At 45.3% G+C, this 288,358-nt stretch overlaps 1 protein-coding gene across 1 annotated transcript; it reads right to left on the minus strand.

The window, feature by feature from the left end:
- Positions 1-19,364: 19,364 nt before the first annotated feature.
- LOC138302014 (tetraspanin-18-like) lies at positions 19,365-181,976 on the minus strand. Its single transcript, XM_069242436.1, has 7 exons — positions 181,791-181,976; positions 175,325-175,519; positions 168,788-168,862; positions 162,661-162,759; positions 107,720-107,899; positions 83,137-83,220; positions 19,365-19,576 (listed from the first exon to the last, which is right to left on the minus strand). Exons 1-7 carry the CDS (start codon positions 181,845-181,847, stop codon positions 19,529-19,531), a joined length of 738 nt encoding a protein of 245 aa, XP_069098537.1. The 5' UTR covers positions 181,848-181,976; the 3' UTR covers positions 19,365-19,528.
- Positions 181,977-288,358: the final 106,382 nt, after the last annotated feature.

Raw genomic sequence — 288,358 nt, forward strand, 5'->3', positions numbered from 1 at the left:
CCCAGGAGGGCACAAGTATCGTCACTGGTCCAGAGACCACCGCCGGAGTCACAGCCCAGGAGGGCACAAGTATCGTTACTGGTCCAGAAACCACAGCTGGAGTCACAGCCCAGGAGGGCCCAAGTATCGTCACTGGTCCAGAGACCACCGCCGGAGTCACAGCCCAGGAGGGCACAAGTATCGTTACTGGTCCAGAAACCACCGCCGGAGTCACAGCCCAGGAGGGCACAAGTATCGTCACTGGTCCAGAGACCACTGCCAGAGTCACAGCCCAGGAGGGCACAAGTATTGTTACTGGTCCAGAAACCACTGCTGGAGTCACAGCCCAGGAGGGCCCAAGTATCGTCACTGGTCCAGAGACCACCGCCGGAGTCACAGCCCAGGAGGGCACAAGTATCGTTACTGGTCCAGAAACCACCGCCAGAGTCACAGCCCAGGAGGGCACAAGTATCGTTACTGGTCCAGAAACCACCGCCGGAGTCACAGCCCAGGAGGGGCCAGGATGCCACAGCCCCGCTGGGCAATGATGGAACGTCATGCCACATACCAATGCCCATTGTAGGGATCGTCATGCCACACACCAATGTCCAGTGTGGAGATCGTCATGCCACACACCAATGTCCAGTGTGGAGATCGTCATGCCACACACCAATGTCCGTATCAGAACCGCCATGTCAAAGCACCGCTGAACAGGGCCAAGACCGCCATGTAAAAGCACCGCTGAACAGGGCCAAGACCGCCATGGCAAAGCACCGCTGAACAGGGCAAAGACCGCCATGTCAAACCACTGCTGAACAGGGCCAAGACCGCCATGGCAAAGCACCGCTGAACAGGGCAAAGACCGCCATGTCAAAGCACCGCTGAACAGGGCCAGACCGCCATGGTGAAGACCGCTGAACAGGGCAAGCACCGTGTAGGAATGAATAGGCCGCCACATCAGGCATCCTTATCCCATGTGCAGCTGGGACAGTGACAGGACAGGAACTTTCACGGGGAGACTCGTCCAGTCTGGGCACCAGTCCCACCCAGTACCAGTAGAGACCTGCATCTACTTGAGAGAATGTGGCTTTGCACTCCCCAGGATAGCACAGTGGGCAAGCCACCCACTGTAGAGACTTGAGAGACTGTGGCTTTGCACTCCCCAGGATGACACAGTGGGCAAACCACCCACTGTAGAGACTTGAGAGACTGTGGCTTTGCACTCCCCAGGATGGCACAGTGGGCAAACCACCCACTGTAGAGACTTGAGAGACTGTGGCTTTGCACTCCCCAGGATGGCACAGTGGGCAAACCACCCACTTGTGAGACTTGAGAGACTGTGGCTTTGCACTCCCCAGGATACATCAATGGGCATGGAGCCCCGTCGTGGATCTGGCTTCGCATTCATGTGGCTGAGGTGCCCCCCCTTCCCTTCCCCCTGAGGTGCCTGTAGTGTTTCTATCTGATGCCCCGGCAGTGTTCTCTCCGATTTTGGTCAGGTATCTATTGTGGGCCTCGCCCATGCATTTTTGGACTGTTGGTGCACGGACATTGTTGTGTACATATCTGCGCTACTTCTCGGATTGTTTGTGTAAATAAGAGTGATTTAGAGATATATATCTGTATATTTTTGTATGACATGTATATTGGCACATTACAATGTTTGCACGAAATTCGCATTGTCTATGCATTCTTCCGGGAGGATTGTGGGTTGTTAATGTGATTTTTGTGACTGCATTGGTGTGTATGTTGTATAATGCGAGGGTAGGGGTGGGGGTTTTTGGTGGGTGTCCCCTTGACTTTTGCTTCCCCCTCCCCGTGTCATAGGTGCAGTACTCACCGGTATCTTCTGCGCCTACGTAGCTGTTGGCCGTAAAGGAGCAGAAAGACAAGGGCAGGGAGTATTTGGAGTTCCGTCTCGATGTTGTCCTCGTTCCTCGTGGGATGTGTTAAGGTGAGCGTTTTCCCATTGCAGAAACTGTTTCCGCCGTGTTTTTATCCACGGTGAATCCGCCCCGGAAAAGGTGGCGGATCGGCGGGTTATAATAGTGTGGGCGGTACATTGTCTCCCGCCTGTCTGTTGGCGGTAACCGCCGCGCTGCTTGTCTGTACCGCCGTGGCGGGCGGTGTGTTAAAGTGGCTGTCTTTGTTGGTGGTTTCCGCCAGGGTCGTAATTCCATTTTTTTGTCCGCCGGCCTGTTTGCGGTATTACCGCGCCTTTAACACCGTCCGCCAGGGTTGTGATGACCCCCTAAGCTCCTTCCCAGACATCCTGTCTGGAGGACCCTCACCTCTCTACATCCAGGCCCTTCACCCACAGTCTAGAAGAAATACACATCATACCACAGGAGAGTCATTAACAGTCAGATGAACATTGACACTAGAAAGGGACATTTGGCTTAGGTAGAAAAATGCTAACTTTCTAAAAAGTGGTATTGTCTAAATTGTAATTTAAAATCTGACTTGAAATTTAGTTAGGATTTAAAATTCCTGTTCCCTTGAGTCCTTCGATAATTTTTTCTAGCTAGTCCTAAACTGAAGTTGTGCATTATAAGGAGTTTTAATGTAACACAGTGCGTTTCTATGAGGGAGCCAGCCTTGCTACAGTGAAAACAACTTTGGATGTTTTTCACTCCCAGGACAAGTAAAATTTAAGTAATACTTTTTAAATGTATGCACCTTGTCCTGTGGGCATTTACAGCCTACCCGAGGGGTGTCTTATAAGTATTAAAAAGGATGGTTTAGGCCTGTTAAAATGTTTATTTTGCCAGGTCAAAATGACAGTTTAAAACTGCACTACAGGCTGCATTGGCAGGCCTGGGATGTTTTTCAGTGCTACTTTAGTGAGTGCCACAAGGAGTACTGCAGCCCCTTGTATTTTTTAATTTATAAACCCTAGATATATATAGTACCATATACTAGAGAGCTTTAAGTAAATTAAACATGACAATTAGATGGATGCCAGTTTTTCCATGTTTAAAAGGGAGAGCACAAGCACTTTACCAGGATCAAAATGTACCAGGTTATAGCCAACAAAAACAGGTGCAGCAACCCGTAAGGTAGTGAAGGCACAACATTTTTGGGTCTACCACACAAAAGATGGCCATTTCCATCAGTATCTTTACAGAGGAACCAGAAGACCAATGGGAACTGAGGTCTGTGCTAAAACACTTACTTAAGAGGTTTGTTGAGCCTGTCTTCCACTACAGTCTATGACCTAGAATTCTTGAAGCTATCTGTGGCTGTTTGGGAACTTTAGGAGTGACCAGACGATGTTCAGCAACTTGAAAAACTGGGAATGTACTTAGTATCTTAAGCTGTCTGTGGCTTTCGGCTATCTGTGATCCAGTATCCTGGAAGTTGACTATTGTAGTTTGAAGACTAAAAAGTTGGTACTGGATGTTGACAGTGGCCCTGCAGCTGGGATAGAGAAGTCCTTCAAGCTGGGAGAATTTGAATTTACCAGCCTGCAAGGTAACTGACCTTGCTTTTCCAGCCTGTGTGCCCCAGCGGAGGTTTATGGTGAGTGTTTTCCATTTTTGATTCAAGATTGGCTTTAGGTGGGTACTTTCAGTAATGCACACAGACTAACATTGACTTCTACACAGCTATTGTTTTATCTTTTTTTTACTTTTTCTTAAAAAGTCCAGATCTCCTTATTTCCTCACTGATTTTGGTCTTGTTATGACCGTTACATTTTTCTTCTCTTGATTAAGCTAGTTCAGAAATTCCTCTGACTTGTTCCATGACTTGGCGTAAAGCCAATAAGGCTAGACTCCATTTTGAGAAGGTCAAAACTCAATTTTTTGCCTATGCTTCGGCAGATGGATCTTTGACGTAGATGCTGTCCGTCCTTATCTTTCTAAGAACCTGTGAGGGTGTCCAGTTATCCAGACAATGATATCAAAGGAACACCTGATGCAGCATCAGTCTAGGACAAGCATCTTGTTATCCATATTATAAGGTCAGTTCACAATAATTACATAAAGAGATAGTGTGAATCATCATGTGTTTACTATATTTGTTTATTTGAATGTGTTTAACACCAGCATACTGTTACGCCAAATATTCCTTGGAAATTCCCAGTATCAAATAAAACCAGTGGTTAAAGGTATAAGAGGCTTATTAGGTGACAATTAGCGAGGAAAGGTGCTTTCCCCAGATTATTAAACCAGATACTGCAAGAAGATCATGGCAGAGACTGCTAAACTGCCATACTGCCATAGCATCCCATCATATACAGAGAGCTGATACCAAGCTAAGTTCAAAAGGAGAGCAGCTGTGCCCAGCTGGTGATTGTTTTCCCTTCAAGGGAACACTCTGTGCCGGCTACTAATAACTACGGCTTCTTGCTGTACACAGATATGCAGTACACTGAATCCTTCTAAGAAACTCTAAATGCAAGTAAAGCTACTCCATGCTCTCATAGTATAGCACGTATGTTTTAGAGTGTTAGGTTTCCAGATGATATTTTCACAATGGTAGAAATGTTCATATTATTTTCACTGTTGGTAACATGTTAGTGCTATTTTCATAATATTCTGTGTGGTTACTTATCATGTACTAAGCAACAAGATGAACATTTTTAAATAAAACACTTTTAAGAATGAAACTGTCTTTCTCTCCATGTAGCGCTTGTGTGTGATATTGTAAGGAACAAAATTGGGTTTGAATTACCACTCTATCCCTGACCCTTTGTACGTGACTGCTAATAACCCAGAAAGTATGGACACCAAATCAACTATGCATTGAGTGGGGCTGTATGGGACTACAATAACCTGTTCTTTCACATTCAAGTGTTGGTGCCCTGAACTAAGTTCAGGCATCATTAGGTGTGAAAGCAAAACTTGTAGAAGCTAAGGCAGAGTCTTAGTTCACGCAACACACATAGGTGGTCATTCCAACCTTGGCGGTAAAAGTCGCTTACCGCTGTCAGAAGACCACAAACATACCGCCGCGGCCGGGGTAAACCGCCACGGTCATTCTGACCCACAACAGGCAAACCGCCAAAATACAGACATCCACAAAAGTCCGCCACACCAAAGGCCAGCGAGAAACTGGCGATGACCAAACCTCCACCATCACGCCAACAGAAATACGCCCACACTATCACGACCCACGAATCCACGCGGCGGTCTTTCAACCGCGGTAATCCATTGGCGGTACACACCGCCGCGCTCAAAATACACACACATTTACAAAACACATCCACATTGGACAATTCAAAATACACAAACCTGATACACATACACACACCACTCCCACACACCCAACACAATATAAAACACACACCCACATCACCCACAAACCCCCACTTCTACAGAATCGGGACCACGCACTGAGAAAAAGAGAACTGAGCACCCAGACGCGCATTTTACTTTCACCCAGCAATATTTCCACGCACTTCACACTTCACACAACACACCAATACACATCACCACACAATCCACCCCACACATCACCCACACCACTCCATGGCACCGCAAAGACACCCCAGGTTCTCCGAGGATGAACTCAGGGTCATGGTGGAGGAAATTGTACGGGTAGAGCCACAGCTCTTCGGGACACAGGTGCAGCACACCACCATTGCCAGGAAGATGGAGCTATGGAGCAGAATAGTCGATAGGGTCAACGCTGTGGGTCAGCACCCAAGAAATAAGGACGACATCAGGAAGCGGTGGAACGACCTACGGGGGAAGGTGCGTTCAATGGTATCCAGGCACAACATCGCGGTGCAGCGGACTGGCGGTGGACCACCACCTCCTCCCCCAGAATTTACAACATGGGAGGAGCAAGTCTTGGCGATCCTGCATCCTGACGGCCTCGCAGGAGTAGGCGGAGGAATGGACTCTGGTAAGTCTCATCTTCACTACTTCATCCCCCCACCCCACCAGCATGCCAACTCATACCCCCACCCTCACCCTCACCCCCATCCCATCCTGCTCCTTGCAAATGTCTCACCATCACAGCCCACCCATCCCAACACCAAGCCCTGCATGCGACCACAAAGCATGGACACCCATCACCAAAGCATGCCCACTGCACATACCCATCCCCCACCAAATCACCGTCACAAAAGCCCCCACACGGGAATGCCAGCACTGGGGTACAAGGGCACCCACCCATTACACACTATGGCACACACAAATGCAATAACCATACTTTTATACCCCTGCAGGACCCGAACGCCACGTCACCACGCAGGAGGGTCCACAAATGTCCACTCCACCCCCAGAAGAGGCCCACAGTGAGGACAGCACCTCTGTCGACCTGGATCTAGATGACCAGCCCGGCCCATCGGGGACCTCGGGACAGTCGGTTCCCCTCAGACAGCCACAGCCCATAGCAGACCTTCCCCCCTCTTGGAACACCAGCACAGCACCCACCCAGCGGGCCCATCCCTCAGTCCCCAGGACACGTCAATCAGTGGTGTGTCCACCACTACAGGGCACCCAGATTAACCCCCCACCCCAACAACAACAGGGACCTGGGGGCAGTGGTAGTGGGCACACGGTCCAGGGGACAGAGGCACAGGGAAACAGGGGAACTGGGAGGGCTGCTGTGCGACAGGGGGTTACAGGCCCAGGGAACCCACTCTCCACGAGGCCCTCTCCTCCATCATGGGAGCCTACCACCACTCCCAGGAGACGATGGCGACGGTCCTGGCCAGGTTTCAGGAGATCCAGCTTCTGCAGGAGGAACAGTATTTGGGGATCAGGGAGGAACTATGAAACATCAGTTCCGCCCTGGCCACCATTGTAGGGGCTCTGAATCAGGTAGTCACCACATTGCGGGACACTGTGGCAGGACAAAGGGCCCCTGACACTAGCATGGACCAAGAACTGCCTACCACCTCCGCCGGCGCTAGTGGACAGGAGGCCCCGCCACAGGACCAACAGGCCACCAGCACCCCACCCCTGCAGAAGGAGAACCACCCCGCAAGCGGGCCCTGAGATCCAGGAAGAAGACAGAGTAAGATGCCAAGACCCCCGCCAGGAAAGGATACCTCCCTGATTGTCATCCCACTGTCCCACATTGACACCCTGTCCATTCTTATACTGCCCATGCTCCACTTTCCACAGGCATTTGGACATTGCACCTGTGATACTAATAGTCTGGACTCTGCCATGGACAATCCTCCACCATCACCCCTCACCGACTTGCAACCACCCACCAATATAGATCACTGAAATAAACAGTTATTCCACAAAACAATCAGGAGTCTGGCTGTGATTTTGTACTAATGTATTAGACATTACCGTCCCAAAATGCATATTTACATTGTGATGCCAACATACCACTGTGACACAGCTGCAGTCCATGGGGAAACAAAGCAGATGTCACGCAGTATGGCCCACATCTATGAAATTGGAAGGGAAAGTCACAACTCAGTTACCATACACAGGGGGAAAAGGTCAGACAGTAGAGAGGTAGTAGTGTTTAAGTACATGTAGTATGACGGGTTGGACTCTTACCTGTGTGTCATTGAAAATACTGCGGTATTACTGTGTTCCTGTTGTCTGTGTCGTCCTCTTCGGCTTCCTCTTCTTCACTCTCCACAGGCTCCACAGCTGCTACAACACAACCATCTGGACCATCCTCCTGCAGAAAAGGCACCTGGCGTCGCAAAGCCAGGTTGTGAAGCATACAGCAGGCCACGATGATCTGGCACACCTTCTTTGGTGAGTACAATAGGGATCCACCTGTCATATGGAGGCAGCGGAACCTGGCCTTCAGAAGGCCGAAGGTCCGCTCGATCACCCTCCTAGTTCTCCCATGGGCCTCATTGTACCGTTCCTCTGCCCTTGTCCGGGGATTCCTCACTGGGGTCAGTAGCCATGACAGGTTGGGGTAACCAGAGTCACCAATTAGCCACACACGGTGCCTCTGGAGTTGACCCATCACGTAAGGGATGCTGCTATTCCGCATGATGTAGGCGTCATGCACAGAGCCAGGGAACTTGGCATTAACATGGGAGATGTACTGGTCTGCCAAACACACCATCTGTACATTCATCGAATGATAACTCTTTCTGTTTCTGTACACTTGTTCACTCCTGCTGGGGGGTACTAAAGCCACATGGATCCCATCAATGGCACCTATGATGTTGGGGATATGTCCAAGGGCATAGAAATCACCTTTCACTGTAGGCAAATCCTCCACCTCAGGGAAAACAATGTAGCTTCGCATGTATTTCAGAAGGGCAGACAACACTCTGGACAACACCTTGGAAAACATAGGCTGGGACACCCCTGATGCTATGGCCACTGTTGTTTGAAATGACCCACTTGCACAGAAATGGAGTACTGACAGCACCTGCACCAGAGGTGGGATCCCTGTGGGTTGGCGGATGGGTGACATAAGGTCTGGCTCCAGCTGGGCACACAGTTCCTGTATAGTGGCTCGGTCAAGCCTGTATGTCAGTATGACATGTCTTTCCTCCATTGTCGACAGGTCTACCAGCGGTCTGTACATGGGAAGATTCCTCCATCTCCTCGCATGTCCCAGCGGACGGTGCCTATGAAGGACAATAGCGAGCACAGAGTCAATCAGCCCACAGGTACGTAACCACAGTTTGCACAAAACACGATTCCAAATGCATTGAATGGTTTGTATGAGTGTTGATGCAAGGCCTAGGTATGTGTGATGCAGTTAAAAGTAAGCCATGTGGGCCCTTGAAATGGCGGCTGCCTGACCTGTGAAGTGTGACAATGGGATGTGAGGTCAATGAGCTGGTGTGGCACACCGTGGCGGTAGGCGGTCGAAGACCGCAGCGCAAATCAGCATTGGTTAACATTGAACCCTATGGGTCTCAGGAGCCAATGACGATGTGCGCCGGCGGTCGCGGTACGCACCGCCGCGGTACGCACCGCCGCGGGCGTGACCGCCATTTTCTCTCTGCTTAATCACTCGATACCTGATCTTCGACAGGAGAGGACCTACACTGCAAGTGCTGCTGTGACCTCGGTCTGGAAGAGACAATGGCTCATGCGACTGGGGAAAGGGCCCCTGCCTTCACTGCTCAGGAATTGGAGAAACTCGTGGATGGGGTCCTCCCCCAGTATGCGCTACTCTACGGTCCTCCAGACCAACAGGTAAGTACACTGGAACCATGCTTTGTGGGCAATGCCTGTGTTGAGTCGGGTGGATGAAAGATGGTGGGGAGGGGAGCGAATGAGGCATGCATCAAACGACGGATGACAGGATGTGCCACATGGCAAGGGTAGCGATGGGGGGCCACTCACATTGAGGGTGCAGAAGGTGATGACTCTTTTTCTTCCCCTGTACATTTCACATAGGTCAGCGCCCACCAGAAGATAGACATTTGGCGTGCCATCGCCAAGGACGTCCGGGCCCTGGGGGTCCACCACAGACGGGGCACCCACTGCCGGAAGAGATGGGAGGACATCCGACGCTGGAGCAGGAAGATGGCGGAGGCTCAGCTGGGGATGGCCTCCCAACGTGGGAGGGGTGCCAGTCGGACTTTGACCCCCCTGATGTCCCGGATCCTGGCGGTGGCCTACCCCGATTTGGATGGGCGCATGAGGACATTACAGCAGACACAAGGGGGTAAGTACAACCTCATTCTGCTGACTTTGCGCGCAGTGGAGGTGTCTGGGTGGGGGAGGAGGGCTGTGGGTATCCCTAGGCCAGGGCGATTTCTGTAGGCTAGGCCCCTCCGTAAGGCATGGCTCTGTGCCCCCGCCCCCCACCTCTGTAGGGTGCCAAGTACAGTTATCCATGGCCTTGTGTCATCTATGTGTGCAGTTGTCGTCCATAGGCTTGTAGGCCATGTCCCACAGATTGAGTAGTGGACCCCAACTGCGCGGCGTAGTGCAGGGGGCTTCTGTGTCTGTCCTGTCCGCCAACGGTGTCGCCAATGCATGCACTCAACATGTCTTTATTTCCCCCCCCCCTTTTTTGTGGTCTTCCTGTTCATGTGTGCATTAGCATCATCAGGTGGAGGAGAAGTGGCATCGGAGCACGAGGGAGCTGCATCCCACATGGCCCTGGAGGGCCATGCAATGGATTCCGAATACACCAGTGGGACAGAGGGCGAGGGGAGCTCCACAGCGGGGACTCGTGCAGACATTAGTGACACGGACTCGTCCTCTGAAGGGAGCTCCCTTGTGGTGGCGGCAACATCCGTGCCCCCCGCAACAACAGGTACAGCCGCCACCCAGCGCACCAGCACCGCCCTCCCAGCAGCCCCTCAGCGTTTGGCCCGTGCCCGCTCACCCAGGAAGGTGGGCATCTCCTTCGCCCCAGGCACCTCAGGCCCTGCCCCTGTCACCCCTGCTGCCCTCAGTGAGGAGGTCATTGACCTCCTGAGGACGCTCATTGTTGGGCAGTCTACCCTTTTGAATGCCATCCAGGGTGTAGAAAGGTGCACCAGAGTAATGCATACCTGGAGGGCATTCATTCTGGTCAGGCTGCCCATCAGCAATCATTCCAGACTCTGGCCTCAGCACTGATGGCAGCCATTGTCCCTGTCTCTAGCCTCCCCCCTCCAACTTCCTCCACCCATACCCTATCACCTGTACCTCTGCCTATCCCAGACACACCATCAGACCAGCCTGCACACACCTCAACACCCAAGGGAAGCTCATCCAGACATAAGCACCACACATCACACAAGCATTCATACAAGCAACATCCACATACAGACATACCAACACCCACTGCCTCCACTGTGTCCCCCTCCTCCTCGTCTCCCTCCTCCCTCCCTGTCACGTCTCCACTCACACTTGCATGCACAACATCTTCAGCCACTACGTCCATTACCAGCACACCCACCAGAACCCCCCGCACACGTGCAGTCACCACCCCCACTACCATTTACACGTCCCCTGTGTCCTCTCCCAGTGTGTCTGTCTCCCCCTCTTCCAAGATACACAAACGCAGGCAGCCACCCACCCAACAGCCATCCACCTCACGACAGCCTCCAGCCCAAGCACCTGCACCCAAAGACAGCAGACTTAAGACTCCTACAACCACAACCTCTTCCTCCACTCCCATACCCACTACACCTACCCGTCCCACTGGTCCTAAATTGCTATTCCTGTCCAAACTTAACCTCTTTCCTACAACTCCTGCACCCCGTCCATCTCATAGGACTCCAGTTAGCACCTCAGCCACCACAAAACCGGGCCCTGTGATGACAGTCTGCCATGGACTGTGGAGTCCCCCACCCTCAAGGGCAGCCAGTTCAGTACGGAGCCAAGGCACGGGCAGCCCATCCCGGAGAAACACCCGAAGATAGTCAGCGGCCGGCGCGAGAGGGTGAAAACCCCAGGCACTAAAATCCCTACCATGGCTCCGGCACGAAGTGTGGAGACAGGTGGCACACCGCCCAAGGTGGGGAAGGGCCACAGGCGAACAGGGAAGGCTGGAAAGGGCAGCACGCCCGAGGAGACCGCCATCAGCCCAGCTGGCCAGGAGCGCCCGCCAGCCCCATCCCAGGTGGGCAGGAGGACACCAACAGGCCCGGTACTGCAGACCAGGAAGGCCCCGCCAGCCACCCGACAGATGGGCAGGAAGGCCCCCCCAGCCACAGGACAGGTGGCAAATGACCTGTACGCCATGGCCGGATCCGTAGAACTGGGCCCTTTCAGTCAAGCACTGCTGAACTGGGCCCTTTCATTCAAGCACCGCTGAACTGGGCCCTTTCACTCAAGCACCGCTGAACTGGACACCGCCGTCTCAAGCACCGCTGAACTGGGCACCGCCGTCTCAAGCACTGCTGAACTGGGCACCGCCGTCTCAAGCACCGCTGGCCCATTCGCGGCTGGTTCAGACCCGCATCTGTGTCGGGCAGGGCTGCACGAAGCACTCTGGGCACCAGTCCCCCTCCAGAACCAGTGGAGACTGTCATCCACTTGAGAGACTGTGGCTTTGCACTCCCCAGGATGGAACAGTGGGCAAACCACCCACTGTAGAGACTTGAGAGACTGTGGCTTTGCACTCCCCAGGATGGAACAGTGGGCAAGCCACCCACTGTAGAGACTTGAGAGACTGTGGCTTTGCACTCCCCAGGATGGAACAGTGGGCAAGCCACCCACTGTAGAGACTTGAGAGACTGTGGCTTTGCACTCCCCAGGATGGAACAGTGGGCAAACCACCCACTGTAGAGACTTGAGAGACTGTGGCTTTGCACTCCCCAGGATGGAACAGTGGGCAAGCCACCCACTGTAGAGACTTGAGAGACTGTGGCTTTGCACTCCCCAGGATGTTACAGTGGGCAACCCACCCACTGTAGAGACTTGAGAGACTGTGGCTTTGCACACCCCAGGATTGAACAGTGGGCATGGAGGCCCCTCGTGGATCTGGCGTTGTGCACTCATCTGGCTGAGGTGCCCCCCCTTCCCTTCCCCCTGATGTGCCTGTAGTTTTCCTATCTGATGCCCCTGCAGTGTTCTCTCCGTTGGAGTCAGGTATCCTGTGTGGGCTTTGCCCATGTGATTTGGGCCCAGTGGTCCACGGACAATGCCTGCTACAATGCTCGGACTTGTACATATATGTATATAAGTGTTTTTGATGTGTAGAAATATATATATATAATTCAGCCAGTATTACAATATATTCCAATGTTTAGAATAATTTCCTTTTGTCTTTGCTTTCTTCCGGGGGGTTTGGGGGGGGGAACTGTGATGTATTTCTATGCATTGATGTGTGTGTTGTAGTGGTTGAGGGTGGGGGTGGGTGTGTCGCGTATGTGTGTGCCCGTTCTATTTTCTCCTCCCCCCTCCCCTGTTTCGTAGGTGCAGTACTCACCGTTGTCTTCTGCGCCGGCGTTCGTGCTCCTGGTAGAGGAGCAGGAAGACAATCGCTGGGAGGATGTGGAGTTCGGGTTCCATGCTGTCCTGATTCCTCGTGGGGTGTATGGAGGTGAGCGTTTTCCGTTTGTAATGGCTGTTTCCGCCGTGTTTTTATCGGCGTGGCTACCGCCCCGGAAAAGGTGGCGGATTGGTGTGTTGTGATAGGGTGGGCCGTACTTTGTCTCCCGCATGTCTGTTGGCGGTGACCGCCGCGCTGTTTGTTTGTCCCGCCGTGGCGGGCGGTGTGTTGATGTGGCGGTCTCTGTTGGCGGTTTCCGCCAGGGTCGGAATTCCATTTTTTTTACCACCAGCCTGTTGGCGGTTTAGCCGCATGTTTAGCACCGACCGCCAGGGTTGGAATGACCCCCATAATGTTGTTTTTGTGCTGCTTAAGTACTTTACTTGCATTTTTATGAGAAAAATACCTACCCAAGTAATCCAGGTTCTTTCGTCGAAATTGTATAATCTAACATGACACCGCATTACTATCTTTGTAGGAGTACATAAGTTGCTCTCCTTCGCCTAATAGATAATTATCTAACAATAACTATTATTTGATATTGATGTGTTGTTATTGTTGCAGTGCATAGTGACTATGTGGCTTGAGCACTGGTATTCACATGCTGCAGCAAGACATGGGGCCTGATTCTTACCTTGGCGGACGGCGGAGAGGCGGCGGTCGGACCGCGAACAGACCGGCGGTCCAAAAAATGGCATTCTGACCGCGGCGGTCACCGCCGCGATCGACCGCCACTTCCCCACTCCGACCGCCACGGCGGTCATGACCGACGGGCTGGAGTTCGCACACTCCGGCCCGGCGGTCGACCCAAGACCGCCAACCGTATCATGACCCTGCTTACCGCCGCGGTTTTTGGCGGTCGGGAACCGCCATGCGAACCATGGCGGTAGGCACTATCGGGGCCAGGGAATTCCTTCCCTGGCACTGATAGGGGTCTCCCCCACCCCCCACTGCCCCCCACGAGTCCTCCCCCCACACCCTCCACCCCCCTGCCACCCCCCAGAGGTGGTACGAACCCCCTGCCCCCCCCACCCCGACATGCACATACACGCACCCCAACATGCACGCACCCCCAACATGCACATATGCACACCCCCTACACACACACATACACAACGGGGGCACATACCCGCACACATACATGCCGACATGCGCACCCGCCGAACTACACACATTGCCCAAAGGCACAGCAGCACCCCCCGCCCGCATGCACGCACTCACACACCCCCTCTACACACCCCCATGCACGCACACATCACACAACACCCCCCCACCCCCTCCCCTCACGGACGATCAACTTACCTTGTGCGTTGGTCCTCCGGGAGGCGACGGGAGCCATAGGGACGTGACCGCCAACAGAAGACCGCCAACAGAAGACCGCCACACGGAAATGTGGGTCGTAATTCTGGGGGCGGTGTTCTGCTGGCGTGGCGGTTGACCAGTCTCCACTTTCCCGCCGACCGCCAGTGTGGCTGCTGGCGGTATTCCGGCGGAACGCTCCCAGCGGTCGGAATACGCGCAGCGGCATACCGCCGCGGTCGGCGGTCTTTACCGCGGCGGTAACTCGGCGGTCTTGCGAAAAGACCGCCAAGGTCAGAATCAGGCCCATGGTGTCTAACGTGAACTATTGGCTAATGGTGATCTGTCAGTATTGGAAATTCTTATAGCCTAATGTTTAAAATTGGCTGATATTGTTGTATTTGGTTAGGTATAGCTCTGCATCTTTGGATGTAAGTGATATATCTACTATAATTTTTAGGTGTTGAGCCATCTTTTGGATAAAGCATGTTGAACGCACTGTTGCGGTAGCAGCGCTTAGCCAGCTATATGAACTACATGCTGTGTTGTCCATATGGCGGCACCAGAAGGTATACCTAATGCATGATGTTATTGTAGTGCATGCATGAATAAATTGTGATATGGAATTGCTGTTGGTGTATTAATACTTAGCCAACTATAGAGCCTTGCTGTTGTGTGCCTTTTTGTGTCAAGGGTTGTCCAATTTGTAACTCTGGTGGAGGGTCATTATAAAATAATCTTGGTTTGATGTGTAGATCCTAGAAATTCTCATTGACTAAAATTAGTATACTAAGGTCAATGTATTTTTGGTCAGGCATGTATGTACAACTCTGGATATGGGTAATATATTCTATTCACTATAATCTGTTGGGTGTTGAGCTATCCTTGATGAGACAAGAATACAAATAGACAATCCAAGGCTTACTAAATAGAGACACAGGCCCAATAGAGGTCTATTAATTAGGGGAACAACATTAATAAATATTGAATAAGCAAAGGGTAGGTTATCTGATGTCTCACTTGAGTAAAGGGCAGATGATGGCTCCATTATATTTTTGTCCTTGACTTCTGACCTGTCCAATGTTGCTTCTCATTAGCTTAATTTTATTTCCCCAATGTATAATGTTTTGTTGATACTGGGTGACTGCATGAACAAGTATTGAGTGAACCAAAACCCCAAGCTCAAGAGTGCGTGCCCATTTTGGTTGATTTTGCTGCTGCTCGAGTGGAAAAACTACTTGAGATGGAGCCCTCTGGCCATGACTGGGACCACCTGGGTTAGAAAATCTCAGCAGAAGTCCTCTAGTGACTGGTAATTGTGCAAGAGGCTGCCAAATCTAGCTCCCGCATGCTTGCACATGTCAGCAGGCATTTCTGTTAGAGGTGTGTGGAATACATGGAATTTCACTACATGGAATTTTGCAGAGTTACAAAAAAACTCTGTAGGATTCCATTGATTTCTGGGCAGAAATATGCATGTTGCGCTGCGATTTAGAGCCGGTAGCACATTCCTCGCTGAAAAATCAGCCCAAACGGCACCATGCAAGTGCAAGAGTGCGCGGTCATTTGAGTTTACTTTGATACTGCTCAAGTGGAAAACCTACTCAAGAAGCAGCCCTCTGACCAGTATCCTGTTCGCGACCACCTGCATTAGAAAATCTCACCGGAAGTCCTCCTAGCAACAAGGTTGGCATATCTCACTCTCGCTCACACTCTCCAAATCATATTTTTGGAGCCTGTTGGAGAAAGAAATCTGCCATGTGGCAATTGGCAGAATTTGGCTGGAGCTCTGGGTCTGATTTAGAGTTTGGGGGATGTGTCACTCCATCGCAAATGTGACGGATATCCTGTCTGCCGTATTGCGATGTCCAGAGGATATAATGGATTCGTAATATGGTGGATGGGATATCTGTCACATTTGTGACAGAGTCACCCTATCCGCCAAACTCTAAATAAGGCCCTAAAGCATCCCCTTTGCAAGCGAGAGGAAATTTTCTTTCTCATGGATGTCATTTTTACATATGGGTCAGAAGAGTGTGGGGAATTCCTAATTTCGCCCCACTTGCATTGCTGAATGGCTGCAATATTTGGGCGTGGCTGCCATAGAGGGAAATCTACCAAGCCCAGACATTTGTGAAAACTAGACCCACAGAGAGTCCAGGGTGTTATGACTTGTGTGGAACTTCTTTAACCAGAAGGCATTGCAGAATTCAGGCTTTAACTTATATATGCATTTTCCTCACATTTCTGTGAGAGAAAGTTCGAGAAGCTGAAAGTATCCATAAACTACTAGCACACAATTTGCCCATACTTCACCCGCTGAAAATGATACCCCTCTTTCGTGTTTTTAGCAAAGGTTTGAGGTTTGCAAGGTCTGCTGCGTAAAATCACCTTTGGGATCCACACAAGTCACACCATCATGAAATCTCCTGGCTGTCTAGTTTTAAAAAATGTTTACGGTTGTTAGCTTTCCATGGGCTGCAGCTTAGCCACTGCTCTAAATCCCCAGTTATCCACGTCGTCAAAACAGGTAATTTTTTTCTCAGATTTCTTGATCACTCCATGTTGTGTTTTGGAGTGTTTTATGATGCAGGTACTAGGCCCAGACACAAAAGTGAGGTACCATTTTTATTGGGAAAAGTGTGGGAATTTCATTGGTAGGAACTTAGTGGATCCCCACAGCTTCCAGAACTTTCTCTAAAATAAATATGAGGAAAATGTGTATTTTTAGCAAAGGTTTAAGGCGTTTAGGGTAAAAAGGTCATGGTATCCACATGAATCACACTACACTGGCCTCTCTAGGTGCCTACTTTTCACTAATGTCTGGGTTTTAAAAGTTTCCCTTGATGGCGAGTTAGCTAGGGCCAAAAATACTGAAGCTACTCACATTGCACAAAAAAAAACTCACCTATGGAAAAATTATTTGTCAATCGGTCTAATGAAATATGTGTTTTCTAAATACAACAAAGAATGTTAATTTCTTATTATGCTTAATGTGTCAGCATGCCAGATCGTCTTAGATCCCATAAATATATACAACGACTTATGTATGCCTTCATGCTCCTCCCATGATGTCTCTACACACCTAAAGTAATTCTTGCCAAAGTCTGGAAAGGGGCCCACAGCGGGAGGAACTATATTTTAGGGCCCAACGTTAATAACACACCTATGAAGACCAACCATTAGCTTCCATGAACTATGTTTTTACTACTGTGCACTCCAAGTCATTGAATGGACTTCATTACATTTTCGAATTTAAAATGCTTGTGAAACATACTTTTAATTAGCTGGAAACGTTGTTTAAACTTTAGCAGAACCAGCAGTACGTATAGTGTACCAGTCTGAGCACAGATAGTCATCGTTTACATGAGTTAAAGAATGTCCCCGTAAAGTGGATTCACACACTTAAACACACACACACTTGCTCAATGGCTCTATCACCTTGTCCCTCACTCCACACATCATCTGTGTGTCTCAGCCACTTTCTTCCTACACAAAGAAAGATCTGGTGTCCCCCAATACACCTCCCTCTTCTACCTCCCATTCAAAATATTGCATGTATTCTGGACCAGAACATCCAACCACATTAGTAAGTGCTGTTTCTTAGTCCCCTATAATCCTGCTTCACGGAATCTCACATCTGTCATCCAACTGTACCAGGGGGCATATTTACTTACATTTTCGAATTTAAAATGCTTGTGAAACATACTTTTAATTAGCTGGAAACGTTGTTTAAACTTTAGCAGAACCAGCAGTACGTATAGTGTACCAGTCTGAGCACAGATAGTCATCGTTTACATGAGTTAAAGAATGTCCCCGTAAAGTGGATTCACACACTTAAACACACACACACTTGCTCAATGGCTCTATCACCTTGTCCCTCACTCCACACATCATCTGTGTGTCTCAGCCACTTTCTTCCTACACAAAGAAAGATCTGGTGTCCCCCAATACACCTCCCTCTTCTACCTCCCATTCAAAATATTGCATGTATTCTGGACCAGAACATCCAACCACATTAGTAAGTGCTGTTTCTTGGTCCCCTATAACCCTGCTTCACGGAATCTCACATCTGTCATCCAACTGTACCAGGGGGCATATTTACTTGCAGTTCACACAACACAGGGCGGCAAGCAAAATTGCTGAGCTGCATTGCATGAAAGGGAGACAGCAGAAATGGGCAATATAAACTAACATATGGTGCATTTCTGCTGTCTCCTACCACTGGTGTACTGTGTGCAGCCTAGCGCTAATGCAGACACACTTGCACCAGAGTGCAAGGATGCCTGCATTACAGGCAAGATTATTTTTGTGCAGAAAGAGACACCTTCCTGCACAAAAGCAACCCTTAAAGGCATTTTCTTCTTACGATGTGTGCTGCAGAATGCAGTTCGCATAGAAAGAGGAAGTAACGAGGAAAAATAAAAATGTTTCTCCTCATTACACTTGGTTCAGGGAGGCGTATCATTTTGATGCATTCTCAAGTTTGCTAGCGTTAGTAAAACTGAAATGTGCCAAAATCCATGAGTGGATGCATGGGGATGTCCATGCTGCACCCACTGCATGCCTCCCTAACACAAAGTAACACATGTGTTACTTTTTGCGGAAAACCCCACGCAAAGCCAAGCACAATATCATTTTGCTCCGTGGCTGCACCAAAAAAGTGGTGCGTACATGATGCACATTTTAATAAACCTGTCCCCTGGTGTCTCCGACATCCATTCATTCCACGCAAAAACCTGTGCAGTAGTTTTTCCAGAAGCCCATTTTCAATCAAGAAAGTACTTGATGTATTGTTGCCCTGGCTCCAAAGATGCATGGTGGTATTAGCTTCTCACCACAACACTAGAACATACTCAACGCCTGTGGTATATATTCCTTTGGCTCAAGCCATAACCTGGCTTCTTAAGATGCCTTGAGACCAACCTCTATAGTCATCACATGGTACCTTCTGCACATTTTGTCTCACTACAAACTATTTTGTTTCTTTTTGTATACAGTATATCGAAAAATAACATATGGCACTGCTCATCTCGTCATGTATGAAGAAGAGAGGGTAGTCGAGCCACATTGCTACATTCTTACAGCCACCTTCTTGCCAGCCTCTGCACATCCTACCGGGAAAGCGAATAGGGTCACGAATCTGCCTTTCGACGGACAAGTGATATCCTGAAAAATGCCATTTTATTGCACTCTAAAAATTCGAAAAAACATTTACATCTCATTATTAGGAATGACAAAGAGTTCCCATCCGCCATAAGTGCTCAACAGTGTCTTCTCCAAGCATGGTGCAGTACTGTGGAACATGGAGGTGCTTATCCACCAAGACAGCTCCAAGGTGAGAGGGCCCCAGGGCGGACTGCAAAGGAACACCTTCAGCGGAGACGAAGGCAGGCTTGGCATGGTGACTGTGCTAGTCAAAATTGTAGTATAGGCACAGTGCGAAAAACATGGCAAACATCTGCAAACATAAGAAAGGGAAGCTGGTTAAGAAAGCACGAACTTGTAGCCTTGAAGATTCAGTTTGGGAAAAGTAATTAATTAAAGATTATCCACAGAACCTGCTGAACCCCATCAAAATGTGAATCGCTCTTCATGTTATATATTTGTGAGGCACGCCTAAGACAAGTTCAAAGTTTTATTGTTACCAAGTTTGACTTATGGATTCTATAAAGTGTGGGTTAAGTGAGTGCACGCGGCCTTGCGCTGGCTACCACCCGCTAAGTCAGCATCCCTGCTGAATCACAAGTTAAAAAACACAAAATCGTTGAGTGAACATCGTTAAATGATCTTATTTCTCTAGGATGAATTAACCAGACTGATGAAATGGACGATCTGTGTGGATCAAAACGATGTTCTGTAAAAATATTGCTTTGTATTTATGGTTCTTTGTATATTATACTTAAGATTTTCAGAGAACGATATTAATAAAATAAATATATATATATATATATATATATATATATATGCACACAATATTCCATGGCATACAGACTATCTAATGGTTACCATGGATGTGGCCTCCTTGTATACCTCTATCAAACATCAATATGGGTTAAAAGCATGTAGATATTTTTTACAAACACGACCTATTGAATTTCTTGAGCATACTGATATGCTATTATCCATGCTACAATTCTGTTTAACCCATAACCTGTTTGTTTTTGATAATGACTGTTTTTTACAAAAACAAGGGACGGCTATGGGGGCTTCTTTTGCTCCCATGTACGCCAACTTATAAATGGGCTGGTGGGAGAAGGAGGTGGCATGGTCTGAAAATAATAATATCTATATGGACAGAGTCGTGTTGTGGGTGCGCTATATTGATGATCTGTTTATCATTTGGGATGGCACTGATCAATTATTGTTGGAATATATAAACATACTAAACAATAATGAATTTAACATTCATCTAGAAGCCACATTTAGCAGAGAGACCATCGAATTCTTAAATGTCCTATTAGAAGTAAAAAATTATCATCTAGAGACCACTATATATCGTAAACCCACTGCATGTAACTCTATATTACATGCCAATAGTGGGCATCCCGCGGCATTGAAATGGAGCATACCATATAGCCAGTTTCTGCGGGCTCGCAGAATATGTTCAGATGATAGTAGATATGATTTGGAAATCAGGACTATGATGGAAAGATTTCTAAATAGAGGTTATCCTCTCAAAATTCTAGTGGATGCACAGAACAGAGTTAAAAACAAAAGTAGAGATGAGTTACTCTTTAATAATACATCAATCAATAGTGATCCAAAACAATCATCTCCCAGAATATTTTTGCAATATAATCAACAACATGATTAATTGAAAACCATACTTCAGAAAAACTGGCACATTTTACAGAATGATACCATCATTAGGGACAGCATTGGCCCTCATCCGTCCATAACTTTTTGGAAGGCTCGCTCCTTAGGGGATCATCTAACTAGAAGCTTTTTCTCTACGAAAGCCAGTACATCTTGGTTGAGCCAAAAAAGTTTGGGATTTTGGAAATGTGGCCACTGCAAGGCTTGCAAGTATGCACAAAACATGCAAAAATATCAAACCTTTGATGGTCGCTATTGTGATATTAAAGATCGCATCACCTGTGATACAGAATTTGTGATTTATGATATCGAATGTGGCTGTCACAAAAAATATATTGGCAGTACCATCCACAAGTTAAAAGTTAGATTTTTGCAACACTTTAGAGCCATTAAAAATCAAGATAGAACATATCCCCTGGCCAAACACTTTTGGGATACACATAAAGGTGATTCTAGTACATTATCATTCTATGGCATTAAAGTCATCAAAAATAATCCCAGAGCCGGTGATAGAACATTGGAACTTAGACAAATGGAAGATGATTCTATTATTAGGTTCTGAATCTCCTTGGGGACATAATCTTGATGCCGAATTACATGTCCATCTAAGATGAAATAATGATTGTTTACTGCATTGATGGAGAGACCTTGAGTGTTGGGAGGTTTCATTCACATCTAACTATGGTCACAACATCATCACTTTCATTGTTACATCTGCCATACATAAGGGGTGTCTTTTTTGTTATAAATGATTTTGCAGATAATCAGGAGAACAAACTTGTCTTGAATTGATGTTTGATGAATTTTTTCACACAAAATTATTTCTACAAGTTTGTGAGATTTTTCTTCCCGTAGAATTTAATATTTACAGAAGAGTGAAAATAGATTTGTGATTTTTGTATTATATAAAAAAATGTTTTTAGCACTGTTTTACACCAGTTATATACACTTTATTCAATATAGAAATAATTTTATATTATTAGCTCCGTGCACTTTAGTCTATGATCGGCCTCTTTTCCAATTTAATTTTAAATACATGCATAAATCAGGAAACCTATAATTTAGCTCTAAATAGGTAAATATTTAATTAATAACAAAAAAATATGTATTGCCTTCTGGATATTTATCTATAACATTTAGACATAATGAAACACAATTTTGAACGAATGTATTTATGGGTCAAACTTAAATGGACATCATGTAGGTAGATAGTGAAGTGGCAATATATTTGATTATAATAATGAATATGATTTTAAATATTGTAAATTATAATTATATTAGACACTAATTTGCATTGAACCATAGGATAATAATTATTTTATTGACTGGCTTATATGTACTGACTAATTTTTTATAGAAAATAACTATTTATAATGTTTTTTTAACATTATATAATATTTACAATATTTATGATAATCTTATTTGAAATATTTATAGTCATCCACAGCTAGAAACCCACATTGAAAAATATGTCCTACAAATATTTGATAAATTAAAGTGATGGTGGTTGATCAAAAAATCGACAACATTGGTCCAAGTCACGTATCAACACATAACTTCATGTTTACAACATTTATTTAATGAATTTTATTATATTTAATTAATGTTATGTAATATGCATTCATGATAATCATGTGATATGTATGATATATTGGTGTTCAAATTGTTGGAAGCAATTCTTATAATGAGAGCAAAGCCAAAATCTTAGGTTTGTGCATGTGTTAAGATGGCCGCTATAGTAGATCACATTAGAAGGCTATGGAAATAAAGGATGGAGTTTAACCTGTATATATACGGTGCCGGCTTGTTGGCCGGATTTGTCCAGTTGAAGGCGTTCTGCCGAAACGCGTTGACATTTCTCTTCAGGACTCTGTAAACCTTTATAACCAATAAAATTTGCTGAATTTAACACAGCTTTGTTGAGTACGACTTTGTTCCGATGGTCTGGATCAAATTCACGGGTTTGGTGAAGCCGTTAGATGGTCAATGTTCCATCTAGTGAGGATTATTATTATGTATATATATATATATATAAATATATAATATTTTCTTCTAATGATTTCATACTGAAGTTGCTGATGCACGGCCTCCACGAATGCATTTAGACTTACAGGTTCATTTAGAGTCGGATGAAAATGGGACATCTAACAAAAGTAGACAGATACCGTTTCCACCTGCCTTACTCATTGTTCCCACACCTCATTTAGAGGCTAGGGATCCGCTTGGTTTCTGACAGAAGAACCTCAGCTGGTTAAGTCGTCGGAATCCCCTTATTGACCACTCAGCCACCTCAGGACTGCTAGCTGGGGTACTTCAGAAGCTTCCAGTGCTGTTTTCTTCTGCCTGGCACTACAGCCGTTGGCATTGTGGCCCTGCTGATGCTGGAAAATAACATAAATGCCCTCTGGGAGAAAACTCTTATCAAGTTCGGGACCTTTATTTTACTTTTTTCCAAAACAAATCCCCACTGTCAGTGTTTTTTGGGAAACAATAAAAAAGTAAAATTCCGACCAGGTTTCCATGATAGGGCGGGCTGGGCAGTATTGAGCTTTTTGCCAAAAGTAGTCTAATTGTGCTCGTGGGAGCACTTTCTATAGACAAGGGCATGAACCTAAAATAAGAGTTCATCAGCCCTGGTATAATTCATCATTAAAGCACAGATGCTGATTCATTGTGCCATCCCTGATCCCTTAACAGCTTCCTAGGCACCACTCAGGAGCTAACAGAAGAGTAAAGTTTGGAAACTCCAAAGCCTCCTGTTCACTCCCTGTGGTTACTTTAATGTCTGGGGTAACAGGGGCATTTCCAGGAGTGCCAAATTGCCAACTGACAAGCACCTTCCTTCCCCTGACTGATGCCCATGCACTGAACTCAGAGAGGCTTGTCAGCTGGAGCATGGCTAGGCCTGGAGGCACGTAGCACATGCCTACACGTGTTCAGGCCTAGCATTGGTTCATCTAGCTTATTAGCTACATGTCTACATGCCTAGAGTGCCTGACCACATCTGCATTCTGCTACCACAACAGTCGAAATCATGTTTCCTATCGCAGTACCACCGTTGATTGAGAAATGTGCTTTAAGCCTTTATTTAATCATTACTTTATTGGCAAAATATGAAAATGAGACTAAACATCAATGTAAATATGAAGCTAGTTTGATAGCTCAGGCATCGGAATGACAGGGAGGAAAGATAATTTAATTCTTCCGAGAACGGCAAAAAGAGCAGAGGTGGGTGATAATAAATAAGGTAAAGAGACAAGACAGATTATGGTTGCATGCAAAATGTGCATTAATAAAGCTTAGGTTGTTTAGAGCGCCATTGCAGATGTTTCAGCCCAGGCCTTGTTGGTCCTCTTCCGATTACAGCATGTTATATTTTTCATATATTGCCCTCGCAAACAATACTTCTTATTCTGGTGAAGTAAATTAAGGACATATTAGTAAATAACCCATTCCTTAATCTGGATTACATGTAGTTCGCAAATGTTTTAGTAATGCTCCCTTCTGTTTTGTACACCACCTTCCATGGCGCTTGGTATATAACTTAATTATGATTTCATCAGGAACACTTTTTTTTTTTATAAATTGCAATTACAAGCTTAGGTCGGACTCTCCAAGTGCTCCAATTATAAAACATCCACACCTTGTGCAAATAATGGCAGTTTTCCAGTCGTTCTGGGCTTACTGTGAATTCCAAGATTCTCACACTAAAATCATGAAAGACATACTGTATACTTTCAAACTTTTCAACATGTTAGTTCTTTCTCTGCAATGGGAAACCATTTTCCCGGCAGGAGAAACGCTTCTCCTAAGCGCCTAGGCAGAGCTTCACAGAGTAGACCCCGCAAAACATCCGACTGTGAAACAAAGGTGACTGAAATGTTTATTTTACAAAAATAGAGTTGATGAGGAAGTACAAAAGTTAGCAACCACAAAAGCCCTCCTAAGTTGGTGTCATTCCCTTAAACATCCCTCCCATCAACTGACTGTAGTGACAGACAGTCCCTTCTGGCTAGGACCAATTTTCATAAGTCCGCCACAAGAATTGTGTAAAGTTTCTCTCTAAACTGACTTTTGAACCCGGGTGTTCTTTCTTTTGACAGCCAATGCACATAAAATTGCCTATCGTTTGGATCCCTTCTCTTCTTGTGTCACGCGGGAATTGGACTGCATATTGCCTCATCTAGTGCAGCTAATAATTTACCCAAATACATGAATATACAATATAACTACCAAACTACTCAGTTATTTCAACATACAAAGCGCTCCAGCAAGAAGAGAAGGATACTCTTCAAAGGAAAAGCTTTGCATATTAATAGGTTGCTGAGAGATTGGCTAGACTAAAGAGAACAAATCTAAGCTATGCTGTGAGAAACCTGAAATTCTTCTTTAATGTTTACAACATGCTCAACGTCGCCTAATCAACCAATGCAAAGCCAATACGTCTTGCCTATGCAATTGTCTTTTAACCATGTTTTACACCAGTGCGGCTGCTGTTCAGCATGTCTAAAGGTTAGTGGATCAGAGTGGGCTTGGGTGGGTAGGTTGGAGGGGACTAGACTGGGGTAGAGTGGAAAAGGGTAGATTGGGGGTAGAGTGGAGTGAGGTAGATAAGCATAGAGTGGAGTAGTGGGTACAGTGTGGTAGATTGGAGTGAGGTGGATTGTGGAGGATTGGACTGGGGGAGTTTGGTAGATTAGCATGGTAGATTTCTAGAGGGGTAGTTTGGGGTAGATTGGGGTGGAGTGGGGTATATCATAGTGGAGTATATTGGGGTAGATTAGAGTGGGGTACATTGGGGTGGGATAGATTGGAATGGAGTGTGGTAGAATGGAGTGGGATATATTGGGGTAGATTGGAGTGCAGTGGGGTAGATTGGGGAAGAGTAGAGTGCAGTGGATCAAGGTAGATTGGATAGAGATAGATTGGAGGGGGATAGATTGGAAAGGAGTAGATTGGAGTGCGGTGGATTGGAGTGGAATGGGGTAGATTAGAGTGGAGTGGAGTAGATTGAAGTGAGATAGAAGGGCTGGAGTATATTGTGGTAGAATGGAGTGGAGTAGGGTAGACTGGGGTGGAGTAAATTGGAGTGGAGTTGTATAGAGTACTGGGGAGGTAGATTGGAATGGGTTGGGGTAGATTGGAGTGGGGTAGATTGGGTTAGGGTTCTGTAGATTGGAGTAGAGTAAAGTAGATTGGAGTGGAGTAGTTTGGGGTAGATTAGAGTGGGGCAGATTGGATGGGGTAGATTGGAGTAAGTTAGTTTGGAGTGAGGTTGGGCAATGTAGATTGGAGTGGAGTGGGGTGGATTTGGTTGAAGTGGGTTAGATTGGACTGGAGTGGGGTACATTTGAGTGGTATGTGGTAGTATGGAGTGAAGTGGAGTGGGGTAGATTGGGTAGAGTAGAATTGAGTGTGGTAGATTGAAGTAGAATAGAGATAAATGGATTTGAAGGGGTACACTGAAGTGGGGTAGAGTGGGATAAAGTGGAGTGGGGCAGATTTAGGTGGAGTGTGGTGGAGTGAAGCTGGATAGACTGGAGTGTAGTCGAGATTGGAGTGAAGTGAAACATATTGTAGAAAAGTGTAGTGTAGTGGGGTAGATTAGGGTGAGGTAGATTGGAGTGAGGTAGATTGAAGAGGGATTATTGGAGTGGGATAGACTGGAGGGGAGTGGGGTTGATAGGAATGGAGTATATTGGAGTGGAATGGGGACTGTTACATTGCATTGGGATGTGGTGTGGCTGTGTGGAGTGAGGTAGAATGGGTTAGCATAGATTGGAGTGGAGTAGATTGGGGTGGGGTAGATTGGAGTAGGGTAGACTGGGGTGGAGTGCAGTGGTGTATATTGGAGTAGGGTGGATTGAGGAAGAGTGGGTGAGATTGGAGTGGAGTCGGGTTGATGTGAGTGGAATATGGAAGACTGGAGTGGGCTAGATTGGAGTGAAGTGGTGTGGGGAGGATTTGTGTAGAGTGGAGTGTGGTAGAGTGGAGGGAGTGGGGAAGATTGGTGTGGTTTGGGAGAGACCAGAATGTGCTGGAGTGGGGTCGGTGGAGTGGGGTAGAGTGGGATAGAGTACAGTGGGTACATTAGAGTGGGGGTATAGGATAGAATGAATTGGGGTAGATTAGGGTGGAGGAGAGTAGAGTGGGATCAATGGAGTGGAGTGGGGTAGATTGGAGTGCAGTGGATTGGAGTGGGGTAGATCAGAGTGGGATAGATTGGGGTAGAGTGGAGTGAGATATATTTGAATAGATTGGAGCTTTGTGGGGTAGATGGAGAACAGTGAAGTGCTGTAGAGTGCAGTAGATTCGAGTGGAGTGTGGGAGATTGGAGTGCGTTAGATGAGTGCAGTAGATTGTAGTGTGGTACATTGGTGCGGTTAGATTGGAGTAAGAAGGGATGAATCCCCGGGGGGAATGAAGAACTATTCAACACACAACACACTATATCAACCACTCTTTCACTCCAATGATTAATCTCAAATAAAGGAATCAATTAAAAAATATTTTGTTTCATTAAATAATCCCATAAAAATACAAGATAACACCACCCTTACAAAGTCAACAAAAAACTATTACAAAAAAGTTAATAGAAACCATACATATGAAAGACAAAATAAACATGAGGGAGACAAAACAAAAGACATCTGTCCTAGTCTATTATATTTAAGCGGTCCCAATTTTGGTATGTACAGGCCAATCAATTTATGCACACAATCCCTATTCACGTTTTAGCCCGTTCCAATGGGTCCTGCAGTCCAGTTTGGAGTGGAGTGGGGTAGATTGGGTATAGTGGAATGGAGTATGGTAGATTGGGGTAGGGTGGGGCAGATTGAGTGAAGAGCAATGGGTAGTTTGGAGTGGAATGGGGGAATGGAGTTTGACAGATTGGAGTGTAGTGGAGAGAAATAGACTGGGGAAGAGTGTAGTGTAGTAGAGAAGACGAGTAACATTTAGTCCGGTGCATTAGTGTGGGGGTAGAGTGAGGTAGATGGGGTGGATTAGAGAGGGTAAATTTAATTGGAGTGGTGGATTGGAGTGCCGTAGATTGGAGTGGGGTACATTGGAAATGGATGATTGGAGTGGGGTAGTTTGGAGTGAGGTAAATTGAGTAGAGTTGGGTGGACTGGAGTGGGGTAGAAAGGGCTGGGGAATATTGCAGTGGGGTCGGGTGGAGTGGGATACATTGGGGTAGACTGGAGTGGAGTAGATAGGGGTAGATTGAGGTGGGGTAGATTGGACAGGGGCAGATTGGGGTGGAGTGGGATTGATTGGAGTGGGTGGACTGAAGTGGAATGGGTTAGAATGGGGTGGAGTGGGGTAGATTTGTGTGGAGTGTAGTAGCTTGGAGTGGGGTAGTTTGGAGTGAAGTGAAGTGGGGTGGATTTAGGTAGAGAGGAGTCGAGTGTGGTACAGTGGAATAGGGTAGATTGGAATGGAGTGTGGTAGATTGGAGTGGGGTAGATTGTGGGGTATTGCTGGGGTAGATTGTGGCAGAGTGGGGTCGAGTGGAGTGGGGTAGAATACAGTAGAGAGGAGTTGGGTAGTTTGCAGTGGAATCTGGAGTAGAGTGGGATAAATTGGAGAGGAGTGGGGTAAAATGAACTAGATTAAAGTGCAGTAGATTGAAATGGGATAGACTGGAGTGGATTTGGGTAGACCGAACTGGTGTGGCTTAGATTGAGGTACACTGGAATGGGGTTGATTGGGTTAGATTAAAGTGGACTGGGAATGGGTAGGTCGGAGCAAAGTGGGATAGATTTGAGTGGAGTGGGGTACACTGGAGTGGATTGGGATAGATTGGAGTGGAGTGGGGTAGATTGAAGTGGGGTGTAGTGGAATGTGGTAAGTAGTGCAGAGTGGAGGGACGTAGAGTGGAGTGGCCTGTTGTGATAATTTGCGCAAATGTCATCACCTAGTTTATTAATGTGTTTTGTTTGCATTCACATATTTGTCTCCACCACAATTCTGAATTACAAAAACATGAGCTTCATTTGTACTTATTCTGATATATTCTGAAACATCGGTACAGTTCTTTCCTCTTTGTGTGCTAGAAAAAAAGAACATCCCATCTTCTCTTCCATGGGATTTTAGAAGGAATGCCACATACATTCTCTTACTTTGAAGTCACAGAAAGAAAAATGAACATCAAGCTCCCTGGAATAGAATGTCTGACATTTGACCTCTGTCTCTGAACGCACAGCAAATGTGACAAGATTAGAACAAGACTTAAAGGCCTGTTTACAGAAGGTGGATTAATGGAAGAATACAGTAAATAAGGTTTGGGCAAGCAGGGGGACAAATTCAAGGTGGACAGCCTAAAGCAAATACAGCCAGCAAATAGAAATTCAGAAAAAGTAAGTTACAGACCACAAAGCCAGTGGTAAGCAATGGGCAGAATGCATTCCTAAGTCAGTTTTCTGAATATCCCCAAAATGTCTTTAGCAAACCAGACAACTGTGCTGTCTAATAGATTATGACCTAAACAGACAATGAGATATGCATGTTTGTGGTGCCCATTACCTCTTCTTTCAATTTAGTAGCACTGAACTACTGAATCCTCTCAACCACAGCAGTCCTTTCCTTTGCCTGATTATGAGACTCTGTGAACTCCTTGCATGACTCACAAAAGAAAAGCTGCGAAGGAGCATGGATGAGCTGTCTCTCCACAGTGGCACACTCAAGAAAAGGAGGAGGAAAGAAGGATTGACGAGATGTCTCCGAGCAGTGGCTCACTCATGAAGGGGAGGAAAGGAGCATGGATGAGATGTCTTCCAGCAGCGGCCCACTCAAGAAGAGGAGGAGGAAAGTAGAATAGACAAAATGTCTCCCCTCACTGGCCCACTCAGAAACAGGAGAGAAGGAGCATGGCTACAATGTCCCCCTGCAGCGCCCCACTCAAGAAGAGGAGGGAAGGAGCATGGACAAGATCTCGCTCCACAGTGGCTCACTCTTGAACAGGAAGGAAGGAGCATAGATGATATGTTTCCCTGCAGCAGCCCACTCTAGAAGAGATGGAGGGAGAGAGTATGGGCGAGATTCCTCCCCGCTTAAGAAGAGGACAGAATGAGCATAGAAGAGGTGCCCGCAGTGGTCCACACAAGAAGAGGAGGAGGGAAGGAGCATGGACACAATGTCTTATAGCAGAGAAGAAGAGGAAGGAAGGAACATCAGTGAGCTCTCTGCGCATAGCTAGAGGTGGACAAGCCAAACTGTTTGCAAGGAGAGCCAAACCAGAGCCGAGTCAAGGGTCTGGCTCAGCTCTTACAGCCCCTGACCAAGTGAAGCCCTGAAAATACTTGCTAGGTAAATCACAAAACAAACATCACCTAAAACATGCTGCTCAAGAAATTCAACGATGTGTAATTCTTTAACATGTGAAGCTCTGACCTCGATATGTCACATTAGAGTGCTGCACAGGAAAGTCCTTACTAAAAGAAAAAGTTTTTAAACATAGACAATTACTGCATTTATGAGGCAAAACAAATGTCATGTAAACTTGTGTGTGCCCAGATTATTTTAGAGTAACATTAGAGTACATTAAAGGCATTTGTACAGTATTCTGAACTCAAATATTTGAAACTGCTTTCATACACGATAAGCAAAATGAGTTTTGGTGATTTAAAATATTTACCCAAGATCAGATCATTAGGCGTTGTGATTTATCCTGGTTTTCTGGTTTCATCTTGAATAAATGGGCTATGAAATGACTATATTTTTCTGTTTCCTTATGTTAAGGATTTTTATTTTGTCTTTGTGCATTTGTTTTCAGTTTTTATAAAGCATGAACTGGACCCAAAGGCCACTTTATATAAGTACCAGGTACACTAAACAAGGTCACTTTCATTGCTTACAGCCATGGGGAGATTAAGGGCCTCATTACGAGTGTCATGGTCTGAGGACCACCACACTCACATTGATGGTCGGACCACCGCAACTATGGTGGTCTGACTGCCCAATTACAACCCTGGCTGGTGGACCCACCACAGGACCGCAGCCCCCGCTGGGAACATGGTACCTGAAGGCATGCCCGTGGTCAGGCTTGTAATCAGCCAGGGCGGTGCTGAACTCAGCAGTGCCTGGCTGATTACAACCCCTCTTTCCACAAGCCTTTTCATAGCGGTAACCCCGTAGCATTTCAGCCGTAGCGGTTCCGTGATCATGGACACGGCTGAAACGCGTAAGGGAGGAAGACTCTTGTAACAAGTTAAAACAGTTGGTGTCCGAGCTTTCCTTTTTTGTATAAGGATGAAATAGTGCATCATTCGGATTTTCGGATCCACGCTCGGACTATCACGCTAGAGCGTCCGTATTCCAGGGAACTTTGCAGGTTGTGACACATATATATATATATATTTATATATATATATATATATATATATATATATATATATATATATATATATGAAAAACAAAGCGGCTCAGATTCAAGGCACCGCGCTCTCTGTACCGGTGCTACCGCTGTGGGCGAGCCGATCCCATACGAAATTGTGTACGCCAAGAATTAGCAGTGCACTCCATCAAGGGGAGAATAAATATCGTTTTTATTTCTTTTTAAGACTGGAAACAAAAAAGAACAACGCGTTTCGACCGTTATTCTCCCCTTGATGGAGTGCACTGCTAATTCTTGGCGTACCCATATATATATATATATATATATATATATATATATATATATACACTGAAAAAAAGGTTACAGGAATGATTTATATATATATCTGTCTCTCTCTCTCTCTCTCTATATATATATATATATGAGAAATCCAAATATATATATATATATATATATATATTATTTTATTTTTTTGATTGTTTTTTTTTTTGGTGAAAAGACCAAAGGTTAACGGGATGTTATAGTTTGGTTCTGGATTTATTTGCACAAAGCCATAGAAATTCAGCAGTTATAGTAACCTTTAACTCAAGTAACTATAACTCGCCTCCTAAGGTAACTATAACACACCCCCTCACCATGCACAGCTTTTTCTTCAATAATTTTACTGCAAATGTTGTAGTGATAATATCAAGTGATGCCATAAAAGGTGTCATCAATGATATAATATGTGGGGTAATTAGCTGTATATGATGTCAGTTATAGTTACCTTGGGCACAAGTTATAGTAGCTTGAGTTAACCATAACTATGACTGCTCAATTTCTTTGTTTTTGTGCGAGTAAATTAAAAACCTAACTATAACGTCCCTGTAACCTTTGGTTTTTCAGTGAATTTCTATGTTTTTTTGGCACACATGTTAAATTAACCGGGCCCTGTAGGCAAGCCTACCGCATGCACCCAAACCCGAGCTTTCCACAGTTGTGTACAGTATGGAGTTGGATGGAGTGAGTGTTTTTTTCCCTTTTTCCTCTGATCCGGGGATCCACCGCAAATTTTTACAGGACATCACACTGAGCCCCGCAGTGAATTTGTGGATCCTTGGATGGGCAATTGGGACCCCTTTATGGGTCCTGCGGAGTCAGGATACCTGTATACTGACTCTTTATGTGTTTTTGCACTCTTCTTTTCCCACCCCCACCCGATGCGACAAACAAAATTGTGATTGCAACTTCTCTGTCAGATTGAGGCCAGCCAATCAGGGCCTTGCTTTTTCCCCAGATCTGCAGATCCACAGAGGATCCATTTCCCTATATATCTATATAAAATAACTCCAAATCTACTGAATTGATTTACACCAAATCACAAAAAGCACAGGTCTGCGGACCAATATCTGGCTTCCTGTCAAATTTGTGTGTAATTCTGTTCAGCGGTTCGGGCCATAGCCGTGTCTAAAGGATGCACAATCCCCACAGACACAGAATGGGGAAAGTGTTTTGGACCCCCTTTTTTTCTTGGCTCCCACTTGATGAATCGCCCCAAAACTTTCTATACAGAACTAGGCAAAGTAGGACACTTTTTCAATCACCCCAAAACTTTCTATACAGAACTAGGCAAAGTAGGACACTTTTTTGGGAAACTTTTGTGAAGATTTTTCAAACAGTGTCAAAGTTTTTAGCCAAAAAAAACTGCTTTGTCTATGGGAAAAGTTGGTCCTAGCTATATTACCTACTGTATATATATATATTTTAAACCACAAAATGCTGGGCTGCACTGGGGCGGAAACAGCAATGATTCAAGCAGGGTTCCGGCTGCCCCTAACGGGACCGAGAGGTCGTAATAAAGATTATCTTCACACCTACAGGAGATTCAAGCGTTTCTTTCCGTGTGGGAAAGTGTGTCCACAATATATGTACATAGGAAAAGCATTTTTTGACTTGCCTAAATGTTTCGTGTCATTTGATGTGCCCCATGCACCGTTTTCTCCTCAATAGTTTTAGTGCAAATGTTAATTAGTTTACGTTAATCCAGCCACCACTGCATTCAGCCATGCGTGGGGGAGGTTGACCGTAGGGCCTCATCTGTGGCCAGGCCAGGCAGCCAAACCCTATAACCACCCAACCACAGGCCATACACAGCTTTTGGCCATGCACAGCACAAGTTGACTGCAGGGCCTGCGACCACCCCCCTATAAGCACCCAACCCCGTGCCACACACAGCCTTGCTAAGGAAAAGAAAAGGGAGCAGGGCAGAAATACCCCACCCACTAGACTTGGTGCTTGGGAACCCCTGGGACCCCACTAGGGCAAAAAATATATATATTTTTTAATTGCTGTGAATTTGCAGCAGATTTGTGAATCCACAGTAAAATCTTTCAAAAAACCAAGCATGGTCTACAGCGCTTGTTTTCAACAGGGCCCCTAAGTGGGCAAGGTCCTGGGATCATGTGAGTATTTAAAAAAATAAAGGAAGGGTGCACGGGTCTTTCTCCTAGGGCTCTTTTGAGTCCCGGGGACCACCACTTTCCTGAGGCTTTATTCTTATTAAGGAGGGGGGGCAGCGCAGACCCACCTCCAGCCCTGGGAACCAGCACCTCCCCGGGACTTTACTTAAAAAAGAAGGGGGCCACCTTGATCCCCCTTCTATGTCTTTAATATGCACTGGGGACCACCATATTCCAAGGCCTAAATTGTCAAAGATGCAGGGGTCCGTGCAGACCCCGAGGATGCCATAGAACACCACCTCCCCGGGGCCAAATAGATTATATAAAAGGGCCCTCCTCCTTTGGCCAATTTCTGTCCCAGGGACCCCATCCCTCAGGGCCCGGCCACTACTGCCTTGCGTGACCTGGCCCCACCCAGGACACCCAATGTATTTTGAATTATAGTGGGTCCCAGAAGATGGGGCATCCAGGGCCAAGATCGGCCACGGGAGGGGGGCTATGTGGCCATGAGGTAGCACTTACTAACTAACCAGTAGAAAGTGCTCCATCTTGCACCCACTTTCACGCCCACATAGACTCTCTCACACCCAGACACTCTCACAGTCACTCACACCCAGAGACACCCTCTCATGCCGATTCTCACACCCAGAGATACAGGCCGTGGGACCAAATCCCGCAGCTCGCGGCCTATGGTAACTTTAACTCACACCTTCATCATCCCCTGCTAATTACCCCACATACTGGAACATGCATGAAATTTTTGATAACATCATTGATAATATCATTGTCATATCTGCAGTAAAGGTTTTCCCTCCTTCGCGACATAGATTTTTGCTTTTTGCTTGGTGGGAGCTAAGAGCTCCCAACAAGCGAAAGCAAACGCCCTGTGTGCAATAGCAATGCTGGCTCCCACAGGAGGGGTGGAGCCAGCTTGGACCGCGGGGTCTTGAGGCTCCCACGTGGTCTCATTGCACACTGGGTGCCCAGGGGGTACCCAGGAGACATGGCTGGGTCCTGGGAATGGGGTCCCTGTGGCCCCTGGGGCTAAAATCAGCATGGGTAGGGGGGTTCCCTCCTTCATTCAAAAATAATATATTTTAAGACCAGGCCCTGAGGATGGCGACCCTGACGCACAAACCGGCTCCCCTCCTCTATTAAGTGTGTTTTCATGGCGGTTCTGAAATCCTTTGTGGAGGTGAATGCACTGTTGAATTACTGTATTGTAATGAAAATTACTTTACATTAAAAAACCATTAGAAATTCACAGAAAAAAACTAAAGGTTACAGGGACATTATAGCTAGGCTCACATTTCAAATGTAGAAAACCATAGCAATTCAGCAGCTAAAGTTAGAGTTATTTCAAGCAACTATAACTATACATTTGAAATGTGAGCCTAACCATAATATACCTCTAACCTTTGCCTTTTTATTTGAATTTCTATGGCTTTTTAAATTCTATTTCCTAACTATAACGTCCTTGTAACCTTTGTGTTCTTTCAGTGAATTTCTATTTTTTTTTTGCGTTAAGTAATTGTAATTACTTTTTTTTTTTTTGTAAATTTTTTATTAGAGAAAAATATAGGGCCATACACAGTATGCATAGACATATCTTCAGTAGTCTATAGTACAGTCGGTAATTTTACAAATAATATCTGAATGTATGTTGTCTAATAGGTACACTGATTAGTCAATATAAACTGTGGTTTGAAAATTAGGGGAGAAGCGGGGAAGGGGGGCAAGGGCTGTTGGGGGGCCAGGTTGTAGGAGAGGGCAGCAGAATAGAGGGAAGAGTGGTAGAGAGGAAAGCGGGGAAGTGGAGAGGTTGGGTAGAGTGTAAGGGGAGAAGGGCGAATCCTTTGGCTCAATGTTTCTGGGTTATTAGATGGATATTCTGGTTGTTCCTCATCATTTACTGATGGTCTTACAGGATTGTGCCGTGTGGTACATATATCGAAATGTATTTTAGGGTGGACTAAGAGGGTCTATTTATGGGGGGGGAGAAAGTCGTTCTGGAAGAGGATGGACAAGGGAGAGTATCTGAGTAGATACAGGGTTAGATGTGTGAAGAGTCAGGCCTTGTCTACTAGTGTTGGACAATTAGCCACTGGTCGAGCAGATTAGAGGAGGATAATTTCTAGTGCATATTTAAACGGGTCGATATGACGTGGTGTGGGGGGTGTTCCCTGGGACGAACAGTCTCAGGAGTGAAGGGAAAGGATAGAAGGGCGGGAAGGGAAGCAAGGGAGGGAGAAAAAGAAAGAAGTGTTGGGGTGTCAGCTGCCATCCACTGACCATCCACTAGCTGCCTCATGGTCTTGTCAGGAAGGGGCTCCAGATTTCTGTGAATAGGGCCGCTTGGTCCTGCAGGTTGTAAATGACTCGCTCATGGGTAGCTGTTTGGAACATGGCTGTCATCCATTCCGTTGGTGTTGGGGCGATAGCAGACCTTCAGTGTCGGAGTATGCAGATTTTAGCTGTGGCAATTGCCGTGTGGAGTAGCCATTTATGGGGACGTGATAAGGAGGGGTATGGGCGCGTGTCATGTAAAATAATGAGTGTTGTCGGCGTCAGGTTTGGTATTGATATGAAATCCCTAAGTGTGTGGCACACAGCTTCCCATAGGGGTTGTATCGTCTGGCAGTGGCATAGGATATGAAGTAGGTCGCAATGGAGATCTGCACATCGCCAACACCTCGCGTGTGGTATCAGACCTGCCCTGAAGAGTTTTGTTGGGGTCCAGTACCAATCCTGGAGGATTTTGAAGAGACAGAATTTCAGGCGGGCCTCGCGGACCCCCCTATCTAGGGCCTCGATTATGTCCTGGCATTCTTCTTCTGTGTAGGCTATCACTAGTCGATCTTGCCATCTGAGACGCAGTCGCTCTAGGAGAGGTTGCGAGTAAAGGTGGTTCGTTATCTCTGCGTATAGGCCGGCCATAACTCCTCTATGTCGGCCCCATTTCTGCAGGTAATTGACAACGGGTGAGATTTTGATCGTCCATGGGGGGGGGGGGTCCTAGAGCCTTGCGCATACAGTGCATGAGTTGCATGTACCTCCATTCCTGATTTTTGTGAATTCCGAACTCTTCCCGTAAGGATTCAAAGTACCGGAGGCCATTGCCATCTATTATTTGGGTTATGTTGTGGATACCAGCGTCGCTCCACTGGGGCCATCTTAGGGTACTTCCCCCTATTTTTATACATTTGTTTCCCGCTATAGGGGCTTGAGCATGTAGGGAAGGGTGTACGCCCAGTAGCCAGTGGGCTCTGCGCCACGCTGCATTTGTGGCCGCGAGGATAGGGTTGGACGAGTGAGAGTAGTCGGAATATATCCCACCTAGTTCGGTATGCTGTCCCTGTAGGTGTTTCTCTGTGATTGTCCATTGTGGGGGGTCTGGGGTACCTGGTAATGTGTAGGCTAGTTGTGATAGTTGTAGGGCTAGAGCGTATTGTTCTACTGAAGGTAGACCTAGTCCTCCATAGGGTCTGCGTGCCAATATTGTCCCCGGTTTTAGTCTTGGCCGTATAGAGCCCCAGACGAAGGACCTTATTAAGGTATCAATCCTTTGAAGAAGAGAGAGCGGAATCTGTAGAGGGAGCATGCCTAAAACATATGTGAAGCGGGGGAGGGTGACCATCCTAACTGCCAGTGTTCTGCCCCACATGGATAGGCCGAGTAAGGACCACTTGGCAAAGTCCTGTTTCATCCGGGATATAAGAGGGTCTAGGTTGTCCCTGACCATGTGTTCTAAGCCTCGGTTAATATATGTCCCCAGATATTTAAGGTGGGTAGGGGTCCATTTAAATGGGCGGCCATGGATTGCAGCTCTCGTTGTTACGCGAGATAGGGGCAACGATTCACTCTTGTCCCAGTTTACTCGATACCCGGACAAGTGTGCAAAGCCTTCAATGATAGAAAGTAGGGATGGGATGGATCTTTCCAAGTCGGACAAGGTTAACAGAATATCGTCTGCATGTAAATAGATTTTGGAGGAACCCCCTGGTAAGGAGATGCCTGTTATCTGTTGAGAATTCCTTTTAGTTGCCGCCAGCGGTTCCATTGCTAGTAGGAATAAGAGCGGTGACAAAGGGCAGCCCTGTCGAGTGCCCCTTCCGATGGGGAATGGGTCCGACAGAAAGCCCCCACAATTAACTTGTGCCGTAGGGTGATAGTATAGTAATCGGACTTTAGAAATAAATTGATCTCCGAGGCTGTAATTACTTTATGTTAAACCAACCACTGCCACCCATGGGGGTTGGCCACAGGGCCTACCCCTAAAACTACCCAATGCCACGTACGGCTTTTGACCATGCATGATGTGTGTCGCTGTGTACTGCAGGTGTTGGCCGCAGGGCCTACCCCCTTTAAGCACACAACCCCAAGCTTTCACTGCCTTTGGTTGGACCTGGGCGATGGGGGCCCTGCAGCCTACCCCCTATAACTACCCAAACTTGTGCCACGCACAGCTTTTGGGCACTCACAGTGGGGTTTAGAGGCAGGGCCAAATGGGCAGGCTTTTAGGCACTTTTACATGCTCCTAGTATCACTTCACAAGATATTGCCCTCGCAAGAGCAAGGATATAAACACCTCCATCAAGGATTACAGATAACTTTTCAAGGTGGAACTGCAGAGAAAACACACTTGCTTTGTCTGGGCCATGCGCACGACGTGTGGATCATTTGTACTTTACAGAAGGAAGTGCTTCTCAGTTTGGTGGAGTTGCTATCATATTGCTGTGTATCAACAATGCGTCTCCGAAATCTGTGGGAAACATGCTTGGGGGACCTTTTAGTAAGCTGTCCATCACCCTGGGAAAAGAGCGGATAGAAGTTGTATAGCACTAATGTTTATGAGGTGGGGCTTCTAGGTTATTTTACATGCTATAGTATCACTACATAAGATATTGTGCAAGAATGAGCAATGATGCAAACACCGCCATCAAGGATTTCATTTAACTTTTCCAGATGGAACTGCAGAGAAAACACACTTGCTTTGCCCTGGCCAAGCGCAAGACGGTAGGATGATTTGTACTTTACAGAAATGAGTGCTACTTTGTTTGGTGTAGATGCGATCATATTCCTGTGCATCAAGACCGCATCTCCAAAATTCAGACCGCGGGGAGCCTCAAGGCCCCGTGGTCCCAGCCGGCTCCTCACCTCCAGCAGGAGCCGGCATTGTTCCCACATGCAGGGAGCTGCTAAATATGCAGATCGCTGTGTGAGTGAGAAATATTTAATCTGTTCCCTGCTTGCATGACAGCGGGCAGAGAAACAGATGAAAACTCCGCTGCCAGCAAGTGGGAGCAATTTTCACACTCCTACTTTCTGGGAGCAGATTTAGGCCCTCATTTCGACCTCAGCAGTCTTTTTCAAAGACCACCGAGGAACCGCCGTGCTGAAGACCACCAGTGCAGGCAGTTTTCCGCGCTGCGTATTATGACTGCTGGCAGCCCTCCACCCTTTTTCAGATGGGGAGCTGCCAGCAGCCATACTGGCGGTCGGCGGGGAAGTGGAGGCTGCTCCTCCTCCACCGCCCCATTATCAGAACACCGCCCACCGAATCAGTTCCATGATTTGGCGTGGCAGTGTTCTAGTGACGGGGAGCTGGCGGGGGAGTGAAGAACCAGAACCTTATGGGCCTGGCGGCGCAGGGTACGCCTGAAATCTCCTTGGATTCACCTGCCTCAACTAACAGAGACACGGGACACTCTGTCAGGCGTAAAAGATCAGATTTTATTAGCTGCAGCTAGTACAGTTGTCCAAGAAGTACACAAGGTATGTTCTCAGGAGACTGCCACTTTACTTTGTGGCGCACAATCTTATATACCGTATAAAAACCATTTATTAACTACATACACTCCCAGAACACATAGAAAGGAGCCAGTAAGAATAATGTAAAGATAGAACAGAGCCAATAGAAATGTCGGAAAACAAGACAGCACCAATAGAAGGAATTGGAAAACAAAGTATCAAGTGACTTAAGGTTGCCTCCCCTCCAGCTGTGTTTGTCACCCCTCCCTTGAACTAATTCATTAACCGATCCACAACGAAGTTGCATGTGGTGTGATAAGTTTGTGTGCGTTTGGAGGACAGTTGTGAAATGAGAGAATACTAGCAAAGGACAGCGAAGGCCAGACGATAAGATAAGATCGACGGAGAATAGTGTGAGCCTACAGATAGTTGAAACAAGGATTAGAAAACCAGACAGGGATTAGTGTACTCGGTCAGACCTTAATACCAGCCTTGTAAAGATAGAGGCAGAAGGCTGTTTTGAACACCATGTTGCAGAATAAGCAGAAAAGGCAGAATGGACTTCGTTCGCTGTGCTGCCTGAGTGAAGGCAACATAAAATGGCGGCGGGCCACAAAATGGCGGGTCGATACGATCGTATTAAAAATCGAATTTCCTCAGGAGCAGCCCCCATGGATCTCGTCCCCTTCCGGAGGATCAACGGACAAGGTAAGTTGATCGTCCGTTAGGGGAGGGGGTTCATGGGAGTGTGCATGGGGGTGTGCATGAGGGTGTGCGTGTGAGTATGTAGAGAGGGTGTGTGAGTGCGTGTATGCATGCGGGGGGGTGTTGTGTGTATGGGAAATGTGTGCGGGTCGGTCTTTGTGCATGTCTGTTTGTATGTGTGCGGGTACGTGTTGTTGCAGTCTATGTGTGCGTGTAGGGGTGTGTGTCTGTGCATGTTGGGGGTGGGGGTGGGGGTGGGGAAGGGGTGTGTGTCTGTGCATGTTGGGGGTAGGGGTGGGAAGGGGGTGTGTGTCTGTGCATGTTGGGGGCAGGGGTGGGGAGGGGGGTCATGCCACCTTTGGAGGGTGGCAGGGGGGGTGGGAGGGTGGGGGGGAAGACTCAGGGGTGGGGGGGGCGCGGAGACCCCTATCAGTGCCAGGGAAGGAATTCCCTGGCACTAATAGTGCCTACCGCCATGGATTACGTGGCGGTTTCAAATCACCAGAAATCCATGGCGGTATGTAGGGTCATGATACCGCCGGCAGTCTGGTGACGGCCGCCGGGCTGGAGACCGAAGTCTCCAGCCCAGCGATCATCACCGCCCTGGCGGTCGGAGTGGAGAAGTGGCGGATGACCGGCCTGTTGGCAGTATTACCGCCACTTCTCCCCCATCCGCCAGGGTTGTAATGAGGTCCTTAGTGTTTGTTTTTGCTTGGCAGAACTGTGACAGCTCCTGCCAAGCAAAAGCAAACAGCTATCTCCTAAGGGTGGGCACCTCAGGAGACAGCAGAACCCAGCCCTGGAGGTGGTGGTCTCCAGGGCCATTAATGGATCCAGGAAGGGGGCTGTTGGGGCCTCCTACCAGATTTTTTTATGTTTTTGGCCCTGGGAAGGCAGTGGTCCCTGGTGTCTGGTTGGTCCACATTTAAGCCTGTGTGCTTTTTTTCTCTTTTAGCCCCAGGGAGTCTCTGGCAAGCAAATGCCAAAGGAGGGGATTCAGCACAGCTCACCTCCACTATTTTAATAAGGCCCCAGGGGGATGGTGGGCCCGGGGCTCCTATGAGCCCAAGGGAGAGGGATCCACGCAGCCTCCCGCCACTATTACAATAAAGCCCTGGGGAGGTGGCAGTCCCCTGGGCTCAAATGCTACCCCTCCTTTATTTTGTATACAGCCTGGGACCTGGCTCACCCTGGGGCTACCTTTTAAACAAGCAGATGAGACCACACTTCTTTAAAAACATTTTTGCTGATTTGTGAATCCTTGGTGAAGTTTGATTAAATGTATTTTTTAAATGTTTTGTTGCCCTGGCGGGGTCCCATTGGCAGCATCAAGGCTGGGGGGGTTAGGATATTCCTACACTGCCCCCTTTTCTTTTTTTATATTTTTCTTGTGGAACTCCACTTCAGCCGAGTCCAAAAATGGCTGCCAACACTTCCTGGTTGATGTGTTGGCAGCCAATCAAATCTCAGCACAAGACTTCTGAGATCTGTGGTACTTTCGCCTCCCTATATATCTATATTTCTTTTTCTTTTATTATTTCTAAAAGTGCTGAATATATTTACACCAAATCACTAAAAGCATGCTTTCTGGACCAAACGCTAGCTTTCTGCCAAATTTGGTGTACTTCCGTCCAGCGGTTGGGGCTGTAGCCATCTTCAAAATCCATATGCGAATTAACGTGGAAAATGCACTTTTTGCCCTCCCTTTTTCTCAGCCCCACTTGATGACTCATGGTGAAACTTACCATGCACAATAAGACACTGCAAGACACTGTTTTTAAAACATTTGTGAGGATTCTTCAAACTGCTCCAAAGTTATAAAGAAGTCACAAAACACTTTTCCTATGGAAACTAGGTCCTAGCTATAACTATCTTCTGGTGGTCGCAGATTTAGAGTTTTGCTGGTGTTGTGGGGTGCTCTATACTGGAGCTGCTCTCCACCTAAACTTGGGAACAACCCAGAGTTCTCTCTTCTTTTTAGCATAATATGTGTGTCACTTTAAACATGAAAAGGTATTCTTTTGACTTATACCTGGTGCTCCCTTGTGTCTGGACAAAACTAAACCTCTCTGAAGAGCTATAATGATAGTGAAACACATATCAGGGGTTGCTTTTGCCCATTCCATGTTGGCTTGTATTGTATTTTACCAATCCAAAGCTGTAATACTGTGCCTAGTGAAAGGCTATTGTCATTTTACAGCACAGCATGGATGGCACTCTGCTAATCCTATGCTTAAAGACTTTGCTGTACAAATGGCAAAAGCCGTTGGCCTTTTCCAGCTATGCTTGGAGGGCACTGTGTTAATCCTATGCCTAAAAACTTTGCTACAGAAATAGACATTTGATGTGAGCAAATTTAAAGCGTCACTGGTCTTATAGCATGCTCCATATTGGACCTGCTCTCCACCTCCAATTTAGGAGCTACCCAGAGTACTCCCTTCTTTTTTTGCATAAATTATGCATCACTCTATGCCTGAAAAGGTATTGTTTTGCACACAAACACAAATATCTATATATCGGAATGTATGTGTATATATATATATATATATATATACATATATATATATATATATATTTTCAGTGAAAAAAACAAAGATTACAGGGACGTTATAGTTAGGCTCACATTTTAAACGTACATGTGGTTAGTATAATCAAAATGCCTTGGAGAAGGATGATTATCTTCAGTGGTTCTTGGGTGCTTGGAGGAATTTCCCTTCCTCAAAGATGTTTTTAGTGAACCAATGTGCAGAGTGTTTAAGTCTTTTCCTTTTGCTCTGGACTGGTGCTAGGTCATCCATAATATTAGATATGCATCTGTTGAGTTTGGAGGTGGAGATGTTCATGTCGTCATGAGGGCCAAAAGGAGGCAGGCTTTAGGAAGCAAGCATCGCCATACTGTTAACAATAAGGTATTTAGGCCCTCATTACGACTTCGGCGGTCTTGTAAAAAGACCGCCAAAGCTGCGGGAGCCAATATACCGCCAGTGCTGGCAGCATGCTTGGCCCCCTATTATGACATTTCCGCTGGCCCAGCGGATGGAAACAGCGTTTCCGTCCGCTGGCCCAGCGGAAAAGTCACATCAACATTGAAGCCGGCTCGTAATCGAGCCGGCAGCAATGTTGATGTGCAGTGGGTGCAGCAGCACCCGTCGCTAATTTCACTGCCTGTAATTCGGGCAGTGAAATGCACAATGGGGCTGTGCCTGGGGGGGCCTGCACTGCCCATGCCAAGTGCATGGGCAGTGCAGGGACCCCCAGGGGCATCCAGAGTCCCCCTTACCGCCAGCCTTTCCATGGCGGTGTTTACCGCCATGGACAGGCTGGCGGTTGGGGACTCATAATCTCCAGGACAGCACTGCTGGCAGCGCTGCCCTGGGGATTATGACCGCCTAGCTGAAGCCTGGCGGTATACTGGCAGGACCGGCGGTATGACCGTGGTGAATGCGCCGCGGTCATAATATGCTGGCGGAACACCACCAGCCTGTTGGCGGTATTACCGCCAGTGTTCTGCCGACCGCCGGGGTCATAATGACCCCCTAAGTGTCTCAGAACTCAGATCGGTCTTTCCTGACTTGCCCAAATGTTTTGTTGTAGGTGAAGACTATTTAGAAATGGATTAGGTGTCAACCGCACCAGTCAAAAGAAACTGGGTCTTCAAAAGTGATTGCGTAAGTCTTCGAAATTATGATGGCCAGCATCAAACCTTAAGTATTAGTAGACTTAATAGAGTGTTGGACTAAGTCATTGGAGGAGAGAAACAGAGAAAGTGCATTGATAGCTTTACACTGAAGTCACCCTTCTGAATGTTGAATTCATCTAGGAGAATATTTGAGTCAGAAGGAATAGATGGATTGATATTATATTCTGTACCCTGATCAATGAAGTTCAAATTGTCACCATGGGGTTTCAAGATAAGATTTTGGGTCTAATTAGGAGTTCGGTGGATAGAAAGACCCTTCCAGCAAATTTCAGACAGGGAGGTTTCCCCAGGCAGCCAAGCGGGAAAGAGGCGGGAGCTCTGTCTCCGACTCATAATCGAGCTGGCGCACTGTTGTCACCTGCAGGGTGCACCAGCACCCTTGCAGTGTTCACAGTGAACACTGCGAGGGTGCGGGCAGGGGCACCCCTGCACTCCCCATGCTAAGTGCATGGGCAGTGCAGGGACCCCCAGGTGGTCCCCTGCCACTGTCCTTCGCCAGCCTTTTCATGGCAGTGAAACCACCATGAAAAGGCTGGTGAAGAACCAGATTGTAATCAGCAGGGCATCACTGCATGCATGGCCGCTGTGGCTGATTCCTACTCTGCCACCGTCAGCCTGTCAGGATCACTGACCCCGGCAGAGACAACTGTACGCTTTGCAGTCTGACCGCCAGGGTCTTTATGTGGTGGTCAGACCACCACCACGAGCTGGCGGTCTTAAGACCACCAGTCTCGTAATGAGGCCCTACGTCTTATAGGGGTATTGTGCTTGTCTAAGTTCAACAACCATGCACTGAAAGGAGTTGTATCAGTGGCAACTGTCCTGTGTTGGATCTTGTTGTTAAACCTCCACTTGCTCTGTTTTCCCAGTGACAGCGCAAGGTTGTGAGTGGTCAGGAGGAAGCTGGAGGTCCATGATATTGTAAGAAGTGCCACTGCATCAAGTCTCGATAAACTATGTGCATTGAAATCTAGGATTGTAATTTTGTCAGCCCATTACCTACCCGAACCGAGCCCCAGCAACTGTTTCCTTGCCATCTTTATATTCTTAAATACCTGCCTTGACTCATGTTCCTGCAGTGTGATTCTAAAAGGGAATTAACCTGTGGAGTATTTTCTGTATTAAACGTACTTCCTTGGTTTGTATATAAACACTGGTTCTACTCCCGAAAAATAAATTCTCAAGAAAATTTGGTAAAAATAAAGGGCCCTTCCTGTCTATAGAAACAGTCTTGCTGGACAAGATTTCTCCACTGTTTCAATTTTGCTTCTTGTGACCTATTTATGATCGCAAAACTATAAGGCCCTCCTTTAAGTATTAAATCTGCACCCGAAGGTCTGTGTGCTCAGACAGGTGCAGAATTACAACGTTGAGGAATTCACAAATGTTTCCAGATGTACTCATGGAATTCTGCACCAGACATGATTTTGGGGAGTACTGCTTGAAAACGTTTGTGAATTTAATTTTATCACGAGCAAACATACACCTGTATATGTCCTCATGCAAAACTCTGCCAAACAAATGCACATGCACTTTCTATATTTTTCTTTCTTCTTAATGTAGAAAATGTATTTTCCTGTACAGACACTGCTTTATTACACTAAAGGAATTTACTAGTGCAATTATGTGGAATAATATTTGACGTTTTCCTTGGTGAAAAGGGGTCAGAGAAGAGGTTCTGACCGCACAGTAGGTTTGTAGGTGTGCACAGACCCACTTGGCATTCCAGCCCTTGAATGTCCACTCCCGCGTCTCTGAGCGGGTTTATTCCCAAGAAAATCTGTGTATGAGGGCGTCTGTTTAGAAGTGCAGAACCAATGTTTTATAATTCCACAGGTGGTTTTGGACTCACAAAAAAGCCTTTTTTGAGTGTCAAAGTTACACATTCATAGAATTTCACGAAATACGACCACAGATTTCAAATATAAAAAAGTGTTTCAATTAAAAATAAATGATTTAGAATAGAAAAATAAATATATCAAACTGAACAATGGTGCTCTGGAACAAATGCAGTAAGATATTTTAACGCAGTTCAACTGTTAACATTAGCAGGTTGAATACCTATTTCAATGTACCTCTTCACCAGAGCCAATTGAATTATGTGGCAGTGCAGAATCAAAATAAGCAGCAAGGTTGCCTAAATTAGGCTGAAAGAAACACCAAATTATGGTCCAAATGAAGGTACATTCAGTGGCAGGAGCAGTATTATGTCGTTATTTTGTTATTCTAACTTTTATTAAGTGTGTATGGGGAAACTTACACTTCACCAGTACCATCTTAACATCTCTGGACAGCTATCAGCAACTAAAAAGTGACCAATGAACCCTTGCAAAACATCTGCCTTTCCATAACACCATATGTGTGTTTTGTGAACTACACTAGATACAACATTTTTGTAAAAGTTAAGCAGCTCATGGTGGATTACGTGACAATTTCGGTGAATCCATAGTTATGCAGAAATTGTCAAAGCAACATAATTAAAGTGTTCATGTCTACTATATATATTACGGTGGCAGTAATAGAGTTTGCATCGGAAAGGCATTTTTTGTTTTCTTAACACCTTTGGCAAAGGTCAATAAATATGCACAAAACGTTCCAAAACAAGTTCACCAAATTTTGGTCATTCATGAAAAGTTTGTGCCACCCTGTAAAGTAGGGACAAACAAAAAGGGGGTTCCATAAGCTCGATGTCCATTTTTGTCATAGGACATTGTGCTCACCGATACAGAAGAAAAAAACGCTCAACTGATATACATTAAACTTTGCATGAAGTTACACATTTACACAAAGGTTGTGCTTGTGTTGGTTTGGTGTAAATCCACTTCAGGGTTATCAACAAATTAACATTTAAAGAGAGGCTCAGGTTTTACATGAAGCTGTTAAACGTAAGAAAACGTTGGTGATATCAGGGCCACAAGTAGTCTGGAATCCGAAAATGTAAAAAAAAATGAAACCTAAGAGCCAAAGGAGTCATTATTACCATAGGCCAGTTCAGATTCATGGATCTTGAGCGGGATCCACAGATCAGAAAGTACGTGGTGCCAGAAATCACAGGAATCAGGGAATCCATTTCCAAATTTTGGGAAAAAAAATGAAAGAGCACTAACTCCCCTAAATCGTTCATAAATATTGCAGTCCCTTTCAACATGTCCAAGCCTAAAGGCAATAGCTTCTAAAGATATACAGCAGGTAGGATTTATTAGTAATACAACAGGAAAAGAAATACAAAAGTACACTTTTTTCAAGAAATAATTGAATGATTCTTTTAAAAAGCAGAGAAAGACATTTTAAAAGAAGGTAAGAAGTTAGTGTATGGAATAGAAATTGTAGATGAGCGCACAATAAGAAAGACGTTCTTGAATAACCACGCTGGACTGGGGAAACATCAAATGAGTCAAAATCTACAAGAAACCTGGGGTGCAAGATGGGTGGAGACTAGTTATAAGGGAACACTGAGGGTGACCGTCCCATCTGATAGTCTGAATGAGAACATGTGTGCTTTTGAAAATGGAAACTGTTATGCGACTGCAGCATCACCCATTGTGAGAGAATCTGGGGGTTTGAGTGACCTAGAGTAGGACAGTGTGCTAACTTGTTCAGCCTAATAATCCAAACATAGAATATTTGTGACTTGAATAGACTGGTTTAGAAATTTTAGAAAATAATATAAATGTATGAAATGATATGCTTGGCTGAAACTTGGCTGTGCAATGAACCTGTTCTTGATGAATTCATGCAGGGTTTTAGAAAAAAGCAACAAAGAGGGGCTTGGGTCAGCCCTCGGGAGGGCTGCTAACACTTATCCCCACAACAGTAGCAAAATATGTGACAATGTTAAAAGTGAGTAGTAACTGAATTGTGGCTTGTCGGGTGCATTTATGTAAACATGATCATCAGTGGGAGATTTTAACCATGAATTGGATTCCGGGTGCTGTGATCTAGTCTACAACATCAAATCTGGGAGAGTCTCAATAAGGTTTGCAATGACTTGTGACAGACTGAACTGGGCACAGGTAATTGTGGATAATGAAGGAAGGCTACAATGGAAAATACCAATTAATAATGGTTTGCAACAGAGCTGATACTGGGCCCCTTTACTTTTATTCCTCATTTAAAGCAGACTGACCCTCTGTTTTAGGTACATCAATGGGCCTAAGCCCTAAAATGAGTAGGAAGCATATTGCATGACTCTTGTATGCGGATGATCTAGTTATTTTAGATATGACTGAGATAGGCCTTCAGAGGAAGCTAGAAACTTTTAAAGAATATTGCAGGAAAAAGAAATAGGTGTGAATATGGATAAGGCCAAATTGTTAGCATGTGGGAGAAGATCAGAAAAGTCAATAAGGTACCATTGGCATTTAGGAACCAATAAAATAGAGACAGCAAATAAGTATAAATATTCAGGGGTATGGTTCAAGGTGAAATTACAGTGGAAGGAACACATCGAATCATTTGAATCGAAAGCATGGTTCAAATGCAGAGCAGATTATGGTGGGATGGCTTTGATACCCGTCCTGGCCACTTATGCTGCTATGATTGGTCCACTGTTCCAATATGGAGTGGAAATACTAAGGGGCATTTTTATACTCTGTTTGCGCTGAATTAGTGTCATTTTTTTACGCTAATTCAGCACAAACTCAACACCATATTTATATTTTGATGCTAGACGAGTCTAGTGTCAAAATATTGGTGTTAATGTCATTTTTCAGATGTGTGAAACCTCCTTGTGTCAATGAAATGCAAGGAAGGCGTTCCCGTCCAAAAAATTACTCTAAGCCCCTAGAACCATATTTATCCACCCGGGGAAAAATGACGCACGGGTGGGATGCAGACCCAAAAAATGACTTTAACTCCGATTTGCGTCAAAGTTTAATGCCTGGGTCAGGGCAGGTGTTAAAATGAGGCAAACACATCACTACTTAAGGAGAACACACAGAAGCAACATTACCAACCCACAGGAGAAGATGGAGGTGATACTGATCCAGCTTGTGAGACAATGCAGAGGACAGCAACAACTACAGTAATCACCACCACCGCAACACAGCCCACAAAGGCAATGCAGAAGGCAGGTGAAGGTCTTCAGAAACAGGACAACCCTTCTTGGCCTCAGGGACCCGGACATCATAAGGACCTACAGACTGAACTGGTAAGCCATACTACACCTGCTGCACCATATTGAGCCACAAATCACAGCTAGCCTGCAGACCCCACACAACATTCCATCTGTGACTAAGCTACTAGCTTTCCTGCACATGTTGGCAAGTGGCCCATTCCAACAAACAGGTGCCCTGGTTGCTGGTGTGTCACAGCCATCATTCTCTGCATTCCTATCAAAGCTGTTAGACACTATAAGCTCCCTGACAGCCCACCACATCAGCTTCCCCAACACCCAGCAGAAGCAGCAGGAGACAAAACAGGGGTTCTACCAAATCTATGGCTTCCCGCATGTGCTCGGTGCACTTGACTGCACCCATGTCCAGCTCATACCACCTGCAGCAACCGAGCACTTAAACCAGATTCACAAGGACATGCATTCCATTAATGTGCAGGCCATAGTGGACCACTGGGGACTATTCATTAACATTTTGGCCAACTATCCCAGGAGTGTCCATGACGCCTTCATATTCCGGCACAGCAGGATCAATGAACAATTCCAGGATGGCCAATATGGAAATGGCCTACTTGTGGGTAAGTCAACAAACCTAGCAATATACACACAACACACCAACCCTGCAGGACACACAAGACATACGCCACTACATTAACACATGGCCAGGGTAACACCGATGTGCAGGTAACAACATATATGCACTGTTAGAAATGGGGTTTTTGGTTGGCAGTCAGGTTGCCCTCTGTCCAAGCAAGAACCCTCACTCTAGTCAGGGTAAGTCACACACAATCCAAAATCAGCCTGTGCTCACCCTCCGGTAGCTTGGCACGAGCAGTCAGGCTTAACTTAGAAGGCAATGTGTAAAGCATTTGTGCAATAAATCATACAACACCATAGCATAACACCACAAAAATACACCACACAGTATTTAGAAAAATATATAATATTTATCTGGGTATCTTCAGGTCAAAACGATCAAAGTTGCAATACGAATTTGTAAAGTTATCACTGAGAAGTGATAGAAAGTGTCTTAAGTCTTTAGAAAGTAAACAAAGTCTCTTTCAAACACAAAGTACCTGGTTTCTGGTGGAAAATCTCCTCAGAGGGCCACAGGAGAAGAGGTGCGTGGAAAACTGGGGTGTGCGTCGATTTCTCCTCAGCACACACGGACTTGCGTCGTTATTTTCCACGCGGGGAGTCGGGCGTCGTTTTCCAGCGCGCGGACAGTCTCTTACTGTGGTTTGCGGGGAGTACCAGATGTCTCGGGTCTGTGCGTGGATTTTCCTGCTTGTTGTCCGGCTGCGCGTCGGTCTGCGGGGCTGCGCGTCGAAATTACGATCTCACGGCAGGCGTCGCGTCGATTTCTCCTCTAGACTTCGATCTACGGGGCTGCGCGTTGAAATTACGATCTCACGGCAGGCGTTGCGTCGATTTCTCCTCTAGAGGTCGGGCGGCGTTGTCCTTGCGAGGCCGTGCGTTGGATCTTCGATCGTCCCAAGAGCGTCGCGTCGATCAGCGTCGGAGTGCGGCGTTTTTCTCGCCGCGAAACAAGCTGTGCGTCGAAATTTTCGGCGCACGGAGCGTCCAAGTAAAAGAGAAAAGTCTTTTTGGTCCTGAGACTTCAAGGAAGAGGAGGCAAGCTCTATCCAAGCCCTTGGAGAGCACTTTCACAGCCAGACAAGAGTTCAGCAAGGCAGCAGGGCAATAGCAAGGCAGCAGTCCTTTGTAGAAAGCAGACAGGTGAGTCCTTTGAGCAGCCAGGCAGTTCTTCTTGGCAGGATGTAGTTTCTGGTTCAGGTTTCTTCTCCAGCAAGTGTCTGATGAGGTAGGGCAGAGGCCCTGTTTTATACTAAGTTGTGCCTTTGAAGTGGGGGTGACTTCAAAGAGTCTCTAAGAAATGCACCAAGCCCCCTTTCAGCTCAATCCTGTCTGCCAGAGTCCCAGTAGGGGGTGTGGCAGTCCTTTGTGTGAGGGCAGGTCCTCCACCCTCCCAGCCCAGGAAGACCCATTCAAAATGCAGATGTATGCAAGTGAGGCTGAGTACCCTGTGTTTGGGGTGTGTCTGAGTGAATGCACAAGGAGCTGTCAGCTAAACCTAGCCAGACGTGGATTGAAGGGCACAACAAGATTTTAGTGCGGAGAAATGCTCACTTTCTAAAAGTGGCATTTCTCGAATAGTAATATTAAATTCGACTTCACCAGTCAGCAGGACTTTATATTACCATTCTGGCCATACTAAATATGACCTTCCTGCTCCTTTCAGATCAGCAGCTGCCACTTCAACAATGTATGAGAGCAGCCCCAATGTTAGCCTATGAAGGGAGCAGGCCTCACAGTAGTGTGAAAACGAATTTAGGAGTTTTACACTACCAGGACATATAACCACACTAGTACATGTCCTGCCTTTTACCCACACAGCACCCTGCTCTAGGGGTTACCTAGGGCACACATTAGGGGTGACTTATGTATAGAAAAAGGGGAGTTCTAGGCTTGGCAAATACCTTTAAATGCCAAGTCGAAGTGGCAGTGAAACTGCACACACAGGCCTTGCAATGGCAGGCCTGAGACAAGGTTAAGGGGCTACTGAGGTGGGTGGCACAACCAGTGCTGCAGGCCCACTAGTAGCATTTAATCTACCTGCCCTAGGCACATGTAGTGCACTCTACCAGGGACTTACAAGTAAATTAATTAGTCAATCATGGATAAACCAATCAGTAGTACAATTTACACAGAGAGCATATGCACTTTAGCACTGGTTAGCAGTGGTAAAGTGCCCAGAGGTCAAAAGCCAACAACAACAGGTCAGAAAAAATAGGAGGAAGGAGGCAAAAAGTTTGGGGATGTCCCTGTCAAAAAGCCAGGTCCAACATGACCCCCTACCAGCCTAAAGCCAGGGGAGAACAATCACTATCCTGATGTACTTCCCTGTTTGAGGCAACAGAACAAGGACCCAGGCCCACAACAGCAGGGGCATGCTCCAGTTCTTCGCCTTCCTGACTCCAATTGGATCACTCTGTCCATACTCTCAGGGCCCACTAAGCCAACCCATGGGGAACCTTTCTCCTTTCCTGCGGATCCCATCTGTGCAGCACCTAACCTTACTTTGCTCACAGATGTATCCCAGGAGCAGGATAGTACCACCATGACCAACACAGTGGTGTTGCCCACTCTACCCCCGGGGTATGACACTTGTCCCCTCCCCAGGGATAACTCTGTCCACCCGGACAGCAAGCCACAGTGATTACTGACAGCTGCCAGGGATGAGAGCCAGGCCCCAGGCCTCTCAAAGCTCTCCAACCACTGTGGCTGTGGAGAGTGGGGGGCGGTAGCCCCAGGTGCTGGGCACCCTTTAACCACTCTCCCTTCCACCAGGTCAGGGATGACAGCCTGAACCTGGTCCTCCCCTCTGGGGCTCTGTACCCTCCCTCCTGGAGCGGTACCCCCAGAGTCCAACATGGTCAGGGTGCTTACAGAAGTCGCCCTGTACCATTCCTCCACCAGTGCAGGGCAGTTAACCTGCAACTGGCCCTCCAACCTGGGGCCTGTACCTTCAGGTTGGACTAGGGCCCGGGGTGAGGCTTCCCTCCCCCTGCCCTCCCTTCTGGGGTCCAGCACCCTCCAACTAGGAGTGGCCTCCTCAGAAGACAACATGGTAGGGGCTCTGTTATCAGTAGCCCCTCCCTCCAGGTCCGGGGGGACACCCTGAACCTGGTCTTCCAGCCCAGGGTCTGTACCCTCAGACTGGATCACTGCCTGGCAAACCAGGACTTCCTGGGGGGCACACCTACCCCCCACCAGGTCAGAGTTTAACCTCTGCACCTGACCATTCAACTCAGAGTCACCACCGTGAAGTTGAACAATTGCCTGGCACGCCAGGACTTCCTGGAGGGCACACTGACCCTCCACCAGGTCAGAGTTTAACCTCTGAACTTGGCCATTCAACTCAGAGTCACCACCCTGAAGTTGAACAATTGCCTGGCACGCCAGGACTTCCTGGAGGGCACACTGACCCTCCACCAGGTCAGAGTTTAACCTCTGAACCCGGTTATCCAACCCAGAGTCAGCACCCTGAGGTTGGACAACTGCCTGGTACACCAGGACTTCCAGGGAGGCACACCTACCTCCCACCAGGTCAGAGTTTAACCTCTGAGCCTGGTGCCCCAACCCAGGGTCACCACCCTGAGGTTGGGCAATTGCCTGGCACGCCAGGACTTTCTGGGGGGCACACCTACCCCCCACCAGGTCAGAGTTTAACCTCTGAACCTGGTCATCCAACCCAGAGTCAACACCCTGAGGTTGGACAATTGCCTGGCACAGCAGGACTTCTTGGGAGGCACACCTACCTCCCACCAGGTCAGAGTTTAACCTCTGAACCTGGGTATCCAACCCAGAGTCACCACCCTGAGGTTGGCCAACTGCCTGGCACACCAGGACTTTCTGGGAGGCACGCCTACCTCCCACCAGGTCAGAGGTTAACCTCTGAACCTGGTTCTTCAACCCAGGGTCACCAACCTGAGGTTGAACAATTGCCTGGCACGCCAGGACTTTCTGGGGGGCACACCTACCCCCCACCAGGTCAGAGTTTAACCTCTGAACCCGGTTATCCAACCCAGAGCCAGCACTCTGAGGTTGGACCACTGCCTGGTACACCAGGACTTTCTGGGGGGCACACCTACCCCCCAACAGGTCAGAGTTTATCCCCTGAACCTGGTTAGCCAATCCAGAGTCACCACCCTGAAGTTGAACCATTGCCTGGCAGGCCAGGACTTCCAGGGAGGCACACCTACCTCCCACCAGGTCAGAGTTTAACCTCTGAGCCTGGTTCCCCAACCCTGGGTCACCACCCTGAGTTTGGGCAATTGCCTGGCACGCCAGGACTTTCTGGGGGGCACACCTACCCCCCATCAGGTCAGAGTTTAACCTCTGAAGCTGGTCATCCAACCCAGAGTCAACACCCTGAGGTTGGACAATTGCCTGGCACAGCAGGACTTCTTGGGAGGCACATCTACCTCCCACCAGGTCAGAGTTTAACCTCTGAACCTGGGTATCCAACCTAGAGTCACCACCCTGAGGTTGAATCTTTGCCTGGCATGCCAGGACTTCCTGGGGGGCACTCTCACCCCCCACAAGGGACATACCGTCCCCAAGGGTCACACAAGAGTCTGGTTGGCGCAGGTCTCCCGACCTCTGCCCATCCGTCAGAGTCTGGGTTTCCCCCAAACCAGAAAGGGTTTCACGTGGGTCATTCCTGGGGGGCTCTGCTCTCAGAGCTGTCCCCTGACTCTCAAGGTCCTCCACTGGGGTCTGCAACCCCCTCTCAACCCTATGTCTGGACTTCTGCACCCCCTCACTAGGAGGGGTACTGCCAGACACCAGAACTGTTGGGATGCTGGCTACAGTCACCCCCCCCCAAGTTCTTCTGACACTGCGGGCTTCCCTCAAAAGGTGGCCCTACGGTACAGGCTAGGCTTCCCTCCTGGTGTTCCCTCATGGAACCCTCTAGGACCTGGGACCTACCTGGGACACTACAATCCTTTCCCACCACACTCGGTTGGGAACCACCTAGACCACTCCCTTCAGGAGCACCCCCAAATGCCTCTTCAGACTCTCTGGTACTCACCCAGAAGTCTGCCTCCATTGTAAGTTCCCTGGGGTCAGAGAACTCACACTCCACCTGGTGTTGGCGTAGCTCTGGAAAATAAGGACCAGACATATGCTCTCCAGCAATTACATCATTCTGCCCTTCACATGTATTAACCACTGTACCCTTCACCCAACCACCCAGTAACTCAACCTTGGAAAAGCACTCTACTTCACCCTCCCGAGACTGGTAAGACAGTATCTGTCTGTCCCTGACACTCAACCCATACTCTTCTGGGATGTCTCTACACTCTATATCCAGGACGTCCACCAGGGGGGAACCCTTTTCTCTGTCACTCTCTGCTAGAGTCAGTAAAGTGTCCCTCCCCCCAGTAGGAATATGACTCCCTGTGCCAGTTCCCCAATCCTTCTCAGGGACCCTGTGCATAACGGGAACTACCTCATACCCTTGAACTGCCTGGGGTGTGTCAACTCCCTTCTTCAAGTTGGGCACCACATCTCTGGGCTTGTGCCCTTCTTCAGCAGTACTAGATGCAAGATTTTTGCTGCCACCATCTGAACTGGACTCCGCCCTTCCGGCCTCCAGTTTCAGCTCTTTACAGCTCAGCTCTTGAGCTGCAATCTTTTCTTCTTCCAGGGCTAAGAGACTTACTGCCTCAGCCCTTTCAAGCTGCTCATCTAGCTCTTCCAAACACCGCTCTAGAGCTAGGAGCCCTTCATCTCCCACTAGTTCTTTTTCCTCATCTGAGTAGTCTTCCTCCTCATGTGAGCAGTCTTCCTCCTCATGTGAGTAGTCCACCTCCTCATCTGAGGGGTACTTAGTCATTTGGTTTCTTGCTGCCTCTCTCTCTGCCCATCTTTCTTCCCCCCAGACTATGTAGGCATGTAGCATCTCCGCCTTAGTAGATCTCCTTGCTACAGGAAGGCCCCATTTTCTGCAAAGCTTCCTTAGGTCCGCCTTAGTGAGGTGGTCAGTAGGCACAAAGAATGAGTAGGTAAGCAATCTCATTGCTGACAAAGTCTTACTGGCAAGAACCAAAATCCAAAGTCCAAAATATCAATAGTATATCCAGGAGGACATCAGAGAACCAAAAGCAAAAAAGATGAAAAATCAAGTTGACCTTCAACTGTGGGTAGGTAGTGAAATACTTAGCTACTGTATGTCACTGCACAAACACAAGTCCTATCCTCACCGCTGATCACCAATGTTAGAAATGGGGTTTTTGGTTGGCAGTCAGGTTGCCCTCTGTCCAAGCAAGAACCCTCACTCTAGTCAGGGTAAGTCACACACAATCCAAAATCAGCCTGTGCTCACCCTCCGGTAGCTTGGCACGAGCAGTCAGGCTTAACTTAGAAGGCAATGTGTAAAGCATTTGTGCAATAAATCATACAACACCATAGCATAACACCACAAAAATACACCACACAGTATTTAGAAAAATATATAATATTTATCTGGGTATCTTCAGGTCAAAACGATCAAAGTTGCAATACGAATTTGTAAAGTTATCACTGAGAAGTGATAGAAAGTGTCTTAAGTCTTTAGAAAGTAAACAAAGTCCCTTTCAAACACAAAGTACCTGGTTTCTGGTGGAAAATCTCCTCAGAGGGCCACAGGAGAAGAGGTGCGTGGAAAACTGGTGTGTGTGTCCATTTCTCCTCAGCATACACGGACTTGCGTCGTTATTTTCCACGCGGGGAGTCGGGTGTCGTTTTCCGGCACGCGGACAGTCTCTTACTGTGGTTTGCGGGGAGTACCAGATGTCCCAGGTCTGTGCGTGGATTTTCCTGCTTGTTCTCCGGCTGCGCGTCGGTCTGCGGGGCTGCGCGTCGAAATTACGATCTCACGGCAGGCGTTGTGTCGATTTCTCCTCTAGACTTCGATCTACGGGGCTGCGCGTTGAAATTACGATCTCACGGCAGGCGTTGCGTCGATTTCTCCTCTAGAGGTCGGGCGGCGTTGTCCTTGCGAGGCCGTGCGTCGGATCTTCGATTGTCCCAAGAGCGTCGCGTCGATCAGCGTCGGAGTGCGGCGTTTTTCTCGCCGCGAAACAAGCTGTGCGTCAAAATTTTCGGCGCACGGAGCGTCCAAGTAAAAGAGAGAAGTCTTTTTGGTCCTGAGACTTCAAGGAACAGGAGGCAAGCTCTATCCAAGCCCTTGGAGAGCACTTTCACAGCCAGACAAGAGTTCAGCAAGGCAGCAGGGCAACAGCAAGGCAGCAGTCCTTTGTAGAAAGCAGACAGGTGAGTCCTTTGAGCAGCCAGGCAGTTCTTCTTGGCAGGATGTAGTTTCTGGTTCAGGTTTCTTCTCCAGCAAGTGTCTGATGAGGTAGGGCAGAGGCCCTGTTTTATACTAAGTTGTGCCTTTGAAGTGGGGGTGACTTCAAAGAGTCTCTAAGAAATGCACCAAGCCCCCTTTCAGCTCAATCCTGTCTGCCAGAGTCCCAGTAGGGGGTGTGGCAGTCCTTTGTGTGAGGGCATGGCCCTCCGGCCTCCCAGCCCAGGAAGACCCATTCAAAATGCAGATGTATGCAAGTGAGGCTGAGTACCCTGTGTTTGGGGTGTGTCTGAGTGAATGCACAAGGAGCTGTCAGCTAAACCTAGCCAGACGTGGATTGAAGGGCACAACAAGATTTTAGTGCAGAGAAATGCTCACTTTCTAAAAGTGGCATTTCTAGAATAGTAATATTAAATCCGACTTCACCAGTCAGCAGGACTTTATATTACCATTCTGGCCATACTAAATATGACCTTCCTGCTCCTTTCAGATCAGCAGCTGCCACTTCAACAATGTATGAGAGCAGCCCCAATGTTAGCCTATGAAGGGAGCAGGCCTCACAGTAGTGTGAAAACGAATTTAGGAGTTTTACACTACCAGGACATATAACCACACAAGTACATGTCCTGCCTTTTACCCACACAGCACCCTGCTCTAGGGGTTACCTAGGGCACACATTAGGGGTGACTTATGTATAGAAAAAGGGGAGTTCTAGGCTTGGCAAATACCTTTAAATGCCAAGTCGAAGTGGCAGTGAAACTGCACACACAGGCCTTGCAATGGCAGGCCTGAGACAAGGTTAAGGGGCTACTGAGGTGGGTGGCACAACCAGTGCTGCAGGCCCACTAGTAGCATTTAATCTACCTGCCCTAGGCACATGTAGTGCACTCTACCAGGGACTTACAAGTAAATTAATTAGTCAATCATGGATAAACCAATCAGTAGTACAATTTACACAGAGAGCATATGCACTTTAGCACTGGTTAGCAGTGGTAAAGTGCCCAGAGGCCAAAAGCCAACAACAACAGGTCAGAAAAAATAGGAGGAAGGAGGCAAAACGTTTGGGGATGTCCCTGTCAAAAAGCCAGGTCCAACATGCACCATGCTGGAGTACAGCACAATCAGTGCATACCACAAACACATACACCCACATGTACGTAACACACCCACTACTTGACAGACACACCATGTGAAGGACAGGTGCAGACATGTACCTTTTGCTAACAGAAGAGCTACACAGACCACTACAAGTGCCCACAGGTTGCCTACTATGTACACTTCACACACAGTACACCAAACAAAGAATAGCACAGCCATGTCAATGGCATACACCATGCTCATGTTATGCAAGTTCAATATAGGCACAAATCCCTCAAATCACGCTGTGTAAGTCACTGCCAGAACAAACATCAAATGCCAGACAACTCCTGCCTATACCAACTACATCTCATCAACACATACCTGACTTACCTGTAGTGTACAGAGACATCTGTCTGATGCATAGGCTCACACACATAAGGATACACAATCAATGCCCATCACATACCATGTGCCAGATGTGTGGTAAGTGGTACCACACCTACTGTAGTGCCACCTCACATGCAACACTTACTGACTCACAGCACCATCATGTCTGTCCCAGATACAATAAATGCCCCACCATGGGGCAGAGTCACTGTCAGACAGTGAAGATCATGGATGCCATAGTGGGACCCTGTAGGAGAATACAGGACATCACTGACCTCACATGCACTGTGCCAAGGGACACATTTGCTAAGTAGCCGAGCTCCATCGCATAGCCTGCACTGTGCATTTGTTGACAGTATAAATGCTGTATCATGTGTTGGAAGATAGGAGAGACACTGGTAGTTATGTTGATCATCCTGTAACAATGGGATACACACCCTCGGACACCTCATGGCTGCCACAAACATTAGCTGCCACTCTGGATCACCAAGGGACCTATGTAAAAGCCCACAGTGCCATTGTAATGGCCTGTAGTGTATGTACAAATTGGCAGATGACCATTTTTTAATGACTTGAAGCCACATTGTAAATCGGCCACCCTCCCATGCGGTATGTAGTGTGGAAGGGGTGTGCAATGTGTGTTGCTGCATTTCTTCACCACAAGATACACAGCATGATGATGGTGACTCAGATGTAGGTGTCACCTAAAACCTGAGGCAGTGCCTACATTGAACACCACACCATGGGTGCCGTTTGCAGGTTGCAATAAGGAAGTAGACCGTGCTCAGAACTCATATGACAGTGCCACCAATGCATGCTGCATACTGCTGCACACACAGAAAGAGCCAATTGTCTATCTAAACAGCATATGTATAGGGCGGTGTCCCTTCCTGCACAGATACATCCACCTCCACAGGGCAGCTACCCAAAAGTACCCTGGTGCACGGTAGGTAGTGTAGGAGCACAGCTGCACATGAGCAACTGGTGCAGTGGACAACAAAGGGTTGCCTAGTAACATGTCACACATGGGTTATTCTTGCATAGTCAAAATATTGCAGGACAGGCTGCGAATTGTGGATAATTCACTTACCCATTTTAATGGGCCTAAGTTTCATACATTGTTTGCAATGACACATGCCAGAATGGATGGGATGTCCAGGCTCTGTAGTGCTACCATGCGGCCAACACATCTGACCACATTGTGTTGTGAGGATGTGCCATGTCCCTTCTAGTGATAACACACTGATACAGAGGTGCACTACACAACGCATGGTACATACATACTGACCATCAGGTCCTTGAGCCAAGCACAAGAATGTCATGTCCAACAACCCACTGCTCCGAAGACCTTACAGAAGGCCAGGAACTCACACCATACCACAAACACATATGAGGCACAACCAACTCAAAATATCAACTGCCATGCTGCATGACAAACCTGTTGCAAGCCTTAACAACAACTTACTCCTTTCATCTTTTGCAGGGGATCAGGGTTATGGCATACAGCCATGGATAATGACCCCATCTCCCAACCCAAGCACAGCAGCAGAGCATCCATATAATGAGGGACATCGGAGAACACTGACTATTGTGGAGAAGACACTTGGCATCCTGAAGTCAAGATTCAGGGACCTGGACACCACAGGAGGAAGCCTCCTATGTGTCCCACAAATAATCTGCAAGATCATAATGACATGCGCTATCCTGCACAACATATGTGTGTGGATGAACGTCCCCTTTTATGAGCAGGTTGATGACTTGCCTGAGGAGGAGGAAGGTGATAAAGAAAATGAGAGGGGAACAGCATAACACAGCTGATGGGATACGCAGCAGACTGCACATAGTTGAGAACTTCTTCACTTAAAAATCACTTAACTCACCTTGTACATTTCGGGGATCATTATGACCCTGATGGTTGGTGAAAATGTGGCGGTAGTACCGCCAACTGGCTGGCGGTACATACCGCCACATCATGACATTGGTGGGTTGGCTGAAGCCAACCCGCCAATGTACCACACCGACTGCCATGGCGGTAGCAGCCACAGGGCTGGAGAAAACAATCTCCAACCCGACGGCTGCTACTGTCCCGTCGGAAGCATTATGACCCTGCCTACTGCCATGGTTTTCATGGCATTCGTAATGCCACAATGCCATGATGGTAGGCCCTACCAGTGACAGTGAATTTGTTAACTGTCACTGGTAGGAGGCCTACCCCTGCATCACTCCGCAGACAACCCCCAACACCCCTCTCCAGCCACACTGTAGGGAAGTACCATCTTGCCTGGCATGTTACCCCCATTTTTCACTGTATATATGTTGTTTTAGTTGTATGTGTCACTGGGACCCTGTTCACCAGGGCCCCAGTGCTCATAAGTGTGCCTGAATGTGTTACCTGTGTAGTGACTAACTGTCTCACTGAGGCTCTGCTAATCAGAACCTCAGTGGTTATGCTCTCTCATTTCTTTCAAATTGTCACTGACAGGCTAGTGACCAATTTTACCAATTTACATTGGCTTACTGGAACACCCTTATAATTCCCTAGTATATGGTATTGAGGTACCCAGGGTATTGGGGTTCCAGGAGATCCCTATGGGCTGCAGCATTTCTTTTGCCACCCATAGGGAGCTCTGACAATTCTTACACAGGCCTGCCACTGCAGCCTGAGTGAAATAATGTCCACGTTATTTCACAGCCATTTTACACTGCACTTAAGTAACTTATAAGTCACCTATATGTCTAACCTTTACCTGGTAAAGGTTAGGTGCAAAGTTACTTAGTGTGAGGGCACCCTGGCACTAGCCAAGGTGTCCCCACATTGTTCAGGGCCAATTCCCCGGACTTTGTGAGTGCGGGGACACCATTACACGCGTGCACTACACATAGGTCACTACCTATATGTATCTTCACAATGGTAACTCCGAATATGGCCATGTAACATGTCTATGATCATGGAATTGCCCCCTCTATACCATCCTGGCATAGTTGGCACAATCCCATGATCCCAGTGGTCTGTAGCACAGACCCTGGTACTGCCAAACTGCCTTTCCTGGGGTTTCACTGCAGCTGCTGCTGCTGCCAACCCCTCAGACAGGCATCTGCCCTCCTGGGGTCCAGCCAGGCCTGGCCCAGGATGGCAGAACAAAGAACTTCCTCTGAGAGAGGGTGTTATACCCTCTCCCTTTGGAAAATGGTGTGAAGGCAGGGGAGGAGTAGCCTCCCTCAGCCTCTGGAAATGCTTTCTTGGGCACAGATGTGCCCAATTCTGCATAAGCCAGTCTACACCGGTTCAGGGGACCCCTTAGCCCTGCTCTGGCACGAAACTGGACAAAGGAAAGGGGAGTGACCACTCCCCTGACCTGCACCTCCCCTGGGAGGTGTCCAGAGCTCCTCCAGTGTGCTCCAGACCTCTGCCATCTTGGAAACAGAGGTGCTGCTGGCACACTGGACTGCTCTGAGTGGCCAGTGCCACCAGGTGACGTCAGAGACTCCTTGTGATAGGCTCCTTCAGGTGTTGCTAGCCTATCCTCTCTCCTAGGTAGCCAAACCCTCTTTTCTGGCTATTTAGGGTCTCTGTCTCTGGGGAAACTTTAGATAACGAATGCAAGAGCTCAGCCGAGTTCCTCTGCATCTCTCTCTTCACCTTCTGCCAAGGAATCGACTGCTGACCGCGCTGGAAGCCTGCAAACCTGCAATATAGTAGCAAAGACGACTACTGCAACTCTGTAACGCTGATCCTGCTGCCTTCTCGACTGTTTTCCTGGTGGTGCATGCTGTGGGGGTAGTCTGCCTCCTCTCTGCACTAGAAGCTCCGAAGAAATCTCCCGTGGGTCGACGGAATCTTCCCCCTGCAACCGCAGGCACCAAAAAGCTGCATTACCGGTCCCTTGGGTCTCCTCTCAGCACGATGAGCAAGGTCCCTCGAATCCAGCAACTCTGTCCAAGTGACTCCCACAGTCCAGTGACTCTTCAGTCCAAGTTTGGTGGAGGTAAATCCTTGCCTCACCTCGCTAGACTGCATTGCTGGGAACCACGACTTTTGCAGCTACTCCGGCCCCTGTGCACTTCCGGTGGAAATTCTTTGTGCACAGCCAAGCCTGGGTCCACGGCACTCTAACCTGCATTGCACGACTTTCTGAGTTGGTCTCCGGCGACGCGGGACTCCTTTGTGTAACTTCGGGTGAGCACCGTTTCACGCATCCTCGTAGTGCCTGTTTCTGGCACTTCTACGGGTGCTACCTACTGCTAAGAGGGCTCCTTGTCTTGCTCGACGTCCCCTCTACCTCCTGGTCCAATTTGCGACCTCCTGGTCCCTCCTGGGCCACAGCAGCAGCCAAAAACGCTAACCGCACGATTTGCAGCTAGCAAGGCTTGTTGGCGTTCTTTCGGCAGGAAAACACTTCTGCACAACTCTCCAAGGCGAAAGGGATCCGTCCACCAAAGGGGAAGTCTCTAGCCCTTTTCGTTCCTGCAGAAACCTCAGCTTCTTCTGTCCAGTAGAAGCTTCTTTGCACCCACAGCTGGCATTTCCTGGGCATCTGCCCATCTCCAACTTACTTGTGACTTTTGGACTTGGTCCCCTTGTTCCACAGGTACCCAAGATTGGAAATCCATCGTTGTTGCATTGTTGGTTTGTGTCTTTCCTGCATTATTCCTCTAACACGACTTCTTTGTCCTTAGGGGAACTTTAGTGCACTTTGCACTCACTTTTCAGGGTCTTGGGGAGGGTTATTTTTCTAACTCTCACTATTTTCTAATAGTCCCAGCGACCCTCTACAAGGTCACATGGGTTTGGGGTCCATTCGTGGTTCGCATTCCACTTTTGGAGTATATGGTTTGTGTTGCCCCTATCCCTATGTGTCCCCATTGCATCCTATTGTAACTATACATTGTTTGCACTGTTTTCTAAGACTATACTGCATATTTTTGGTATTGTGTATATATATCTTGTGTATATTTCCTATCCTCTCACTGAGGGTACACTCTAAGATACTTTGGCATATTGTCATAAAAATAAAGTACCTTTATTTTTAGTATAACTGTGTATTGTGTTTTCTTATGATATTGTGCATATGACACTAAGTGGTACTGTAGGAGCTTCACTCGTCTCCTAGTTCAGCCTAAGCTGCTCTGCTAAGCTACCATTATCTATCAGCCTATGCTGCTAGACACCCTATACACTAATAAGGGATAACTGGGCCTGGTGCAAGGTGCAAGTACCCCTTGGTACTCACTACAAGCCAGTCCAGCCTCCTACACACACACCCCCTTCCAATCCTCCCCCCATACAGGCACACTCGCAGGCACACACCAAGCAGTCACGCACTCACTCACACAGACATACACGCATGCATCCATTCATTCACGCACACATCTGTACACACATACAAACTTACATGCAATCACATTTGCATTCATACACACATTCTCACACATGCACACACACACGCAAGCAACACTACACACTCATTCGCATGCACACACACACTCACACATTCATGCACACACACCCCCCACACACACAACACCAACCCTCCCCTGTCGGAAACCCGACTTACCTGAATCCAGGGGGTCTTCCGGCATGGGACAGGATGGGGTGCTGCTACTGCCAGCAGCGCCTGCCAGCAGAACACCACCAGGCTGTACTATTTTTCATAATATAGCTGGCGGCAGTCTACTGCCGTGGCGCTGCTGGTGGTAGCATGGCCACAGCTGGATTTCCTCCCTTCTTGTGGTGGAAATCCATCTGTGGTCATAATATGGCAGCCGTCGCCGCAGCAGTAGGCGGTACTTACCACCAAAGTTATAATTAGGGCCTTTGTCAATAAACACCTCACTTATTCACGCAATCCAGCTTTGGTCTCTTAAATCTCCACAACATATACCTCAGGATTGTGAGTTTTACCTCAAGGAGCATGTTACAAACACTAATCTGAAAAATACTTTTGCTATATCACATGTGATGCGTAAGATTGGACTGCTACCTTCACATACATCACAAATAGCCTCATCACTTAAATGTGACAACTGAAGGACACAATCTATGGACCACAACATATGTAGTACATCCATGTTGGCAACTTGTACAACAATAGCTCATCATACACAACTATAACATGTCCAAATAAGAGGTAAACAAGGGCCTCACACATAAGACAGTGGATGTCAACATTAGGAAAGACAGTAATGTTTGAACAGACCTCTGTCACAACTCAGTGTGAGAGTTGCAATGGCTGCATGGAGCATGTGTGGCAAGGGGGAACATCATTGATAACAATGGTCATCATGATTAGCCCAGGTATGATAAGCAATGGAATAATTTTGGCCTGTGCAGTACATCCATAGTAATCAGTCCTGCCACTGCCATGGCGCCCAGTCCTGACACAGGGTACACATGACCTGACACTTTGCACAGACACGTCTGTGAAATGCACATCAGAATAGATGAGAACATATGCACCTAGGGCTGCAGGTCCACCACAAATTAATTTTTATTACAATGCAAAATTTTATGATTTTCATCTGTCTATTGTGTTTAATACATTATGGGGTCATTACAACCCTGGCGGACGGTGTTAAAGCGGCGGTAAGACCGCCAACAGGCTGGCGGTCTTTTTTTTAGTATTATGACCATGGCGGTTACCGCCATGGTCATCCGCCGCTTCCCCGTTCCGCCCGCCAGGGCGGAGATGACCACAGGGCTGGAGACCAGGGTCTCCAGCCCGGTGGCCGTGACAATACCACCGCCGTGGATTTCCAGCGGTAGGAACCGCCATGAAATCCATGGCGGTAAGCACTATCAGGGCCAGGGAATTCCTTCCCTAGCACTGATAGGGGTCTCCTCCACCCCCCATCCCCACCCGACTCCCTCCCCTACACCCCCCACCACCCCTGCCACCCCCCAAAGGTGGCAGGGCCCCCCTCCCCACCCAGACCCCCGACATTACCTTACACATACACACCCGACACGCACGCAGGCACCACCAACACACATACACGCACACACACCGACATACATGCCAACATCCACACACACAGTCAGACACCCACATTCACGCACACATTTCCGAAACACGCAACACCCCCGCAAGCATACACGCACTCACACACCCCCCTACATACACGGACGCACACCCCCATGCACCCACACAACACACAACACCCCCCCACCCCCCTCCCCTAATGGATGATCGACTTACCTGTTCCGTCGATCCTCCAGGAGGGAACGGGAGCCATGGGGGCGGCTCCGCCAACACCACACCGCCAACAGAACACCGCCGTGCAGAATCACAGGACGTGATTAGCTTGGCGGTGTTCTGTTGGCGTGGCGGTGGAGGTGAAGCAACCACCACTTCCCCGCCGCCCGCAAGTATGGCTGTTGGCGACGGAGAGCAGCCAACGGTCATAATATGCCGAGCGGCAAACCGCCACTACTGGCGGTCTTCCGCGCGGCGGTCCCTCGGCGGTCTTCTTAAAAGACCGCCGAGGTTGTAATGACCACCTATATGTTTGAAATGTAGGAAGAGTGTGTCAATCACAGTATGTAACAAATATGTACACATGTCCAACATATCTGTAGTCCACACACAAGTCATCCATATACTCAAAATCTACATATGGAGACAGTTGTCAGGTAACATTTCCTAAGTAGCATTTATCAGCCATCATCAACAATGCCTGAGCTGTGTATTCCGTCTTAAATGTTATGCTCTGTAAGACAACTACACACAGCACATAAGTAAACACAATTCACAACCCAGAACTGTTGCATAGTACTGACTGCCATACATATGTGGATACACTGTTGTCACATATGCATGCACATGCATGACATCCAAATATTTGCATGCTGTTGACCCTGTAACACACACATCGGTGTAACAGACCAATCACACCCAAATCACATTGTTGCATGGACTACCACATGTGGCTATACACAATATGCCACACTGCAGCACAGCCCATTTCATGTGTATGTTGGTACAGGGTGTGTCCATAGACAATGGAACAAAACTCACGCAATCAGGAATAGAGTCAAAAGCATAAGACCCACGGGCTCTTAGAGTAAATTCCACCTTCGCCCTCATCTCAATGCTGGTTTTCTGTTAAATCGACGCATAAAGGCAATGTGTCAAAAAACATCACGCACGTAGGTAATGCGTCCAAAATACTCACTCAAATATCACACGTGTCAAATAAATACACGCATAACAGACGTGACGCATGGGGCAGAAAGTGATGTATTAGGAACTCCTGTTTACAGGCATGTTACAGTGGGTGTACTTTCACTTTCTCTTTACAGTCTGTGCCTCTTTTGACTGTGTGGTTGTGTCCTGGAGTTGGTGGTTTGTTTTCTTGTGGTGTCCCTCCTTTTGTGTTTTTTTGTATTTTTGACTGTACCTTGTCACAGTCTTAGTAAATTTGTGTGTTTTTTCTTCTATAATTGTACTTGTACTGTGGGGTGTCTGTCTAGGATAGTTAATAAGTTGGGTTAGTTGGGAATCATTTTTGGGCCTTAAGTTTCCTATATAGTCATTTTTTTTCCCCGTCAACCTGTACCTGGTAAATATGTCTGGTAGGGGGAGGCTGACAAGGATGGGAGAGGAGGAGCTGGGTGGCTTTGTGTGGCTGGTAGCCCACTACCTGCCATTGATTTTGGAGATGGGGGGGCCGTGTAATCCAAGGTTACCGGATCGAGGCGAGGCAGCTGCAGTGGGGCAAGGTGCTCCACCACCTGAAGAGGGTGTTTTGCAGCACCAGGAATGAGCACAGGCTCAAGCATCGCTGGGCAGATCTGGTGGCCAGGGAGCAGGATCTGCTTGACTATCTTGGTGTGGTGATCGGTGGCCCAGTTGGTGAGTCTCCCATTGGCATACTATTTACTGTTCACTGCTCTTGAATGGCAGTAGCAGATGTGTTGGAGTGCTGCATGCAATGCATGTGGACAGATTGCATGCAACCAGAATGAACTGTAACTGCGCCAGTGTAGACATGGAGTTCACATGTCCTACCATTTTACCAATGCTGTCAGATGTCTGGTGAGTCATGAACAACCATCACTAAGTCACACATTTCCGGGTCCATGGCAACATCTGTGCCCCAGCTTAGTGTCATGTCTGATACGCCAAGACACCACCAGCCTACCATATTTAACTGGATTGTGTCAACAAAGTAGGACAATGCATGTATAGTGCTACACTGTCATTTCACACACATGATCCCTGCCATCATGTTAGCAAAGGGGGCTTCCCCGCCTTAGAGGGCACTGTAAATGGAGCATTTGATACCATCAGACAACTTTGCCACGTCAGTCATGGATTACTCAATGCATGATCATTGCAGACTAATAATTAAGCCGCATGTCCAACACAAAGTGCCTCTGGGTGCCTTGCAGGACAAGCCTGAATACCTGAGTCAATTGTCTTGCAAAGCACCAGGGTAGTGTCATGTATTTTGTCACCCAACTCCCCCTCATGCCATGGAGTTCCATCTTCTATAGATTGGCCACATATGGTTTTTGCAGGGTATAGCAATACATGAGTCTCAGGCCCAGTGTAAGTGTGCAGATGTGTGGCTCTCACTCACCTGAGTGTCAGTGTCATTGTGAGTTTGCAGTGGTATGTCTGTTGCACTGTTTTACACCAGGATAACTTGCTCACTCCTCTAAAATAGTTCACACTATCATACGTAATCCACTAGTAGTGACAGTGATATGACACTAAGCATGGTTTTCCACCCATATCTTACAGGTAACCTGCCCCCTATACCACTGGTGAAGTGGCAAGATTTGAGGACCCAGATGTATCCAGTAAATGTGATAATGTCTGTCCTGTGTTGTAATTGAGGGTTTGGTGTGAGTCAGTCATGTGTGTTGCACACAATGCTAGAAGTGATAAGCTGTCAAATGATCAGCTATCAAAGTAGGCTGGATGGTGACATTGTGTTCCATTTAAAGGTTCCCCATGCACAAGCAGAGAGTCATATCTTGTGAGGCTTGTGGTGCTGAGTGTGCAGCATTGTGTAAACAAGGGGATGACAAGCCACACGTAGGCCCATATGTGACTAAGAAGTGCACCGCTGTAGGAATATTGGCACTGGGACACACCGTCATTCTCACAACACAGTGATGCACCATTTTGGACACAATTTGGTGCATCCCTGTACTGTAATGTATATGTAGGACTGGGTGGGCAATTGTCCCCCAGCATGGTGCTCTGTATTTTGTACTTTACATAATTTATGTAACACTTATGTGGAATGTAATAGGTGTGCATGCAGGTCAAGGCCAGATGTGTGCTGGCATGGATATGGGTGTGTAAGGAATAGTATTGGCAGATCAGGTATTTATGGGTGTCTACACCTGGACACATGAATGTAGATGTGATAGGCCTATGGATACCAGCTTCCTAGTTGACAGCCCTCCTAACATATGGTCCACTTCCTGTCTCCATGCATGGGTGGGCATTCCTTGGTGGATGGCCAGAACAGCTGAGATGATGGATTGCATGGCCATCCACCCTGAGGCACAGGGGGAGAGGAACAACAAATTTGTAGGTAGTTATGATGCTCACAGTGTAGGTGACAGTCATATTGATCAGGCTTGCATGTGTACCTATCAACACTGATCCCTTATGGTTACCTACTGCATCCCATACTCCCAATAACATATTCAAGTTACTGGTGATGTATAGTTGAAAATTGACACAGATGATGAGGAATATTGGCCCTGATCTATATGAAGTTGACGTTGCCTTTGCATTGTTACACATGACAGAAAATCAACGCACACCTAATTTGGTTTGGTTCCTAATCTTGATGTGCCTCGCTTTGGTGTCAATGAAATGATGCTAAGGCAGCGTTGTCGTTGTATTTATCAAGGCCATTGTTTTTTTCCAGAATGTGAGTTGGAGTGCATGTGCAATTAGTTGCAGAGTGTAAGCTAATAATCTGTACATACTCCACACAACACTGACACTGATGGTTGCCTATCTCAATTTAACAGCTTCCAACATGAACAATGAGGAACTGCAGGCATTTCAGAAGAGGGCAGTCCACTGTAGGCACATCCTGGCAGTGGAATCTGGGTTCCGGAGGATAGCACACCGCTGTCGCAGGGAGAGATCCACCGGGGAATGACAGGTATTCACCCAAGGGGGACCCACACTGGCCACACAGAGAGGACCAAGCTCCACAGCTGTGCAGAGGGCCACAGCTGCCACCACCATTACAGCCCCAGCTGCTACACCATCTACATCTGTACCACAGCCCACACCACTTGCTGCCATGGACATGAATATGATCAAGGAGCTACAGAGGGATGTTACACTGGTCCTTAAAAAGTTGGACAGTTTGGAGAAGGAGGTTGACAAAAACATGAAGAAACTTAAGTTCATAAAAAAAAACTCAAGAGGGCAAAGCTGTAATTGGCTTTGTGACTGTCACCCCCAGTTCTGTCCCCTCCCTCCTCATTTGTTTTGATGTTTTATAGTGGGTTTTAGGGGGTTAGTGTCAGGTTAGATTAGGTTAGTAGTTTAGATAGGATAAGTGGGTTTGGGGGGTGAGTGTTCTACTTTGTACGTGTTACTTTGTGGGTGTGGGGTAATCTTGGGGCATTTATGTGTAGTAGTAAAAAATGTATTAAAAAACTTTAAATAAAAACAAAAAAATATATATTTGTTTAGATATAGATAGTATATGTGTAGTTTAGAGTATGTTGTCCTGCATGTGTCTCATAATGTAAGGGGTTTGGGGGGCCAATGTTTAGAGTGTGTTGTTAAATGTGTTAGGTAAGTTTAGCATAGGGTAGTTAGGGTCAGTTGTTGGTTCAGTATAGTTAGGATAGTAAAGGTTAGGTTAGGATAGGTTTTCTTCATTCTCATTAGTTTAGTTTTATTCTTATTAAAAATCTTTGTGTAATCCCTTACTTGATGTGTCATATGCTTGTGTCTCCCCATGAGTGCACAGTGAAAATTGTGTGTAGGACTAGGGTTCCGTCCTGCCTCCAAATCCCTCCCTTGACATGTTCATCACCTGTTTACAACTGAGCTGTCACATTGGCAGCTACAACACATCTACTTGTCTATGCAGTTGCCATCCAGTGTACCCACCACTCAAGGAGACTATGTTAACTTTGTATTGGACAGGTAGGTGTGGTAATTCACCTGTCATTGTTTGGGTCCTGTGTAGGAATGTTGGGCACTGTGGGACATCTGACAACAGCCTACATTGCCTTTCTATCATGCCAAACTGACCACTGGCAATTACAGATGAGGTTAAGTTCCAATGTTTCACTCCAATGTGTTCTACTGATCCTCCCAGCTGACCATATTGCCCGAGAACTGTTTCACAGTCATTTCTGCCGTATAAAGTGGGTGAAGCACACATATGTTCAACATTTTTTACATACTCAGTGAATTGCTTGTAGGGGATGAGACCAGCATCGTTGTTCATCATGTAGGAACCATGTGCGTAGATATGTGCCACCATATTCCTGCACTCTTGTACTGGCACTCTATGACTAAAGACATGTTACACACATCACAATTCCTAAGCGTAGTAGATGTGTCACAATACACAAAGACATGATGGTTGTGTAGGTGGTGTTTATTTACAAGTGTTGTAGTGCAAGATTTAGAATGTCCAGGTCTGTTACCTCAGTGAAATCCATATAATTGTGACACAACACAAGTCCAGGGTTGAGGGACATGTCATGGGACATGCTTGGGTAAAGTGTCGTTCAGTGCAGGGGAACATGAATTGCCAATTGAAAAGTGACAGACAATTGCAGTCCATAGTAGAAAGGTCAACAGTGTGTCGGTCAAGAGTGCATATCTCCAACTATGCTAAAACTAGCATGATGTCAAGCACAGGACAAAGGAAAATTACTGCCCATGTGACATAGGCTGGTGCTACCGGAAACTCTTATGGGTGAAGATGATCCGTTCTACATCTTCATCCTCCGATATGTGTGGTGTCTCCTCCGCCCTTGATGGTGGTGGTGAGGGGGTAGAGGGAGCCACACACACACTTCGGTGGTTGGAGATGTGGACTCCCAATTCCCGGCAGCTGCCATCTGTGGAACTACTTGTGGCATACTGCAGCAAGGAGGAGCTGCTGATTTTTGAGGATAGAAGCAAAATTCCTGTGGTAGGCAGCCATGTCTGGCCTGTGGGAGTCCACTTCCCAGTGCACGGAGTCCAGCTTGTCCTCAATCCCACTGCTGACAGTTTGGGAGGGAAGCTGTTTTGGCCTCTCCCTCATGGCAGCAGCTATGTCCCTCAGACACAGCAGGACTCCATGCATTGGGGAGTGTGTGCATCGTTTGGCTGTTGTCTGTTCAGTGGTTGTTACGATGCACGTGTGCATACTCTCTAGGCTGGCTGCCATAGTCTGCATCCCCACCTGCACCTCCTTGGCCAGCTCTCGCTGAACTCCTACCACTGTCCTCTCAAAGCTGGTCTCTGGGTCCTCAGAGTCCTCAGCTGTGTCGGAGCTGGCAGGTCATACTATTGGGGTGTTAGGTGGGGCCTCTGGGATGGCTGCTACATTGATACCCCTCCTTGCGACTGGAGGTGGTGTCTGGAGGCATACGAGGACTTTTTAGAGGGTCTCCTGGCTGATGGTTGTCAGCTGGTCATCCAAGTCATCAGGGTACTCCAGGACAGGCAGATCTGCAGGAGAGCCATCATCCTCTGTAATGAGATGGTGTAAAATCAGTCTATCTGTGTTGTGGCAGTTGATATGTCACATCACTGACTTGCTATTGGAGGCTCATTGTCATCGTAGTTCCCAAACATTGTTCCTGTACATAATGGTTGCAGTCTATCAGCCCTATGCACCACCTGCGTGTCACATGAAGGGAAGACCAGTTTGCACAACTGGCTGCGTCACATCTTCTAGGTGTGATGTATATCCTTTTTGTGGCTTGACACCATCTTGTCACTGACAACCCTCCTTATGCTTCCATTTGCATGGTGAGGCCTTGCAATGGGTGTTGCTGTGCTCATGCCACAGCACCACACATGGCAATTTTCCCCTGTCCCAGTCTTACATGTTTCACATACACCTATGCGGTACTGAGACTTTGCACCATCCTAGGGATGGCATTGCCAGGACACTATGCACTTGTTATCAATGGTAGCTCCTCATGTAGATATTTGTGTATGTGTGCTACATTGCATAGCACTCATGGACCTAGCAGAGTTCCATTTCATCTTCTGTCTGTGTAGGTGGGTTTGCATTCCTCCACACGTATGTCCTCCCTTTCAATGCTGCCCTCCTTGCACTATGAGACATGAGATGCAGCATGGTGGCAGTGCAGCTAATTTGACACAGGCACAGGGGTAAACCCAGGGATGGCCAGCATGGGTATAAGATTTCTGCTGTGTACATCATTATGTATGTGACAGTGCCTGATGATAAATGAGTCTATGGACATAGCCAGTTAACAGGAGTTGAACCTAGGTCAGGGCTTGAAGCTATTTTAATGGTGATTGTGCAGGTATTCATACTGGTCCCTCATTTCAAGTGTGTCAGTCCTATGGGTATCTGACTGCCATTGTCTATTTAACCACCGTCAACAGCACAGGTGATAGTGGCAACTGCTGTCAATGGGGAATGTCCCATGGGCCACTGCCCTGGACATGGCAGGTTTGCAGCAGCTTACAGAACTGTCCTGTGACACCAGACCAGTATTACATTCAACTTTACCCTCCAGGTCTGTTTCCGCATTTCCACCAGCCTTTGCATGGTGGTGAAACCCCCATGCAAAGGTTGGTGGTGATGTGGTGTGGTATGTCCCTGGGTGCCCCTGCGCAGGGGGTCCCATGCCCTGGCCCTTTGCCCTTTTCACTGCCTGATTTCCAGGGCTAAGTGCAGCATATCTTGTCACACCCAACGCATTCCCAAAACTGGCACTGACTCTATTTGATCCATCAACAATGTTGAACTAAGGGCCCCACAGAGCTACTGTGAGCAGACAGATTTCCACCTGCCATCCCAACATGTGACTCATACTGCCAACCGCAAAGGGTACACTGCACTGGCAGTCTTATCAACACCAGACTTTCCCATGCACCATCCCCGCATGTCCATGTGGAGTTATACGCCATTATGTTCACAGACATACCCCATGTGTTGTATGTGTGTGTTTATTTCCCCATTCATATGTGTCCCACATGGTTGTGTCAGAGTAGTTGTGGCCTGTGACTGTTGTGACCTACTGTTTGATATCTGTGGTACATATTTTCTGTAGTGGCACATTTCTATACAGCATCAAGATGTGTGGTTCAACACTACATCAGTTTAGTTGGTCTGGGTAGAGGCATGTTACCAATAATACGAGACCAGCCTGCTATTCCCCCAGTGACTGTTCAGTTCATTGTTCCCTGCACCCAGGGGCCATCTTGACTGCATGATGGAGTGGTGGCTGCCTTATGTGGATGTGTTGTCAATGTGCGGGGTGGTGGTGCTACCGGCACGTCTGTGCACTGTTTGGACAGTTGCAATTAATTGTGTGCTGTGAGATGCAGCACATGTGTTTGGGCAATGAGGCAAGGCGGTTGCAAGATGTTACAGCAGGGGACACCACCATGACGTTACCCCAGGAATGGTACGGACTGACTACCTAGTCTCTGAAGTCTTGGTCGTGTTGGTAGGGTTGATATGACTATATACAAGGGGTGTTGTGATGACACAACCAGAGGCACAGTGATTATACAATCCATCCATTCCATGTGCTTCATATGTACATGTAAGTATTTAGGCCTGGTCATCAACATATGTCTAGGTTGTGTATGTGTTATGGTGCATGGCACTACCAAGGCATAGGTACATGTGTAGCGTACGTCAGCATGGTGCAACTTGCTTAATGGGCAATGTGTCCCTATGCGCTCCTTTGACATGCATTGTGTGTGTCCTATGTGCCTCCCCTGTCTTGCACTTCACATTTTAGCGTTAATTTCCCCCATGCAACTTACCCTGCATTTGTGGTGTTTCCTGGTAGTCTGCGCTGTCCTGTCCTGCAATGCCTGTGACAAGTTCCTCCGGGAGGACCGCTGCAACCATCTCCTCCTCCTCGTCCAAGTCCTCTTGTGGTGCTGGGCTCCTACCTCCAGTTTGCCATTTTTTCCTTTGTCCTTTGCTTGCAGTCATGCCAGTGTTTCTTGCACTCAGTTACGGTTCTCTTAACCTCTGCCACACTGTTAATCTTGTCTACTATCTGCTGCCAAATTGCCTCTCTCCTTCCAATTGGCAATTTTGAGGTAATGAAGAGTTGATTTTTGATGCTCTACCACCTCTCTCACGAGTATTTCATCTGCACTGAAACAACACTTTCTCTTTTTCTTCTCCCTCCCCTGGGTCTTGTCTGTGTCCTCCTGGCTGGTTCCTGGTTGATTGGGGTCTCCCTGGGGTCTCTCCTGCCTTTCTCCTGGGTCCATTTTGCCTCTCCATTCCACTGTTTTCTCCGTTAGCGTCTGTATTTGACGTTATTCTGGGCAAAAATGGTGCATTTCCATTTTGCGACATGTTTCCATGTCGTAAAATGGATTAGGGTAATTTTTCCGGCGTTAACATCATTTTGCCTAATGACACAATGGTTAACGTCGAGAAAAATGACTCTAAACTACTTTTAGCGCCTCCCAGCGTCTAAGTATAAATCTGATGCCCGGGTGGCGTTAAATAATGGCACTAGTCAGCACTAAACTTTGTGACGCAAAACTGCGTTAGCACAGTTTGCCGTCAAAAAGTATAAATCAGGGCCTACATTTTAGTGGTAAACTGGATTGGGAAAAGGAAGAGGGGACGTGCCTAAAGATGTTGCTGTCATTACCAAAGTCATTGATGGTCCAGACAATCAGAATGGATTTAAATGTAATTGCCTGGAGCTATTTGGCATGGATAGAGGTGATAGGATTTTAGTTATGTTCGGAAAGTGGGGAAAAGCCAAAGATCGCTTCCCTGTGCACAGTATTGAGTTAGTTAAAATGGGCAAGGCGAGATCGGAAATATTTGTGAAATATATGCAAGAGATTAGGAATAAATATAGAAAGCCAAAACTTACAAATATCTATCTATCTCAAAGTCTGAACTCCTTATAATCACTAAAAAGGAAGCAAGAGATCATTACTTGAAGTATTTAAGTAGTAAATTATAAACCGGATTTATGTTGTCTTCTTGGCAGAGCGAGGAATGGTTCCTCTATATAGATGCCTTACCGAACCTCTTCCTTTGACATGAGCAGTTAAAATTTAGAATCGGTCTACAGCTATACTATAGGAGTGAAACAGTGATAAATGTAATAATAGATGCCAATGGAAAATATTCTTGTGGATTGAATATGAAGTGTGATTGCCTGCATGTTCTTCTAGATTATCAAAAACTTTTGATGCTTCGTAAAGTATTTTTAAGACCAATTTTTATTAACTATAGTGTTTTAAAATGTAGGAAAGTAAAAGGGCTCTTAATTGATATGAAATACCTGGATGTATCATATTCAATAAGAAGATTTCTGGTAGACGTTTTTTAATACCAGACAGGTTCTAAATCATATGAAAGTTATGTGTAATAGGAAGAGTATTTGTTTTAGTGTAGGAAGGTTCTCCATTTTATGTAGATTTTAAAGTGTTATTAAGGAATGTTTGAAAGTATGTTTTTATGTGGTTTAGTGTAAAGACCAAGGTCAAAATAAACTTCTTTTTTGGCTCACTGACAAAAATGAAAAAGAATATGAGTGAGCGCACCCGGACCTCCCAGGCCTATGTAGGGAGTTTGCAAAGGAACACCCACCTCCGTGTTTAAAATGTAAAAATAATTGTTCTAGGTTCTTCATTTTCAGCACCTTGATTTGTGGATCCTACAAAGACATTCCAGTGTGGATGCCAGGATCTTAGCTTGGATCTGCAGACCCAAAATGCAAAATACAAAAAAGTTCACATCATGGACGCAAGGGGCTGGGCTGTGGAGGGGCCTGCACTACCAGTGAAGTGCACTACCACCGGGGCACAAGCTTCACCGGGGTACAAGTGTGACTCCCTGACCTGGTTCTGGCCAGGAGTCCACTTGGCTCCACCAGCCTGCCTCCGTGCCCCTGGCCCCGCCGTCTGCCTGCCAGGAAGAGTTCGAGGCCCTCCACCACCCGCAGGCACCTCATCCCTGGTGCCTAGTGGTAGGCATATCAAGTTGTGATCTGCTTTTGTATTGCGTGCATTGCGTTATTTGTAAATCGTTTTTCGTTTTCTGCACTGTTTTAATTGCTCCTGTGCCCTTTTTGCATTCCTTTTCATTTTCCCCTCGTTGGTTTCACCGCCCGTATCCCAGCCGGCTCTTGCCGGTCTCCCGATCCCTGCTGCTGCATCCCCTGTGGCCCGCCCCCTTGCACCACAATTGGCCCTTCCCTCCGCCTCCCAACTGCTCCACCCTCCCACCTCCCCTTCTTAGTGGTGGCCACTGCGCGGATGCGCCGCTGACGCGCGCAGTGGGCGCGCCAGAGGGAAGCCCGTCTGCGCCTGTCCACGCCTTGACCGCGCCTAGCACCGGTCCCCCTGGCTCTCGCTGCTCTGACCCCCCGAGGCAACATTACTCCTCCACCAAACTCCACGCCCTCAACCCAGGACAGCACCCCGCCTGCGCCCAGGCCAACCCCAAGCACACACATGGACCATTCACATGCCACTCATGCCGTTTTTCCTGCACTCACACAAACTCCACCAACACCAACACCAACACACACAACAACACCAACATGCACCACAACAACACCAACACACGCCACAACAACCCCCGCAACCACCTTAACTGCATACTCCTAAACAGCCGCTCCGTCCACAAGCACGCCATCGAGCTCTGGGACACGATCACAACATACTCCCCTGACATCGCCTTCCTCACGGAAACATGGATGAACTCCTCATCAGAACCCGACATAGCCATAGCCATCCCAGAAAGCTACAAAATCTCCCGTAGAGACCGCATAAACAAGCCAGGAGGAGGTATCGCCATCATACACAAAAACACCATCAAAATCTCCACCAACACCCACAACACTCTAGACAGCGCAGAACACCTACACTTTTTAATTCATATCAACGCCCACACCACCCTTAGAGGAACCCTCATTTACAGACCACCATGACCCCACCCCCCCATTTTACGACGTCATTTCTGATACTATCAGCTCCCACGCCCTCACCTCCACAGACTACATACTCCTTGGTGACCTCAACTTTCACCTGGAAAGCACCCACAAATACAACTCCACAACCCTGCTAGTCAACCTCATGACAACCTCACGAACCTCGGACTCAAGCAACTGGTCGCCTCACCCATTCACTCAGCAGGACACACGCTTGACGCAATTTTCACCTCCAGCAACCACGTCACCTTTACCCACACCACCAAACTCCACTGGACTGACCACCACTGCATCCACTTCTCCTTCATGAAACCCCCCACCCACCACCGACAACACACCGCACCCTACTGAATGTGGGACAAGGTCTCCAAAGAACACCTAAGTGCCAAACTCACACAAGCTCCACCCCCCCTCACCAACGACCCCAACATTGCCGCCCACAACCTCACACAATGGTTAACAACTTGCGCAGACTCCCTCGCCCCATTGAAAAGAAACAACAACACCCGCACCATCAAGACCGCCCCCTGGTTCACCACAGAACTCCACAACTCCAAACGTGAATGTCGCAAAATTGAGAAAACATGGCGCCAAGAACCCTCAATGAGCAATTTCTCCACCCTCAAAACAACCATACGCAAACACCACCAACTCATTCGGACCACCAAACGGTCATTCTACAAAGAACGCATAGATACCATCGCCAAAGAGTTCACCAAACCCAAATCCAGCACCATCGACCCCCTCACACCCAAAACCTTTGCAACTCCCTCTCCAACTACTGTCATCTCAAAATCATAGAACATACACAACAGTTTCACAGCCTCAGCACCCACTGTCACCACCACCGACACGACCGACAGCACAACGCCCCCCCACACCAACCAGATACACACCTGGACCTCAACCAACAATGAAGAAACCAAAAAAAACATGAACTCCATCCACTCAGGCTCCCCCACAGACCCCGGCCTCCACCACATATTCAACAAGGCCAGCCAAATCATTGCTCCCCAGCTCCGTGCCGTAATCAACAGCTCCTTCAACACTGCAACCTTCCCAGACATCTGGAAGCACGCTGAAGTCAGCGCGCTCCTCAAAAAACCCAAAGCAGACCCGGAAGACCTCACGAACTACTGTCCCATCTCTCTTCTCGCCTTCCCCGCCAAGGTCGCTGAGAAGATAGTGAACGCCCAACTGTCTTACTTCCTAGAAGAAAACAACGCACTCGACGCCTCCCAGTCTGGATTCCGCAAGAACTACAGCACTGAAACCGCCCTCATAGCCTGCACAGACGACATCAGAACCAGAGTGGACAAGGGCGAGACCATCGCTCTCATCCGTCTGGACCTCTCTGCAGCGTTCGATACTGTATGCCACCAAATCCTCCGTGCACGCCTTTTTGACGCAGGAATCCGACACAAGGCCCTAGACTGGCTCACCTCCTTCCTTGCCGAAAGAACCCAAAAAGTTTGCCTTCCTCCCTTCTGGTCCCCAGCCACCAAGATCATCTGCAGGGTCCCCCAAGGATCCTCCCTCAGCCCCACCCTCTTCAACATATACATGGCTCCCCTCTCCAACATCCTCCCCCACGGAATCACCATCATCTCTTACGCAGACGATACCCAGCTCATCATCTCCCTCACCAGGAACCCTTCCACCGCCAAGACAAACCTGCACTCCGGACTCCTCGACATCGCCAACTGGATGAAAGCAAGCCACCTCAAACTTAACTCCAACAAAACAGAAATCCTCATCTTCGGCCCCAACAAGACAGTATGGGGGGACGACTGGTGGCCCACCACCCTCGGACCACCCCCAACACCCACCACCCACGCACGCAACCCCGGCATCGTCTTAGACTCATCTCTCTCCATGGCCCAGCAAATCAACACCATATCGTCCTCCTGCTTCAACACCCTTTGCATGCTATGAAGACTTTCAAATGGATTCCCGTAGATACAAGCCCATATCCTCATCAGCAGCAGACTGGACTACGGCAACGCCCTCTACACTGGTCCCACAGCAAAGCTTCAGCAAAAACTCCAGCGAATCCAGAATGCAGCTGCACGTCTCATCCTTAACCTCCTCTGCTACGAACACATCTCCACTCGCCTCAGATCCCTACAATGGCTGCCCATCAGCAAAAGGATCATCTTCAAAGTCCTAATCCATGCTCACAAATCCCTCCACAACACTGGACCAGCCTACCTTAACGAACAAGTAAACTTCCACACACCTACTCGACTTCTCCGCTCCGCTGACCTCGCCCTCGCAACAGTCCCTCGCATCCAACGCACCACCTCCGGCGGCAGATCCTTCTCCGACCTCGCCGCCAAGACAAGGAACTCCCTCCCCACAACCTACGCAAAACCCAGGACCTCCTAAGTTTCAGAATGCACCTCAAGACATGGCTTTTTGAGCAGTACACAGCAACCCTTCCCCCCCTCAGCGCCTTGAGACCCTAACGGGTGAGTAGTGTGCTTAATAAATGTTTTGATTGATTGATTGATTGATTCACAGATTCAAGGGGTGTCGCAGTGGAGGTGCTACTACTGCTCGCCTGCTGCACCACAACTGGGTGCAAGCTTCACAAACCTAAGTGGCACAGATGAAGAGCTGATAGTACTGTCCACCTGAATCACCACCACTGGTTGCAAACTTCACAGTCTCAATGGGCACACCTGTGGAGAAGCTAGTACTGCCCTACAGGTGCACCAACAGAGGCGGCAAGTTTTATTGACTCAAATACCTGGTGCTGAGATGTAAGTACCATCTGGTCAGTCCACCACCACGAGGTATAAGCTTCACTGACTTAAGGGGCCTGGTTGTGGTAGAGCAAGTGCCACCTGCCCAGTACACCATCACCTGGGGCAAACTTCAAAAACTCAAAGGGGCATATTTATAATTCCCTAGCGCCACCTTGCGCCACATTAACGTCATTATTTTTTACGTTAATGTGGCCCAACAAGGCCGAAATCCCCAATCCTTATTTACAGGGTGCTACCTGCGCCAGGCATAATGTATGCACAGGGGGCGTTCCCCCATTAGGAGAGCCAGAAAAATGGCGTAAGGAATTCTATGAGATTTCCTTGCACTATTTTTTACGGCACTATTAATGCCCGCTCAAGAGTAGGCCTTAAAAGGGAGCTTCCATTCTTTAGAATGGGGCCCTATGTACTCTGCAGGAGTAGCACCAATATTTTGACACTACTCCTGCAGAGCACATCAATAGCATCATGAAAAATGACGCTATTGCTCCCTACCCTGCGCCATGGTGTGCCGTATTTTTAATACAGCACACATATGGTGGCAATAGGGGTTTTAAAGAGCGCAGGGAAAGCGGTGCTGCACTTGGTGCAACACCACTTTTCATAAATCTGCCGCAAAGAGCCCTTCTGAAAAATGTCTAGTACCCCCCACTCTGGTACACACCACCAGAGGCAAGCATCACAGACAAGGGGCCCGGGGCTGAAGTGGGTTGAAGCTTCACACACTTAAGGAGCCTGTCTGCAGAGGGGTTAATCCAGGCCACTTGGTGCATCACCATTGGGGGCAAGTTTGACATCTGTACATGACCTAGAGGTGCTGTAAAAGGGGGGTACTGCCATGCTGTTGCCTACCCAGTATATCAGCACTAGGACAAGTGTCACAGGCTGAAGGGGACTGGCTGCACATGGCCCTGCAGCCGACTCCTTCTATGTAGAATAAATGTATGTGAATAACAGAGGTGGACACCTGTGGAAGGTGGGGAACCCTGTAGTCCATGGCTGTACATGGACAAAGACCATCTGCAATGGTGTGCCAAGTGGCCACAAAGGGCTGGGACCAGGGCTCGGTCAGAGTCCAGGCCTTGCACCCCACCTATGGAATGTATAACTTTAAGACCATAGGTTTCACCCCTGAGAGAAATTGGGATGTTGGTTGAGGGGCATGTGAGCTCTTACCAAGTAACAGCCACAATCCTTGTCAGAGTGAACCACAAAAAGTCACTAAATTAATCTATGCTTAACCCTCTGGTGGCTCTGGCTTATTTTAGAGGTAATGTGTAATGTATTTATACAGCACTAAAACAGTATTAAACACAAAACAAGAAAAATACCACACCATTAGAGTGCCTGTGCGCCCATCTAAACATGCTTAAATTGCCTTATGCCTGATTTTCACATTTCCCTTGCCTGTGGGTCCCTAATATATAATGTAGAAGGTGCACCCAAGGCATGGAAATAGAATTCTACTTGTGGACAATGGCATCCAGTATTCCACCCAAAACATGGCTTCAGGCCTACCCTGTGTAGCCTGACTGTTGGAGTGTAAAACCTGCTGTGCCACAGGTAAGACCTCCCCTTTAAATATTAGTAAGCCTTCAATATGTAAGCCTTCAATATGTAGGCCTTGTAGCCCACAAAACAGGGTGTATGGTAATTAAAAGTAAGACAAGTTCCAAAAAGCTATTTTCGCTGTGACAGCCCTACGTGTTCTATGCAGAAAACCAGAGTGCAGATTAAAATTAAAATAATGATAACTCAGGTAATGAACCAGCTGGAAATGTAAGTTAAACGACAATTTTTAACAGTTGTTAAAAATCCAGTTCAATGGTAAAGTCAGATTATTTGATGAATAATAAGGAAAAGTAACTTTTAAAAAGTTGCCTTTTCCTGCCAGAAGTTCCTGGAGGCTAATTTGCATTAACTGTTCAGTAGCTCCTTGCCTATGTTCATTCCGAGAACAGGTGTTCAATTGCACCATGGAGTACTTTATAGGCTAATCTGGATGGGCAGAGATGACTACTATTAGCTCAATAGATTATGCTGGGTGACGGGGCTGTGGACATTCACCATAGTGCCAAATTCTACCTGACAGGTCTGTTGAACCACATGTAACACTTTGGCACAACTGAAAGGGAAGCAAGAGGTTGCAGGCCAAATTGTGTGTATACTCTGTCCAGTTGCAACAATCTGGTAGGACCCTGCTTTTGTCCTACCAGACTGTTGCTGTCTCTGGGTTTGTTGTGGGTACAGCGCGTGTGTCAAACTGGATTTTAGTATTATATGTGGAAGGATACTAATAATTACCACAATGAGCTCCCCTACACATCTACAACCTTCAAAGCTCATGTTTAGACTGGCCAAAGCTTTTCGCTTTTTCGTAAAATGCCCTGACACATGCCATTTTGGTCCTGTTTGCAGTAAGAAAAATATGAACTACTATAACAGTTGTAAAAGTTGACCTTAGTACTTTTTACTCCATTGGTTAGAGAGTGCCCAGGGGTCACACTAACCTACTACCTTTAGCGAGAGAGAAATAGAGGTAGGTAATTAAAAAGAATTGCTCTCAAAAACAGAATTGGTTTGAAAGGCAGGCATGATTGGAGGCAGTTAACAAGAGGAAGGAATAGAGGCAAAGCAGCAATACCGACAGGTTAATACTGGCAGACAAAAAGACAGACAATATGGCAGCAGTGGAGATCAGGTGAAAGACAACTTGATGCACAGAATTACATTCATACGGGCAGGCAGGAAGGCAAACTGGTAAGCAGTAAAGCAGTGAGACAGACATATAGATAGACAAGAATAAAAGGAGTCTGGCATGCAGGCAGGCCATAAGACAAATAGGCCGGCAGTAAGATAAACAGAAAGTATCATGCCAACTTTAAAGGATGGGCAAATATTTTAAACAGTTACCTCGATCCCAAGCACGCCCAGGCCCACAGCTCCTGTGAGGTTGACATACTTCTGTAAACTTTTGGCAATTGCTGGGAAGCAGCCCTGACAGGGTAGAAAAACAGAAAAATCAAGCCTTTGTAATATTGACAGCTCACTTTTAGAACAGAGACCCACAAAGGAGCAACGAGAGTGGGGCATTGTGATGGGATATTTTAATTGTTATCATCAAACTTCATCATAATTGTCTTAAACCACATAAACTAGATTAGAATGAATTAGTGTTATTTACAGCATCTAAAAATAATTAATTTCAATTAACTCCATGAACTTTGTCAAATTCACCAATGACAATACCAACACACACATTTTGCTGATTGTTGTTCTGCATCTCAGCATATAATAGGGACCAGGCTAATCTCCACACTGTGAAAATAAAACAAACATTGGCACAGCCAAAAGGGCTCGTTAACCAAGAACTCTTTGGCTTTGCCAATGTGTTTTAGCCATGTTGTAAACCAACATGTCTGCTGTTCAGCATGTTAAAAATTTGTGACATCGAGGAGAGTGGTGTGGAGTGTCATAAAATAGAATGGTGTAGAGTGGAGTATCGTGGTGTAGACTGGAGTAGAGTGGAGTTGAGTGGGGTGGTGTTGAGTGGAGTATAGTGGAGTAGACTGGAGGAGAGTGGAGTTGAGTGAAGTGGTGTTGACTGGAGGGGCATACAGTGGAGTAGAGTGTTGTACAGTGGAATTGTACAGAGAAAAATAAACTGAAGTAGAGCAACGTAGAGTGTTGTAGAGAGGAACAGAGTGGCGTAGAGTGGCACAGAGTCAAGTGGCATGGAGTGGCAGAGAGTGGAGTGGCCGAGAGTGTCATAGAGTGGAGGGGCGTAGAGTGGTTGGCAGAGAGTGGAGGGGCTTAGAGTAGAGGGGCGAGGATAGAGTGGAGTCAGTGTTCTAGAGTAGAGGGGTATAGAGTAGCCTAAAGCGGCATAAAGTAGAGTAGCGTGTTGTAGAGTGGAGGGTTGTAGATTGGGGTATCACAGAGTGTCATAGTTTGGAGTTGAGTGTCGTAGAGTGGAATGGTGTAGAATCAAGTGGCATTTAATGGTGAGGCGTAGAGTGGACTGGGATAGAGTGGAGAGGTATAGAGTTGAGTGTTGTGGGGTTTCATAGAGTGGAGTGTTGTAGAACGGTGTGGTATAGCATGGAGTGGTGTTGCATACAGTGGAGTAAAGTGTCACAGAATTAAGTAAAGTGTTAGAGAGGGCAGTAGAGTAGAGTGTTGTAGAGTCGAGTATAGTGGCATAGAGTGGAGTAGAGTGGTGTAGAGAGAAGTAGAGTTGAGTGGCGAGGAGGGGCATGGAATGGAGCTACATAGAGTGTTGTGTAGTGTCATAGAGTGACATGGAATGTCATAGAGTGGCGTAAAGTGGAGTAGAGTAGAGTGGAGTGGAATCAAGAGGAGTAGAGAGCCATAACGTGGAGTGGTGTAGAGTGTTGTGGAGTGTCATAGACTGGCCTGGATTGTTGTAGTGTGCAATAGAGTGGCATAGAGTGGAGGGTTGGAGCTTGTAGCGGCATAGAGTGGTGGGGCATAGAGTAAAAGTGTTGTAGAGTGGGGGTGTAGAGTGTCATAGAGTGGAATAGAGTGGCATAGTGTGGAATGTCATGGAGTGGATTGTCACAGACTCAGTGGTCCATTTGCACTCTGAACCTGTTAGCTTTTCATTGTCTTGTTGCATAACAAAAAATGTTTTGTTTGTGTGTTAAACCCTATAAAAATTGTATTACTTACCCTCTTTGCAGCCTCTGTCTTGCTCTCTTTATCCTCTGCTCCCCTTTTCCTCTCTGATCCTGCTCTGCCCCCTGAAGCTCCCTCCTTTTTAGGTGTTATGCTTCTCTTTGCTCTGCTTTCCTTCTTTGCAGCCTCTGTCTTACTCTGTTTCCTGCCCACACTCTCTATCCCCTTATTCTCCACTCATAGGGCCCTGCTGGCTCCCTGAGCCTGCCTAACAGCCAATGGCTGTGCACTCCTTGTACCTGATTAGAGTTGTAGTTTAGCATTTTGGCTTTAAACTGTGCTTCTGCTGATTTTTAAAAGTGACACTGTAAAGTTTTGTGGTTTTTGTGCAATTCTGCTCACCTTTAGCAAAACTTTACTGCTTAAAAAGCCTGTTTCTCACCTATCCCTCTGCAGTTCCCCTCTTTCTATCTGCTCTTCAGACACAATTTGTGGATTAGACAGTAGCACAAATCTCTTCTCTTCCTAGGGTGTTTCATCCCGAGCGCCAAGGCTAAGGGAGAACAGGACAAAAGCATTGCCTATTTGGGCCAGTTCGGGCCGGCCTAGGGCCAGAAATGGTGCCTTTTTTCCAACTAATAACCACCATCATGACCCATCTACATCATTAAACAGACACAACTAGTCTCAGCAAAGGCACAATACGCATTCACATCAAACTCAATCCACAATTCAGTCTCTCAGCAAACACTACAAAACTGTACAAAACCCATCTATATACCCTTCTACACCCACAACCACTCAATGGCATCTTTACTCTAACACAAAACACTACTCTGCCCTTTACCACTATCAAACACACACATCAACACAAGGCAAAAACACATTACACATAATTTAATTCCCTTCAAACACATCCCCATTTCATTAAAAAACAGCTCCACCCTCTACTTACTCACAATAGACCCCATTCTAGCACCATCAACCCTACACTCAACCTTCTCTCATATCATCTTTCATCAACACTCCCTCCTCATTTTTACCAAAAACACACTACCAAACACTCCTTCCACTTCACTCCACCACATATGCTACCTCTTCATGCTACCAAATCAACTACAAACACTTATAACCCCTGTTCATCTCCCCTCACACATCACATACACTCTGCTCCAATACACAGCACCATCTAATTTTCTTGTTAACATACTCTTCCCACCACTACTGAACAGCTAAATCCTACACACAGTCACTGCACCCATATCACATATGAGTGCGCCACAAGAAACAAACATAACACATACACAAATTCTTACTACATTCTATTGCAAAATACAAAACCAACTCCCTCCCTCATGCCCACACAAATAATGCACATCCTAAACCAACTTGGTGCACTCTTTTTGAAACATTTACAACACCAAACACAAACTCTTCTAATACACATACTCTTCCACTCGCCTTTCAACTGTTACACAGTTTAGTGCTTTAAAACAAGATCCATGTACTCCACCACCATCCCTCACACATACACTTTCCGCTCCCAATTTACAAAATTGACATAAGCAACACACCACTGTTGACAACTATGCTTGTCCTTGTCAATTACACAATAGGGCTATACCAAAAAAGCAACTCCACACCTCACCACCTCACTCTTAACCACAAACCCCACCATCTGCCACACACAGACCAAACAAAATGCCTTCTAAGCATGTTGATATAGAAAAACACTATAGATATTCCAATGCAGTTAACAACATCACCAATAGTCCAACTACTACAAGCCTAAAGGATAGCACTCACTCTTCCAAAAACAAATTCAGACCACCATCAAAATTCAATCTCTAGTCTGAACTGCCTATTAGTAAATGCAAGATCACTTTCTAAAAACAAGCACCACATCTACGAACTACTCACAGACACACAACCTGACTTGATCTTCATATGCGAATCATGGTAACAGTATTGCACAAAGCTGTTCCTCCAGGTTATCAACCTCCCACACATAATCACATAGGTAACAAAAAACGGACTATGGGGGTTATTCTAACTTTGGAGGAGTGTTAATCCATCCCAAAAGTGACGGAAAAGTGACGGATATACCATCAGCCGTATTACGAGTTCCATAGGATATAATGGACTCGTAATACGGCTGGTGGTAAATCCGTCACTTTTCCGTCACTTTTGGGACGGATTAACACCTCCTAGAATAACCCCCTATATGTTATATTCAACTAAATAAAACATCTTACTGATCTCACCAAAGCTGGGGACATTTCGATACAAGGTTGTGAGTCCCTCATCACCCAATGCAACACAAAAACCAACTTTCTTCGGTAATGTCTTCTTTCTTTATGGACCATCACCTACCAATGGAACATTCCCAGACATATTTCTAGACACAGTCTCAAACCTTCTGACACTATACTCCAACCTATGTATCCTTGGTAATCTAAACATAAGGTTTGATAAAGCTAATATCGCCCATCCCAGAACTATCATTACTAACCTGGATTCACTGAACCTAAATCAGCTCATCTCCAAACCCACACACATCGCGGGACACATCCTAGATGTTATCTTTGCCAATCCAGAACTGTTCACTTTCTAAAGAATTATTCTAATCATGTGGTCAGACCACCATGCCCACTTACCATGGCTATTGGGAGGAGATTATAACACTGTATTGGAAATCACCTTAGACAGGTCCCATCCGCCACAACCTCCCCTTCCCAGCTGCAGGTCGATCGTCTCCACGCTTGGACCCACCACTGCCCACTGACAGATGCCTGTCACTCTTGCAAACCTGGACTCCATCTGTATTCCTTTTAATCCTCCCCCATCACTTTTATATCTGATTGGATCACTTCTTTTGCTCTTCCCCCACTCTTGCCTTTAATTCACTCTGATTATTTGTGACGGATAGTCTCTGACCTGATGCACACACCCTGGATATACGGTGGTCACCCCTTCACCCAACAGTCCCCACATGATGCTTACCACAAGACTGTTTAGAAGATGCTGTCTTCAGGACAGAACAGAATGATCATATTATCCATTATTTTGCTGAGAATTGGAAAATGGCCTCCACTTGTGTGCTAAAATGGAACGCCTTTAAGGTAGTGATGAGAGGTGTTTGCATCCCAAAAAATGTGGGGTCTTTTGGTACTCTAGAAACTGACATAACATGCACTGAAAACAGGCTTGCTGCCTTGAGCTAAGCCTCAGACACTGACCCAACACTTCTCCATCACCTGACACAGACCAAAACTGGCTATGTGGCCCTCTTGGAGGATTTGCGTCGTTATGAGGTGACAAGGCCAGCAAACTCCTCGCATGACTTGTCTGACAGGACTCTACTACACCCCCCATTACCGAACTAACAGACCCCACATGAACCTCATTTCATCTCCCCGCGAGCATATGACAGACATTACTACTATTACTCCTCCATATACAGTGCCTCACCGACATCCCCCCGCAGAACCTCATTGAGACTTTTCTCCTTAACATTCTCCTCTCTTTCATTCCGGCGACCGATAGGGACATGCTGGATGCGGTAATCACTGCAACGGATGTGAATCAGGCAATTTGAGACCTCACACGGAACAAAACACCAGGCCTAGACCCTGCGCACTTGGGTTCCTACAGGCCGGTCACCATTCTTGATGTGGATTATGAAAAACTAGGTAAAATCCTTGCAGACAGATACACTCAAATCCTTCTGTCCCTCATCCATGCGGACCAAAATTACTTTGTGAAGGGTGCAGCACCTTGCAAAATATACGCTATTTCATATATAGGACCAGGTAAAGGGCCGCTTCCAAAAGGCAACGTGCCTTATCCTGGACTTAGAAAAGGCCTTTGACACCCTGACATGGCCCTGTCGTTTTGCTGTCCTCACCCACATAGGGTTAGGACCAAAGCTCCTATCTTACATCCAATTGCTATAGTCTAAACCCATCTCCAGTGTCCGAGTGGGTTGTCCCAACTTGACCCCTGTCATGGTCAGACATGACACCCAACAAGGGTGCCCGTGCTTTCCACTCTTATTCACCCTGGGGGTGGAGCCCCTTGCCATTCGTCTATGCAGTGAGGGCCATGACTGGGGCATCCCACTAGAGGACAAGACACACACAGTATCACTGTATGCAGAGTACATACTCATATACTTACGGGATCTATCAGTGAATCTTACACCCCTTCACACCACCCTAGTTGACTTTGCAGCAGTCACTTGCCTTTGCATCAACTTGACAAAGTCAGCTGTACATCCATTATGCCCAGATCAGCCACAGCTTAATCTGTGCTTGTGCGATATCCAATTAGGCTGACACATGCACACAACCTGATACCTGGAAGTTTAATTAAACTACACCATGGTGGAGTTTACAACTGTCACTGGCCTTCGCATTAGTTGGACAAAGTCAGCTGTATATCAGTTATGCCCAGATCAGCCACCCCTTAATCTGCGCTTAAGCTGGTGAAAGCACATGACCCGATACCTGGGAGTTTATTTATATAATACCCCTGCAGTGGAGTGACATAGAGTATCATAGAGTGGAGTTTCACAGACTCAGTGGTCCATTTGCACTCTGAACCTGTTAGCTTTTCATTGTCCCACAGTAATCAACGAGGGTAACCACTGTAAGGCTGGGATTTGGACACAAGTGCAATTCTGATGGTCACTCCCCTTGGCTCCCACGGGCAAAACAGAGTTGTCAAAGATGGTCATTCTACCCTGCATCCTTCACTACTTGGCAAACCTACCCGTTGTCCCTACACAATCCTTTTCTAAAGAATTGGACACCATCTTGTCCAACCTAATTTGGGGCTTTACGAGACAATGAGTGGCTCTCCACAAGTTGCAACTACCGACTGATCAGGGAGGTCCGAGCACCCCGTCCTTTGAAGCTTATTGTTTAGCCTCACCACTTCAATGGGTATCTCGGGGGATGGCAAATCAATACCTTGGGGAGGCTTCCACTGACCAGGAACCTATCCAAGTATCAACACTTTTAGGTCTCCTCCTTCTGAAGATCCTACTCCTCTCGCCCGGGCCTTTACAGGTCTCTGTAGCGTGGTCTTGTATGCCCTGCATACCCTGCCTCACCTGTAACACCCCAACATTTGCTCCAAATCTTACCCTGGTCAGATTACCCTGTCATCAACAGTTTTATTCCGCTGCGACCCTACGTGTAAAGAAAGCACATTCCTTAACCATGGTCGGAGACCTCTTCTCCAAGGGGCGATTCCTCTTCTTCACACAGCTAGCTGAAGATTCCTGGCTCCCACCTGGCCAGTTTCTCCTACACCAACAACTCGAACACATCTGTTGTACACTCTGGAACACTGATGGGGAGGAATCCCCCCACCCACCTAGTAATCTAATCTATCCTTACCATGGGCACCGGCCGACAACTCATCACATGGCTTTATAGAGCCATAAGTGACTTTACACTCACTTCCTTGCTGCCCCTCCACCTAAAGTAGGAAGATGATTTTGGGAGAGAATTACACAATAAGGAGTGGGGCAGGGCACTTAATTTCCACAAAACTGTTTTTCCGCAACTCTCATTAAAAAATATCCTATTTTATATACTCCATAGAGCATATTTCACCCCAGCACAATTGAACTGCCTCTTCCCCACTTCCCAAGTGAGTTGCCCCTACTTTCACATCCCAGACACTGATCTCAAACATATGCTCTGGTCCTGCATCACCCTCCACAGCTATTGGCACTCTGTACATTTCACCCTACAGATCGTCACGGAGCTCACTAACTTACACATGGGAGGCATGCCCCATCAGAAACTTTAGGTCTTCAAACAGCAGGGGACTTGTGCCTACTTCGCTTCATTAGCCCCCCTCCTGGCCAAGCACACCCTCACATTGCACTGGTGGTCCCCTTCTGCACCTCCCATCACTGCATGGCACCGAGCAGTATGGAAGTGGTGCGCGGCTGATGAAGATGCTCTTCAATATGAAGAGGTGAGACATCTACGCAGATGTCCAATTTCCCCCCATTGGGCCACTTTGTTGGCTCACTTCCTCAAAGAGATCAATGAAGGCACTCTCCACCCCTCATTGCATTCACCCCACATATCCACTTCTCTGGCACACTTTCCTGTATCCCAAACTTCTGTTGTCACCCCTATCCTCATTAGTTCCTCTCTAGCCACAACATCCCACTCTCGACACCTCCTGCCCCTCTCCAGTCCCGCCACCGATGCCTGACAATATAGTTAAGAACCCTTGCACCTGTCATACTCCACCCACCCATCCCTCACTTTCCCATTTCTGTCTCTAATCTTCCTTGGCCCTCCTGCCCAAGTAGATGTGACCCTTTATAGTAATTGTTCCACTGTTACACCACAATGCCCTGCATCCTCTGGACGCCATCATGTATACATCTGGTCCTATTGTAATTTGCATTGAGATCTTGCCTTGTCTACTTGCAGTCATTTTTCCTCTTTCTTTTGCATTACAACCTGTGTGTATTCATGTTTTTTTATATATTCAAATTCAATATATATCTTTTTTTTAAATGTAAGACAACCATGTGGTAACTTTTAAACACAAGACATCACAACTCTCCAAGCCTAAGGCCACCTTACCCTTAAGCAAATATAGATCTTGTAAGAAATGGAATTTTGATCAAAAAGAACTCAACTTTTTGAAATCACTGAAAACTTGGCTTTTTCAAGACAGGCCTGCCATATCCCCTTTACGATTCTGTGCCACACTATCAGCGCTGGGATGCCTGTGGGTAGCTATGCTCTATGTAAGTGTTGGATAGAATAGAATAAAATAGATTTATGGGCCAGGCTGGGGGACAGAGGCGAAGAAATGAAGCACTATGTCAACTCAATATTGTAGCACAAGAACAAAATGATGTTTCTGATTACTTTTAAATTAGAGAAAATTAAAATGAAAACTTTCCGTAATGATGAACTCTTCATTCTAATTTTCCCCCATTTCAAAGTGTCCAAGCGGAAGGCCTTTTGCTCCCAGTGGCCAGTACACACTGTGCCATATTTATAACTGAAAAATAGTTATTTTTTCAAATGGGAGAAATTTAAAGTGAAGAATGTTTTTTCTATAAAACATGAGGGGACTGATTTAGAGTTTGATGGATGGTTACTCCATCACAAACGTGACAGATATCCTGTCCACCGTATCATGACTCCCATAGGATATAAAGGGATCCTAATATGGCGGATGGGTTATTCGTCACATTTGTGACAGAGTACCCCCATCTGCCAAACTCTAAATCAGGCCCTAGGTCTTAATGTCTTTCTCCACTTTCACATAAGCTAATTAGGTCTTAATGTTTTATGAAGCACGACACAATTCTTCAGTTAATATTTTTCCCATTTAAACAAATGTATCTTTCTGTTATAATTATGGCACCATGTCTATAGGCCACTGGGAGCAAGATGCTTCGTGTTTGTAAAAGTGACACTTGGAAAGGGGAGAAATTTTAAATGATGAGTTTTATTGAATTCAAGTAAACAAAGATAACACTTTTATTTTTTCAACACAGTGCTATATTTATAAGTGAAAAATACAGCCATTGTTTTAAGTGGTAAAAGTTTAAGGTGCAGAAAAATGTTCTATATTCTGAACACTGCAGAACTTTTTTCTGTACATTAAATTTCTACCATTTGTGTTATACATGTAACTGTGAGACATCTGGAGAAAGGTATGTCCTGTGCCACAAGTACATACAATTTAGCATCCCAGTCACCCCTGCACATATATACCATTCATACGCACAAATGTTCATACATCCCCAAAGACAAGGTTCTAAATGACACACATGGAAGCCCGGTAATAGTGCCACTACTCAAAATATGTTGTTCAAACCATAGTATCTGACTCTATGGACATTATAATCTCCTTACACTTATGCTTAACATATTTATATGTTAAGCATAAGTGTAAGGAGATTATATATTTTAACAATAAGTAATGTGTACATTTGTATGTTTGTTGAGCATAAATATAAGAAAGAATGTTTATTTTTATTCATAAGTAATATATGCATTTGCATAAAGAAATGCACATGTCTGAATACATACATATAATTAGGGTATACATCAGTGGTTTCCAACCTTTTCTCTAATGAGAGCTACTTCAGTGAAAATCATTGTGAGCTACTGAAGGCTAAGCAACATGCATATTGTTACCAGACTCTCCCATGCCCATCTTAATTGACATTAAGCCTAATGTCCATAGAGCCAGATACTATGGTTTGAACAACATATTTTGACTAGAGGCACTATTACAGGGCTTCCATGTGTGTCAGTTAGAACCTTGTCTTTGGGGATGTATGAACATTTGTGCATATGAATGAATAGATAGATAGATAGATAGATAGATAGATAGATAGATAGATAGATAGATAGATAGATAGATAGATAGATAGATAGATAGATAGATAGATAGATAGATAGATAGATAGGTAATTACATAAATAATATATAATTATTTGACTACATGCTTTTGAATGTCTCTTTGTTATGATCACACATATCACAACATAGAAGCATGATTAGGAAAGTAGGGGTAAATGTTAACTAATCAATTTACAGTAATCCTTACTAGAGGAACGAAATATAAATAAATAAATACATTTAAAACATACAAAAATAAACATACATATGTATATGTATTTATTACACATTATCATTATTTCCATATATAAGAGGAGCAATACATTAATAAAATATAAGGTTATGAGTGTATGCTTATGTATTTAATTCCATATAATACCACATCCTACAAAATGTGTAAATATGAATAGATGATTATATTTATAAGTACTTCACTATTAAAATGTAGGGGACAAATATAGATTAAAAAAAGAAAAAAGGAAAAGAATTATAAAAAAGAAAAAAATATTTTACAGCAATAATGGAAAGCTTGAGTTTGTAAATTTCTTTCCATGCATCTACATTTGAGACTTTAGTCAATTTAATATCTCCTGATTAGTTTGCATATGCCTATCATGTTAAAATCTGTATGTATGCATATGATTTATTATGTGCTGTTATAGATCTACAAATGTATCTATTTTCCTCCCACTTCAGAGAAAAAACAACTATTCTCCAACAACCTCTCCAAACCACTACTCTATGATGCATCCTATTCCTCTTTCAAAATATCCCCTACCTCTACTATCTGACTCATCCCAAGCGTCTTTTATAACTATGAACTCCCCCAGTCTTCCCTACTCTATCCATCCTTTCTCCTAGCCACCCAACTAGCAGGGGTACGTGTCTACCACTCCCAATAACTATTTATATTTCCCTCTACTAACCCACCAAGCATCCACCTTGGATTCCAGATTAGCGTGCTACTCACTGAAAAATGCTTAAGTGCCTTATCAGGGGTAATAAGCACTATATAAATACACTTACAATTATAATAAAGTGGAGTGTCATTGAGGGGTGTGGCTTAGAGATGAGTGGAGTCATACAGTGGAGTGGCTTAGAGTGGAGTGGTGTGGAATGGAGTAGAGTGGCCTAAAGTTAAAGGCATAGGGTGATGGAGAGTGGTGTACAGTGTCATAGAGTTGAGTGGCATAGAGTGTAGTAGAGTCTGGTTGAGTTAAGTGGTGTAGAGTGACATAGAGTGGAGTGGAGTCGAGTGGAGTAGAGCGTCATACAGTGGAGTGATGTAGAATGGATGAAGTAGAGTGGAGTGTCATAGAGTGCGTAGTGCAGAGTGGAGTAATGTGTCCTGGAATGGAGTGGAGTAGCGTAGAGTGGAGTGGAGTAGAACAGAGTGGAGTTTGGTGGCAAAGAATGCATTAAAGTGTCGGAGTGGAATGCATAGCATAGAGTGCCATAGAGTGGAGTAAAGTGGTGTGGAATGTAGTAGAGTGGTGTAGAGTGGCATAGAGTGTGGTAGTGTGGAGTGTCATAGAGTAGAGTGGTGCAGACTGTCCCAGAGTGGAGTGTTGTAAAGTGTTGCAGCAGATCATAGAGTGGATTGGCTTAGAGTGTCATAGAGTAGAGTTTCATAGAGCAGCACAGAGGTACACACAGTGACATAAAGTGGAGTGGCGTTGAGTCCAGAGTGAGTGGTTCTCATGATGCTTGTTTTTAATTTTGTGGTGATGATCTTCCAGGTGGACAGGGTACTTCCGTGTGGTGGGCTGTTGTAGATGATTCATATTTTGTCACTGAAGAGGGGGTGATGTTGTTTGAGGAGATGGCGGGTGAGATAACGTCTTTGATGATTATGAAGATCTCCTTGTTGCTGTTGGCACTGTTCGTTATGCATTTGGCTATAGCCTTTTTTTGTTTTCCCTGATCTGGCACGAGTATTGTCTTTGGGTGGCTTTTAGGGTAACATTTGTTGGTCACTTTTGGGCTGGTTCGCCATTTCCTCTCTAATTGTTTGCAGTGATGTTTGGTTGCTCAGAATTCATCTGGGTACCTGTTGACCTGCTTTCTTGCCTTTTTGTGGTGGCTATGATTGAGGGGTGCCAAGGAGTTGGTACAGCCAGATAACCAATTGTTGATTTGGTCTGCAGCTTTAAGAATGTCCCCAAGACGTCTTTAGCAACCAGACAGTTGTGCTGTCTTGTAGCCCTTGACCTAAAAAGAGTTCATAGGATGGTTTACCTCTAACGGAAAGCAGATCTCCCTCAATGGAGCCCAATAAAGGCTCAATTCATCAACATAGATTTGCAAGTAATGTGGGACTCTACCTCCCAGACACCCAGCCACAGCTTAAAAACATACAGGTTGTCATAATTTAACACATGCTATAAAACACACATTGTAAGAGTTAGAGCCTCCAGCCAGCTAGACTTAGCACTCAGCAATGACCTAATCATAGCAAGTGGTGTTTATTTTCGGAGGCCAAGTCGATTGGGGCACTCCAAACCTTCTAATTTATCAATGGAGTCGAGCAATTGGGAGTTATACAGAAACCCCAAGACGAAGGGTCCATTGTGTAGCTTTGCAAGGTAAGTATGCAGAATTGATCATAAGGAACCCCAAGAAACCAAAAGATTAAAAAGCATTACACATGATATATATGAAGGTTTTTTTCAGTGCCAATCAGGGGCATATTTCACTTGCGGGTCAAAACACATTCCCAAATATTTCCGTACAGAAACCTTTTTTTAATTCAAATAGCATGAAAAGTAGCAGGAACACCTGAAAGAATTAACCCCGAACAGACAGCTTTTGAGTTTCATGATTAATTTTAAGCAATTGACTCAAGAGTAAAAGTGTAAAACATCCAATGAAAGCTGAAGACCGATTATGATGCAATCGCAAATAAATAAATCAACATTGCAATAGTGCAGGTGTATACACCCAATTTTGAAGAAAATGTATGCTCTTCTCTAATGCATAGATTTAAACTACATAAATATCAATTTTAAAAATGTGGTGAAAATTCCGACCCATATCGAGCATCAGATTTAATTGAAATCATGGGGCACACGGAGGAAGCTCTTGCTAACTCAGCTCAGGTATTTAAATGCAGTTGCAGCTCAGCTAGGATTGCTGCCAGAGTGTTCGGCAATCTCAACATTTGCATTTTCCGGAGGCCACTAACAAGCTGGGAATGTGCCATCACATTTTGTTGTCATGGACATTCCCATGTAAATCCATTATTACAATGAATCCTAAATTGTTTACAACTAGGACCCAATTTTTAGAACAACAAACTTTCATGACTCATCTAGCTTTAGAACATGGGACAGAGGCGGGTTCTGTGTCATGCAATACAGAGTGAAACCGTGGGAGCTTATGGCTGTTGATGCAGTGCATAGCCCTCAAGACCAAGTAAGTGAAACCAAGGGAAAGTATATCTTATACTCAAAACCCAGTATGAGAGACACCACTATGCCGAGGAACCCAGTCCTTAAAAAGGTTTAGAGACAATAGAAAGATGCCAGAGTTGCCTGCCTAATAAAAGGAATGCAGCTTACCTAATGCTTTTGCTCACACTAATAATGCCTTGTTTGTGCGCAAAAGCTCTCATTAAAGCTGAACAGTCCTAACAGTACGGTCACGGGTATATACTATGGCCAGAACATCAAACTCAATGCACTGTTTAAAAGGCGGATAAAAACGGATTCTGGACACCGATAGGAGTGTGAATAAAGAGTGGGAATAATTTCCCAAGGGTGTAACAGAAGAGCCAAACAGGGCGCATCTCCATGTTGCGGGTGCTCTTTTGCATGTCTCAGCATTCATAAATGGGAGTAGGTGCACTGGGTGTGGCAGACACGTCATTGAACCGTTGTCCGCCATCTTCACTGGGTTATGTGCCGCACGAAAACTGAGCCCTGAGCACTGGGGCAGGGGCTGGGCATCTTGCAAAGTGTGCGCCTCTGGTCACATCTATATGAAAGGTGGGCAGTTCTATAAGAGACTGGGCAGAGATGTCCGACCATATGCAAATATGGCAGGCATAAAAAGGAACCACCTTGGGAAACGCAGTGGAGTCTGTGTCGAAATAATGTTTAAAGTGGAAATAAATAAATCGGGCATTCAGAATGAGAGTTTAAAAGGACCACTGCTCAAGGGTTAACAAAGAACAAATATAAATCAATATAGCGTATTATAATATACATATCAAAGGATATCTTACTTTTAGATATAGTCCAAAACCACGGCATATAAAACAAAAATAAATGCATAAAAAGATTGGTTTAACCTTAGGAAGACAATGTACATGATGCCACCCAAACTAGTTTTGGGTTCTAATTAATGCCCATAAGTCATCATGCTCATTCAGACTTTGTGTATGTGTCTGACATTTTTCAATATATTGAGATTCAGTTCTTAGCAAAAGGGATTATAGAGAGCCGCCTCCTGTGTCTATGTGTGCAATGAATAGGAGTGCCCACTTGATCTCATTTTCAGAGGGATTAGCTGCATTAAAATGTTGTACTAACGATTCTCCAGGTGTTTTGCAGCGTATCTGTGACCTAGGTTGAACAATCCTGTTCTTAAATGGTTGAGTGGTTTGCCCTATGTATAGTTTACCACAGGGACACCGGATGCATTATACAACATTATTGGTATTGCAGTTGGAAAATGTCCGTTGTATGTGTCTCCTGCCATTGATGGACACTTCTTTGGAGCTGTTAGTGTAGTTGCAGGCCGTACAGTGTCCGCATTTGTTATGTCACCCTTGGCAGTCTCAAAAGTGTCATTGGGTCTGGTGACTCTGGTTTTCTGTTATCTCTGATTCAATGCTGTTGTAGATGTTTGCCTCTTTTGAAGAGAATGAGAACTTTTGAACTGAGAGACCTGCACTGGCTCCCAATAGACAAGAGAATTACATTGAAACTTCTCACGCACGCATACAAAGCCCTCGACAACGCAGGACCAGAATACTTCAACCAAAGACTCCACTTCTACCCACCAACTAGGCACCTCCTCTCCACCGACCTCACCCTCGCCGCCGTCCCACGCATCCGGAAGGCCACAGCTGGAGGAAGTTCCTTCTCCCACCACGCCGGCAAGACCTGGAAATCCCTCCCTATCCACCTCAGAAGATCTCCCACACATTCACAATTCAGAAAGGACCTCAAAACTTGGCTTTTCACTTGATCCCCTCTGACCTTCACTTACTGCTCCTCCCTCCCCCAGTGCCTTGAGACCCTAAAGGGTGAATAGCCGTGCTTTACAAGTACTTGATTGAATGAATGGGTTGGGTATATCAATATGGTGCCAGAATTTTGCAATTGCTTTTCATAATTGTTTTATTTTGTTGGCAATGTTGGAACCTGTCAGCACACAGGTCAACGGGATGATACTATTATTGGTGGCAGTGGGCACCAAGAGACTTTCTCTAGGTATAAACCATGCTCTTTTCAGGGCTTTCCTGTCCAATTTCCTGATATAAACCCAGACTGCTAAGTTTGTTACACAAAATTTCTCCATTTGCAAAGTAATCCTCTTTATACCACCAGTTTCTATGTATATGTACAAACTGGCCATATGGGAGATTATCTTTGAGTGATTTGGGATGGTTTCTTTTGTAATGAAGGAGACTATTGTGATCAGTGTGTTTGGTCTATAAATCAGCATATATCTTCACATTCTTTATGGTGATACACAAGTCTAAAAAGTGCAATCTTCCCTTGCTTTTTGTCAATGTGAATTGATGGTCAGGAGACCAATTGTTCAAGCATCTATGAATGTTGGTGAGATCAGCCTCTGTGCCCTGCCAGATCAGGAAGACATTGTCTATATATCTGTGCAAGGAGTTTATATTGGCAACGTACATACTGTCAACACCATGGATCAATTTGTCTTTGAAGAATGCCATAAAGATATTTGCTATCGCAGGGTCAAATGAAAAGTCCATAGCTACTCCTTTTGTAGATAAAAGCCATTTTTGAAGGCAAAAACGTTTTTGTTTTGAGACATAGAGTGGCAAGCGCCAGGAGAAAGTGAGTAGGAACTGTTGTGGACTGAGATCTTTTTGACAAAGCATGTTCTATGACTACCAGCGCTTTATCCTCCTGTACTTGTTGGTGTACAAGAACTCAATGTCCACTGTATCCAACACCTTATTATCTGTATCAAAGGGTAGCCCATCATACTTAGTGAGGATGTCCATTGAACCTCTAAGGTATGATTTAGGGCCTGATTTAGATCTTGGCGGTGTTACCGCCAAACTACTGTGGCGGCGGACCTGAGAAGACCATCAAGTCAATGGTGTAGCGCCCACCATATATAAATGTTACAGTCCTGCAGGCGCTGTACTGGTGGCAGTTTGCTGATGGAGGAAGGACATCGCTGGACCCAATGGGCATCAGTCAGTGGCAGTGACTATGGAATAGAGGTAAGTTACACACACACAAATACACAACCAGTACCTTTACCACATGTGTCCCTCTGCATCACACACAATACACCACCTACACACCATTATCCATTGCCATTCCACCACCACATGTACATGCCCTAAACACACACTGACATACATTCATGACACAACATACACACACTATTGATACAACACCCACACATGACACAACCAATAAAACTACATACTCATCTACACAAACACATATAACATCATACCTGCACGTCATGACAGCAACCGCCACACAACATTCACCTGAATGTTACACGCTGCAACATAACACAACATATACAACAATATCAATGCCATATGCAAGTGACACACATACTGACACAGCCACATCACCCACTTCAACTCCCTCAACCGCACCCAGCCAATCATGTTGCATACACACAAAATTGGCAGAAAGATAGATTTTGGCCCAGAAAGATCCCTTTTTGTAATTTGGTGTTACTCTGTTCAGTAAGTTATTAAAGGTAAAAATATATAGATATCTAGGGATGCAAATCATCAGCTGATTCGCCTGCAGGGGATCCGTGGATCCCGAGCACAAAGCAAGGCCCTGATTGGCTGATGGCAACCTGAAAGTTGCATCCACCATTTTGTTACTCGGCTGCACCCCTGGGGAGAAAACGTAACTAGAAACACACATAAGGGGTCAGGATAGAGGTTTCCTGACCCCATAGAACACATGGAAGGGTCTCTGAGCAACGCCACATCGGCAAAAAATTACAGCACTCAGAATGGCCACCCCCCAGTGTAATTTCACAAAGCATCTGCAGATCCGAAGCCAAATGATAAAAAAAACACCCAATCACACACCACACCCCTGCAGCCAAAGGCTGTGTGCAGAGTGGGGTTTGGGTGTTTGCTGGCTGGTTTTCTGCAGGACCTGGCCGTATGCGGCAGTGGTTGTATAAAAGTATGATAAATAAATATATATTACTTCATGTTTAAAAAAAACATAGAAATTCACGTACAAAAGCAAAGATTACAGGGACGTTTTAGTTAGGTTCAAATTATACCCATACCAAACCATAGAATTTCAGCAGTTATAGTTATACTTATAGTTATACTTATCTGAAGAAACTAAGGCCCGTATTTATACTTTTTTTAGCGCCGCATTTGCGCCGCTTTTTGACGCAAAACGGCGCAAACCTACAAAATACAATGGCATTTTGCAAGTTTGCGCCGTTTTTGCGTCAAAAAACGACGCAAATGCGACGCAAAAAAAGTATAAATACGGGCCTAAAACTTGTGCCATTAAGTAACTTTAGGCCATGGGTTATAGTTTCTTAAAACAAGTATAACTATAACTATAACTTGAATTTCTATGGCTTGTGTGAGTAAAACGTGAATCTAACTATAATGTCCCTTTAGCCTTTTTTTCAGTAAATACATATATATATATATATATTTATTTCCTTTTACGGTTCTCTAAAACAACCAGCCAAGTCGCACCGGATACAACAATCTTGCTTTATTGATAATACTCAAGCTCAAATGGAAATAAAAAACGATGGAAAAGAGACAGCGAACAACGATGTAAGAGATTTTGAAGGACTTGTGAGGGGAAAATCATGGTGTGGAGCATCACCACACAGGCACAAAGTGGGATAGATGATCAGATGTATGTGGATGATACATGAAGAGAAATGAAAACTTCGTCAAGCGAGAATTCAAAATCACCAAATACATAAATGATTTGAAAAATGTCATGTGTAAATAAACGCGTGGTCGGGACATGTAGTCAGTTTAAAGAACAGGGAAATTGGAGAGTGGCTTGTTCCTATGTGAACCAGAATGCACGAGGAGAGCAGTGAGACTCTGAACAAAACAACAATAAAATGGGATAAAATATAATTTGTGAATTGCTTCAGTTAAAGTTAAATACCAGTGCCAAGGCTTTCAAGGACACAGGGTGGAATATGCAGAAAAGAGTGTGATGGAGATAAACACTGTTTGAGATTTTTAAAGATGTGGTCACTTTAAGTTTGAGTTTGAGAGCACACTCATAAATTGATATTTTAAACAGTGAGAAAGGACTTTGTAATAATCTGTGTGCAAGGTCCAGAACGGACTGAAACGCATCAGGTTGTTTTCATCAGGGTCGTTGCGTGAAGCAAATAATGAAATATCAATAAAGCAAGATTGTTGTATCCGGTGCAACTCGGCTGGTTGTTTCGGAGCAAGGTAAAGGAAAATATTCAGCAGCATGGACCAGCTGCTTGAGAATGTACCCCGCATTTTATGAAGAACTCCTAAGTTCGAATGAGGACCGAGCAGAGGAAATATATATATCTATATCAATATAGATATATCGATATAGAAAATATATATATCTATATATGTATATATAGATTTATATATATATATATATATATATATATAGATAGATATATAGATATATAGATAGATATAGATATAAAGATATACTGTATATACACACATATATAAAATGTTTGTTCATTTACCTCTGCGTTGTTATGGAAGGTTTGGCCAGATCCGTCAACTGTGGGTCAACAGAAAGGGGTATCTCAAAGTAAAATTTCCCATGTTAATTCCTATAGGAAGCTTTGCTCTCTGACACAGAAAAAGTGACTTAATAGGCATACAACAGATTTGGCAAAATTTAAAACTTCACTGAGAAAGTGTCTGTTCTGTGACCTGGTGTAAATCTGTTCAGCTGTTTTTGTGAAATTAGCATTTAAAGAGGGGCGTGGTTTGGGCATGAAGGAGTGAAAATGTTAGCTATGTGCGAACATTTAGCCAGTTTAAGGTGGCTTAGTCAATCCTGATTGGCTGACCACCACATGCACAATATGTTGTGGCAGCCATTACAGGACTCAGTGACATGATCCCTACTGCCTGAAATGAATACAAAAATAAGCGAGCAGGGTCAGCACACTGATAGGGACCAGCCCACCTTGATTGACTAACCAAAATATGGACAATGTCTTGAGGAAACAATTAATAGGCCTGTAGGCATGGTCTTGACAGTAATGCATTGTAGTGAATACCAGGTTTTGAGGATCAACAAATTGAGCACATAAAAAGGGTAATAACTTTTACTCATGATATAAATCATTTATTGGTGGTGTTATATTCTGACGGGTTCTCAGGCGATTTTCCCCTGTAAAAAACGTTAACCATTTTGATGTATCTTGTTTGCGAAAAAAATGTTTTCTCTCATTGAGGTTATAGAAAGTGCTCCAGAAGTTAAAATGAGAAAACATCTTACATAGGTTCACACTACCTTCCTCAGTCATGTTTGAACGAATTCTGATATTCTGAGTATAACATGTACTTCCAACAGCAGCATCAGTGTGTTAGTTGATTCCCTATTGTTCTATGGCAGCTCCATTGCAGTGCTCTAATGGAAAAGTAGAATGCTGAAATTCTGTATTTATGACAAAAGTGTGGAACACCTGAACCCTATCTTGATGGAGTCAAAGCAGCAAAGATTAAAAAATTCTATTAGAAATGAAGAAACGCAGGGGGGACCGTTTGTCATAGAACATATGGTTAGTGCTCTAATAAGCTAAAATGGGGGCACATTTTCCTTGAGCTGTCAAATATCTTCCTCATCCATGTCAGTAAAACATTCTGACATGCAGAGTCAAACATTTAGGCCCGTATTTATACTCCGTTTGCGCCGAATTAGCGTCGTTTTTTTCGACGCAAATTCGGCGCAAAACGAACGCCATATTTATACTTTGGCGTTAGACGTGTCTAGCGCCAAAGTATGGGCAAATAGCGTAATTTTTTTGCGTGAACGCCTTCCTTGCGTTAATGAGATGCAAGGAAGGCGTTCCCGTCTAAAAAAATGACGTCGTATTTATACTCCCGGGCAAAAATCACGCCCGGGAGTGGTCGGGTCAAAAAACCCCGCATTTGCGCCACTTTTTAACGCCTGGGTCAGGGTAGGCGTTAAGGGGCCTGTGGGCTCAAAATGAGCCCACAGGTGCCCTCCCCTGCCCCCAGGGACCCCCCCTGCCACCCCTGCCCACCCCAGGAGGACACCCAAGGATGGAGGGACCCACCCCAGGGACATTCAGGTAAGTTCAGGTAAGTATAATTTTTTTTTTTTTTTTGGTGGCATAGGGGGGCCTTATTTGTGCCCCCCTACATGCCACTATGCCCAATGACCATGCCCAGGGGACATAAGTCCCCTGGGCATGGCCATTGGGCAAGGGGGCATGACTCCTGTCTTTACTAAGACAGGAGTCATTTAAATGGCGTCTGGGCGTCGAAAAAAATGGCGCAAATCGGGTTGAGGCGATTTTTTTGCCTCAACCTGACTTGCCCCATTTTAAGACGCCCTAACGCCATTTCCCCCCTACGCCGGCGCTGCCTGGTCTATGTGGTTTTTTTCCACGCACACCAGGCAGCGCTGGTCTGCTAGCGCCGGCTAACGCCATTCCATAAATACGGCGCCCGCATGGCGCTTCAGAATGGCGTTAGACGGCGCTAAATTTTTTGACGCTAAACTGCGTTAGCGCAGTTTAGCGTCAAAAAGTATAAATATGGGTCTTAATTTCAACAATAGCAGCAGTATGCAAGTTAATTCCATAATGATCAACTTAGATTTATCACAAAGTGCTAATGATCAACAAGAGCACTAGTATTTTGTATTTATCACAAACCTGTGGCACACACAAATGCCAACTTGATGGAATCAAAGCTGTAAATCTAAAATACTTTTCCTGCAGAGGATACTGCAATAAATGAAGAAATGAGAGGTTTCTTTTTTTCACACATTTTCTGGGCCCTCAGATATCACCCTCACCCATTTCAGTAAAATATTCTGACAAGCAGAGTGAAGTAAGTACTTCCAACACCAGCATCAGTCAGTCAGTGTCACCACGAGGTCTAATGTATAACTACAACAATAACATTATGTAATCAAGTCAAAAGTGAGGCACTCCTGAACAATATTTGTTGGAATTAGAGATGTTGAATTCAAAGCCTTTTCTAAGGAGGCGGAAATAAATAAGCATTGAGACATTAATGCAGATGTGTAATTAACAATTAAAATGTGAGAGGAGGAATATGTTTTCAATAATTTGAGGCATAATGTATTTTTAAAGGGGCTAATATTGTTAAAAAGAGAGACATCCGCATATATACAGCACCCCAAAGTAGTTCAAGAGGGAGGCGGCTGCATATATTCAGCATTTGTATAAAAGGCGCCTAATTTTAAAATAGGAGCATTTTCATAACCACATATATATGTGTGTGTATGTATATATATATATATATATATATATATATATATATATATATATATATATATATATATATATATATATTTTTTTTTTTCAAACAAAAATGCTTGGACGCTGCACTCCAGGAAAGTCCATACAATTTTATTTCAATATTGGTTCATCACCTTCACCACCACCAAGGAGTTTTGACTTACAAGTCTTGCTCACGGTTAATGAGGGCGTTTTCTATGTCTCCTATTTATATTATCTCACTTATGCCCATAATGAGACATTGCTTCATCCGTAGTGCTATTAGTATAAAAACATTTTTCATCAGAGATTCGGTTCGCGATTTGCATGCATTGTGGGTATATCTATTCACTTTAATGTCATTGTTGATCATATCGTCAAATCTTATATAACTTACATAGTGACATATTTATTGTATATATGTCCCATCACTGTTCAGCATTTATATTTAGTTTTCATTTGTTAATGTGGGTCTCAGTGACCTTAACACATCTACGAACAGGATCATATTATGTATAAATGGGATACAGCCTTTCTAAAAATGTCTCAGTTTCCAGGTCTAGTGCCAAGTGTACCTTATTATTAAATATGCTAAAAAATACATTGAAGATCTCCACAAAGGAATGAGGGAGATAGAGGCGAATATTCTGGCCTTGAGACAGAAGACAAGAAGAGGAAAGTAACAAATTAAGGAAATAAATGGAGGAAAATCAGGATAAACATGAAAAACAAGGGGAGGAACGAAAACAAATAAAGTTTAAAAGATAGATAGATAGATAGATAGATAGATAGATAGATAGATAGATAGATAGATAGATAGATAGATAGATAGATAGCTAGACTGAAAAAGCAAAGGTTCAATTTACATTATAGTTAGGTGCTAACAACATAACCTTAAAAAATACAAAATCACTAAAAAAAGAAGTGCTATAGGTATTTTATAGTTAAGTGTTGGAATGCGAGAAGAGCTCAAAAATCACTGAAATACACCAGCTATTCCATATTGAACTAACTATAAACTTGGACCACCCTTCATGCACTGCTTATGACCTACCATATTATATCACTCATGACATTCTAAATGACATCATTGATAACACATATTTATATAACAATTTATTTTTAAATTACTGAGATCAACCAATGATTCTGACAGTGTCCCAGGGGTTTTGTGAATGAGGAATGATACAACACAGTGGCAGTTGCTGACTGCAACACTTGGTGAGGTAGCGTGCAGAGTGGGGGAGGGTGGGATAGGGGGAATAAAAAAAAAAAGAAAACGACTTATCTGCTGCTGCCTGACGCCGCCTCAGTGTTCCGCTGCTCCCACTGCCACAGTGCTTCTCTGCTCCCCACCCAATCCAGACGCCTCCCTCATGCCGTTACCAAGCATGACAGAAGTGCCTGGATTGGTCTGAGAGGGCTGAAATTGCACTCAGTTAGGGACTGGGAGCCTGTGCTGGTTTTCCACCCGGCTGTGCAACGCAGCTAGGGTGGAGAGTTCTAAGTGTGCATGTTGGTTTGGCCAGCCTAAAATGGCTGGCCAAACCGACATGCGCATTTACAGTGCACATACCACTCCTCTTCCCTACTGATGATGCAGAAGATGGCCCCGCCCCAACCTAGACTCGACAGACTGGCTAAGTGAAAAATAAAATGATAATGAAATAGTTTTATTATCATCTTATTTTTCTGCTTTCTGTTGCCTTTCAGCTGTAGGGTGACATTCCTCCATCATAATGGAGGGGCCACCTCTGCAACAATGTACAGCAATGGTTTGACTCATATACGTTTGTCTGTAAGCTTTTGAAAGATACAAACAAACTTGGATATTTCAAAAGTGGATCACTTTGGAATTATGTAATTGTCTTTTTACTTGTATTCACCCGAAGGATGGATGCACTCGTCACTTGCAGGGAACTGATCACTTAGCATCACTGAACAGGCTCTTTTTTCAACCTTTTCTGTAAAGTGCTCAAAGATGAGCAAGTACGGTGTTATGTGGTAATGAAGGGGTGGGCACAGGGCCAGCCACAGGCGATGCCCTTTGGCAGCCCCTAATGCACATGCTGATCTGCTATTGTATTATAGTTGCAGGGCCTGTTGTGACACCATGTCGTGCCTTGCATACACCCTCCACTGTGTATGTCCAATTTCTGTGAATAGTAGGGGTTGGCCGCTTGTGGAGAGGTATGTGCAGACCCTGGCCACAAGGTGTGTACCAATTGTCTTGAGGTTTTTCCTGTTTAAATGTATTAAACAGTCACTCTGATATGTAAATGCACACTTGTGTATCAGTGCAGATGAAAATAATGCCACATGTGTAAAGGATATTTACAACAATATATAATTGAATTCTCCGTGTGCGCCTCCACCTCCCTTCCTCTCCCCACTTTCATTTTAGCTTATCAAGGTTACTCAGCTGTGACACCTTCCAAGTACTGAGCCTCTGGTTCACTGGAATTTACACTGAAGGAGCCACTGAGCCACTACCAACCCAGCACTTGGAGACATCTTACAAACACTGAGCGAGCAATTTTTAAATGTGAAGTACATTTATTTTGGAAAAGTTAGTGAAACTACTCGGGGGCACCAAACAAAGTACTATCCTTAATGAATGCACTTTGTTAAATTGAGATTTAAGGGCATTTTACATTAAGTGAACTTTGTGGCACTTCTGTTGCAAGGATCATCAGTCGGGGCCTGTTGTTACCTGCCCAGAGAGTTTTGACACCAAGATCATAATTGCCACCAGTGTTTACCTGGTTATTAACAAATCCTGTTTCGTTTTGTATACAGTGGTTTCTGTTTAGGATGCTGTCAGACAGCACTGGGTTGTTTCGGCTACAGCAGGCATCTGGCCACGGTGTTGTTGGATAGAGCTTGTGAAAAAGGGAGCCATTCCCAAAATTGTCAGGTCCGGAGATTCCACAACAGGACATCTGAAAAAAAGAGAACAAGAAATTTGATTCATAGCAATGGGGGAGAATCTGCCCCTCTTTAAGCAATCTTGTGATCAGAAGTGATTACCTGCAAGAACTTACAGGAGCTTCTTCAGCTTTCTAGTCACTCTCATTTACCTGCTTCTTATTTATTTCCCAGCTTATCAATATCGTGTTTGTACCTCCCATGGAGCATAGTCTTCTTATCAACTCATTTGATCGGCTAGCTTCTATGCTTCCACTGCTCGCTTTTCAAGCACTATATTTTTTCCAGAGTGTACATGTTTTCTAGCTCTCTCCCTTGTGTACTTTTCCTCCCTGCACTTCGTGTTGCTTTCTGTTTGTTACCCAGGTGCTTCTACCTGCCCCCTGCACGTTGAGCTCGCCCTTGTGTACTTCCTCTCAGTTGATTTTTCACCCATGTGCTTCTTCCCCACCCGCTCCATGACACTCTCTTGCCCGTTGCTTCTCATCCCCAACCTTTGTTTTGCTGCCTCACCCGGCTCTCCTCATCCTCACTCTCACCCATTTCATCTCGTAGCATGACGTACAATAGTGGCTAATGGTAATATATCCCTCATCTCTTCCCTTTCCCCGCCCTTGTTTCCTTGTGTATTTGCATCCTCACATGTGGAGTTTGTCATTGGGATGTGAGATATGCGTGGTGTTTGGCAGGTGGCTGTTCTGGCATTCAATATGAGGTAACTTGCTGTGCAGAATAAGCTGGCCGCGCTCTTGAAGTCAGTGGTTCCTGTCATTATTACAGTGTATCTAATGATGGGATGGGACATACCCTCTCACACAGGTCATCTGTTACACTTCCAACACATCTACTACTGTGTGGGTAGGCCTTTCGTGATTGCTAGTCTCCAAATTGTGCCTTCGCCCATCCTTAAATCAGCACCGGCAGTGGTCCCTTCCAGCTTCTCTGTCACGTTAGCTGTGCTTTCCCCACTGACCCTTCCCTCAGTGCTCGGCGCTGCCTTGCAGGTGTTGTCTTGTCCATCCACACCTTCAGAGCTTGGGCTGCTGCCCAGTAAACTGTGAGCACCACCTAATGGAGTGATTACCAGTTGCTGCTGGTGCCTGTGATCCACAGACCATCGTAAACAGAGCTGGAGTATTTTAATCTGTTGGAGACAGGTCAGCAGTTGTTAACCCTTGAGTACCCTCACTGGCTATTCGACTTTCGTGCCTGTTAATCCATCCTCATGGAAAGCAGTATGTTGTTACTGTGATTGCTCCTGCACATTAGTCCGTTCAGCTACTCTGGGATACTGCACACCCGCCCTTTAAATTAAACCCCAGTCAAGTGTTTCATCATTCATTTTTTCTACCTATTCTGTGAGAATATGCTAAATCCTCCTTTCCGTCTAAGTGGAACTTACATTGTTTTGAATCTGTTTTCACTTTTGCTACATGATCGTACTTCATCCTACTTCATCACAGATTCTTGAACGCAGCAATTATGCCGAACACCTTTCTAAAAAAAACAGGGGACCAAGGGAACGCAGGATTAGGAGCTTTAAAATGCTCGTAGATGCCATTGTTGGAATGGATTATAGTGCGAAAAAGAAGCATGTACTATCGCACAATTGCCTGGGGTCTGACCGAAAGCACCTCTTTTACAACATAACTGCTTTGGAGAAACCTGATACATACATAGAAGCAAAAAATGATAAGGGAATTTTTTGGATACCACTTTTTGTATAATAATGGAGCACAACAATTTCTATTACAGGGATCAAGCACAAGAGGGGTCTTTTGAAGCCTATGCAGAAACTCTGTGTATGTTAGCATCAACTTGCGTCTTTAAAGACATGGATGAAATGATATGTGATCAAATAGTGATGCAGACCACTTCCACAAAGGCTCAGGGAAGACTGCTTTGCCACAAAAACTCAAACTGGTTAAAGTAATCAGTACTATTAAAAGTTTGGAATGATCAGCCAAAGTAATACAAATGTTGAAGAGACGTGAATTGCAAGTAATGAAGTCAGCCTTGTACAATCCAGAAATAGTCTGACCAAATTCAAAAGAACATTCACTGTAAACAAACTCAAGTATCAAGAACCACACAATAATGCATGGTACCACTGTGGAGCTAATAACCATCTGGAATTAAATAGAAACACCCCCGCCTTAAGAAAGAGTTGCCAAAAGAGTGGTAAAGGGATCTTTTCTCCAAAGTTGGAAGCTGTCCCAAGAAGGTAGAGTTGTTCATGAAGAGGATGACGATGCTCTGGACATTGAGGAGCAAATGAAGGGAGTGCTCTTTTTGGTGGCAATTCTTCACAAATGCAATAAAAATGCCCACACAGAAGCGTTGTATAAATGAATCAATCCACTGTGGAGCTCTTTGTGGTGACTGGCTCTAGGATTACAAGTGTCTCCATTGAGATGTACAAGAATATACCAGCTAAGGAAAGACCATGTCAGAATTGCCTTGTAAATTGTTATAGGTGCTAATGAAATATCCTTATTCTAATACTTGAAATTCCCTAGATATTCCAATACATAGGGTATATTATAAGTGTTGATGGAGTGGTCTAAAAGCCAAGTCTGGTTTCCATTATAATCAAGACACTTGAGACGTATTAAAAAAGGATGCTGACTTCATTTGGGAGGGAGAGTTGTGAAAAAACATGAAAGGTGAACAGCAAAAGGTTCAGTTTTTGAAGTAATTTGATTAATCTCTGGATTATGTTGAAACAGTTGATGCTAGTAGGTTTGGGTTCTGTCTTAAGCCAAGTTGGTTCACATGAAGGCAAACTTATAAATTTTGCTTCATGCAAACTGAAAGTATTCTCTGATAGGAGGAGAAATTCTAGCATGTGTGTGGCATTGGCCAAATTTAAGAGCTCCTTGAGGGGCAAACCATTTCTCAACAAAACAGACCACATATTCTGGTAAGCATTCTACAGAAATATGGTTCCAAAAAGGTATCCCCATGCACTACAAAGCTACCATTCAAATTACACAAATCTGTGTTTACGACAGAGTATATATCTGGTATAACTAATGTCACTGCTGATTTCTTGTCTAGAATGGCATGTGACACTGACATTTGTGGCAATTAATGGTCTGAAGATAATGTGGTTGCATGTTCAGGTAATTTGCCAAATGATAAACACATGTTGAATCGCAAGCAGTGGATGACTAGTATACAATAAGATACTGAATATGCCATGTTGACAAAATTTATCAGTGGAGGTTAGCCAAAAGAGAAAATGTTAGATTTTACTCTGAAATTATTATGGAATATTAAGAATGAACTAACTACTGATGATAAGATTGACATAAGAAATAATGCAGCTTCTACCCATTTCTTACTTATTGCACCCACCCATGAAATGCATGTGAAAATGACAAGTACCAAGAAATGATTCAGAGCACTCTATCGATGGGTCACCATGGACAAGGATGTTGAGGTGTATTTACATGAGTTGCAGGTATGCAAAGATGCAGAATATGTGCCAGCCCTCTGACTCCTGTGATCTTTCCAGAAGGCCCATGGCAAAAAACGGGAGCAGATTTATTAGATCCAGTGAACAAGCTACCTTTAACCATGCGAAAATTGATGTGGCGGACTATTACAGTAAATTGATTGCATTAAAATGCTTAGAATATATCATCAAATGAAGTGTTTGAAATTTTCAAACAGAGATGGTCTTCTTAAGCATGTTGTCTGTGACAATGGAACTCAGTTAATTTCTGATGTCATTGCAAGTTTCTTCACATTCTATGGTATCACTTAAAGCAAGACATCACTTTGCTTCCCCCAAAGTAATGTGCAAGTATAGTATATCAAACATTTGATAAAGAAGACTATAACATTTGCTCTTAAGGGGAAAGTAGCTGTTAACTTGTTATAACCTTCCCAGGTCCTGTGAGGTACTCTACAAATGTAGCTGGTACAGGAAAGCTGCATAGACTGGCCCCTATCACCACCTGAAGCGTGCCTGCTATATTTTTGTACCTCCTTAGAGAGTGTTTTCTTTGCATATGAAGAAATATTACGCAAAAGGAGGGATACTTACTTGTACCAAGCACTAAAGAAAAATGCACACCATTAACATGTGTTCTGACATAGTCCATGTGCGAATAAAACTAAAATGATTGTCAAGAACAATTGAAAATTGTTCCAGAATTTAAAGGTGCCAGCACCACTTTTTTTCCTTAAAAAAATGAAAACATATCAAACAATATGTGGTCCAAGCAGGTAGACACCCATAAAGAAATAACGGAGATATCTGTCTCACGCTTACTCTACCACTAGTGACCTAGAAAGTGCAAATGTCACAACGGTAGTGTACGTGGACCTACAAATAACACCAAGAAAATTCAATCAATTGCAATGTCATCAGACAGAACACTTTCTCTAATTGTAAAAAAATAAAAATATAACTTATTTTAGGTGCTGATAAACTGCCCTAGGTAATTTTAATATCTAGGGCATTTTGTCAGTGCGATGGAGTGGTCCCAAAGCCAAGTCTTGTCTCTGCTATAATAATGACATCATGACCCAAATGCATAGATGAGCTTGCATCCTTCTTTAGTCCATTTGCATTTGTTGAAAATGGAGTCTCTAGTTGGCAGTGGTTGTCACCCTGTCCAAGTAGGGACCTTCACTCTAGTCAGGGTTAAGGAGCCACAGAGCTAAAATAACACCTGCTCACCCCTTGGTAGCTTGGCATGAGCAGTCAGGCTTGTCTCAGAGGCAATGTGTAAAGTATTTGTACCCACATACACAGTAATGCAGAGAAAACACTACAAAAGGACTCCACACAGTTTAGGAAAATAGTCAATATTTGTCTGAGTATAACAAGACTAAACCAACAAACATCCAACATACACAAGTAAAGATATCACTTTTTAAACGTTTAAATGCAATTGTAGTTCCTTGAAATCAGTGAACTGCTTGACTGAGGCAAAGTACCTGTGATGTGTCAAAACAAAGATGGCCCACAGGAGACGTGAGGCGTTGATTCCTTACTGCTAGGCAGGGGAGGTGATGCACCTGTTCCTTGCTGCCATGAGGAAGGTGATGCGTTGTTGGCAGCAAGAAGCAGTGGTTCCTTACTGTGGTGTGGTGTCGACAAAGAAAATTGGGCCCAGGGACAATGCTTCAGTGATGCATCGGAAGTCAAGCAGCGATTTGTCGATCTCACACCGATGAAGCAGGTCCTACATCAGAGTGCATCACGGACTTAAGTGATATGGTGCTCGAAACTCAGGAAGCGGTGGTTCTTCTGACATGCTGCAATGGAAAGCTGGGGCCTGGGTCGAAAACCGTGGTTGTTGCATCAAGCGGGGACCACGCTCTGGTGCAGGAAGTGACGATGCATCAAATCCTTCCAGTGATGCATTAGTTCAAAATTACGCAGTGAGTGGATGCTTGGAGTTTCTCCTTGGAGCACCAAACACTGGATTTGGTACCACTTGGCATGACAGGGCTCTCAGCAGAGGAGCCCAGGTGCTGCCAGATAAAGGCCCTCATTACAACCTTCCCACCAAGGTTGAACCGCCGGGCGGCCGCCAATGCAACTGCACTCCCGCGGGGTCTATTTTGAGAACCCGCTGGGCCGGCGGGCGGAAACCTGTTTTACGCCCGCCGGCCCAGCGGGGATCTCGGCCGCAACACAGGAGCCGGCTCCAAATGGAGCCGGCGGTGTTGCGGCTGTGTGACAGGTGCAGGTGCACCCGTCGCGCTTTTCACTGTCTGCTATGCAGTCCCTTCTACAGCATCTAGCTCTTCTTCCTGGCAGAATGTCCACAGTCCATACGTGTTCTAACTTTGTGGGGTCAGAGGTCCAGTACTTATACTCATTTCCATCTTTGAAGTAGGCAAACTTCAAAGAGAACTCTTTGTAGAGCACCAGACCCTGCTTTCCTGCCTTGGCCCCAGACACACTCCAGGGGGTTGGAGAATGTTTTTGTGTGACGACAGGCACAGCCCTTTTCAGGTGCAGGTGTCAGCTACTCCCACCACTCTAGCCTATGAAAGCCCACCAGAATATGCAGGACATACCTCAGCTCCCTTTGTCTGACTGTCTAAACCAACTGTCATCCTGGCCCAGATGTGTATTCAGCAAAGCTTAAGCAAGAAAATGCCCACTTTCTACAAGTGGCATGTTCAAACTATGTTCAAGAAACAACTTCACCAAAAGATGTATTTTAAAATTGTGAGTTCAGAGTCTCCAAACACCATAACTCTATCTGCTCACATTGGGAAATTACACTTGAAGAATATTTCAAGGCAATCCCCACGTTACCTTATGGGAGAGATAGGCCTTGCAATAGTAAAACCCCAAATTAGTAGTATTTCTCTATCATGGGATGTAAAACACACCAGTACATGTCCTATCTTTTAAATACACTGCACCCTGCCCATGGCCTTTTGCCTACCTTAGGGGTGACTTAAGGTAATAAAAGTGAAGGTTTGGGACTGGGAACTGGGTGCACCTGCCAGGTGGACATGGCAGTTTAAAACTGCACACACAGCCCTATAGTGGCAGGTCTGAGACATGTTCACAGGGCTACTCATGTGAGTGGCACAATCTGTGCTGCAGGCCCACTTCTAGCATTTGATTTACAGGCCCTGGGCCACCAGGTGCACTATACTAGGGACTTACTGGTCAATCAAATATGCCAATCATGAAAAAAGCAATCACCAATACATTTTAGACAGAGAGTATATGTACTTTAGCAGCACTGGTTAGCAGTGGCAAAGTGCCCAGAGTCATAAATCCAAAAAAGCAGGTCAGAAAAAATAGGAGGAAGAAGGCAAAAAGTTTAGGGATAACCCAGCAAAAAGGTCCAGGTCCAACAGAGTTCTACTCCTGAGTCATAAAGAACTGTACAGATAAGGTGGACCCTATGAGACTTATCAAAAAGGATGCTGAATTCAACTTGGGGTTGGGGGAATAATGACAAAAATACAGTTTGGATGATGCTAACTGTACTCACCTCAGATTTTAGAGGGTGCTCAATTGAATCTTGTTTGGCACAGGATGCTGCTAAGTTCATTGAAAGATTGTGGACTGCCAGGCAGAGGCTCAATAATCATTATGAGATTTTCACATTAATGAATAGATAACCTAAGGGAAGTAAAAGTGTCTAATGGCAACTAGTATGCATGTGGTTCTAGCAGTTTTTATCAGTTTTTATTTTGACCTGTGGAACTGCTAATAGTTATATGGGTTTTATATAACTGATCTTTAAATTAATTAATAGATATGAGTACAGAAAAGTACAAGTGCTTTCCTGAATTATCCAAATCCATAATAGTTATATGAATTTTCCCAACACGATTTGTAAACTACAAGTCCATCCAAAATGCGGCCCCACCTCTAGGCTGGCTAGACTAGTTCTCCCACTCCAATGATAATAGGGCTGATGCAACTGCCAGCTACAAGTAAGAAAAATGATGCAGCGCAATGTGATCCGTCCAAGCAAGTAGAAGGAGGAACAGCTCCAACATGCATAAGCAGTAAGCACATCTGAAATTGGTTTTGTGCCCTGTAGTAATTGCTCTTTCCAGGAGTAGTTTTTTTCATGCAACATATTACTCAGAATAGGGCATACTGGGAAGAGTAACCTCTATGTACTAGTTAGGGTGTGGATGGGTGTTTACAATCATTTTTGTTTTGATATTAACTTTGGTGGCGTTTGATGAATCTTCACAAAGCTTTCCAAAAAAAGTTCATCCACCTTGGCTCCTTCCTGGAATGTTTCTAGGTGATCTATCAAGCAGGGGACGAATAAAAGGGGATGCACCAAGACACTTTTTCCCTATGCAATTTCCATAGGGACAACACAACAGCCAAAACCAAATTTGGCAGAAAGTCAGATCTTTACCCAGAAAACGTGCTTTTTTAGATTTGGTGTAACTATGTTTTAGAGAAATATGGTTCAAAATGTATAGATATATTGACAGCTGGGCTGAAATGTAATGAATCAAGCCTTGATATTGGCTGAAGGGGGCTTTTGTGGCGCAAGTGCAGTGACTGGCTGACCATATCATGAATAGAAATGTTGCAGAAGCCATAAGAGGACTCAAGACTTAGGGGCCTATGTATGAGGCCGTTTGTGTCACTTTTGCAGCACCCAGTATGGTGCGTTAGTGACACAAACCTTAAGACAGATTTTTGAAGCCATGCAAAGCCACTTTGCGTGGCTCTGAGTGGCTCTAAATATCAAATCTGGAGAAACGCAAATCGCTGTGTTACATTACTCTGCCCTGGAAAGACATTCAGTGGGCATTGTGTGGGTGTTCCCACGCAACTCCCACAGACTTAGACACATCCCCGGGTTTACACGAACTTGGGGATGTGTTAAAATCTTACACCTTCCTAGGGGAGGTATAATGAGGAGAGATATCTCTATTTCTCCTCGTTTTGTCTTGTTTCTTCTTTCTATGAATGCTGCATTCTGCAGCACAAATAGAAAGAGACATATGCCTCCCGGGATTGTTTTTGCAAAGGAAGTTGCCCCATTCCTGCATAAAAATAATCCTGCATGCAATGCAAGCACCCTTGCACCACGGTGCAAGGGTGCCTGTGTTAGGCGCTAGGCAGCCCATTGTGCACCAGTGCTTAGGATGGGACAGGAATTAGCCATATTGTCTTAAATACGGCTCATTCCTGCCCTTTCCCTGTCAAGGAGAATTATTGTGCTGCACTGTGTGACTTCCTCATAAATGAGGCCCTTAGTTCTCAGTTCAGAATTTTTTTTAAAAAAGATATAAGGGGGCAGGGTAGAGAGACCCTGACTTCCTAACCTTCACAAGGGGGTCTCATAGGAAACCCTCCTTTTGCTAAAATTGTTTTAAAAATCCTGTTTTGCAGTTTCTCTGGAGTACCCCTGGACCTCAAGATTTTTTTTTTTAAATGATACGGGGAGACACCATTTTTTTCAAATTCCCCCAGGTGGGCTAGGGCCCGGGCGAGTCCCATGACCTGAGGACTGAACGCAAATTGAAAGTCCCAAGAGACCCCCATTTCCTGTGGACATCATAGAGTTCTTTGCTGGCATGTCACCCACATCCTTGCATGGTTGTGGAAGGCGCTGGTCATCCCATTGATTTTCCTCCAAGCCAGCCAAAATGAGTAGAGAACTGCACTGTATTCACTCAACCGGGAGCAAAAGAGAAACTGCTCCTGCCAGCTGACAGCACAAGAAGGCCAACTCCTTTAGAGTGCCTGCAGTCAGTGGGTTCATGGGGGCCTTGGGGTCCCCTTACAGCCACCAACAAAACAAAGTTAGCTGGGTGCCCGGGGTGGGTCTGGGGCACCCAAATTATGTGGGAAAAATAATAATAAATGAGTGACTGAAGCCACTCGTTTATTACTCACTGCTCCCGGCCAGGAGCACCCCGTAATGCCGTTTGTGAGCCAATTTGCATATTTGTTCTGCTTTATGGTACCCCAGTCTGGATAAGGGAGCCATCAGCATGTTCTGAGAGAGGGTGAGGGCTGCAGGGAAAGCAGCAGTTCCACCTGAAATGATTTATTACAGTAACCCTATGTTTCCTGGGCCCTATAGGAAATGCCCCCAAGATACATTTATGGTGTTTTAAAGCTTTCCCACAAATAGATTGTTTGCACTTCAGCTGAGGATTGTTGGATTACTTGTGGCTGGTCCTATGGCACTCTGCTGTGTGTTTAGTGTTGTTTTGGGTAAAAATGTTTTATTTTGAGACTTAGCGATTAACATTGTAATGCTTTTTTGTTCACCCTTTAAGTGCGAGTGTTGGCCAATTGCTGAAGACCGCACTCTCTCCCCAGTGTGTCTGATGATCATTGACCATCACTGGACGGGCTTAAAAGGACCCCCTAGTGCTTGTTTTTTTTTTTTTTTTTTCCACCTCAGGTGCTAAAGAAGAGCTTCCCCAGCAACTGAGGCTGTCTTTTTTTCTCTGTAATGATGATTGGCATGCATAGCATGCTGACGTCATTGCAGGTAAAATGAAAGCACAATGAGCCACTTTGCTCATTTCACTTTCACTGCATCAGTGCTCGGCAGCAGATCTCAGTCCCTGAGCATCGATTTTCATGTGTGGAGGTATCATTAGAAAGGGAAGAGTACCTTTGACGTTGATTTGATCCATTCCTGTTGCAGGAACTAGACCCGGACACACAAGGGGGGGGCAGCATTTTCATCACAACAAGTGGGAGAACGCTGGGTGGTAGGAATTTTGTGGATTCGTGTTGGTTCCGGATGTTTCCATCAAAGAAATGTAAGGAAAATGGGTGATTGTGAGTAAGAAAACCTTGTGAGATTCATGCAAGGCACTCTACAGGGAAATTCACTAGGTGTCTAGTTTTCATAATGTCTGTAGTTGGTAGGTTTCCATGGGTGGCGGCCCAGCACGGCCAAAAATACCAATCTACCCCTATTGCTCATCTCACCATGTACAGCTTTAGGGTCTTTGGTGCAGTGGTCTCTTGGTCCACCCACACAGGTGGTGTACTGTAGTTAATGTAAGACATGTGGGAACTCTGGGTGGTTCGTAATTTTTTGATCCACACACGGAACTTTCCTGCACAGATATAAGTTGAATATGTTTTTTTTAGTCAAAGTTTGTGGTTTGCAAGGGCTTCTGGGTGTGAAAACCTGGTGACAGCCATGCACATTACCCTACCCTGGATTACCCTAGGTGTCTCGTTTTCAAAAATGTACAGGTTTGGTAGGTTTCGCTAAGTGGCAGCTGAGCTAGGACCCAACATCTACAGCTACCCACACTGCAAAAAAAGGTGAGTTTTCTTTGGGAAAAAAAAATATGACTATATTGCGTATTGAGCCCTTCTCAGTCGCGGGCACTATGCCTATCCAGACAAGTGGGTTACTATTTTTATTGAGAGACTTTAGGGAATGCTCTGTTGTAGGAAATGTGTTGCTCCCTACAGATGCTGGAGGTTTGCATTGAAAATGTGTGTTTTTAGTCAAAGTTTGAGGTTTGCATAGTTTTCTGGGAAAGAAAAGTTGGTGAGAGCCATGCGTCACCCCACCCTGGATTTCCCTGAGTGACTAGTTTTAAAAAAATATGCAAGTTTGCTAGGTTTCCTTAGGTGCCAGCTGAGCTAGGGCCTAAAATTCACAGCTACCCACATGGTTAAAAAAGAGGGTCAGTTTTTAGATGAAATGTGATCTGTTCATGTTGCATTTTAGGCCATTTCCTGTCACAGGTGCAAGGCCTGCCCACACAAGTGAGGTACTTTTTCTATTGAGAGATATGTGGAAACACAGAATAGTAGAATATTTGTTATTACTAATTGCTTTTCTCCACCTTTGTGCCTTCCAAATGTAAGCAGGTGCGTAAGAAGGAAGTCCTTTTGAAAAATGCCTTCTGAATCTCATGGTAATACAGGTACCCAGAAATTCAAAGAAGTACAAATGACCACTGCTCCTACACTCTGTTTCAGGTGTCTGTTTCAGAAATACTTTGGTTTCCTTGATACCCATTTTTCACTGTTTATATTATACCAAATTAATTGCTCTAAGGTGCAACTCAGTTGTTGGGTCTGGGTGCCTCGGGTTCTTGGACAAACTACATGCCCTAAATATCCCTGCAACCAGAAAGGTATAGCAGACGTAATGGTATATTGCTTTTGTAAATCAGCCATCATGACTAGACGTTCCATATGAAAATGTTATCATAAATTGTTGTGTTTTTTCCTACTCATTTTCAATATTTTTTATTTCAACAGCTACTTTCTTTCAGGAAATACTTGATGGATCTATACAAATGACCCCTTGCGAAATTCAGAATTTTGACTACTCTTCAGAAATGTATAACTTTCCATGATCAACAATGGGTTTCATACCTATTTACCACACAAACTGGAAGTAAGTTGAAAGCAAAAACATTAGAAAAAGATGGGCTACCTCTTTGAAAAATGCCAAAACTGTGGTAATCAAAGTTGCTTTTTTGATTCTGCTCTGCATGTTCCTGAAAGTGGCAATGATGGTGAGTTTAGCACAGGAAACCTTTCATTGATACCATTTTTAGGGGAAAACCCACTTTTTTGTGCAGAACCCTGGATACCTTTAGAATCCGCTGCAAATTTGGCATGGACACCTAATGTGGACAAATGGAGGCCTAAGCGCAAACTACCCCAATTAGCCAAATAAAATGCTCAGCAGTAAGGTGAAAAATCCCTTGGTCTTTCTCCAGGCACCTAAGCCCCATTAAGTGAGAAGCCCCTACTACACACAGCTAGGTATGGTAATGCTATTGCAGCTATTCACGGACAGCCTGCTCCCTCCATACATAGTTTCATTACAAAGCCTAGACCCTACTGCATACAGTTAGGTATCGTAGTGATATCTTACTTCGCTTTAAAAAAATTGGAATTTACTGAAAAAAACAAAGGTGAAAGGGGCGTTATAGTTTGGTGATAGCATAACATTTTAAGCCAAAAAAACAATGAAATGTGTCCATTATATTTCAGTGAGTTAGCTATAACTTGCACCCACCATGCACTGTTTATGACCTCACATATTAAATCACTCATGCCATGTTCAATACCATCACTGATAACATCGAATTACATCATTGATGACATCATTGAAATCGTACAAATTGAGGCAAATTATAAAATGTGGATAGATTTAGATGCCTTAACAGTACTTGCTTTCCACTGAAATGCCGTCAGAGCAGAACACTTGTGCCACCCTGCGCCTGTGGCATGCCAAACTTGCCATAGTACAACTCAAAATTCACCAAAGTCTCGAAAGAAAGCATCTTCACATGCTGGAACGTCTACCAGAAAAGCTAAACCAATCGTTAATCACTGACATCAGAGCTCGGGGTCCTTATTGTATGTTGCCCACAGCAGAGGCTACTTATCGTACTCTGCTGGGGGGCGCACCGCGTGCACCACCAGGACGTATAGACTGGAGTGTTTTGCAGCAGGTCAGGGGTGGCACAAAGGAAAGAGAGCAAGAAATCTACTCAGTATAAAGTGCTAAAGTACTTTGAGTAACTCTGGCAGGACGGCTAACTGTAGTCTTAAGCTAAAGTCCTTTGCTTCTTAGGAAGCTGACTCATAAATATAATTTACTATCATTTGACTGATATGTGCACTTCATTGTGCATAGTCAAGCATTATTGGCATGCCTTTTTAGCGTGTAGGAAAAGGCATGATTCCGAGCAGCCTATGTTTGCGAGCCTGGAATCCCTCGGTCAACAAATACTGGGCCCGGAAGCACCAGACCCGGACCTAGATGGCAGCTGCGGGCGTGTACTTACTTCCCAGCAGAATGGGGACACATGCATCCACTCTCCCCTCCCCCCAGCCAAAGGCACCCCGACCTCCCCCCTGCCACGTTCCGGACTGTTGCAAGGAAGTGGGAAATGTGCATCGGAAACAGGGAACCTCTGCAAAGGACTTGGTAAAATTGGGTCTACTTATATTCCACATGCCCGACTCATTATCTCATAATGGAAGAATTTGGATGCCTAGATCCCATTCAGAGTAGGGGTCCTTTCCCCTCCCTTGATTTTGCATACCAAGAAGTGTTTAACTTGTAATGATGGCCCCTCCAGACAGGAGGTACCTCAAGAGTCCTACAGTGCAGGGAGGATGGAACTGCCGGGGCGGGAATCACACATGTCGGCCAGCTATTTCCCCCGTGCCATGCTATTCTAACCTGTCCTTGCAAGAACGGGGAATTCCCCCGAATAACACGTGCGACCCAAATGTTTCAGGCTTATTCCTACCTGTGCTTATCTGCTTCCAATCACAGATTTCTCCTGCTTACAATAGAAGGAATCTCTGCACGGAAACACCAAAGACAACTAAGGTGGATTTACACCCGATCCATCTTGGAATTCGGGTGAAGCGGTTTTCCCGCCCCTCACCTCCTAACCCAGGGATTCTGCTTCACGCAACTTGTAACCGTGGTGATATTTGTATTTGTGAACTGCTTCCAGCCAGTAAAATGAGCGGACACTGGTTGGGGCAAAGGAAAAGTGGCTCAGCTGCAGCCGACGAGCCCCGTCACTATTTCAGATGATTACTGTGAGCACCTGCACAGCTGGAAGAGCCCACAGAGCTGCTGTACTTCGGGACCTCAGGCGATAGCCCCCGGAGTGGGAAACGTTGCTTACGTTGTTTTATGCTATCAGTGGAAGAAATAATTCTGTCAACGGTGCAGCTAAGGTTACCATGGAATTGTCATGGGAGCTGCTTACCTCAGTCGAAAGATCACTTTACATGGTTAATTGGCTCCTTCTGGATTGTTCAATTTATGAAAGAGCAACGGGGATTTGAGCTTATATTGCTGATGATGTGTTATTAATATGTTAAACACCCTTCATCTCCTTCCTGAGATAGTCTGTCTGACTTATAACTCTTCTATAATTTAAAAGGAAGGTGATGCTCTGTTTGAATTTGGCCATACAGCTCTTCTATACGACCAATTAAATAATTAAACAAGTACTTACAAAAGCAATTCCTTGAGGAGTTTGTATGTATGAGTGGGTGAGTGCAGAAATGGGGCAACACGAGAATGGACAGACAAACGAGTGAGTTGTTCAATGACTGAGTGCACTGAAGGATTAGTTCATACATGGAAAACTAGTGAATGTGTACAGAGATGGATGAATGGATGAGAGTGCATCTATTGATTAATGACTGAATGAATGCATAGTTGAATGAGTAAGTTGTTGAATGAGTGCGTGGAAGGATGTTTCAATGGGATGGCTTGCCATCAGCAGAATAAAACATAAGTGTCCTCTGCTTCCTAGTCGATCCAATATTATGTCAACCCATGGATGGTTGAATGAGTACGTTGATGAGTGAGTGCGTGGACGAAAGGATGAATGGAGCGTGTAAGTGTTTAAATAGCCTAGAATTGTGACTAGCCATCAACAGCATAAGACATAAGGGTCCTCCGCACCACAGTGCATCAAATACAATGCATCAAATATTATTTCTATTCACCAGTTCCACTTTTACTTGCATGCAATTGAAGACGACAGCCAAAATTATGCCAATAATTACCACTGTGATGCTAGGGTCGGTATGATACCAGAAGTCAGTCTGGGCCTGTATTACTTTCTTTTTCTGATGGGATTTTTATGCCAAATGACATAATTATTCTTTTTCACACATGGGGATACTAACCGAGTTGCTCAAAATCAAAGGGGTGTGGTACAGAATCCTAACAAGCACTGACAAAGACAACAGAACTATCCTTTGAGACGGTTGGTTCTGCCATTGCCTCTTTCCCCTGCCGTACAGGATGGGCTTTTCCGACTTTGGCAATAATTTGAAGCCTTACTGTATAGCAGCATAGCTGTTGTGCAGCATTGCTAAAAAATAATATGATGCATCCAGTGCTAATGAACTTTTTAGAAAAAATCGTATTAGCCCTGCCTGTGTCATGGTGCTTTTTAAAATTAGTCTAAGCAACACTGCAGAGCATCTGCACAGCTAGAAAGCATGGCTACAAAGCATTCCCAAAGCCAATAGTTCTCATGGGTACGACCTATTAGCTTTGCCAATGTTTGTTCTTGCTCGTTTTAGAGCTCTGTTCACTTTACCTGTGCTAACCAGTAGTAAAGTGTCTGTCCCCCCCCTTTTGACATTGTCAAATACTCCTATTTGGTATATTCAACTTCTCTATAAGTCCCTAGCATATTGTATGACATGTACCCAGGTCCTTGAAGTGAAATGCCACTCGAGGACTGCAGCACCTATTGTACCAGCCATTGAAGTGGCAGTCCAAACATGGCTTTAAGCCTTCCACTGTAGCCTGACTGTAACAGTGAAAACTATTTACTGTGACCTATCAAAATAAATCTGTTGATAGGTAAAATATTAGTATGTCACCCCATGTGAGCTTTGTAGACCACAAGGTGGGATGCATGGTATTTAAAAGTGGGACATGTAATTATTATTATGTTATTATCATGTCCTTACAGTGACAAGCATCCGAAATGTATTTTCTCTGTGGCAGGCCTAGCTGTCCTATGTAAAAAAACAGATTGCAGATTGAAATAATACTGTACCTCAGTAATGGAACAAGCTAGAAAAATAATTTAATACTAAATCAATAGTAATTAAACATCCAATTCACTGAAGTCGAGTTTTTAATAAATATTAAAGAAAATTATCTTTTAGATAGCTACCTTTTCCTTGACTGAAGTTTCTAGAGGCTCATTTCCACTGGCCTTTCAGCTTCTCCCAGCTATTATTAGCTTTGAATAGGTGTGAATAGGTGTGAAATGTCTCCCAGGAGCATAGTCACATAGTGTGACCTAAATTGGGAGAATTAACTCCCTAGAACTCAACAGAACATGCAGGTTGGGGGCTGTGGGCATCCTCTTTGACACTACTGTGTCAAATCCTGCTTGACAGGTCTGTTGGATCCACACATATTACTTGTGGTACACTTGTAAGGGGAGTGAAAAGGATGGCAAGTCAGTTCTTGTGAATCCACCGTCTGGTTGCTGAAGGACTCTGCTTTTCCTACCAGACATCAGTCTCTAGGTGGGTTGTGGGTACATTGGCTGCCTCAAACTGGATTTTAATGTTTGAGGTGGGAGGACACCAGGATTACCATAGTACACTCCCACACAAACCCCCATCCCCCAGAGGCCACATTTAGTGCTGTGATCTGAGAGGATCTCTGAAGGACTGGAGCTGCTCCCTATTGTACCTAAGATAAAGACGTGGACTCCAAGTTTCAGTTGGCAGACCTCCTGTGCGGCTACAGGGGGACAACAATCAGCAAGAGGCCTTTTTCTGGAAGTGCCAAGCTGACCAGTGGCAACTGAACCTGGACTGGACCCTGCTTTTCGTCTCTGCCTGAGGTCCCAGGGAGCTTTAGAAATGCACTGTTGTGGTGGTTTGGGACCTAAAAGTATAAAAGGCTGATTTAGAGTTTGACAGAGAAGGTACTCCATTGCAACTGGCACAGAGTACCCTCTCCACCAAACCCTCCGTCTTCCCGCCTGATTTACAGGTGGGCAGTCCTTAAGTATGACAGCTATAGAGCTTACCCCGGCTCCATTGCTGACATACTCCTCCAACGGCCCAGTGGAGGACGTGCTGTTAGTGATTTATATATAACACTATCCACCCAATTAGGAGTGTAAGGTGTTATATGTGTATTTTATAGCTCTTTACCACCAGGTAAAATCTGGTGGTGAGGTGCAGTAAAAATAAAAATAATGACCCCTTCCAAATGATAGGAGATAATTCCTGTGATGAGGGGCTCGTTAGTTTTTGCTTTTTGAAAAACAAAAGCTTGTTAAAAGTTTGACAGCTGTTTGTTATGTTTGACAAAGCCTTCTGGCAAATTTTTAACACATGAATGAGAACCAGCATGACAGCGTTTGTTACCAATGACTAGAGAGGTCGTGGGCATCTCTAAATGCAGGGTATGGGCACACTATCAAAGCTACAGAGTACTTAATTGTGTCAACATGATGGAGTAAATCCCACACTCAGCATTCTAGATTAGACCCTTAGTCTTTACCCAGCAGCAGCAAACAGCAAAAATAAATATTTAACAGTATCAACTCTAAATTGGCTGGACATTGTTACATGTAAACCCCGACAGCCTGCACTCTGTAGGCTGTCATAGAAGTATGTCAGCAAAGGAGCTAGAGCAGGCTCCATTGCTGACATACTGAATGTCCTCACAATGAGGGTTTGACGAAGAGGGTACTCCTTCGCAGTTTCAACAGAGTACCCTCTCTGCCAAACTCTAAATCAGGGCCTTAGAAGGTGAGTTTGACTATATGCATTCAGGGGCATATTTATACCCAGCTTGTACTGAATTAGCTTCATTTTTTTTACATTAATTCAGCGCAAACCCAACTCCATATTTATATTTTGACGCTAGACCTGTCTAGAGTCAAATATTGGTGTTAACGTCATTTTCCAGATGCGTCAAACCTCCTTGCATCAATGAGATGCATGGTAGGGGTTCATATCCCAAAAATGACTCAAACACCGTAGCACTGCATTTAACCACCTGGGCAAAAATGACACACGGGTGGGAGGCAGACCCAAAAAATGACGTTAACTCCGATTTGCGCCAAAAGTTAACGTCTGGGTCAGGGCAGGGGTTAAAATGAGGCAAACACACCACTACTTAAGGAGAACACGAGGAAGCAACATCACAACCCACATGAGAAGATGGAGGTGATACAGATAAAGCTTGCTGGATGGCACAGAGGACAGCAATAACTCCTGCACACACTACCATGACAACGTGGCCTACAAAGGCAACGCAGAAGTTAGGAGAGGGTCTTCAGAACCAGGACAACCCTCCTTGGCCTCAGGAACCTGGACATTATTAGGACCTACAGAGTCAAGTGGCAAGCCATACTACACCTGCTGCACCACACTAAGCCACAAATTGCAGCCAGCCCGCAGACCCCACACAATATACCACCTATGACAAACCTGCTTGCTGTCCTGCACATGTTGGCAAGTGGTTCCTTCCAAACAATGGGTGCACTGGTTTCTGGTGTCTCACAGCCGTCGTTCTCTGCATTACTGCCAAAGGTGTTAGACACTATCATCTCCCTGACACCCCACCACATCAGCTTCCCCAACACCCAGCAAAAGCAGCAGGAGAACAAACAGGGGCTCTATCAAATCCATGGCTTTCCGTATTTGCTAGGTGCAATTGACTGCACCCATGTCCAGCTCGTACCACCTGCACCAACAGAGCACTTATACCGGAATCGCAAGCACACACATTCCATTAATGTGCAGGGCATAGTAGACCACCGCGGAATATTCATAAACATTTTGGCCAAGTATCCTGGAAGTGTCCATGACACCTACATATTGTGGCACAGCAGGATCAGTGAACAATTCCAGGATGGACAATTTGGAAATGGCCTACTTGTGTGTTAGTCAACAAATCTAGTAAGGTACACCCAACACGCCACCCTGTCGAACAGACAAGACATACACCACTACAGTAACATATGGCCAGGGGTAACACACATGTGCAGGTGATAACACATATGCACCATGCTGCAGTACAGCACAATCAGTGCACAACACTAATACATACACCCACATTTACGTAACACACCCACAACTTGACAGACACACCATAGGAAAGACAGATGCAGACATGTGCCTTTTGAGAACAGCAGAACTACACAGACCACTACAAGTTCCATCGGGCTGCCCACTACGTACACATCACACACACTATACCAAACAAAGAATAGCACAGACATGTCAAAGGCATACACCATGCCCATGTCATGTAACTTCCAAATAGGCACAGATGCCTCAAGTCATGCCGTGCAAATCACTGCCAGAACAAATACCAAACACCACACAACTGGTGCCTATATCAACTGCATCTCATCAACACATACCTAAATTACCTGTAGTGTGCAGAGACATCTGCATGAGACATTGGCTCACACACACAGGACTACAAGATCAATGCCCATCACATACCATGTGCCAGATGTGTCAGAAGTGGTACCACACCTACTGAAGTGCAACCTCACATGCAACACTCACTGACTCATAACACCATAATGTCTGTACCAGATACAATAAACAGCCTAACAGGGGGCAGAGACACAGTCAGACGGTGCAGATCATGGATGTCATGGTGGGACCCAGTAGGAGAAAATAGGACATCACTGACCTCACATGCACTCAGTGGCGGCCAGCAGCTTTGGGAGGGGGGCGGGCAGGGCACACACACACACAAACACACACACAGACTCATTCTTTCACACACAGACACGCACGCACGCTCATCCATTAACAACACTCATTCCATTCAAACATGCACGCACGCACCAAACATTAATTTTACAAGATCACACACATTCTTTCTTTCACACACACACGCACGCACTCACTCACATCCATTAACAACACTCATAACACTCAAACATGCAAGCGCGCACCAAACATTCAATGTAAAACATAACACACATACATACACACACACACACACACTTACCTTTAGCCTCCAGGTCCCAGGAGGGTTGGGACTGCTGCCTTCCCTCACTGGCTGAGCTTAGGTCAGCCAATGAGGGAAGGCAGCAGTCCCAGCCTCGTCACAGAGTGGGATGGGGTCAGTGAGACTGCTGACCCCACCCCACTCTGTGACGAAGTGTCACTGTTTGACACTCGCCCTGGGCACTTCAGGGCTTAAACCTGAAGCGCCCAGGGAGAGTGTCAATGGGTGACGCTTTCCTCGTCACCCAGGGGAGGGACTCGAGGCACCTTTGCTGGGCCGAGGAGGTCACGCCCATAGGGGTTGTGATCTCCTCAGCCCAGCAAAGTTCAGCTCAGGCAGCCAGGAGTCTGCGCAAATCGCGCATGGCTCACTCCTGGCTCACTCCTGGCTGCCTGACCTGAACAGGAAGAGTGTCTGTCAGGCTGACCTTTGTTCAGCCTGACAGACACTCTTCATGGGGTGGGGGGGCGTGGCCCCTCCGCCCTAAAGGCGGGCCGCCACTGCATGCACTGTGCCAAGGGACATATTTGCTAAGTAGCTGAGCTCCATCCCATAGCCTGCACTGTGCATGTGTCAACAGAATAAATGCACATTAATGTTTAGGAAGATACAAGGACACTGCTAGTTATGTTGATGATCCTGTGACAATGGGATACACACCCTTGGGCACCTTATGGCTGACACAAACATTAGCTGCCACTCAGGAACACCAAGGGAACAATGTAATAGCCCACAGTTCCATAGTCATTGCCTTCACTGTATGTACATCTTGGCAGATGATCATTTCATAATGATTTGAACCCACATTGTGAATTGGCCACCCTCCCATGCTGCATGTAGCGTGGAAGCGGTGTGCAATGTTTCTCACTGCAGGTCTGTCACCACAAGATACATAATATGATAATGCAGACTCACATGTAGCTGTTCCCTAAAACCTGAGGAAGTGCCAACAACAACTACCACCCCTGGGATGCTGTATGCAGGTTGCAAAAAGGAAGTAGACTGTGCTATGAACTTAGATGAATGTGGCACAAATGCATGCTGCACACTGCCGCACACGGAAAGAGCCAATTGGCCATCCAAAAAGCATATGTATAGGGCAGTGTACCATCCTGCACTGATATATCCACCTCCACAAGGCAGCTAGCCACTTACCCCGGTGCAGGATAGGTAGTGTTGGTGCACGGCTGCACATGAGCAACTGGCGCAGGGGACAACAAAGGGTTGCCAAGTAACATGTTACACATGGGGCATTCTTGCATATTTGAAATGTTGCAGGACAGTGCTGCCAATTTTGGAGACAAGTAGTGCATTCTCACTAATCAATTTCAAAGGCCCTCAGTGTCACACCTCATCTGCAATGACACATGTCAAAATGGATGGGATGTCCAGACTCTGTAGTGCTACAATGTTGCAACCACATCTGACTCCATTGTGCTGTGAGGATGTGTCATGTCCCCTCTAGTGATAGCACAGTGATACAAAGGTGCACTACACAACGCATGGTACATACATAATGACTATCAGTGTGGAATCCAAATCATATGTTCCAGGTCCTTAAGCCAAACACAAGAATGTCATGTCCAACAACCTAGTGCTGAGGAAAGATTACACAAGGATAGGAACTCACACCAAACCACAACTACATATGAGCCACAACCAGCTCTTAATATCAATTGCCATGCTACATGACATACTGTTGCAAGCCCTAACAACAAATTACTCCTTTAATCTTTTGCAGCGGATCAGGGTTATGGCATACAGCCATGGATAATGACTCAATTTCCGAACCCAAGCACAGCAGCAGAGTGTGCATATAATGAGGGACATCAGAGGACACGGACTATTGTGGAGAGGACATTTGGCATCCTGAAGTCCAGAGTCAGGTGCCTGGACATCACAGGAGGCAGCCTCCTATAAGCCCCACACATCGTCTGCAAAATAATCATGACTTGTGCCATCCTGCACAACACATGTGTGTGGATGAACGTCCCCTTATAAGAGCAGGTAGATGATCTGCCTGAGGAAGAGGAGGAGGATGGTGAAGAAGAAAATGAGGGGGAACAGCACAACACAGCTGCTGGAATACGCCACAGACTGCACATTGTTGATAACTTCTTCACTCAATAATCACATAACTCACCTTGTAGATTTTGTCAATAAACACCTCACTCATTCACACAATTTGGCTTTGGTGTCTTCAATCTCTTAAACATATACTTTAGGATTATGAGTCTAACCTCAGGGAGCATGTCACAAACACTAATCTGAAGAGTACTGTAACAACATCACATGTGAAGGGTAAGAGTGAACTGCTACCATCACACACATCACAATTAGCCCCATCACTTGAATGTGACAACCGAAGGACACAGTCCATTGACCACAATATAATAATTACATCCACATTGCCAACTTATACAATAGCTCATCACATATAACAACAACATGTCCAAACAGGAGGTAAACAAGGGGGCCACACACGAAGCAGTGGATGTCAAAATATGATGAGACTGTAATGTTTGAACAGACCACCAACACCACTCAGTGTGAGAGTTGCAATGCCTGCATGGAGCATGTGTGACAAGGGGGGCACATATTTGGTGACAATGCTCAACATGATTAGCCCAGATATGACAAGCAATGTGAGAAATGGAGCCTGCGCAGTACATCCATGGAAATCACTCCTGCACAGGCTGGCGGTGCTTCCCTGGTCATTACGACTGCGGCGGAAGCGCTGCAGTCGCACCGCCGCGGCCGGCGGTTTCCCGCCACAATGGCCCCGGCGGTAGTAATCCGCCAGGACAGCGCTGCTAGCAGCGCTGCCCAGGGGATTACGAAGCCCGCCTACCACCAGCCTTTTCCTGGCGGTTTGAACCGCCAGGAAAAGGCTGGCAGTACGGGGAGTCACGGGGCCCCTGAGGGCCCCTGCACTGCCTATGCCACTGGCATGGGCAGGGGCCCCCTGACAGGGCCCCATGCAGTTTTTCACTGTCTGCATAGCAGACAGTGAAAAGAGCGATGGGTGCAACTCCACCTGTCGCACGGCCGCAACACCGCCGGCTCCATTTGGAGCCGGCTCCTGAGTTGCGGCCGAGATCCCCGCTGGAACGGGGGGGAAACTAGGTTTCCACCCGCCAGCCCAGCGGGGATCTCCAAATGGCCCGGCGGTCTGATCTTGGCGGGCGGCTGAAGGTCGTAATGAGGGCCAATATGTTTGGAATGTAAGCAGAGTGTGTCAATCACAGTATGTAACAAATATGTACACATGTCCAACATATGTGTAGTCCACACACAAGTCATCCATATACTCAAGAGCAACATATGGAGACATTTGTTGGGCAACATTTGCCAGATTTCATTTATCAGCCATCATCAACAATGTCTGAGCTGTGCATGAACACAATTCACAATCACATACCATGACTCTTGCATAGTACTGATTGCCATACATATGTAGATACTCTATTGTCACACATACATATATATGCATAACGTGTATACATTTGCATGCTGTTGATTCTGTACCACACACATTGGTGTAACAGGCCAATCACACAAATCACATTATTCAATGGACTACAACATGTGGCCATACACAAAATGCCAAACTGCAGCCCAGCCCATTTAATTATTATGTTGATACAGTATGCATCCATTAACAATTGACAAAATCATGCAATCAGGAATGGATTAAAAAAATGACGCAAATGCGTCGAAAACATCTGCAAACACAAAGTACATGACCCATGGGCCCTTAGAGTGATTTCCACCTTTGCACACATCGCAATGCTGATTTACTGTATAATCAACACTTTAAGGTAATGCGTCAATATAAAAAGATGAACGTAAGAAATGTGTCAGAAATACTCATGCAAATAGTAGATGCAACAAAAAAATTAATGCATATCAGAAAACGTGACGCAAGGGCACAGGAAGTGATGTAATAGGATATCATGTTTATAGGCATGTTACAGTGGGTATACTTTCACTTTCTCTATACAGTCTGTGCCTCTTTTGACTGTGTGGTCGTGTCTTGGAGTTGGTGGTGTCTTCTTGCTCTTTTTTGTATCTTGTGGTATCCCTCCTGTTGAGTTTTCTGTTGTATTTGATTGTTATGTGTCCCAGTGTCTGTGAATGTGTGGGTCAACTGTATTTTACCCTGTACCTGTGCTGTGGTGTGTCTGTCTGGGTTAATTGTATAGGTAGGTTAGTCTGGTTAGTTATTTTCTTGGTGTTAATTTTTCTTTCTTTACTTCTGTTTATTTCTACTCCATTTTACTTTTTCAACCTGTACCCCAGAGCAATGTCTGGCAGAGGGAGGCAGACCAGAATGGGGGAGGAAGAGCTGGGAGGCTTTGTGTGGCTGGTAGCCCACTACCTCCCATTAATGTTGGAGATGGGTGGCTGTCTGATACAGGGCTACTGGACGGAGGCGAGGCGGCTGCGGTGGGGCAAGGGGCTCCACCACCTGAAGAGGGTGTACCATAGCAGTCGCAATGACCACCAGCTCAAGCACCACTGGGCTGATCTGGGTGCCAGGGAGCAGGATCTTCCGGACCATCTTGGTGTGGTGATTGGTGGCCCTGTTCGTGAGGCCCCCATTGGCAAACTAATTACTGTTCACCGCACTTGAATGACAGTAGCAGGTAAGTATAGACATGGGCTTCACATATTCTACCATTTTACCAATTCAAGTCAGATGTTAGGTGAGTCATGCACATCCATCACTAAGTCACACATTTCAGGGGCCATGGCAACATCTGTGCCCCAGCATTGTGACATGTATGATAAGCCAAGACACCGCCAGGATACCATATGCAAGTGGATTGTGATAACAAAGCAGGACAATCCATGTATGGTGCTACATTGTCAGATTTTCACATACATCACCCATGCCATTATGTTTACAAAGGGGGCATACCCGCCTTAGGAGGCACTGGCTATGGGGCATTTGATGCCATCAGCCAACTGTGACACATCAGTCATGGATTACTAAATGCATGAAAAATGTAGACTAAATATTTTGCCGCTTATCTTCCACAAAGTGCCTCTGTGTGCCTTGCAGGACAAGCCAGAATATCTGAGTCAGTTGTCTTGCAGAGCACAAGAGTAGTGTCATGTATCTGTCACCCAACTCCCCCTCATTCCATGGAGTTCCACCTTCTACAGATTGGCCACAAATGGCTGTTGCAGAATGTAGCACTACATGAGTCTCAGGCCCAGTGTAAGAGTGCAGATGTGTGGCTCTCACTCACCTGAGTGTCAGTCTCATTGTGAGTTTGCAGTGGTCGGTCTGTTGCATTGTCCACAACCTGGATAATTACCTCACTCCTCTGAAATAGTACACACTGCTATATGTTGTTCACTATTAGTAACAGTGATATGGTACTAACCATGGTTTTCCATCCATATCTTTCAGGTGGACCTACATCATGAGTGTTGCACCCAATACTAGAAGTGATGAGCTGTAAAATTTTCAGAAATTAAAGTAGGATGGATGGTGACACTGTGTCACATTTAAGTGGTTCCCCATGCACGTGCAGAGAGTCATATCTTGTGATGCTTGTGGCTCTCAATGAGCAGCATTGTGTAAACAAGGTGATGACAAGCCAAATGTAGGCCCATGTGTGCACTGTTGTGAAAATAATGGCACTAGAACACACCGTCATTCTCACAACACAGTGATGCACCATTTTGTAGACAAATTGGTGCATCCCTGTATTGTAATGTACATGTAGGACTGGGTGGGAAATTGTCCCCCAGCTTGGTGCCACTAAATTCGTACACCACTTAGGTGACACTTATATGTAATGTAATAGGCGTGCATGCAGGTAAAGTCCAATCATGTGCTGGTATGGTTATGGGTGTGTGAGGAATGGTATTGGCTGATCAGGTATTGATGGGTGTCTACACCTGGACACATGAATGTAGATGTGATAGACCTATGGATACCAGCTTCATTTTTGTCAGCATCTTACATATGGTCCACTCCCTGACTCCATGTATGAATGGGCATGCATTTGTGGATGATCTGTACAGTTGAGATGATGATCTGCATGGCCATACCTGTTAGGCACAGGGGGTGAGAACAACACATTTGTAGGTAGATGTGATGATCACAGTGTAGGTGACAGTCATTTTGATTAGACGTGCATGTGTACCTATCAACACTGAACCCTTATGGTTACCAACTGCATCCCATACTCCCAGTAACAGATGCAAGTTTCTGGTGATGTATGTTTGAAACTTTTGACACGGATGATGAGGGATAGCGGCCCTGATCAATGTGAAGTTGATGCTGCCTTTGCATTGTCACACATGGTACAAAATCTATGCAGATGTAATTTGGTTTGTTTCGTAATCTTGTTGTGGGTCGTTATGGTGTCAAGGAAATGGTGCTAAGGCAGCGTTGTCGTTTCATCCATCAGGGCCATTGTATCATCCGGAATCTGAGTAGGCCGGCATGTGCAAATCGATGTAGATAGAAATCTAATTTTCTGTACATACTCCACACAATGCTGACACTGATGGTTGCCTGTCTCATTTTAACAGTTGCCAAAATGAATAACGACCAGCACATATTGGCAGTGAAATCTGGGTTCAGGAGGATGGCATGCCACTATCGCTCATAGAGATCCACTGGTGAGTGGTGGGCATTCAGCCAAGGGGGAACCACACTGCCCACACAGGGTGGACCAAGCACCACAGCTGTGCAGGGGCCCACAGCTACCAACATAATTATTGCTCCAGCTGCTGCACCCTCTACTTCTATCCCACAGGCAACCACACCTGCTGCCATGGACATGAGTGCCATCACAGACTTACAGAGGGATGTGAAACAGGTCCTAAAAAAGTTGGACTTCATAGAAAAGGAGGTGGCAAAGAACACAAAGACCCTCACGATCATTAAGAGAAAACTGAAAAGGGCCAACCTCTGAATGGCATGATGTCACTCTTCCCAAGTTCACTCCCCTCCCTCCTCTGTTTTTCTAGGGTTTTTTGTGCATATTAGGGGGTTAGTTGTAGATTAGAATAGGTTAGTGGGTTAGTTAGGATAAGTAGGTTTGGGGGTAGGTATTTTACTTTTTATGTTTTACTATGTGGGTGGTTGGGGGGTGATGTTGGGGCTTTTATGTGTTTATTAAAAAATAAAAATAAAAATGAAATTCCCAAAAAATATATATTTGTTTAGTTATAGTTAGTAAATGTGTAGTTTAGTGTATGTTGCCCGGCATGTGTTCTGTGATATAAGGGGGTGGGGGGTGAATGTTTAAAGTGTATCATTAAATGTGTTAGGTAAGTGTAGCATGGAGTAGTTAGGGTCTGTTGTAGGTTATGTATAGTTAGGATAGGTTAGGTTAGGTTAGGTTAGGTTATGTTATGTTAGGATAGGTGTTAATATTTCTTAAGTTTTTTTATTATCATAATAAATCATTTTGGGTACTCCCTTACTTCATATGTCATATGCTTGGGTCTGAGGGTCTTCCCATGGGTGTACAGTGAAAATTGTGTGTTGTCCTAGGGACTCCGTCCTGCATCCAAATCCCTCTCTTGACATGTTCATCACCTCCTTATGACTGAGCTGTCACATTGACAGCTACAACACATCTACTTATCTGTGCCTCTGCCATCCAGTGTACCCACCACTCAAGGTGACTATGTTGACCATTGATAGGACAGGTAGGTTTGGCAATTCAGCTGTCATTGTATGGGGTTTGTTTCGGAATGTTGGGCACTGCGGGACATTTGACAACAGCCAACATTTCATTCCTATCCTGCTAAACTGACCAGTGGCAATAATAGGTCAGGTTGAGTCCCTCTGTTTCACACCAATGTGTTCTACTGGTACTCCCAGCTGACGATATGGCCAGAGAAGTGTTTCCAGCCATCCCTGCAGTATGTAGTGGGTGTAGCATACATGTGTTCAACATGTTTCACATATTCAGTGAAATGCTTGTAGGGGATGAGACCAGCATCAACATATATCATGTAGGTACCATGTAAATAGATATATGCCCACATATTCATGCACTCTTGTACTGACACTCTGTGACTTGAGACATGTTACACACATCACAAATCCTAGGCATAGTGGATGTGTCACAACACACAAAAACATGCTGGTTGTGTAGGTGGTGTTGAATAAAAGTGTAATAGTGCAATATTTACAATGTCTAGGTCTGTGACCCCGTTCATGGAATGCATCTAATTGTGACACAACACCAGTCCAGGGTTGAGGGACATGTCATGGGACATGTTTGGGTAAAGTGTCTTTCAGTGCAGGGGAACATAAATAGCCAATTGAAAAGTTAGAGACAATTGCAGTCCATAGCAGAAAGGTCAATAGTGTGTTGAGGAAGACTGCATATCTACAACAGAGCTAACACTGGCATGATGTCAAGCACAGGACAAAGGAAAAACCTGCCCAGGTGGCATGAGCTGGTGCTACCGGGAACTACTACAGGTGAAGATGATCTGTTCCACATCTTCATCCTCCGATGTGTGTGGTGCCTCCTCTACCTGTGATGGTGGTAGTGGGGAGGTAAAGGAGGCCACACACACTTCAGTGGTTGGAGATGTGGACTGCCAATTCCCAGCAGCTGCCATCTATGGCACTACATATGGCATCACTGCAGCAAGGAGGAGCTGCTGATTTTTAAGTATAGCTGCAACATCCCTGTGGTAGGCAGCCATGTCTGCCCTGAGGGAGATAGTTTACCAGTGCATGGAGTCCATTTTGTCCTCAAGCACGCTGATGTCAATTGGGAGGGCAGTTGTTGTGGCATCTCCCTCATGGCAGCAGCTATGTCCCACAGGCACTCCTGGACTCCACACATTGGGGAGTGTGTGCGTCGGTTGGCTGAAGTCTGTTCTGTTGCCGTTACCATGCACGTCCGCATACCCTCAAGGCTGGCTGCCATAGTTTGCATCCCCACTGCACTTCCTTAGCTAGCTCTTGCCGGACTCCTACCACTGTCCTCTCAAAGCTGGCGCCTGGGTCCTCGGAGTTCTCTGCTGTGTCAGTGCTGATAGATCATTCTATTGGGGTGCTAAGTGGGGCCTGTGGGATATTTGCTACTTCAATGCTACTCCTTGCGACTGGAGGTGGTGTCTGCAGGTTTACAAGGACTTTTTGGAGGGCCTCTTGGCTGATAGTTGCTAGCTGGTCATCCAGGTCATCAGGGTACTCCAGGACAGGCAGATCTGCAGAAGAGCCATCATCCTTTGCAATGAGATGGTGTAAAATCAGTCTATCTGTATTGTGGCAGTTGACAAGTCATGTCACTGACTTGATATTTGAGGCTCATTGTCATATTAGAGCCATATTTATGTAAAAGTGGTGCAGCACAGTGCTGTGCAAAAATAGTCAGCGCTGCACTGTGTCACTTTGGTAACACAAGGATTGGCCGTATGTAAGTGAATACAGGGACCCCTGTGTTGTTCCCCGCGCTGGTACAAGATTTAGCTGCCAGCGTCAACGTAGGCATCCTTCCACCATTGTGCAAAGATGTATGCGTTGAGGGATGTGACTGTTTATTTGCGTGAAGGTGTCCCTTCCTGCACATTACCAACTATTAATGGCGCTTTGGCACTTTTGTGTGAGCTGTAGAATGTAGCACACACAGAATAGAAATTTCATTTTTTACATATGATTGTTTATGTGCAGGAAGGAACACCTTCACGCTCATAAACAATAATTTCTGGCATTTTGCTCTTCCTATGCAAGCTGCAGAATGCAGCACACATTGCAAAAGCTGAAAAGGAGGAGGTATAAATGTATTCCTCCTTGTTGCACCTTGCTAATGCCACCCTTGGGGCTTGTGTTAGAGTTTTGGTCGTACATCAAATTGACAATATTCCATTTGTCTGAGGCAGCATCAAAATTTAAAGGGTGTTTCTGTGGCACGCCCACCGCAACACCCATTGCACCATCTTCCAAACACAGGCGGTCATTATGAACTTGGTGGTTTGGCCCGCCATGCCGGCATTGGCGGGTGAAACTGCCAGCCGGCATGGCGGGCCAAACTGCCACATAATGATCCCGGTGAGGGCCGCCATCGGCAGTCCTCACTCACCGCCAGGCTTCTTCCGTCAGGCAGCCTGGCTGCGGGCGGAAATATTATCCGACAGGGCCGCACTGCTGCCCCTTGGTTAATGTTTCCTAATCCTCCAGCCTTGGCTGGCAGAAGGGGTGCACCGGGGCACCCCTGCACTGCCCATGCACATTGCATAGGCAGTGCAGTGGCCCGGTGCAGTGCCCCATCTCGCAGGTCACTGATCTGCGCCACGGGTGTAGGTGTACCCGCCGCACAGAGGCATTGGCAGCAGCTCCATGTGGAGCCACCGTCAATGTCCCGGCCAGGCCTTCCTGTCGGCTGGCGGGCGGAAACAATGTTTCCTCCCGCCGGCCCACAGGAAGGTTCATTATATGGCCGGCAGAGATCCGGGGAAGCTGGCGGGCTGTTTTTTGACCGCCAGCATGAACACAGCAGTTGTTACCGCCGTGTGGATAATGAGGGCCACAGTGATGATCAGGATGGTCCGTATTTACAAGGTGACATTAAACCTTATGTCCATTATATCCTATGGAACTCGTAATACGGCTGGTGGTATATCCGTCACTTTACCGTCACTTTTGGGACGGATTAACACCTCCTCCAAAGTTGTAATAACCCCCTAAGCCACAAAAAGTGGCTCTATGCTACCTTGTCAATATGGCACTGTGGTTAGCACCACAGGAGTGTCACTAACAGTGAAGCTCCTGTGGCGCTAGGGGCCTATTATGCGCCCCTTAGTTCGAAAGGATTGTTCCAGTACATCATAGCTGCAGTCTACAGCCCTTACCCCACCTGCATGTCACATGAATGGAAGCCCAGTTGGCACAATTGGCTGCGTCATATCTTCCAAGTGTGTTGTCTATCCTTATTGTGGGTTGACGCGTCTTTTCATGTTCTACCCTCCCTTTGCATCCATTTGCATGGTGAGACCTTGCAATGGGTGTTCCTGTGCTCGTGCCACAGCACCACACATGGCATTTTTCACCTGTTACAGTCTTACATGCTTCACATACACCTATGCTGCGCTGAGACCTTGCACCACCCCAGGGATGGCATTGCCGGGACACTGTGCTCTTATTGCCATTGAGGGCTCCTCATGTTGTCATTAGTGTTTGTGTGCAAAAATTGCATTGCACTCATGGAACTGGCAGAGTTCAGTTTCAACTCCTGTCTGTGTAGATTGTTTGCCTTACTAAACACCTATGTCCTCCCCCTCAATGCAGCCCGCCTTGCACTATGATACATGAGTGCAGAATGGTGACAGTACAACTCATGTGACACAAGCACAGGGTTGAACCCAGGGATGGGCAGTATTCTGTATGTGACAGTGCCTGATGGTAAATGTGTCTATGGACATAGCCATTTCACAGGAGTTGTACTTAGGTCAGGGCCTGAAACAAGTTCTAATTTCATGTGCATCAGTCCAAGGAGCACCTGACTGCCATTGTGTAATTTATCACCCCCAACAGCACAGGTGGTAGTGGCAAATGTTGTCTATGTGAAATGCCCCATGGGCCAAAGGCCTGGACATGGCAGGTTACCAGCAGCTTACAGACTGGCTATGGCATCTGTCCTGTGACACCAGACCAGTGATACCTTCAACAGTACCCTCCAGGTCTGTTTACGCATTTCCACCAGCCTTTGCATGGCGGTGTAACCCCCATGAAATGTTTGTTGGTGATGTGGTGTGGTGTGCCCCTGGGTGCCCCTGTACAGCCAATGCACATGGCATGGGCAGTGCAGGGGGTCCCATACCTTGGCCCTTTGCCCTTTCTACTGCATGATTTGCCGGGCTGAGTGCAGTGTCTCCTGTTTCACTGAATGCAGGCCAAAATTGGCACTGACTCTATTTGATCCATCAAAAATGTTTACTAAGTGCCCCACGGAGCTACTATGTGCAGACAGATTTCCAGCCACTATCCCAACGTGTGACTCATACTGCCAAGTGCAAAGGGTACACTGCACTGGCAGTCTTACCAACACCAGGCTTGCCCATGCACCATCCCCCACCTGTTGATGTGGAATTGTCCGTGGAATTATCCGCCATTATGTTCACAGCCATACCCCATGTGTTGTATGTATGTGTTTATTTCCCCATTCCCATGTGTCTGACATGGTTGTGTCAGAATAGTTGTGGGCTCAGCCTGTAACTGTTGTGACCTATTGTTTGTTATCTGTGGCACATATTTTCTGTAGTGGCACATTTCAGTTAGGCATCAATATGTGTGGTTCAACACAACTTTAGTTCAGTGGGGTGGGGTAGTGGCATGTTACTAATGTTACCGGTCCAGCCTGCTATTCCCCCAGCGCCTGTTGAGTTAATTGTTCCATGCACCCACGGGTCACCCTGACTGCATGATGTAGGGATGGCTGCCTCATGTGAATGTGTTGTCTATGTGTGGTGTGGTGGTGCTACCGGCACATGCCTGGGTACTGTTGGGATAGTTGCTGTGAGATGCAGCACACATGCGTTTGGGCAATGAGGCAATACAGTTGCAAGGTGTTACTGCAAGGCACACCACTATGAAGTAACCCCAGGAATTGAGTTAAATGACTACTTGGTGTCTGAAGTCTTGGTCATGTTAGTGGTGTTGATGTGACTACATGCAAGGGATATTGTGATGTCACAACTAGTGGCACAGTTATTATACATGCCATCAATCCCATGTGCTGTATTTGTACATATAGGTATTTAGGCGTGGTGTTCCAAATATGTCCAGGTTGTGTATGTGTCAATGGTGCATGGCACTACCAATGTGTAGGTACATGTGTAGCTTATGTTGGCATGGTGCAATTTGCTTAATGTGCATTGTGTCCCTCTGCGCTCCTTTGACATGCTTTGTGTGAGTCCTATGTGCCTCCCTTTTCTTGCACTTGACATTTAAGCATATATTTCCCACCATGCAACTTACCCTGCATTTGTGGTGTTTCCTGGTATTCTGCACTGTTCTGTCCTAATATTCCTGTGACGATTTCCTCTGGGATGACCGCTGCAACCATCTCCTCCATCTCGTCCAGGTCCTCTTGCGTTGCTGGACTCCTACCTCCAGTTTGCGGTGCTGCCTTCCTGTTCCATGCCATTTTTTCCTTTGTCCTTCTCTTCATTCATGCTAGTGTTTCTTCCACTCAGTCACAGTTCTCCTGACCTCTGCCACACTGTTGATCTTATCCACAATATGCTGCAAAATTGCCTCTCTCCTTCCAATTGGCAATTTAGAGGTGATGAAGAGTTGATGTTGGTGCTCTCTCACCTCTCTCACCAGTATTTCATGCTGATCTGCAGAGAAACAACACTTCCTCTTTTTCTTCTCCCTCCCCTGGGTCTTGTCTGTGTCCTCCAGGCTGGTTCCTGGTTGAATGGGGTCTCCCTGGGGTCTCTGCTGGCTTCCTAGATCCATTTTGGGGCTCCTTTACACTGTTCTCTCCGTTAACGTTTGTTTTTGATGCTATTGCAGGCAAAAATGGTGTATTTCCATTTTGCGACGTGTTGACATGTTGTAAACCGGATTAGAGTAATTTTTCCTCTGTTAACTTCATTTTGCCTTACGACAAGGCGCAATGGTTAACTTCGGAAACAATTACTCTAAACATTTTTTAGTGCCAATCAGCGTTATAGTATACATTTGAGGCCCGACTGGCATTAAAAGATGGCGCTAGTCAACGCTAACCTTTTTGACACAAAATGGCGTTAGCGCAGTTTTGCGTCATAAAGTATAAATCAGGGCCTCAATGCCTTACCATTATATGTTCTATAACTGGATACTGATGATGTGGAGTAAGTAATGACAAAATGCGACCTCCAGAGAGACACTAGAACCCTCATTAAGAGTTTGACGGTCTTTTGGCAAGACCGCCGTGCTGGCGACTGCCAAAAGACCGCCAGTGATGGCGGTACAGTGACAAACTGAAGACCGCCCAAATACAGCCACAAATCCTAAACCGCCAGGCCAGCCCAGGGCAGGAGAGAGATGGTCCCACCACCAGCACCTCCACGCTGACAATATCCCACCCTCCATATTACGACCCACAAATCAGCAGTCATTGCACGGCAGGAAACCATTGGTGGTGCGAATCGCCATGGTTTAAAAATCGCCTCCACCAGAACCTGACACTACATTGGACTGTCTGAATACCCCACATCTGACAGCACACACACCTGTTCACTGCACTATATAACACACCTTCACACACACCCACAATCCTTTGCAACCACAACTACTGTCAGAGACATTGAGGAGCACACCGATGGAGAACAGTGCACATCGATACCATAGGCACCAACACACTTCACATGCATCACACACCACACAGCTGCACAAGCAACACAGTACACACATCGTCACTGCACACAAGCACCATATACCACCAGCACACACAACCAAACACCCCCACCCCACCAAGCACCCTACACTGCACCCTACACACACAACACAAACTCCCACCCACAACACAACCACCATGTCCATCAGAAGCACCCACGTTTCACAGATGATGCGTTGAGGGTCATGGTAGATGAAATCCTCAGGGTTGAGCCACAACTGTTTGGAGCTCAGGTCCAGCAAACCTCAATAGCCAGGAAAATGGAATTATGGCGGAGGATCGTTGACAGGGTCAACTCAGTCGGCACCCATCCACGCACAAGGGAGAACATCAGGGAGAGGTGGAACGACCTACAGGGGAAGGTGTGTTCCATGGCATCACCTCACCAGATTGCCATCAACAAGACTGGGGGTGGGCCCCCACCTCCTCCCCCTGAGTTTACATTGTGGCAGGAGAAGATCTTAAACACTATGCATCCTGAGGGCTTTACTGGAATAATAGGAAAACTTGACTCTGGTAAGTGAACAATACTCCCCAGGCACCAACCACTACTGTACAGCATGCATCCCCACCACCCATCACTCCCTAATCCACCCCATCTCGCACTTCTGCACCCCCCAATCACCCCATGCCCCTCCCTGCATGCCACACCACCCCACTGCCACTATCCCCACACAGTCCCTCCCTAATGCGCGGATACCAATCATAATGCCAAGCACTACAAATCCCCCAACGCATCACTCCCTACACATCAAAAGATCACACTCCCACTTCACAGTGGAACACCTGCACAGAAAACCATAGCACATGCCACACAAACTAGATGCGTCCACTGCGTTCCAACACATGGCAATGACAGCAATGCTATCCACTTTCCTCAACCCTCAATGGAAAATGGAAACAATGGCACAATCCGTCACCCGCAAGCATTGTCTGCAGTGCTACATCTGTCATTGCCATCTCTGAGAAGCAAGTCAAGCTACTCCAGGCATCAGATAATGATATGAACAAGTGCACCTCCACAATGTAACTCTCTCCCTTTCAATCCAAAGGTCCCGCTGCCACTGTCACCCAGCAGCAGATGCCAGAGACAGACAGACCTCCCCAGGATGAAGGCCCCAGTGGATGTCTGGGTATTGATGACTTGCCTGGCCCATCTGGGACAACTGGGTGAGTCCACCACCACCAGCCTCACCCTCGACACATCAGAGTCCCCCACCAATGTGGCTACTACAGCACAGCTAACCCTTTATCCCCAAACCTGTGTCCCAAGGGCAGTTCAGTCAGCAGTGTGCCCCACAGTACAGGGACCAGAGTCAAGTTCACACACCCAAGAGGATGAAGGTCCTGGTGCAACTGGGAGTGTGCACACTGTGCCAGGGGCAGTGGGAGGGCACCTCTGGCCCAAGGGATGGGGCACCCACACCAAACAGCTGGCCAGGAGGCCATCTCCTAAGTCCCGGGAGCATACCACCATTCACAGAACACTATGGGCCAGATCCTTGCACCCGTGCAAGAGAACCAGAGGCTGCATAGGAAATACCACCAGGAGGCCATGCAGCAGTGGCAGACCCTCAGTGCTACCATGGCCTCCATTGCAGGGATGCTCAAAGAACTGATCACCATCCTGCTTGCGTCCTACAACCACCAATAGGCCCCTTCCACTAGCCACATTCCAACAGAGCCCTCCACGTCTGCAGTGGCTAGTGGAATGGAGGCCCTTCCAGAGGATCCGCAGACCAACAGCACCCCTCCCTCTGTAGCTGATGAACCCCCACGCAAGTGAGGACGTCCATCCAGACATCCTTCAGGACCTGATGCCAAGACCAAGACCACTGCCAGGAAGTGACCCTCTCCTGAACATTCTCCCTTGTCTGCCACTGACACACCCTGTTGACTGTCCACTGCCATGTCTCCATTTTCCATGGCCTCTTGGATACTGAACCTGGACTACCTACAGCCTGGACAACTACTCAGATGATTTCACCCACCCTGACCCCACTCATCACTCATTGCACTTGTAAATCACAATAACCCCTTTGAGAACAGCTACTGCCTACATGTCTTTATTGTAATAAATACGATTCTCTGTTGTAAGACATGTCATTACAGTCAACCCATTGTCCTGCAAATGTCTGTGAGAAAGACAGAAGGGGGAGCAATATGCAGCAAGGATGATAGTAGAGCAGTCATATTCTGGATACATATGTCAACTGAGCAAACAGACAAGGCAGGAACCAGAGTTGCACCACATGAATGCCCTGCAAATAGACTAAGACAGGGACAACTATCACCTTAGGAGTCAATGTTGGCCACTCAACACACATGCAGGACAATGTTGAAATCACTAATGTGATTTGGCAGGTGGAATCTCAAACCATATGCCCACGTCAGATCCACATTTCCTAAACAACCATACCCAATGGTCCTTCCCTCACAGCTGACAATACTCAACTAAACTAAGTTTGGCACTACAATTGCAGTTGACATAGCAGTACAGGGAACATACAACATGGACAATGAATTGCATAAGTGATGCAACACAACAGCAGAGTGAAAATAGCACTGACATTTTAACAGTAATACCTCCTCTGATGGGCTAAATGTCTCCCTCCCCACCCCACCCAGAGGGAGAGCTGCACTCAACACCTTCACTGATGACAGACACCAGGAGTAGCTATGTCACAAGGCAGACAGGAGTACAGGTCACATACAAAACAGTGTACACATACCTGTTTCTCATAGGAAGTATTGTTGAATTAACTCAGCTCTAGAGTCAGCTGCATCCTCATCATCTTCCTCCTCATCACTCACTATGTCCCCTTCATCAGCCACTGGTCCAGCTGCCACCTTCTCTACATCCAGTGATGGGATGTGACATCTCAGGGCCAGATTGTGTAGCATGCAGCAGGCAACAACAATCTGGCAGACTTTAACTGGTTTGTAGAGTAGGGCACCTCCGGAGATGTACAGGCACCGGAATCTGGCCTTCAGTAGCCCAAAGGTCCTCTCGATGACATGCCTCGTCCTGCCATGGGCCTCATTCAAATGGTTTTCAGCATCTGTAGTCGGATAGCAGCCAGGGAAGGTTAGGTTCACCAGAGTCATCTGTGTGCACAAAGGTTGGACCGATCTCAATACCGGTGGAGATACAGGGAAGATTGTGAAGAGAGGTGAAATTACAGGGGCACACATACTATTGGATGCATACCGAGGAGCCAGGACCGGTCCCTCTGTAGTTGTGCCATCATGCGTGGGATGTTGCAGTTCTGCAGAATGAATGAGTCATGCACAGAACCAGGGAACTTGGCCGTAACCTGGGAGATATATTGGTCAGTGAGACACACCACCTGGATATTAATGGAATAAAAGTTTCTCCGGTTCCTGTACACTTGTTCATTTATCCTGGTTGGTACCAAGGCAGTGTGGGTGCTATCAGTGGCCCCTATCACATGAGGGACATGTGCCAAATCGTAGAAGGCAGCTTTAACAGTGGCCAAATCCGCACGTTGAGGGAACCTGATGTAGGAGGGCAGATGTTTGAGCAAAGCACACAGTACATCCTTCAACACATTACTGAACATCAGCTGGGGCATCCCTGCTGCCAAGCCCACTGTAATCTGAGACGAACCTGAGGCAAGGAATTGGAGAACTGATAACACCTGTACTGTGGGAGCGATGGCATAGGGATGACATATGGCAGGCAACAGATCCGGCTCCAACTGTGTACACAGCGCTATGATGGTCTGATGGTTCAGACGATACCTCTGTATGATGTGTCTCTCTTCCATGGTAGCAAGGTCGAGTAGGGGCCGGTACACAGCGGCATGTCCCATTATCAACATTGCACCATATCTGGAAACGGAAGCGAGGAGAAGTCAAAAGTTGATGTCTTGAATGCGTGGACATAGTCAATCTATGCAGTAGTCACTATATTTCATCCATGATGCACCTAAAATTAAACTACTAATTACTAATTACATGTAAAATGGCAGCCGCCTGTCCACCATGCACAGGACAGATGGAAGTGACCTCATACCACCAGCGTTAGTCGGCATGGCAGCAGGCAGTCTCAACCACAGTGCAACTCCTCGTTGGAGAACATTGTTGCCTATGGGAGACTGGGGCCAATGGTGATCACCGGCAGGTGACGGTCATGCACATGGTGGGTGTGACCGCCATTTACAGTAGCTCACTTGTCTCCTGACACTCATGCGAGCAAGACCTCCACTGGGTGTGCTGCTGTGTTCTGATTCTGAAAGCCAATATGCCACGTCCTGTGGGGGATAGGGCCCCAGCCTTCACCCAGGAGGAGCTGGAGAACCTTGTGGATGGGGTCCTACCCCTGTATGGACAGTTGTATCGGTCACCAGAGCAGCAGGTGATTCTTATGTCACTGTCCTGTCTGATAGTGATGTGTGTGAGGATGAAAGGCTTTGGGACGAGGCAGACAGAGTGGATGCATGGAGATGGGTGAGGAGTATGAGCGTTAGTGGTGTGATAACATCTGAGTGTGGTCATTAGATGTGTCTAATATGTGATGTCCACTGTTGTCCCTGTGATGCCACTCTACATGATTTTGTCCTTAGGTCCGTGTCACCCATGCAGGTCAGCGCCCGTCAGGAAAAGGGGATTTGGCGTGCCATCGCCAAGCAAGTGCGGACCCTGGGGGTCCATAGCCAGCAGAGCACCCACTTCAGAAAGCGGTGGGAGGACCTGAGACGCTGGGCACGTAAGACCGCAGAGGCCCAGCTGGGGATGTCCTCCCAATGAGGAAGGAGTGCCCACCGGACCTTGACTGCCCTAATGGCCCACATTTTCGTGGTGGCCTACCCTGAGGTGGATGGGCACTTGAGAGCAGCACAGCAGCCACAATGGGGGAAGTACGCACACACACCTCGACAATGTCATGCTTGTATGGCTTTGGGTTGCCTACTAGTGGGGAGATGTAGCGTAGGTCATTCACAGATGCACGTCGACTATCAGTATCAGCCACCCTGGCAGGACTGGTTCCAAAGATGTGTGCCCATACCATGCAGACAGTGACTTATGAGGGCATTTACTTCCAATCTGGGATTTGTGTGGTCACCCTAAACAAAGTTTGAGAGCCCAGCTCCTACCATCATCATCAGTACACATGAGGTGTCAGTGCATTGCCATAAGTATCAGCCTACCACTGTGACAGAGGTAATTAGTGAGTCCTCAATCAGCTGCCATGTACTGTATGTGTAGATAGGCACAGTGGACCCAAATGTCACTGTGCTATTTGTCAATAGATAAGTGGGCATGCTACCTACCCATGCAGGATTCGGTTGTGTAAGGAATACAGGATATGTCACCATAAACGACCATGAGAATGTGCCAAGCACTGGGCAAGTGTGACTAGCAGGACCCTCATCAAGCTGCATAAGTGCTATTATTCCGCCATGAGCAATTTACATCAGCATTGTTGTAGTTCCCCCATGGTGTCCTACTGTTGTAGCATGTATAATGAGGGCACGCGCTGCCATGGCATAGAGGCAGATAATGATGTTGTTAGTCTGTGTGAATGTTGAGTTGCCATTGACCCATTGCACACTGTCTTTCTCTGCCACCCTCCCTCCCTCTGTCTTTGTGTGCATCAGCATCATCAGGTAAAGGAGAAGGGGCACCGGCAAGAGGGGAAGCTGCAGCCCACGGGACCCAGGAGGCTGACACCAGTGTAGCCGAGAGGACCAGGGTGAGGGGAGTGCCACGGGAGAGACAGGATTGACGTCAACATCTTCAGATTCCTCCTCTGATGGACACTCCCTGGTGGTGGCGGAATCATCTGGGACTATCCCAGCACCATCCTTGTCCACCACCCCCCTTACTAGCATGGCCCTCCCCGTAGCTCCCCACCCAGTTGCCCGAGCCCACTCATCCAGGATTGTGGGCATCTCCTTTGCTACAGGCACCATCTGCCCCTGCCCCAGTCAGCCCTGCTGACCTCAATGAGGAGGCTATTGACCACCTAAGGTGCATCTCTGTGGGGCAGTCAACCATTGTGAAAGCCATCCAGGGACTGGCATCACAGATGCAGCAGTCCAATGTTTACCTGGAAGGCATTCATGGTGCCCTGACAGCCCCTGGCTGCCCTGCAGAGATTCTTTCAGGCTCTGGCCTCCTCATTGATGGCATCCAGTGTCCTTCTTCTTCCGTCTCTCCTCCAACTACCTGTTCCCAATCTCACAGCCCTCTTCCATCACCCATCCAAGGCACATTTTCATACCAACATGCATCTGCAACAACAGACATGGTTTGCAAAGACAAACACAAGCACCACAAAAAATACCACCGCCTTGCACACACACAACAGACACATGTAGACTCAACAACATCCACTACCTACACAGACTCACCTACCACCTCCCCCTCACAGACACCACACCACTCATACTTGCAGTCACAACTTCATCACTCCCAGATCCTGCCACAAGTGCACCCACAATAGCAGACTCCATACATGCACCCCATACACCACATTCGCACTCAGCACAACTGTCAGCACCCCCACATCCAGCACATCCACCCTACCTGCAGACACCACCACAGCATACATTCACACATCCACCCTGCCGTCTTCCTGCATCTCCTTCCCCCCTCGTCCCACTACACCTAAACTCCTACACTTGCCCACCCAACAGTCACACATCACACACATGGCATCCACGCTCGCACCTGCACCCAAGGCACCTCACAACCACTACCTCTCCCTCCACCCCCAAACGTTTATCCCATGACCATCCTTGTGACCCTAAGAAACGTTTCCTGCAAGAATTTTCCCTGTTCCCTCCCACTGTCCTAGTCTCTGTTCCCCCAAGCGCCCTTTTACCCTCCCCAAATCCCTGCTTTCCACCGCCCAGTCATCCCATGGTCCACCTGGTACAAGCTATGCCCCTCCCCCACCTAAGACTTTTACCCCCACAAAGGCCAATGTTACCCCTCCCAAACCCCGACCCAAGGCCCCTCCCCCAAAATCAAAGTCCAAACCTAAACTCCCCCACAATAGGACCCCCCTCCAAACCAACACCTAAGGACCCCTCTCAAAACCCAAACCCCCACCTCAGAACCCCCCCATCCCTGAGGTGCCTATATGCCCCACTGATGCCCCTTCGATGTGGAGGCCACTTTGCAGTCAGGAGTCAAGTTGGGGCCATGGAGTTTGCCCTGTGTGCCTGGGGCACATAATACAGTTGGACAGGCCAGTAGACCTATATTGTTATTTATGATTTGTACATTTGGATATACTATTTCTGCACCAGAGACCCGTTGGTGTTGAGGGTAACAAACTTGTCGTGGATTTCCTTCCACATGTATGTGTTGCATATGTGCGATTTGTTGTGTGTGGTTTGTGTGTGAGTTTGTGTATGTGTGAGTGTGTTGCTATGGGTGTTTGTTTGCATATGTGTGTGCCGTCGCTAGCCATGCCGGGTGTGTGTGTTGTGTGTACTTTTGTCCTTCCCTCCAATGTGTGCTAGGCTGGTGTACTTACAATTGGTGTCTTCGTCGCTGTCGCTGGTTGTGGAGTTGTTTGGCCAGCAGGAGCATTGGGAAGACTTCCAGTTCAGGTTCCCTAGCGGTTGCGTGTGTGCCTGTGTTCCTAAAGGTGAGTGTTCCCTTTTATGTTGTTTGTTTTCGCCAGGCTTTTTGTGGCGGGGAAACCGTGGCAGAAATCCTGGCATGTGCAACCTCGTAATATGGTAGGTGGAAACATGATCCCCGCCAGCCTGGACATGCCTACCGCCGGCCTCCGCAGCCCATCCACACTGGCAGGACTGGCAGTGAGTTGGCTGTGTTCCGGTCGGAACACCGACATGGTCATAATATGGCGGTCTGCTCCGCCAGAGCCACAGCGGCATGACTGCCACCTCCACCAAACTTGTAATGAGGATCTAGATGTTCTGCAGTATTTTGCATCTTCTGCAGTTAGTGTGCAGGTAGGCAGACAGGTTTGGATACAGACCATTTCCCTATTCTGGTCTGGATATTTGCAGCATAAATACTGATTAAACTCAGTATGCTTGATTCAGTGGGGTTGATCCTGAAAAGTAAGTGATTGCTTCTTGCTGCACTTATGAAACCAGACTGGTCCTACATCCAGTAAATCCCCCTAGAGTGTGCACCAGTGTGGCAAGCATAGTGCAAGAGCCCAAACTAGAATAAACATATGGGATAAATCATGCCTTGGCCTAGAACCTTATCTTATCTATGCTCAGCTCCATATATTCTACATCTGATTAGACACATAGGGCCTGATTTAGAGTTGGTGGATGGGTAAATCAAATAGGATATAATGGGATTCATATTTCGGCAGACCGGATAACTGTCACCATTGTGACAGAGTAACCCCTTCGCGAAACTCTAAACCACGCCCATAATCTCATCACTGCGCTCTCTTGACTATAATAATCCTTCCGATCTCCCTGCTATCTAATTAAATATAACAATGTAACTACCGTTCATTTATTATCATTCATGTTTAATGTTTATGGATTGTATGTCTCCTTGCATGTTAAATGATGTTCAAACTATCTGAAAGTCTCTCACTGTTTTTGTATACCATACATGTCAAATGTAAATATGGTAGACCTCTGACACATTATAGTGGGTCGAGACAAGCTGTACAGGAAATATATAACATTAAAAAGGCAGAGTTGTTTAATAGGAGGAATATTTGTCTCATTTGCCTGTCCATAGTATTCCTGGGGCATCTCAACATCCTCAAAAGCAACTCGGCTGAAAATAAAACTCAGAAATGTTTTCTCCTTGGAGATCGTACACTAGTCTGAAGCTCAAAGCATGGATGGGCCACACAAAGGCCCTGATTCTGGGTGGAGACTTTAAAGTGACACTTGATGTTGGTTGAATCAGACATCAATTTAGCTGTCTGGATTACCATTTTATCCATTGTGGTTGAAGGGTTCCCTTGGTGAGATCCATATAGACTGTTAATGTCCTTTCATGTATGGGGCTGACCAATCTCCACAATCTCTTTGATTCGGTCGAAAATAAGTCTCTGAGTATCTGTTGGAAGAGGTGGTACCAAATTACTGCAACATCCTATTGGGTCAGATGGCACGTTATGAAATAACTTTTTTACACCAAACCCTACCCCGGAACTTTAGGAGCACAGAGCCAGAGTCTTATGGAATCTCGGAAAACGATCAAACTGAAAACAAGGAGGGCAGAGCGGGAGTGGAGATTAATTTACTCAAAGGAGAAGAAACACTATGAATTTTCAATTTGGTTCTTTATCAGAAAATTATTTTCAGAAATATCAGCAGACAAAATATTAGTCCTAAATATCATCCCGTTAGGTGAATATTTTTATATTATTAACTCAAATGAATGATCTTAAGGACACAATATTTACATCAAGCAATATTTTTCACAGTTTGGCTCTCACACAAGCTAAATATAATTGTGTTCCACAATGGAAACCCAGATCCTGTTTTCCATTATAAAGACCTTTTATTAATCCATCCTCCTGTCAACACTCTACCTTGCCCCTAAAAGTACTGTGATCGAGGCATCACCTTTGTCTCCTAAATGGTGAAAAAGACTTACAAAAACATTAGCAAATCTATATTCTTAAAAGAAGCTAATCGCTTTCTTCCGACAGAGAGTGTGAAGGTCCTGTCTGTCAAAGGACATAGGCTTCACCCTCGGCAAACGTAAATCTGCCTTTTCAGGGGAATCCTGCCCAATATCAATCATGCTGACCTTGGTGCCTTCCATCTCAAGGCATGTAGTGTAGACATTTAACAGTAGCCTGCAATGCAGGGATGGTGTTTCTGATCCTTGGAACATTGAAGGTGGGTCAACATCCTGACAAAAACAGGCCTTAACCCTAACAACATTGATAAATATGGGCAAATCATCCTACAGCCTGCCCCAGTAAAGATTATGGATAAAATAGTGTGACTGAAAATCATACTACGTCCGACTCGTGCCAGACAGGATTTCACCCAGGACAGGAGACAGAATCCACCTTGGAAGAAGCAACTATAGAAGTCCGGGCAGTCTTGGGGAGGGGAAGGAAGTAGTGATCCTTTCGATCCCTCTGCCGCCTCCGAAGTCCTACTGTGGATATTGGGGGAGATTAGCATAGAGGCATAGAGCTAGAATGGTTTTAACCTTTTTGGCTTAGCTATTTTTCTGGCAATGTCACCTTCCTCCACATAACAGCTGGAGAAGATAGTAGCAATATTTGTACTGCAGGTGCTATCCCTGTTGACTATTTCTTTTTAGCATATATGTCCGCTCCCTCTCTACCCTAGTAAGATCGTTTGGGTGTAGAGTAAAATGATAAGCTTGTGATACACAGCCAATTATCAAAGTAGAAGGATTCACTCCAGCCTCTGGTACCATTCTAAAGAAATGTCTACTAACCATCCATCGTAGAATGGACCACAACTACATAATGCTCAGTGCTAGCAAAACTGTGCTATTGATCCTTCAAAACAAGACACCATTAAGATAATGCTTCATGGTCGTTTTGCATGAGCACCCCGGAAACTCCAGTTGGAATGCTACACTAACTTGGAGTTCTTACGGACCAGGAAACCACCCCAGCTTCACAGGTCAAGGCTGTGTTCTAGACAAATCACCTACTGTAACTTCCTGTACCTGTAAATGTCTGCCTGCTCTCAGGCTAAATTGACTTCGGAACATTAACAATATTTTGGAGACTTGAAGAAAATTGCACTGGCTGCCTCTGGAGTTAGGGCTGCATTTTAAAATGTCATGTATGCCCCATCCGCAGAACTATGAGACTGAGGAATAATAGCACTGTTAAACAAGCACTGTTAAAATAGATAGGTCTTGCCAAAGGAACAGATATTGGCTTTCTCAATTTATTTTTGAGGCATCACTGAAAGTTAGAAAAAAAGTGCGATGACTCAGCCAGCGCTGACTGCAATGGGCAGTGTTCCATTTTCGTAGTATGGATTATTCTCTGACTTCACAATTTTTTTTTAATTATCTTACATCCACCAACATGAAGTTCCTCACTTGAAGACAGAGCCATAAAGGTTACACAGAGCAGTAAGTGCAGGGCCAATTCCATCTTTGTAGCATCTTGACAACCAAAGTGTGGCATTGTGGGCTTTTTTTCCTGGCGAGACAGGAACGGGCTGACAATGAAGACAGATGGGGTGTGAAGTGGATGGGGCAAGCAACACTGTGGAAGGACAGATCTGGCATGTAATAATGCAGGAGAAGTGTGGGGAACAGAGCAAGCGACAGTGCAGGAGGGGTAAGGGAGAAAGTGCGTACAAGTAAAAGAAAAAAAAACACTTAAAGCAGAGAGAAATAGAAAGACACTTGGCAAAGGAAGCAGTATTTGGGCCATGCTCCAGGGTAGGGACAAACACAACAAGAGGAAGTGAAGCTGGTGCTTGCTGACAAAAGGGATGCAAGGAAATGAGATTGACAATGAAGCCAACCAACGGTAATCAATGGATGGGCTCTAAGCCCCCAAAGTAAACAAAATGTTTCAGAAGCGACAACGCATGCTTTGTCTCAGGCGAGATCTAAAGTATAGAGTGTGGGTAGGAGGCAGAGAGGGAGGAGGCAAAATGTGAAAGAGGTGAAGGTGCCTACCAAACATACTGAAGGGCATAAAACTAACCAACAGTGCCCTCAAAACATTTGTGTCCAGTCTAAAGGAAAACAGTCTTTATCTTGCAGCCTTTACCACACAGGACATTTACCTTGCAATGTTTACCACACAGGTAAGTGCCAGACAAATAGGGATTTATACCTTTACCACAAGGAGAATATTTTGTTTAAATAACATATGTTTATGTTATTAAAAAGTGATTTCAGAGGTATGGGGTAGCAGTAAAGGGAGGTAAGGATGATTTTAGGGTTATGGGCGGGTAGCGGGTAAGGGAGGAGATGGTGAATTTAGGGTTTGGGAGTAGGTAGAGGTAAAGGGAGGTGATGGTGACTAGATGGTTCAGGTGGGTAGAGGTAAAGGAAGGTGAGGATGACTTGAGGGTTCAGGGGTGCGTAGAGGTAAAGGAAGTTGAGGTTTACTTGAGAGTTGTTGTGGGCAGAGGTAAAGGGAGGTGAGGGTAACTTGGTGGATAGTATGATATGGCACCTGTAGAAAGAACACACAAACAAACAATGCACGCTCACAAAAAAGTACCACAATCAAAGCACAAAGAGTGCAGAAAAACACTTATCAAGAAAACAATCAGTACTTGGCCCCAACTCCAATGGAAAAGAATCAAAAACATGGAGATGAAGTGAACCCCTCACACAAAGACACCTGCTTACCAATGAAAAGGAAGAAAGTAAGAGTGACATTAAAGCCAACCAATGATAAGTAATTGTTCGAAATGGCCTTTTTTTGCAGGGTTACCCCCAAACGTTTTGCCTCTCACCTCCTGTTTTTGACTGTGTGCCACATTTTGTTCGTGCTGGCTTTAGGACTCTGGGCACTTTACCACTGCTGACCAGTGCTAAGTGCAAGTGTTCTCTGTCTAAACGGTCTTGGTGACTGGTTTATTCATGATTGACATATTTGATTTACTGGTAATGTGCCATGTGTGCCCCGGTCCTGTAAATCAAATGCTACTAGTGCGCCTGCAGCACTGATTGTGCCACCCACATGAGTAGCCCTGTGAGCATGTTTCAGACCTGCCACTGCAATGCCTGTGTGTGCAGTTTCAAACTGCTATTTCGACCTGGCAAGTGCATCCACTTGCCAGGCACAAAACTTCCCTTTTACTGCATATAAGTCACCCCTAAGGTAGGCCCAAGGCAGCCACATGGGTAGGGTGCAGTGTGTTTAAAAGATAGGACATATACTATTGTGTTTTACACATCCTGATAGTAAAATACTGCTAAATACGTTTTTCACTATTGCAAGGAGTATCTCTCCCAGAGAGTAACTTGGGGATTGCCTTGAAATATCTTTGAGGGGATTGCCTTGAAATATCTTTTAAGTGTAATTTCCCATTGGGAGATAGAGATATGGAGTTTAGGGTCTCTGAGCTCACAATTAAAAAATACATCTTTTGGTGAAGTTGGTTTTTAAATTGTAAGTTTGAAAATGCCACTTTTAGAAAGAGGGCATTTTCTTGCTTAACTATTTTGTGCCTCTGCCTGGGTATGGAATAAATGTCTGGGTCAGGATGACAGTTGGGCTGTTTGAGAATTCACCCTAGAAAGTCACACAAAGGGAGCTGTGGTGTTCCCTGCATATCCGGAGGAGCTTTCCTGAGCTAGAGTGGTGGAAGGAGCTGACGCTTGCACCTGAATATGTCTGTGCCTGTCCTTACACAAAGCAGTCTCCAACCCCTTTAAGTGTGTCTGGGGCTAGGGCAGGAAAGGCAGGGTCTTGTGCACCCCAAAGATTTTTCTTTAACATTTGCTTACTTCAAAGGCAGAAATGGGTATAAGTTCTGGACCTCTGACTCCACAAAGCTAGAATATTTCTGGACTGAGGACATTCTGCCAGGAAGAAGAGCTGGATGCTGAAGGAGGTACTGCCACTCTTCCTATTGCTTTGCTATGCTGGCCTGCTGCTTGCTGCTTCTGTCCTGGGAGTTAAAGGACTGGACTTTTCTTTCTACATCCTGCTTCCAAAGGTCCTCCAAGGCTTGGACTGAGTTTGCCTTCTGTTAAGAAATATCAGGCACGTCAAAGACTGCCAACACCTGGGCTCTCTTGCTGAGAGTCTTGACTCACCAAGTGGTGCCAAATCCAATTACTGGTCCCTTGGGAGTGTGTTCTGGTGTAATCAAGAAGAAACAAGCACATCAACTCCAGAGCGACTTCGGATCCAGCACTGCTGTCTGACTCCACATCGCAGCCCGCAACAGAGCTGTGGTCCCCGCTGAGTGCAACAACCATGAACGATGCTACAAGCTCAATGCCGCCACAGCTCCTATGAAGTCCCGCCACAGCGTGTGTCCCGAGTGCCATGTCACTGATGTCCATTACACCGACCCTGCTGCAGCACCTGTGGCCCTGTGGTGTGATCGTGACACTGCGTAGGCGATGCCTTGCATCTTCACCTGCTGGATTAATTAACCCTATCTTGTCGTAAGGAACTGGCACCTAGCCTCCAATGCCGCATCACCTCCCCTGCAAACATAAAAAACCAATACCTCTGTTCCCCCGCCTAGCAGTAACAAAGTGATGTCTCACCTCCCCAGTTGCAGTAAGGAGCCAATGCCACACCGGCTCCAGCGGCATCTCACCTCCCCAATTCCTTGCAACATCTTTGTTTCCTCATTTTCCAAAGTCCTGTACCTGGGGCCCGTGTGACTCCATGACTGGCCCGCAGTCCCTCATGAGTGGTGTTGGACTGTTGGGAACGACTCCGTCAAGATGTTGTGATAGCCCCACTTGGAGCTATTGTATTTCTAGGTGTTATACTGAGATTTCATCTTTATCTTTGAAAATTTGTATCTTTGTTTGTGTATGTTGGATTTTTGTCATTTTGGTCATTTTTTACTCAGATAAATATTGGCTATTTGTCTAAACTGGTGAAGAGTATTTTTGTGGTGTTTTCACTGTGTTACTGTGTATGTGTACAAATACATTACACATTGCCCCGAAGACAAGCCTGACTGCTCATGCCAAGCTTCCAAGGAGGTGAGCAAGGGTTTTCTTAGCTTGAGGAACCAGGAAAGATAGAATCCCCACCCGGGGTCTTCTTCCCAGCGGTGGAGGGACACCCTAGTCCTCAGGGTCCGTTTAGCAGAGAGTACACAAATCAAGCGGAGTCACCAACTGGAGGAATAAAGAGAAGTTTATTACATGGATTATAGCTCGAGCTAATACAAAGTCCCAGGACAGTCAAGTGACTATCCTACGGAGGCTGCCCCTTCACTCTGGGGCACCCATCCTTATATACACACAAAACTGCTTAGTCAGAGGACAACTCCACCCCTAGCGTATTCAAGGTCCTCTGCGGCCTTCAGAATATTTCAGGGATACACGTGTGGTGGGAGAAGGTACAGATGCAGCTGGCAGGAGGTGGCAACGACCTGTACGAACCTGTTCTGGCAGTTACTGATTAAGCACAAACATTCTCGGAACTACGGTTAGAACAAGTAAATTACAGCGATAAGCAGATTGCAGCCCAAGGCTGCGAGCACAAGATCAATCATCAAAGTTCAGGAGGTTTGTCGAGCACATGGCAACATAATAAAGATAAACAGATGCCTAGCAGCTATGGTGTATGATTAAGTTTATGTACATTTTCTCAAGCTTTGTGACTCCCTTACCCTCACTGAAGTGAGGGTCCCTACTTGGACAGGGTGCAAACCACTGCCAACTAGAGACCCCATTCCTAACAGTAATAAATGCAACTTTTTTTGCATTGCTTTGAAAACGTTCTTGTTCTGCTAACCTTGGGTCCCTTTGGTTAGAGCTCAATTTAAGTGTGTTTAACCCATAAATCCTTTTGTCTGGTCATGTGCTCTGTTAATAAAATGAATACATTAAAATAAATTAACAAATACAGTAAACAATCATGCTTATAGTAAATGTTGTCATTTTTTCCACATTTATTTGTTTCCCAAACTCTTTCTGTATAGTGGACATAGCCTCAGTTATTAATTCACAGCCATATGATTCAATCAAAGTGGTTGGTTCTGCATATACACAGTGAAGAAAATGGGTGAGAGGGCCGGCTCGTGATGGGCTCCACGTGAACTTACTTCGAAGGTACATGTATCTGACAATAGTGAAAAGAAATTAAACTGATTTGTGAGGAGGCATGGTATCCGCCTTAGCCCAGTGCCATCAAGCTCCACTTCAAGGAGGCGGACAGCAAGATGTTAAGGAAGAGTATGTTGAATGGAACTAGCATATACATTGGTAATGTTTCTCTGTTTACAAGCTTTCTATGACTATACAAGACATAAACTAAACTTGTTCAATGACCATGTCTGACTGGAATGCTAGATGAATGCTCCTTCAAGCTATCTGCATGGCAATATCAGATTAGAAATGGAACAACTTCCAGTCAAGACTTTTATTTCAAAAGAGGAGGCATTATTGATTCTTTCACAGTGACGTGGACATTGCATTGCAGGACTGAACCAGTGAAGATGAAAAGACTTCATTCTCAAATAAGACAAATGACTAGTAGTACCATTTTATCCATTTATGCAGGAAGAGGATCGCATGGACAGCTGGATAACGTACAATGTTCAAAAAGAACTGATGCATGTGCATCTGCCAAAGGGAAAATGAGTTTAGAGGTAGCATAGAGTCCTCAACAGGCATAGGATAGATCCCAGCAACATTACACCAAGTTGATGAGGTGGATGAAATATTGTCAAATATGGGTATATTTTGTTTTGAAGAATACAATAATAATAAACTTGCTGATTGGGTCAGTCTTAATCTTTTTTTAAGCAAGGGGACTTGTGTTTGTCAGGAATCTTTTCATAAAATGCATTCCAGTAAACCCTGTGCTCTCTGCGGGCCCTACTTTTTAATCAGGTGTTATGTGTCAACCATAATAGTTGTAGTTTGATCATTTCATTATTAACTAATTCTCAGTTCTGGGCTCCTGAGCACCGAGATGCACCCATGCTGACTGCGCGGGCTGTGTAACAATGAGTTATTTGATGTATGATTAAACAGAATTCTTGTCAACCCATCCTTGTTGCTACTTTTTTCAATATGTGAGACTGAGAGACTGAGGGGGTCGTTATGAGTTCTGCGGACGGTTCTTATCATCTGCCGAACGTCTGATCAGGAGGTTGCCACCACACAGGCAACCTCCCCACCGACCCCATTAAGAGTTTCCTACTAGGTCAGCGGGCGGAAACCTGAGTCTCCACCCGCTGGCCAAGCGGGAAACAGGCTATAGCATTGTCTTCGGCTCGTAATAGAGCCAGTGGCAACGCTGTAGACTGGAGGGGTGCTGGGCAGGGGGGCCCCTGCACTGTATGGGTCATGCAGGCCCCCCCCGGACCACCTGCACCTGTTCTCTGCCAGCCTTTTAATGGCAGTACCACTGCCATGAAACCGGTGGTGGAGAAGGGAGTCATAATCCAAAGGGCAGCGCTGCTTGCAGTGCTGTCCTGGCGAATTAGGACCGCCACCTATCTCTAGACCACCGGGATCCAAAATCCTGGTGGAGCTGGTGGCCCGACCGCCAGGGTTGTAATGTGGCGCTCGGACCACTGCATTGGCAGTGTGGTCTGACCACAATCCACGATTCTGGTGGTCTAGTGGCCGCCAGACTCATAAAAATCCCCCTGAGTGCGATCCACAAAGGTAAACTTACATTTTTGGGTACGTTTATGATTTTTTTCCTATTCACAAAGGTGTTTTATGAGTAGTGTGTTTACGACTTCAAAGTTTCCACACTCGTGGAGGAAACCCTCTACATAGAAAGAAATGAATGTTCTTTTTTATGTGCGGAGTCTCTGCCACAAATAGGGTTGCCCTATCTTTTTATTTGTGAAGGCTCCGCCATGAGTGTGGTGACTCCGCAGTTGTAAACATGCTACTTGTATAATACCTTTGTGACTAGGGAAAATTAGTAAACTTACACAAAAGTATATATTTATCTTTATGAAAAAGGCTATAAGTAACATATATTTGGCATTCCGTCTCTCTTGAGGCATGCTGACTCTAGTTCTTGAGAGTCTGAGCCTATTTTGTTAATTGTGTATTAGTTTTGATTTAATAGGTTTAAAAGTACCACAGGGAGAGAGAGATACTGTGCTCTCTGTCACACCAAAAGAAAGACAGAGAAATATATTAACTGTGGTGGGGCTTGATTGTTTGCATTGGGGTGTACAAGCCACACATAACAACCAAGGAAATAGTTGCCACTTTGGAGAGGCGGGCTCATTTTTTATTTGGTGTTGGGATAGACTCAGGAGAATTTGCCATGAAATGTAAAGGGAAAAAAGCAACTTTGAATGTGGACTTTGAGGACAAGTCCAGTTGGACAGTATTTGAGTGGTGTGGTGGGAGGTGGCAGGAAAGTGAAAAACCAGAATCATGATGATAGGGCAAGTGGAGAGGGGTCTCAAAGAGGTGGTGAGCCTAAAAAGCAAAGAGGCTGTGACGGTGTACAGAAAAAGAGAGAGATATTTTATGAGGTTGGAAAAGCTAGTCAATGAATGGACTTGTAGACCAGGGTGAATCATTTCTAAAGTGCACTGTTGCTAGGTGAATGCTTGCTTTGGTGGTAACTATTGATAGATGTGGTTGAACAGCAGTGTAGTTTATCTACAACCCTGGTGGCACAGCTGACATTTTGTCGGGAGGTAGGATACAATGGAGCAAGGTGCTCAGTTGAAGACTGTTCCTGTAGCCTAGCACTCTCAGGAAAAGGCAGGGTTAAGAATGTCAGATGTGTGGTATCAAAGATGGGAACGATTTTGAAGGTGTTAGCAAGCAGCAGTGGTTGTTGGAGGATGAGGCAACTCACAAATGAACATCAAAATGAGCCTCTAAGGTTTCTAGTAGTAGTATTACTGTTATCTTACCAACTCATAGAATAGGTTTAGAAATGGATTATGAATCGCAGTTGGGAAGTGGCATCTTTTGGGTGTCCCTTCCACATTTCCTGCCCACGTTGGGAAATAGTCAATTACCCATGTAGCCTCTGACCTGCTAGCTAGCTAAATTATTACAAAAATAGGAACTCACAACACAGAAGCACACAGCTTGATGACAAGCAAAATAGAGTAGGATATTTCTATAAATATTCATATTTTACAAAAAATCAACCAAATATTTGTTTACCCTACATCCATACTTCCTCTTCTCAAACCTCAATAAGAGTTTACAACAGAACATTTACAGCAAATAGTGAGAATGCATATACAGAAGAGAAACATCTGGACAAAAACAGACAGGAAAAATAGATCACTATTGTATCTATTTGAACCCACAGTTGGGGTGGTAATGGATCACAAAAGGGAAGAACAACCTTTTGACCCCTTCCCCTTTGTGAATTGGGGTAAACCTTGAAAGAGAATAGGAGACCACTGCCAGAAGTCATGGAAACGTTTTTTTAACCATGTTTCTTTTAAGAAAAGTGTGCTGTTTTTTTTTTAAAAAGCTTTATTTAAAAGCAATCACAAACATGGTAACATACTAACCCTTGCAGGCCACCATTCCTGTTATCGTGACCAATTAGAGTGAGTCACAATTTGTGACACACTTAATAAAAATGTATTAGTTAGGTTGGACTGAGATCCACTCCAATTCCTTATTTTGCAAATTGACCTATTAGAACATAGGTTGGTTCACAAAATAAGTTTCTGCTTGCAAAAGAGTAGAGTTACAAATTGCAACTGCCCTTTAGACAACAATGATATTATATGTGACTCCAAATTCTCTACAGCACACATACTGGGGTACAAGATTAGCTTCTGCTTCTGTTTTTGAATTATCAAACTGGGGTCTTGCCTGTCACATTTATGCTGCCTGTCCATCGCAACTCCTTGTTCCACCCATTATATGTACTTTTGTTTGTATTGGATTTTTGTCAAATGAACCTAGCCTCAAAGCAACATGCTCTGTATAGAAGAGAGCGTTTACATTACGGTAGGTGTAGGGAGTGCAGGAATGTGGAAATAGGCGTGAGGCACATAGGTGGCCAAGACAAAGGAAGAGTGACGGTAAGATAATGTGCTTCCAAGAAAACAACAGTGGTGTTCCCTCGGATGGAATGGTGTTTGTTGAAGAAATTAGTTTTCAATTATTTCCACGACTGGAGTAGTAAGCGTACCTGTCACATATGAACTCAGATGGTCTTCTGGGTTCTGGTCACATAGCAGGACAATGTTTTCCATCTCATTTTTCTTCCTTGCATTTCCTCATTTCCATCAGGAAATAATGATGCTGCATGTGGTCCATGTTCAGCCTGAGGTACTGATCTACGTGGACTAATTAGTCTGACCACCTCTTCGTGCGTACTCATACTGTGTGCCACTCTACGCCACTCCTTCCTTCTGAGGTAAGTCTAGAGAATCCCTCGAAACTATTTTAATGTTAATGTTTACTGTGAATGCTCAGTGAAAGTTTGAAAGTTTTATCTCACCAGACTGTAGCACGAGCAGCAGCCTTACGCTGTACCCTAGTCTTGCCTTGTCTCTAAATTGTTGCGCCTTATGAATGATAGCCTTGCCCAGTCCAATGTGTTACTTATAATCCTGCCCAGTGCAGTCTTCAATAACAAGCCTAACATGTGAGTGGCTAAGCCCTAGTCTTATTGACTTTTAAGAGGAATTGATTGCATTATTGACCAGCCCGTCTCCACCTGACTAATTAATAGAACACTTTATTGGTAGATTATGCTTGTTAAGGCCCATATTGATAAGACGTAGCTAAAGAGCAGGAGTAGATTCAAAGATTAGATGTAGCTTTCGTAAAGACACTTACGGCGATCATGATGGTGTTCCAGGAGGTGGAGAACACATCTGTGGAGTTATCTCCTCGGTAATTCTTGTGCAGCTCCCAAAGGAAGTATTCATTAGTAATCTGTGGGGGAAAGAAAAATACATCATCCCTTGAAACTGCATTAATAAACAGAGCCAGCAGCACAGATCTTAAAGAAGCTGAGTCAAAACAAGCTTGAGAAGAGACGTAGGGTACTCAACAGAGATTTGTGGCTAATACTAATGGTGCCACAAATATGGCATTTAATGACTGACAGGTGGACGAAGGGGAACACATGGCTGATGACTTAAAAAAGGCCATCAGTAGGGCAAGTGACATCATACACACTTTAACTTCAGCTGACATTACAGAATCACTTCTTACCCCACCCATAGCCCACTCCAAAGCCTCCTAATAACTGCTCACAGGCAATCAAAAAATTGAAACTACAGAAAGTAAAAAGCATTAGCAAAGCCAATAGCCTAAGAGAGAGCTATTAGCTTTGCCAGTGTGTTTTAGCAATGTTGTACACATATTAGCTGCTGTTCAGCATGGCTAAAAGTTAGTGGTGTAGAGGAGAGAGGAGTAGAGTTGAGTTGTGTAGATTGGAATAGAGTGGAATGGAGTGCAGTTTAGTGGTGTAGAGTGGATAGACATAGGTGCCATAGAGTGTCACTGAGTGGAGTTTCACAAAGTGTTGCATGGTGTAGTGGCGCAGAGTGTCATAGAGTAGAGTGTTGTAGAATGGAGTGGAGTACAAGGGAGTGGCATAGACTGGAGTATCATAGAGTGGAGTAGAGTATTGGAGAATGGAGAAGAGTGTTGTGGCGTAGAGTGGAGCAGCATAGAGTAGAATGGCATAGAGTTGAGTTAAGTAAAATGGCATGAAGTGCTGTAGAGTGTCGTAGAGTGGCATAGAGTAGAGAGTAGAGTGGCAAACAGTTGAGTAGTGGAGAGTTGAGTGGCTTAGAATTGCATAAAGTGGAGTGGCATAGATTGTAGTGGCATAGAATGGAGTAAAGTGGCATAGAGTGGAGTGGCTTAGTGTGGAGTTTTGTAGAGTGGAGTGGTGTGGTGTAGAATGGAGTAAAGTGGTGTGTAGTGGCATAGAATGGCATAGAGTAGAGTGTAATAGAGTGTAATTGTGGAGTGTAGCGTCGTGTAGAGTAGCATAGAGTGGCACAAAGTGTTGCAGAGTGCAGTGGTGTGGAGTAAAGTGGTGTTGAGTGACGTGGAGTGATGTGGAGCAGAGTGTCATCTAGTGGAGTACCGAGTTGTGGAGTAGAGTGTTGCAGAGTAGAGTGGAGTAGAGTGGTATAGACTGGAATTGGATCAAGTGGAGCAGATTGTTGTAATGTGTAGTGTGGCTGAGTGGCATAAAGTGGAGTGGAGTGGAATAGAGTGGAGAGGAGTGCCATATACTGAAGATGGATAACCAATTTTATTTTTCCCTTCTCTCCATATTGCTCAGGTACCTAGATTAAGGTATCTCATCTTTTTGACTTGATTCCTAGTCTACTTAAGAGCAACACGGTCAAGAGCCCCCTTCGGGGAGCCCGACAGGCATTGCAGCGCCGGCCTGTCTAGGAGCTTTCCCGATGATGAAGCTAGTCATCCACTGGGATGCATGAGGGTTCTTGCTCCTGTAGGATTAGGTCCCCCTGAATCCCTCTTATTACTTCCCCCTTTTGGAACAGTGTACCTTTACATGACTATTAGTATTGGGAGACCGTACACTGGACCATTAATATCCCGGTCCCTCCTTCTTTGAATTAGTTGAGTGTAGAAGAGTGTCAGAGAGCGGAGTAGAGTGTCATAGAGTGGAGAGGCATAGAGTGGTATCGAGTGGAGTAGAGTGGCCTATAGTGGAGTAGAGTGTTGTAGAGTGGAATGGTGCAGAATGGTATAGAGTGGAGAGACATCGAATGCAGTAGTGTCATAGAGTGGATTGTAGGTAGATTGTAGTAGAGTGGAGTGGAATAGAGTGTAGTAAAGTGGTGTGGAGTGTCCTAGAGTGGAGTAGAATGCAGGGGCGTGTCGTAGAGTGGAGTGACACAGAGTGGAGTAAAGTGGAGTAGCGTAGAGTGTTGTAGAGCGGAGTGACATAGAATGGAGTAGAGTGGAGTGTATAGTGTGTTATTTAGTGGAATGGTGTAGAGTGGACTGGCACAGAGTGGGGTGTCATAGGGTAGAATGCCAAAGAGTGAAATGGCATAGATTAGATTATAGTAAAGTATAACAGAGTTGAGTGACGTAAAGGTGAGTAAAGTGGAGTTGCGTAGAATGATTAAAGTATTGTGGAGTGGGGTAAAGTGGAGTGTCATGGGGTTGAGTGGCCTACAGTGTAGTACAGTAGAGCAGAGTGGCGTAGAGTGAAAGACTGTTGTATGGAGGTATAGAGTGTCATAGATCTAAGTCATAAAGTGTGGAGTGGTGTACATTGGAGTATAATGTCGTAAAGGGGCACAGAGTGGAGTAAAGTGTTGCAAAGTTCAGTGAAGTAGAGTGGAGTATTCATGATGTGATAGCGCACTGCCATTGCAAGCAACACAGTTTCAACTGAAATTACCATTACATTTACACAGACATAAAACTGTGCAGCACAAAAACAATAATGTGTGTAAATTGGCACCACCTAGTGTATTGATTTGATTGTATTAAAATATTTGTGTCCACCACACATTAGATTTACTAACAATTGTGCTTCATTTGTATTTTCCTAGTTCTGATATTTTCTGAAATATTTGTACAGTTAATTTACTGCCATTTACATTTTGTTGTGTGCCTGAAAAATAACGTCTCCAGCCTTTCCTTTCAAACACTAGTACCCAGCAGTACTGTCCTATAAATCCTCCCACTTTGCAGTTATAGAAAAAAAGGCAAACACCAACCTCCCTAGGAAGATACTTCAGTATTTGAAAACACAGCAAATATGACAAGATAAAAACAAACTTTAAAGGCCTGTTTATTGCTGTTTCACTTCTAAACTCCAGCATGGTTATTTTGGGGGTGTTGCTTCCCTCCCCTACTCTCACAGCCTATGACATGGGTGTGAAATTGAGGAAGAGGATTGTTTAAATTACACTATTAGTAAAGCACACTGGCCAAAATAAACAAGCTCATAAAGAAAATAATGTTCCTCATGCGAGACTGATGAACTGGAGTGGTAGAGATAAGTAGAACAGTCAAGTAGAAAGATATGAAGCAGGAACTTTTTCAAAGAAATACACCACTGCTTCCTGAATTAGCACACAAGAGAGAGAACTGAAAACACATCTACTCTCCTGGAGCGTCTCAAAAAGAACAAGCTATTACGATGCATGGGTCTCACATTTGCTCGAGTTAGAGCTTTTAGCGTTGTAAACTCCTAATCTGACTTTTCTTGCCACATAAATTGAAAACTAAAAGTAAAACAGTTTCACATAAGCGAGCCGATTCACAGCGCCACTGCCGCCATGAGCATCAGCATGAAGAGACACACAAAAGGAAAAAAGACTTCGCTCGCAGACAATCTTATCTGAAAAAGTGCAATTAGCCATGTAACAGGGGCGATGACCAAGGCAGTAACAAAACCTCCCCAAGGAGGGACAAAGGTAAAGCATTTACCACTGATAACAAAAGATTTTTGAAAGGCAAGCCAATGAACGAGTGGTAGTGAAGGGCGTGAGGTGGGCATAGTTAAAAGCCCAAATACATACCAACACGTTGAAAAAGCTGCTCAACCTAAAAAGGAGTTCCCAGAAAGCAAATACAGATGCTAAACAGGCTTTGCTCCATGGGAAGGAAAAAGACATGCTAGACAGCCTAAAACAAATAAAGCCAGCAAATAGAAAGGAAGCAAATGCAAGTTACAAAACACAAAGCCAATGTTAAGCAATGGGAGGAATACATTCCTAGAAAAGGCTTCAACATGTTCCCAATGTGTCTTTGCAAACGGACAGTTGCGCTGTCTGATAGGCTTTGACCTAAAAAGGCTGCTTTTTTGAGGAGAAAAAAGAAATAAAGAATTGTAATTCATTGAGTGGACTTCCCCATGCTGCTGATAGGGATACCATCCACTGTAAAAGTATCCTTTCATATGTAGACAAGTGCACCAACTCTACAAAACACTCCTTATGGATCAAGACCATTAGCAGCATTAGATTAAAGTTAAAAAAAATGCAAGTGCTAGAATGTGGATAGCGCTGGTTGCGTCATAAAGCTTTTTTTCTACTTTCTGTCATGCTGCACAGCAGTCACACTACTGAACAAAGTGACAAAAAAATATTGACAGAACCAATAGCTCTCTCAGAGAAGAGACATTATTGGCTTTGCCAATGCTTATTTATTTGGCACCTTTGCCAAATTTCAAAATCGGTTGTTTTCCTTCAGCGATTCACATTCCACCAAAAAAGAACATACCCCACCAAGTAGAAATAAGAGACGAGTATCTGAGTGAGCGAGAATTCGTAAGATCTCTAAAGATGGCCTGGGCCTTTTAGAAGAGAATTCTGTGAGTGGGGAGGTGGGAGTCTTAACAGTCTTAACAGCCACATGACTTGCACGAAGGGCTATATGATTGAATATGATAACTGCCTGATAACCAACAGTGCGTTTTCCTGCTAAAGCAGGAAATTATTAAACAGGGAAGAAATCCTGCTGCTTTCCTGGGCACTTGAAGATGACCGGGGCCCAGTGATGAATATGCCTGTGAAAATGTGCAAAGCGTTGCCTACGTGCCTACGTGGGTGGATGTACAATGGTATGGCAAGCCTGGTGTGAAATTGAAGCTGGTTGGCCCAACTTCCGATGGTCTTCCCACAATAGGGCAAGACTGGTTATTATCATCATGCCATGAATGAACGAAGGGACTGAAAGAAATATTTGATCCAACACATGTTCTCCCTTCTTCTCACAAATATGAAAATGGTGTGAAGTTTTGGTTAAGCCGTGGTCCAACTGTGCAAGATTCTACGAGTCAGCAATTCCCTTGTGGGATGCACTGACCCTCACCCACCTGGGTGGCATGCTTCATCACTGGTTTGTGCTCCTTGTTGGGTGGATGGTGCAATACCTGGCAGGCCTTGTGTGGGGGCACTTTGACAGAGACCTTTTATCATTGTGGTGCAGCTGGGCCAAAAGTGGATCCTATGGCATGTCTGAAGCAGGCTGGTATGGGTAGATAGTAAGGGGTTATACAATTGACTATTGATGATGAAGCAAGCCACCTCGGTGGGTGAAAGTCGGGGAATCCTGAAAGGTCCATTGCAACCTGAATGGCAGGCTTGCAGAATCTTCTACTATTGGACTACTGCTTAAATGGAACTTTATACCATTTCTCATCTTGCAGTTGGTAGCTGATGACATAACCATAAAGTGGCGGGGGCTAACAGTTCTTGGGCAAATGAAAGAGGCATCGAAAACCATTTTAGTCTAATGGAGTCACTTTTAATGACATGGTCCGAACTCATGTCAAACTGTCATATGGGGCAATAGATTAGAAAAGTAAGGGCCACATTTACAAGGAAGTGGCGCAGGGCCGCACTGTGCCAAAATCAACAGTGCTGCACTGCGTCAGTTCTGAAACGCAGGGATGCATCATATTTACAAAAATACTGTGCACCCCAGTGTTTCCCCTAGCGCTGGAGCTACATTTAGCTGCCAATGCCAATGCAGGCATCCTTGCACCATAGTGCAAGAGTGTCTGCGTTGAAGGGAATGATTGTTTATGTGCAGGAAGTTATTTTCCTGCACGTAAACAATCTGCAATGGTGATTTGGCATTTTTATGTGTGCTACAGAATGCAAGACACATATAAGTAGCAAATCATCGTTATTGAATGATTGTTTATGTGCTGGAAGGGACACCCTCCCGCACATAAACAATCGTTAATGGCCTTTTGCTCTTTCTATTACAACTTCCACCACTCGCTTGACCATGCCATGCAAGATGCTGTGAGCGAGTGAGAGAGTGTCAGTGAGAGTGAGGGAGTGAGTGCGAGCAAGTGAGAGTGAATGAGTAAGTGAGTCAGTCTAACATTGAGTAATGCTGTCATGCATGCTTTTTAGGCGTTGTCTGGTCAATGTGGTCAGTAGTCTTTCATTTTGTCGCACAACATTTTAACAAGAGATAATTCTATAAGGGCACCTACCTGCTTTTTGTAGGTGAGGGCGAAGATAGTGCCAACGAGCTCCACAATAAACATCACCAGCAGAAGCACGAAGAACTGAAAGAAAGAGGCAGCCCTGTTATCCACTGGGTTGATCTTTCGTTTTACGCAGAAAGGGTATGTCCAAGTGTCACTTACGTTTCTAGAATAATAATTTGTTCACAAATTACTTGTTTTTTTTAAATCCCACACAGCGCAATAATTTCACGTCTTTCTGTGTTTTATGTCAATTTAATTCCGAAGCCCAGATTTACATAGACGTCACGCAACACGCAGCAGCAAGTAAAGCTACTGTGTTGCGTGTTGCGTGACGGAGGACAGCAGAACAGAGCCTCACCTGCTAGCAAACAGTGCTAATTTCTTAGGTGAAAAGGCTTTGTGAGGAATCCCTAGCTTATCCTTTTTCACGTGGCACAACCAGGAAGGTAACCGTGAGACAATGCAGCATAGGGTACACAAACAGCAACTTTACAGTTACCAAATAAACAAATTCAGTTTGCCAAATCATTTAGTTAAAAGAATGCAATTTCAATTATCCAAATGATACAAAAACAGAATAGTTCTCATGGATCATGGGTAAGTAAGAATTGGAATTCTTTTTAAAACCAAATGTGTTGCCTGAGATTCTCAGAAATGGCCACGAAAGAGCAGAAGGGCGTGTTTATGTCACTAAAATAAAGCAAAACCCTGTTTAAAAGAGAATAGTTTCTGGAAGATGCTGTCCTCTAAAACCATAATTTCACTGACTTGTAGAAGCCAATGTTCTTTTCTTGTTTAAACGTAGTGTGTGGATAAACGTCCAGACATCCATCACTAGGTCTGTAATTTGATCCCTAGTCCTCCAACCGGCCATGGGTTCAAGTATCAGTCAGATCCATTGACATAAAACCAAGCCCGTGCTTTCGCTGTGCTTTTTCCAGATAGACAATGCTGCCTCTGTCACTGGGATCTCTGCGCTTTCAAATTCTCAGGGAAAGAAGCTCCAAAGCTAGCAGGCTTCACTTATTCACGACCCGGAACTTCTTCTTCTCGGGGGTCAGCCAGCGCTATCCTCCCTAGTGGAACTCTCCCTGTAGATGTTCTTCAGGTCTCTTCTTCTGTCTCAATCACCTCTCAGCCTAGAAGACTAGACCCCTCCACTGTGAATCAAGTTCTCACACTAAGGGGTACATTTAGCAATGTTTTGCCACCACGCTCATGTGCTACAATACAATGTAAAACGTAGCTTCGATTTGCCACATTTAAAAGTGCAAAATTATGTTGCGTGCAAGAGCAAGCAATAATGTTGTCACCGCTTTAACTGTCTATATTTGATCACACTTTGATAGAGTACCTGACCTAGTTAGGCACAAAACTAAAAGGTGGACCTGTGCCTCGCTGATATTTCTTTACCTCCCTGTGCAAATTCCTCACAACGCAAGCACATTCCATCCCTTACACCTTAAAGTTAAAAATTAGATCTCTTTATGAAGGCCACCTTAGTATCATGTATAATAACTGTCTTTAGCAACTAATGGCTTTTAATTTACTTTATTGACTATAGGTTACAAGAACATCCTTTCAACGTATTTCCTAACTGGAGCTAGCACAAATTCAGTTTTTAGCAAACTACAATAGAAAAGATAGCAGCTGCCTGCACCAACATATTTATAAGCATAACAAGTACATCGAAGCTACCTATTTAAATGTAAACCTGTGCACAACTTTCATTTCATATTTAAGGACTGCACCACTGGGCCTAACTTCCACAGCACAATTACAGCTGACTTAGTGTTATATGTGGTAATAATATAGATATTTTGTTTTCGTTTTGAAATCAAGGCCTATTGTAAGCGGCTTGATGTTTTACCTGAGTTCATATTTGCAGGTTTTGCTTAAAAGGTGAGTGGGGAAAGCTTTCTCTGTAGGCTCACCTTTCGAATTTTACTTTAAGACAGCCTGTGCCATTATGGAAAATTGAGGTCCTTCAGAGTATCCGTGCAGAGAGCTGGTACCTTCTTTTTTATCTGGGTGTACCACAGCAAAAGGCCACGCTCACAACGACAAAGGTCATGTTCCACAATACACAAACACATGCCATCAACACAAACACGTCTGCGCGCTACATGGAAACCCTGTACACTATAGAAAAGGTCTTCCCTGCCATAAAGAGCACTTGTCCTTCATGGAGAATACCCTATTTACCACGGAGAAGGCCATATGCTGAACGGGAAAGCCCACCACTGTGGTGAAATCATCGTCCATCATTATAAATGTCCCGTCTAAATTACTGAAGGTCCTGTCCACCATGTACAATGTAAAACTATTGGAAGGCCATTTCCAGCTTAGAGCAGATGTTCTCCACCTCTGAGAAGGTAATTTCTACCACAGAAGAGGTACTGTCCATCACGGAGAAGGCTTTGCCACCATGTAGAAGTTCCTGTTTTCTATCAAAAAGCACTGCCCACTTTGCAGAAGGCCCTGTCCTCTATACAGAAGGCATCGTCCACCATGTAGATGTCCGCGGCAAAAGCAAAGCAAAATATAAACGCTGTGGGATAGCGTAACTGGATGGACGGAATGCAGAACCAATCAAACATTCACCCCCAGTCACAGATCTGGGTTTAATCCATCCATTATTTTGCTCACCATGCCACCCCAGTTTGAACCCAGCCATATGCAAATCAGTCTTGACCCTGTTCCTCATGGGAACAGTCCAGCCCGAACTGCCAGGCCAGGTTCTCCCTGGACCGGAAACAAGTATCCTGGGACCGGTTTCGGGGTTTCACCCCTCATCAGCCAGGCTAGCTTGAATCCAGTGGCACAGTGAGCCCGGGACCCACGTCTGGGCATACCCGGCGCACTTAGGGCGGCAAAAGCAAAGCAAAATATAAACGCTGTGGGATAGTGTAACTGGATGGACGGAATGCGGAACCAATCAAACATTCTCCCCCAGTCACAGATCTGGGTTTAATCCATCCATTATTTTGCTCACCATGCCACCCCAGTTTGAACCCAGCCATATGCAAATCAGTCTTGACCCTGTTCCTCATGGGAACAGTCCAGCCTGAACTGCCAGGCCAGGTTCTCCCTGGACCGGAAACAAGTATCCTGGGACCGGTTTCGGGGTTTCACCCCTCATCAGCCAGACTAGCTTGAATCCAGTGGCACAGTGAGCCCGGGACCCACGTCTGGGCATACCTGGCAAACTTAGGGCGGCAAAAGCAAAGCAAAATATAAACGCTGTGGGATAGCGTAACTGGATGGACGGAATGCGGAACCAATCAAACATTCACCCCCAGTCACAGATCTGGGTTTAATCCATCCATTATTTTGCTCACCATGCCACCCTAGTTTGAACCCAGCCATATGCAAATCAGTCTTGACCCTGTTCCTCATGGGAACAGTCCAGCCCGAACTGCCAGGCCAGGTTCTCCCTGGACCGGAAACAAGTATCTTGGGACCGGTTTCGGGGTTTCACCCCTCATCGGCCAGGCTAGCTTGAATCCAGTGGCACAGTGAGCCCGGGACCCACGTCTGGGCATACCCGGCACACTTAGGGCGGCAAAAGCAAAGCAAAATATAAACGCTGTGGGATAGCGTAACTGGATGGACGGAATGCGGAACCAATCAAACATTCACCCCCAGTCACAGATCTGGGTTTAATCCATCCATTATTTTGCTCACCATGCCACCCCAGTTTGAACCCAGCCATATGCAAATCAGTCTTGACCCTGTTCCTCATGGGAACAGTCCAGCCGAACTGCCAGGCCAGGTTCTCCCTGGACCGGAAACAAGTATCCTGGGACCGGTTTCGGGGTTTCACCCCTCATCAGCCAGGCTAGCTTGAATCCAGTGGCACAGTGAGCCCGGGACCCACGTCTGGGCATACCCGGCGCACTTAGGGCGGCAAAAGCAAAGCAAAATATAAACGCTGTGGGATAGCGTAACTGGATGGACGGAATGCGGAACCAATCAAACATTCACCCCCAGTCACAGATCTGGGTTTAATCCATCCATTATTTTGCTCACCATGCCACCCCAGTTGGAACCCAGCCATATGCAAATCAGTCTTGACCCTGTTCCTCATGGGAACAGTCCAGCCCGAACTGCCAGGCCAGGTTCTCCCTGGACCGGAAACAAGTATCCTGGGACCGGTTTCGGGGTTTCACCCCTCATCAGCCAGGCTAGCTTGAATCCAGTGGCACAGTGAGCCCGGGACCCACGTCTGGGCATACCCGGCGCACTTAGGGCGGCAAAAGCAAAGCAAAATATAAACGCTGTGGGATAGCGTAACTGGATGGACGGAATGCGGAACCAATCAAACATTCACCCCCAGTCACAGATCTGGGTTTAATCCATCCATTATTTTGCTCACCATGCCACCCCAGTTTGAACCCAGCCATATGCAAATCAGTCTTGACCCTGTTCCTCATGGGAACAGTCCAACCCGAACTGCCAGGCCAGGTTCTCCCTGGACCGGAAACAAGTATCCTGGGACCGGTTTCGGGGTTTCACCCCTCATCAGCCAGGCTAGCTTGAATCCAGTGGCACAGTGAGCCCGGGACCCACGTCTGGGCATACCCGGCGCACTTAGGGCGGCAAAAGCAAAGCAAAATATAAACGCTGTGGGATAGCGTAAGTGGATGGACGGAATGCGGAACCAATCAAACATTCACCCCCAGTCACAGATCTGGGTTTAATCCATCCATTATTTTGCTCACCATGCCACCCCAGTTTGAACCCAGCCATATGCAAATCAGTCTTGACCCTGTTCCTCATGGGAACAGTCCAGCCGAACTGCCAGGCCAGGTTCTCCCTGGACCGGAAACAAGTATCCTGGGACCGGTTTCGGGGTTTCACCCCTCATCAGCCAGGCTAGCTTGAATCCAGTGGCACAGTGAGCCCGGGACCCACGTCTGGGCATACCCGGCGCACTTAGGGCGGCAAAAGCAAAGCAAAATATAAACGCTGTGGGATAGCGTAACTGGATGGACGGAATGCGGAACCAATCAAACATTCACCCCCAGTCACAGATCTGGGTTTAATCCATCCATTATTTTGCTCACCATGCCACCCCAGTTTGAACCCAGCCATATGCAAATCAGTCTTGACCCTGTTCCTCATGGGAACAGTCCAGCCCGAACTGCCAGGCCAGGTTCTCCCTAGACCGGAAACAAGTATCCTGGGACCGGTTTCGGGGTGTCACCCCTCATCAGCCAGGCTAGCTTGAATCCAGTGGCACAGTGAGCCCGGGACCCACGTCTGGGCATACCCGGCGCACTTAGGGCGGCAAAAGCAAAGCAAAATATAAACGCTGTGGGATAGCGTAACTGGATGGACGGAATGCGGAACCAATCAAACATTCACCCCCAGTCACAGATCTGGGTTTAATCCATCCATTATTTTGCTCACCATGCCACCCCAGTTTGAACCCAGCCATATGCAAATCAGTCTTGACCCTGTTCCTCATGGGAACAGTCCAGCCCGAACTGCCAGGCCAGGTTCTCCCTGGACCGGAAACAAGTATCCTGGTACCGGTTTCGGGGTTTCACCCCTCATCAGCCAGGCTAGCTTGAATCCAGTGGCACAGTGAGCCCGGGACCCACGTCTGGGCATACCCGGCGCACTTAGGGCGGCAAAAGCAAAGCAAAATATAAACGCTGTGGGATAGCGTAACTGGATGGACGGAATGCGGAACCAATCAAACATTCACCCCCAGTCACAGATCTGGGTTTAATCCATCCATTATTTTGCTCACCATGGCACCCCAGTTTGAACACAGCCATATGCAAATCATTCTTGACCCTGTTCCTCATGGGAACAGTCCAGCCCGAACTGCCAGGCCAGGTTCTCCCTGGACCGGAAACAAGTATCCTGGGACCGGTTTCGGGGTTTCACCTGCAACCTTGGAGAATGGAGCAATTTGTAACCAGTGAACAGAGGTCCCATCAGATACAAAAGGACATGTTCATCACGTAGAAGGCTTAGGTCAGTATGGAGATAGACCTGCCTCCAAGGTCTCTGATGGAAAAGCGTCCAAATATCTTTGAGTAGGTCTGGGTCACCTCGTAAAAGGCACATGATTATTGTATTCTGGAAAATAACAAGTCATTTATATGGTACAATAGCTGAAATGAACCCCCAGATGGCTCTGTTTAGCAAAGTGAGAACTTGCAGATTAAGAACCTGTTTTTTTGCAGCAGGTCTACATTGATGTCTACAATTCCTATAACGATAAATATTATTTTCCGACCATAATCCACTTTGATTTTAGCTAAATATACTTTCACTAAACTCTGCCCTAGTATCCCAATGTTATTATTTTTTCCTTCCAAAAGATGTCCCCCAAGCACGATTCTCACTAGACTTCCCAACCAGTGGTCCAGTAGCCCAGCTCCCAAAGCACATGACAGACACACATGAAATGTGACTCACTGCCTTTTTTTCTGAGCCCACAAAAAGCATTCTCTCTCTCTCTCTTTGTGCACATAAATCATATTTCATTTAAGAAGTCATGCTTTGGATCCATACACTTACTGCCATTAACAGGACCTTGTTCTCCCGGATCGCCCCAAAGCACCCCAGGAACCCCAGGAGGGACAGGGCCACTCCAACCATGAGGATGATGAAGGCTCCGGTTGTCAGCAAAGGGTTAGAAGTCACGATGCTCTGAAAGCCGTCCGGGTCCGCAACAACCCAAATACCAACTGCGAGGAGACATATCCCGCCGATCTATGACAAAAAGCAAGAATATTTCAGGATCAGGCGAAGAGGCCCTTTGACAGCCGAGTCCAGTCCTATTTGTTCTTATGAAGCGTGGCCACGAGGCACACTCCATCGAGGAGTGAGGTGAGGTTGAGCAAAACTGTAGCACACTAGTAGTAAGTAAGTAATTCATTTATTGTATAAATGAAAAGATTACAATAATAGCAATTATAACGCGCAAGGTTTACACACATTATTAAATGTTGACACTAAATTATGGGACCATAACCTAATTAAAATCAACATTAAACATGAATTAATCCGAATCTAAACAGAAATAATTTCATTCAGCGTACAAATAATATTGATGCAGTTTACACCTTATTAAAAACATCCTTAGCATTGTTATTGTAATAGGGTTCCAAACCCAACCACAATATTGAACGATCGATCCAATTCTTACCCTAATATCTCTGACACTATCCTCTTTTTCAGCAACTACTTCAATAGACTCCTTGTTAACATTTTAAGAAACTGTAGGAACTCATTTTCATATGCACAGAAAAAAATCCCATAAAAAGTGTAAAAAACTATACTTTGTAATCAATTATAATAATGGAATACATAAATATAGATACAGTGAAAATTTGTAGCCAGGTATAAAATCAGGTGCCCGAATCAAGTAGATAAAGTTTTATAAGCCTGGTCTAAAACTTTTGTTAGAGATAATAGTGCACAATCCTCCCTTAGACTAAAACAGTATCTAACAGCCCTTGTGGTTGATCTAATATTTGTCTTATTGAACATAGGTCACAAGTAATTTCTTCTCAAATGGAAAAGTCTGTGGCAACTACATAAAATGTGAAGGAGGGATTCTGTTATGTGTCCACAAAGTAGGCAAGCAATGTTATCTTTAAATACTCGTTTCCATTTCCTCTCAACATCATAAATCGAAATATAAACCAGTCTGAATCTTAAAAATGTCATCTTAACATACCCAGGCAGGTTTGAACCAAGATACTCTTCACTCGGCAAGGAAAAGGTATCAAAAACTAGGTCAATATGATTGTTTAGTTTGGCTTGAGCTAAATTAGAGCCCCTCTGGCTAACACTGAAAGTTACTCGTAAGAGACTTTTCCGAGCCATGGGATTTAATGGTATCTGCGACTCTACATCAGATAGTTTATATCTTCCCACAATTGAGGGTACAGCTTGCAACTCTAAATCGTCATATGTAGGTTCCCTCATTTCCTGATGGATTAGAAATTTCAGAGATTATGGGTCCGCTCTAACACAATCACAGAAGTAATTCACAGTGCTTCTGTGATGGAGTGATGTTAAAGATTTTAGACTTAGTTCTAGCCCGGTGACACAGTGAGGAGTAACTGTATGAAGGTGAAAGAGGTTTCAACCATATTGCATAAAAGTTTTGTTGAGATTGGCAATGATCTTCTGATTTAGTGCTGGAGAAGCATTCAGCAAGTATGGAATAAGTTTCATATTTAATACTTTCAAAGCTGGCTTGATTGCTTTGCTGGCGAATAATTTTACAAATCTAGTGACAGATTTAGTAATCATAGCTGATTTATGCTTCCTGATGGTTAAGCCATGATAACTTGCTGTTGAATGTGATCCCAAGGTGGTCATAGTGTTTAACTATTTAAATCGTAGCATCTCTAAGGATCAACCTCGTGAACTTAGGTTTCTTCCCAAAATTCATAATCCCACTAGTGACCACATTAACTAAAACCTTGCAAAGGAGCTTGCACAAACAACATCAGCATTGCGCATGTGGGCCTTTACAGTGAAGAGTAAATTGATGTACGTGCAAAACTTTAGTAAATGTGGTGATATGTATCAGTAGAACTTGGGGAAAAATCACACGTAAAGAGAAACCCAGTCAAAACAAGCAAAGAGGTCTCCTGAAAGAGGCCTCCTGAACTGCGGTAGGTATGAAATGGAACTGTTAGGACGGCGTTAATTGCTAATCGGAATAAATGAGTCCTGCAACCAAAAAGGACAGCAGAGTTGACCTTTGTGTAATGTGATTTCATTCGTTCAATGGATAATAGATTTAGTGGGATGTTTTTGTGACTTTACTAAGTGGCAAAAATCAGTTGCGTTTCAAGCACTGTAGGAAAACAATGGGCATTTGATCTGAATGTGCTCTGCTTTACATTGTCAACCGGATGTGTCCTCGATGGCTGTTTGTTCAGAACACATATCTGGTACCCTTACGAATTGTGCCCCTTATAAGTGATAAAAGGAAGGTGCATGCCCTTTCTATGGATTCTCTGAATTTGGGTGTATACATTTTTATCCAATGCCTTCATCCATTAGTAATTTCTTGGTTTAGGGGGCAGAACATTCGCGTGGCTCCCCTTTATGCACCTGCTTCAGAGAAGTAATGGATCTTTGTTCATCAAGAGACGCTATACAGAGGTTCGTCCAGCAGATGTCAGCCTTGCACCGTAAAAATGACGCGTTAGTCGAATTTGAAAATGGAAGCACTCCAGAGTTCACGTTCTTTCTCACTGGGTTAGCAATTCTGCATTAGTACTTCTTACACCCCGTGAAATAATGATACTGTGGGTAGCGGTAATTCAGGGATGCAGGAATGTGGTGGTATTCTGAGAAGGACCCTCAGTAGCCCCTTAGAAATGGGAAATGGCTGCTTGAATCGTGCCGCTGCACCCAATACACGTGCAATTCTCCATTTTCAGCCATTTTCCTTCTTGAGAATTTTGCCAGTTTATAGCTGTTGGAACGTCCGGTTTGGAACGCCGGAATGGCGGCATTCCTGCATCTCTTATCTTATAATTATTGATTCTGCTGGCAGATAGCTTTACTGGACGTCAGGAATTACTCAGTACTCAAAATGAGGGCCCAAGTTTGGAAAATGTATTGATCTGTTTGAACATGGAAGGTAATAATGGTAAAATTATAAAATGCATTGGCTTCCAGAGTGTCAAAGTCTCTTAATACAAGGGTGCCCATGTCAGTACTGACATCTGAAGGATTCTAGCGACCCCCAACACATATTCATTATACAAGCAAATGCCACCCTGGCTTTTGAATACTTTGCTCTGATCTGAAGCCTGTCCAAAGGCATGGAATGCACAAAAGACTTCCCGTACTGTCTTGCTGAGAGAACTTGACAGCTAAAACCGGCTGAAAACTGCTAGATGATGTCACCAAGATTGTGTCTATCTTCACCAGTATGTGACTAACAGTCATAGGGATTGTAATTACCACAATGCTTGCAGCTTTGTTAAATAAAAGACAGGCATAAAAACGAAAACCTTTCAGTGTCGCCGTTTAGTCGTCTGCCCGTTTTAATTGCACCATTTTTTTCTGCGCTAGGTTGGGAAATGTTTGGTACTTGTCGCTGCTCGTGTAATTTGTGAGCCCCTTTCACAGGATGGGTGATGTTGGGGGCATAATATTATCACCGTTAGCTCTCTGCTAGCTGACATTGCACAGTATTTAGTGGAGTTTAAGCTCAGCTGTGTGGGGATCATTCGCTAGGGCGGCTGGTGTGGTGTTGACAGTCTTTAGGTGTCTGGGTGAGTTCCGGTTGTGGGAGAGTGTTCATAATGGGGTATGACTGACAGCTCTAGAGCTGAGGATAAAGGCAGCCTGGCCTGTCTTCAGCGCGCCCATAGTGATGGGTCAGATGTACCATTTGTACTTACTAATCCTGATTATTTACAACAAAATCATTGTTGCTACTTATTTATAGCAAACAAGCACTCTTTGTTTGGGTATTCATTTGTTGTTGTGTGATATGCCTGGATGCAAAACCTGAAAACGTACCAACGGCACCTAAACGCTGGCGAGGCAGCATGACGAGTAAAGTACAGGATTGTAGTTCACATGTCTTGAGTCACACCCTTAATTATTCAGGCCATGAACCTTTTACGGAAATTCCCCTCCCTCACCACCCTCCATCTTTTTCACCCTACTTAAAGCACTGTGGTCCACTATAGGCTACTGCCACGGACAGCTAAAAGCATTGCAGTAGGCAAGAACTGCAAATTGTGTTGTTATTTTGTAAACTGTGGGGCACTCGGAGTCAAATTTAGAAACTATGGAATACAAATAAGGGGCAGCTGCTTTGCTCCTCTGCGAAACTCACTCTGCAGCATCTCTTGAGGGACAGGACCACAGCTGGTGTTGTGTGTAAGGGGGGGGTGCACTTCAGTGAAAGAAATCTGGGAGCACGACCTCATGTATTGTGTCACCCCGAAGGGTCCCAGGGCTCTTGCGGCCTCTGTACCAACTTAAAAAGTGGAGCTGCAGTATTTCTTCCCTGTCAAAGTTGATACAAACGTTGTGCATCCGTTTGCTCCCTGTTGAAATAGATCCCAATATCCTTGTAGTGTCCTGCTGGACACATTTTAGTGTTTTCCCAGCCACTCGGCTGAGGGCTGGCCCTACATCTACACCCCACACCCACCCAACACAGGCGCCGCCGGTCAGGTGTATCCTGCTAATAAAAAGGGCTGGGTGCACTGCCCGTCGCCAGTTACTAGCACCATGCCACTGTGTCTGCGTCACGTTATTTCTGTAGCATGAGGGCCTAGGGCCCCCAACACTACAATCCTCAGCTTTTCTAGGAGTCAAGCTCAAAGGGAGAACCAGCATGGAGTGCATAGGGCGGAAGCAACGTGCAGCGCATGTGCTGTTTAGTAGACATAAGCATTAACATTTTCACATGGAACTGTTTGAAAGGGCCACCAACCAATACTTGATGAAGATTTTATTGTGCGACAGACACTCCCACATAAAGGCCCGTATTTATACTTTTTGACGCTAAACTGCGCTAACGCAGTTTAGCGTCAAAAAGTTTAGCGCCGGCTAACGCCATTCTGAAGCGCCATGCGGGCGCCGTATTTATTGAATGGCGTTAGCCGGCGCTAGCAGACCGGCGCTGCCTGGTGTGCGTGGAAAAAAACCACGTACACCAGGCAGCGCCGGCGTTGGGGAAAATGGTGTTAGGGCGTCTTAAAAATGGTGCAAGTCAGGTTGACGCAAAAAAATCGCCTCCACCCGATTTGCACCATTTTTAACGATGCCCAGACGCCATTTACATGACTCCTGTCTTAGTAAAGACAGGAGTCATGCCCCCTTGCCCAATGGCCATGCCCAGGGGACTTATGTCCCCTGGGTATGGTCATTGGGCATTGAGGCATGTAGGGGGGCACAAATCAGGCCCCCTATGGCAAAAAAAATATTAAAAAAATAAAAATTTATACTTACCTGAACTTACCTGAATGTCCCTGGGATGGGTCCCTCCATCCTTGGGTGTCCTCCTGGGGTGGGCAAGGGTGGCAGGGGGGGTCCCTGGGGGCATGGGAGGGCAGCTGTGGGCTCATTTTGAGCCCACAGGTCCCTTAACGCCTGCCCTGACCCAGGCGTTAAAAAGAGGCGCAAATGCGGGGTTTTTTGCCCCGCCTACTCCTGGGCGTGATTTTTGCCCGGGAGTATAAATACGACGCATTTGTGTCGCAGTCATTTTTTTGGACAGGAACGCCTACCTTGCATCTCATTAACGCAAGGAAGGCGTTCACGCAAAAAAATGACGCTCTTTCCTCATACTTTGGCGCTAGACGCGTCTAACGCCAAAGTATAAATATGGCGTAAGTTTTGCGCTGAATTTGCGTTGAAAAAAACGACGCTAATTCGGCGCAAACGGAGTATAAATATGCCCCAAAGTGTGTTGGTGATTCCTGCAGTGAATTGTCCTAGAACAGTCGCCAGACAGTCCCTATAGCAATCAAGCTAGAAATGTCCCTATTTTCCTCCTTTTTCATTCATCCCTTGCTTTGCATGTCTTTTATTTCAAGACTTTCCACCTTATTTAGTGTCTGAAGGGTCCTAAGCCCCGCCACCCTGCGCCTTCAGAGGAGCGGCTGATATAAAGACATTGGAACTTTGTTAAGCAGCCCTCACATTCCATGCGGTCTCTCAGCAAATGTGTTTGATTTTGAAAAATAAACTTCTAAGGATCTGCTAATATGTGTTTTCAGTTGAAAAGGTAAAGCCTGATCCACAATAACAATAATAGCCTGGCTAGGTCGATCTCCAAATGTACGGATGTAAATGTGATAGATGAATGTTCACTTCTCGCTGGTTTCCCTCCATCCCTCCTGACACGAGTAATTGTACGTAGCTAATAACGTTTTGCAGTCCCGATTGCACAGACCACTTTATTATTGCAATAAGGCATTTTCTTTGCTACATGAATATGAGCTGCATAATATTTCAAGAAATTAATTAGAAAATAAATGCTTACAAAAATGAGCACGTTGAAGACGAACATGAGGTATTTCATAACAATCAAGACTCCCATGGTGGTGGCCGGGCTTCACCTGGGAAGAAAGAACAGGGATCCAGGTCATACTGGAAGATTTCAGTGGTTTTTTAATTCATAAAATGTACACAATATTCAAAATAAATAAGTGGGCTCGTCCTTTCTCTAGAGGCGTACGTGTGTGTGCGCGCACATGTGCGCATGTGCCATAACTTGTACATATATGCATTTGCAGCCCACGGGTCACTGCGTGGAATCTAGGCAGAATCTGCTTGCTCCATTAGTGGTTCCGTGGGGTAGACAGTAAAGTAAGGAAATAATCCATTCTGTTTTTAATTTTATAAATAAAAACGGTGGTTCAGGCATTTAAATTCATCCAGTCGTATGTATCTACATTTCTCACAGCTGGTTACACAAATTACATACAGAAGAGAAAACAACTTTCAATCTAAAAACAGGAAGGTCATTACTATGCTAGGCCCGGGCACTTGAAGGAAATACTTATATATCTGTTTTCTGAGAACAACCTTCTTTCTAACTTCACTAGTTCTCCAACTGGTTTGTCAGTCAGTATCCAGTCATGGCATTAAAGATGCTCACCTTGAGGGAAGAGTTGTTTCCCTCCTGGTACCTAATGCAACATTTCAAAGATTTCCGCCAAACATATGAAACACAATCACTATTTTTAAGCAAAGATGAGTAACTAGTCAGATTACTCGTTTCCCCAGTGAGAGTGTGGATTCACAATGAAACAGGTTCAGGAACTCGCTCTAACCATTATGCTTCATATTTTCAAGTTGTAGTTCTGGAGCAGACTAGAAAGTTCCCGCAGCCTCTCAAAGTTATGGAAGAATCATTTTACTCATGCACGTACATATCTGGGCATGTGTTACTGGAACTCACCAGCATTTACTTGCATTTTTGGGTTGCATGACCAAAATAGTGAGTGACTTATATATCATGCCCTAAATAGTGTTTACAAAATTACCATCCAATGGAGTGTAGTTTTTGGGTCGAGCCTGCTTGAGCGAGCACTAGCGCATTCACGCACCCTTGCCAGGCTTATTATTTACAATAAATGGCTTCAAGCCCGCCCAATGCTTTTTATTCATTACCTTGAGTGTCACTCTTTTTCATGTCTCCTAAATGGCCAGCCAAGAGTCACTTCCTGTTTCTTGTCCAGGGCATGGACGAAGAACAGATTGATTGCTCTGAATTATTGATCGTCCACATCTTGTGCTGTGCTTGAGGTACTTTTTTCATGTCCAGCCTGCAACAGCACAGGTTTTCACTTGGTTGTTTTTTTCCACTCCCACCAACACTTTTTTTGCAGCTACTTATGGCTCAAGCTCAACACAAACATATTAAAGCACTTGACAGGAGCACCAGTTAAACTACTTGGTTAGATTAAACAAGCCAGTTTTAGATTTTTAGGCAGAGGAAGATTAAGAGATTCAACAGAATCACAGGATATTATAGTAGATGCTGAGACTCGAACCTGGTTCCTCAGATCCAAAGCCAGCAGCTCTGACCTTTAGACCACATCCTTTGCCCTTCTCTGTGTTGCTGCTTTTCAAATCCCCTCCGACCCCAACCACACTTGTTGACAGACCTGGACTAATGACCCTGCCACTTGTTTTTTTAAGTCTTGCTTCCTGTCCCTATTTCTTCTCCCTCAGCATTCCCCTTCCTGTTTCATTTCCCCCCTACAACTCACCTCTGTTTATTCTTCAGAGAGAAGGGAGAAAAGACTGCTATGGAGAGTCAAGCACTGGCCACTTCACAGCACTTTTTTTTAATCATCCCATTATCCACACCCACCCGCTCACCAGTTAATCACCCTAATTACCCACCCTCACCTGATTGCCAAAGCCAGTAGGTCACCCGTATTCTAGACCTGTTGGCTTTGCCCATGATTGTTCTACTATTAATTCCAATGAGGCAAAATATTTGTAAACAATTTCAAACTCAATATTTATGTGAGACAATATTCCGGCAATGATATTCCAATATCATACTCTAATGTGAACATGCAGTCCGAATCTTCAAATGTTTATCCGGTTAAATACAGTTAAATACGCTAAACAACAGTTGATGTAACTCTAAGATGCTCCAAGTATCACCTAATTTGATATCAAGCAAATCAAAGTCTGGCCCACTTTAAAGTGCTACTCATGGCTTTTCGATATCTGTGTTAGTTTTCCTTCTTGGCATTACAAATAGAAAGTAGGTCTTATTTGTGGGAGACACAGGATGTCTCTAGAACAAGACTTACAGTTTTCCAGACCCTGGTCGCTGAGTGAAGTAACGCCATACTTTGTTGAGTCAATCAGTAAAGTTTCAAATTTTTTTTATGGATCTCTTTTCATTTTTAGGATTTTACGCCTACTGCAGGAACAGGGACCTACTGTGATTTTCAGATGGCAATAGTTAACATTGGTCATAGAATAGCTCTGTAAACCTGGGTATTAGTACATTATACATTGTTCATATTGCAAAAAATGGTTTTATTTAAAGTGCCCTTGGCTGTCAGTTAACTCATTCTCTACTGGAAACTGACTCTGTGTTTTTGCTCCCAGCGTTTGACCGCCATCTGTGCAAAGGCTTGCCACAATGTTCTTGGAAGATGAAATGATGTGCACCTTATGAATTTGAGGAGCAGAACTCTGGCCTTTGAGACAAAGAAATACAATGTATCAATATCCGCTTTACCTTCAACGAAAAATAGAAGCTGCAGACTGGTTATGGGAGGGGCCGGAAGTGGAAGTATCCGCATCTTGTCCAACCTTTAACTCCTGAACGGTCACCTATTCGCTGCTAGAGGGCTATGGGAGAAACAAGGAATATGCGCTTCAGGACCCGAGCTTGGCCCTCAAAGAGACCTTTTTAATTTCCTTCCCCTGGCGCTGTATTGCAATCTATGATTTAGATGCTGCAAAACAGTGCCAGGGGCTGCAAAGGGCAAACAAGGAGTTGCACCCTTGCCATCCTAATTGCCACCAATGGACATATAGTACATTTAAATAATTACATGTACATTGGAGGCCTACACCTCAAGAAAGCTACTGTTCACAAATGCTATGAACCCTGATTAAACCGTTTTAAATAATTATAGCTGATTTTCAGGTATCCACTTTGATGGTGTCAAAATACTCTGGTTAATTTCAGCTGTATCATAGGATTAGTTATTTTTTTTATGGCTAATGATTTCAGTTAATAAATATATTTTTCATTGGATGTTTACAGTGGCCCTGGGTTACTTAGAAATTATTGGAAACTAGTTACTGAAATTTCAACAACAGACGTATTAAGAAATCACACGAGCCTTCGTAAAGAAGTATTGAAAGCAGCTTCACATTTCCTATGATGTCTTGGTCCTGTGATTAACTATGTGCATAGACACGTGTTCCTATGCACGTACAAAGACTTATGCAGGCGTATTCAAACACAACCATTTGCTTTTGTCCCCAAAATGTTTACATATTTTTTTTGTATTTCTGTTGTGCATTAAGAAAAAATTGTTCAAAAACTTTACTATAGATGTCTATGTCTCCAAAGATAAAACGGCTGGAGTAATGTGAGCAGACTGAGATTCCTGCCAGTGAAAAATGTAAAGATGGTGGCTGCTGCGGGAAGAGGTAAAAAGCAATATGGAAGATCTCACCATACTGATATTCTAAGAGATGCAAACCTGCAATACAAACCCTGGCTGCCTTTAAAGTACTAGTTGAAGCCCTGCACTAGCAATTGAACCTCACTGTGGGTGCTACAGTCCAACCTGTGAGTGGACCTCTGCTTCAGAAGGGCTTGGGATGCATCACTCGGGCACATGGCTGGCACCATCTGAAGTTGTAGTTAGAAGTGCAGTCATGCAGAACATGTTTGCAAATGTGGAAGACGTACGATGTACTATGACTCTGAATGGCATCTGAATCACACGTTAAGTGGCTGTAGACAATACCACCACTGACCAGTGTAAAGAGACAGACCGTGAGGGCCTACATTTCATATCCAGGACAATTTCTTCTTTCTTAGCCTGGACATTCATCTTGGGTTCTCACAGCAATGCCTGGCTTGGGAATGTAGGAACGTCCTGATGAGATGGACCTGCATCTCAGAGATCAACAGCTGAGCAGAGAATGTGGATCCTCGATGCATGATGTCAGTGTCATCTTAAGAACTTTTGGGGTCCGGGCAAGACCTATGTTGAGGCCCCATTTTGGAATAACAATGAATTGCATCACATACGTCCTGCTACTTCATGCCTGCATAATCCCAAACTATACTGAATTATATATTAAACGTCCAGACTCTGGCTCACACAAAATAATTGAAATATATCTTGCCCAGAATCACTAATAAGATGGCACTGGGTCGAGAGAGACAAAGTAAGAGGCACAGGGAGGTGGAGAGTGGAAGAGTGGTTTTATTTAGATAGCAAAATAGAAATAGTAGTCAGAGGTCAAATAGAGAGTTTACCTTCCCAGAAAGCCCATTGGAAGGTGGGGCCTTGGCACTTGCTCAACTTGTATGTGCCTCAAAAAGTCTCTACATGACTTGCCTGGGATATGAGACAGACTCCTTTATCCGATTGAAATCAGTCGTGAGGGAGATGCAAACTACCCCTTTGGTTTGTTGCTGGCACAGTCCTGCTGACTCTCAATCGCAGGAAACTTGCCCATAAGATGTAACATTTAGGGATATGCTAAGTGGCACACTTTCATTATTTCCAAACTGACTAAGAGAATAATGTAAATAACAAAGCTACAGTGCAATTAAGTAACAAACAAGTAATTTAAAGCTACAGTACAATTTCAGGGCTCCTGGTCCGTCAAACCTGTGGTTCTACCACTCCATTTCAGGGTGTGGAAAGGGCTAATTGACCACCAGTGGAGCCTTCGATGTGCTCCGCCAGCAGTGAGTCGTTAGCAGCAGCCCATCCGCCAAAGGGATGCTACCTTTGATGTATAAGGCAGAAAAATCAACAATGACCCATCCAAGCAAGAAGAAAACTCCCTGAGTGTCAGGACCATCGTTTTCTGTGTTTTGCAGAAACAAATTCATACTTTAGAGTTTGTTTATGAGAAACTAAATACAATTCTGGGTTGGCCCTCACAACAAGGCAACTGACTCTGCACTAATTTCTGCTGAAAATGGTCCAGCCGAGGAAACAGCTCCTAATTGCACACTAAGTAAACATTTAGATGCCAGGTGGTCATACTTTGGGCCTGACCTTGATGTGACAAATATACCATAATTTGGAACCTCTCTGGTAGGCATTGGAGAAGTGTGCCAAACTAGAAAAGTGCCTGGACTGCTTACAAAGTGGTGTATAAAAGAAAAAAAAATATTTCAAATAAAATCACAATGACTATAAACAAGAACGCAAGATGGCCAACAAGGGGTGTTAGCATTAAAAATGGCCTTCTTATACATCTCAAAATATCACTTTTCCTGAACTAGAAAACACCATGGCACCAGTATAAGCAGTTACTAGCATCACCTATATTTAATGAATTAGAACCTTAGCAGAGTGCTAAACATGTAATCTCAAGGCCCTCTTAGAATACCTATCCATGTGTTGCGTGAATGGAACAGATATACGTATTATTGGCCTCTCCATTCCAGGTGCAACAGGTGGGTGTAAGCGGGTAGTACATTATTTCACAAGACGGTGGAGGAAACCACTGAGTCACTCTGGCATTGCTGTTTTACCACAAAAATCTTCACAAATGCAAAATGTAGCACAGTGGTAATTCTTATGGAGTTCTGCTGCGCGTTGACTGAAGTTAGACTTGAATACACTTTTGAGCAGTCTATTGTAAGTGCACAATTGCATAGATGTCAGTTCCGCAAAATACGAGGAGCAGCAGAATACTCCCTTTGACTGCCAATGACTTCACAAGGGGGTCCTTGGGGATCAGATAAAACACATAGGAGCTGTTTCACAGACTCAGCTTGATGTTGTGTTTAGTATTACTACAGTAGTACTACTCAGATGCTACAAAAGGCCATCAATAAGCCTACATGCCATGGTGCAATCCTTCACCCCTCCTATCTTTTCTCCGCAGATATTGCCGCATCCAGTTTTGGAGATCTTTGCACATCCACTCCTACGTTTTAGTAGTAAATCAGGGAGGAACAGAAGGGAGCAGCTGGGAATTGGGGAATACTTTCTACAAAATGGGAGAGGGCTAGGGAGGGATAAGATAGTATAAGGGAGGGTTAAAGAGCGATGAAGGGCAGGACAAACACTCACCCGCAAAAGAGTAAGCTCAATGCTAAACTGCCCTTCTTAAGTTATTACAACCAAAAGAATGCACAAACTATTTAATGTACTTCACTTCAGCCTTGGATTAAGTCCAGCACAACACATGGACAACCAATGCTACTGCAACACACACCCATAGAGAATAATGGAGGCAGGTACTTAAAATAAAACTCTATAGGAAATAATATTGAAATAATTGAACTTATTTTGTCTTTTAACAAGCATATTAAAAATGTATATATAAATAACAAATACAAATAATAAAAAATAATATTTTATTATAATTTTTTAATGAACATTTTTAAAATAAAAATTATATTTACCTTGACATTTTTAAAACAAATACATATAATACGTTTCTGTATGTGAGGTCTTTCAAAAATAACTATTTAAATAACTATTTAAACATTCATTAACTATATTTAAAATAATTAATTTGTGTGGTAGCGTTTTTTTAAAGCTTAATAAACGTTTTGATTTTTCACTATAATTTGCCATAGGGAGACCTCTGCTTCGGTGGCACAGACCTCTGCCTATGTGTGAAAAGCTACTAGTAGTAACTCTTCACTTGTAAATTTGGCTCCACCCCCTGGTTTCTGTAGATTGGAACATGTAAGTCTGCACTTTGTAGTACTTAATATTCAAAATGGTGAATATCCAAAAGTAATAAAGTTACTGCAAAGTGTAGCAGTAAATGTAACGTGAGTAAATCTACAATGGTACATTCACCTTTGTGGCTAGTGTCCAGCATCGCTCCTGGATGTGCAAAAGGTTATTTTTTCTGCAAGCAGGCTAAGCTCACAATTTGTTTATTAACAAGTGCTGGACACACTTCAATATCATTCTCACTACTGATATAAAACATCTCACATTCACCAACCTTTAAACAAATCAAACTTCATTTCTTGGCTCTAACAACCGCTTTTCTCCTCTTTTCCCTAACATTATCAAGCTGTTGTTTTAAGTTTTCACTTTATTTTAAATGGCCAATCTTTCCCAGCCAGACCTAGCATCCCCCATTCTGTTCTGGCATTCAGTTCAAACCTGTGTTTTACCTACTGATCTCTTGTCCAGCCTACAGGCCCCAAACTGCAAAAATGACCTGCTCATTAGGTTGAGCATAAGCGTTCAACCTTGTGTATACTTTTAGTATACTTTCAATGGCTTAAAGCAATTTCATTTGTTGGTTGCAGTGTCCTTTAAAAATTCTCGCTTGCTAGTGGTCAATTCTTCCTTTTTCTCCCTCCTTTTTCTGTTTCAGAGCAGTGACCAACTACTGTATTATTCACTTTGGTTTCTTTATTTGTTGCTGTGACAGACTATTTTTGTTATTTCTTTGGTGTTCCCCTTTCACTTTGAGTGTTTAAGGCTGGTAGCTGACTGCGTTTTATTGCAGCCTTCCTTTCCTCCCACCTTCTCCCATGTAGCTGACATTTGTTTTGGCTTTATTCCAGTGCTATCATCGTTTACCTCTGGCTCTTAAAATAAGCTTATTTTACAAAAGAAACAGCCGGTTGTTTCGCTCACTGCTCACCAAAGCCATTATATGCTCTTTCTTGTAGAATGTAGCTAAACCTAGACGTAATGATGTGAAACTTGCTTACCTTTGCATATGGAGTCTCTCTCTCCAGGTTCTTTCCCTGCCAGCACTCACAGCATTGTACACAGGGCATTGCTTAGCTCCTTTTTTGGGGCCATAAATCTTCTCAGGTTGCTCTACTCATTGAAATGCGAGGCAAGAATGCTTGCAAGACTTCATTTTGTTAAAATAAAAAGAAAATACTTTTCCAGTAGAGCACTCAACTCGTCTCTCCTCAAGGGCTTGTGAATTCTGATGCCAGTAGCCGTCAGTGACCACCAAAACATGGCAGGAAAAGATAAAATTAAGAGACAGGGTTCACCGATTTATGTGGCAAGAAAAGTTCAGTTCTGTATTTACAATTCCAATAGCTCTAACTCAAGAAACTGCGAGACCTATTGCATTGCAAATGCTTCTTTAGTTTGATGCCCCTTACACCCATCTTAATTAACCTTTCCTAAGTGACCTTCAATCTTTTCAAGCATGACCACTCTTCCACTTTTTCCATCACCTTAGTTAGGCAAGTATCTGCCCAGCATGGATCCAATATTCTATAACAAGTGCCAGCAGCTTGCGTTCAATGTTCTAGCATTTAATCCACGTGATAACAATTGCTTTACTGAGGTAACACACAATAATTGGTATTTTTCTATTTGATTATTTAGCATATGCTACGTGTTTACAAATCATGTGCATGAGAATGATTGTATGTGGTATCAACAGCTCAGTAACAATTATACGGATAAGGACAAATGCCAAGTATATCCCAGTTACATTTACTAGTTTTACCTAAAGGTATTGCAACCAGCTTTCTAATGGCATGGTGGAGTAGTTTTAGACATACATTGATATGGTAATATACAAGACATGCAATGCCTCCCACCATACTTATGTTACCTTCAGCCTCAAAGTTGGAGCGCCATGGATCAGCACCCACTTCAGCAACCAGTCTGAGCCCATCATCACCCTCTGAAGCAATGCCTTATACAGTTTTTACAGGCATGGCGTTCAATATAGTGAGGTGGGGTCAGCCCCTATATCATTATATAGGAAACTCGAACAATGACTGTTATTCAAATATGTATGCAGGAGCTTGAGAGTGCTTTTCTTGTTTCTTACTGCAGGTCAAAAAAAGAAGGCCACCTCTGCTCTAGCCATCTCTTCAGCTATCATGTACACAAACATTACATTTACAAACTAATGTACATTTTCCTTCTCAGTCTTTTTAGAAAAAAACATGGCAATCCTTGCACACATTTATTAGCTACAAAAATATGTAAAATGGGCAAGTTGGCATCCTTCCTACTTCTAGGCCTTTTCCTTCTACCTTGCATACACAGCGTCTCAAGGAACAAAAGAATGTTAAGTCAGCATACATTGCCTGAAATTAGCCGTGCTTTGCATGCAACACAAAACACATAAAAGCCTGCCAAACACACCACCACATTGTCACAGTAACTGCTACCAACTCTGCATGCTTCTACATACCCTGCCCATCATCCTCATGCTGTAATGTGAATTAGATGTGTCTTCATGTAGAGTTTCCTAAGCCTGTGAAAGCCCCCCTGCCTGGTCCCATCACCCTGCGTGCACAATTCAACAGTTCTGGAACATGCTTTGGTAATCTTAGCTTGCAACTCCATTTCTTAAATATGGTCCCCCACCAACTATCACAATTTAAACAATCATTCCCTCATTTCCTCTAGCTTCACTAGTGCACTGGCTTTGCCAGAAATCTATTTTCCACTGAAGGCACCCTTGGAGGTCTATTGAAGGCATACCATTGGAGCCCGCATTTGGAAGACTCATATTTGAACTTACCCAGAGCAACACCCTTTGTAAAGTTATCAGCTGAATCCGAAAGTGCTGTGACACCCATGGAAAGAGTGGTGTACTGGGATTTGCATTAATCTTTGTATTTCCCATACATATTTTCTCCTTCATGCTTTGCATCACATGACCTCAATGGTTTGCTCACACCCCATATACTGGAAATTGTTGCCATGTACCTATGAAGTCCCCTCTGACTCCTTTGATTCAGTGACTCCTCTGTATATCTTTGGGGGTGCCAAAGTTCCAATTCTTGTCCCTATCTCTTTTTGTAGCTATGTTTGTCGCCTACGGTTGTTTGACCAGAGCTCACGATAGTTTTAGATATTTCCATTTTTGCTGCCCCTTTAATGTAACTATTGTTCTGGAGACAAAATGAGCCCTATCCTTCGTTGTCCTTTCATCCTTTTGCCACCGTGCCTCACTTTGCTGGTGGCTCTCATCCTCCTCAATGGGGTCAGGGCCCTCACCATCTCTCCCCACTTTTGTCCAGCTGTAGTGCCACCAGAGTTTATGTGGCCCTCCCCTTCACTGTGTCTTCTGATTTTTCTGCATTGCTTCTATGTGGTGGCATAGCTACCATTTCTTCTTCTGCTCCTGTTTGCCCTGTCTCTGAGCCCTCTTCACCCTCTCTACCAATGTCTACCCTTTTTATTTTTTGGTCAACCATACTTTCTGGTGTCCTTGGTATATCACCATAGTGTGGGTGCCTGTCCCATGGATGATGTGCATTGTTGGCTTGTTTCAGTTTCCCGACCAGCTCTTGGGGTTATTGGCAGCTGATCCATTCCCCTTTTGATCCTGGTGCATGGCCCCTTGATTGTGGGACTTACACTGTCCACAAATTCATCATCATGCTAGCAGGCATGGGCTCGTGTAGTCTCACTTTTACCATCAGGTGACCCACTAGGCCTCAATCACCACCCCTGGGGGAGACTCAGCTAGCACCTCCATGTGGACCCCAGTGGACAACACCCTCCCGGGAGCCTCCCAGAACTCGTTATTATGTGTTTTTTCCAGAGCGAGGGAATGTCACCCCCTTCACACTTGCGCAGTTAAAGGTAGTTTAGAATGCTGATGGTATGACTAAGGGGAGTACCAACAAGCAAGTCAGTTGTAGAAAATGCTGGCCCTGACTAGCCCTTATTTGCAACCAGGACTCAAGTCGGGGGTACACATGGATACACGGCATCCACCCACTATTTGCAGAGTGTGGACAGCGTCGACCCTGCAAGAAGGGAGCCCTGCTGAAATATGCTGAACTTGTCCAGGTGTAATTTTCAGACACCAGGACACATTCAGCAGCGCCTGCACCTTGTCTGCTTTTGTTTTTCAGCAGCAACATGCATGCAGGGAGGGGGCTCTCATATTGCAATCTCTAGCTGGGCCCATAACGAAGGATGAATTTAAGGGGCTATTAGGCCTCCTTTTGTGCCACTATGTTGACTGGGAGCTTTCTGAGCCTCACACCTAGATGCAAGGGAGCTGAAACAAAGGCACACCCCTTGTTATCACTTCACAAATACTTAAGGGAGGCGTGATTTTTACTTGCTCAATCCCTGTTTATGAGATATTTTCATGCACTGCAGCACTGTCAGATTTGTTGTTCTGTTCCAGTATTTGCACAAATAACAATGAAATAAAAAACTAGGACAAGTAGCGCTATAAAATAAATAACACAAAATCATAGTATTTATACCACAATTTTGTTTTATTTCTTTTATAGCGCTACTCAACCTAGTGCAGGGTGTCAGAGCACTTACACACATACACATTAAACATTGAAAATAAATCCTATAAATATATAAATCAATGTACAAAATGTGTTACATAAGATAGCTAGGGTTACAAGGTGTAGGAGTCACATGTCCTTCATAGTTACTTAGCTCACTGTGATATATTAGAAGGATTACAATTTATGATTTGCTAGTAACAAACTGATCTCTGTGTTAAAAGCAGTAACTCACATACCTAGCTCCATTAAATAAAAATCTGTCATTTGCATTTTAGATGTTGTGCTTTGCATGAGAGACATTAACCCTCTACTTTGATTCAAAACTGGGGCTAGACAAAACACAGACTTTCCAGCAAATGCATTACCCTTTAATGTTATTTAACCATTATTATTATTATTCCCTGGGATTTAACGGGCATACAAAGATCACTGCAGCAGGTGCCTTAATCCCATAAGATATTTTAGAATGCAGAGTTTGCAACCAATTAAGCAGAACAACTTTATTGCCACATTCCTCCTTGTTGCCAAGTTCTTGGTGGCAGGGTTATTAAAAAATAAATGTATAAGTTGAGGCCTAGATTTTCATCAGGGTTGTGTCACTTTTTATGGCACAAGCCCAACAAAAATTCTCATTTGTTAAATATTGAAATGCGCTCAAATGTAATCATGGTAGACCTGCTAAACCTGTATGAGGTCTTAAGATTTGATGGCACTTCCTGTGATGTCATTCCCTGTGAGGTCATGGGTCGTAATGCCACTTCCTGTGATCAGTGGCGTAACAAAACTTGAGGGGGCCGCTTCAAAGTACATTGAGGGCCTTCCCTCTGGACTCATTCGGGAGCTCTTAGGCCTGGTTACAGTGCTAAAGGGGGCCCCTGGAGCTCGGGGAGTCCCCCTGCACAATCGGGGCTGCAGGGCCCTTTGTTACGCCACTGCCTGTGATGCTACATGTGAATCCACGCTCCATGATGTTACACACTGTGATGTTATGCGCCATGATGTTACTCGCATACTGGCTAATTTGGTTAGTCCCCCCACTTCTGCTTTTTAGTACTTGTGCCCTGTTTTCACCTGTACCTCTAAGTGTGGCAAGTGGTTGAGGCCTAAGCCCTGTGGGTGCACCGGTTTGTAGTGAACCAAGACAACACAGTGCAAGGTTCCACGATGCTGTTTATCACAGAAACAAGCTGGCCATTCTTTGTCAGAGCTCATGTGTGTGGCTGGGCTTGTGTTACAAGCACTGCAGTTTTTCATTAAACTGATGAACTGGCAAGCCATGGCCGGAGTGACTGGCTGTTATTTAGTCAACCTCCCCTGCTCAGACTGTCCATCATAGCATCTGCAGAGGAAGCACAAAGGGGGCTTTGGGTTACGGACCCTCTCCAATTACCCTGCAGGGCAGGAGCACAGCGAGCATTTCCGCCTATCACCTTGAAATCAATGTCACATTAAAGTCACATTCACCGGCCAACCTGCTGGACTCCGGTAAGATGATCCGCTTAAGCTGTTTGTTTACATTCTCTGGTTGACTTGGAAGTGCGGCCTCGGATGGTTAAAAAGAGATAGTGTTCCCTTCCTTGCCTCACGTGAACCTAGACGTTTTGCCCTCCGACTTCTAAAGAACCGAGAAAGAGAGGTGTTGGCTTCAGTCAAAAAATCATAATATTAGATGAAAAACACCTTGGCCCGCATTACAACCCTGGCGGTCCAAGACCGCCAGGGCTGTTTTGGCTGAAGCATCGCCAACAGGCTGGCGGTGCTTCAGAGGGGATTACGACGCGGCAGTAGCACCGCAGTCGCACCGCCGGAGCCGGCGGTTTCCCGCCAAATTTGCCCCGGCGGTGATAATCCGCCAGGGCAGCGCTGCTTGCAGCGCTGCCCAGGGGATTACGAGTCCCCGTACCGCCAGCCTTTTCCTGGCGGTTTGAACCGCCAGGAAAAGGCCGGCGGTACGGGGAGTCGCGGGGCCCCTGGAGCCACTGGCATGGGCATTGCAGGGGCCCCCTGACAGGGCCCGATGCAGCTTTTCACTGTCTGCTGAGCAGACAGTGAAAAGCACGACGGGTGCAACTGCACCCGTCGCACGGCCGCAACACCACCGGCTCCATTTGGAGCCGGCACCTATGTTGCGGCCGAGATCCCCGCCGGCCCAGCGGGGATCTCATAATGACCGCCCGCCAAGGTCATAATGAGGGCCCTTGTGTTTAATATAAAAGCAAAGAAGTTGAAAAGACAGATAGAGTACTTTGGGGCACAAAACCAACAGAAGAAGCTCTCACTTGTCCTCATTCAAGGCCGGACTGGCTGTACCTGGCGTTTACCGGGAGGCTGGAAGTGTGGTGGGGACGCTTTTCTTTTTTAGTGGGGAGCAGGTTTTGTAGCAGTGCAGCGGTTTTAAAAGCACTGCAGAGTTCCATGTATATCCAACAGTTTTCAACCAACAATAAAAGTGCCAAGATAACACTGGTGATTAATGGACCTGCTGGAGAGAGATGAAGTTTTGTCCAGTGGCAGTTTTGATTCATCTAACGTATAGAGGGTTAATGCGCCTGCTGCAAAGAATGTATACTCTGCAGATTAAAGAACAGTATGTTTTGTACATAGCTCAGGGGGATACTACTTTTGTCATAGAGATCTTTTTGTTACTGTGCAGGTCATGAGTAGGAATCATAATCTATCACAGTGAGCTGTGGACTGCCATCAAAGAGCTGCATGCAAACTGCATGGTACAGATTAGAAAGTTATATTTTTCCCAGTCTTTGATTATCCTAATTTTGCTAAAAAAAAGGGTTTGTTTGGCTAGAAATAAATTGTTACTAGTAAAGTCAACCTTAACCAGTGTGTTGCATTCTGAATTCTGAGTTTATACTTCCCCAGACCAACCACTTAAAAAAGTCCTACCAGTATGGATGACATTGTAGTCCCCTTTGTTTTATATAACATTTTCTATACACTGATTTACACACAAATGATTCATTGTCTCTGCATGTTTGTGTGATGTAAAGTGCTCTAACACCATACGCTGGTAAGAAGGGTACTATAAAATAAATGAAACAGGTGCAAGAGAGGGGTTATAGAGAGATGAGCGGCACTGTTAGAGGGTGATGGTGAGGGAATCATGAAGAGCCCCATTGAAGATTGCTATACCCTGGTGCTCTGTAGGGTCATCATTTACTATGCTTTAAAAACGAATACCACCATTTTTGCCATTTTTTTCCAAATGTTCTTGGGAGAGGAGAAACCCTCAAACCCCATTGTATCAGGTTCGCTTGCTAATTACACTATGAGGTCTGACAAAATTTGCCAGGACAGCTTTGGGTTCCCAGTCTGGCCCTGTCCTCATTTGTGCAATGAATTACAGACTATTTATGTTGTATGTGAAAGACATTATAGCAGCGGTTTGCAAAGACAGTCAGTTAATTTTTACAAGAAAGCTATTTGTAGATAGAGTCATTTAAGGTATAGCTGGCAGGTTTTCCAGTGAGCAGCTCCAGTCAATTTTTTGTTTCAATTCTGGAACTTGCATTCCGGGTTTTATAATGGATAAAAAAGACCCCAAGTCCCTGAGTTCAAAGAAAGCACCTGGATTGTAACAGCTAGTCACACTCAGACCTAGAAAACTTGGCAGGGCTGTTTGTGGTACACCTGCAGTTGTTAGACAAGGAGGATGATGTGAAAAGTATTCACTGTGTTTGATACCAGATGTTATATTGCAGAGGCTCCTGTTTTCATACAGGCTGTTTATGGCAGTGTAAAACCACACACTGTCTCACAGCCCTTCATTGGCTCCCGGTCCAGAAGAGGTGCCAATTCAAAATCCTCACTCTGGTCTTCAAAGCACTACACAATCAGGGATCAACATACATCAACCACATACTTACAGTCTATCCCCCCGCAAGACAGCCTTGCTCCATGTCCTTCCATCTCGCGCATGACTTCCACTGCTCCCATAGTGGTGGCTGCTCCTTCTATTACATCATTGCCAAATCCTGGAACAGTCTACCCCTCACCACAGGACATCCCCCTACTTAGCGGTGTTCAGAAAACAGCTTAAGACATGGCTCTTCGATGGAGACTCGGCTCCTCGAGGGCCCAGAGACCCGTAACGGTGTCAGGGCTGCGCTTGATTGATTAATTGACTGTCTTAAATATGACTCCTGTTAAAGATAGGGCCCACAGGCTTTTGGAGCCCTGGTGCCCATGGATCCAAACTTTCACACCTGTCCTCTGCAGCTATATATGAGGTGACACTGTATGATTGCTTGTGGAGACATCGTATTGCTCAGTGCACAGCTCCTACCAGTAACAACAAGCTTGGGCAAATCCAATAGGCCTGGTGTTGGCTGCCAGCCTCTTGGCTTTGTCAATGCTTGTTTTGTTTTGTCACTTTTTTCCAAAACTTTATTGTTGTAGAAGCTGTCAGACCCTCATCAAAATAAAAAAAGTTGGTTAAAGCAAAAACATTTTTAGGCTCCAAAAGCATGCATTGACATAGTGGAACTTGGTACGGAAGGGAACTACTTTAAGTACTCCTAGTGAAACGACAGGATTCCAAGACTCACAAGGAAGTTAGCCAATGGCTGAAGTTGGCTGACCCATTGCCCCATACTATTTGATGTTTTGGGAGGGAGAAAATGTGAATTATAATATGAATGGTATAATACACACCAGTTTAAACCATTTAAACTGAATCATCAATGAGGTTTTAGGAGTGCTCACAGGCAAAGTTTTGGGGCTGAGACCCTGGCACATGCTCGTCCCAAAAACATGCCAAAAATACTATATTACTAGCTGGTGCAGAAAGGAGCACCACACCCAAGATGCACAACCATCTTGCATCAGCTAATGGAGTCAACGATGAATTGTCATTTGTAAACAATTTTTCAAGGTAATCCACTTTTTCATTAGTTATCATACTCCATTGTTTTTTCTGCAATGTTTATTCAAAGACAACATAATTTTCAATATGCATGCTTTCGAGGTGGTGAAAGGGTTAAGCGATATCAGCTTAGCATTGTGTTTTATTCACACACCGAGTTTAGAGTTGGGTTCTCATTCTGGAATTTCTCTAATGTGTTTTCCTGCATGATGCACATTTTTTTAACATAATGGTTAAGCACCGGATATATTCTGAGTTACACAATGAAAAAGGTATCACCATTTGGCAAGTTGTTCAGGAGGAATTCTTATTTTAATCAACAGTTTCACATGAGCATTTGTCTAATCAGAGACTACCACGTTCATTGAGGGTTTATGACTTAGTATTCAATTAAGTTGCACATAATGAAAGTGGTATCCAGTTTCTCATAATCTCATATTTTTTTATATGTTGACAATAGTGGATCAGATGTGATCATTTTCTGCACCACATCTACCCTTGATGAAGGGCTTATGCCCGACATGCATTGGGTTTCCAATAATATGGTCATGTATAATGAAGGAAGAATTGTCACTTGCTGCAAGAAAAAGCCTGGATTGACATCTCATCTGAAAAAAAGCCTGGATTGGCATCTCATCTGAAAAAAGCCTGGATTGGCATCTCATCTGAAAACTAAGCCTGGATTGGCATCTCATCTGAAAAAAGCCTGGATTGGCATCTCATCTGAAAAAAAGCCTGGATTGGCATCTCATCTGAAAAAAGCCTGGACTGGCATCTCATCTGAAAAAAAGCCTGGATTGGCATCTCATCTGAAAAAAGCCTGGATTGGCATCTCATCTGAAAAAAGCCTGGACTGGCATTTCTTATGAACTTGCATACTAAAAATGCACTGCCTTTGATTAAGTGGGAAGAAAAACATTAAAGTATGATAAACTAATAAAAAAGTGGATTACATTGAAAAAAAATGTTTGCAAAGGACTATGCATCGTTGACTTCTTTGGCTGGTTCCAGACAGTTGTGTATCTTGAGTCTGGTGCACCTTTGTGCACCAGCTAGGGACATAGAAAAATGTGGATGACACAATAACGAGCCAATGCGCAAAGTGAACAGGCTAAGAGCACCTATTTGAAAACATTGTGTTATACATATAATTTTAGTAACTTCAAAAGATGTTGGCTAATGCCAGATCTAAAAATGTGTTAGACCAAGTGAAGTGTTATGTAGCTGATTCCTGTATGGGCCTCCTGCTATCACAGGAATAGCAATCCCATAGGATCTAGTATATCATTCCAACTCCTAAAATTATTGTTCATGCCTTCTAAATGTGAAATCTTAGCTGAAAGACCATTTACTAAATCTGAATTCAAGGATGACGTTCAGCCAGTCATAGGTTTACAGCCCATAATCCTAAGCATGCTGGGTCTTGTTGGCAATGGTACAAACTGAAAGAGTGAAACTACATTTCTCAGAATATTTAGTTCTGCAGGCTAGAAAAACAGGTCTGATGGATCTATTACCTCAAGTTTCAGGTTGAAAGCAGTGGTGAAATGGAGTACTCATGCAATTTAACCGTATGCAGTTGACCACATGCAGAGTTGGTAAAACCCAGCAAGAGCAACTTGGATGGCCCACAGTAAAAGAAGGTGGTAAGTTATTGCAATCATTCTAAGCCCCTTGAATATAATTTACCAAAGTGGAACCTCCACAAAAAACAGAACTCGTGAAAACAATGCTGCAGAACTTAACAAAAAAATGTATGCAATCCCATCAATTAATAACTGCTCCATAATGATCACAATAAGAAATCCCAGAACAGAGTCAGCGCGCATGTGAGTCCAACTAACCACACAGGCACATAAATATGGACCTCACAAAAGCCCAGATAAACTTGAATGCACCAAACTGGATGCAGATTTTGCCAGCCATTTCATTGTGCATCGTTTAATACCAATACAATAGAATACAATACCATTTATAAAGCTTACAGCTGCCTCCGAAGAGGCAACCCGGAGCTAACAGCAAAGGTCTGATGGCCATGCTACAGACAGCTCAACCCAACTTAGGTGCCAGCCAAGCAAGAATTATAAAGCAAAGTTTTTAGGTTCTTTCTAAAAGCAGTTTCTGACACACTGAGGCACAGACTGAGTGGAGGAGAGTTCCAAAGGTGAGAGGTGAGGAAGCAAGAAAGATCTCCCACCTCTCCTAGCCTTGCGAATCCAAGGCAGCTGAAGAAGGATTGGATTGTTCGATTTCAATTATCCTCACCTGGTGGTAAGGCTTGAATCTCATCCTTAAATAAAGGGGTCTTTTCTGTTCAAATGCTCTAAAGGCAAAAGTTAGTGCCTTAAATTGTATCTGCTTGGTTACAGGTAACCAGTGACGTTGCAGGAAATAAAGAGTCACAGCAACCCGTATCAGGACCAGACGAGCAGCAGAATTTTGAATCACCTGATGTCGCTGAATCAGATATGCCAGTAGACCCAATAAAAACTATTAGCATGATCCCATTTAGAAGTCAGCAAAGCGTGAACAATAGTCTTACACATCTCTTCAGGCACTATATGTAGCACCCTTTTTAGACACCTACTCATAGCAAAACAGTTGGCAGGAATAGCCTTAATTTGGGATTCAAATGAAAGGTTGGAATCAAATTTAATACCCAAATTTGCTACAGTTGGTGCTGGTAGAGGGGAGACACCAGGTTACGCCGGCCACCTATTGAGGGAACCAGGGGTGTTCTTGGTGCCAAAAAAAAATCTCATTTTTTTCAGAATTAAGTTTAAGACCATTGTCAGTCATCCATTCTACAACTGACAATGCAATGTTAAAGGAACGCACATCTTCAACCTTATTCTCCTGAGAGGACAATAGGAGCTGCATGTCGTTAGTTCAAGAGACCAAAATACACCCAGGATCCCACTAGCCTCACTAACAGCTCCAGATATATTTTGAGAATGGTGTGGGTCAGCGCCGCACCCTGCGGCACACTACACACTAAAGGGTTAGAGGAAGAGGTGTAAGGGGGGAGAACAACTGCCTGCATCCTATCTTCAATAAAAGATTTAGGCCAGGACCAGGCTTGTCCTCGGATTCCAATCCTACTAGGCCTATTTAGCAGAATAGGATGCGGAACCGTTTCAAGTAAAACCACCATTGCAGCGGAGGTTTGGTCAAGATTTTCCTTCATAAACTCAGTCACTTCAAGTAAAGCTGATTCAGGGCTGAATCCAGATTGTGAGTCATGTAACAGATGGGAGAGTTGCCTCCTTACTAACTTCTCCAGCAAATTAGCCATTATCCACAGGAGTGAAATAAGTCTAAAGTTAATTTAGTAGTTTAGGGCCCGCATTCGTTTTTTTTAAACTGAAAGCAATCAGGTCTTTATGGTGTCCGATCTAGGGGACGGAGCAATGTTGTCAATGGATTTTTACACCTCACGGGCTATCAGGAAGGTCGGTCTCATGCGCCACACCTGCAGTTCAAGAACGGACAGTACCTTCCGCCCATAGTCACAGGTTCCCTTGGCGCGTGAGCCGCAACCGGTGCCAAGGTATGCAGAGAATTATCACAGCCAGTGCAGCAGGAATCAGGTTTTGTGCGTGACGGCTCTTTTTAATGCATAAACTCGGTATTTCGCGATGTTGATTTCAGTGCTATTTTGTAATGGGACTCAGAATGAGGAGATTTGTGGCAGGTAATTACCTATATCGCAACCTTTATTGTCCCCATATATATTTTTTTTTTATGGGCATCCAAGATTTTGCCTACTGCAGTGTGTGACTGAACAGGAATCAAAAGAACCTCCATACAATTCAAGAAAAAACTTTTATGGGTCATTCAAATAGAAAAAACGGTTTATTGTCCGCATACTTCTGAAACCTCAGACTATGGGCAGACAGTATTCAGACGAGAGATTCTGTAAATATTGAACAACAAGGGCAGAGTGAGAACTGTGGGGGCGCACCCATCAGCTTCCGGGAGAAGGCCTTATTGATCTTAGTCAAACGCACTTCTTCAAACGTGAAGGGGTCAATTCCAAGGGCCCTCCCCCACCCCCTGTTACCGGTCCAGTCAATTGCACAGCTGCCCACGGTCCATGGTTCTTAATGGCACCAACAATCCAATAAGATCAGAGCAAAATATTGCCCTTTACCGTGCAACTGCAGGAGCTTGCTGGTGTCAAAGACTGCAGGCTCTGTCTTCTCTGTAGTGTGGATGCGAGATTGAAAATCAAGTAATAAAATGTTAGATTAAACTGGCTGGAGAGATCAAGAGATAGCAAAACTAGATTTTGTGCCTACACATCTGTTAAATTCAAACCGCACAGAAATTCATTAATATCGTGGACAGTCATTGGCGTACAGTAGGAGCTCAGACTCAGTCGTGTCTCAGGACAACAGTCTACTCGTGGAAAAATGCACTCAAAGAATTACAACATTTTTGACAGCACTTGGCATTTCTATTGCAGGTGACCGGAGTAATGACTCAGAATGCATGCTAGCATTATTGCTTGCACCTCGGGGCAATAACGGCTGTTAATTGCTCTCCACAGAATTATGGGCCTCAGTCGCAAGCAAAGACCCACAACGAGGGAAGGAGAAATAAAAGCCATTATTACTCACTGATGCCCCGTAGTTCTGGTAAATATTGCTTTTAGCAACAGAAAAATATAAACATGTCGTTTTAAATGTTTTTTTCCAGGAAGGGGTGGGGCCTCTTCCTCTAAGGCGTCTTAAATTTAAGAGTAGGACAGCAGGGAACTGTCAACTGAAGAATGCACTCAGAGCAAGCCTACAACAGCAGCTACAGCCCACAAAGAAAGTAGAAGTTTGTACTTTATCAACATAAGTTGTAAAATGATTGTAATTGGAGAGCAGAACTGTTTTTGTTTCAAGACCCATCATGCCCACCGCTTTCACTCTAATTGACATCCTGATTCTTTTGAACAGCTCATTGCAAACCCATGCGTTAGGACACTGTCTCTGTAGAGTAGCTTTAAACACTTTTACTGGACATAATCAGGGCTCTTCACAAAGGTGATTTACAGATGTGAGTCATTTACGCATGCAAGTGTACCCTACACTGTTAAATAACTTTACTACTTTTGGCTAATCACAGAATTCGAGTGCAAAGTGCTTTAAAAGCAAAGCTGAGATTTTTTTTTTTTTATAATGTATTTAATTCCACAGTGTGTCGAAAAAGAGGCCCATTTTACTTATGTTGTGCATAAATTTATGTACGTGTTCGATACTTATTTTCCCTGATAGCTGTTGCTTTCTGTAGAGCGTTGTAGAAAGTTCCAAGGTACTGCCTCAGGAAGGTAGTACATGCTCATGCAGAGGGAATTCCAGGACCTCTTTTGTTCATTCCAGTGCAGCGAAAATATGTGCATTGGATACAAGTGTGCTGCAGTGCTACTGTAGGCAGACAGAAACACCCAGGCCCAGTGAAGGGGGCTTTGCAGGCCGGTCCACACCCACACTATTGTCTGCTCGACAGTTACCGGATCAACTAGGAAATTTCAGAATTAACGAATTTAGTATCCTGTCCAAATTAGCATGATGAAATGTGTGTAGGCTAGTTCGCCATTCGAATATCTTTGCCAGACAGCTCTCTGGACATAGTCTTCGTATACTGATGCCCCTCACAGCAGGGTCAGAATGCAGCACACACAGAAAAAGCAAAAACAACAAGAAATAAAAGTATTTCTCCTCATTGCGCCATGCTAACGCACCCCTGGAGTGGCATTCGTTTTTGGCGCTTCCACAGATTTACAAATTCTTGTACAACTGGGGCAGCACCAAAAGCGATATGTGTTGCAGTGGAATGCCTACAGCAACACCCATTGCATGTCCCTCTGCCACAGAAAACTGCGTTAGAGGGGCCCATATTTACAAGGCGACATTAAGCCACAAAAAGTGGCTCAGCGCCATCTTGTCAATACAGCGCAGTGCACAGCGCCACCGGAGCATTGCTAAAAGTGACACTCTGGTGGCACTAGACGCATATAACTGTGCCCCAAAGTGACCTGCAGTGTGTGTTGCCAAACAACTGTGCTCCCTGGTTCAAAATCATAAGAAGAAATATTAAAATAATAGCATTTTGATAACAGAATAGACAAAAAAATGAGTTAAAAAAAGGAATTAAACAGAAATAGTAGGACTGTATTAGTGAGTAAAACGTGCTCGGTGCTCAAAAACCATTACACATAAATATTAATAAATTGCATGTAAATGTGACATACACAAGTACATTACTTATGACCCTCTATGTACGCAATGCATCAAGGATACTTAAATTACAAAGTCACCAGTGTTTCATTATTGCAAACTCAAGAGTAAGATGTATAGAGGAGGACAATAGCATGAGAAGCAGGTGGGAGCCCAGATTGAGGGTTCTGGCAGAGATTACCAAAATACAACAAAAGTGTGTCTAAAACGATTGGTCCACTCAAAGGAAGAAGCCAAATTGATGTATAGTTAGGTAGAAATATATTATCCTGGAAATGATAATCAAAGGGACCGCCTGAGCACGATCCTCCTTTGCTGGTCCCTCACATGCCCATTTATTCATATGTGTGAGCATGTATTTTGAGCACCAAGTATGTTTTCCCCACTGGCACTCTTATTATTAATATTTAATTCATTATTTGAAGTTGTGTTTCTGTTTTCTTCTAATGATTGTGAAACATGACCACTGTAGGCTTGACAATCCATAGTTACCCCAGGTTCCTTACAATTTCAGGGTTACAGTTTTCTGTAATATGTGTTGGCCCATTTGTATGTCGAATAAAAGCTAAAGAATCAAGTAAATCTAGACAGTCTCTATCCCAGGTACGGTCACTGTTAACATCACCCACTATAAGGATTCTCTTTCCCAAAGGTTTTAGACTAACACAATAGTTATAAAATTTGGTTAGAAATACTATTATTATACTGAGGGAGTTGAGGTCAACTAGCATGATTACACAAGGCAAATTAATTCCTGTGCTGCGTTTTACTGTTGAATGATAATTAGAGTGAGAGAAATTGAGATAAAGGGGCATATTTATGAAAAGTGTCCCCTTTTTGCACCCCTTAGTGCCCCCCTAACGCCACCATGGTAGCTCCATTTGTATAATACGGCACACCATGAAGGTAATTAGGGTGACTAGCCTCACAATTTGTGACACTAGTCTGGCGATTTGCAGGACTAGCGTCACAAATTATAATGCTAATCCTACAAAGTACCTAGAGGCCCATTGTAATCAAAGGGAGCCTCTTTTTAACGCCTGCAATTAGCAGGCATTAAAAAATGCAGATAAAAATGGTGCAAAGGAATCTCATAGATTCCTTTGCACCATTTTTACGGCCCCGAGTACCATAACGCCCCCCTTGCATACATTATGCCTGGCGCAGGCATAATGTGGTGCAAGGGTTACAAAGTGGCAAGCATTGTGCCACTTTGTAAATATGGCACGTGGGAAATACCACCTTAACACCACATTTGCGTCTATAAAAATGCCGCAAATGTGGCACAAGGTGACGCGAGGGGCTCATAAATATGCCCCAAAATATGATTACAAGTGAAATGAGCAGAACAAAAAAAGTACAAATGGCATAACAAGAGGATGGTGGTAAATTGATTAAGATAATTTTTAGGAAACAATATTTCTGTAACAGTCATCAGATAGAATTCCTCATCAACAAGTAAACCATCAATATGCTACACTATTGTTTATGAAGGCAATTTCTAGTTTTGCAGTATTATAACTTATGGCTAGTGTGCTCATATGGATAGCTGTCAGTGGTTTGCCAATCATCTGTATTGGAGTATATTAGATGGTGTGTGTGTGCGTGTGCCCCATTTGGATTTCTGCATGTTGTGTGCCTTAATTTGTAGGTTTTACTGGCTTTGTAAATTCATTCTTGTGTTATAGTTTACTCTGTTTTAGTGACTTTTGAGTTGATGGAGGGCTGCATTGCACTGGGTCAATATGCTTAGAGATGCAACATCAAAGAAGCCTATGCCCATGTGGCTTTATCAGGGGCCAGCCAATTAACCCTTGGAGATTTCCTGGAGTTCTAGGTCCACACGGAAAGCATGGATTCATCAGGGCAGCTTCCAGCAGTAGAAGAGTCCTGGTGCAGTAACAGCGGGCCTTGGTAGCAAAGCAGTCCTTGATCAGCAAGCAGATCAGCAGGGGAGAGTGCACAGCTGGGCAGTCTTTCCTGGTAGAGTCCACGGGTCCAGGACTGATCTGCAGGTCCAATATTTATACTTCGATCCCACTTTGAAGTGGAAGAAGCTTCTAGTGTCTCCTCCCCCCGAGGGTTGTCTGGTATTTCCTGCCTCCCTACCCTGGTCCCAGCTTGTGTGAGTGCACAAAAGACTGGTGTGAAAGCCTTTCTGCGTGTGCTGAGGCAGGGTCTTTGTGATGTGCCAGTGTGGTAAATGTCTGCTGCACTGCTCCGTCCACTGAGCAATGCCCCCTCTGTGCACTACTTTTGCCTCACACTGGGACACTTGAGTTTCTTCCAGCACTTATTCAAAATAGAATTCAGCCTTTTAAATCACGAACTTCATCAGTTGTTCCTCACAAGTCATATTTAATGGTCGCCTCAAAGGCTTGGAACGACCTTCCTCACTATATCATGTCCTCTGTGGGGCATTCCGCAAGAAGCTGTAGACCTGGCTGTTCGATTACCCCACAGGCAAGCCCGCCTACCCACTGGAAAGTGATTGGATACCCTGACGCACTATAAAAATCTACACAGCACAGCACAGCATACAAGCATGTAAATCAATGTACAGGAAATGATAAATAAGTCAACAAGGGCTACTAGGAGTAGGGGTCGCATGTCATATATTCTCATGGATAATATATTTTAAGAGTCCATGGTCTGGAGAAACAAGGACTTACATACTACATGAATTTAATTCTACTCAAAATATCCCTTTTTAGCAACCTTACAATAATTAGAGAATTAGAAAAAAAACAATAACGTTCTAACTTTAAGCCTTTAGTTTGCACACAGCTCTTTGATAGCTATTCATACAGTGCTATATTAGAAGGAGTGTAACTAATAAACTGAAGGTGATCTCTGTGACAAAAGCAGTAACCCAAATCTGTGATCTGTTTGTTATATGTTGTGTTCTGTAGCATGCACATTAACCCTCCGCAATACTTTATGATGAGTCAAAACTGTGACTACATAAAACACAAATCACTCCAGTAAGTACATTAACCACCAGAGATATCTTGCTGTTATTATTATTCCCCAAAAATTGCTGAGAAAACAAAAAATCTCTGCAGGGTGTTCGTGTCACCATGACCTGTCTGCTCTGTCCTCCCACTCCATTAGAGTGCAGTTAGGGCCAAACCTGGCACCTGGTACAGTGGCACAGATCGCACCACCCTAAAGCTGACACTAGTTGTATGAATGACTGCAGTACATATGTATATTTCCTTGTGGAGAATGTGGCTATCTTTGATTATGGTTGGCCTTTTATTTGTATATACATTAACAGATGCAATAAATGTGTGACATAGAATCATGCAGACAGAGGGGGAATAATTAATTGCAACAGTGGTCCCATATATAAAAATGCATTCAAATATACAGATTGAGGAAATGTAGTTGTTTTCTACAGAGTGAAAAGGAAATAAGGATTTCCTGTTATATGTAACAGGAAATATACTACAGATGAGCTAGAAAGTTATATGTTAGGAAGGAAGGCTGTAGGGGTATATGCCAAGGATTGAATAATAAGAAGGTCTTGATTGCTCAAAGGAAGGATAACTCCCCTCAGTAGCCACACTCTATAGAACACTACACATGAAAGGTGTTAACTGGCTACATAAGTGGATCTCAAACAGGAAGACAAAAAAACACAAACGTTAAAAACCTCGTTAGCAATCTTTTAGATTCTGACTGGATGAGAAATGAGCTGTGCACAAAATCCAAAAGTAGAATCCAGATAACGATTCAATTGCTAGAAGCAAAAAGCATTGGCAAACCCAATTGGCATCAACTAGAAGAGCTATAGGTTTCACAGTATTTCATAGCCATGTTGTACTTCAGTGTGGATGCTTTGCTACGTGGCTAAAACTAATTTGTAAAAGAAGTATGACCCAGCTAGGGCTTATAGCTGGATGCATCATAGTCCTTTTTTATTATTTTTACCCATGGTGCACAGAAGTCACACTGCTATTCAGCATGACTAAAAATTATTTCCAAATACAGCAATGCCCATGCTGTACAGCAGGAATCAAAGAAAATGGTAAAGACTATACTCTCAGAGGCGCAACCTATTGGCATTGCCAATGCTCTTTATGTCTTGTCACAACACCTCGGTGATTCTGAGCAAATCATATAATCTCACCATGTGTGAAAAAGGAAAAAAAGATGACATTTGGCAAAAATTCCTGTCACATAAAGAAATTAATTGAGCTCTTCTTCATGTCTTAGTGAAAATACATTCGGAAGCAGAAACGTTCTGTTGTCCCAATTAAAGCAGAAAACATCTGTTGTCACATTAAAGATTTCAAATGAGAAAAGTGCTTCTTTGAAGTGTGTGTGGCATAGTAAAATATAGCTGTAAATGGCCAGAGGTTCGAAAGGGTGACAGGGAAGGAGAAAAAAATGAAAACTAGTACTCAAATCACAGTGCTGTCAGTGAACAGACAGTAATCAAGCTGAAGCAATCAGTACTTCCTCTCTACTCCTGCTGTCAGAAGAGGAAGTGAAGCTAGCCTGAGACAATTTGAAGGCAGCAAATAAGAGTGACAGTGAAGCCAACAAATCTTGAGCAATAGGTGTTCTGCAGGTCCCTCGTTGTATACAATATCTCTCACAAGCAAGAGCACATGCAGCGCATGCCCAGTTGCAGGTGAGACTTAAAAATAACAGACAAAAATATTACAAAAGGGGTACAATGTGGCTAAAAAATAGGAAACAAAAGTGTTACACACATTTTCATTTCGAGATTGCCTTCTTCGTATGTGTTTGAAGAAGAAACTGTCATCGCAAGAACACATTAGAGTGCATCTTGATTTGGAAACCTCAGATAGTATCCTATGTACAGACCACTATCTTGGACAAGGCAGTTTATAAGTTTTACACATGCCCCTTTCCTGGTACTCATGGCATTATTTTGACGATTTTGAAGAATATGACCACGTTTGGTTTACATAACACCACTCTGAATTCAGCAGTTCCGCCACCACCGTTTGTGTCCGTCACTCCAAGCAGTTTACAGGAAACCCCTCTCAATGACTATGATTTCATAAATACCAGAACAATCCGGCTGTGAGGACTCCCAGCCATAAACAAAACATGTCTTTGTTGCTCTCCTGAACAAAAAAGGCCCTCATTACGACTTTGGGGGGTCTTTTACAAAGACCGCCAAAGCCACGGGCACCAGAAGACCTGCAGTGCTGGTGGTCTTCCAACCACCATATTATGAGTACTGAAGGATTTCTGCCACAATTTGGGTGGAAATCCGTCAGCAGTCGTGCTGGTGGTTGGCGGCACAGAGGAGGTTCCACAGCCGTCACTGCCACATAAAAAGGACCCCACCTGCCGTATTATGAGCAGTAATACGCCATGACGGTGTCTTGATGGCGGGGCGCTGCCGGGGGTGGAAGCGCCGGGTCCTGTTCCCTGGCGGATGACCTCCGCACCAGACAATGTTAGTCGATCGTCCGACAGGGGAGTTGGGTGGGAGGGTGGGGCTTGTTGTGTGTGCATGTGTGAGTGGGTGTATGTCTGCATTTGTGAATGTAAGTCTGTATGCGTGTATGTATGCGTGTTGGTGAATGCATGTATGCTGGGTGTGTGTATGCAAGCGTGTATGCGGGGAGGGTGGGGTGGAGGAGGGGGTGCTGTCATGGAAGTGGGGGTCATGGAATTGAAATTGAAAGGGGGTTAGGGGAGTCTTCTGCTGGTGACGGAAAAAGGAATTTCCTGTCACTGGCGGTCTTTCCACCAGGGTTCTCGTGGCAGTGCTACCACCGTGGAAACCCTTGAAGACTGGCGACTCATACTAACGCGGTGGTCTTCAGAGGACCTCCAGCCCGGAGGTGCTGTCTTACGGCCCAGCACTCCTACTGCCCTGGAGGTACCAGAAGAGATGTGCACACTCGTATTGAGGCGGTCTTCACCGCCAGGGTCGTAATGAGGGCCATAGTCTCTGGTAAGCTATTGGTACTTTTCTAGGCATTGCTCTTGACACATCTTGGTACAGATGTAACATTCTACCAGATTGCCAATAGAGTGGATTCCTGATGGAAAGGGGGAAAAATGATTTTAATACATGTTTGGTCAGAATTAAGATTCTAATACACAGACAACGAGATTCAGGAATGCCTAGACTAGCATGAGGCTACGAGAGAGACAGAGGAGGTGGACGGGTGGTAAACTGAGTCATGAGAATGTGATTTTCCAGGTGGAAAGGGGTGAAAAAAGCATTCTGCTTTATCTTGATGAAGGTACTATTCCGAATTTGGTGGCCCACACTGCCTGCTGCTTGCAACACATGGACCATGGTGTGGTCTTTAGAGATAGACTCATTTGCCTTCCAGGCTCAGCAGTAACCAACCAAAACACCATATGTCATGATTGACAGTTCCAACCTCGAAAGGCTGTAGAGTGAACCTTTGCAAAATGTGAATGACATTTGCAGCAAGAACAGGGGTCTGACCAATAGTCCTTCTCTTGTAAATAGTGTGCATTCATGTCATTAACTCTGGCAGACAGATTCATTTGTCTAAACTTAGATCTCGAAATATTTTGCGAGGTAGGGTGAGGAGAACCGTTTCATAAAATTTTGTTATTCCGTTTGCCAGGTTGCCTCTTCAGGCAAGGCAGTTAGATTTACTCACCTACCCACCTCGCTCTACCTTCAGTGAGAAACATCAGCATAAAGCAGATCTACAACACAAATCAGAAAAATAAATTTCACCAACGGAGGGTTGCTGTTTTGAAAGGGGTATCATGGGACCTGATATTTAGATTACTGAGGACTTCCATTTTTTATAGAGTGTCAGGGATATACCGTATCTGCTGTATTAGGTCAAAATGCCTTTGATGCCTTATTGTATGGATAATAGGAGCTGTCATGCAGGCCATTTGCCCTTTAAGACTAAGCACAGTAAATAATATAAGCATTGAGCCGCAACCATGTGCCGTTTTACCCTCGCAGCAGTAATGGGAGAGCGTCAGCTACAGGGGTTTCCTCTTCACAGCGCCTCTTCTCTCATGTCAGCAGGGGATACATCTCTCATTACTATATCTCCTGCTTCCATTAGCTACCTTGTGTTTGGACACTAATTGCCTGTTGGGATAGACATAAGAGTAGGCCACTACGACACAGGCCCTTACGCATATGTTCAGCCCTGAATAAGGTCACTTAAGGATAGTTGACTCACTAGATGCAGATGAGCTGTGCTACTGCTTGGCAACTACAGGCTTAAAATATCAGTACCGCCATCTTTTTTCAGTGGATTGTGGGTGTAGCCGGTAAGCCAAATTCCTTTAGTATGACGCCAATGTGTACTAATAAAAATAACAACACATATCCTAACAAAACACGCATTTACAATGCCAATAGGTCTGGCATTAGCTGCAGATCCATTTGCCCTGCCACTGGTTATTTCCTTCGTTAAATTTCATCATTCCCAGAACACCACCCCTGTGTGCATATGTATGCAGACACAAGGTGGCCATCTTGCAGGTTTTTACGTGTCTTATAAGAAAACATTCAAAGATGGACGTCCAGACATGTGCCAAAATGTAGACGATGGCCAGGTAACAGTGTTCTGAGAAACTACCGGACTCTTGAAAAAGAAAAAACAAACTCTTTAAAAAAAAAAATTAAAACGTGGGCACATTGAACCACCAGTCCCTGGCACTGAACGAGACAGGCAAATTGCCTTCACTCACAGCAAGTGGAGCCAAGAGCTGAAGTGGGCTGACCGATATGCTGTGTGCTGTGGTGAATAGAAGCAAAATGTGACTGACATTATAAATGAACAGTTGTTATGCTCTTTCCCTCAAAGTTTGGTAGACCTAACAAACACAGTTCAGGGTCTCAAATTACCCATCAGGAACGACACTCTAAACAAACACCTTGCAGATTGTAGCAGAAGGCTGATACCGCACTTGCTTATTTTCCTCGTGCTGAGTCTTCCATCGTCATTACAATGGATATTTTCTCTGTGAAAGATTTCAGGGAAGGGTGTTCCATTGGTTCTGGGTTCTGGGAAACAGAGGCCCATATTTATACTTTTTTTGCACCGCATTTGCGTCATTTGTTGACGCAAAAGCGGCGCAAACTTACAAAGTACAATTATATTTTGTGGTTTGCGCTGCTTTTGCGTAAAATAATGGCGGAAATGCGGCGCAGAAAAAGTATAAATATGGGCCGGAGTGTCTCATTTCCTGGTAGGAGTGTTTCGGCGCTGTTTTCCTTTTTGTAATGGAAGGTTCTGTGAGGCTCCCAATAGAGCAACGCCCCTATTGGATATTGAGAACAGACTGCACTATTCACAGTATGGGTCTTCCTGGATAACTTTCCTAATTTCTGCTATTTTAGAAATTGGTGAATTCAATAGTTTTTACTTCCTTATTCACTTCAGCCCGATTTTTACTTAAGGAAATTGGGTTCTCTTTTTTATGAACAATTACTTCCTGTATTTGTTCTTTTATTTCAAAGTCTTTTATTAGATAAAGGACTGAGTTGGGTTCATTGGCGTGTCTCAAATTCATCTTCATTGGCCGTTGCTCGCTGATTGGAATTTGCCTCCAGTCCTCATTATTTTTCAGCCCCTTGTTATCCTGCCTGATTCCAGCTGCTAGTACCCACCAGGTTTGTTTCTGGCAAGAGTTTTTTTTTCCTTCTGTTATTCAGGTTTTCTCTCTGGGATCTGGCATTTTAGTCCTTGTTTTACTTCAACCCCAGGTGTGAAGGACAATAAAAGGCCATAGCTGCAGAAGAACATACCCAGAAAAAGAACAAAACACCAATTTGACACCAATCAATGAAGAGGGCTTACTAGAAGCCTCTCTATGTATATAAGTATGGACAAGCATTTACTTTGTTAGTTCAAATCTGTTTTATTATTTTTCAAGAAGTAACACATGCACTCACCTACATCCAGAGGTCAGTGAGGCACAACTAGGAGGGGAGAGGGAAAGGGGAGGTGGGGGGCATTAAGGGGGGGATAACATAGAGGAGGAGTAACTGGTACAATCCTCTCAGGAAGGAGAGGTCACGACACCTCTTCGAGTGCGAAGTCAGACAGGGCTCGGTGTCATGAGAAGGGGTCCATGCAGCTGCCCCCACAGCTTTGTCATCTGCGCGACTCAGTTAGGTTCCTTGCATACACTGGATAATTCAGAGGTAGATGAGGCAGGAGAGTTAGTGAAATTGATGTGCAGGGAGTGGATACTCGATCCCCACATTTTGTCAAATTGTGGCTGTAGGAAAATGCCACTGTTGGCATGGTTACCACCTCACTTTTTGCCTAGTGCTGATGCCAGCTTTGATTGGAAGTGTGCTGGGACCCTCCTAACCAGGCCCCAGCACCAGCGTTCTTTCACAAAACTGTACCTTTGTTTACCCAATTGGCGCAGCCCTGGCACACAGTTAAGACCCTTGTAAAATGCACCCCTGGTGCCAAGGGCCCTGTGGCCAGGGGAGGTCCCTAAGGGTTGCAGCATGTATTATGCCACCCTAAGGGACACCTCACTCAGTACATGCATACTGGTTGCAGCTTGTGTGTACTGGTGTGGAGAAAAGACAAAGTCGACATGGCACTCCCCTCAGTGCACCATGCCAACAAACCACTGCCTGTGGCATAGGTAAGTCACCCCTCTAGCAGGCCTTACAGCCCTAAGGCAGGGTGCACTATACCACAGGTAAGGACATAGCTACATGAGCAATATGCACCTACAGTGTCTAAGTCCATTCTTGAACATTGTAAGTGCAGGGTAGCCGTACTGAGTATATGGTCTGGGAGTTCATCATTACGAACTCCACAGCACCATAATGGCTACACAGAGTACTGGGAAGTTTGGTATTGAGAGAGCGTAGTTTAAACATTACCTATTTTAGATGTGAAATGCTTATATTAACAACGCTAATATTATTCATTGAAACGTATTTTAAACGTGGAGAATTTTTTCACATGCATAAACTAATGTCGACTGTAAGGAATAATTGCTTGAATTATGACTAATTGAATATATTAATACGTACGATAATTGCATTTTATTAGAATCCATAAGCCTTAAGTTACCGTGAGTCGAAAACTAGCTGTGTAGCTCTCATATTAAAGCATATTTTTCTGCTTCTCCAGTGTGCTGACTTGCAAAAGGCCATGACCCATCATTTGTTCTTTTTCTTCGCTTATTGTATCATTGACTGTTATACTCTCATCCGCATGCTAGTTGCTTTAGGATAAAGTTGCACGCTTTGCAACAAATATGGACACTTTCAAGGATACTGAACCACGGAAAAGAGAACTCTTGACCCGAAGAACGTGCCAGAAAATGAAGTAACCCCGGATATGCCACCTACGAAAGACGTCAATTATGAAGACCAATCAGAAGAATGTAAATTATCGTAGAATGACAAATGCATTACTTAATGTATAATTTGATAGGTTACGGATAGTGGGGTGTAGTGACTATCCAATAGAATTTTGGGGGAATGTATTACGAAAAAGGGATAAAAACTCATGACACAAGAGACTAGAGAGCATTAGGTAGGGAATGATATCGATTGCATCCAGAAACTCTGTCACTCTATTTGGTGTTTTGAGACTTAGACAAAACCATCCTCACCCATAGACTGCCCCATTACACTTTCTTCCTTATGAGGGAAGTGTCCCCTGTCATTCGACTAAATAGATTTACGGCGATCTAACTGATGTCCTGAAGACGAAGACTGATCCTGTATGCTGACCTATTCCGAGGAGGGTAAATTATGTTGTTGCTATTGAAATTCATTTATTTGCCTTTTCTTTCTAGGTACCAACTGCTGTGTATTTTTGATTAGAGACCTTAGTTAGATGTTTTCCAAATTGATGTTCTAAATTGTTTTGCATGAAGTCCAACATGCTGATGCTAATTGTGGTTAGATGAGGCATTTCATCTTGACTGACGTGACTGACGTGACTGACGTGGTGCTATGCTGAACTAAACATGTATGAGGTTTTAGGCGTCTAGATTTGTTCATCTTCATATTACTATCTTATGTCTGTGATCTTTGCATTATTACTATATTGTGACTATACTCTTTCTGCTTCTTGGTTTTGAGATTAATACATTTGCTATTAGATTGTAATCAATAGGGAATAAAATTCATAAAACTTCAGTAAGGTGTGGTTATTCATGACTGAAAGGTCATGGTTGCGCCGAAGGTTTACTAATGTCTAAAGTTAAATATATTGTGGTGATATATGTTGACAATATTATTGAAATATTGATTGATATATTGATCAGTTATCTCGTCTTACGGTGTCTCACCACTGGGTCCAAAGATTCATCGGCTTAAAACGAGTCCCGATGTGTATAAATTAACATAGAAGGACGCGTTATCAGTTCTGGTAGCAGAGCGACGGTTTGGCCCTTGGGGGCCCTAGGACGGAGTTTCATTGTTTCATTTGTTTTTCTGTGATAATGCAGTTTGGAGAGATGATGGGTTGCTAAGTTCGCCATGGCTTTCCCGGGATCTCAGAGCCTGCCTAAATGAGTTGGGAATGTTCTTAGCGCCATAGTGTGTGTGGTTAGGGTCTTTGCGCTTACTTAAGCTTATGCATCTTGTAGGTGGTTGTGAAAATTTTGTGTGTATTTAGGCCAAATTAAGTGTTGTTTAGCAGGAGTAGGCGTACTCCACAGTATGAGAGTAGGGAAGTTGGCATACTTCATGTGAATGTAGCGCTTGTTGCTCAAAATTATCCATGTGGTTGACTATCGTGTACGGACCTGTTGAGGTCTAAGGCTCCGGAGTATGATGATAAATGTGGTTATGTTGTAATTTGTGCGGTTTAATAGGTCAATCGGGCGTGGTTGACAAGTCGAGTTTGAGTTATGATGTATGTATGAAACCTTCGATGGAGATTTGACAAATTCTAAAGTGCACTAGAAGGAGTCATTGACAAGTCGAGAGTAGGATTTGCAGGTCAAATTCTGCTTGCGTATGTGGGAACTGAGAAGGAGAGAGTAGCGGCCGAGGCTTCAAGTGAAATCTCTGTAAAGTTCTGAAGCGAATGTGTTACCCTCCCTGTAGTAAACCGACAGATTTGTGTTGTCATTTTAAGGTGCTCGCAATAATTCGCATTAGTTTGTATGAGTTGTAGGGGTCAGTGAAGAGTGGACGAGCCGCAAGACTTTGTCAGCTGCAGTGTGTGTGAGTGTGACGTCGGTGGTGCCGCGCTGAGATAGGTCAGATGCCGAGATGGGTCGCGCACGGATTGGCTGCCGTCCGTGAGAGGCAATAGGTTGAGAAAGGGCAGGTGAAGAGTGTCCTGGGAACTAAGTAATTTCTGATTAAATACGAAATAAAGAATTGCAAAAATTAATTTTGTCAAGGCATTCAAAAGCGCTCTAAAAGGAGATGTATATATTGTAGCAACTGATGGTGAACCTACACCACCTGAGGGTACTCCGGCTTATATAGTGATGGAAGAAAAAGGTGTTGCACCTTGTTTATGGAGGAAACAGTGGCGCAAATTAACGGAAAAAGAAGGGTGTTTAGCGTTTCCAGAGCATGGGACGTTTAATCCAAAGGTATTAGAAAACCTGAGGTGGATGTTAGGTACACAGAAGCCACCTCCGAGACCGGCACAATATGAGGCTTTAGCGATTTGGGACTTAATGGCTCTTAGACACAGACAAGAAAGGTTTCAGAGAAGGCTGAGAAGGGCAGAAAAATCATATGCAGAAGCTAGGTGCGACAACGAGAACAAAATGTGGAGAAGGGGAATCGTAGATGGGTTGAAGTTATTTCCGGCAATAACCCAGGGAGAAGAGACACAGGGAAAGAAAGCCTCTTGTAAAACTGACAAAGATTCTGGCAAAACTAAAGAAAATAAGAGGTCCTGGGAAGAGGAAGATGATTCAGATGATGAGGAATTTATGGATAGATTGTTACATGATCGTCCGCCACCGTATGCGGTGAGCGACAGTGCTCCAAGCACTAGCTTGGATCCTGGGAACCAGACGCAGGAGAAGGGAGTTACTGATACGGTACAGACTAGCGATACAGCTTTGATACAGAATGGTGTCAATGTACCCACTGCACCAGACTTGCCGACACAGTTGCAACCTCCACCGCAGATAAAAAGAATTTACCCTGATGTTCCAGTGCTTGAGACTACTACGAACTTGATAGTGCCGCCAGACCCGATATACACAAAGCCAAAGTTAATACAGATTGAATCGACCCCGAAGCTAGTGTCTCAACAGCCACAGCTGATACCTGGGTATAACCCTGTAGCAGGACCACCGTTAGTACCTGTACCGGGTACACTTGAGCAGACCTATGGTGTTGCAGCTTAAAGAAGTCTGAGTTCAGGTCAGACACCTGCCGTTATATCGTTACCTATTACTGTTGGTCCCCCAGTGCCATTATATGCGCAAGATAAAACAGGGACGTGTGATCAGGGAGTTATGACTCAGGAAGCGATAAGAGGAGGGCCTATGAGAACTCCACAGATAATGGCCCCGGAAGAGCAAGTGAATGAGTCACTAAGATCCTTGATGGACCTTAGTCCAGTAGGGGCACCTCTCGAAGCAATGCGTCAAGCAGGGTTGGGAGTTTTAACTCCCCAAACCATGAGTACAAATACTTCACACTCTCCAATGATACATGCAGGGAACATTTCACTGCAGGGTTTTACAGTACAACAGTTAAATGAATGGTTAGAGAAAACTTGTACCTCACAAAAGACTACAGTAACCACACTTGAACCTGAAAAAGAAAAACAAGACGAATACTTGAATATTGTATGATTAGGGACAGAAGCTGCCGAGTTAGTGGAAGGAACAATGGGAGTAAATAGGTTGGAATCATACACTGAGGCAGAATTGAGATACTTATGTCCCAAAATTACTAAAGAGGTAGGCAAAGTACATCAGAGATTAGCGAATCTGGCAGATAAATACAACATCGATATCGGAAATACTAAACATTTGAAAAGAAGTTACAGATTAGATTTTGACTCCAAAGATTTTGAACACGTGAGATCTGCAGGCATGAAGGCACACCTGAGAGAACTGTTGCAAAGTGCACAGATTTGGGGTGCATTGGAGAAATGGGAAGGCCAATGGGCAAAGAAAAGAGATAAGGGAAAGGGAGATAGTGCAGGGTCCAATGAAGTTAGGACCACACCTAATCTAGATTCAGTAAAAATCTTACCTATGAGAGAGACAGCTGGTGGTGTTTTAGTGCATGTGCCATGGACTAGAGGAGACATTTTATCCTTTACGAATGATTATGCTAGGCTAAGAGAGAAGCCGATCGAGTGGTATCAACAGACGGACAGGTTCGTGAAGCTTGCAAAGTGTCTCTGGGAAGACTTGAATACTTTGTTTGAGATTATTGTTCCGCCGGATTTGTGGATTGAGTGCAAGAGAGGGGTAGATTGGCCCACAAAGGAGCCGGCAAGAGATAAGGTGACTGGAGCACCTTCAGAAGAGGTGATGAAATATTATCATAAAGTAATTGAGTTCTTGAAACAAAAGGTGTCGCCGAAGGTGACCGATTGGCAGAAAATCGACCGGACCTCTCAAGAGGTTAAGGAGTCAATACATACGTACTACGAGAGATTATTAAAAGCGTTCAAACATTACAGTGGTACTGAGACTATCGAACCGAAGGACATGAATCACCTTGTGTTTAGATTCATCGAAGGGCTAAGACCGGAGGTCAGCCAGATGATTAAGAATCATTTGATTTGTTGGCAAGCTAAACCGATTGATGAAGTGTTGCAGTATGCGAAATACTGTAGTGATGAGATTGAGTTGAAGCAGAAAAAGTTGAAGGAGAAAGTGATGGTGATGCAGATAAGGGCTGCACAAGCTGGAATACAGGGAAATGGAGTTCAGCAAATGATACAGCAACAACCGCAAATGAATGGTGTGTTTCAGGCACAGCCGAGAGGCAGAGGTCGAGGGTTTGTGAACCGTGGTTCGGACATGAATAATGTTGTTATTCAAAATGACGGTCAAGGAGTGAAAAAGATGTCACCATGTCACGCGTGCGGGGGCGTAGGGCATTGGAAACGGGATTGTCCGAATATGGTGCAGGATGGTGCAGTTCAGCAAAGCATTAATGTCGGTACATTACTAAATCCACGAGGTCCAAAAGTGAGTTTTTCAGAATAATTTGGTACAAATGCCAGGGGTACAGCCCATGCAGCAGATGCAAATGCCGCGTTTTCAGTCAGTATCAATGCAACCAGTGCAGCAGCAGATTCCTATGGTGCCTAGACAGCAAATGCAATTACCCATGGCTCCGATGGGACAGCAACAGGTGATGCTTCCTCAGCAGGTCACAGGCCAGGTAACCAATCAAAATAACACTGTGCAACAATTCCCATTACGAGGTGAAAGTGGCATGAATGAGGATTGGTCAGATGACAGCTCAGACAGTGAAGAGTGCAGGCTTGCAGCATCTTTAGAGGTGGATCAGAGAGGCCCATATGTAGAGAGAAAAGTAATGGGCTATAAGGTTTCATTTTTGGTCGACACAGGAGCTACACGCTCTACCGTTCGAAGTACAGAAGTCCCGAGATTACCTCTCTTAGGGCGTACTATACGAGTGATTGGTGTGGCAAACCAGTACCTGACTAATCCGATTACTGATCCGGTGCAGGTTGAAATTGGTAATTTCCAAGGCCTGCATAGATTTGTCATATGCGATTCAAGCCCAGTATCCTTACTAGGAAGGGACTTACTATGTAAGACAAAATGTTTGATTACCTGTTCCAACGATGGAATAGAAGTACAAACAAACAGCGATGATGAGGGAGATGAGAGTCAATTCATAGAGGAAGGAGGAGAGACAAATGAAGACTACCCTTTGATTACTTTATTCCCAATGCATACTTTGATCGACCTACCTGTTGATTTACAAGGGACCGTAACAGAGTAAGTGTGGGATTTGACTGGGAAAGAAGTAGGGTTGATAAAAGGAGTAGAACCAGTCAAGGTTCAGATAAAGCTGAATGCAGTGTTCCCACAAGTACCGCAATACCATATGACCCAGGATGTCCTCATTGAGGTGTCACAAATAATTGCAGATTTTCTCAGACAGGGAGTCCTGAAAGAAGTTTTGAGCAGTCCATGCAACTCTCCCATTATGGGTTTGAAGAAGCTCTGTGGGAAAGTTCGAATTGTGCAGGATTTGAGAAAAATAAACGAAATTGTGATAAAATGCTGCCCTGTGGTACCTAACCCAGCAGTAATAATGTTCCAGGTTCCTTGTGATGCTGAATGGTTTACTGTGGTAGACCTATCACAAGCATTCTTCTCGATACCTCTTTATGAAGACAGCCAATTTTTGTTCAGTTTCAAATTCCTGGATAAGGTGTACAGTTGATGCAGAATTCCTCAGGGTTTTTCTGAGTCACCATCCATCTTCAATCAGATATTGAAGAAGGACTTAGAACCTCTCGTGCTGCCTTTTAATTCGACTCTTGTGCAATACATTGATGATTTGCTGATTGCATCCAAAACCAGAGACAGTTGTAAATATGATACCATTGCATTGTTGAATCATCTGGGAAAGAATGGACACAAGGTGTCACCCAGAAAGTTGCAATACTGTCAAAAAGAAGTGAAATACTTGGGACATTTGACTGAGAAAGGGTCCCGAAGAATATCAAAGGAAAGAATAACAGCTGTTTTGCAGATGAATCCCCCAATAACAAAAAGAGACGTCAGGATGTTTTAGGGAATGGTGGGCTACTGTCGCCAGTGGATACCCAACTTCTCGATCATCTCAAAACCTTTAATAAAATTGACAGGAAAAGAAGTCAAGGACGAGCCATACACAATAACTTTGACAAAAGAGGAGCTTGCATCATTTCTAGAATTGAAGGAATGCATGTGCAGGGCACCAGCATCAGGAATGCCTGATTATGAAAAACCTTTTCTATTGTTCTGTCATGAACGTGATGCTTGTTCTTTGTCTGTTTTAACACAGGTCCACGGAGATGCAAATCGCCCTGTAGCATATTTTTCAGCTACCTTGGACCCTGTCGCAGCAGCCTTACCGGGTTGTTTGCGGGCAGTTGCAGCAGTTGGTCAAAGCCTTTCACAATGTGAAGGCATAGTCATGGGATACCCTCTGACAGTAATGGTTCCACATTCAGTTGAAATTCTGTTGACACGAACTAAGACACAACACATGACAAATGCACGACTCACTAGATATGAGACGATTATACTGGGGTCACCAAATGTCACACTAAAGAGATGCACTGTGCTGAACCCGGCAACCTTACTTCCCAATGAAAATACAGAAATCAAAGATGGGGAAGAATTTGAGCATGATTGTCTTGAGGTGACTGAGCTCTGTACCAAACCTCGCCCAGACATACAGGATACCCAGTTAAAAGAAAACGATTGCATTATGTTTGTTGATGGGTCCTGTCTAAGAGATTCAGCAGGAACATTGAGAGCTGGTTACGCAGTATGTACCATAACTGGCATTGTCAAAGCCTCCTGGCTCGAGAAAGTGTTTTCTGCACAGGTGGCAGAATTGATAGCTCTTATAAAGGCATGCCACGCAGCTGTAAATTTGAAAGTCACTATCTATACTGACAGCAGATATGGATTTGGAATTGTGCATGATTTTGGCCAACTTTGGTCACAAAGGGGTTTCATGACCTCCTCTGGTTCTCCTGTGAAAAATGGCGAACAAATAAGAGATTTGTTACATGCGATTCAGCTACCTCTTGAAATTGCCGTGGTGAAATGCAGTGCTCATACCAGATCACAAGATTTTGTGTCCATGGGAAACAGTTATGCAGATCAGGTCGCAAGATTTTGTGCATTAAATTGTATATTGTTTAAAGAGCAGTGGGAATTGTTACCACAACATGAAAACGACACGAGTTTAAGTCTAGCATTACGAGTGGTTGATACCTTAGATGAACTGAAAACATTACAAGGTCATGCTAGCAAGGAAGAAAAATGTTCCTGGCAGAGAATGCAGTGTGTACAAAGGGCAGATGATCTATGGGTTTCAGAAGAGGGAGAGCTGGTTCTGCCAAATAGTCTTTTGTCGCAGTTTGCCCGGTTATACCATGGGCAGGCACATCTAGGAAGAGACGCCATGATCAGATCCTTTAAGATTGATTGGTTCAATCCAAAATTCAGACATGCAGCAGAAATCACTTGCCACAGGTGCGTCATCTGTCAACAGATGAATGCTGGGAAAGGAACTGTGGTAACTTTGAGCCACATTGAGAGAGCTGGAGGTCCATTCAACAAAATGCAAATGGCTTTTATCGAAATGCCTGTTTGTGGAGGATTGAAGTACGTGTTGGTGATTGTGTGTGTTTTCAGTCATTGGATTGAGGCATATCCCACACGTAGGAATGACAGTCTTACAGTTGCAAAACTACTACTCAGAGAACTGATACCAAGATTCGGGTTTCCGGTTTCTATAGAATCAGATAGGGGGAGACACTTCGACAATGAGGTGATTAAACTTCTGTGTGCCGCACTCAACATTGAACAAAAGTTGCATTGTAGCTATCGCCCTGAAGCATCAGGACTAGTTGAACAGATGAATGGTACCTTAAAATCAAGAATAGCAAAAATGTGTGCTGCAACAAACATGAAATGGCCAGATGCTTTACCTCTAGTACTGATGTCTATGAGAAACACCCCAGATAAGAAAACGGGACTGTCCCCCCATGAAATCCTCATGGGCAGAGCAATGAGATTACCAGCGGTACCTGCAAATGCACTAGTAAATATTACAGATGATATGGTGTTGGATTACTGCAAAGGTTTGGCTGACGTGATTCGCTCTTTCTCTCACCAGGTGGAAGCTAATGCGTTGCCACCAATTGGCGAACCTGGTCATTCTCTGCAAGCTGGAGATTGGGTGGTTGTCAAGAACCATGTAAGAAAATCGTGTCTTGAGCCGCGTTGGAAGGGGCGGTATCAAGTAATATTGACGACCACCACTGCTGTGAAGTGTGCCGGGGTTCCCAACTGGATACATGCCAGTCACACAAAAAGGGTAACGTGTCCTGTTGAAGAGGAACTTGAAGTTTCCGGTACAGCAACTTCAGGAAGAGAAATCTCAGAGTCAGAGATCAGTCAAGAAGGAACTGAGACTACTAGAGAGCCCACTGAGAACAGCCTCATTCCTCAAACTGTCAATGAGTTCGAGAGAGGTGACAGAGTGCCTATCTCAGTCGAGGCAGCAGGAGAACTAAGTCAAGGAGAGGTTCTCCCAGAAGTAGACGAGTACGGGTTAGAGTCCGAACTCAGCATAGAACCAGAAGACGAAAGAGAAGGAGAAATTGTAGATACAAATCGAAACGTGTCAGAGTCTCCTGAACCAGTTGCAGGTCCGTCAAGAGAAAACACCATATCACAAGAGGAGGGTGCTGTCCAACGTCCTGAAGGAAAACATCGAACAAAGACACATAGAGGCGATAATTGGCCAGACAAGTCACATCCTAAAATAAGAGAGGTATCGAATGACACAATAATAGAAGAAAGTGATACTTCACAAGCAGATGATCTGAGTGAAGGAGAGCAACACGGTAAACGAAGGCTAAAAAGAAAAAGAATAGCAAACAGAAGATATACAGGTCCTGAATGGGCATATGCTGCAACCTCTGAATGGCAACAAGAATTCTTAGCATTCTGTTTTGATCGAGAAATTCCAGGCCAGTATTACGGTACCTGAAGATATTCAAAGGGAAGAACTCGACTGAAATTGAATTTGTGAAAGCTGAAAAAAAAAGACTTTAGAAACTACTGGAAGTGACACTAAACCGGATTTGACTTTAAAGAAACCTGATTACGACAAGCTGCTAACCGGAATTTGACGAAAAAGGGTCCTGGAGTGAGTGAAGACGCTGTAATATACACAAAGATTTATTTTTTTTCCTTTTTCCTCAAGTTGATTGTTGAACTGCTATTCTGATTCTATACAAACATGGCTTACAGTAGCAAAGGAAGTAAGGTGTGTGGTTGGTTAGGACTTATAATAGGTGTTGTATGTGCAGTAATGATTGTGGGAGTGATTGTGGGAATGCCATGGAGAGAGAAAGAAACTATTAATGCAACTTTGAAACCTGAAACTACCACTACTAAACTATCACCGTGGGAGAGATTTGAGCAAGACATATGCATGAAGGAACTAATGCAAAAGGGGGACTTTCTACTAATGTCTTCTATCGCTTATTAAATGAGTATGTGGAAACTATGGATGCGAAAGATTGTTATGTATGTACTAAAATCCCTTCATCTGTGCAGGAGGGAGTTACTTATCACAGCCTCCCTCTTACTTATGGAATTAGTTGCAGTTTGCTATTAACAAGATTCTATAATCAAGAGCATGTGCAGTACTTTTATTCAAACTTAGATGTTGTGTTTTCTTTTGTGCCTGTGATTGAATTCCTAAATAAATTAGCTAAAGAGCATGATATTAAAATAGTTTGAGGATTCTTTGAGCCAACACTTACATTTGGAACTGCTTATGCACATCGCAATAATTTGACTTGCTTATTATCTCCTGTAGAGAAAAGCTTTTTAGATCACACAGATGATAGACGCAAAGCACTGAAAGAAAGGTTAGAAAAAGAACTAGAAAAACGTACTTATGCAAATGATTATGCTTACACTGCAATCAAAACACAAAGCAAACTAGCTATAGATGCATTACACGTAGGTAGGCTCTGTATATATAGACCAAAATCTGATCAAGACAATTTGTTTGTAGGTACGAGTGAATGTAGGCATGTGTTTTTGTTTCAGAGTAAATGGACCTTTATGTTAAATGGACAAGATCCAGCAATCCCTGGAATCTATTATATTTGTGGACTGAATGCATATTACCGTCTCCCTAAGGGATGGTATGGGACATGCTATTTGGGAATAGTATTTCCAAAGATATACCAGATTGATGACTTGAAACAAATACCTAAAACGTCTGAATTACAACATCCTAGACAAAAACGAGAATCAGTGGCGGCTGTCATTGGTGATATATTTGGAGCCATAATCCCATCAGTGGGGGTTATCTTAAATTCTATGAAAATTCAAAAGTTGTCTACTATTGTGGATAACATGCTGACAAATTTTACAGGAGCCATACTCCTGATGGATACTGAACTTGCTGCAGAAAGAGCTATGACTCTTCAAAATCGGCTTGCTTTAGACATTCTTTTAGCAAAGAGTGGAGGTGTTTGCAAAATGCTTAATGAGCGTCATTGTTGCTCATTTATACCAGATAACAGTAAGAAAATTAGAAGCATGCTTACTAACCTTACCAGAGATAGTACAGATTTGAAGGATTTGAAAGAACCTGGTGTTCGGGAGAAATTTGGGAAAGGAATTGCCCGAGTGGGAAGCTGGTTTACCAACATTTGGAATGGGGTACTTGCAAAAATTATGATGGGTCTATTAATTGTTTTAATTTCTCTATTAGGATTATGGGGGGCATGTAAAATCAATGAAAAAGTGAAAAGAAATTGGACTAAAAGAACCAGAAGAAATGAAGAAAGTGAAAGAGAGAAAATGTTAAATGAAATATGGGAAAGCTCACATAAGGGGCAAGATGTTGAAATGCGTATTATGCGCAAGGTGAAAAATTAAAATCAAAGAGAAAGATTGTGTGATGACGAGCGTCATCAGAGGAGGGACTGAAAGAGCGTAGTTTAAACATTACCTATTTTAGATGTGAAATGCTTATATTAACAACGCTAATATTATTAATTGAAAAGTATTTTAAACGTGGAGAATTTTTTCACATGCATAAACTAATGTCGACTGTAAGGAATAATTGCTTGAATTATGACTAATTGAATATATTAATACGTACAATAATTGCATTTTATTAGAATCCATAAGCCTTAAGTTACCATGAGTCGAAAACTAGCTGTGTAGCTCTCATATTAAAGCATATTTTTCTGCTTCTCCAGTGTGCTGACTTGCAAAAGGCCATGACCCATCATTTGTTCTTTTTCTTCGCTTATTGTATCATTGACTGTTATACTCTCATCCGCATGCTAGTTGCTTTAGGATAAAGTTGCACGCTTTGCAACAAATATGGACACTTTCAAGGATACTGAACCACGGAAAAGAGAACTCTTGACCCGAAGAACGTGCCAGAAAATGAAGTAACCCCGGATATGCCACCTACGAAAGACGTCAATTATGAAGACCAATCAGAAGAATGTAAATTATCGTAGAATGACAAATGCATTACTTAATGTATAATTTGATAGGTTACAGATAGTGGGGTGTAGTGACTATCCAATAGAATTTTGGGGGAATGTATTACGAAAAAGGGATAAAAACTCATGACACAAGAGACTAGAGAGCATTAGGTAGGAATGATATCGATTGCATCCAGAAACTCTGTCACTCTATTTGGTGATTTGAGACTTAGACAAAACCATCCTCACCCATAGACTGCCCCATTACACTTTATTCCTTATGAGGGAAGTGTCCCCTGTCATTCGACTAAATAGATTTACGGCGATCTAACTGATGTCCTGAAGACGAAGACTGATCCTGTATGCTGACCTATTCCGAGAAGGGTAAATTATGTTGTTGCTATTGAAATTCATTTATTTGCCTTTTCTTTCTAGGTACCAACTGCTGTGTATTTTTGATTAGAGACCTTAGTTAGATGTTTTCCCAATTGATGTTCTAAATTGTTTTGCATGAAGTCCAACATGCTGATGCTAATTGTGGTTAGATGAGGCATTTCATCTTGACTGACGTGACTGACGTGACTGACGTGGTGCTATGCTGAACTAAACATGTATGAGGTTTTAGGCGTCTAGATTTGTTCATCTTCATATTACTATCTTATGTCTGTGATCTTTGCATTATTACTATATTGTGACTATACTCTTTCTGCATCTTGGTTTTGAGATTAATACATTTGCTATTAGATTGTAATCAATAGGGAATAAAATTCATAAAACTTCAATAAGGTGTGGTTATTCATGACTGAAAGGTCATGGTTGCGCCGAAGGTTTACTAATGTCTAAAGTGAAATATATTGTGGTGATATATGTTGACAATATTATTGATATATTGATCAGTTATCTCGTCTTACGGTGTCTCACCACTGGGTCCAAAGATTCATCGGCCTAAAACGAGTCCCGATGTGTATAAATTAACATAGAAGGACGCGTTATCAGTATCAAACTTCTCAGCACAATAAACCCACACTGATGCCAATGGGGTATTTATTGAAATATGCACACAGAGGGCATCTTAGAGATGCCCCTGTATGTCAGCCAGCCTGGTAGTGTAGGACTGACCGGTCTATGCCAGCCTGCCAATTCCAGATGAGTTACTGACCACATGGGGTGAGTGCCCTTGTGCACTCTGTAGTCAGAAACAAAGGCTGTCCTGGGTGCTTCACACCTCCCCCTGCAGTAACTGTAACACCTGGTGGTGAGCCTCAAAGGCTCAAGCCTGGTGTTAGAGTGCCCCAGGGCACTCCAACCAGTGGAGATGCCCACCAACCTGGATGTGCCCCCGCTTTTGGCGGGAAGTCCAGAGGGATAATGAGAAAAACAAGGAGGAGTCACCCCCTCAGCCAGGACCACCCTTAAGGTGTCCAGAGCTGAAGTGACCCCCTCCTTGAGAAATCCTCCACTTGCTTTGGAGGAGTAGGACCAATAGAGATAGGGATGTGTCCCCCTCCCCAGAGGGAGTGGGCACAAGGAGGGTGTAGCCACCCTCAGGGACAGTAGCATTGGCTTCTGCCCCCTAACCCTAACACACACCAAAATATTGTATTTAGGGGTGACCCTAAACCACGGTCCTCACATTCCTGATGACCTCAAGAAAAGAAAAAGGACTGCTGAGCTGAAAACCCCCCAGCGAAGAGAAGGCGACAACAACTGACTTGGCCCCAGCCCTACTGGCCTGTCTCCTGCATCAAAGACCCTGCAAAAGAAAAACAACGCCTTCTACAGGACCAGCCGCCCCTGAAAAGCCTCCAGGGGTCTGCCTGCCTCACCAAGGACCAAGACACTCCCATGGACTGCGGACCTGTCCAACAAGAAGAAAAAGAAACCATCTTTAAAGGGACTCCCACCTCACTCCAGAAGCGTGAGTCCAAACTACTCTTCACCCGACGCCCCTGGCCCATGTCCAGAAGAACCAACTAGCCAGAGAGGATCCCCAGGCGATTCCGACCAAGTATCCATCCTGGGCGGACCTCTCCACCCCTCCATGACGACGCCTGCAGAGGGAATCCCAAGGATCCCCCTGACCACGACTGCCTGGGACGAAGCTACCCGACGCCTGGAGCAGCACTGCACCCGCAGCCCCCAGGCTCGAGAGAAACCGACCAGCAGTGCAGCAGTGACCAGCAGGCATTCTTCCTCCCTATCCAGTCGGAGGCTTTCCTAAGAAGCCCTCTGTGCCCTGCCTGAAGTGCCTAAGTGACCCCCGGGTCTGCCCATTGAGTTCCAAAGGGAACCCAACGCCCTGTTTGCACCCTGCACCCGGCCGCCCCGTGCCGCTGAGGGTGCATGTTGGTGCCTACTTGGGGATCCCCAGTGCTCCCATAAACCCCCCTGGTCTGCCTTCCGACAACAGGGGTACTTAAGTGCAAGCAGCCCGGAACCAGAGTACCCCCTGTCTCCATAGGGACCCATGTTATTTTGGCTCCTGTTTGACCTCTGCACCTAACCGGCCCTGTGTTGCTGGGTTTTTGGGGTTATCTTGTACCCCCAACAGTAGGCTATCTATGCCCCGGAGACTGAACCTGTAAGTTTGTTACTTACCTCAAAAACTGTATTTTACTTACCTCCCCCAGGGACTGTTGAAAATTGCAGTGTCTACTTTTAAAATAGCTTTTTGCCATTTTAAAGAAAACTGTGTACATTGTTGATTCCATTCAGAGTTCTAAATATTGCTATGCAAAGTACCTTTCATTTAATGTAATTACCTGCTAAACGAATCTTGTAGTTCTAGAAATAAATTCACAAAAGATATTTTTCTATATAAAAACCTATTGATCTGGAGTTAAGTCATTGAGTGTGTGTTTTCCCTTATTGCTTGTGTGTGTAAAACAAATGCTTAACACTACCCTCTGATAAGCCTAACTGCCCGACCACACTACCACAAATAGAGCATTAGTGTTATCTATTATTGCCTCTGTCAAGCCTCTTGGGGAACCCCTGGACTCTGTGCATACTATATCTCATGTTGATATAGTATATACAGAGCCAGCTTCCTACATTGGTCGATCAGCGGTGGGGTCTAAGACTTTGCATTTGATGGACTACTCAGCCAATACCTGATCACACAACTAAATTCCAAAATTGCCTTTAGAAAACAGATTTTTGAATTTTGACTATTTTTCTAAATTTTTAAAAGTCCTGCTAGGGCCTTGCGTAAGTCCCTGTTAGCATCTCTTTTTAAGTTTAAAAGTATTTTATAAAAGTTAGGATCAAGTTACTAGAGATGGTTTTAGTTTCTTAAAAAAGAATCCCAACTTTAGAGACATAATAAATGGCTCAGAGGATATAGTGATGGAACTCAACCTCAATCCTTACCTCCATCTAGGGATGCGAGAGCTAAGGTCCCTCTGTAAGCTAAGAAAGATTAAAACTGGTTCCAAACCTACCAAGATCAAGCTCCAAGAGCTCTTGGCAGAGTACACCAGGGACCACCGTACTGAGGAGGAAGACCTCACCTCAGATGTGGAAGAAATTAGGGATCAGGAGGTAGAGCTCCCCTCTCCTAACATAACAAATGAGATCAGGGACCCAAGATCCCTGTCTCCACAGATAATACTCACGGGATCTGGTTGTCCACAGGGGAGTCCAGTTCCTCTGTGAACATTGAGGGTAGTCTCAATGAGGGGGACATCCTTCTAGCAAGGATGGCGAAAAGATTAGCCTTGAAGAAACAGCTCCTGGCTATAGAAAGGGACAGAGCAGAAATGGGCTTAGCACCCATACATGGTGGCTGCAACATAAATAAGGTCAGAGAGAATACTGACATCCTAAAAATCACCAAAGGGATTGTCTCAAAATATGAAGAAGGTGATGACATCACCAAATGGTTTGCAGCTTTTGAGAGGGCTTGTGCAACCAGAAAGTTAAACAGATTTCACTGGGGTGCTCTTCTTTGGGAACTGTTCACTGGTAAGTGTAGGGATAGACTCCTCACACTCTCTGGTAAGGAATCAGAATCCTAAGACCTCATGAAGGCTACCCTGATTGAGGGCTTTGGATTCTCAAATGAGGAGTACTGAACTAGGTTCAGGGGGGCTCGCAAAACCTCAAGCCAGTCCTGGGTTGATTTTGTTTACTACTCAGTCAAAACACTAGATGGTTGGATAACTTGCAGTGGACTGCATGACTATGTTGAGTTGCATAATTTATTTATGAAAGAACATCTGTTAAGTAACTGCTTCAATGACAAGCTGCATCAACATCTGGTACACCTAGGTCCAATTTCTCCCCAAACATTGGGAAAGAAGGTAGACCACTGGGTCAAAACAAGGGTGACCAAGACTTCCACAGGAGGTGATCAAAAGAAAGGGGTCACAAAGCCTCCCCGGGGGAAAGGTGGTGAGACATCCAAGGACAAAACTAAAGAGTCTTCTCAAGGGCCCCAAAAACCTGTTCAGGGGGTGGGTCCAGAGCCTCTTCACAGTCCACAAATGTGTATAAGGTTAACAACTTTGATCCCAAGAAGGCCTGGTGTCAGAACTGTAGACGGCATGGACACCAAACTTGAGACAAGGCCTGTCCCAAAAAGAATCCCACTAACTCTACTCCAGTTAGTAGTTGAATAGCCCGTCTCCAGGTGGGATCAATAGTGTGCCCAGAGCAAATCAGGGTTCACACTGAGGCTACTTTAGTCTCTGAGGGTGGGGTGGATATAGCCACACTAGCTGCCTGGCCACCTAACATGCAAAAATACAGGCAGCAGCTCTTAATTAATGGGACAAAAGTAGAAGCCCTGAGGGATAAAGGTGTCAGTGTCACCATGGTGACAGAGAAACTGGTCTCCCCAGGACAGTATTTAGCTGTACAAATGTATCCAGTTACCAATGCTGATAATGTTACTAAAGTCCATCCCACTGCTATGGTGACCTTAGAATGGGGAGTGGTTACTGGCCTGAATCAGGTCGTGATCTCCTCTGCAATCCCAGTAGAATGTTTGCTATGGAATGATTTGGAGTCCTCTGCATGGGCTGAGTAGAACTCAACACCCATGCAGCCATGCTGGGTATCCCTGAACTGGTGTGTGTAAAAACAAGAGCACAGAGCAGAGCACAGGGTGAAAAAGAAGTGTTGGAGCCTGGAATAATGGCCCAATCTTCCAAGAGAATAGGTAAGAGGACTGGGGCCCAGCCTCTGTACAACAAAAGACACAGAACCTCTCTTCCCAGGAAGATGTCCTATCCACTGAGGGAACTGAGTCCATGGAGCTGGAACCTTACCAGGTTGAGTTCTTGTGCCCAGGGAGACCCTCAAGGGAACAGCTGTGCCAGGGACAATGGACTTGTCCCACTTTTGAAGGCCTGACACAGCAAGCTGCTGAACAGGAGCAGGGAGATGTCAGTGGCTGCCACATGGTCTATTGGGAGGATGGACTCCTTTTCACTGAGGCAAGAGACCCCAAACCTGGTGCCACTAGTAGAATAGTCGTGCCTCAAGAGTTTTGAGAGTTTATCCTCATATTGGCTCATGACATTGCCCTAGCTGGGCATTTGGGACAAACCAACACATGGGACAGATTAGTGAACCATTTCTATTGGCCCAACATGTCCAGGAAAGTAAGGGAATTTTGTAGTTCCTGTGTCACCTGTCAAGCAAGTGGCAAGACAGGTCGCTATCCAAAGGCCCCCCTCATTCCACTTCCAGTGGTGGGGATCCCCTTTGAAAGGGTTGGTGTGGACATTGTGGCTCCACTGGAACCTCCCATAGCCTCAGGGAACCAATACATACTGGTAGTAGTGAATTATGCTACCAGATACCCTGAAGCAATTCCCTTTAGATCAACTACTGCCCCTGCAGTAGCAAAAGCCCTAATATGTATTTTTACCAGAGTGGGTTTATCTAAGGAGGTGGTTTCTGACAGAGGTACCAACTTCATGTCAGCTTCCCTTAAATACATGTGGAATGAGTGTGGGGTGATTTATAAATTCACAACTCCCTATCATCCACAAACCAATGGCCTTGTTGAAAGGTTTAACAAGACATTGAAGGGCATGATCATGGGGCTCCCTGAAAAACTCAAAAGGAGATGGAATGTCCTCCTGCCATGCTTACTTTTCACCTACAGAGAGGTGCCTTAGAAGGGAGTAGGGTTCCCCCCTTTGAGCTTCTGTTTGGCCATCCTGTAAGGGGACCAATGGCACTTGTTAGAGAAGGCTGGGAGAGACCTCTCCATGAGCCTAAACAAGATGTGGTGGACTATGTACTTGGCCTCTGCTCCAGGATGGCTGAATACATGGAAAAGGCATCCAAAATCCTTGAGGACAGTCAACAACTCCAGAAGTTGTGGTATTACCAAATGGCTGCAATGATGGAATTCCAACCAGGGCAGAAAGTCTGGGTTCTGGAGCCTGTGGCTCCCAGGGCACTTCAGGACAAATTGAGTGGCCCTTGCCCAGTTATTGAGAAAAAGGGTCAAGTCACTTACTTAGTAGACCTGGGCACTAGCAGGACATCCAAGAGGGTGATCCATGTTAACTGCCTGGAACTTTATAATGATAGGGCAGACATAACCATGCTGATGGTTACTGATGAGGATCAGGAAGTAGAGAGTGAACCTCTCCCTGACCTCCCCCTAAATGACCCCAAAGATGGATCAGTTGATGGAGTTGTCCAGTGGTGGCCAGCAGCTTTAGGAAGGAGGGGGGCGGGCGGGGCACACACACTCATTCTTTCACACACAGACACGCACGCACGCACATCCATGAACAACACTCATACCATTCAAACATGCACGCACGCACCAAACATTCATTTTAAAACATCACACACACTCACTCTTTCACACACGCATGCACGCACATTGATTAACAACATTCATACCATTCAAACATGCACGCACGCACCAAACATTCAATTTGAAACATCACACACATACACACACACTTACCTTCGGCCTCCAGGTCCCAGGAGGGTTGGGACTGCTGCCTTTCCAGGTCAGCCAATGAGGGAAGGCATCAGTCCCAGCCTCGTCACAGAGTGGTATGGGGTCAGTGAGACTGCTGACCCCACCCCACTCTGTGATGAAGTGTCACTGATTGACACTCGCCCTGGGCACTTCAGGGCTTAAACTGAAGTGCCCAGGGAGAGTGTCAATTGGTGACGCTTTCCTCGTCATCCAGGGGAGGGCCTTGAGGCACCTTTGCTGGGCTGAGGAGGTCACGCCCATAGGAGCTGTGATCTCAGCCCAGCAAAGTTCAGCTCAGGCAGCCAGGAGTCTGCGCAAATCGCGCATGTCTGCTCCTGGCTGCCTGACCTGACCATGAAGAGTGTCTGTCAGGCTGACCTTTGTTCAGCCTGACAGACACTCTTCATGGGGGGCAAAAGGTGGGGGGGGCATGGCCCCTCCGCCCTAAAGGACGGGCCGCCACTGGAGTTTTCTACTCAGACACCCTCTATGCCCGAAAGCAAGCTGACTGCAGGCAAGTCCTGCAGCAGTAAGCTGAGCTCTTCTCTTTGACCCCTGGTCGGACACGCCTGTATACACATGATGTGGACACAGGAGACAACCTGCCTGTCAAAAACAAAATATACAGACAGTCTGAGCAAGTCAAAGAGAGCATCAAAGTGGAAGTCCACACGATGCTCGAGTTAGGGGTAATAGAGCACTCTGACAGTCCCTGGGCTAGCCCAGTAATCTTAGTCCCAAAACCTCATACCAAAGATGGAAAGAGAGAAATTAGGTTTTGTGTGGACTACAGAGGACTCAATTCTGTCACCAAGACAGATGCTCACCCCATACCCAGAGCAGATGAACTTATTGAGAAGTTAGGTGTAGCCACATTTCTGAGTACCTTTGACTTACCTGCAGGGTACTGGTAAATTAGGATGGCACCTGGAGAAGAAGAGAAAACAGCATTCTCAACACCTGATGGGCATTATCAGTTTACTGTCATGCCCTTTGGCTTAATGAATGCCCCTGCCACCTTCCAAAGGTTGGTGAATAAAGTCCTTGCTGTCTTGGAATCATTTGGTGCAACATATCTAGATGATATTGCTGTCTTTAGTTCCGGCTGGCAGGATCACTTGATCCACCTGGGAAAGGTTTTGCAGGCCCTGCAAGCAGCCGGCCTCTATATCAAGGCATCAAAATGCCAGATAGGGTAGAGAACAGTTGTATACTTGGGCCACCTTGTAGGTGGAGGCCAAGTGCAACCTGTACAACCCAAGATCCAGACAATTCTGGACTGGGAAGCTCCAAAAACCCAGACTCAAATCAGGGCATTCCTTGGCTTGACTGGGTACTACAGGAGGTTTGTGAAGGGATATGGGTCCATTGTGACTCCCCTCACAGAACTGACCTCCAAGAAAATGCCTAAGAAGATTAACTGGACCCTAGACTGTCAAAAGGCCTTTGATACCCAAAAAGAAGCTATGTGCTCAGCACCAGTAGTAAAAGCTCCAGATTATTCTAAGCAATTAATTGTGCAGACAGATGCCTCTGAACATGGGATAGGAGCAGTCCTGTCCCAAACCAATGATGATGGCCTTGACCAGACTGTTGCTTTCATTAGCAGGTTACTCCCCAGGGAACACCATTGGAGTGTCATTGAGAGGGAGGCCCTTGCTGTAGTTTGGTCCCTGAAAAAGGTGAGGCTATACTTGTTTGGCACTCACTTTATTGTTCAAACTGACCACAGACCTCTCAGATGGCTCATGCAAATGATAGGAGAGAACCCTAAACTTTTGAGGTGATCCATATCCCTACAGGTAATGAACCTTGTAGTGGAACACAGACCTGGGACTGCCCATGCCAATGCCGATGGCCTTTCCAGGTTCTTCCACTTAGACAATAAAGACTCTCTTGGGAAAGATTAGTCTCATCCTCTTTCGTTTGGGGGGGTTGTGTAGGAAAATGCCACTGTTGGCATGGTTACCCCCTCACATTTTCCCTAGTGTTTATGCCAGCTTTGATTGGAAGTGTGCTGGGACCCTGCTTACCAGGCCCCAGGACCTGTGTTCTTTCCCAAAACTGTACTTTTGTTTACCCAACTGGCAAAGCCCTGGCACACAGTTAAGACCCTTGTAAAAGGTACCCCTGGTACCAAGGGCCCTGTGGCCAGGGGAGGTCCCGAAGGGTTGCAGCATGTATTATGCAACCTAAGGGAAACCACACTCAGTACATGCATACTGCCTGGCAGCTTGTGTGTACTGGTGGTGAGAAAAGACAAAGTCAACATGGCACTCCCCTCATAGTGCCATGCCCACAAACCACTGCCTGTGGCATAGGTAAGTCACCCCTCTAGCAGTCCTTTCAGCCCTAAGGCAGGGTGCACTATACCACAGGTGAGGTCATAGCTGCATGAGCAATATGCCCCTACATTGTCTAAGTCAATTCTTAGACATTGTAAGTGCAGGGTAGCCATACTGTGTATATGGTCTTGGAGTTCATCATTACGAGCTCCACAGCACCATAATGGCTACACTTAGTTCTGGGAAGTTTGGTATCAAACGTCTCAGCAGAATAGACCCACACTAATGCCAGTGTGGAATTTATTGAAAAATGCACACAGTGGGCATCTTAGAGATGCCCCCTGTATGGCAGCCAGCCTGGTAGTGTAGGACTGACTGGTCTATGCCAGCCTGCCAATTCCAGACGAGTTTCTAACCACATGGGGTGAGTGCCTTTGTGCACTCTGTGGTAAAAAAAAGCATGGCCTGGGTGGAGTTGCTTCACACCTCCCCCTGCAAGAACTGTAACACCTGGCGGTGAGCCTCAAAGGCTCAAGCCTGGTGTGAGAGTGCCCCAGGGCACTCCAGCCAATGGAGATGCCCGCCCCTCGGACGAGCCACAACTTTTGGTGGCAAGTCCAGAGGGATAAAGAGAAAAACAAGGAGGAGTCACCCCCTCAGCCAAGATTACCCCTAAGGTGTCCAGAGCTGAAGTGACCCCCTCCTTGAGAAATTCTCCATCTTGCTTTGGAGGTGTATGACCAATAGGGATAGGGATGTGGCCCCCTCCCCACAGGGAGAGGGCACAAGGAGAGTGTAGCCACCCTCAGGGACAGTAGCCATTGGTTATGACCCCCTGACCATAACACAACCCCTACATTTAGTATTTAGGGGCGACCCTGAACCTAGCTCCTCAGCTACCTGATGACCTCAAGAAAAGAAGAAAGACTGCAGAGCTGAAAACCCCACAGAGGAGAGAAGGAGACAACAACTGACTTGGCCCCAGCCCTACCGGCCTGTCTCCTGCTTCAAAGACCCTGCAAAAGAAAAGTGATGTGTTCTACAGGACCAGTGACCCCTAAAAAGCCTCCAGGGGACTGCCTGCCTCACTGACGACCAAGAAACTCCCATGAACAGCGGACCTGTCCAACAAGAAGAAAAATAAACCATCTTTAAAGGGACTCCCACCTCATTCCAGAAGCGTGAGTCCAAACTACTCTGCACCCGACGCCCCCGGCCCGTGCCCAGAAGAACCAACTAGCCAGAGAGGATCCCGAGGTGATTTGTACCAAGTGTCCACCCTCAGCTGACCTCTCCACCCGTCCATAACAACGCCTGCAGGGGGAATCCCGAGGACCTCCTGACCGCGACTGCCCGGGACGAAGATACCCAATGCCTGGAGCAGCACTGCACCCGCAGCCCTCAGACTCGAGAGAAACTGACCACCAGTGCAGAAGTGCACTGAGTTCCATTGGGAACACGACGCTCTGTTTGCACCCGGCTTCCCCTGTGCTGTTGAGGGTACATGTTGGTGCCTACTTGAGGCCCCCCCAGTGCCTCTAAACCCCCCTGGTCTGCTCTTCGACAACGCGGGTACTTACCTACAAGAAGCCCGAAACCTGAGTATCCCCTGTCTCCATAGGGGCCCACGTTATTTTGGCTCCGGTTTGACCTCTGCACCTAACCGGCCCCGTGTTGCTGGTGCTGGGTGTTTGGGGTTATCTTGGTAGCCCTGTAGACTGAACCCGTAGGTTTGTTACTTACCTCAAAAACTGTACTTTAATTACCTCCCCCAGGAACTGCTGAAAATTGTAGTGTCCACTTTTAAAATAGCTTTTTGCCATTTTAAAGAAAACTGTGTACATTGTTGGTTCCATTCAGAGTTCTAAATATTACTATGCAGAGTACCTTTCATTTAATGTACTTTCCTGCTAAATGAATCTTGTGGTTCTAGAAATAAATTAACAAAATATATTTTTCTATATAAAAACCTATTGGTCTGGAGTTAAGTCATTGAGTGTGTGTTTTTCCCTATTGTTTGTGTGTGTACAACACATGCTTAACACTACCCACTGATAAGCCTAACTGCTCGACCACACTACCACAAATAGAGCATTAGTATTATCTGTTATTGCCTCTATCAAGCCTTTTGGGAAGTGCCTGGACTCTGTGCACACTATATCTCATTTTGATATAATATATACAGAGCCAGCTTCCTACAGTGGCAATCTGGTTTCCAGTGAGGCAGTTAATTGTTCCATTGAAATGATATCCCATAATTTGTGCATCTAGTCGATATGAGCAGGGATAGAATGGGTGCTCCATTTGGAAGTAATTACCTGCTTAGCTGCACAAGGAGCCATTGTAATAGCCCATCCTTTACTGGAGTGCTTCAGTAGCCCCAATACTATATAGTTGGGTAAGTCTGGGATATCCTTGGCAAATATTTGGTTGATGTCCCTGTGCACCCCCTCCCAGTACCATTTGAGTTTGGGGCATTGTCTCAGTACATGTGTCAGGGTGCTGGTTTGACCATCGATGCACCAACAGGTGTCAATGTTTCTGCTTTACATCTCACTACCTTTGCAGGAGTATTAGCCCAATAGTATGTGACTTTGAGTAATGCTTCCTGCCCTTCAAGAACCATGACCCTACCCCAGGCCTCAGGTAACCCGGAGATGAACACTTCCAAGGAACAGTTTTTTTTAGGAGCTAGGGTGGCTTCCAGATATAGATCCCAGCCACACTCTGGTCCATAAAACACTAGTGCTTCTCCAAGAGTGGCCTGTTCGATTCAACCACAGAACGCAGTTGTGCCGCAAGGTAGTAGTGAGTAGGGTGACTGACTCCCAGCCCTCCCTCAGCCAGGGATAGGTAGGTTCTCCTGCAATTCATGCAGGGCTCTTGCCCCCCACTGTATCGCTATCATTTGTTGCAGCTACTAAGATAGTGTAGTGTGGGGTGAGTAGGAGCGTCTGTATGGCATATAATATCTTTGGGAGAGTATTCATTTTTACAGCTGCTATACGGTTCAGCCAAGAGAGCCCCATGCCCACTCATGATTGTAAGTTGGACCCTGTCACGGTCGGGAGGTCTCCATAATTGCTTTCAAATGTTGCACCTAGCAGGAGAAAATCATGTGTCCTACGTATGAGACCAGGACATTAGTTGATGAGAAGGGGAATCAGTGTTCTAATTGAAGCTCATCCTTTTGTGCGATATTGAGGCTAGGAGCCTGTGATTTTCAGATGTTTATTTTAAATCCAGCTACTGAATCGAAGCGCTCCAGCTCGGCCAGTAGGGCCAGCAGTGATGTGAGGGGCTGTGTTAGGGCCACTATAATATCATCGGCACAACATGCTAGCTTGTGTTCCTGGTGCCCGATAGTAATGCCTTAAACTGTGGGGCTGTCTGGATCCAAGCTGCAAGTGGCTCCATGTAGAGTGCGAAAAGGAGTGGGAAGAGCGGGCATCCCTGTTGCGTACCTCTAGTGATAGAAAAGGTGTGTGAAGTCAAGCCATCAACTTTTACCCTTGCCAAGGGGTTGACATAGCCACATTTCACCCATGTGTGAAAGTGTGGGTCAAGCCTATCTCCTTTGGTATCCACCATAACAAGGACCATTGCACTCAGTCAAACACTTTACTGGCATCTAACGACATGAGGAGCGCTGGGGCCGAGATCGATGGGCTTCGTCTCTGCAGTGCAGCAAGCAGTTCGCGTTGTCCCTGCAGCCTCTCTCTGGTATGAATCTTGCATGTTCAGGATCGACCAGACCCTCCTTAAGCAGACTGAGGCACACAGTGAGGATACCTGTAAATAATTTGGTGTCTACATTCAAAAGGGAGATGGGGCGATAGGAGGAGCACATCGTGGGATCCTTCCCAGGTTTGAAAATCACAATGATTAGTGCCTATTTCATGGTGTCCGTGAGGGAGCCCGTTTCAGCAAAGTAGCTGTAAAGGCGTGTAAGGAGGGGGCCAAGCTGGGTGCCAAATACCTTGTAAAGGCTTGGGGTAAAAACATTCAGCCCTGGGGCTTTTGCCAGGTTACACAATCCCTAGAGGCAGATTCCTGCCTCTAGGGATTGTGCCTCTGCCGCGGAAAGATGTGCTACATCAGTGCAGGCGAGCTATTAGTAGATGTCCCAGGGGTCCACCGCTTCAACAGTATAGAGGCCAGCACAGGATCCTTTCAATGCCTTGGCAATCTCTGCGTCCCTGTGGAGAGCCTGTACTGACTGCGTCAGCATGTATTTTTTATGATTTCTTTAGGGGAAAAACAAAAGGTCTTGTCTAACGCCAGACCTAGAAAAGGGGCCATGCTAATGCTGATGCTAATGCTGATGCAAAGGTTGCTGAAAGGAATCTTGACACGAGGCATGCTCCTGTAAATATGTTTAACAGCATTTTGGCCTTTACATGGAAGATCTATGGCCCACATTTATTTAGGTTTTGCTCTGTACCACGTGCAAACAAGTGAGACACCAAAAATAGCTTATATTTACCTACGATTGTAAAGGCAGCCCTAAATTCTCTTGGTTGTGAAAGCGTCCATGCTCCACAGTCCATAACTTGCAATACAGCCAGTCAAACCATAATGCACACCCCAAGTGCAAAGACCAGATTAAATATTACCTTACTACTACCACTATGAATTATATGACTATAAATGTAGCCTTTTTAATTGATTTGAACGAGGGATGTTATTTAAAAATGCCGTTTCTTATTGGTATAAACGTTGTGAGGCCATAAGCATTGCATTTGGAGTGCAACTTAAGGTTTCCATGACTGTTTGGTGAATTTTGAATTTCAAAGCTAATAATAACTTACGAATTTCGGTTTTAGATCATAAGCATAATTTTTTTTAACAGGGTTTTTTAAATGAATTTCAGATGTCTCTTTTAGACACATTACAACCAATACTCATTTTAATTTCACTTAAAGTATAGTTTTTCAGTGACTTTGTTTTTGGTGATGTACTACACCCCCCTCCTATAAAATTATTACCATTTAGGAGAACACAGACTATATCTATGTGCAATGAGGGTTGGGCACAATGCCTAGACATCAGCATGGTCATGTGCCCAGCTTGCTATGGCAGCCAATCCCTGTTATGCACGGCCTTTAGCACAGTGTCATTTGGCTACAGTGCCTATGCACAACCATCCACAGGGGGCAAATGTTCACTGCCCACAGGCGTTGGCCATGTACCAAACCAGCCAAAAGCTGCCAGCCCTTGCTGTGCACAGCTTCTGGCTTCAGTTACAGCCGGGGTACAAGTCAGTGCCAGGTGAATATAAAGGCCGGCTGCTTTTTAAGTTTCGTTTGTGATTCTCAAAAGAACCATTTTTATTTTTTGCTGATTTTTTGTAGGGCTTTTTGTGTTTGGTGACCAATGTCCTCGTATAAACTTATAACATTTTTTATTATTGATGAAACTTCCTTTCAGTGAGAAAAACGGGGCTTCCCTCGTCTCAGTCCAAAAAGGGGCTTTACTCTTCTCGGTCCCAATCCTAGGCTTCTCCTCTCTGCACCAAATATCCATTTTCACTACTTCATGCCCTCTGGACTCTTCTTGGTGACTATCTGGGTTATGTTTAGTTTTCTGAAATACACACCTAAAACTAAACTTCTGTGGTTGTCTTGAGAAAGCTCATCGCCTAAACTGCTGGCATGAAACTAGTGCTGGCTATGATCACAAAGAATTCATCAAGTAAAATACGTATATGCTTCACAGCTGTTAGTCACACAAGTACTTTTTCTACGCTATACAAGAAGGGAAAGAGTACCAGAACAGCTTTCTTACCATCTATTCATACTAAACTAGGTGTAGGGTCACACCCAGTGGTCATCCTGTGCACATCCACCAAACTAATACAGGAACCTATTGACGCTGGAGGACGTATATCTTCGTCTCACTATGCTTACGTTCTGCACCAACAACCAGTGGTGGATAAGCAATGGAGACCAGGGCCATTCGTTTTGATAGATGAGAGGGTGGTGCAAGAAATGAAAGATGAAATATATCGCTTCTGGAAAGTCAATGTTAATTCCGTGAAAGATATAACGATTGTGTAAGAGCATTAAATACAGTTGGAAGAAGAAATAATAACTGCATTCAAAAGGAAGGTAGGAAAAATGGATTTTGAGTATGATACAAGATTAAAGTACGTCACTTTGGAAAAGCAGAGAAGATTATTTTCAGGTACAGTGGGCCTCTGTGATGGAAAGTGGACAAACCTGCAAACCTTACAATCACCAGGTAGTAGTGGTGTCAGAGGGTGCACATCCCTCACATTATCAAATAGTAAGTGGCGAAACAAGTAAAAGAACCAAACAAAATAGTAGTAAAGCAACGTGGTGCTGAATGGTAGATTATGCCCTACTACCCAAAGTCATATTAGTGCACCACAAAAGGTGACACTATACACATAACAGTTATTGAAATACCACAGCAATATTAAACAGTCCACTGTTTATCATTGATCCTATTCTGATGAGTCCCTTAGAAGTAAGGTCCCTTTATTGATGTTACAAAGCATCGGTTTTGCAAGTAAACAAATGTAGATAGAATCATAGCCACAGCCAATATGTTTAGTCACACTTGTCACGTTTTAAAGGCTATAAAAATAGGCAAAGAGCAACAATCACATCACGTATAGAGGATGGTAGCAGAGAACGACAGGTCCATACCATATTTGTGGCTGATATATTTCAACCTGTGTATTACAGAGAAGAATCTCCATGTGAAAAACAAAGAAATAAGGAGAAAAAGGTGGAAAATGAGACACCCAGTGATAAAAGTAAGATCTACCTTTGAGACCCATGTATGAACCTAGACATGCCAAAGAAAATATACTGCAACCCTTCAACTAAAGTGCAGTACACCAACCGGAGAAAGAAGAGGAAAAACTAAACTACATTGGGATACCATTACCAGTGAAACACAGTGTAGATACATAACAGATAAAAAAAACGCCAACAGCCCCAAGTCAATACTGACCCAATGAGAGACCAAATATATCTGAATACAGAGCGGTCAAATTGTGATGCAGCAAACTGTAGTGCTGTAAAGAAAAGTCAGCGTACGGTGTCTCCTTGCATTAAGGACACCACTTTGACCAATGCAGGATCCCCGCTAAGTTTGTTTTGTTGTGGCGGTTAACGCTTGGGCTTTGGGCATTGACTTTTGGATTGGTGATTTCTTGAGCAGAGAATGTCAAAGCGTTTGGATATTAGGTAACACATTGACCTGTTGTCATAGACTATCATGCAGTTATGATGTGATTACGATTTTTTTCGGAGTGTGATATACCAGTTTCACTATAAACATATGATTGCACATTTGACATTCCGCATTAATTCCAGGCTTTATATACGAGTTCCTTTGAATTAGTTATGGGACTCATGCATGTCCTTTTTTACATCATACATTTCACGTCCTGGCCACTTTCATTTTATTGGTATAGTATCTTTGAAAGGTCTAGCCAATTATTACTTTTGTCTCTATATCGCTGTCATGGTATGGTTTTAGTTTTTCAGGCACATGACTTATCATGGTCACTTGCCATCTAAAGATATAATTGAGAATTGATTTGAGGATATGTGTGTGAGCTACTTGTTGCTAGTTACCGTACATTTTGAAATCTAAGACTGATAGGGTAGGTATTATGGTGGCTCATTATGTTCAGACGACTAGTTTTGGATTTATATCTATGTTGATAAATTTCTACATCTAGCGCTATATGTATATGTATGCAAGCCAAGATACATGGGCAGCCTTCTTTATTCTGCCCCTACTATCACTGCTGCGTGTTGGACTTACCTAGCACAAGTCATGATGAGGTCTACACAGTGCCTGGCGTTAATTTCCGATTTGAGGTATTTGAAGCACATGTTATCTCGCATGTGTACTCGGGTACATAAACCTAGAGTTTTTATATATTTGGTCTGACTTGTTTTTACAGCACTACAGTTTGCTGCATCACATATTTTATGTCAAGACCGGAGGCTCCTATTATGCATTCTTTTCTTACTTTATTTAGAAAAGCAGCAGTCAAGAACTATAGCTCCCAATAGGCTCAGCACCAGGCTAGCCAATGGGAGCAAAAAAGTAGGCACACACTGAACCAATGAAGAGCCAGCAAGGACCATAGAGTACAACCTTGACTGCAAGCAACCCTCTTTTCTTGCTGCTCGCAGTCAAGATAAGTACCCTTATTTAATCCTCCTTAATTCTGAATTTGTTTATATATATGTATATATTGCTATTTTCAATATTTGCTAAACATATTTGTGCTCCAGGTTCTGTTCGGTTCCCTCCAACGCTTTTAACAAACCACCCAGCCACCCCCTGTGGGTTCTGGTTGCCATGCGCCTCAGGCTCGCGCACTCCTTTTCGGTTGTTTTCTTCAACCGCTTGCCGTTTTTTTCCTCACCGCTTTTACCGCTCCTCATCGAGCGCTCGTTTTCTTTGCCAGTTCTACGCTTCACTTTCCCCGAGGGAACATCTTCCCTTGGACACGTCTTTCGGAACCCCTGCAGTAGGTGTTGTCCCTGGGGGCGCGGCCTTCCTCCTCTGGCCCAGCGCTTGTATCCCTGAGGGAGTTTCTATCTCTATGCGAGAGCGTCTCCCAGACACTCGCATTCTTCAGTCCGTTTCCTCCGGTTCACGTCCTCAATGAGGGGCGTGGCCTTCCTCGCTCCTCATTGGCTATTTCCTTTATAGCTCCACCCCTGAGGGGGGGGTTATTTTATTAAGTCTCTTATTTGCAGTGCTACTTCCTATTAACCGTCTCCTCCCCATTCCTCCAGTTTTTCGGTCTACATGGATTCTGACAGTTCTCCTGTCATGCCTGATGTAAATGAGGAAGAGGAAGTCTTCAAACAAGACTTGAATATTTTCATTCAGTCCTCTGTCAAACAAGCTTTACAAGCTTCCATGGACAAAATGTAAAAAAACATTGAAAATACTGTCAAAAACATGGTGTCCAATTCTCTGGCCTTTCTGCGGGGGAAAGCAGAAAACGCAAACAATCTCTAAAGAGATTTTTGAAAGGCATTGAGGACTTGGTTCCTCCCAGGCCTCCTACTAAGCAGGGGAATACCACAAAAAATACCAACACGTCTTCTTTGCTTCATGCTAAATGCAAACTTAAATTTAAAAAACTGATGATGCGCCAAAAAACATTGTTATTACTAACATTTTGGACACAGATGACGATGACATGGATGACTTATCCCATTCTGATATTCCTGATGACAGTTTTTCGATTTCCTCTCCTCCTCCAACTAAGCGTCTTAAATTATCTTTTGCTGATGCTTCCTCTGCCATTGTGGATTCTGACGGAGTTCCTATGTTTGGCCCCACTCTAATTTATCATCCCAATTCCACCGAATGGCTTCCTTCTTACCATGTGGGTGAATACATTTCGTCCCGGGTACGTCTCCCTCTGGACAAACAAACGCGTACAAAACTAAAATCTGAGTGTCCAAGACCTTCCTTACCATCTAATATTACAGCTACCCCTTCCATAGATCAATGGCTAATTACCTTTTTCACAAAGTTTGGCAAGGATCACCAAAGCCTGGACAACCTGTCAGGACAAACTTCTTGACGTGGTGGGCCCTCTAGCCCGTATTTTTTACCTGGCTGAGGCAGCCAGACTGGATGACTCCTCTATTAATCCTTCAGATCTTTCTCTCTGGATCCAAAGAGCTTTCTGTCTTTTAGGAAATGCCAATTCAGTTATTATTCACGAGAGGAGAAAGGGTTTACTCCTGAAACTCGACCCAAAATTGGCTAACCTTGCATCTCTTGATCCCGGCATTCAGTCAAACGGAAAACTTTTTTGTGATTCCTTCATTAAAGACCTCAGTCGCTATGTCACGACCTTCTCCTTGATTGACAAAGCTCAACAATCCTTGAAGAAGGTATTCAACCAGTGTGTTTTTGCACAGGGCGGTAGAGGCAGGAGCCGCTTTACCGGCCACACCTACCGAAACCAAGGTGCAAGAGGCTCCTTTAACTCTAATTACAACCAGGAATTCAAACCCCAATTCTATCCCCAGAGGTCCAGAGGTTTCCGTAATCGCGGACAGTGTTACTCCAGATCCAACAAATCCCAAGGTAAGCCTTTGTTCTGGCCTTCTTGTGGGAGGGTGTTTAAAATATTTCATCCAAAAATGGCACTTAATATCCTCAGATCCTTGGGTTCTAGATACGATCCAGGGTTCTCGAACCAAGCTATATTCCCCTCCTTTCCAGTCCTTCGTCCCTCCTCCTCCAAAGTTTTCTCATTTAATGTCTACCCTCATTACCACAGAAGTCCAGTCTCTACTAGACAAAAACACTATCCAACCTTCTATCCTCGACCCCTCAGAATTCATGGGCTCTCTATTCCTCGTACACAAGACAAACAAAAAACTGAGACCAGTAATCAATCTCAAATCATTGAACCAATTCGTAATATATCACCATGGAAACTATTGTCCATCTCAAGGACATTTTACTTCAAAACGACTGGCTTGTAAGATTAGACCTCCAAGAGGCCTACCTAACTATTGCCATTCATCCTTCTTACAGAATTTTTTTACAATTTCAATGGCTCTCAGAAGCTTATCAGTTTTCCTCCCTTCCCTTCGGCCTCTCGTCAGCCCCCTGGTGTTTCACAAAATTATTGAAACCAGTTGTAGTTCATCTCAGATCTTTAGGTATCAGACTCATAATTTATCTGGACGTTATTCTCATCATGCATCAAGATGTGCCATCTCTTCGCTTTCATCTTCATCTTACCTCTCCTCACAGACCTAGGTTTTCTGATAAACACAGAAAAATCCATGGTGGTCCCCTCCCAACAAATAGAGTTTTTAGGTTTTCAGATAGATTCCACCTCAGCCACTCTCCATCTCCCTCTCTCAAACGTTTCTTCAATCAAGAAAGAGCTCATTCAAACACTCCAAAAAGATCTAATCTTGCTCAGATCTCTTCTTCGATCCAGGCCATTTTTCCAGGTCCTTTACACTACTGCGCCCTTCAACGTCTAAAAATCCTTCACCTTCGCAAAGGTCTCGCCTTTTCCGACCTCATAACTCTAGATGCAGAATCTCAACTAGAAATTCAATGTTGGATATCCCATTTAGATGCCTGGAACAGCAGAACTATATTCCCCTCTGCGCCCGATCTTGTGCTAGAATCAGATGCAAGCCTCACGGGCTGGGGCGCCCGCTGTTGACCAATATCGACTGGCGGTATATGGCCCACAGAGGAGTCCAAATTGCACATCAACTGTTTAGAGATGCTTGCAGGCTTCTTTGCTACCCAAAACTTTGCAAAAAACAAAGCTAGCTGTTCAATCCTTCTTCACATGGACAACGTATTGGCAGTACGGTACATAAATCACCTTGGGGGAACCAGATCAAAACCTTTGGCCCTTCTAGCGAAAAGCCTTTGGGAGTTCTGCCTATCCCACAAATGTTCCCTCCTTGCGGAATATCTACCAGGTGCCCAGAATTCTATCGAGGATTGGTATTCCCGCCATCTCAAGGATACCAGTGATTGGAAACTTCATCCGTCTGTTTTCCAAAAGCTTCTGAACAAATGGAGTCCTTTCCACATAGATCTCTTTGCCTCTCAACTCAATTCCCAACTTCCGCTTTTCTTCAGTTGGCATCCAGACCCTCTGGCAATTTCAACAGATGCATTTCTTCAGGATTGGTCCCAATCGTTCAATTATGCCTTTCCTCCGTTCATCTTAATCAACAGTTTTAGCCCAAGTCAGACGTCAAAAAGCCTCTTTGGTCATCGTAGTTCCATTCTGGCAGTCCCAGGTTTGGTTCCCTCCTCTTCTCGAATTATCGACTGACTTTCCTCTCCTTCCCCCGGTCTTCCCTTCTCTCTTTCTAGATCCGTCCAGATCTCCCCACAACCTAATTCTCAACAATTCCTTAATGCTTTCAGCTTGGAAGGTCTCGGGACGGCCCAACAAACCACTCTTATTTCGTCAGAGGATTCTGAACTCATTAGTAACGCCTGGGCTCCCGGCACAAAGAAAGCATATAGATCAGCCTGGTCTCTTTGGATAGGCTGGCGTGTGGGAAAATGTATCAATCCCATTTCTACAGATTTAAACCTAATCATTAACTTCTTAGCCACTCAAGCCAGTTCAGCCAAGTCTTACAGAACTATAAATCTTTATAGATCAGCTATCTCTATGCATCATCAACATATTAACGGCAAACCTGTTGGAGAACATCCCTTAATTTGCCCCTCCTGAAGGGAGTAAAACCGTCTAAGCCTCCTGCTTCCAAATACTCTTACTTATGGAACGTATCCCTTGTATTAAATTTGTTCCTTGCTTGGCCAGGCAATCCCGATCTTTCTCTGAAAATGCTTTTAGCTAAGTTAACCATGTTGTTGTGTCTAATCTCCATTAAGCGTGTGTCTGTTGTCAAACCCTTAGATGTTTCTTCTCGCCTACATGTGTTTTATTTCACATTTCTAAATGCACAAAACCAATCTTCATTCAGTCTTTTATCTTTTTTTCCCTGACAAATCAAAAGTGTGTGTGGGTGTATGTTTAACGGAATATGAAAAAAGAACTCTCAACCTCAGAATGTCCTTTCTCCATCAACTCCTAATTTCCTTTCGTAAGCCCCATAAACCAGTCACTTCGGCCACGTTAGCCTGGTGGATCAAATGGGTTATGTCCTTAGCTGGCATAGATATTTCCACCTTTGGGGCCCATTCTTCCAGGGGAGCCATGGCTCCTAAAGCCTTTTCAATAGGTGCCAGTTTAGAGGACATTCTCAGGTTGGCCGATTGCTCTAATGATAATGTTTTTAGAACTTTTTATTGTAAACCTGTTAAAACTGCAACTTCTTTGGTGATTGATAAGCTTCAAACTTGCATAATAGGAGCCTCCTGTCTTGACATAAAATGTAGATTTTCCTAGTAATTTATGAAGGAAAGTCTTAATTTTATTAAAGACACGGATGCAAGTATTATAACACCGCTACTTCTACTTATATGTATCTTTCGCACCCTCCCAGCGACTCCAGCATTGCCTCCTTCATCAGGATGAATCCAGATTTTCTCCGTTGTTTGATTCCCGTTCAGGACCACGGAATCCTCAAATAAATTTCCCTCAAGACTTTCGTTCTTCTCCGAGTTACGCCTAGATGGTTTCCTGTTGTCAAGACTTTCTATCTTTTATCCTCGCTTTGGCAATTATTAGTTCAATTTTTCCTTTGTTTCATGACTCTGTTTGACCTGCTCACTCAAGAAAAGAGGGCTGCTTGCAGTCAAGGGTGTACTCTGTGGTCCTTGCTGGCTCTTCATTGGTTCAGTGTGTGCCTTCATTTTTGTTCCCATTGGCTAGCCTGTTCATGAGCCTATTGGGAGCTGTAGTTCTTGACTGCTGCTATTCTAAATAAAGTAAGAAAAGAATGCATAATACTCGCCTCTGTGTCTTTAATAAAATTAAGACTTTCCTTCATAAATTGATAGGAAAATCTACATTTGACCGCTCTGTATTCGGATATATTTGGTGTTGCATTGGGTCAGTATTGACTTGGGGCTGTTGGCGTTTTTTATCTGTTATTTATCTACACTGTGTTTCACGGGTGGTGGCATCCCAATGTAGTTTAGTTTTTCTTCTTATTTTCACTGGTTGGTGGATTGCACTTTAGTTGAAGGGTTGCAGTATATTTTCCTTGGCATGTCTAGGATCTTGCTTTTATCACAGGGTGTCTCATGTTCCCTCTTTATCCCTGTAACCGTATCGGCGCGCAGGAGTAACACATGAATCGGCTGTTCTATGTACAAGGTGTTTATTGTTAGATATTGTGGTTTAGAGTCTGGGTAGTTTTGGGTCTTTCCTCTGTTGGTGTTTTCTTTTTGTTGGCTTGGTTATGGATGTTGTAGATATCGTAGTATATTCTTCACACTTCTCCTTTGTCTCCTCGTCTCACAGGTTCCCCGGGAAGCGTATGTGGAGAGAAAAAGAGGAACAGAGGTAAGTGATTTATTTACGATACTCTGGGATTTTGGTATTCTCTTTCTGTCTCCTTTCTTGTTTTTCCTTCTTTTGTTTCCTCTCCACTTTGGTATCTTTTCTTCCTTGTACTTGTTCTCTGTTCTATCTCCTTTAACTGGGATTCTTCCTAGGTCTATTCTTCTCCCTTTTCTTCCTTTTCCTTTAAAAATGGTATCAATCTATTATTCCCCTTTTAGCCTACTTGGCTGGGGTTTCCCTGTGCACGGTGCCTTGGTGTTGCCTCTAGGTTTGTACTTGATATTTAGTGATTTTGTGCGATAGCGTTCTCTCCCACCCTTTTCCCCTTCTGTTGCCCTTTTCCTTCTTCCACTTCCCTCCCCTTGTTTCTTCCCTTCCCTACTCCCCCCCTTCCCACTCCCTTAGGGCAGGGCCCTCACACACCTGGAACTGCCACGCTTCTCCAGAAGCGTGGCGGGATGTGGCGTTCCGTCTTCCTGGATTCCTGCTGTTAGGGGTCCCGTCTGTGATATCCGGTCGCGTCGCTGGGATGAGCACCACTCTTCCGTCTCCCGGCTCCTCTCGTGTCTCCAACTCTCTTTGTCCTCTTCCTCGTTGTCCTCGCCGTCTTCTTCTTCACCACCGACTCCGTCTCTGTCTCCGCCTTTTCTCCTGACTCCTCCGACGCCTGCTTGTGCCTATACTGGGGTATTTGACCTTCCGGCTTCCCGCACCGACGGTTCCTTCAGCCAGTCACGGGAAGGGAAGCCGGGGAGGTCCGGAGCAACACAGGCAGCGCCAGCACCGGTCAGTCCGATGTGCGGGCAATCCACATCTAGCCCGTCACACTCCCCTTTTTTCTTTGTTTTTCTCTTAACATGCCAACGTGGATACTCTTCTCTGTAATAAATGGGTTGAAATATCTCAGCCACAAATATGGTATGGACCGGTCGATCTCTGCTATCATCCTCTATACGTGATGTAATTGTTTGCTCTTTGCATATTTTTACAGCCTTTAAAAGTCACATCTGTGAAGAAACACGTGTTGGCTGTGGATCTATATACATTTGTCTACCTGTTTACCTGCAAAACTGAGGCTTTGTAACATCAACAAAAGGACCTTACTTCTAATGGACTCATCTGGATTAATGATAAATTGTGGACTATTTAGTAGTGCTGCGGTATTTGTAAAACCTGCAAAACTGTTGGCTTACAGACTTAAGTAAGGAGAAAACTAATAAAAGTAGTTAAGAAGGCAAATTAAATATTAGTGACAAACGTTTGAAAAATAAATAATTTCTTGCCTGAATTATATGAATTGTTACATTTTGTGCTCCATCCTTTCAACTTTCTAAGGTTAAAGTGCTTGTAAAAGGAAGAGCAATGCAAAGGCTGCACAAAGAAGAAAGATACATGATTGTTAGACTGACAGCGTATGGGTGGTCTTCCCCCAACTTTTTCCTGCCTCCCTCCATTTTTATGACCTTTTTTTTGCTTGATTTAGGACTCTGCGCACTTTAGAACTGCTGATGCTGACCAGTGCTAAAGTACTTGTGCTCTTTTTCCTAAACATGGTAACATTGGCTCCTGTCCCATTAGCATATTTAATTTACATATAAGTCTCCAGTAAAGTGCCCAATATGTGCCCAGGGCCTACTAATGGGCCTGCAGCACTGATAGTGAAATCCACATAAGTAGCCCGTTAACCATGTCTCAGGCCTGCCATTGCAAGGCCGGTCTGTGCAGTTTTACTGCCACCTCAACTTGGCATTTAAAACCCTACGCCAAGCCTTAAACTCCCTTTTTACTTCATATAAGTCACCATTAAGGTAGACACAATGTGACCCTAAGAGCAGGGTGCAGTGCATCTAAAAATCAGCACAAGTACTTTCACGTTTTACATGTTCTGGTAGTGAAAAACTCCCAAAGTCATTTTTCCCTATTGTAAAGCTTGCTCCTCTCAAAGGTCAGCATTAACTGATTATTTCTGATCTGAAAGGAGTGGCTTTAACACTGTACCACGAGGAGGGGGACTACATATCGCAGAGTGCTCTTTGGCATCAGGAGGCGGCCATCTTTTTGCCACAGCTGCTCCCACTCACCAGACCAACGAACGCTATAAAGCGCAAGGCAGTTAACCGCAGCGCGGGGCACGCTACCACGACGAGGGGGACTACATATCCCAAAGTGCTCTTTGGCCCCAGGAAGCAGCCATCTTTTTGCCACACCTGCTCCCACTCACAAGACCAACGAGCGCCATAAAGCAGCAGGCAGTTAACCACAGAGTGAGACGCACACAGGAGATGCCCGGGCCAAGGGCAGGCCTGTCTGCACCCGTCAGAGCCCGGAGGAGGCTGGGCTGGGCATACTCTCCTAGCTTCTCGGTCTGAGGACCTGTATATTCTCGCCTTGTTTAGTAAAGATAACCCTATTTAGCAACTTATCGACCATATTTTACAATGGGGAAAAGGAAGCAGAACCAAGTAGGGTTTGGCATTAGTACAAAACCCTGATTACTACCAATATGAACACTGACTACCTTACAGATGCAATGGGGAAATTAAATGAAGAGATTATTAATGCCGAAGCACGTCTGGTGGCCACCGAAAGTGTATTACTTGAGGCCATTATGGAAACGAGCACAGAAGCTGCTAACCAGATTATTGAATCAGAATCTCCAAAGGAAGGTACCATGGTGTGGTCCCTAAACCTTCTTTAGACCCATTGGTACCAACAGATTCAATAGTAGGAATAGAATCCCTGATTAGTGTAGATGACTTAACTCCTCTCCACCCAAGAAGAGGAGCAGGCAGATAACAAAATCTAATCACATACCGTTATTACAGCCTCCCAAGGGAGGGAAAATAACCCATGAAATACATGGAGGAAAATCTCTAGCTGTACCAGTAGCCATCATGGTCCTCTATTAAAAAGCATGGAAACTTTGTTTAAGAACTTACATAACAAACTAAACAATATCAAATCTAAAGTATTGCTAGAAATTAAGGAGATAAAAGAACATGTAAGTAAGATAGAAAAAAAGTGTTCACATGGTGATCAATGCTACAAATCCTGTTTCTGGGTGCCACATGGCCTTGAGTGAGGATCAAGTTGATATAGGTACAAGGAATATTATAATGTCAGGGAATATTACCTCTAACAAAAGAGGTATGAAATACTATCACTCTGCACAGAGGGAATTATCTCAACTAAAGGCACCTATAACTAACCAAGAGGGGCAACTAGATGTCAACCATAAGCAGGAGAGTGTGAACAGAGACAGATCCACGAAATGGGTTCTACAACTACCTCTAGATGCTACTCCATATACAATTATACTCAAAAATGTACCTAAACTAGGATCAAATACTGTTGAGACCTGGCCAGAATTACATAACAAAGTATAACATTGGATGTCGATGAACATATGTACACCTGATATACTGTTCCATGAAATCCTTTATGCAAGACGAGTTCGGTGGGTGGGATATCTGAAGGATGAGGAGGATTGCATAGTGGTCAACTTTTGTGACCCTCGCTTTGTGAAAACCTTATTGTCAGATTTAGATGAAAGACATCAAATTTGTCTAAACACAAGAAGGAAGATAATGGCTGTCCGTTTAGGGTATTTCTACAGACCGCTGAATATTCTAGGTGTGAGGCATTCAGGGGACACAAGGGAAGTAGCCAGCAACCTGGATAGGTATGACGATCTAGAATGCTCTAATCGATACACACTCCTAAGTAATAGTGAGGAACTGGACTGACAGCAGGAGGATACAAATAGAACAGGGGTGCTTGCCCCAGATGAAACACTAAATATCACTATAGTTTCAATATCCAACATTTCAAGCTGTACTGTTGAGATTGATGGAAAGCCTCTAATAAGGGATTTAATTACCCTTATGTCATGGAATTTAGCTGGGGTAAGAACTAAACTGGCTGATAAGGAATGGCAGACAATATTAAGTCAGATAGAAAAAATATTTTATTAAGGGTCATAAATGCAAGGAGGTAAATAGTTTTACATTCCTGGGTGTACAGTTCTCTAATATGGCCCACTGGAACCAGCACCTAGAAATTGCTAAGATGAAATATATAAGTGCAACAGGGGCAGTTTTTAGATTTTAAAGGAAAATTGGCAATAAACCCATTAGGGAAATGCTACAAATTTATAGAAGTAAAACAATTAATAGTATCACATATGCTTCTGCCCCATAGGGTCAATGCCTGAGATACAGTCTATACAAGTATTAGAGAATAAGGGGGGCATTCTGACCTCGGCGGTAAAAGCCGTTTACCGCCGGTCAGAAGGCCGCCACAATACCACTGAGGCCGCGGTTAGCCGCTACGGACATTCTGACCCACAACTGCAAAACCTCCAAAAATCCGACCTCCACTGCAGTCCGCCACATCAGCGGGCAGTGGTAAACTGGAGATGACCAAACCTCCACCGCCACGCCAACAGAAAGACGCCCATGCCATTACGACCCGCAAATCCACGCGGGGGTCTTTCAAACGCGGTAGTCCATTGGCGGTACACACCGCCGCGGTCAAAATACACACACCTTTACAAAACTCTACCACATTGGACAATGTGAAAGGCACACACCTGAAACACAAACACACACCACACCCACACACCCAATACAATATAGAACACACACCCACATCACCCACAAACCCCTACTAACAAAAATCAGAGACGAAGGAGAGAGAGAAACATCACAGAATAGAGAGCTACATCACACCGAGGCACACTACACCATCACACACACCACATAGAAGCACAAAGCACCACACACCAACACACACATCACCACATACAACACCCCACACCTCATACACACCACCCCATGGCACCCCAAAGGCACCCACGCTTTTCGGACCAAGAACTCCGGGTCATGGTGGAGGAAATTATAAGAGTTGAACCGCAGCTCTTCGGCTCACAGGTGCAGCACACCACCATAGCCAGGAAGGCAAAGCTATGGCAGCGGATCGTGGACAGGGTCAACGGGGTGGGACAGCATCCCAGAAATAGGGACGACATCCGCAAACGCTGGAACGACCTACGGGGGAAGGTGCGCTCGATGGTCTCGCGACACAACATCGCAGTGCAGAAGACTGGCGGAGGACCACCACCCACACCACCCGAATTCACAGCATGGGAGCAAGAGGTACTAAACATCCTGCATCCTGATGGCCTCGCTGGAGTATCCGGAGGAATGGACTCTGGTAAGTACAAGCTCAACTACTTCACCCCCCCACAACATGCTAACCACCACCCCCACCCTCACCCCCAACCCCCCATCACACATCCTCCCTGAGAATGTCTCTCCAGCACAACCCACCCAACACCAACCCCTGCATGCCACCACAAACTATGGACACCCATCACCTAAGCATGACCACTGCACATACCTATCCCCCCCCCACAAAACACCCTCACAACACCTCCCCCAAGGGAATGCCAGCACTGGGGGACAAGGGCACCCATAAATCGCATGCAATTGCACACACAGAAACAATAACCATACTCTCTTACCCCATGCAGGACCCGAACGACAACACACCGGTCAGGAGGGACCAGAAATGTCCATCCCACCCCCGGAAGAGGCCTCTAGTGATGACAGCAGCTCTGTCGACCTGGACCCTGATGACCAGCCCAGACCATCGGGGACCTCTGGACAGTCGGTTCCCCTCAGGCAGCCACAGGCCACTGCAGACCCAACCCCCTCTGGGAACAACAGCACAGCTCCCACCCAGCGGGCCCATGCCTCTGTCTCTAGGACAGGTCAATCAGCGGTGTGTCTGCCACTACAGGGCACACAGGGTAACCCACCACCCCAACAACAACAGGGACCTGGGGGCAGTGGTAGTGGGCACACCGTCCAGGGGACAGAGGCCGGGGGAAACCGGGCAACTCGGAGGGCTGCTGTGCGACAGGGGGGGGAGGAGAGGCCCAGGGAACCCACTCTCCAAGAGGCCCTCACCACCATCATGGCAGCCTACCACCACTCACAAGAGACGATGGCGACGGTACTGGCCAGGTTCCAGGAGATCCAGGCACAGCAGGAGGAACGCTACATGGGGTTCAGCGACCAACTAACCAACATCTCTACCGCTATGGGGAGCATAGTCCAGGCCCTCAACCGTATAGAGGACACGTTTCGGGACCATGTGGCATCACACAGGGCCCCTGTCACTAGCCCAGAACAGGAACAGCCTACCACCTCCGCCGGCGCTAGTGGACAGGAGGCCCCACCACAACGACAGGCCACCAGAACCCCACCTCCTGCTGAACAACAACCACCCCGCAAGAGGAGCCTGAGATCCAAAAAATCGACAGAGTAGGATGTCAAGACCCCCGCCAGCATCAGATACCCCCTGAAGTCCTCCCACTGTCCCACATTGCCACCCTGTCAAACCTTGAACTGCCCCTGCTCCATCCTTCCACAGGCATATGGACAATGCACCTGTGAGACTGAGAACTGGACTCCGCCATGGACATTACTCCACCCCCACCCATCACCGTTTGACTAGAATGTACCATCATCTTGCACTAAAAATAAATCACTCATTGCACTGAAATCAATCAGGACTCAGCCTGTATTATTTACAAATGTATAACACATTACATATCAATTACGTTCTGTTAACTTTGTGCTGAACACATACCGAGGTCACTTAGCATTAGTCCATGGGCTAACCAAGCAGAAGTCAGGCAGTGGGTCATACAGCACTGAAAAGGGAACGGAAAATCAAACATCAGTTTTAAAGTTCTGGGGGGAAATAGACAAAGTTGAGATGCAGGAGGCTTTCAGGAAATGTAAAATGGCATGGGTGATTCTTACCTGTGTGCTACTGAAAATACTGTTCTATTACTCTGTCCCTGTTGTCTGTGTCGTCTTCTGAGTCTTCCTCCTCTTCACTCTCCGCAGGCTCCACAGCTGCTTCAACACCACCATCTGCACCATCCTCCTGCAGGAAAGGAACCTGACGTCGCAATGCCAGATTGTGAAGCATACAGCAGGCCACGATGATATGGCACACCTTCTTTGGTGAGTACATCAGGGATCCCCCTGTCATATGCAGGCACCTAAACCTGGCCTTCAGGAGGCCAAAGGTCCTTTCTATGATCCTCCTAGTTCGCCCATGGGCCTCATTGTACCGTTCCTCTGCCCTTGTCCGGGGATTCCTCACTGGGGTCAGTAGCCAAGGCAAGTTGGGGTAACCAGAGTCACCTATTAGCCACACACGTTGTCTCTGTAGCTGCTCCATCACATAGGGGATGCTGCTATTTCGCATAACATACGCGTCATGGACTGACCCAGGGAACTTGGCATTTACATGGGATATGTACTGGTCAGCCAAACAGACCACCTGGACATTCATCAAATGGTAATTTTTCCTGTTTCTGTACACCTGCTCATCGTCTTTTGGGGGCACCAAAGCCACATGGGTCCCATCAATGGCACCAATGATGTTGGGGATATGTCCAAGGGCATAGAAATCACCCTTCACTGTAGGCAAATCACCCTCCTCTGGGAAAATGATGTAGCTCCGCATGAGTTTCATCAGGGTAGACAACACTCTGGACAAAATCTTGGAAAACATAGGCTGAGACATTCCAGATGACATGGCCACTGTTGTCTGGAATGACCCACTTGCCAAAAAATGGAGGACTGACAGAACCTGCACCAGAGGGGGAATGCCTGTGGGTTGGCGGATGGGGGACATCAGGGCTGGCTCCAGCTGGGCACACAGTTCATGTATAGTGGCACGGTCAAGTCTGTAGCGTAGTATTATATGGTGTTCTTCCATTGTCGACAGGTCCACCAGCGGACGGTACACGCGAGGATTCATCCTTCTCCTCGGAAGTCCCAGCGGACGGTGCCTAGGAAGGACAACATGGAGCACCGAGTCAGGAAAACCACAGGTACGTTCACACAGCTTGCACAGTTAAAGAATCGCAATGCATTGAAAGGCGTGTATGTGTGGCAATGCAAGGCCTAGGCCTGTGTGACGCAGTCAAATTTAAGCCATGTGGGCCCTTGAAATGGCGGCTGCCTGACCTGTGAAGTGGGACAATGGGATGTGAGGTCAATGCGTTGGCGTGGCACACCGTGGCGGTAGGCGGTCGAAGACCGCTGTACGAAGTCGTATTGGTTAACAATGAACCCTATGGGATTCAGGAGCCAATGACTATGTGCGCCGGTGGTCGCGGTACGCACCGCCGCGGTACGCACCGCCGCGGGCGTGACCGCCATTTTCTATCTGATTAATCACTCGAGACCTGATCATCCACAGGAGAGGACCTATACTGCAAGTGCTGCTGTGAACTCGGTCTGGAAGTGACAATGGCTGCTGCGACTGGGGAAAGGGCCCCTGCCTTCACGTCTGAAGAGTTGGAGAAACTTGTGGATGGGGTCCTCCCCCAGTATGCGCTACTCTACGGTCCTCCAGACCAACAGGTGAGTACACTGAGTGCTCCTTGAATGGTCTATGCCTGTGTGGAGTGGGGTGGCTGTCAGTTGGTGGGGTGGGGAGAAAATGAGGAGTGCAACGCACAACAGATGTGAGAATGGGCCACATGGCAAGGTTGGGGAGGGGGGGCATTTACTCCATACATGCAGAAATGTGACGTTTTCTCTTTCCCACCCTGTACATGTCAAACAGGTGAGCGCCCATCAGAAAATCGATATTTGGCGTGCCATCGCCAAGGAAGTCCGGGCCCTGGGGGTCTACACCAGACAGGGCACCCACTGTCGGAAGAGGTGGGAGGACATCCGCCGCGGAACCCGTAAGACCGCAGAGACACTGCTGGGGATGGCCTCCCGACCTAGGAGGGGTGCCAGTCGTACCCTGACCCCCCTGATGTCCCGGATCCTGGCGGTGGCCTACCCTGAGTTGGATGGGCGCTTGAGGACAGCACAGCAGACACAAGGGGGTGAGTATCAGCACATTCTGCTATCCTTACGCGCAGTTGAGGCATCTGGGTGGGGGAGGAGGCCTGTGTGTGACAGTAGGCCAGGGCGCTTTCCGTAGTGTAGTCCCCTCCCTTAGACATGGCCCTGTGCCCCCGCCCCCCACCTCTGTAGGGTGCCAAGTGCAGCTATCCATGGTCATCCATCACCCATGTGCGCGTCTGTTGTCCCTAGACCTGTTGGCCTAGTCAGAAGTACTGAGTAGTATACCCCAAGTTCGCGGCTTAGTGCACGAGGCACCTGTGTCTGTCCTCTCCGCCAAGGGTATTGACAAGGCATACACTCAACGTTGTTTTATTTCTCCCCCCACCCTTATTCTTTGTTTTCTTGTGCATTAGCATCATCAGGCGGAGGAGAATTGGCGTCGGAGCACGAGGGAGCTGCAGGTCACCAGGCCCCGGTGGGCACTGACACAGACACCGAGGGCACCAGTGATCCGGAGGGCGAGGGGAGCACCACAACGGGGGCCGACACCAGCGACATGGACACGTCCTCGTTTGGGAGCTCCCTAGCGGGGGCGGCAACATCTGTGCCCCCCCGCAACAACAGGTACAGCCGCCACCCAGCGCACCAGCACCGCCCTCCCAGCAGCCCCTCAGTCTTCGCTCCGTGCCCGTTCGCCCAGGAAGGCGCGCGTCTCCTTCGCCCCAGGCACCTCAGCCCCTGCCTCTGTTACCCCTGCTGCCCTCAGTGCGGAGCTCATTGACCTGGTGAGGACGCTCATTGTTGGGCAGACTACGCTTTTGAATGCCATCCAGGGGGTGCAAAGGGAGGTGCAACAGAGCAATGCCTACCTGGAGGGCATTCATTCGGGTCAGGCTGCCCATCAACGAGCGTTCACTTCTCTGGCCTCAGCACTGACGGCAGCCATTGTCCCTGTCTCCAGTCTCCCTCTTCTAACTGCCTCCACCCTTTCTCTGTCTCCTGTTCCTCAGCCTATCCCATCCACACCATCAGACCAGCCTGCACACACCTCAACACCCAAGGCCAGCTCATCCAAACATAAGCACCACAGAACACACAAGCATTCACCCAAGCAACACCCAGATGCAGACATACCAACATTCACTACCACCTCTGTGTCCCCCACCTCCTCGTCTCCCTCCTCCCTCCCTGTGACGTCTACACTCACACCTGCGTGCACACCAACATCAGCCAGTTCTTCCATCACCAGCACACCCTCCACTACAGTCCTCACACGTGCAGTCACCACCCCCACTGCCATCTACACGTCCCCTGTGTCCTCTCCCACTGTGTCTGTCACTCCCTCTTCCAAGACACATAAACGCAGGCAGCCACCCAAGCAACAGCCAACCACCTCACGACAGCCTACGTCCCAGTCACCTGCACCCAAGGACAGCACACCTGACTCTCCCACAACCACATCCTCTTCCTCCACTTCTATCACCACTACTCCTACCCTTTACCTTGGTCCAAAGAAATATTACCTCTCCAATCTTAACCTCTTTCCCTCCCCTGACCCACCCCCTCCATCTGGGAAAAGTCCCAAAGGCACCTCAGCCACCACCAGCCCAGCTGCTAAGGTACAAGTGGTGCATGGATTATGGAGCCCACCCTTTGGCGGCAGTGACACTTCACTGAGCAGCAAGGGGACTGCCAGCCCCCCCCCAGGCAAGAGGACCCGGAAAGTGAAGGGCCGCCGTGAGCGGACTGAGACGGCTGCCCCCAAGGAGGTAACTCCGGCCACTTCACCTGCCACAACAGCCAGAGAGGCAAGGGCCCGAGAGCCCCATCTAAGGAGCGGAAGGGCAGCAGGGCGGAGAGGCCAGCCAGCAGGAGCGCGGAGCAGGAGGGCCCCACACGCCCCAATCCGCCTGCAAGGGACGACACCAAAGGGCCCAGGACTCCGAAGGGGCCTGACACTGCACGTTCGGAGGGCGAGTGAGCAGGTTGTCAAGGCCAGGTCTGACTCCCTACACTGACTGGAAGAGCACCGCTGAACAGGGCCCCGCCATGAAGACAAGCACCGCTGAACAGGGCCCCGCCATGAAGACAAGCACCGCTGAACAGGGCCCCGCCGTTCAGAAGAGCACCGCTGAACAGGGCCCCGCCATGAAGACAAGCACCGCTGAACAGGGCCCCGCCATGAAGACAAGCACCGCTGAACAGGGCCCCGCCGTGCAGAAGAGCACCGCTGAACAGGGCCCCGCCGTGCAGAAGAGCACCGCTTAACAGGGCCCCGCCGTGCAGAAGAGGACCGCAGAACAGGGCCCGCCGTGCAGAAGAGCACCGCTGAACAGGGCCCCGCCGTGCAGAAGAGCACCGCTGAACAGGGCCCCGCCGTGCAGAAGAGCACCGCTGAACAGGGCCCCGCCATGAAGACAAGCACCGCTGAACAGGGCCCCGCCATGAAGACAAGCACCGCTGAACAGGGCCCCGCCGTGCAGAAGAGCACCGCTGAACAGGGCCCCGCCGTGCAGAAGAGCACCGCTGAACAGGGCCCCGCCGTGCAGAAGAGGACCGCTGAACAGGGCCCCGCCGTGCAGAAGAGCACCGCTGAACAGGGCCCCGCCATGAAGACAAGCACCGCTGAACAGGGCCCCGCCGTGCAGAAGAGCACCGCTGAACAGGGCCCCGCCATGAAGACAAGCACCGCTGAACAGGGCCCCGCCATGAAGACAAGCACCGCTGAACAGGGCCCCGCCGTGCAGAAGAGCACCGCTGAACAGGGCCCCGCCGTGCAGAAGAGCACCGCTGAACAGGGCCCCGCCGTGCAGAAGAGCACCGCTGAACAGGGCCCCGCCGTGCAGAAGAGCACCGCTGAACAGGGCCCCGCCGTCTCAAGCACCGCTCCGCTGGGCCCTTCCTGTCAAGCACCGCTCCGCTGGGCCCCGCCGTCTCAAGCACCACTCCGCTGGGCCCTTCCTGTCAAGCACCGCTCCGCTGGGCCCCGCCGTCTCACGCACCGCTCCGCTGGGCCCTTCCTGTCAAGCACCGCTCCGCTGGGCCCCGCCGTCTCACGCACCGCTCCGCTGGGCCCTTCCTGTCAAGCACCGCTCCGCTGGGCCCCGCCGTCTCAAGCACCGCTCCGCTGGGCCCTTCCTGTCAAGCACCGCTCCGCTGGGCCCCGCCGTCTCAAGCACCGCTCCGCTGGGCCCTTCCTGTCAAGCACCGCTCCGCTGGGCCCGCCGTCTCAAGCACCGCTCCGCTGGGCCCTTCCTGTCAAGCACCGCTCTGCTGGGCCCCGCCGTCTCACGCACCGCTCCGCTGGGCCCTTCCTGCCAAGCACCGCTCCGCTGGGCCCTGCCGTCTCAAGCACCGCTCCGCTGGGCCCTTCCTGTCAAGCACCGCTCCGCTAGGCCCCGCCGTCTCAAGCACCGCTCCACTGGGCCCTTCCTGTCAAGCACCACTCCGCTGGGCCCGCCGTCTCAAGCACCGCTCCGCTGGGCCCTTCCTGTCAAGCACCGCTCTGCTGGGCCCCGCCGTCTCACGCACCGCTCCGCTGGGCCCTTCCTGCCAAGCACCGCTCCGCTGGGCCCCGCCGTCTCACGCACCGGTCCGCTGGGCCCTTCCTGTCAAGCACCGCTCCGCTGGGCCCCGCCGTCTCAAGCACCGCTCCGCTGGGCCCTTCCTGTCAAGCACTGTTCACGGTTCACTGTGCCCACCATGCATCCTCCATGACCAGTGGACTCTGTTATCCACCTGATGGACTGTGGCTTTGCACTCCCCAGGATGGCACAGTGGGCAAGCCACCCACTGTAGAGACTTTGAGAGACTGTGGCTTTGCACTCCCCAGGATATGTCAGTGGGCATGGTATGCCCTTCGTGGATCTGGCGTCGTGGACTCATGTGGCTGTGGTGCCCCTCCCTTCCATTCCCCCTGAGGTGCCTGTAGTTTTGTCACCAGATGCCCCTGCAGTGTTCTCTCCAAAGGACTCAGGTCTCCTGTGTGGGCTTTGCCCTTGTTTCGCTACACTTTGGCCCACGGACATGATGAATTCGTAAGATGTGCAGGACTACTTGCTTCAGTTATCCACTGCTGTGTAAATACTTTTTTTTAATGAAATATTTTTTGATGGTTGAATAAGACTTTTCTGAAGCTATTTTGTACATAAATATTTGTTCTCAATTTGGTTATGTCATTGTATTTTTTACGGGTGTTTGGGTGGTGTCACTGTGAGTTGTTGCTCTGCATTGGTGTGTACATCTTGGGGGGGGGGGTGGGGGTCGCATATGTGTGTGCCCGTACCCTTTCCTCCTCCCCCCTCCCGTGTGTCTTAGGTGCAGTACTCACCGTTGTCGTCTGCGCCGGACTTCGTACTCGTGGTAGATGAGAAGGTAGACGAGAGCAGGTAGGATGTTTAATTCGGGTTCCATGCTGTCCTCCGTACTCGTGGAGTGCGTAGAGGTGAGCGTTTTCCTATTCGTAGTCTGTTTCCGCCGTGTTTTTATCGGCGGTGCTCCCGCCCCTGAAAAGGTGGCGGATTGGTGAGTTGTGATAGTGTGGGCGGTACATTGTCTGCCGCCTGGCTGTTGGCGGTGACCGCCGCGCTGTTTGTCGGTCCCGCCGTGGCGGTCGGAGTGTTAAAGTGGCGGGCTGTGTTGGCGGTTCCCGCCAGGGTCAGAATTCCATTTTTTGGACCGCCGGCCTGTTGGCGGTTTGGCCGCCGCCTTATCACCGACCGCCAGGGTTAGAATCACCCCCTAAATTCCTTTGTAGACTACTTGCTTTGCCAAATACCACTTCTACATACTTGGTACAGAGGGAATTAGGTTGCCCCTATGTAGAAGGCTCACTATATATTAGTGCCCTATTGGCATGGCACGGCATTTGGTCTAAAGAAAGGACATCATTTACAAAAGAGATTTATTAAAGACTGTTTAACACTAGAACATTGGAATAGAATCCCATGGTTTGTGCATTTAAAAAAATTGCTGAAAAGTATAAACCTGGATCCAGATTAGATGGCCCAGTTACCATTCTTCAATTCAGTAAAAAAGAATTGAAATACCAACTAATGGGACAGAGAGAAAGGTACAGAGCTAAGAAATCGACAGTAGCGCATTATAAGATTGAAGCTAATGAGACTGTTCAAAATTATTTGTTAATAGTACTAAACATTCAAGAAAGATTTTATTTACCCAAATAAATTTTAGAACATTATGTAGTTGCTTTCCCAAATATGGGGGAATGGAGTAAAAAATCTACCGAAGTGTCCCTGTGTCGGATGATTTGCACAATCTACGATGCACTTTATCATGTCTTGCAAACTGTACCATATCAGGAAACACTTTTTAAAACCTCTATTTATTACTAATAAATTATTTTGTTGTAAAGAAGCTTTCAATTATTTACATAAAATGGATACCGAAGAGATATGTTATGCAGTGACAAAATGTATCCTATATGCTATAGAACAGAGGAAAACGTTTATGCACTTAGAAATCCTCCGTCACGAGAATGAATAATGGTTAATCTTGCATGAAAGTTCTCATTTATTTATTATTAGTGTGCAGAAATACTTTATTGTATGTCATTTTTGTCTTTTAAAGACACTGTACATCTTTTATGGAGTAATATCCGAATAAAGATTGATTTGACTTGAGTGGCTTTGTCATGTTTTGTATGTTTGGAATTGTAGTGAGAATTCCTGCATACAGGTAAAGCTGGATTTAACATTACTATTTTAGAAATGACACTTTTAGAAAGTAGGCATTTGGATGCCTTTACTGCTGTCTGGCCTTACAGCCTGTCTCCAATCCATGTCTGGTCTGTGCTGGGTGACAGCTCTCCTTGTGTATTCCATCCAGACAGCCATAAATATAGGACACTCAGCGCATCTGCATTCATGGGCAGATGGATCTTTCTGGACAGTAAGGGTGGAAGGGCTCTCACTTACACTTCAAAGGGTAGAGGCCTGACCCCAAACAAAGGACTGATAACCCCCACAGATCTCATGGCAGACAGGCCTGGGCTGAAAGGGGAACAGGTGTACTTCAAATCCACTCTTTGAAGTCTACCCCACTTCAAAGGCACATTTGGGTATAAATACTGGGTCTATGACCCCCCCTAAAATCGGGCACAACTGGACCAGAGACGTAGACCCTGTCCAAAGAATTGCTGGGCTGCCCAAAGTCTCAACTGGACTGCTTTCCTGGAAGGATAGAAGGACGGCTCTGCTGCTTGTTGCCCTGCTGCCTGCTGCTCTCTGACCATGCAAGAAGGACTCTGCCTTCTACTAGAAGTGATCTCCAAGGTCTTGCTGGCTTGCCCCATCTTTTTCCCCGAGGTCTCAGGGACATCAAAGACATCATAGACGGCGCTTTATCAGCCCTAGCACCTCTCAGACCACGTGGGACTGTGTCACTGGCTATTGCTAATAAGCGCGGTGCTCCTCTGCAGCCCCAAAATAATGCTAGCAAGCACAGTGCTTCTCTCAAGCCCCTGCGCAACTCTTCTGAAACTGTGTCTGTTGCCACGGTTTATTGCTAGCGAGCATGAAGCTCCTCTACAGCCTGGCGCTGCTTCTCTAAAGTTGTGCCCACTGCCCCGAACCACGTCATTGAGTGCAGGCCTCTCCGCAGCCCGTGAGCCATTCCCACAAGAGTTGTGTCTACTGCTGTGGGTTCCCATTAGTGAGTGTGGTGCCACTTTGCAGCACTGCAATGCTGTACCGCTGTGGTGCTGCCCACACCCACTAAACCACCCTGCAGCTGGAACACCATCTGGTGCACTGTAACAAGCTCCTCAGGAGGAGTGGGTTTGCCCACCAAGCTGAGTGCCAATTACGGCCACACTTCCCACACATGTACTGATTTACGCTGGCTCATGTGCTCTGTCACTGGCCTGCTCCCAGGCACTCATTCACAGTCTCCAGGCCTTTGTGCTGACTTTACAGTAACATTACTAAAAGGAATGCACCCGATTTGCAAAGCACTGAGGGGATACATTTGCCAACGGTTATCTCATTGTACGTTTGTTGGATCTATGTCCTTTTTGATCTTGACTCCTTTGGCTAAGTAACTTCTATTTTTCTCACTCGGTGTGGAATCATTTTTACAGTGATTGCTGTATGAGTAATTGCACAAATACTTTACACGTTGCCTTCTAAGTTAGGCCTGTCTGCTCTGTACCAAGCTACCCAAGGTGAGCACAGGATAATTTAGTTTTTGTTGTGATCTGCCCTGATTTGAACTGTGGTCCCTACTTGGACAGGGTGCATACCTCTGCCAAATGGAGACCTCAATTTCTAATACTGATGGATAGCGCTATTTGGATAAAAGAGGAAAGTGATTATAAAGACTCACCACCTGTCAGGACTTCACCAGGCCCTCGTGTTTTTTCCAATATCTTTTATGAAACTTCTAAGCAATCTCTTGTGAATATTCCGTAAATAGTCTGTAATCAAATTATTGAAACAGGAGCCTTCTTTGATGGCTTAAAATGCTACAATGAATCCAATACAAAAGGTGGGAAAAACTGCAAGAATGTTCTGAATCTGTATTTCTCTAACAGTAGCTAAAATGGGGATGTCCTGGTGAGGGGTAATGCAATACCAATTGCCCACTAATAACAAATTGGAGAAAGGGTCAGATGACTGAAACTTGCTGGCAGGTATCTTGAGAGACCTCCCCTAAGAGCACCTGTATTATAAGACGTTTGTGTGACTCACCACCTGGGCTCTACCGCCAACGAAGAAACTGAAAACACAATGAACTCCATTCACTCTGGCTCCCCCTCCGACCCATGCTCCCACCGAATATACAACAGGGCCAGCCCCACCATCGCCCCCATACTTCGAGCCATTTTGAACAGCTCATTCAAAACCGCCACCTTCCCAGACCTCTGGAAACACGCGGAAGTCACCGCGCTCCTTAAAAAACCCAAAGCCGACCCAGGCGACCTCTCCAACTACCGCCCCATCTCCCTACTCCCATTCCCAGCCCAGGTCACAGAAAAAATAGTCAACTCCCGCCTATCCCACTTCCTCGAGACAAACCACACACTCAACCCCTCCCAATCTGGGTTCCGCAGGAACCACAGCACAGAAACCGCGCTCATCGCCTGCACCGATGAAATCAGATCCAGAGTCGACATGGGCGAGACCGTAGCACTCATACTCCTGGAGCTCTCTGCAGCCTTTGACACTGTCTGCCACCACACACTCCGCACACGCCTTCACGACGCCGGGATCAGACACAAAGCCCTGGACTGGCTCACCTCCTTCCTCACCGACAGAACCCAAAAAGTCTGCCTCCCACCCTTCCAATCACCCGCCACCAAAATCACCTGCGGAGTCCCACAAGGCTCCTCCCTCAGCCCCACACTCTTTAACATCTACATGACCCCCCTAGCCAACATCCTCAGACCCCACGGCATCACCATCCTCTCTTACGCTGATGACACACAACTCATCTTCTCCCTCACCCGCAACCCCAACACCGCCAAATCCAACCTACGCACCGCACTCCTTGACACCGCTGCCTGGATGACAGCCAACCACCTTAAACTCGACTCCAACAAAACCGAAATAATCATTTTTGGCCCACACTAAAACACTTGGGACCCCTCGTGGTGGCCCACCACTCTAGGCCCCGCACCCACCCCCGCAAACTACGCACACAACCTCGGCATCATCCTGGACTCCTCCCTCTCGATGACCCAACAAATCAACACCCTCACCTCCTCATGTTTCAACACACTCTGCACACTGAAAAAAACATTCAAGTGGATCCCCACAGAGACCAGAAAGACAGTCACCCACCCACTCATCAGCAGCAGGCTAGACTACGGCAATGCCCTCTACGCCGGCACCACACAAAAACTCAAGCGCAAACTACTGAGAATCCAGAACTCAGCAGCACGACTCATCCTCAACCTCCCCCGACATGAACACATCTCACCACACCTCAAATCCCTCCACTGGCTCCCCATAGACGAAAGGATCACCTTTAAAATCCTCACCCACGCACATAAATTGCTCCACAACACCGGCCCAACCTACCTTAACGAAAAAGTGACCTTCTACACTCCCACACGCCACCTCCGCTCCGCCGACCTCTCTCTCGCCACTGTCCCTTGCATCAAACACACCACCACCGGAGGCAGATCTTTCTCCTACCTAGCCCCCAAGGCCTGGAACTCCCTCCCCACCCACCTCCGCAAGACCCAAGACCTCCTGCTCTTCAGGAAAAACCTTAAGACCTGGCTTTTCGAACAGTGATCGCCCCTCCCCTCCCACCCCCTTCCTTCTCTCCCCCCCCAGCACCTTGAGACCCTCATGGGTAAGTATCGTGCTCTATAAGTCTCTTTGATTGATTGATTGATTGATTGACTTTAAGGAAGCATTCTAGGAGTACAGCTGTGCTAAGCCTACATCCTTCTGACTTGTCCAGTACATCCCCATTTTTGCAGCAGCATGTACCCACACACATAACAGTAGATCACTACACTCATATGCCCACACACACGCCATAAGATGCCTACACACACTGAAGTCACAATCATGCAACATCTACATGACCCCCCTAGCCAACATCCTCAGACCCCACGGCATCACCATCCTCTCTTACGCTGATGACACACAACTCATCTTCTCCCTCACCCGCAACCCCAACACCGCCAAATCCAACCTACGCACCGCACTCCTTGACACCGCTGCCTGGATGACAGCCAACCACCTTAAACTCAACTCCAACAAAACCGAAATAATCATCTTTGGCCCACACAAAAACACTTGGGACCCCTCGTGGTGGCCCACCACTCTAGGCCCCGCACCCACCCCCGCAAACCACGCATGCAACCTCGGCATCATCCTGGACTCCTCCCTCTCGATGACCCAACAAATCAACACCCTCACCTCTTCATGTTTCAACACACTCCGCACACTGAAAAAAACATTCAAGTGGATCCCCACAGAGACCAGAAAGAGAGTCACCCACCCACTCATCAGCAGCAGGCTAGACTACGGCAACGCCCTCTATGCCGGCACCACACAAAAACTCAAGCACAAACTACTGAGAATCCAGAACTCAGCAGCACGACTCATCCTCAACCTCCCCCGACATGAACACATCTCACCACACCTCAAATCCCTCCACTGGCTCCCCATAGACAAAAGGATCACCTTTAAAATCCTCATCCATGCACATAAATCGCTCCACAACACCGGCCCAACCTACCTTAACGAAAAAGTGACCTTCCACACTCCCACACGCCACCTCCGCTCCGCCGACCTCTCTCTCGCCACTGTCCCTTGCATCAAACACACCACCACCGGAGGCAGATCTTTCTCCTACCTAGCCCCCAAGGCCTGGAACTCCCTCCCCACCCACCTCCGCAAGACCCAAGACCTCCTGCTCTTCAGGAAGAACCTTAAGACCTGGCTTTTCGAACAGTGATCGCCCCTCCCCTCCCACCCCCCTCCTTCTCTACCCCCCCCCCAGCACCTTGAGACCCTCATGGGTGAGTATCGCGCTCTATAAGTCTCTTTGATTGATTGATTGATTGATTGACTTTAAGGAAGCATTCTAGGAGTACAGCTGTGCTAAGCCTACATCCTTCTGACTTGTCCAGTACATCCCCATTTTTGCAGCAGCATGTACCCACACACATAACAGTAGATCACTACACTCATATGCCCACACACACGCCATAAGATGCCTACACACACTGAAGTCACAATCAGGCAAAATGAGAAAAACAAATGTTACACATTAGAAATCAAGGGAGCCATGGCCTAATAACCAGCAGTGTCAAGCAGATTTCAGAGTAACCTGCAGCAACAGAGAAAGAGCCCACAGGCATGCATCCAGGCACCCAGCATAAAATCCCTATATGATCCTTCCAGAAGTGACTAGGAACTGCTCAGAGCATACACTGTTTACAGGTGACCACGATAAATACCCTACAGATTCCACTCAGAAGTGAGGGAGGGACAACACATGGTTATATATATATATATTTACAATAATTGTGCTTTATATGAAAGGTTCATGTTGTGTATGCACTGCAGTAAAAGCAAAATGCTTTGTTATGACAGTGAAAAAACACAATAATAATCCTGGTGTTAGAGAATGGATTGGTATGACAAAGCACACCTAGAAAATATGGGAAAACTTCACCTCTTAACTCCCTCCTGAACCCACTCCTTAACATACTACTTAGCAGACCCCTTAACAGTCCTACTTCTTTGTTGGCTCTCCACTTGGTACATGAATTTGTTTTTCCAACCTACATCACTGCTAAATAGTTCCTTATTGTGTGTTAATTAAAAGAACACAATGTAGTGGGATACACTGGAAGTGAGCTTCATGGAGCTCCTCAAGGGATGATCTAGGGATGCCACCCCTAGCTCAAACTTTGGTATCACTGGCACTACCCTAGATACTCCTCATACTGCAGATACATGTCATCTTCGAACCAGGAACCTGCTCAACATTTCCTTATAGACAGTGCTTTCCCAGATCTTGAACAAAACATCCCTTCCCAACTAGACTGACAAACAAGTAGACACATTGATAAGAGAATATGTTCACTTGGAGTCCTGGGAGTTTTCGTACCATGTAGAGACTCATTAAGTGGTTATTTGTAACAGGCATTCTCTGTTGGTTCCCTCACCTTATTTATAGATGTGGAAAGCAGTGTGTGTTCTCATGGTGGCCCTTTCTGCAGGGTCATGTCCAGACATTTGCCTTCCTACTCCTCTTTTTCTGGCCCTGTTTTTGTTGGCTTTAGGACTCTGTACACTTTTTCACTGCTGACCAGTGCTAAACTGCATGTGCTCCGTGTCTAAAGCATGGTAACATTGGTGTCTTCATGATTGGCATGTATGTTTGATTTACTGGTAAGTCCCTAGTAGAGTGCACTATGATTGCCCAGGGCCTGTACTTCAAATGCTACTAGTGGACCTGCAGCACTGTTTGTGCCACCCTCTACAGTAGCCTTTCAAACATTTCTCACACCTGTCTTTGCAGAGCCTGTGTTGCAGTTTTAACTTCCACTTCAACTTGGCAAGTGCACTCACTTGCCAGGTCCAAACCTTCCTTTTTATTACATGTAAGGCACCCTTAAGGTAGGTCTTAGTTAGCCCCAAGGGCAGGATGCAGTGTATTTAAAAAGTTGGACATGTGCCTTTAAGTTTAACACGTCCAGATAGTGAAAAACGCTTAAATTCATTTTTCACTATTGCAAGGGCTATCTCTCCAATAGGCTAGCATTGGGGTTATCTCGAAACATCTTTTAAGTGTAATTTCCAATTGGGAAAAGATAGAAATATGGAGTTTGCTGTCTCTGGATTCACAATTTTCAAATACATCTTTTGGTAAAGTTGTTTTTTTAAATTGCAGGTCTGAAAATGCCACTCTTAGAAAGATGGTATTTTCTTACTTTAACCATTCTGTGCCTTAACTTGTCTCTAAATACACATCTGGGTTTAGATGACAGCTACATTTGTTCACTCTCTCCAGACAGCCAGAAACAGGAAGGGCTGGGTGAGACAGGAGGCACATCTGCATTCATAGGCATACTGATAGTTGTCCTGGGCAAGGAGAGGGAGATATAGTTCACACTTACATCTGAACAGGTTGTGTCCTGCCTTCGCACAAAGGGCTGATTACCCCCTACTGGTAGTCTGGAGCCAGGGCTGGGTAAAAAGGGATCCTTGTGCACTTCAGAGAATTCTTTTGAAGATACACATAGATCAAAGACCTTTTTGTGAGTAAGTTCTGGGCCTCTGGCACTATACACTCAGAATACTTCTGGCCTGAGGACATTTTACCAGGAAGAAGGACTGCTGTGCTGTCAGGAGGGACTGTCACTTTCCTAATTTCTCTGCTGTGTTGGCCTGATGCCTGTTGCTTCTTCCCTGGGAGTGAGAGGACTGGATCTGACTCTCTACATCCTGCAATCTAAAGTTTCTCCAGGGGTCTGACTGAACTTGCCTCCTGTTTCTGTAGTCTAAAGGATATCAAAGACTTCACCTGTATCTTGCAACCAGCACCTGGGCCCCTCTGCTGTGAGTCCTGTTCTGCCAAGTAGTGCCAAATACAGCCCAGGGTCTTTGGAGGTGAGTGTGGGGCTGTAACCCAAAAACTGATGCATCAACACAGACTCATCACTTGGAATCAGAGCATCCCCTGCTTAAATGCCACTTTGCCACTGCCTGCACCAAAGCTACAGACACCACTTGCCAACTGTGCAATGCAATCACCCCAACTTTCAACTCAGCCCCGACTTGGCCGATGCAGCACTAATGCATCGAAACGCCATTCATCGCTTCTGGACATTGATGCATCAATGACGTTGCCCGATCAGGAAATGACGCATCGCCTGCAAGTATGACACATCCCCTCCTTTGGATCAACGAATCATCACGCAACAAAGGTACTATCTGAGGTTCTGGGTGACTCCTGTACCTGGCCCGTGCCCCATGATGGTCAGACTGAACATTTGGATGTGCCCCGGTCCAGCACGACCAGATAGCCCCGGTTGAAGCTATTGTCTTCTAAGCACTGCATTTTGATTTAATTTTTGAAAATTCATAACTTGACTTGTTTATGTTGGATTTTTGTCGTTTTAGTCTTGTTTTACTCAGATAAATATTGTGTAGTCTCTTTGTGGTGTTTTCACTGTTTTACTGTGTGTGTGCCCAAATACTTTACACATTGCCTCTTTAGTTTAGCCTGACTGCTGTGTACTAAGCTACCTGAGAGTAAGCACAGGTAAACTTTCAGTGTGTATCTTACTTACCCTGACTAGGATTGTGGTCCCTATTTGGACAGGGTGCAAACCTCTGCCAACTAGAGACCCAATTTCTAACAGTGGAGCTACAACTGGCTCTGTAGTTTAAAATACCCTGTGCGCTCTGACATAAGGTTGGAAGGCCCACCCTATTTACTGCAGGCCTTTCACAATATGCCAGTATGGCTTTTTCCTGTCTATCATGCATAGCATGGTCCATTGGACAGGAAAAGGACAATGTCTCCCAAAAGATGGGAGAAAAAAACATTCAGTTGGAGAGATATGTATATGAGAACAAAAACAATTCTGACTAGTGTTCCATGCCACCATGCTGTGTCGGATCTGTTGCAATCTTTCTTTATGGCAAAAAGGTTTCAGTGATGTTGATGCCAGTGCTTCAGTGAAAAAAGGCCACTTTGTCAGTGTGAAACTTCAAATATGGTAGGCCTCGATATCCCAGCCACATGATAATGGACCTGTCATACTTAAAATCAGCGTTAATTTCTCCTACCCAACAGGCAATCTGAGAAACGCGTTTCAGGTGGTACTGTGACATGTACCCTTAAGGGTCTCGTAGAGGGAGAGTCTCCTGGAGTCTTTGGTGGGGTCTTGTTTGCTGTGTTAATCTTCAAGGGTCTATAGTCATTGATCCCGATTTGGGAGGGTTCAGCTGCTCTTAATTCTCTCCATTGCCCCCGCCCCATGTTCACTTCCTTATTATTGATCTCTTCTCTGTCTGAGTCATACACTTCTAGGGACATAGAAAATGGAGTATCTCTGTTACATCTGCTGCTCGCAGTTCTTTGAAAACAGACCCATTAATGGTGATGCCTGTGTTGTGGTTGACATCAATACTACAATATAACAAATTTCATTTGAGAGACAGGGGTGGTTTCCCTGCAGTCTGTTGGTGTTTGACCAGGAGAAAATCACCCCGTTGAATGTCTGGGTCAAGGGCCTTTTTTGGCATCTCCCCTTGTCATTGTTTCTTTTAAAGGTGTCAATTAACTGGTGACTGAGCATGGTCCGAATCGCTGTTTCTGTTTCCTCTTCCAGACTCAATTGGGCACTCCCAACTTTATCTAGGAACAATATATTCCTATTTGTTTGTAATAAGTTATCGTAGAAGTAACTCATGAAGACTCTTTATGATTTGATGTTATTTTTAGCCTTTTTGACTATTACTATTGGGGAGACCCACAGAGTTTGACCCTTCGTCTTTTTAATGGCACCATCTTCTTTCAGCACTTTTCTTTTCCCCTGTTTTCACATGTAAAAGGGCCTACATGCTACGCACAGTAGTTAATATGTAGGTTGGCCTTCTCTTGTTTAGGCAGAACATCCCCTTAAATCCTTGAATAGTGGTTGGAAGTTAGCATGAAAATCTTCCACGGCACATGCGCTGAGGCTCTTTGCAGATTGCATAAGTTGCTACTTCTCCATCTTGTTACAGCTTGAGAGGGTGCTAGCCTGCCTGCATCTTGACTTCCTTCCCTCTTTGCCCATGTGCCACTGACTCTGTGAAGACCTCATCAAGAGAATGGACCGGAGATCACCCTAGGCATTGATCAGTGCCTTTGTGCCTCGAAATTGTTTTTGGAGAAGAATTCTGAAACTTTCAGCTACCATCACATTTATTACTACATCTTCAGTGCCAATGTGGGCAGACAATTATCTTGTCTGTATCTTCACCAAGCACTTTGGGCATCTTTTGCGCTACTGCAGCACTCCATCAGACTGCAAACTAATAAGTGTAAAATAACAAGACAGCAGTCCTCTTCGATCTATGCACCCAGGATCTATAACACATTCCTGTCTCCATCAGGACCACCCCAACGATGTTCAAAGGCGCTACATTACAATGCAGAAACTGTAGACCTCCAGTCCCAGAATCTAGTTACCTCTTCTATCAGTCGCTGACGGTATGCTTGCATTTGATCCATGTATTTTATTTGATAATGAAATAGTATTTTTCTAAGCTGTTTTGTCAAGCCATTCACTAAGATATTGAGCACATCTTGCCTTTCAGTGTGGGTTCTTTCTCCCATAGCCACAAAGGTAACCATTTTAGTAATCACTGGCTTTTTGCAGAGAGAAGAATGGAGATAGATGGACACAAGATCAAATCACGTAATAAATGCCTAAAGCTTGCAGGGTTGAATAAGGACTTCCAGAGAAATCAATATACTTTATAGTTTGACAACAAACTAAAAGGTAGATTAAAAACAAAATTAAATACAAACTTGTGTTTTTTTATAATGCAGTGAAATTCTCAGCTTTTTAGGTCAGGCATTGAGACTTTTTTAGCAGTTTCCTAAAATAATGAACAATTTGATCAGCAGCCTCCATCCGTTGGTCTGTTAAACTGTTGTTCACATTTTTCACATTTTGCTTTCAACCAAAACAGTTTACCACATGAGATAAAGGGTCAGCCCACTTTATCCATTGGCCCCCCAACACTTTGAGTGACTACACAAAGCCTATGTGCATTGTTCACATCCACCTAGAATAGTTTCTTTCTCTTCAGTTGCAATTCTGGTTCAAAGTGTGCTGTTATTTATTTTATATTAGCTTTACATGCCAGCTATTTATTGTCTGCACTCCTTTTTATTCATGCTTATATTATGAAGTGTTTAAGTGACATTGAAGGATTGCAGCTGTCAGAGAATGAAATCCTTGGTTAAGTGGTGATTTATTCTTGTCGCCCTCACAAATGTTATTATTATTATTATTATTATTAATAATAACAATAATAATAAATGCATAAATACATAAATAAATAAATACATAAAATGCATGTCCAACTGCATGTAAAAAAATCTGTACTGGTGAATGGGTCTTTAAATTGTAAATTCTGGTTACAAGCATAAGGCAGGCACGTTGAGGTGATGGCATATTTGCTTTTTTATTGCTGTGACATATACTTGCAAGAAAAAAATAAAAATGAATGGTCGCACCAGCTTGCCAAGGCCAGAGTACTGGCTTTGCTAATGCATGTTTTAAATTTAAGATAGTTTTGCCGTGCATTGATAGCTCACATTACCTAATCTCACGCTCTGGTGGTCCCTGAAAGTGAAGCAGGCTAGAACTGAAAGAAAGGAGTCCTGAGCATGTAATCCTACTCCGCGTGCTTTTTAAAGTAACAATTACTTAAATCCATTTGCTACTAACCCGGTGAAAATACCTAAATATTTCATCAGGATCAAAAGTCAAGTTGATTCAACTTACAAGTGTAATATCCCTTAACCACATAATATTTTCCCATCTTCTGTCAAGTGTGAATGTGCAAGCAAACATGAGCATTTCTACAGCATATTTTAAGTTAACAGAACGGTAGCTTTTACATAGCTTAATTTGTAAATAAAAAGTGCTGGTTCCCTAAAGTTACCCTTTGAAACATGCGGCTACTGCAAATAAATGTGCGAGCACAGAATACTGAGGCAGCGTAATCCTGACGCCATCTCGGGCCTCTTTAACCCATTTACAGGCACTCCCTGCCCCTCTACCACATTTTTTCAACTTTCTGCTTTCTCCCTCTGTCACTCTTTTTCGTTTTTCTCTTCCTCCAACTTTCCTATATGTGTCTTTTGATCACAGTAAATGCTTGAGGCACAAAAATAAGAGCTGTGCCTCACAAATAAGTGCTGGTGCCCTGCACCGGAAACCAACGGTTCAAGTTAAACACTGAGCATTTGATTCACAACCTAAATTGGGGTTTTGTGAAAAATATCAGTACATACACACTGAAAAGTAGAAGCAGGGTCGAGCAATTAAACCACACAAGAACAGGGAGCTAGGAGTAAAGCCCTGGTCCTGGCTCCGTGATCTCAAATAAACAGACACCTGCAAGTTCTTTTCTGCCACACAGGATCCATGGGAGAAGCTGGGACCAGCCTGAGACCATCCCCAGCTGCACTCAATCTGTACACTACTACCCTCAAAACATGTAACTTGTGTAAATTCCTCAAAGGAGGAGCGGGTACCCTCATCTGGCTAAATGCCAAGCTGAATCCCATCATATGCGTTGGTTGATAGGCAGCCCACAGACGCTGAAAGCAGGTATCAAACACAGGACATGTGAAGCAACAAAACAGGAAGTGAAGTCAATGATTCACATGGAAACTACTAACCAGACAGACAATCGCATTTTTCGGTCGAGCACGTAAGCGCTTCTGACCTGTTGTAAGTATTGTGGGCTTTTAACCACACCCATGTCACTCCCATCACTTTCATTTGTTCGTAGACTTGCCTTTCAAAAATCCTTGAGGGTGTTGGTAAGTGCTTTATATTTTATGGCCTTGGGGCGGTTTTGTTACCGTCTTGCAGACTGGCCCAATTGCATTGCTTATCGCATGACTGCCAATATGTTTAATGTGAACTAACTACTTTTTTCTTCTGTGTCTCTCCTTTGCGCTCATGCTCATGGCGGATCTGTTGCTTTGAATTGGATTGCACTGCCTGCCATCCCCAGGACCTCCCGCCCCTCCCTCAGTTTCCTGTTTGTGTCTGCTGCCCCCCCCCCCACCCCGTCCTTGTGTTTTTTTCGTTTAAATAGTGTTTTTTTACCACCTCGCTACAGGTTTGCTTAGTGTTTAATGCAGCAAACTTATGCATTAAGGTCTTCTGGGCTGTGTTTTCTGGGCCTTTAAATGGATTGCTTGTGAACGTAATTGCATTCGGAGGTCTGCTGAACGTTTTCCTCGCTTATTTTATTGAAGCTATGCTCCCTGGCTCGGCTATTCAGAGGCTGAGGTTTCATTTTACCTCTGCAATCTGGTTCCTCTTCAAGCCCGGTCACGGGCTCTGACATGTTTTCCTTGGATAGGATGGTTTTGGGGGCTGCTAGGTTCTGCTTCATTGTGTTTGTCTTTCTTTAGCTCCCACGAACGTGTGTGCAAAGATCCGTCACGCTATATTCCCCTAGAGACTTTGAGGCACATGTACGTACTATTTTTCCTGTTGCAAACGTCCCGATTCGCAGATTCGGACTATTTGCGACAGGAAAGAAACATTTTGGTATGTAGAGCCTATTGTACAATTCGGTAATCTATTTACCGAATCGCAAAATAAGTTTGCGAGTCGCAATTCGGAAGGGGCGTTCCCTTCCTAATTGCTAGTCGCAGTGCAATGTAGGACTGTTCTGTGACTGTGAATGCGGTCACAAAACAATTGCAGTTAGCACCAGTTTCAAACTGGTGCTAAACCATTCGCAAATGCGAAAGGGGTCCCCATGGAACCACTTCCCCTTTGTGAATGGCAGCAAAAATATTTTTTCAGAGCAGGCAGTGGTCCCATGGATCACTGCCTGCTCTGAAAAGAAAACTTTTCATTTTTGTTTTTGAAATACATCTCGTTTTCCTTTAAGGAAAATGGGCTGCATTTAAAAAAAAAACACTGCTTTATTTAAAAGCAGTCACAGACATGGTGGTCTGCTGTCTCCAGCAGGCCACCATCCCTATGAGGACGGCCATTCCCAATGGGGTCGCATATTACGACCTACCTCATGAATATTCATGAGGTAGGTCATTTGCGTCCCCATTGGGAATCGCAAACAGTGTAAAGTACACTGTTGTACATCCGGTTTTGCGAGTCGATAAGACTCGCAGTTTGCGAGTCGCAAAACAGGATCTTTGTACATGTGGCCCTTTGAGAAAAACTGTAATTAAAGCACAAGAGTAGGAAAAAAACTAACCGTTTCAACTGATAATGTGACCATATCTGTTGAGGTACCATAAGCGGTGCTTTAATTGCACAGGTACTATCAGTTACTCAGTACCTGCACTTCTTTCATTTTTAAGGGATAGCAGCAGTGCTCCAGTGCTTTAAATCAGGGCACGCCTGCATTTCTCAGCAACAAACAGCTGTTTCGGAAAAGGAGTACCTGCACTTATATATGTCCATTTCAAGCATTGCCCATAACTACGAAAAAGAAAGCAAAACACAAATTGACACCTGAGCCATTCGAAGGGATTATTATTCAGTTGTATTATGAAAGGATACGATAGGAATAAAAAATGATAGAATTACAATTGAATTCTTAGATAGTGGTTTTATGCATTTCTTATTACGAAGGACCTCTCCTTTCCACTATTTGTGTGAACTTCCAGGACTCTTAAAAGCGATAAATAGAGAACATTATTGGAATAATTAAGAGTTGGATGGGAAAGGTAATTTTGTCATTGCAAATGCTACACACACAAATTGGCTTTGCAAAAAAATAAAATAGTACTATCCTGATGTGACATTGTGAATCAGTAAATAGCTTTGCAACTGGCAAAGTAAAAATGTGACTTCTTACGATTCACGCAAATGTGGCAGTAAAGGTGCACCCCTCACCCATTTTTGTTACTCTCAAGAAAGTGCATCAGTGTTTTCCAACTGCTCGTGCGGTTGCAAACTATTGGAGAGTAAATGATTGCAAAAAGCTTTCTGCAATAATTTATAAAGTGGAAGCTGTCCTTAAGGGACAAAATGCACTGTGTGTGGGTGGGTGTGGGTGGTGCCTGCATGGATGTGACAAAGTGGCAACCAATCTTATGTACTGGTGATGCTTCCGCTCATGAAACTTTTTCAATCCGCTGTTTTTCCAGCGCTCTGCAGATGCTGAGGTCTGCGGCCCTTGGAGGCGTGCTCCATCACTTCAGCCTCACCCATCATGAACGATTTTCAGAGGAAGTCTGCCTCTTGAATATTAATTAAATAGAATTTCTGCAAAGCCTTGTAAACTGCTTCTTTATATTGCTCTAGACTGGTACATCAGGTAAAACACTAACAAGTGGCCATCACATGGCAGATACTGTGCAAAGACAGAACTGTGCTGCAGCCCTGCCAGTCGTGCTTTTTGCCTTTACAGTGTTGTAGCAGTGTGTTTTATCAGGAAAATTATTATTATTATTAATAGTATCATTATTATAATTAGGGCGCTGAAAGTGTTAGTCTATTGGAATTAGCATGGCAGATTTAAGGATGCTAAATGGCAACATTTTCATTTTTGGCTGCAGATAGATGAAGAAGGTAAATGAAAGTGCTTTAATTCTATGCAGGGCCACTGGAATGATGTGGCAGGAAAATACCAAATTATGAGGCAGGGTTGATCAATTTATGTGGCAAGAAAAGTCCAGTTATGAATTTACAATGCCAATAGCTCTAACTCAAGCAAACGCGAGGCCCATTGCATTGCAAATGCTTGTTATTAGCATTTGAGCACACTGAAAAACATGAATTTTGCACAAGACGCCACTCACAAAATGTACAAGTAATTGTAATGTGTGGTGTGTGTGCAGGTCTCCTGTTGAACTCTGCACGAAGTAACCCCAGTGTGTGGCAAGTGCAGACATAGGTAAAGCACCACAACGTTATCACAAAATGGCAGCCAGCACGTTGCAATATGCTAAACTCATCATTTCTTGTAGCTATTCATTTTGTAGAGGGGAAGGTGGCATTTCAGTCAGAAGTGCTGTACACATTAACAGAACCACAGAACAGAAGGAAATGGGCAGGTTGGGTGGTAAATACACAGATGTTTGTGTGTTGGGTGCCTGCCAACAGGATGGGCAGCATGTATACCAGACAAGCTGGGCAGCTTGCTATATATACATTGCTATATATTTTCAATTTGGGTTCGACGAGGGCACAGATTAGTACGAATTAATTGCAGTTGTTTTCAAGTATCAGTAGCAGAGACTATAATGCAGCTGTGTCAGCTCGAAGGGAGGATTTGGTTCAATTCAATTCAGTTAGGAGTCAATTCCCAGAGTGTGAATTGAAGGTCTCAAAAGTGTGAAATCATGAAGCAGTACTAGGAGGTCTGGCGCGATAAGAGGTTTTTGGTTAAATCGTCGAAGGCTGCATGACTGTACGTCTTAGCATTCGTAGGTAGGAGACAGACTGTTTATACTTTTAAGACCAGAATGAGGTGCTAGTAAGTTGCTCCTGTTCGCAGATCACCTACTAGTTTGGTGAGCCTAGTAAATAAATAAATGCATCTCTCTCACACTGAGAGTGCGGTTCCTTCCAGGTTACTTCCCTTTCACGAGTCCTATCTGGTGCACAACTCACCCAAAAGAAGCTGCCCTGTCCACAGCAACCATTGTGCTCCCATGTGGATGACAGGACGCCGTTCCTACAGCAGGAGATGCGGCATGGTGGCCGGAGCTGACGACATTTGAAACACTCCCAGCAACATACAGCCATCTATTGTGCCTTAGCTAGGTTAATGCTACATACGTACGAATACATATGTTCTCTCAATTTATGGTCAGGAATGAAACCCTTCACTGTTTGGTGGACGTGCCCAGGAGAACGTGCTTCCTCACCTATATGAGTTGAGGGCCTCGCGTCTGCTAACAGGAACAGACCCTCTTCCTGTAATCTGCCCCCAACCCCACCACCTACCACCTGCTTGTGTGAAGCAGTGAATACTATAATAAGCAGATAAGGGTGCTGTTTTAATAAGAGTGCTGTGCAGCGCCTGCATTGTCAGGCCAATCAAGCACCCGCAAATCATTCCCAATAGTGAATCCAGGCATGCATTCACGAAATATGCATTGGTACATATACGAGGAGCAAAGGTGCTAGTGCAGATACGTGTAAATATACAAATTGGACCCAATGTCAGTTTATATCACGTTTGTGTTTGATTCTGTCTAAAGCAAAGACCTTCACAATCAGATTCTAAAAGGATATACATAGCCGCCAAGTTTCCCATATCCATGTGTGATGTGCTGCTGTAGTTCAGGCTTTTTTATGTTCAAGCGGGCAAGCGCTCTGTCCCTCTTGTAATCTCTCTGTGGGATTTTAAGCATGCCCATGTCACGCCCGTCACTTTCATTGGTTCGTGGACTTGCCTTTTAACATTCACTTGCTCCATTAGTGAAAGGCATGCATACGCCATGGCTTTCCCAGTGTTTAGCCCTCCTCAAGTGCAACAGCCAACTACTGAAAACATACGAAGCTTCACGTTTTCCATATGGTTTCTGGACTACCTTTTCTCTTTATTTCATAGGCTGCGCGATCTTGCTGGGCTGTAATCGAGCGCTTTCCATGCTTACCAGTTTAATTCTATTGTTTATCCTAGCACTCTTTCGCGAATTCAAGATTTTTTTGTTCTGATTAGTCACTTTCACACTCATCCCTAAATCGGCTCCTTTATGTAAAATTGTATTACTTTTCATTTTCAGTTTTTGTCGCAAAAAAAGTCTGGTTAGGAGTTTACAACGCTAACAGCTCTAACACGAGCAAACGCAAGGCCCACTGCATTACAAATGCTTGTCTTTAAATTATGGGACTTCTAGTCCTGTTTTAAAAAGCAATAAACAAGATTACAAGTCCAAGAATTCAAAGAAAAAACCCGGACTGGAGCAGCACATCATGTGCGGACCTGGGAAACTTGGCAGGGCTGGATGTTATGAATTGCTGTTAGATAAAGTAATATGTAAGTTGCAAATATAACACCTGTAGGAGTATTGATATTATCTACAAGTTCTTTCTTTTAAGGACTCCTCATTTCATATCCAAGTGCTGCTATTTAGTAAATATTACGATCATATAACTTCCAATTAGGATGGAATATAGAGGAATAGCTAGTTTACTGTAATCGTCGAAATATCCTGCAATGAGCAAACTCTTTTCACAGAGTGAGTTGGTTTCCTTTCTTATTTACAAGTCAGTTCCCCGCAAAGCAGAACCCCCAATCGGCATATTAAGCAGCAGTGTGTGCCTCTTTTGCACATTAATGTTACATAGGAGTGATAGAGGGACGTAATATTACAAAGACGACCTACAAAACCTCGGTAACAAAACTTTCCAAAATAAACTCCAGACTCAGTATATGAGAATCCACGCAATAATGACCAACATGTTTTTGTCGATAACTTCTGATTTGTTTGCATTTTAGGGGTTGCAGCTTTACATAACAATGAATGGGAGATGCAGGGACATTTGTGAGAATGGACCTTTTGTTAACTCGTGTGCAGACCTGGTTTATGGATTTCAGTCATCACAAGGAATACCTGTCCAAAGAAATACCTTCAGCGAAAAAAGCATACTACATATAAACTTGGCTACAAGGAAATTCCTGGACAAATCGCTGCAGAGAGACTTTACAAAGAAACAAACGTTAGATGGACTACGAAAGAAAGAAAGAATATGTTACAACAAATAACTACGCAACAAAATGTACATGATTTGATCGACCAGCTCCTAAATGTAGAATATATTTAAGCCTAAACCTGTCTCTATATGTAAAACTGTCTCTAATCTGCTTAAATCGGAATGTAAATTGAAGATTATTACAAACTATTTCTATTTCTATTAACCTATCCCTCACCGTTACCACAATTCTGATCTTAAATCATACCAATACCCAAAGCCTGAGCTTAAATGGAAAGTCTAATCCTTCCTATATAAGTGCAGTAACATTTTCTCTACCCTGTTGTAGTATCCTTAAAGTTTTTATTTAAAAGTTTCTACTTCATACCTTATGTCGAAAGATTGTTTTTTCAAAAGGGTTTTATTTTCTATATATAATTTATTTTATTTCTTCTAGTCGTTTCTCTGTGAAAGTAGTTATATGTTCAGGTTTTTCTGTAATCATCTATTCATTTGGTTGAGTGGCTTGTTGATATTCTTAGAAGCTAAAAACCCGAGACCTGATCTGGATTTTGCCTCATTAAAGTATTCAGCACCTGAACTCAAAATGCTTCTGCTACAAAAACTCTCCTCTTTGAACTTAGCTGCTCCTTGTAGTCAGTTCAGTAGTGTGTTATTCCAAAACATGGAACAAATCAGGTGTATTTGTGTGCACAGATGGACAAACCAGAAGCTGCCAATTCACTAATATAGCAGCTTGGACCCACACCAGCTATAGCACCAACTATAGCAACATGAAGAACTAACATATGACATGGACATGGAGAAAATCTGCATCACCATTTGGCATATCGCAGGAGTGCTTAAGGGGTACGTTTGCTCCTGTTTTTTTTGTGCCCCTTTGACACATTGGAAGGCTGTTACACTGATCGCAAGGGTGCATATTCAGCAACCATGTGATCTGGTTTGCATGGTGGTGTGGTCCCATGTAAATAAGGGAACACTATTGCCCTTGCATCCTCGCCATATTGATGACATAGGTGCAGGATTGGTTAGTCTTTCAAGTGGTGCAATGGCTCTGCCACTGAGGAAATGGTGCACAGACACCCCTGGCCACAGCCCTGAGTGCAGGTACAGCCATGCATCACTCACCTGCAGTGGGTCTCTGACCACTCTTTTCACTGCCAGTCCACTGCCAGCAGTGACAGACAGAGCAAAGGTTTGAAACCTCCACTCCACTTGCTCTGCTCACTAACGAAGGCCAACTTCGGCTGGGTAAAGCACATTATTTCATAACCTCACATACTCTCCGTCTCTCCACCCAAAAAGTATGTGCCGAGACACAGACGGGGAGAGTGGACAATATATAACCCAACCCCCAGGTCGTAACAGGTCGTGACGAATCAACCCTCTCTCTCGTGTAAAAACATTAGAATAAATCATGCTTTTTCTTTCTCCCAGGCGTGTGAAATTCAAAAATGTCCTCCTTACTGATAGCAGCAGCAAAATCATCCTCGTGGCTACAGCAACATAACAACTCTCCCTCCCTTTCTGTAATTACATTTAACTTTTGCTTTTTTTCATTAAAGATTCTCGTAGCCCTTGTACCAGCATCTATTGAAACTGGCACATAAATATCTCTGTCTGGGGTGCTCTTCAATGACCACCCTTATCGAGCACCAACCTCAGAGTAGCTTTTGGAACATTTAGGGGTTTTCATAGATCTACGCCCAAATTTATCAAGTCTGTGTCTTTCCTTTGTGCTGCACAAGCCAACACAAGGACATTGCAAAAGGATCAGTAATATTTACAAAACCACCCAATGAGCGATTTGCACCGCCATGCCTGGCTTTGTGAAGAAATGGACCGCAACGCGGCAGCTTGTGCTGTGCAACATTACATTTCAAGCTGAGAGGCATTCCATGGGTAGAGGTTTGGCGTTCCGCATCACACACAGAAAGAGGAAAATGCCTCTAAGGTTTGTTTTTGTGCATGAAATTATCTCTTACTACACAAAAACAATCTTGCCTGTAATGCAGGCCACCTTGCACTATTGTGGAAGGGTGCCTGCGTTTGCGAGAGGCAAAATACGGCGTGTCAAGGAAAAGAGAGCAGAAATGCCTTATATCTTTGTAAATATAGAACATTTCTGGTCTCTCCCATTCACGCACTGCTGCGCAGCAACTCTGCTTGTTGGCCTGTAGTCTGAAAGATTAGTAAATGTGGTGCTTCAGCAGCAGTATTTCTGTTGTCAATATTTTGACATACAATCCTGTGTAAATTGTAAATCCTGTGTAAACCCTGATGTTGGACTTAAAACTAATGTCTTGAGGCCTCAGAGGACAACTACAACCCCCTAAAATGGAACAAAATTTAAAAACCTTTTAAAAGCGATGGAGTTGGAATGGCAATTTAGACCACATATTAAAACAAACCTTCTCTTGTAAAATCAATTACATTACAATTAGATATTTTTCTTGATGTTCACTTACAAATTGCTTGGCTCCAGATTATTAAAGTTCTCTAAAAGTTGTGCTTGATCGATTTGTTTAACTCTGGTGCAATATTTGACTCTCTAGTACACATAGGCCCAGACTCACAAACTGCATTTGACAGAACCTAAAGTAGTACTAAAGTAGTACTTACTACCTACTTACTACAAAATACAATTCACAAAGCTACAAGTGGAAATCTCCACCTCCTCCACTCCCATCTCTCCTATGGGAAGAGCCTCACACGATAAGTGGACGATTCTAACTATGGTGGGCACACTGCCAGCCTGCGCCGGTCGGGAACAGGCTGCCAAGGCTGCAGCTTCCCAACCTCCGAATTCTAAGTTCTCCGTGGTGCTGGCAGTGTATGTGCGTCACAGTCATGGTAGTGCCATGCTTTGACTCCAGTAAGAGCCTGAAGCAAATGCCGGCCATGCTGCGGTGCCGCCAGCCATTCGGGCGCAGTGTCCCCAAGAGGTGACACAGTGCACACACTTGACCAGCCAGCATTGGGGGGTATCCAGTGAGCTACAGCTCACATTTGTGGAGGACATAATCGCCCTATGGTCATTGTAGTGGCCCTTTCCCTCCCTTTCTACCAGCCTTCACCTGGAAAGGCAGGTCCTGATCAGCCTGGCGGCTGATGTTACCTGCCCACCTGAATTGACCTCCTCTGCTCCTACCACCGCTGCCGCGGTACCAGTGATGTCAGCAGTGGTGGCGGTCCTAAGGTGGGGCAGTCAGACCATCGAGGAAGCACCGGTCTTATTGTTGAAAACGTAATGGTGGTACAGTGCCCGTTATAGTCAGAATAGGTCCCGAAGTTTAATACTTAATAGCAAATGCTGTAAGGACCTGAGGGAGTGTCTGGAGAAGAGTGCATGCTTACAACTAAATGGAATCGGTTTAGGGAGGAGTAATAGGTGTTTAGGGAGGGGTAAGGAAGGGTTTAGGGAGGGATAGACCCCTATCCACAAAAGAGAGCTTTCTACAAGTAGCATTGCTACTTGCAAACTGAACTTATAAAGTTATTACAGCCAAAAAGGAACCAATACAGTAGTACATGTACTCCAGCTCAGACCTGGAGTAAGTCTAGCATGGCCAACCACTAGTAATGCACCACCCTCTCACAGAAAAAACTGAAGACATGGACTTTAAATAGAACCACATAGGAAATAATTTTAAAGGTCATTTATAATATTTTTAAATATATATATATAATTTAAAGTATATAATTTTTTTTAAATATAACGTTAAAAATTATGTAAAAATATAAACTAAATGTTTGTTACTTCTGTGCGTAACGTTTTGTAATTTTTAATACATAACAAATATAAACAATTTATTTTATGTGAACTCTTTAAAGAAATCTTTTAAAAATTATATGAATTTAATTTAATATTTGTAAATGGTACATTGATCAAGTAGTGCAACCGTAGCCTGGACAGTGCCAACAAAAAGCCCTGAGTTTGAAGAAATGGAAAGTTGACTAAGCCAATTTTGCCTCGGCTTTTCATGATGTGCAAGGCCAGTACTTATTTGTATAAAGTAAGCTTCTATCTAGAGTGTCATGCTGCCCAAGTGATTACTGGAGGCTAAACTTAATTCGAGCAAACCATTCATCGCCTTGCTTTATCTTGCAGCTGACACCTAATGTGGAAGGTGTATGCCCAAACATGTATCCTGTGCTCCATGTGCCATAGGAATCAAGCTGCACCTTACTGATGAGATCTAAATAGACTACATTGAGTCTGGGGTTGCTTATGTCCCCTCTTGGAGGGGGCCCCGCCAGTTCAATATGGAACTGTTACAGTAAGAAGAAGGCTCAGTACTGATTGGCATGATGTTGGTCTCTGTCTAGAGTCGCCTGGTGGGAGAAAAAACGAAGGGCTGGAATATGGTCCAAACAATAAATCACCAGTAGATAAGATTAATTCAGCCATTGCATCCATCACCTTGTTGTATGCTGCACTACAAAAATAGGCAGCCCTAACATAAAATTCCTCCAAAACCATTAATAATTGTGATCCCAAAATCCACTTCCCCCAAAAAATAATTATCACCCTTGACAAATCCTTGCTGTGCCCAGGTGTTCAGATAGTTGTTCACTAGTGACCACTAAGTGTCCCAATTCAAGGCACAAGGGCCCTGAGACCACTTAGACGCTCAACTGGTCCCTGAAGGTTCAAATCAGGGATAGATGACAAAACAGGAAGTCAATGTTCACTATTTATGCCAAATGTGCCTTTTATTTGCTGCGGCCTGTATCCAACACCTACCAGCAATGGTAGAGTTTTTCCAGTATAAGGGCATCCACAGGTTCAGTGGGCACTAACAGAAAGTGACAATGTCATTGGTCACCACTACTCTGTGGACCAATAAGAGAAATGGTGACCATAATGGTTGGACAGAATTTGAAATGGCTCCAGGTTCAGGGCAACCTCACCTAGCTGGTGGAATCAGGCTAGGAAGATTAACCAACATAGGGATCATACTAAAGCAGCAATAAAGGTAGGTACAGACACTCCACAGGGGGGGTATGAAGATGCAGGCTTACACTTTTCACCTTATAAGTGAAATCGAGCCTCTCTTCTCCTTGGAGAGCTGGGCAGGGGTGAAAACGTGTCCCCATCTTTTGAGATGCCTTTGGCAGATCCTTGTAGTCAGTTAGGCCACGTTTTGTCCCTTGGATCAGGACACCTCGTCTAGCAGGTGCAGTCATGAGTCCTTCTGCAGAACAGGTGGGTCTTCCTTTACTCTATATGTGAAGTAAAAAGATAACTGCAAAGACTTTCCTGAACTTAGACCCAGTCTGACTTTAGAGCGGCAATCATGGGTGGGTTCCATTACTGGAGCTCTCCCTTCCCTCCTGATGATGGCGTACAGACCCTTTTGGTGTCAAGAAGAAATGTTGGAACAGACTTTTGCAGAGGGAGGCAGTATTTATGCTCCTGCCCTATGTCATGCCTTCAGCCTATCAGGGGGTCTTCCTCCAATCCAAGACAAGCGTCTTCCTGCATTAACTTCTGACCAATTTTTGCAGACTTCATGCCCTTGTGGCCATCCTAATCCCTTTCACCAGAAAGACTGCTAATTGGTTGAACCAAGTGTTGTTGTTTTCAATGTTTTAATATGTTTAATGTTTTTAGGAATGAATTGGTCCGGTGACATATTCTGATGACGTGCCATACCTACTCCACAATGTGGTATTATTGACTCTTGCAAAAATCTTAATAAAGATGTGTTCAAAACAATAATAAACCTATACTTACCCATGTATACTTACCGTCACACTATAGCAATAGTTGATATTTTGAATCTAATATTTTTGTAGGTCGATATAGAAAACTCAATATTTTGATCTTC

Source organism: Pleurodeles waltl, chromosome 6, assembly GCF_031143425.1.
Source record: "Pleurodeles waltl isolate 20211129_DDA chromosome 6, aPleWal1.hap1.20221129, whole genome shotgun sequence".
NCBI lineage: Eukaryota > Metazoa > Chordata > Amphibia > Caudata > Salamandridae > Pleurodeles > Pleurodeles waltl.

Bases quoted from the DNA above. Each gene is read 5' to 3' on its own strand.
- LOC138302014 (XM_069242436.1), bottom strand. From the start codon at position 181,847: ATGGGAGTCTTGATTGTTATGAAATACCTCATGTTCGTCTTCAACGTG. The intron at 175,520-181,790 runs GTAAGCATTTAT...TTTTTGTCATAG, and splicing joins TCTTCAACGTGCTCATTTTT to ATCGGCGGGATATGTCTCCT. The intron at 162,760-168,787 runs GTAGGTGCCCTT...TTTCCCCCACAG, and splicing joins CCCTCACCTACAAAAAGCAG to ATTACTAATGAATACTTCCT.